At 46.9% G+C, this 283,437-nt stretch overlaps 8 protein-coding genes and 1 long non-coding RNA gene across 21 annotated transcripts; 5 read left to right on the top strand and 4 right to left on the bottom strand.

The window, feature by feature from the left end:
- Window positions 1-7,352: 7,352 nt before the first annotated feature.
- Window positions 7,353-86,806, bottom strand: PKP4 (plakophilin 4). 2 transcript variants are annotated; one of them, XM_048953689.1, is made up of 25 exons: window positions 86,698-86,806; window positions 68,882-69,012; window positions 60,235-60,347; window positions 51,246-51,280; window positions 46,719-46,844; window positions 46,360-46,550; window positions 45,049-45,607; window positions 43,000-43,191; window positions 41,295-41,515; window positions 40,035-40,163; window positions 36,572-36,785; window positions 35,251-35,434; window positions 33,740-33,857; window positions 33,066-33,257; window positions 32,759-32,932; window positions 31,904-32,054; window positions 29,667-29,862; window positions 27,532-27,616; window positions 27,313-27,430; window positions 24,861-24,992; window positions 24,048-24,121; window positions 15,582-23,517; window positions 13,455-13,542; window positions 12,056-12,104; window positions 7,353-10,546 (listed from the first exon to the last, which is right to left on the bottom strand). In XM_048953689.1, exons 2-22 carry the CDS (start codon window positions 69,005-69,007, stop codon window positions 23,269-23,271), a joined length of 3,579 nt encoding a protein of 1,192 aa, XP_048809646.1. In that variant the 5' UTR covers window positions 69,008-69,012; window positions 86,698-86,806; the 3' UTR covers window positions 7,353-10,546; window positions 12,056-12,104; window positions 13,455-13,542; window positions 15,582-23,268. The 2 variants fall into 2 exon arrangements, with proteins under 2 accessions (XP_048809646.1, XP_048809645.1); XM_048953688.1 differs by having other exon boundaries at window positions 46,713-46,844.
- A 281-nt stretch (window positions 86,807-87,087) lies between these two features.
- On the top strand, window positions 87,088-144,273 carry CCDC148 (coiled-coil domain containing 148). The gene is made up of 15 exons (XM_048953602.1): window positions 87,088-87,229; window positions 108,078-108,152; window positions 111,553-111,671; window positions 112,507-112,610; window positions 113,340-113,422; window positions 113,585-113,748; window positions 114,015-114,110; window positions 114,199-114,380; window positions 117,682-117,820; window positions 119,922-120,128; window positions 131,618-131,758; window positions 136,445-136,563; window positions 140,455-140,572; window positions 141,655-141,795; window positions 143,510-144,273. Exons 2-15 carry the CDS (start codon window positions 108,122-108,124, stop codon window positions 143,654-143,656), a joined length of 1,791 nt encoding a protein of 596 aa, XP_048809559.1. The 5' UTR covers window positions 87,088-87,229; window positions 108,078-108,121; the 3' UTR covers window positions 143,657-144,273.
- Window positions 144,274-147,224: 2,951 nt separating this feature from the next.
- On the bottom strand, window positions 147,225-153,225 carry UPP2 (uridine phosphorylase 2). The gene is made up of 7 exons (XM_048952812.1): window positions 153,050-153,225; window positions 152,393-152,510; window positions 151,681-151,839; window positions 150,693-150,807; window positions 149,992-150,201; window positions 148,503-148,649; window positions 147,225-148,129 (listed from the first exon to the last, which is right to left on the bottom strand). Exons 1-7 carry the CDS (start codon window positions 153,073-153,075, stop codon window positions 147,957-147,959), a joined length of 948 nt encoding a protein of 315 aa, XP_048808769.1. The 5' UTR covers window positions 153,076-153,225; the 3' UTR covers window positions 147,225-147,956.
- A 1,139-nt stretch (window positions 153,226-154,364) lies between these two features.
- On the top strand, window positions 154,365-198,716 carry ACVR1 (activin A receptor type 1). 6 transcript variants are annotated; one of them, XM_048952811.1, is made up of 10 exons: window positions 154,365-154,453; window positions 177,953-178,029; window positions 180,819-181,073; window positions 181,266-181,483; window positions 184,459-184,558; window positions 187,108-187,254; window positions 189,262-189,537; window positions 192,288-192,485; window positions 196,610-196,740; window positions 197,449-198,716. In XM_048952811.1, the coding sequence occupies exons 1-10, from the start codon at window positions 154,446-154,448 to the stop codon at window positions 197,581-197,583; spliced, it is 1,545 nt and encodes a 514-aa protein (XP_048808768.1). In that variant the 5' UTR covers window positions 154,365-154,445; the 3' UTR covers window positions 197,584-198,716. The 6 variants fall into 6 exon arrangements, with proteins under 6 accessions (XP_048808768.1, XP_048808764.1, XP_048808767.1 ...); XM_048952807.1 differs by lacking the exon at window positions 154,365-154,453 and adding an exon at window positions 154,985-155,091; XM_048952810.1 differs by lacking the exon at window positions 154,365-154,453 and adding an exon at window positions 166,882-166,946.
- Window positions 198,717-206,082: 7,366 nt separating this feature from the next.
- On the top strand, window positions 206,083-225,101 carry ACVR1C (activin A receptor type 1C). 2 transcript variants are annotated; one of them, XM_048952698.1, is made up of 9 exons: window positions 206,083-206,165; window positions 211,695-211,925; window positions 217,940-218,185; window positions 219,518-219,748; window positions 219,936-220,103; window positions 220,799-220,955; window positions 221,081-221,205; window positions 221,485-221,615; window positions 221,783-225,101. In XM_048952698.1, the coding sequence occupies exons 1-9, from the start codon at window positions 206,093-206,095 to the stop codon at window positions 221,906-221,908; spliced, it is 1,488 nt and encodes a 495-aa protein (XP_048808655.1). In that variant the 5' UTR covers window positions 206,083-206,092; the 3' UTR covers window positions 221,909-225,101. The 2 variants fall into 2 exon arrangements, with proteins under 2 accessions (XP_048808655.1, XP_048808656.1); XM_048952699.1 differs by lacking the exon at window positions 206,083-206,165 and adding an exon at window positions 208,448-208,518.
- A 6,137-nt stretch (window positions 225,102-231,238) lies between these two features.
- On the top strand, window positions 231,239-239,969 carry LOC125697022 (cytohesin 1 interacting protein). Its single transcript, XM_048953519.1, has 8 exons — window positions 231,239-231,453; window positions 233,878-233,927; window positions 234,249-234,303; window positions 236,285-236,387; window positions 236,515-236,608; window positions 236,915-236,984; window positions 238,579-238,645; window positions 239,181-239,969. Exons 1-8 carry the CDS (start codon window positions 231,325-231,327, stop codon window positions 239,639-239,641), a joined length of 1,029 nt encoding a protein of 342 aa, XP_048809476.1. The 5' UTR covers window positions 231,239-231,324; the 3' UTR covers window positions 239,642-239,969.
- Window positions 239,970-240,086: 117 nt separating this feature from the next.
- ERMN (ermin) lies at window positions 240,087-248,036 on the top strand. Of its 4 annotated transcripts, none has more exons than XM_048953653.1 (4): window positions 240,087-242,266; window positions 242,361-242,636; window positions 245,078-245,182; window positions 246,262-248,036. In XM_048953653.1, exons 2-4 carry the CDS (start codon window positions 242,483-242,485, stop codon window positions 246,669-246,671), a joined length of 669 nt encoding a protein of 222 aa, XP_048809610.1. In that variant the 5' UTR covers window positions 240,087-242,266; window positions 242,361-242,482; the 3' UTR covers window positions 246,672-248,036. The 4 variants fall into 4 exon arrangements, with proteins under 4 accessions (XP_048809610.1, XP_048809609.1, XP_048809608.1 ...); XM_048953651.1 differs by lacking the exon at window positions 240,087-242,266 and adding an exon at window positions 243,207-244,756 and having other exon boundaries at window positions 242,553-242,636; XM_048953652.1 differs by having other exon boundaries at window positions 240,087-242,636.
- Window positions 248,037-248,578: 542 nt separating this feature from the next.
- Window positions 248,579-258,013, bottom strand: GALNT5 (polypeptide N-acetylgalactosaminyltransferase 5). 3 transcript variants are annotated; one of them, XM_048953624.1, is made up of 10 exons: window positions 256,669-258,013; window positions 254,819-254,985; window positions 254,006-254,125; window positions 253,773-253,908; window positions 253,094-253,213; window positions 252,665-252,782; window positions 252,203-252,526; window positions 250,812-250,892; window positions 250,549-250,701; window positions 248,579-249,821 (listed from the first exon to the last, which is right to left on the bottom strand). In XM_048953624.1, exons 1-10 carry the CDS (start codon window positions 257,799-257,801, stop codon window positions 249,681-249,683), a joined length of 2,493 nt encoding a protein of 830 aa, XP_048809581.1. In that variant the 5' UTR covers window positions 257,802-258,013; the 3' UTR covers window positions 248,579-249,680. The 3 variants fall into 3 exon arrangements, 2 of the variants coding, with proteins under 2 accessions (XP_048809581.1, XP_048809582.1); XM_048953625.1 differs by having other exon boundaries at window positions 249,706-250,338; XR_007378655.1 differs by having other exon boundaries at window positions 249,725-249,821; window positions 250,223-250,701.
- Window positions 258,014-268,580: 10,567 nt separating this feature from the next.
- On the bottom strand, window positions 268,581-270,102 carry LOC125696847 (uncharacterized). The gene is made up of 3 exons (XR_007378566.1): window positions 270,063-270,102; window positions 269,806-269,991; window positions 268,581-269,408 (listed from the first exon to the last, which is right to left on the bottom strand). It is a non-coding gene; the product is annotated as an uncharacterized LOC125696847 (long non-coding RNA).
- Window positions 270,103-283,437: the final 13,335 nt, after the last annotated feature.

Genomic DNA, 283,437 nt, shown 5'->3' on the forward strand with positions numbered 1-283,437 from the left:
TTCCTCAAGTAATGCTTTAATTGTTACTTAGTAATCTCTTATTTCACAATTGGAGAATTCTACTTCAAAATCTCAGCATTCGCCTCATGCTTTTAAAATAGGACATCTTGAACTGAACACCAAATAGATAGAACGTACCTGGTGATGAGATCTCAGCGTAACTCAGAGTCTGTGAATTGGAGTAGCTCAGTAGTCAAGCTAGCCAGCTTTTAATGCTGAAATTAAGATCTCTTAATTGCAAGAGTGGGGAGGAATGTTATACCACGAGTGGTGAGTTGTAACTGCACTGCTGGTGCCAAATCCTACTGGAAATGAGGTACAGATATTTTTCCTCTGGTGCAGCTGTGGTAACCCTGATGGGCTGTATCAAGTAGTGTGGTTACCACTACAGAGCATTATCTCCAGTTAGTCACCAGTACATTGAAACCATCTCACATTAATGGCTTTAAAGTGATGTTTTTTATAGGTACAGACAGAGTTTTAGCAGTGGCAGTCTGCGTGCCACCACGATGAGCACAACCTCAATAACGTTAGCAGAATATGATGTGCTTTTCCCTCCCAAACTCAAACTGTTTGCCTTTTACATCCCAAGCACCCGATGCTTCAGCCATTCCCTGCATCCCGGCCAAACTGCTCAGCTTCTCTACATACCATTCAACAACACAGTTTCATATAATTACCAAAAAGATTAATCTTCCTCACACCAAAGAAGGAAAATGTAGGGGCAGTACAAAACATTTACTGAGCAAACTATGCTGAGCAAACTATGATTTATGTTCATGTTTAATTCATCATGAAAAACTAAATCTGAGTTCAACTGCCAAATAATTACTACAGTGCCAGAGTATTCTAGAACATTTTCTATCTATGCATGCATTTCACGCAGCATCTTTCAGAATGTCTGTGCTCAGAAACAAGTGGCAGCCTGACACAGAACAAGGGCATCCTCACAAGAACATCTGGCACAACTGCCTTGTATGATATCACAGAGGCAGAGCATGGAGATGAAGACTCTCGGGGCACACCAGCAGTGGTTCGCTGTCTGCCACTTCCTTCATTTTGACTCCCGAAGCTCAGGAACTGGAGACCTGTCCCAGAACAAAGGCAGCTCTACCTCTTCCTGCAGAGAATTCTTCCCTCTATTCTGCAGCGAGGCCATGTCTGGAAAGAGAGCAATTCTCTCAGAGGAAATGTCTCAGCTCTGGCAGCCTTTTATAATTTTGCCTTTGAAATCTGACATAGAAAAACAAAGCCATGACACTGCTGTCGTGAGACAAATTCTGAGCCAGGTCCAGAGCTTGCTCTCTCTTTCTCCATATACACAACTAGAATTTCTGAAATAGCACTGTCAGTTGGATTTAGGTCCTCCTCTTTCACAGGACAGCTCAGAACTGGGACAATTTTAGCTGATTTCAACATTTCCCTATTTGCCCTAGCTGAACAATACTTTTGATCACAGCTACATGGGCTTCTGCTCCCATCAGTAGCTTTTTCTTGGGAAGAATTCAGCACACATCCGGTTTTCTGCTTCTGCTGTTCTGCCCTTTGTGCCTTCCACACATTTCTTCAGATAATTTCCAGATAATCTGTCTACTCTCAGCCACTGAAATTCTTCAGCCTCTCTGTTCTTTTCCACAGAAGCTGTGGCCCTGCACTGGTTTCATACTGATAGGATCTCACTGAGCCTCACCGCTCTCACTCCTCCTCAACAGAACAAGGGAGGAAACACAGGGAGGAAGACTTCAGGGGCTGAGATAAGGACAGGGAGATCCCTCACCAAGCACCAGCATGGGCAAAAGAGGCAGCACAGGGAGATGAAAGTCATTTATTAGCCGTAGATAGACAGCAGACCAGAGCAGTGAGAACTAAAAGCACCTTCCTTCCATTCACCCTCTTTTACCTCCTCTCCACAAACAGCACAGGGGAACAGGGGTGCAGTCAGCCCACAGCAATCCAATCCTATCACTTCTTTGTGGTCTCTGCCCCTGCTCCACGTGCGGTCCCTCCCATGGATGTTGTCCTTCCTGAGCCAATTCCAAGTGGGTTCCCCACAGGCTGCAGCTCTCCAGGCACCACTTCAGCCCGGCTCTGTACCGCACGCTGTCCTTCAAGAGCTGCTCCAGCACAGCTCCATATCACAGGTGCCATCCTTCAGGCCTCCCAGCAGTTCTTCCCCTTCCTTCAGCGTGCTCTTGCAGAGGGGAAGCAGCACCATCCGCAGGCTCAGCCCTGGCCAGCAGCAGTCCCATTAGGAGCCGGCTCTGATTCAGCATGCAGCAGCTTCTGGACTCCTCATAGAGGCCACCCCTGCAGCCTCCCATCACCAAACCCTCACTGTGGAAGCGCAGTACATTTTGTCCTCATAGCCCCACATTATCATGCAAGCTTCTAGCAGTTTTAGAGACTTGTTCTGGAGAATGGGAATTTCAGACAGAGGAGAAATATAATGGCAGCAGTGCTCCCTTGTAATGTTATGGATGAGGAAGAATACAAAAATCAGGCTTCTTTTTCTGCTCAGCTTTGCTACTGGTTACGTTAATTTGGGCCCATCTTAACATTCTTATCTTAAATGTTAAGAGCTCCCTTTCAACATCACTGCTTTTACCCTGCCAGTTTGAGTTTCATGCAAAATAATAATTTGGTAGAAAATTGGTTTAATGAATTTTAGAAAGTAATTTGTCCTCTAACTAGTAGAATAACACCAGCAATTTATATTCAGTAGCTTTGTGCATCTGCAAATATTTAAGAAAGTTAAGTACCAACTCAAGGTTCATAATATTCACCCAGCACACAGCTACCTGATGTCTCAGCCTGCTTCTGTTTGTGATGCTGCCTTTTGCACAGTGGGAGAAGAGTAGAAGGTAATTTCATCTTGGCCGCCTATTTCAAGCTCACATCCTCCAGTTAGACCTGAAATGAACTAACTTGTTCTAAAGCTATTCTGGGAAGAGGAACACATAGGTATGCACGCAGGAATTATATTTAGACCCTTTTCCCCATGAAGCCAGGCTAGAAATTGGTCACAGGGCTTTACAGGCAAAAAGAGTGAAGATTAATATCAAGTTATAAACAACACCTCTTTCAAACTTCTGTGATCACCAAGTGCATCAGCTCTAACTTACCCAACAGGTTTTCTATTTCATCTGCAGATCTTCAGATAAGTGTTAACCCCTCGTTTAACTTCTGCAAGATTGCCTGGAGGCAGTAAAGGAGCTTGCATCTTCTCTGTTGTTCCACTGAATCGGAAAAGCAGCAAGAGATGGGTAGTAAACTTTGGATAGGGGACAGTAAGAAGTGCTGTCATTCAATCTGTGCAGGTATGATCCACAAGCACACATTCAGAGGCACTGCTCAGAGACAGCCAACTGCATACATGGAGCACAAGGAACAAAGCCTAGGACACATCTCCAATGCATACATATGCAAGTAATCCACAATCCCATGGACTGAGACAGCTACAGAAGAAATGAGAAAACAGGATGACTGAATGGTGCATTACAGGTCCTGGTATTGCTGGCAAGAAATAAAGAGTCTAACAATCACTAAAGAAGCTCTTGTTCTTTCAGAACAAGCAGAATTTGGATTATAGCCTTGCTTGCACAGGAAACCTGTCATGGTCACACCTCTGAACTCCTACAAACAACTGGTATGTGAGACATTGCCATGGGCCACAAGTTGTAAAAATAATATTCATAATATTCTGCTTTACTTTTTGCAACAATAGAACTAAGTAATGTTGGGGAATCTTTTAAAGGAGCTTAACAGCAATGAGTATTTAAAAAGTACTCTTGGTTACAGGAAACAATGCAATTCAGCAGAAAACCTAGGGTAAAAATATTAATGCACTTTGAGTACCTTTCTGCTTGAAATGCAAGAAGCCACAAAATACACACGAGAACTCCTGTTTGTTCAGAATTTCCTACAGCCCTCTTTGAACTTAAGCTCTTAGGGCAGTTGCTGAGAATCAGTGGGAAGTTCCCCACTCCTTGTGCACAAAAATATTCAGACAATAAAAATGCGAATTAGTGACTTGGAATGTGCTTCCAGTGCTTCCAGCTTTTCAATCCATTGATTTCTTTTGTTACATCCTTGGGATTTTTGAAGCATTAGGTGTCATTTCCTACATAACAAAATCGTGTCTTTTCCCTTGAGATTCGTGCTGCATTTCCTCCTGTCCCAGAGCTTTGGAACATTCCACCGCTGCCATCCTTCCACCCCGTTTTGGTGCGTGGGAATGTGAGCACACAGATAAAGGCATTCTCAGCAAAGCCCTCATGCGTTAAGTTCCTGAAAGAAGTCACAAATGCATCGTGGCAAATGCGTTTGTAGCAGTTAAAAATGCCTCCTGTTTACTGTTTGCCAGTTTAATTCAGTTAGAAATCATTAATATTAAAGATAGCAACCACCTAAAGTTGGCCTTACTGAAGTTTGAGGCCAGAGTTCAACATAACTGGAAAGAAATTCATAACAAATACTGTCTTCAGAAACCTCAAAAAACCTCTGCACAGAATTTGAGTGCACATGCATTGACCAAACTATATGCCTGCCCATCTTTAAACATCTCCAACAAAACATCTGAGTCTAAATTTAGCTTTTTAACTTCATATGTTTTAAGGCTGAGATCCATAGAACAAAACAAGCCTGAAATTCTACACTTCAGCCATTTTTTTAAATGCATATTCTTGCTTTCCACTGCATTTGATGTTTCTTGACAGTAACATATAGAGAATAAACATTTCAGACTCGGGTAGCTTAAAGGCAGCTCAGAGTTTGCTATGGCTCTTCATTAAAAAAACAACCACCACCATACCAAATATGGAAGATTTAAGCTAGAAGGAATTTCAAAAAGTTATGAGCAGCGAAAGTAGGTTGAATTAAAGTTTAAAGTCATTACTCATTTTAGTGACTGCTCTCTTTCAGTATATATTTATCGTATGTTTTACAATTGGAATGATGGCTACAGTATAAATACAAATCCTTTGTAACAGCTTCGGAAGGACTCCAATTATTCCTTTACATAAAAGTCACTTCTGAAGTAAATGAAGTTAGCTTCAGAAACACCATTCCTTTTCACACAGGGATGTGAAATGATGGATCCAGTTTCCCAGCACTGCCCAGTTCATGGAATGGATTAGTTCTGAAGTAACCCCGTTTAAAAACAGCATGAAAGCATCTATAAAAGCAGCAAATGCTGATTACGTGAATGTGCCTAATAAAAATGTACTTTCCTGCATTCCTTGTTTTATGTCTTGGTCTAATCAACTACAGCTATGAACACTGAGAAGGTAGGGAGGAAAAGGAACCTTTTAGCAACTGTTACACCTTTCATATCTCTACAACTTCCAGAGTCCTCTGTAAAATAGCAAATGATGATTTCAGAAATTAATCTATTATTTTTCTTTGAAACTATTTCAACAATTTTTTTGCAGGCTAAATATCTGCTCTCCCATGCTATAAGCTGTCTCCAGGAGCTGGCTTAGCTGGCTGAACCTGAGTTAAGTTGCAGACATTGCTACCTCTTGTGGCAGATTGGTGTGCTCATACGAACTACTGAGGCTTCTGAAATTCTTGGATATGATTGCAAAACCTGCAGTGCATCTTGCGTGTTAGCAAACTAGGAAAGCTGGAAGGTAGGAAATATTTGGACTTCGCAATTTTATCCATCTCTTCAATGAACTTAAAGCTGGTAATCTGTTACAAAAGGAATTAACAGAAATTCGTCTGGCATAAGACTACCCAGCAGCTTCCCATCAAAATCCAGAAAGAGTGGAATAATGCGCAGCACTGCGTCTGCAGCCAAGTTTGACAAGAAGAGTGAAGATGTTCATTATCAGGTTGAATCATTCTCTCCATGGTTTTGTCAAAGAGAGGGGAAACAGTGACTAATAAAAAGGGAAGCCAAAACACCTTACAGCGTGGAATAGCTGAAAAAGACTGGAAACAATTGCCGAGTCCAAGCCCGGTTCAATGGCGCAGTCGGCCAAATGCTGAAGGTTGGAGAAGACCTCCAGATCACCCTGTCCAACCACCCCCTATCACCAGCAGCTCCTGCTAAGCCACGTCCCTTAGTACAACATCTGAATGCTTCTTGAACTCCTCTAGGGTTGGAAACTCCACCGCCTCCTGGGCAGCCCATCGGTGCCTGAGCGCTCTCTCAGAGAACTGCTTCCTATCATCCGACCCAACCTCCGGCGCAGCTCACAGCCGTTCCCTGCAGTTCTATTGCTGTGCCTGTTGGAGAAGCCGACCACCACCTCACCACAGCCACCCTGCAGGTCACTGCAGAGAGCAGTAAGGTCATACCTGAACCTCTGCTTCTCCAGACTCAACAATCCCAGCTCCCCCAGCCGCTCCCTATAAGGCCCGTGCTCCAACCCTCACCAGCTTCATCGCCCTTCTCCGAACACACTGCAGGGCCTCAGTGTCTTTCTTGCAGTGAGGGGCCCAAAACTGAACACAGCGCTCAGACTCGGTACTTCCCTGCTCCTGCTGGCTGCGCTGTTTCTCACACAGCCAGGACATCGTTGGCCTTCTTGGTGACCTGGGCGCACCGCTGGCTCACACTCAGCCCAGCACTGACCGACACCCTGGGCAGCCCTGCAGCCACTCTGCCCCACACCTGCAGCGCTGCCTGGGGTTGCTGCAGCCAAAGCACAGGACACAGCCCTTGGACTTGCTGAACTTCACCCAGTGGCCTCGGCCCAGCTGTCCACATCTGCAGGGCCTTCCTACCCCCAAGCAGATCGATGCTTCCTGCCAGCTTGGTGTTATGACTGTGTTGAAACCACAGTCATCAGGGACAGTTCCAAAACAAAAGACTGTTTACTGTGAACCCACTTTAGGAGTTGTGCACACAGTACCACAGACAGCACTGATTAGTCCAAGGAATTCCCACAGTCCAGAAACATACTCTTCCCTCTACCACTGAAGGTAAAGGGGAATTCAATAAATGCAAACGTGTGCATCGGTTATCAAAACTGGGTTTTGTGCAGCAAGGAAAGGTTAATGAGCAAGGATTCTGGCAAATCTGTGCGTACTGTGTGGAGAGGAACAGACTGAGTAAGTCTGTCCTTGGAAGGAAGACATGTTTTAGATAGGCTTTTGTTACAGCTCCCTTGTGTTGTAGGTTTCCAGATTAGACCCATTTTGTTTGTCATTTCACCTGCTGCATGACTTTGCACAAAAATCAGAAATATGTACAATCAATTCAGATTTAAGTCTGTACACTGAATAGTGCAATAATTCACTCTAGAACAGCTGAAGTTTCACACCTCCAAATTCAAGTAGCTCTGTCGAGTATCTCACAAGCAGGAAGAATAGGTGCTAAGAAGTAGAGACTCATCCTTGCTCAAGAAATTCATCCCTATCCAGGGAAACACGCTTTATTTAAGCCTTCAAACAGAATGCATGACACTATCAAATTTAAGAATGTTTTGAAGACCTTAAAACCAACCAGCAATTATAGAATTCTGTGGTTTCCATTGCCACTTGGCTTCAGCCACTCCCATCTCTAGGCCATTTTGAAGTCTACAGGCAAAACATAACAGCATATGAACCCACACTGTTTTCATCAAGAAGCTCAACAGAGGAACGTGTTTCCTGAAACCATGCCATTCTTGTCAAGTGCCTGCATCATTTGCAATAATTTTGAAGAAAACAGGCTTCTTGCAAGGTTTCATCACTTCCAGCAAACCAACTTCATCTGTTGCTTATACTCTGGATTTAGCTGTAGTTGATGCTAAAATAATCATGGCAAAATAATGTATCAAGACTAGATCTAAATAAAACTACCTAAACAGAAGGCAAAGCTGATTAATTGTAGCAGGATGGAAAACTAAGTTAAACCTATTAAAAGTTTGAAATACATATTTTTAAGGTGTTTGTTTCTTATTAAGAATTCTCCTAAAACACCTTAATAAATGGAAATAACTTAAGAAAAAAAACAATGTACCTGACAATGCACTTGTAAAAATACAACAGTAAAGTAAAAGACCGACTCAGCTGAAAAGGGGGTGTTCTTAATCATACAGCACGTAAGCAGAAGAGTTTATTCTCTATATACTTTCAGGTTTGCTGCAAAGCCAGAAAACAAACACGAAAGGCTACCTGTAGTAAAGGCACGGGGGACATTGCTGGCAGAGCAGGAGCGAGGTACATCAGTTGTCAGCTTGCAGACAACAAGAGCAGCTTGCACCTGCCCTACATTTAGTACAACTAATAATCTGAGCTTATCAAAGTTAGGCCTTCTGGTTTCTTGTTAATACCTTCTTCTACCTGGAAATTTGGATCTATGTCAATCAATTCACTTCCTACAGCTATCTTTAACATTGAGCACACCATTTTAATCTGGAACATAATATTTTAAACTGTTTAGATAATGTTCATTGGAAAACAGGCTGAAAAAATCCAACGTGGAACAAATAGAAGTGCAGTCAGATCCTTTATGTTTACTGACGGTCACAGCAGTGACAGTTAATGCTGCATCACAACACAGGTGTTTACACAACTGCAGCAATGAAGCACTGCAATACCAGACTGGAATTCTGCTGCATGGTCTGCACACAGCTAGGACTGTGATGTTTCCATCCACCCTAAGGGTGCAGGACAGAACCAGGGATCCCAGATCTCTGTTCCCAAGCTATTTGAATAGCTCCTCTGAACAGGGTATATCTTCCCCCAGATTCCTGCATGTGCCAGGATATGCACCACCCCAGGAAGGCAGTAGGAGAAGATGCTTGGATGGATTCTCCGCTCAGGCTTATGTTAAACACAACCCAGAACAACAAGGTGCCCAGTTAACCTTGCGGGGGCTGACAGGTGTAATCCAAGAGAAGAAAATGTTTTTCCTAAAATGATCTCATTTGTCACGAAATCCTTGGCCAGAATAAGTTTTCAGAAAGTGATTACTTGAGAGGAAAACCTCCATAGCAGCCTGTAGAACCCCAATGTATTTTCACCAGCCACTACTTTTTCTTCAGAAAAAATAAAGATTAGAATAAAGAACATGCTGGCATCCATTCCGTTGGGAACTGACACGTATCAGCCGACACGCTGGAGCCCTCTGTGCTGCTCTTGGCCACGACAGCACAGATAATTCCACACACTGGACTTCTCTAACTCAAACCTTTTATGTTCATCTCCACATACAACCAGCCTGGGAGGCGGAAGAACGAGCTGTGTGACAGAAAGGCAGAACTACCTGTTTTCCAAGTCCTATATCTGCAGCTTAAATACCCACACAGTGCACTGCTGCTGCTGTCCAGGCTAACAGCAATATCTTACAGCCAGTCAGCCACAGAAGGACCATGAGAGAACAAACAGCCTTCTACACAGGAGCACCGATATCTGAATTTGTCCTACTTGCTGAGGATGCAGCTGCATTACTTAGTGCACAGAACTACTCTAATCACCGCCTACTGCAATCACAACTGAATCTCTAATCAACATAAAGTTATTTACCTTTCATGGACAAGTAAGGTAAGCAGACATCCCCATTAAGTGGTGCTGCTGATGCTGGGCAGCCCATCGGGGATCCCTCTGCGATGGAGCGATTTCTGCTGCAGTCACATACAAAGCACACCATCAAAAGAAGTCTCAGTGACAAGACTAATGTAATCCTAAACATAATTTTATATACTGAGGAAGTCTATTTGGACTGCTTTACTGTAATTTTAGTGGCATATTTATCTGCAATTGCTACCTTAAAGAAAAGATCCCAGCAGAGCTAAATTCAGAGCAGTAAAAGGCTGAGCTGCCCAACCAACCAACCAGCAGCAGACTGCAGTTATCCTCTGCAGGACTCAGACTATTTTATTGTCTCTGCTGACAGTATAAGCAGGCAAGGTTCAAGGATACTTCCTTCTGAAGTTTCCTAAGATTGAACTTGAAACAAAAATCAGTATGGAACCCCTCAGCCTAAATCATAAAAAAAAATAATTGCAAAAAGATCAAAACAAACATCAAGGTCAACACGTCAGGCAGTTTGGCTTTTAAGAAGCATTTGAGATCATTTACAGTTGTTGTAAACTCTATCAGGGAACATCTTCCAGCTGTGACCTTGCTCAGGATCACATTCAGCTTTGCTATCAGTACATTAAAAAAAACAAAACAGGAAATAGTACTGAAAAGAGGGTGGGCAGTTTTCAGTGAAAACTCCCAGGGCAGGTGAGGCTGCTGGACTTCTCAGCACCGAGCAACAACCAAACACCAGCAAAATGAGATTAGACAGAGTCATGACATTTCAATACAACCCCAGTAACTCTCTTTAGAAAGTATTTTATTGTCACCAACAGAAATGCAGTGGGATAACAAGGCAGCCAAGCTTTTGATCCTTTTACCAGTATGCTACACGCTATTTAGAATAGAAATTTGCTTCCAAGTGAACGTGGTGGGCTTTTTGGTTTTTTTGTTTTCTTAAAGGCGTGTCTTAACATTTCCGTGGCTGTTGAATAATATAAATTCTTTTAGGCAGCATGAACTTCTCCAAGGCAGGCAGTGGCTTTTGGTGAGCAACTTGTAACGCTGCTGCAGGGATATTGTGGCTTATCTGTAACATTAAAAGTGGGGAAAAGAAGTTGTAATGAAACACAGCTTTTCCACTGTTCGCTTCCTAAATTTGATCACATGAAAGCAGGCTAAAGAACATAGTAAAACCTAAATCTAAAAAGTTCAAGTGGTCAACACATCACAACTCAGAGACTGCACGATTAATAATCCCTGGTTTAAAAACAGAACATCAGCATGACTTTGTGACTGATTTTTTTCATATTTTTTCCCAGTTGTTCACAAGATCGTTTGCTAAGATACAGAAAGCAGAGCAAAAACTGTATCCCACAGCTAACAGTAGGCTGCTTCAAATTCTTACTTTCTGATTCAAACAACCATCACTGTCGTATTTAATTATTACTTTCTAAACTTAGTCCTGAGCTTTATGTACAAGAGTCTAGGAGCCAGCTGGAGAAGAAAGTGCTGGTTAAGAGCAGAGGAGATCGGAAGGAGAAGAAAAACAGGACGATGTAACTATTCACCTTAGCAAATAGGTCTAAGCCAAATTTCAAGATCTACATAGCAAAGCTTTGATCCCATCTGTTGATGAAAGGCTCATGTTGAAATGCGACCGATGGTTTGTGGTTTTTTTTAACCAAGCTCTACAGATGAGGAAGCCGTGTATGTTTCACAATCTAAAGATCACATATGTATGAAAAATAGATGAGAGCTGTCAGGTTTTCTGATTAGAATGCAAATTAAAAAGCAGCTTGTTAAACAGCTTTTGCAGTGTGTAAGGATAAGACTGCATCAACCGAGTGAGAGTTACGAGACAGCACCTAATGGCAGAGCCATTATAATGAATGAAGAGTCCATCAATAGATTTGTGACACAAATCTATATACACACAGTACAACCTCACAGTCTTTCCAAGAGAGAAATCAAGAAAATGAGCACCAGGCCTCGAGTGACATAACTGCATACAGATCAACGGTGGAACACGCTGCCCCTGTGGCCTCAACGACCTGCAGTTTTACATTAGCTCACCAGCAATGCACTTCTCATCAACATTACTCACTTCTTTCTAAGCGCTCTCTTCTCTTTGCCAAGTTGAACCTTTAGAGAAGCTAAAGCTATTTCTATAGTTGGGCGATGCTGAGGACTGTGGGTTTTCTTTTTGGCAGAGCTGGGGTTAAAGCCAGAACAACTTATTATGTCACTGTTATTTTTTGCCCACATTTCAATAAATTTGCAATGTACCACCTTAAAAAACCCACACATCTTGATATCTCGCAGTGCCTTTCTATAAGGGGTGCACACAGCAACTCCATGTCTACTTATTCAACATTAAATAGCAGTGGAATCATAGATAGCAGAGAAGACAACTAGTTACATGTAAGCCACACACTTCTGACATAACAGATCATCTCAGGAATGTCCAGCAGCAGATGGCAAACCTACAAACATCAGGCAACAGCAATTTAAGGAAAATTCACTTTCTGACATTCTATCTTCAGCTTCATGGAGAGGTCCTGACAAACACACATCCTGTTTTTCCAGGCCTACTTACTTTGCGCAGCATGACATCCATGTGATGGATTTTTGAAATACTGACAACACTGCAAAAGAGAAAAAAAATAGTAGTTAGCATCTCTAACTTGCAAAAACACTGACAACTGTTTTTCAGACTTCTTAACACAAAATATTTTGTAATAGAAATTCAGGTTCTGGAGCCAAATCCCTTAATCACATTAAAGAATACAAGAGTATGAAAAGGGAAGTGCTGTCTCAGAATAGAGAAATGGAAAATCCATGTTGTTTCCTTTGTATTTATATATAAAGAAAAACCTATATACAAATATCATTAAATATTTCAAGAAGGGTTTTTTTTTAATGCACCATGGATAATTTCACAGAACTCTAGAACTGGAATTCAGACCCGCAAAGCTTGACCTGCCATTTTCCTTATGTTAATCTAAGCCTACAAGAAGCATTCATGCTCTGCTGTGGGTGGTTGGAGGAGAAGCAATTTTTCTTTTGACATCAAAACCTCTCAAGAAATAACTTCTTGTACAAGAATACCCCATTACTTCTTAATATTTTAATACTGCAGAACAGCCACATCACCATATGAAATAATGGATATGAAATAACTTAGCTCAGCACTACAAGACTGCACATTCTTCTGATAATGCCATTATTTGCATTCATACCTCCGTGGCCTAAAATGAAGTCCTTACAGATGGAACTGGACACCTGAACTGTAGCTCTTGAAAAAGGAGGTACTGATTTAGTGAAGTTAATGATTCGTGGCTGCAGCAAGATAAATTCCCTGCTGAAGTTTCAATCTAGCAATTGATAATCGTTTGCCACAGTGACGAACATGGGATGAAAGGTCTGTGTGTGTCAGCAGGTAACCATGACTTTGGAAGAGCCAGGAGCAAGACCAGACCCAGACAACTTGCAATCAGTGACAGAAAGTAAGGCAGAACGCGCCACGAAAAAAGGCAAGCACGAGCCGGGTCACTGAAACAGCAAAAACCCATTTCTCCTGACTCATGAGGCACAGCCAATTTTTGTGCATTACCACCAACTCCCGCGGACCTGCATAAGGCATCCTTGTGAAATACAGGACAGCCTAAAATCATTTTATTTTATTGGAAACTAATTGAAAATCGCTAATTACAGGTAGGCAGTGATGTTTTCATTTCTGTTCCATAGCATAGAGAGCAGATATTCCACTTTTTTTTTTTTTCTTTCATTGTTTCGTGAGGCATCTTCCTTACATGTGGAAGTTTGGTTTTTTTAAGCACAAAATTGCCCCCAACTTGCCTTTTATTTATGAATTGCACAAGTTAATTTAAGTGTTAAGCTCGACGGAATCAAACGGTTGTCTATTTTCTAACCTTCAGCCCATTGCCTATGACCTGTAATCCCGGGCCGGGGGTCTGAGCCCTGCAGATCAGTACCTTGTCTTGTCCCTTCCCTTGGGCCCAGCGTTTCTCCCAGCAGGTATGGCTTCTTGCTTTTTAGACACTCTCACACCTCCAGCTCTGACTGCAAGAAGAAAATACAACTTATGTAGCATTATAGATGGAACTGCATGCTAGACAGAGAAGACAAAATAATACACCCCGAATAAATGTTAAGAAGAAATTTTCTTTCACCACTTCACTCTATTTTTACTTCACTTATATATACACATGTGCATGAAGTAAACCAAAGAGATCCACCAAAAAGAGCAAAATGCTGTCACAGCGAACTCAAACCAGCTTCCAGATGCTGTAATCAGGAAGTCAGTGAGGCTCTGGTCACTGCAACTTACACGTATCCCAGCACTGTAAGTTTATGGAACAATCAATCCATTTTAAGGACAAGATTCCATTTTAAATACAAGAAACAAAAAATCCCACAACTCCAAACATTTCGAGTTTTGAAACAGCAAGAAAGGTTCCACAGTGTGATCAAGGCACTTCAGAAGAAAGCCAGTAATGCAGATAAGAACCAGATGCACCTTACACTTGTGTCCTAACAAGTTTAATTACGCTTCATTAAGATACCTGCCAATCACAAAACCAATTAGCACTAATTAAAGTACAGATGATCTGACAGTAACGATTTAAGCTCTGAGGCTTGTCAGAAACTTCAGTTCTGAACACAGAACACACAAACTGTCTGAAACATCTTCCTGTTCACAAAGACACTTCAAGTTTTAAAGCTGCCAACAAACTCAGGCTTACAAACAACAACTCTCCAGCCATGCCAGCCGCAGCCCTACAGTGCTGGAGATGTGCAGTACCTGGGCTTGGCTGTCCTTCCTAGCATCGCTTACGTGCACCTGACTATGCTGCTGCGTCAGCAGTAAATAAGCAGCCTACTGATCTTACAGCTGCAGATCCACCACAGACCCGGAACGCCGTTGTTCGGGCAATCACTGCAAAATGAGACGTCTCTGAAATGGAAACCGTGTTCAATTAGCTTTTAGTAAGGAGCAGCAGGATTCTAAATGCCCTCAAGCTCCCACCTGGGGAAGCTCATCCCTGTTTCTGTTAAGTGGAAGTTCGGGGCAGGGCTTCGTTAGCCGTGTTTAACAACAGTGAAAAGCCAGGATATTTCAAGGCCTCGGCACGGTCTGTTCTGCAGCTTCTTGCGATACGCTGACCGTGCTGCAACGCGACGGCACGAGGACGCGCTCGCTTTCTGGGGGAGCGTCCAAGGCCAGCAGGGAGCCCTTCCTTTCCCTTCCCTCCCCCGCCTGGGGCCGCGCAGAGCGGCGGGCAGCGCACAAACCAACGGCGCGACAGCCAGCGGGGCGCTGCGCGGTCTGGCCGCGCGGGCAAGCGGGAACCGGGGCTCTGCCCGCCCGACGGGGAAACCGCCTTCTGCTTTTTCAAAGCAGCTAAGAGACGTCAAAAGTTTTCGTGCGGTGCTCAGATTTTTTAGTGAGCGCCTGTAAGCTGTGCAACTGAACAGCCGAGAGCTGAGCGCGAGGCGCCCAAAGTCCCTGCTGGATTCCAAATTAACGAGCACCACAACTTTCAAAGGAGTAAGGCGAAAAAAACAACGGCAACAAAACTCGGCACGGCGCAGAAACGCTGAGCTGCACTACGCCACAACGGCACCGCGCCCGGGACGGCGCGCCCGACCCGGCCTGCACGGGCGCCGATCAGCCGTTCCCGTCACCTGAAGGGCAGCTGAGCGCTGAGGCCAGCCGGAGAAACAGGAAAAAAAATTACCTCCCGACCCTAGAGAATTGCGTTTGGAAAAGCGGCTCCGGAAGCGCCCAGCACGTGTCAGCGCGCCCCGGGACCAGCGGGCGCGGGATGAGCCCGGCCCGGGGAGCGGCGCGGCCGAGGGGCGAACCGGGCACGCGGCTCAGCTCCGCGCTGCGCCCGCCGCCGTCCGTCCCGGGGCCGCCAGCCGCACGCGGCGGTCGCAACGCCGAGGGCCGAAACGCGGTACCCGACGGAGCGGAACGGCAGCAGAGGCTTCCACCGACGCGGCCCGGTGCGTCGCGCTGGCGCGGACCTGCAGGAGCCCGGCGGGGCGGCCCTGAGGCGCACGGCGGGACGCGCACGCGGCAGCACGGCCCGTACCTGGGGGAGCGCGGCCGCCCGGCACCGCGAGCGGCTCTCGGAGCGTCCTGCGAGCCATCGCCGGGCTCGGGGAGGCCGGGCGGGGCGGCTGCGCTGCGGTAATTATGGAGCGCGTTCAGGGAAGAAAGAACCAATCAGTGATAAAGTTGCACAGCCAAACATCGCCTCCAACGCAGCAGCGAACGGCGAGCACGCCTCGTTTCTCGAACCGCCCGAGATGCTCGGTGTGGTGTGGCTCCGTGCGAGGAGTTCCCGTCGCGGGTGGCACAAGCTGGTTTCTCACGTGTCACTTTACGTAACGCACGTAGTTAATTGTAACTTCTCTTCTTAAAGAAGAGCCCGGCGCTTCGTCGTGGTGTTAGCGCAGCACGGCGCTCCGTCCGTTGGCAGCTCGCAGTGCGGCGCCTCGGGGGAGAGACTGCGGGAACGGAACGGAGCTGCCTTCAAAGGCAGAACTCCGTAACGGCTTTCCTACTCCACACGGGGTTTTTGACGTGATCGGTACTGAATAACCGCCTTGTCGGTAAGATTTTCCGAGTCTTTTCTGTGATGTTTATAATCCCAGAGTTACAGTCCTTAATCCTGTTTTACACTTTGTAGAATTAGCATCATCCGTATCGATGGCCTGTGCAAAAGTAGCATCGCTCACGGTGAATGTGTGAATATAACCTTAGAATGGAGCACTGAACTGGAAGTGGATGTACCCAGTCTGTAACTGTTTGGTACATTCATTCACACTTTCGTTTTCAGTATTTAAATATATATTTTTTAAAAAATCCGTTAAGGAATTATTTTCTAATAATAGTAATAATAATAATAATAAGTGGTGCAAACGTTGTTATGGATGAAGGTCTTATGTTTTGGCATCGTCTTGAATCTGTCAGCACTGATAGTATTTTGTAGGACAACGGGGCCTTAAGGCCGCTCAGCTTTGTGTGGGATGATGGGCAGGGAGAGCAGAAGGCAATTCCTGCTCCACCCTGTGGGCTCAACGCACGCACGGTGCCGAGGGAGAATACACAGCAATATTAGAGTACAAACAGCCCTCACTGGTTTTTTGTGTTGCAATATTCCGTGGCTTAAAAATCCAGTTACAGAAGTATTGCTGATGGTTCCTTGAATCATGTCGGTGTGGCCTCTGCCTGAGTCAGAGAGCAAAATCTGCATGTGTTGTGATGAGACCTCGTCACTACTGGTTGTGTGCAATCCCTGAAGCCATAAATCTGGGTGTCAAAGAGATTTTTTTGTGTGCTGCAAACATGTTCTGCTCTGTGCCACAAAAATTAGCTGGTTTAGAGACTGCAAAATCAAACACAGAAGAAAAAATCATTTTGTTGATCACGGCTCCGGGCCATTATCCCTAAAAGCAGACCTTAATGGAGGGTAGCAGAGGAAAGTAAAACAATTTTTGTGTGCCTGGTTTTCCACGCCTGCTCGGAGCTGCCCGCCGCCGTCACTCGCCTCGCTGCCCGCTCCTCTGACGGGCGCAGCTTTCTGCAGTTAGAGCGAGTGGCCACCAGGGGGCGTAACACCCAGCGGAGGAGCGGCGCAGAGGCGCAGCGCGGCTCGGATGGAGGCTGTGCGTAAGGGCGGGTGGCAGCTACACAAGTCTTGGGAAAGGACTTCTTCCTTGGGATCCTGTTTACACGTTGCTTGCGAAGTGCAGGAAGTGATTTTTCTGTTCTAACTTCACGGGGAAGCAAAAGCGTTTCGACGTTAGGAAAGTAACGGTGTGCAGACAGGCCGGCTCTAGATGGCGGTCGCGAAGTGGAGGATTTTAGCACGCACGGGACCAGCAGGGCGGGCAAGCTGCAAACAGCTTTCACAGCCCTTCGAACCTTCTCACAGCACGGACTTTCCAAACTATGCTGCCTAGACCCCTGTTCATCACTCAGGCGTTTTCATGCCTGTTGCTTGAGGAGAACTGCATCTCAGTCTGTCTGCCCCGATGGCCGGTCAGTGCTCCTTGCAAAAGAGCTTCTGAGCTATGGCACCAAACCGACTGACGGTCAGATTTGTTAGCTGCCAGCATATCTTGTGCACTGGCTTAAAACCAGTTAGCTTTAGCAGGTAGTCACTGTAGCAAAGAGAAATGCATGGCAGCCAAGTCTGCAAAAAAATACATGGAGACTTTTAACGTTTTCAGTGCCATGTTCTGTTCTGTGCGGTTAGTTGAGTTGGTAGGCTTTGCTTCAAGCACGTTTTCAGATGTGGGGCATTTTCAGTCTCATTCAAATACTCTCAGAAGTTTCCTTGTTTCAAGGGAAAAGTTTAGTAAAGAACAGCTGAGAGTGGTTTTGCTTTGCATTCTTTACAAATTTAATTGTCAAAGTGCATAACTGGTAAACAGCCAAGCAGGACAGACGTTGCAGTTGGACTGCAGCAGAATTTCCTTTCCAGCTCTTACAGTCCTGTGTGAGAAGAGGCTGCTACAGGTTAACATAGCCAAAAGTTTTTAAAATGTTCTTTCTTCGCTCCTGAGGTGGGAACGTTTAACAACATCAGCAAGGTGGGCAGATCCAAGCTGAATGGCTTCTTGGCAGTTGATGAACGGCCTTTTTCCTGTTTCACTGTTTGAGATAATAATCGTACGCAATATTTAGAATTAGATAAATCCTCTTCAACCTCTCTGGATGAATGACAGCTTTAAATAGGATCTGTATAAATAGAAGTGCAGGATTATGTATTTTGTTCCCATGTTAAGCACTCACATATGACAAATGATTTTTGGGCAGAGGGAAAATTCTCAACAGTCAGCATTTCATGGGATACGATGATCTCAGTTTCCTGCATCTGTACCCATTCTGGTGGTGCACCAGCTGATTCTGGATTGACTTGATTGCCTGATTTATTTAGGACACGATGAATGAACTGTGACTTGATTATGAGCCATCTATGTGAGCCACACATTTTTGCATTTAGTCCTAAAGGAGATCAATCTCTTCTCATAGTGCATGATTACTTGGTGCACAGGGAGATCATTCATTTCACTCTCCCAGTCAGGAGAAATGCACTCACAAATGCCTTAAGGAACCAGCTGGAAATCACCTCACCAAATACCCTGCTGCTTGTATTTTTCATGTAATCCACATGAAGGAGACTTTTACCATCAGAAATAATTGGTATTGAGATGACAGGTACCAGTATTTAGGGTGCCCCGCAGCAGTCAGCAGCGAGTGCCTGCAGTGAGGTGATCTGAAAGACCTCTACTGTGTTCCAGTCTTAGACACACCTGATTAGGTTTTATGGAAGTAGCACAGCTCGGATGATTACACAAGCAAGTCTAATTATGATATAATTGCCAACTCTACTGTTAATTAAAATACCATAAAAAATCCAAGTAATCATAAACATAGGTTTGGGTTGGCAGGGACCTTTAAGGTCGTCGTGTTCCAAACCCGATGACAACTCCCCCCAGGACTTAATATATACTAAGGCTCGAGCTTTTTGCGTCCTTTATGGCTGGAGGTAAGATCTTCTGAGCAGGCCTTTTTTTTTGTGAAGAACTCATGAAAAAAAATCCATAAATGTATCACGTCAGAGATGAGGACATAGACTTAATTTAGGAAAAAAAACATTTCCATGCCCATCAGCTGAAATTGGCAAAGCTCATATTGCAGACAGCATCACACAGGAATATAACTTCTTACTTGAAGTCTCTAATCTCCAATTGTGCAAACTCCATTGGAGTCATTTGACTCAGCGAAGCAAAAGACTTGAGTCCTTTCATTCACTGAAGCATCAATTTCTTTTAAATGCACACTGGGCATTCTAATGCAGAAACATGGTTGGGTCTGGATGAGTTGTGAAATTCACACAATAAACCCAGCCGAATTCACTCAGAAACCCAAACACTCTCCTGTGATAACAGGAACTGTAGGGCCAAAAGATGCTGCTGCAAGATCCTAAGACGACATTCATTACATGCTAATGATGATGACAGAGATACACATCGCAGCAGACTGACTGCTATAAATATTTGAGCTAATTGAAGCACAAAGTCATTCTCTTGTAAGGAAGATTTCATTCTGTCCTGCAGCGATGGCGCTGGGGAGGTTGCAAATAACTCATCACCTGCTAGTGGTGCACACTGTTCTGCCCAGAGAACGTGCTCTGAGGATAACATCACAAGCCATCACAAAATCACAACTGCACACAGGTTGCCAACATGGGAACACAAGCAAATGCCAGTATTATATTGCAGTGATATGGGAAATCAGTATGGAGTAAGCTGAGCAGAATATCGACGCTGCGAGGTAGAAAAGCACACTTAGGTATACAGTGTAAAATGTCCTCAGCCTCAATTAAAGGCCAAGATATTAAGAAAAAAAAAGAAAAAAGAGAGAACAACTGCTAAAAAGGATGATTTCAAACACTTTTTTTTCCTGTAACTTTTCCTGTATTGTTTTGCAAAGCTGTCATCAATATTTTCACAAAGTGAAACAGTTGGGATGCTTTAATCAGGAAGTAACTGGATAAGCCAGCAGACGAGAAAACTGCTGGCTATGAGAACTGTACAGAACAGTGCCACAGTCCCTGCAGCAGGGTAAGGAAGAGGCTTTGTACGCTTTCCAAATAAAAGCCCACTAGAAATTAACTTTTGTAGCCAATGTATTTTTCATGGCAACAGGATTGCTGCTCGCAGGCTCAGCCGCACGGCCCTCCTGTGAGCGCCTGTAACTTTGTGCTCGGCCCATTCAGGCTCTGTCTCTCTCGGCAGCTCTCACATCCTCCCCACCGCCGCGCAGCCAGGCTGTCTCACTGCAGCCCTGGGCATGGTTCTTTCTTGGTGCTGCGGCACACATCCTGCAGCTTCTGCGCCCATCCGAGTCGCTCAGTGCTTCTCCTGGGATGTTGCCAAAACACTCATCTGTCTTTGATGCACAGGAGAAATTTCAGAAGGCGGTGCGAGCTGCTGGCCAACCCGCATTGCCAGTGAGCAGAGCAGCTGCACAGCAGCCAGGGCACCAGTCTGGGGCTGACAGCCGAGAGCCACGAGCGTGCAGGGATGGCTGACATTCCCTGACTTGTTCATAGCAGGCGCTTCCTCCTCAGGAGAAGGAATCGTGGACATGTTAACTTCAGCCCTTCTTTCCCATCGTTCAGCATTTAGTCAGCATAATTGCTTCACTGAGGTCAGTGCTGCTCTCAGTTGCCCTCTGCAGTCCGTAGGGAAAGGACTAGCACAGTGCTGCTGTACTGCACGACTCAACAGCTCAAGCTCTTCTAATTGTAAGCTATTTAACTCTCCGATTTTGATAAGGTTTAGTACTTCTTTCATCACATTTACAATTTAATTATTAGAAAGATGGAAATAAAGAACATTTCCCAGGGTACTACTAGTGTTTAGCTTTTTAACTTCCAAATTAACATCACCCTGTCCTAAGGACATTGGTGTCTTGAGTAGTTAACTTTTATTTTTCTCACCAGAATATCAATCTGAATGTAACTCAATGAATACAGTGCATTTGAAAAGCCCCTGCCTTCCGTTTACACTCCCAGCCCTTTGGCTGGCCCAAGCACCAGCCTGCATCCTGAAGGTGAGCAAAGAAATTACATTGTGCCCTGATTTTCCCTGCTTTCATGCATTTGGTTTGAAACCATACATAAAGGGAAATTAAGCAACAAGCATACCGTGGAGATGACTGTAATCATGCAGTACCAAGACAAAGTGTGGAAATACACGGATGATGGGGCCATTAAAAGCCAAAGAAAATGACCATAACAAAATAGATCTGCCACATCACAGGAGATCCCAGTTGGCTGCCCGCCCACACCTTGCTGCTTTTGATCCTGATTAAAGTCTCAGCTGAGAGGTAAGAATGATTCAAAGATGTCAGCAGATTCCAAGGAAATCAGAGCAGACTGTGATCCTGTCATTATCCAGCACTAATTTAAAGCACCGTGGGACAATGCAGTACCAAAGAAATACATCTGGCTCAGTACAGTTGTGGGTGTACCAAATGATCAACATTGATCTGCATTCATCCTTGAAGCAAACCTTGTACACGACTCTGAAGGCAGTGAGAACTGTCACTGAACTGTCAGTGACCAAACTGTTCTTACCAGAAACAAACTCAAACTGAATTAAATGGAAACTCTTTCCTACCTTAAAAGGAGAAAACCGAAGTCCAGGAAAGAAAAGGCTCCACCTGCACAGTGCTGTCCCTCGGTAACATCACGCTGCAGTCAGTGGGGAGTTGGCTCTGTAACAGAGGTTAAAACCCAACTTGTTTCCTCTACTGGGCTGTTCACCCCTTTGTTTCTTTCCCCTCGTACAGCCAGGGGACAGAAGTACCCCCCAACCAAGTAAGGAGAGGTGAATTTAATTGGAGCAGTTCTGCTTACCTTTACCTGTCATCACTGCACCAACACTACGGGGGCATTTGCAGACACTGAAAACTGAAGAAATTTGCTAGGATGGGAAAGAAAAAACTAAGAACAGTACAAAGTCAACAGACTGTACAGCGTGAGGAAAGTCCATGGTTACTAACATCATCAATCATGTGGACTGTAAATAAATCCAAGGGAAGTGCAAACTACAGACTGTACTCTCTGAAAGCAAGAAGATGGAAATTTTACTGGGGGGAACAAGGGGAGGAGTGCTGGGAAGAACAGGATGAAGTTCCAACATACCCCAATTGCCTGTAGCCAAAGTAATTGGGGAATAAAGGGTGAGTAGGAATAACTTCATGCCTTGGTGGTTCATGCTGGCACCTCTGGAACACATGCACTGTGGAATGCTGGGACAGTGGCCAAAGCGATTCTGATGCATTTAACCTGATTAAAAAAAAGCAGTTGCACCTCGCATTCACAGTATTTGTTCCTGAAATTCCACACGCCAAAAATAATTCAGAAAAAAAGAACAGGGACCAGCTTTCCACGGATGAGACTTTCATATTTATTGTTCTTCCATGTGCATAGAAAATGGCAGTGAAGTTTTTTGTTTGTTTTTGTATGAAATATGCAGAGAGAATGGGAATGGGAATGGGAATGGGAGAGGCGCAGGTATGCTGAACTGGACTTTGTGCTTCAAAATTATGCTATTAGTTGTATTTTTTTTAATTTATAACATTTTCTTGGATTTTTTTTGTGTGTACGATGTTTCAAATCTCTTTCAAAATGACACACTGCATTACAAATGGATGGCACTTTAAACCAATGTGGCATTTCCATATTTACACCAATGAAAGAAATTTACACGACATAATAGCATACAATCTTGACATTTAGTAATATCAATAAAACAAGGGCATCCATTTTATTTTTTTCTGTACAAACTATCAGAACAAGACTTTTATTCACATAAAAAACAGGTTTAATTTGCTCTGACCTACGCACTTTCCAAATTCATTTTACTCAATTCTCAAACCTTTCATCACATCGCCCACACCCTCACCAGACTACAGAAGCTACAAGTAATAATACCTAACATCTAAACAGAGCAAAGAAGCATCCCTTCCAGATTTTCTCTCTGACGGTTCCTCACCCAAAAACACCCCCAGCAAAAACTAAAACAAAAAAACCCAAACCAAAGCCAAATGCCCTTCAAAACCCAAACCAAAAGACTTCCTCGTTTCCTCTTTTATTTCACCTTCAGATTTCATAACCGAGACATCAAATGAGGCCATTCCACTTCTTCTCAAGCACGATGAGAAATACACTGTTGGTTTTTTTTCCTTTGATGCTACACCCAGGAGTCGGGTGAACCCGGGTACTGTTCTGCTCTATAAGAAGATCGTCTGGTGGAGTAAAAGTCTACATAATTTGTGGTTGATTTCAGTCCATACTGTGTTGTGTAGTCTGAAGTAGCAGGAAAGTGAACTCGATCGTCAAAGTACGGGTCTTCATAGCTGTGTGGGGACTGCAGGTACAACCTGTACGCGTCGCAGTTTTTCCTGTTGGTATCTTCTTGACTGTAGTACAGTTGCTGATGCTGTTGACAACGTGAAAGAAAAATAAACTTTTAAAATGTAATTAAACAGAGAAAATGCTTGCTTTTAGAACTTACATACATTACACACAAAACTCTCCCTGAAGAGTTCAGTGTAGCTCTTCCAATGATGAAACCTGCATGGAACACCCCTAAGGCTCCAGGTAAAACTAACGCAGGAAAAACCTCTCGGCCTGTCTACAGGTCACCCACCTGCATCCACTGCAGAGCCAGTACCAATCCACAGCTGAGCTTTTAGGGCACGTGTAGAAAATACAGCACCTGAAATATCTGCCAAGTCAGAACAGCTGTCTGAGATCCAACCGTGCCAAGAACGTACAAGGATGTGGGACTACAGAAAGAAAACTGCGGTAAGCTGACAACAGCTTACGTACTGCTGAGGAGAGAAATGCTCAGCTCTCTGCAGAAAAGACTCTGACACTGCAAAGTGTACTTAAACTCTTTAGCGTTCCACTAAAACACCATGTGCTGAGTCATTTCAGTATCACTCCAAAACCAAATTTCAGACTCACCTGTAGCCGCCTGTTCTGTTCTCTCGCTGGTGAGGAATAGGAGCTGATGTAAATTGGGGATGTTTTGCTAGAACCTGTGAGAAAATAGGTTTTGGCATCAACTTCAGTCTATTTTTTGTCTTTGCGCTTTTATTTTATCTAGAAGAATTATGTAGCACTCCAACAATTAAGTCTGCAGACTTTATAGTTTACTAATAATATGGCCATAAGATACAAGTGAATGTTATCCCTCACCAGTAGTTAAGCAGAAACCCCAATGCTTTTTTTCCTTTCTCCATGCATGTGTGCTGCTGATAACCTTTAAAATGAGAAATTTATTTCTCCCTTTTTACTGACATCTCTTATTTTGTGACTTGAAGAAGGAAAAGCAAAATCAGGAAAGTGTGAAATACTGGTATAGCTTTATAATAACATGACAATATATATGCATATTAAAATAATGTTTGATTATAACATATAAAGCGTATAATAAAGTAATTTTCTGCAACAGATTTTTAAACTAAAATAAGTTTTCCAAGCACCTCATTTCCCAGTGTATAAACAGATCTCTTCTTATTCATAGAATCAAAAAATGGCTTGGTTTGGAAGGGACCTCAAAGACTATCTGTTATTCTGGTGATGTTTGTAATTTTAAAGACATTAGCAGGTAAATAAAAAACCTCTTTTTTTCTCCTCATGCTATGAATAAAAGTGAAAACAACATTAAAAGCAACATTTCTGCTAATGCAGCTGTCCATATTATGATTGCACGGACTCCACATAGAAGGAATATTTACCTATTCCAGCTAGGAGGTCACCTAGCTAGTGCCTTACCAGTGTAGATGTCTTTATGAGCAATGATATCGCCGTGGTTGTTATAATACTGCATAGGAGGTTGAGTTCTATCGTATTCAGAGCGGGGTTCTCTAATTCCTAATAAAGCCGGTGATGAAGATGTGCTGCCGACTGATGCAAAAAGAAAGGCTGTTATTGCACAGACTGATCATCTTTCTCAAACCCGACCTTCTCTCTTCTCTCCTTATTCTTTCCTTCTCCAAGGATCAGCAAACGAGATGAGCAAACTCATGGGTAATGGCCAAAATTAGTGCACAGCCTTTCCTGTACGAAGGGCTGCAATGATGAGAGCTATCACCAACGCACCATGAGATTGCCACTGATACTCTTACAACCAGTCACCACTCCATAATGATTCGAAATAAGAGACCTTACCCATTTCATTGTTAAAGTTTATGATTGTATTTAGGTTATGCTTAAATAGAATTTTCAAGTCCACCATGTCACCCAGGACAGGTCAGAAAACATTACACTCTGCCTGGCTGAAGTCACCCATGCACAGGCTTGTACTATTTTCCTTTCATTATCACACAGAAGTGAATCTTGGCCACTTGGTCAGCTCCTGTTGGCTGACAGCCATCTCAAAACAATACAATGTAATCCATTGCTTTTATTACAGTGAACGATGCAGAAAGTTTGTACAACTACCTCTTTTCTTTTTCACAGATAACTGTTTTTCTTCTTCCAATAGGTGTGTCCTTTATATCATATTCACCATTTTGGGTTTGAGCTAAGAATAGCTTAATTAGTGGTATTTTCCTAGCGTGCCCAAGGCTAAAAAAGCTAAACTGGGGGAGTGTCATCTGAAAGCGGTCAACTTAATGCGTGCACTGAGTGACCCTAACGAAGAACAACTGCTACAGACCAGGTACAAACATTCTACCACACCTGCTGTGTGTGCTGCAACCTGCAGGGCTGTTCCCACAGTACTCTGCAGATAATTTTTATGCACTGAGCTTCCATTTTAATAGTTTAAGCTTGGTCATGCTCTGGAACAGAAAAACGGGCACTTCCTGTTAGTTTCTGCTCAGTGCTCTTTGAAGTCCAACAGCCTCAGAATATTATGTTAGAAATTCTTGTCTTATTTCCTACCTGCAGCTCACAGAACTGGAGCACCACAGTCATTCTGCTAGCATTTCTTAGGAGAGCTTCAGGGAAAGCTCATAGTTCCCAGAGCCTGAACAGAATTTGCTTCAGTGTCACTGCTTCTATTGAGAACGTATTTTTGGTTCTGGCTGTAGATATGTGGCTTAAACAGTCCACAATTCAAGGTGCAGTTTTGATACCAGTATGTGCAACGTAGCAACTAGATCTAAGAGTACATAGCAACTGCCTTTGGTACCATGTGGTTGGAGAGAGAAAAAGGGATGTTTGTTCAGGACAATCTCTCAGGATCCCAAAGGACTGGGAGAAAACCAGACATGTAACTGACCAAAAAGATCAGGACAACAAAATGCTCTAGAACTGAAGACTGTAGTCTGCTGTTTATTGACACCAGATGAAGAAATCAGTCCTGTGTATTGAATGGTGGTGGCTGAGAGGAACTCTGGGCAGGAAGGATGTGCTGTCTTTCCCCAGATCACTACAGGATATGGTTGACAGCAAAATAAATCCCAGCCTGAGTCCCTCAGTCACCTATTTCACAAAGTAGTGTGAGTATTGTTCCTTTTATTTATGTAAGTAATTAATCAACTGTATTGTAGGAGCCGGTAGATTATTTTAGCAAATGGCAAATGTATTTTTCTCAGTAGTAAGAGAGATCTATTCACATAAAAATAGAAGGGCAAATTGGATGAAATAAAACTCTAAATTCAGAGGATACAAAATCCACTGAACGCCTTGCATGGCAGTTCTGTCACAAAGATCTAGATCCTACTCCTGGAGATTAAGATTGTTAAAGGAACAAAGGGGAGCTTATTGCAACAATGAGGAGTCAGAAGTGTAAGATGTGTTGCATTTGTTTTGCTCATTATAATGGAACAAAACCGGTCCCTCACTAGTGGGTTTGCTCTGTGTGCTTTCAAGTAAGAGGCCTGACCTACAGTGCCATGCAGCTGAAAAGCAGTGATTTTGTAGAGGGAAACAGTGACAAAGTCCAGATATCCATGCAGCGTGCACTGAGGATTTCACTCAGGACTACATCTAATCTGGTCCCTCGGCTGCATGCCCGCTATCAGCTGGGGTCTACTGGTGTTCTGGAAGCACACCACCACCATCTGACACACTGTGGGGTCTGAAACTTGCCAGCAGTATCAGACATGGTCACACACAGCACTTTGAAGCACCTGTGCACTGCTGTTCGTAGGGTTAAATACAGAGAAAACACAGCAGGGCCTCTGTGCTTTAGAATGCCAAGTCAACCCAAAGGCTGTTTGAGTTAATGAGACACAACGTATCCCTTCAATAGATCTCTGTATGTGTCTGCACTGACCTGACTGCATGACCGGTGACATCTGCTGATTGGCTGTTGATAGCGAGGGATGGGATTTGAATCTCTCACGTTCAAGCGTCGATACCGGTGTAATGAAGTGACTCTGATTCCATCCATCCTGAGGAGTGGTAAAAAGCAAAGAACATAAATTATTGCTTTACCTTAGCTTAAGAGTTTTTATACAACCATTTTCCAGTGTAAGCTAATTTTGCAGTCTACCTTCTTATAAATGCTGCGAAGGTCTCGATACTGCCATAACGTGTTGAGTACCTGAGCAGCTGCCTTGACAACCTTCAGTGAAGATCTAAGGAAATAAAAAACATTGCATTAGTAGAAAGCATTAACTCCACTAAAACAGAATGGTGTTCTGGAGTGCTGGAATAGCCTAAACCTTGCAGCTGTGAAGAAAGCCAGCTCTTAGTGCTGCCTGCAGTACAGCAGTGTCAGCAGGGTCAACAAAGGCTGTGTACACTGACACGACAGTTACTTCGCTCTTCAGCCTAGAAATTCTCTCTCCAGCTCACCCAAGTGAGGAATACAGGTGGTCATCATACACAAGGACAAAACTTTGTGATAAGAAACATCGTTCAGCACATTTCACAAAACGGAGACTATATGCTTTAAAATTTTATACAGTGTTCCTAGCAGTAGAAAAAGAGCAAATTACAGGGAGTTGGTACTGAATGCGTCCCAACATCCTCCGAGTAGGACTCGGTTCTCCAACCCGTGCTGTGCTACCACAGGAGAGGTTTGCTCAGTAAGACTTTTTCCATTCTCAAGAGCAAGGCGAGGGAATTGCTCTGCCTGTTATGAAGAACAGTCATGTCATCGTGCCTGCTGCTGGTACTGAAGAAGGGATTTGAAATTAAATTCCACAGCACATCTGTGTCAAACACGTGCCTTCTCCTGTCAGTGTGAAGATTCATCCAAACACACTTTCTGAAAGAAAAACATGACTGAAAAAGCTGAAAAAAATTGCAGTTCATAGTGTCAGTCAGTGAGTAGCCACTTCTAAGCTGTTCAAAGATTTTCAGTCACAGAATCATGTAGGTCAGAAAAGACCCTCGTAACAACCACGAATCTCAACCATCAGCTCCATACACCTCCCCTACCACACGTCCGCTGGCTCTGCATCCCTGGCTCTTGCACACCTCCATGACGGGGACTGACTGTCACTCAGGGAAGCCCATCCCAATGCCTGACCGCCTCCCTGTGAAAAAATTCCTCTTAACTGCCAACCTCCACCTCTCCTAGCATAACTTGGGGTCATTTCCTCCAGATCTCTTCTATGTACCTGTTCTCCTATAGTTGTAAGAGCAACTTTCCACATAATCCCAACAGAACAACAAAGTTATAGTCACAGCTGACACCTTGAACATACAAACTATCATAAATCACGGATACACAAAATACAGTCCACAGTTTCTTTTCAGACAGATGTTGATAAAAATGCTGTGCATTTAATTTGCACTTCTGCACAGCTGCAGATCTTTTCCTCCCCACTGCTACGTGATCAAATAGTGGGAACAGAACCAGGGGCTGACTGGATAGTCAGCTTTCTGCTGGCCACAGAAGAGAGATCCAAGATTTTCTACTTTATACAAGAGTCCTGCCAGCATGAGATCCATCAGATATGCTGAGTAGGTTAAAGCAGAGATCCTGATCAGAGCTACACGGAGTCCCTGAGGCTGGCTTGGTGCTGGCACTGCATGACTCAGACACTGCAGCATTCCCATGATGTGATGCTCTGCTACCCACCTATTTTTCTGAAGGGTTTCAGTGCTACTGCCCACGGTGCCCTATGAAGCCCTAGCACACCAGGTGGCACAGACAGACCTGCAGCTATCTGCAGACAGCCAGAACCCATCAACAAACACTCGCAGTCCTATTCCAGACAATCCCACTGCCAAGGTTAGTGTTTGGTAGGGCAGATTTTCCTCACAGCCTAACAAGTGGCCATGCTGGATATAATTAATAGTTACTGAGATATCCTGATGAAGGTGTTAATATGTTCTCATTTCAAAAAGCTCTAAATACTCCATTAATGTTGTAGGTGTTTAAAAGATAAGTTTTTAAATACTCTTTTCCCTGAATAGACCCCATTAATTGCACCTGTAATAGTCTCCAAAAGCTGTAAGGAATACACTGGAAAAGAATGGCAGGTACCAGCTGTCTCTTCTGTTCCAGCGTGACTCAGACTTGGTAGCTACTCAGATCAGGACAGTAAAAAAAAAAACCAACTGATTTTCACAAATCTCTTTTTATTTTGAAACTCCCCTCCCCCCGGTTACCTGCATTCTTACACATTTGGAATGAAATAAACAGATGACGTATGACATTTGTTGCCTACTTGCCTGTCACCTCTTCCTTTCGTTATGTTCACCAGCTTTTCTATCCCCCCGGTATCAGCGAGGGCTTTGGCGTTTTCCATATTTTTGCTGGTGACCTCATGCAGCGCACAGCAGATTGCTGCTACAGTCTCATCAGACAATATGCTTGGGCCATTGCCTCCTGGCAGTCGATTCACCAGATCTCGCATAGCATATTTGCCTGCAACAACCCATCAACAGAACCAAGTCAGAACGTATGTTCTGGTACTTCAGATTTGAAATCCTAAGACTTAACAATAAACTGCATTTGAAAGCAGTCAAATGGAACACCGGATCCAACCCATGGAAAAACTCCAAGACTTCACACTTTATACCGTAAGTGAGAGTAGAGATCACTTTTCTCCCTTCTCTCCTGGCTTAAAAACTATGAGAAGTAACCTGAATTTTGGTATTAAAACTGGAGCATTTGGAAACAGAGATTATTTGGAGAAAGCAGAATTGTTCAAGAGAAAACATTACATTATTTCATGTGATTTGAGGAGCTGTGCACATTCCTCGGCTTCATTTATGGGGGGGCTAAAGAAATCCTTACAGCCACGTGGGCCTTTTTCCTTCTGACATTCTGTTCACCCTGTTTGTCAGCCATAAGAGATCAGATCTCAGCTCCTTCAGTTTCAGTTACTGACAGGGATAATCACACTGCAAACAAAGGAAATCAAGTAAAGCTGAAGTGTTTCTTATTTTCTTTTCCTGTTTAGATCCTGTTGATAATTAAATGATTATTAATTGATTTTAGTGAAGACTTGTGTTTGTACGCCGCGGTGCTTGATGAAGAAGCCTGTCTCAAAGCCCTTCACTGTGTAATTGCATAACGTTTCTGGGGAAAAATTTTATCCAAAAATAAATTCTGCACACCAAAGCAACTTCTTTTCAAACACAGTGGAAAGTTCCCACCAACAAGGCTGTACACGGTACTACTCTGTCACTGCCAATGTTTTGGCAAGCTCAGCAACACAGGTTTCCACATAGCATCTTATGCTGCTATTTGTTAGAGTACCCATTCTTTTAAATAACCTTTTCCCCCCCAGAGATTCAATCACTGAGAGCTCCGCACCAACAAATGCCAATAAAGTTGTCTAAAACAGGGCACGGGCTAGGTTCTGACTCACTTTGTGTCTCAGAATATTTTATGCCTACAAAGCCAGTAACTCTTTGATTGCTAAAGCTTTGACAGAGAGAGCACAGGTGGAGGGATGTTCCTAACTGACAAGTTCTGCTGTGAGGGGAAGGAAAAGTTCTGAAAATAGATTATCACAGAGTATTGCCTGTGTATGGCTGATGCAATGGAATGTAAGTACATGTTTTTCTCCTAATCTTTTATGGATATAATACCTGCTCTGCATGCAAACATGTTCTGAACATCCCAGATGGTAAAGCTCCAGAAATACATAATTTTCAACTGCATTTATTTTTTTGAGAATAACTATCTCTTATCTGTATAATAACTATTGCATGCTTACCCCATTAGCCTGCAATATAGAAAATTCCTGTTAGAAAAATCAAACACCTTTACATCTTCCCATGAGTTAGCAGGTTCCTTTGGGCCACAGGAGCAAGGCATGGTCAACACTTGCCATAGTAGACAGATTCCTGACCAAGGCAGGAGAAGTTTTTACTTTTGTTTTCAAAGGGTAGATGAGAAAGGCATAGATGAGAGCTTTAAACGTTAAATATTAAAACTGTCAGAAGAAAACCATTAAGTTTTTCTAGCAAACATCCTTACTGATTACTTAATTCAGCAAGGGCATATAGATACTGCTCTACATCTGGATTTTGGTGGAAATATTTCACTAGGAGAGGATTTTTCCCCTCCCTCTCCAGCACTATTAAAGCATCTACTGGTGCTCTGGCAGCAGTGCTGTCCTGTTCTCTTAGTACTCATAAGGGACCCTGAAGCCCTCTCAGCAGGTTACCATTTATTAGCTCCAAGGAAGCAGAGTTGTGTTTTCCATCATATTTTGTACTGACAGTTTCCTGTCCAGTTCATTTGAGGTCACTTCAGCCCATGCAAGATGGCTAAAGGCAAACCAAAGGAACGGTATTACTGTGGAAAGCTCCTGTTGTCAGAAAGATTAATTTCTGGGGCACAAGTGATGTGATACAGTAAAATCAAGTATGCTATTTCCATTGGTAGAATCTCCCCTTGTACTCTTTCAATATTAGGTCAGACTTATTCTCCACTCTCACAGCTCTGGACTCACCAATAAGCTCCTTATTCCGAACATCTAACGCCATGTTCCTTAAGGCGGTTGCCACAGATGAAACGACTCGATCGTTGTCCATCCTCAGGAGTTCCACAAGGATGGGCAGTCCTTTTTCTTTCCTTACAGCAGCTCGAATGTATGCTGCAAACTGTAACAGAGCTCCAAGTTACCTGCAGATCTACTGCGACATTCTGACTGAAATTGTCTCTTATTAGATGATAATTCTTAAGCATTTTAAGGACATCTTTACATTTTCCAGTGCAAAGACGATATGTTAACTGATAAATGCTTCCCTTTATCATTATGAAAAAGGGCTGACTCTGCTCTTTTTCACTCATTCCTGCTATGGCACAACATTTTAAGAAATGATCTAACAGACAAAACGTCCAAATAGATGACAAATTACTGAAGAAGGAGAAGTACTTTTCTTAAAAAGGGCCAACTTTAAAACAGGCATAAAATTAAGCAGCCTTGTCTGGTTTTCTACAGCAAAGAAAGCAATTAGCATTTTCTCCATCTCTGTGACAAATACATAACATTAATGAAATATTCTCACCTAATGCCATTGTAAAACACTGTGTGCAAGAGCCATAAGCAGCAATACATGGAAATAAAAATGATAAGAGCAAATACAACTTTTTAAAACTCGTAACTAATATACCACATACCACAGTGCTGATGTTATGAAGTGTTATTACTGCCTATACATTCTGACTGCACAGTTTCCAGACTGCTCTTCCTGCCTACCATCTTTGACACTGCCTTTCATGGCAGAAATAACAGCTTCATAGCACATAAGATCTGATGCCACACTCTACAAAGAAACAGGAGGAAGAGCAGGAATTCTGGTACCTTCCAGTTGCCAGCAGAAAGATTCTGGAGAGATCCTGCAGAGCCCTCGAGAGTGGCTGGATTGGAGCTTTCTGCTAGAAGCGTTAGGTACGGCTTTACCACCGATGGGTGCCACAGCATTTCTACCCCCTTAGGAGACTTGGAAAATCCGGGTATAGGGCCAACTCCATCCCACTGAGAAATGAATACGTATTTGTAAGTACAGTAAGCCTCTGTATTTTCATTCAATGTATGGCATCTTTCTTCAAGTTTCGTTCATCGTTAGCTAAGCATTTTAAACATTTGTAATCAAAGAAAAAAGGCAAACCTGGTCCTCCTGTGAAGTTTTTTTTTTCTTCTTCTTTTTTTTCCCCCAGCAGCTTGGCTCGGAGTCTTTGCTTGGTGACTCCTTTCCCAACAAGTCGTCCAGTTCATTGATGCCCAGCAGACGTGCCTGAGGCACCTCCAGCTCCAAGCGGTAGGAAAGGTTTCTCAGGGTGCACACGCAGTTCTCCACTGTCTGAAACCAAATTGTAAAGACATCACGTAACTTGTTGCTTTCTCATGTAGTGATGAAACACAGCAAACAGATTAAGCACAGATGAAAAGGTATCCTAAAGCACAAGCACCACATTCTAATTCTGTGCCTTGGACATTATTACACTTGTTTCTTTGGGAAAACTGCAATCTCTCTCCTGATATCACCAAACATGAAAATATTTACAATAATCTTCCCTACTATACTGGTTTTAGTAACCTGCAAAGGAAAAGCATGAGAGCTTATTATTAAATGAATGAATACTTGGCAGAAGTGAATAGTCCAGGACAAATTACGACTGCATTACGGGACAGAATTTGATTGTGCATCAGTGACCTGGGGCTGAGAGACGATCCGCTGAGTTAAAAACATCGCAGTGAGAAACTGCACTACACAAACCCCAAGCGATCAGATCAGACACAGAGGTTAGCATTAGAAATCCCTCAGATGAACCCAGCACACACCTTGCTGTCATAATCCGATGTGTTCACACAGGTGTGGATCACGTAGAGCAGTGAATCAACCAGCCCTTCGCAGGACCTCATCTGCTTCCGGGCTTCTTCCCCTGCAGAGCTCAGATTCCTAAACAGTCAAAATGAGAAACGAATGGAGTGCACCCACCGACAGACAGACATCATTTATCAGACAGTTTGCAGATGACTTTTTCATTTTTTTTAAAACAAGCAAAACCCCAACAGAATAATAATAATAGCTGACTTAGAGAAGTTAAAAGCAAACATCCCATTTGGTGCAGCAACTCCCCTCCCAACTTTCTTAAGAGATGAATAAGATTCAAATGATAATTCCAAGGTAGAACTGACTCAGGAACAAAACAAGCCATAAAGAGAATGCCTTTCTCACAGACTTCTTCCACACAAGCTGTCTCTGTCGCAGTAGCACAAAAATACAGCATGTATGCTGTAGGATAGGTATTGGGCTCGTCTCTGTTAAAATACCCTTTGCTGCCTCGTCGTAAGACTGGATTCATTCAGTGCTGTGTTGTATGGTGCAATGCCACTGACATTTGTAATATGCATACATAGAAGTATAAACGAGGGTGTGGGGAAAGGAACAGGCTGCACTGTGCTTCAGAGTAAGCAGCAAAGGGTGCGCAGACAATTAATTGCCTCTGAGGCAACCACCCTGCAAATCCTGACATGCATGTGGTGAGTGGGTGTGCTCTGAGACCAGACTGCTGCTAACTCTGCATGCTGACCATGAAGGTGCACGTTCTCTAGGTGCTATACTAGCACTGAATGTTCCAACAACAGCGTGAACCTTGCCGTGAAAAATAACCCAATAAATAAAAAATAGCAGTATGTGAAAATATTCTGGAGTATAGAAGGGTTACCAGAAAATAGAAAGCAGTTTCAGTGTATCTACTGAAAAACAGTGGTCTTACTGTGTTGCTTAATGGAAAAGTTTGAAAAGTAATAAATTGAAGTGATAAAGAAACATACAAATGAACAGAAATAGCTCATATGCTGCCCTGGGTCTTTGATTTCTCTTTTCAGATGTTTTAGTTTCATATTTTATTATTCAGATGAGTACTTTTCTTCTTATTGCTGTTTGAGAAATCCACAAAGGGAATAGTCAAACATTTCTTTACTTGTATATATAGGAAATGTTTGTAAACATATTCCTAGGAAATAATCACTAGAGACACATAAAACTCACGAGCCATAAGCACAGTGCAAAACCAGCAGTATTTCAGATGGGAAAAGTACAATGATCAGTTCCACTTCATACAAAAACCAGCCAAAATTTAACTACTAGCCATTATAATTAACACCTCTTGGTGACTTTGTACTTTTCATATTCTCTTAATACGGAAAAAAAAATAAATGAAAGCTGTCCAAATGATAGAATTAAATGGAACGCAACAGCAATTTTGCCTTAAAGATTAAAGGTAAGGAGGACCTGGTGGGAAGCAGGGCTGTTGTGTACCATGGGGTGCTGTAGAACAGGAGGTTACCTCAGGCATCCCGTCGTGTTGCGCAGAACCAGGGAAGTCTGAAATTTAATTTTATGATCATCATCAAAGGAGGCACTGTTCCACCCGGAGTGTGGCACTATCACAGTGTTTGTCAGCGTTGACAAAGCGTCTCTAATGATTGTCATCTTCACCGCATCACATGAAGACAAGTTCCAGAGCACCCCTTAAGAAAAGATTTCCATTGTGGTCGCTTGAGGTAACAGATATGCAGCAATACTGGCTACTTAACAGACCTTGCTTTTAACAAGAGAAAGATAATTTGCCTAGGCATTTAGTTTGAGTAACAGTCCATAAATAGTCAGCAAAGCTGCCATAAAAGGATTTGCTTCACCCTGATGTAACATTTTCTCCTATTCAAGTCGATGTATTTGGCATCCCCCATCCTGGCTGACTGTCCAGGCTGCGATCTCTTCGATGAAGGAGCAGGAAGGTGAGAGGACAGCCCCCCCAGAGAGCCCTAACAGAGCAGCAACTGATCCTTCCACAGTGCTGGGAAGGAAAGCAAGCATATTCATGAACAAATATTCTCCTCTTTTACTTAAGGAAAGAAACTCAGCTGAAACATATGCTGACTGACAGGAAATGTTCCTTCCCCTTTCCTAAGGTATAGCTCATTCTGCTGCCTGACAGGTATGCAATACTCAACAGATCCAGTTTCTTCTGAAGGAAACAGAGCTCCTTCATCAATTAGAACTTTAAGTCATTTATTCTTTCTGTCTGCAAAAAGTGCCAGACTCATGGCCTATAAGCTAAATGCAGTGCCTCACAGTCCAGAGCTGCGGGTGAGCACACAGGTGCTTGCCATGACTGTTCTAGTACAGTCTGGACACTGAGAGCCTTGTAGAAGATGCGTATTTCCAACTATTAACCTAAACTGTAAAATGCACATACACAGTTTGCCTTTGTCTTTTGAATTCCACAGGATCTTAAAACTGTTCACAGCAGCTGATAAAAAAAAAAAAAGGTGCCTGTAATAAAAGTTAGGCTAGGAGCAAAAGAAATGTTGACTTGAGGGCTGGCTGTGATTGTAGGAGCATCACATTGAGGCAAAATTTACTTTGCAACTTTGGGGCAGTAACCTCAGGATTCACTTCTCCCCATGAATCTGTATTTCTATGCTAACACTTTTAACTATTAGTAATCAAAATACGTGGTTTTGTATTGACAAAATACTAACGCACAAATAAAAATCCAGCTAATATACTCAATTCCAGTCACTTATCAATTATTTCTAGGTCTCATCCACATCAGAAGCATTATCTATGCTATAGTTCTGCACTGGTCTCTATCCAAAACATACCTGTTACGAGCTCTTTTATTTCTGCATCAACAGATTTTCTTAACAATCGTAGAAGTGCAGGGATCCCACCAACGTTCTTCATTGCTATTTTGTTTTCATCTGTAGACTTTCCATACACAAGGTTTCTCAGTGCACCACATGCATTTTTCTGAACCTCGGGGACTCTGTGATCCAGGAGATCCACCAGGTGTTTGATCCCTCCCAGCCGGCACACCTGGGAAACAGGACAGGAATATCAGCGCCTGCTGCTTTCATGCATTTCACTCTATGGTTTTAAAAGGCTTTTATTTTTAAAGGCAGGATATTCTACTATTCTTCTATTTTAAGATTAACATTATTTTGAGTTAAAAATCCACATCAAAAGGCTAATTTTTTTACATGAGTTATTTGCAGTATTAGATAGGTCTGTTATAACCTGGCACTATTTTAGCATTGTACAGTAAATTTATGCCATACCATCCACAGAATATACTGAAGTTGGCATATGAAAACCCCACACCTGCAGCTGCTGAACTGCTGCTGCCCCAGAAGGAAATCCCAGGCAGAAGAAATACAACCAACTCCTTTTCTTACCCAGGAAGTGGTTCTGGGCCAAGCATTCAGCTCCAAGTGAAACTGCAGTCCTGGGGGTTCTCTACTTCAGCACAGGACCGCATTTAAAGAGGCCCTTTTTCTATTCTAAGTGACACATCCATTAGCTTGGCAAGACACAAGGCCATTTGAAATACACTGATATGTACCAGCTTCCATGAATTTTTGACTCTAAAGTTCACTTCAATTGGCCACAGCACAAGGTGAATAAAACAACACTTAATGGAAACAGAACTGAGGTTTAGCCAAATCCGTTAAAATTGATGCTCTGAAAACCAGCCCCCTCTCTATTACATTCTTGGAAATTGGCACTGGGTATCGTAACGATGAATAGCTTCATCTGTCCCTAGCAGCAGACAGATTGAAGAGGCTTCAAAAACAAACCCAACACCCATCCTGAAGGTCCCACAGGCTGTTTTTGCCTGTCGAATCACAGCCAAAGAAGATTAAAAGAAAAGACTGATGACGTGTACATTTTTCTAGACCTCTGTTCAAAAAGTTTATTCTTCAAAATGAAAGTGTATTGTTTCAAAAGGAAACAGTTCCACACCTAGTATCTACCACGTATGTTATAAAACCCAGACATACAAAGCTTGGCGTTGATCAGCCACGTGAAGCCGCTGCTTCTCCAAAAGGAGCCCTTAGCTGAGGGCACCAGTGGCCTTCAAGTCCCAGGTGATTCCTCTGGCCACATCTGCCATGAGTCTGAAGCCCCATGAGCACTGGGCTATAATTTATCTCATACAAAGTAAATGCAGGAGGCTAGTAGAAACAAATATTTTTAAGGTGCTATTCCCTTTTAATGCTAATAATTTTATGCTGCTGAAGAACAGAAGCAAGAAATAACTATCATTTCCACTTAGAATCACAGAGTGGTTTGGGCTGGAAGGACCTTTAAGACCGTCTCGTTCCAACTTCCTGCTACAGGCAGGAACACCTCCCTCCAGCCCAGGCTGCTCACAGCCCCATCCAGCCCAGCCTCACTCAGCACTCAGCTTCCAGGGAGGGAACATCCACAGCCTCACTGGGCAGCCTGTTCTGTGTCTCACCATTCTCACAGTGAAGAATTTCTTCCTAATATCTAGAATAAATCTACTCTCTTCCAGTTTAAAACCATTTCCCCTTGTCCTGTCACTACCCACCCTGTATTAAGGTGCCCCTTTTATAGAAGTCCCTCCTCAGCTTCCCTGCAGGCCCTTCAGGTACTGGAAGGCTGCTATGAAGTCCCCCCAGGAGCCTTCTCTCCCCTCCCAGCTCACAGGAGAGGTGCCCCAGCCCTCTGATCAGCTTTGTGGCCCTCCTCTGGGCCTGCTTGGTCTCTCTTAGTACGTTTGAGTCGCTGTTGTGCTGACACACTGTTACACACACATCCACAACTCCCATCAAGTTCCAAGTGACACAACAGATGCACCATTTTTCCAGGATGAGATGCAGTTTTTGTGCATATAATTCAAGATGAAACTGGAGTTAAAAAACCATTCCTGAGAATTTTGTTTTACTGAGTCATTAAATATATTTAAATGTAGCAGCTGTTGCTTCTCCGAACAGCAACTCCATTCATAAATTAAACCCCAAACAAACAAAACCAAAACAAACCAACTGAAAGCCACTCACAAATGGTACATTATTGAACCAACAGAGTACCATGGAATACATTTATAAAAAAACTAATTCAGGCAGATATTCATTCGATCAGAGTATAATTTATTAATTCTGAGCATTTTCATAGTTAATTTAAATTATTTTTTTTTCCTCTTATGCTTACCTTCATGTTTCAGCATGAAACACGTGCAGGCATTTAGTTTGTTTTGCAAATGCTTTTAATATTTGTCTAGTCTGGAAAACTTATCTGGTCTTCATCACAACAATAAAATAATAAATCTAAATAATTAACAAAAATACGAAGTTGATGCAATCTTCAAAGAAAGCTTTAAGACCTTGGCAATAAATTAATCATGATTCTTTCCTATCATAAATAATACTGGCTGCTGGCCTCTGCTTTGAGGGGAACGTTCTCTGAATGGTACCATACAGCTACAGTACTTGGTACTCAACCTGCTAGTAAAGCATGCCAGATACCAAATAGCTGCAGTGCTAAGTAGGGTAAACAACTGAGACGCTACTTCAGATACAATGGGGAAGTTAATATCACACTCAGATAGTGCTTAAATGTGTCATGTTGCTGTTCTGTTTGTGCTTTTTTGAGAAAAAATAAAGCAGACATAATTTCCCAAACGAGTCCTATAACAATGAAAATAAAAAAGGAAAAAACAAGATCTTACAGAATAACATACACAGATAAATAACATCCCAAGAACTCCTACGTAAGCAGTCCCACCTCTTAAAAAAATGGCAAGACTGCCTATGAGCCTGCCTACATCTTCTGATCACTGCCATCTTTAGCAGATCGAAACTACCACCACTGAGCAACAGCGAGTTGTGCTAGGTTAGCTTCTTGCAGAACTTACATCAACACTTTATTTACATGATATTTATTATGAAAATAACAAATAAAACCCACATATGAATGAAAAAGCAAATTCCTTTAGAATTTGTCTACAGTCATCAACAGATTCCATGAACACCGGTGTCAAGAAATGTACTCCATGTTTCTGCTAGATTACACTACCCAACATTACATTTATCCACGTCACTTCCAGCTGCTATGCAGGAAAGATGTGTGTGTATTTGTCTACAATTCCATGCATCTGAACACAAGTGTACTTCAATACGAATGTACACTCAGTGCAAACAGAAACACACAAGCTCCAGAATATGGTGTTGCAACAAGAAAGGAAAACAAAGACCAGAGCTCCAGTTGCTCTTTTAGTTTATAGCTTCCCCCGGATCAGAAATACTCTCACTACAGTACCTCTGTTTTCACTTTGTTGTCTCCGAAGCACAAATGCTGAAGGTAGGCGGCTGCGTTCGCCTGGACCGATGGGAACTGGTGTTGGAGCATGTGAATGACTTCAGGCAGTTCTGGATCTCTCCAAGCAAACTCCCTTCATTGGACGAACACATTGAAGGAAAGGCGTTAGTGACAAATGTACATTTATTTACTAAGTAAAACTAGTAGAGTATGTTAAGAATTATAAATAACTTGTTTTTGTTTTGGAGTATTGAGAGTAGGAGGAAAACCAACTACATTAGAATAACTATGCCACATCAGCTGCTAGTCTTCTTCGTGGAAAAGGACCCTTCGTCTTCTGTAGTCTTGAGTTAGTTTGGTTGTTGACAACACAGATATACATATTAAAACTATACCAACTAAAACACTACAACTTATATAAATGTCTGTCAGCTGAAATATATAGTGCAAGATGCACACTGAACGTTGCCACTTAAGTGCGTATCCTTACGCAATATCTTTTCCTCAGCGTTCAATGTTCTTATTTGAAGGCAACTGTACTTGAACAAAAGCTGTGCAGTCTCAAGATTTCATCATCAGATGCAGTAAATTTGAAAGACTTGAGTTAATCAGGGATACTAAACTTGAAATAACTTTAATCAAACTTTATCAAACGCAGCAGTTTTGTGTAGTCAAATCCTGGAGAAGTCATTAAGCATACTTAAGCCCAATTCCCAGATGAAAAATTACCATTACCATTTGTTGTTGGGCCATTTTCTTCTTTTTGTAAATGAATGGTTAAGGAAAAAAAGTAGCAGCATTTAAGTTTTTCTATTCTCAAAACCCTAAGGAAGTGATGTGCTAAGAAGAGTACTGAATAGCTATTCAAAGGCTAACGCAGCCTGTCCTGTTAGATCACCCCAGAATCCACTCATTAGAAAAGGTAAGTTTGGTTACTCATCTGGTTTGAGTCACTCAACAACTACTTCGAGATTTATTCCTCCCTAACAACAGTAGAAAAGAATAATTCAGCTGAAGGAGACTTTCAGAGGTCATCTGGCCCAACTGCCCGATCGCTTTTGGCTAACCAAACATTAGCCGCGCATTGCCCAGGGCGTTACCTAAATGCATCTTCAATACTGACAAGCACAGAGCGTGGGCCACCTCGATCTGCTCCAGAGGGTGACCATCCCTATGGCAACGATACGAAGACTTCTCTCACAAATACAGTAAATATCATCTTATGATAAAGAACGTTCGGTTCTCGAAACACAAGTGGACTTGCCTGGGGTCTTTTTGAATGCTATCTATGGATGGAGATCGTGTGGTCCCATCGTCGGCGGGCGCTGCGTGCTGCAGCCTGTTATAGCCAGACTCTGACAGTCGGTACTGCATTGACCTGTAGGGTTCCGCATAGGTAGCAGTTGTGTTCAGAGCATAATTATTTCTTTGGTATGTGAGTGTGCTACGCTGACTGGATGATCTTTGCAGATTTCCAACTCCTAGTATAAAATTAGTATTAAAACAAACCAGGTAACAAATGTCTATTGAAGAGAAGAGACAATACAAAGTTAAAAGTGTAAGCAAAAAAATCAGTCTAAAAAAGGTGCATAGTGCTCAACGTTGAAAGCTGCCGCCAGTTATAAGGGAACAGTTACTCAACATCCCAGAGAAGGCAGAGAGGCTGGCTGCAGAAATATAGCTTTGGTGGAATCAGGCTTATGCCCCAGCTTGCCTGAGCATTTAAAGAAAGATATGCATCTTGTGCCATTAAGGAGAAATTAGGATGCAAAATGTTTTAAGGTGTGTAATAAAATTCAATTACCAACAGTAACTTCAATTTGCCAACAGTACTAAAAAGAAAAAGGAAAAAGAATTAAACAAAAGTTTACATAGTTCACATTCTGTTTTACTTTTCACAATTACTTGTACATTTTCCCTGAATAAGAGCTAGTGAGGGCATGATTTCAAAGTATTAAGCTAATGGTTTCAAAGCCAGGAACATGTATGTAGCTTCCTGACTTAGCAGAACTGTTGTGATAGCTTCTGTTCTTCCAAAGTAACTAATATCAGGTGGACAAGGAAACAGAGAATTCAAATTGCTAGTTATATCTAGTGGAAATACTGGCGTATCTACTGTATGCTGTGGAAGAGAGGATAACTGCAAAAGCCATTGCCTCCTTGAGTATCCAGTGCTCTCTGTATTTTGTATATATGAAATGCTCTAAGAAGCAGTTTTCAGATATAGAGATGTAAGACATATGAATTGGACACTTCTCTGTAAATATTGCTGGAGAGTTCAGTTAGATAACTCTATTGTTTCCACAGTCTTTAGAAATCACTACATAAATTAGTCAACCATTCTCTTTACAGAGAATCAGTTCTGATACTACTAATAATGCCTATGCACCTCATAATCTGTCAGTAGCAATTCTACCAATTACTATAGAAATATTTCATTCTCACTATGCTATCTTCAGATGTAGCATTTTGACATTATCCTCAGCTAGGAAGTTAGGGAAAAACTGTATTTTTACTGTGAAAGACATGGTAGATAATTTAGTTGTGCAAGTTATCATTTTACTGCCCTGGTGAATTTAAAAAGGAAAAAAAGAACATGCTCAGCTGGTATGTGAATGATGCACAGAGAATGAAAGAGCAAGCAATAAAATGTTTACGTCATGAAATACTCTGCTTGAATGTACCTGAGTGCACGTCATCAAAGAACATATTCTGATCCTAACCTGATACTGACATACAGCCCAAAGTATTTCCTGCAAACATCATAAAAACTTTAAATTCCTGCTGGTCATTTAAGTACCTCCAACCTATTTTCTACCCACTCTGGTTTATGCCATATAGTTTCTCCTTCGAAATCAAAGCTACCTATCTCCCATATGCCACAGGCCCCAGAAAAGCTCCACTGTGTAAATCAAGCACAGCTCTGGTACAGCTGATAGAAGGGCTCTGTAAGCCCTTTACCTACCTGACCCTGTTCGATACAGTGCTGACTGGGATCCTTGGTGGAGCTCAATTGTTCCATGATTTGGACTGCGGTACACGGGACTGTAGTAAGTTCTGCCTTCATAGATAGGGGTGATGTGCAAGTCAGGAGATACAGCTGATCGTAATTCCTGTCCTAGTTGACTGTGTTGACTAGCATACGAACTCCTCAGGCCTGAAACCAAGAAGAGGTAAATGTGTGCACAGCCCACACTGATTAAAAATAAAGATGATTGTATCTTTCTTACTTTAGCCAAGAAAAAATTGCATTATAGCTACACAAGTTAGATAACTCTAACACAACATTTCCGCCTTAAACTTCTTTCCACTGTTAAATGATGCATATCAAAACATTCATTGACAAGTCAGCATTCCCTCAATAAAAAAAATACTGACAACTTTAAGTTTTCCAACTCAATTTTTTACTGTAGCATTTACAGCTAAAGTCTGAGTGAAAGCCAAGTCAGCACACACAGTTCACAAACTGAGCACGGTGAATCTGTCCAGGCACAACGGGTCAAGCTGATGGTTAAACTTGGTGATCTTGAAGGTCTTTCTCAACCTAGATGATTTTGTGTTTCTATATCCTGTGCTTTGGAACTGTAGGAGTTGCTCGTTTTTCACCTTCCTTTTAGCTGGCTACCTTGACTTCTGTTTATTTTACCTCCGCTGTGTTTAAAGTAATTTCCTCAGCAGTGGGCTTATTACTGCTATCGCTGCACCACTGCCAGAGCCAACCTCTCATCCAGCTTATGTAGCAGGGAAGAGCTCTGGACAGTACTAAAAGCACAGCTGCATCAGTACCGACCTTTCCCCTGGGCCCAATAAAGATTTCAGTATTCAATTGCTCCCCTAAAGAAACATGAGAACTACTTTATAGGAGGAAAGGTAAGGTTTTTCTCACTTTTGGATTAAGACAGTAATAATTCTGCAAGTTTCCTAGAAAGTTTATAGTAAAAATGGCTACAAAATGAATTGCTAAGCATGACTTCAGCAGTTGCTAATTATTTCCCTAACACTACAAATGCTCTGAATTAAAAATCTGTTTCTGAATCAGATTTAACCCAGTAAGTCTTTTCATCTCTTTTAAGAGGATATATTAATTCACCTGTTTAGAGAAGAGAATCTGAAGCACTGATATTTGCAAAGTACCTTAACAGTACTTTAAGAGTACAGATTTACTGTTCTGTCAAACTATGTGGTCCACTGGACTGTGTCCCCTTTAACTACTGAATTGCCTTCGTGTCCATTTCAGTTTTTGTCCATAGCAAATTGGTAGATCATTAAGCCTTGCAAATGGAGGTCAGAGACAAGACACCTTATTCTATTTGCTGGGAAATATTTTGGGATTGCCCGAAATACAATAGTTTAAAAGAAAACAGATGTTACAGTCATTGCTCCGAAAAGCATACAGTCCTAACTGCAAGATCACACCTGTTTGTGCTCCTTTGGATGAAGGTCAGACAAAAACAGCAAACAGAAAGAACTTAAAGCACACAGTAACTGCATCTCAACAGGACCTGCCTCTCTGATTAATAGAGTCTGTGTTTAAGACTTTGTTTTAAGACCACATTACCCTATATTTAAGTTGAATGCTTTGAGAGAACAGAATTACTAGGAAAAAAAAGAGAGACTAAAATTCAATGGCACTGTTACCTATTTTAAGAAAGACCTATACATGAAACTAGTCCCAGCATAACATCTTCTATTGTGTGCATACCCTGCACATACACACAAATGTACTTCATCTTCAAAAATACTACAATGCTTCTGTTTGGAAGACTTAGACTTTCACATAGCCACATAAATCTTAGAGCATGCGACTTAATGCAGCGCACTGCTAGCTTGATCGCTAAACCAGAGAGAAAGATGGTATTTGCTTTGAACTTCTTGTACTGATACACAGTGTTTGACATCAGCATTTACAAAATGCACCACAGTCGTGTCCTACTGCTACAACATTTGTCTGTTTAATTTTGTTTTAGGCTTGCAACAAGACTTAATCTGTGTCTTTACCTTTTTTTTTACTAACCTGTAAGGCTATCTGGACGTGGAGGAACCATTCTCTCATATATGTCGTACTGCTGTCCGTACTGTTCAATATCATGGACTGCTCTCTGCAGTGTTGTTCCCAAATGCTGCGGAACTGCAGTCATACCAGAACGCTTTGGGGAAGATGATCCCAGCTGCGTTTGGGGTGGAGAAGCAACTCTGGTTTGTACATCAGCGAGGGCAAGTGGAGAGCCAACTCTAGCTGATGCTTGGTACTGGGAAGTCCCACCGTTGGGATTTGCTGTCTGTCTGGATGTGATCGAGCCAATCCGCCGCACAGTCACTGGGGAAGCAGGTCTCTGTGCAGCATACGGGGATGCCGCCCGCTGTACTGGCAGAGTAGTGGATGAATACGCATGAGAAGCGAGGGATCTTTGCTCAGCAACTGATGGAGAGCCATACCCACTACCCAGAGATGTTCGCAGAGACCCCCTGGAAGGGGAGACACCTGTGCTGACCACGTAAGAGGGAGACTGTGCTCTGGACGGGACTGAACTGACGCGTCTCATGGCTCGGTTGGTAGCGACGTTTGCTGAAGGCTGTTCAAAAACAAAATCAAAACATTTATCAGTATTACCATGTAGGCCACGCAGTAGATAATTTTCTCCCCTAAGGCAGAAGCCAACATGAAATATAAGCAATTTATCAATACATTTTGCTGCTGAAGAATAACTGCTATTCTAAACATCATCCCTTCAAGATTCCCTACAAAACAGTCTTTTCTAGCCAGAATTTCATATCTGAAATGGCCATTTCAGAAGCGCTCCATTCCTCGTTCTTACTTGGCTTTCTATGTTAACACACTTTCTTACTACTTCCATAATTAACTCTGGAAATTGAGGAACAGCATTGCAAAGAATTCTAGAATAAGCTAATAAAGCTTTTCCAATTAAAAACATTCTGACTAATGAAAAAGAAAGGGGAGAAGGCTAGAAAAGGAAGGTGGCACAGGAACACCAACACCATCTTTCTTTAAGCACTGTGTTCACATGTGGGCAAAATCTTGAGGTTTTCCCAAACGTCACTACTGAAAGAATTTTGAGAGATGCTTTCCTGGAATTTATGTATTAGCAGCATGCTCTGCACTCAGGAGACCTCAAGATTTATTCAACTTCAGCTGTAAGCCATTTCCACTTTCTAACCAGTGCAGGTGTTAGTTAAAATAACAGAATTTAACATAATGTTAATTACATCCCACAGAAAGCATAAGTCCAGCTATACACTGAGTGTCTTTAGAAGTGTGCTAAAGGCAGCATACAGATAGATAGAAAGTGGACTGTTTTGAGCATACCTGGACTAGAGTCTGCCCTTCAGCTCGTGAGCTTCTCACCAAGTGGTTAGTAGCAGTTCCAACAAGGGAATGCTGCTGTCTGTTTTCTGGTTTGTTCAAGTTTTGGCTGTTATGAAAGCTGCTTACTTCTTGGTAACCACTATCAGAATAAGAATTCATTTGTGTTGAACTTCTTGAGTTACCTACAGACCCTGGAGATATGAAGCCAGCATAAGAATACAAGAACTGCATAACAGTAGGAAAACAAAGTATTTCAGAACTTTGCTCTTTGCTACATTCATAACTGTATTGTATTTTAACGCGGTTAATACAGAAATAAATGTACTGTAATACTGAAAATGCAAACAACAGACCCTCACTTTCATGGAGAGATGTCTGTTCCGGTGAGTAGAGGTTCCCTTGTATTGGCTCTGTCCTAATGTGATAGGCATTGGTATGAACTCCCTCTGATACGAGGGGTTTGTTTGCACTGGTGGCTGCTGGATCTGAAAGAATAAATTAAGAAGAGGAATGTAGTACTTCACATGCAGAACTCCTGCAAACTCAATAATAATTCTCAAACACTACTGATGAACTTCCAACATAAAGGCAGCCTACTAGTAGGCAGCAGTTACTGTCTACCAAGCTAAAGGAAAGAAATTACCATACTCAGGTCTGGGAATCTTATTTCCTGTAGTTCTGAGGTAGTTCTACAGTTCCCAATTTTTAAAAACACTTTGCAACATACATTAATAAAAAAGTGTGATTGGTTACCTAGTAAATGTACTTTGCAGAGTAGAAACTTTATGGAACTGTACTGCAGAGCACAGAAAAGTAGTTACTGGTCTTAAACACCTACTGTCTCAAGATCTGAATAAATAAAAGGTTGAGTTGAACTCCATCCCTACTTGTGTATCATCGACAAGCTGTTGCAAATTTTATGAATGCTTTATTTAATATATTGCTATCTAAGTGCTTATTTTTAATGACTCTTAAGGTAACATCAGTTCTTAGAATATTAGCAGAACTTTGTAGCAAAGGGAAGGCTCATCATATGTAAGAGAAAGCAAAGAAAACATCACAGCAGTGTTATGAAGAAAGGAGAAACCTGAACAGTCAGAAATCAAGGACAAAGATGAGGGCACCAAACAGAAAACTGAATCAAAATTATTTTGACAAAAATACTCAGCTGTCGTTCAACTGCCATGTCACACTTATACTGATAAGAACAGGTGTCAGAGATGCAGTAGGGAATGTGGATTGTATTTAAAGTTATCACCAGAGATGTACATTTGTGCTGCAGGAATTTGTGAATGCACCTGGATGGGAAACCCAAAATCACATACTGGGAAGCAGTGGTTTAACAACTGCTGTGAATGCTTCACGTTAAAGCTGTGAGTCGTTTGCGATGCCTGCGGAGCACTCCTGGAAACCAGACCTCCCAGCAGGGTAAAAACCAGCACAGACTGACAGTAAACCTGTGCTGAGAATGACTGAGGAAGAAAATATGAAAGAGGGCTGAAAAACTCCATGCAGGGGCTAAAGAAAGGTCTAACATTGGCAAATAATGGTTCTGATATAAAATTTGTCAGTAGTCACAGGAAAAAAAAAATCACAAAAAACAACAGATGGGCTATTAAAAACTCTTTATTCCAGCTGTTATTGCAGTACACCGTGAAAGGGAATTCCAAGAGGAAGGGACGCTCCTGGCTCTGACAAGCCAAAGCAGAAATACACTTACCTGATTTTTACCAATAGCTGTACACCACGTGCTGTTTGTGCAGTAATGAGATTTCCATACTAAAAATGTTACTAATTATTATTATGAGGAATGCTTGAACACTGTTCAAACACCAGATTTAAGACATAAAGACAACACACCTTACAGATGACATGCAGCCAGCACAGTTACCGGGGAGCAGAACATTCTTAGGCCAAGCCCTCTACTGTACTTGATGCTAAATCAATTCACTGTAATGGGAGTATAATAGACCAAATCTAATTAAGATTTAAGAAGTGTTACTACACTTGCATTAATTTCATCACAAGTATCTCTGGATATGATACAGAAAACCAACGCTGAAGTAACTCAGTGCTGACAGACAGAAGTGGGTATTACACGTGCTCTTTAAACTAAAAGGCTGCAGGGACAGGGGCAGTTAAATTACAATTTACAATTATTTTTAACTTGAACATTTTAACTTTTGACCTTTTTTATTTAAGTAATGCAAGGCCCTGTTGTGCTGCCTCCTGCCTGTCACATCATTATGAAATCTATTCCAAGCTGACAAATAACTGATCTGGGGAGAAACACATCCGAAGAATAACGTTCAATTGTGCAGCGCTGCACAGCTGTTCCTAAAACAGAGATCCAAACCAAAACCTCACTTCTATCACACATTTGCCACCAAGCAAATGCTTTCACAAGGCTAAATAATGAAGATTGTTTAAGCTCCCTAACAAATGCAAGAAAGCACAATAAAAGGGCTTGTCTTTCTCTCTCTCTCTCTGCTACTATCAATCATGAGGAGAATGCCCTGAATAAAATAATAGCCTTTTTATAAATGGCTGCTGATCTAATATTCTTTTTATAAGCATCTGCAAAACAACGTCATGCTACATTTCTGTTAAAATTTCTGTACGTTTCTACTGATGCATTCAGGTAAGGTTGCACCACACGCCGCTGATGTCTTTCGACATAAACTGCCGTCTGCAAGTCAGATAAGCTGACTGCAGGCAGCCCCGTCCTTCACCTCTGATGCCAGTATTTTTCAGATCACAGTCAGTAAGACATCGCTGAGTGACATTTCTTTAAGATAAAGCTCCAAAGTGAACTCGTAAGTAAGTAAAACTAACCATCATGCTACACTCACCACGTATACACGAACAGTAAATAAAATTCCCATCGTCAGTTAAAGTTCCAAGCAAAAAATGCCTTTCTTTCAAACATGCCCACTTCTGGGCCATTACTGCAGAACAGCCTTAAATTCACCCAGATATACACAACATACATCTCGCTGGGCAATATACGTGCACTATTCAAGCAGAAGCACAAGCTCTTAAGTTAAAGCTTGTGTATTTGTTAACTGTTACAGCTTGAACACAAACCCTGTTCTAAAACAAGAAGACATTCCAAGGCATTCCTTGACTTCTCGGACTTCCCCTCTCTTAAGTTCTGCCATTTAGCCAAATGCAAAGTGACCTCAGAGCAGGGGATTTCTAAGGAAAAGAAACAGCAATCGGGAGGAGAGAGCGACAGGATAAGATAAAAACAGGGGCGGAGAGATGAAGGAAACAAACTAATGGAAAGACGAGGAGAAAAAGCAACAGCCAAGTAAGTCATAGGGACAACTGAGGAGGAAATAAGGAATGGAATGTGAATGGATAAGTCTGTAAAACAGAGGCTGAGGCGTGTCAGAATATACCTTTACCAGTGGTGAACTGCCACTGGAACATTAGAGAGCCAAGGGAAATAACAGAACATAAAGCCATGCAAATAATGTTCAGAATGAAAGTTAGAAAACAAACAACACACCAAAGTAACTCAATTACTTGGAAAAAAAAAATCAAACAAGAAGTCCAGCTAATGTGATTTCTGTTTCAAAATAGTGTTAGAAAAATACCCCCAAAGCACCACCCTGATTAGCAAAATTTGAATGCCATGGGAAGTAGGCTGTGACACTAGATTGAAAATAAAAAAGCTAATATACCTCATGTCAGCAGAGGTGATACCATGATGGCAACTGAAACTGTGCAAATAGAATTACACACAAGGTTTAAGAACTTAGTATCTATAAACAAAACAAACAATAAAAAGGGAAAGAATATGGTTCAAGAGATGGATTTACCACGAATATGGATAATGGTCAATACATTTGAGTGAGCAAGCAGACAATTACGGTGCATTATTTTTTATGGTGTGTCGTGATGCAAAGTATTGGATAGTTCTTAAAACTGCATGCATCTTTATACAGGGCTCTGCACAGTATTAATACATCTTTAGTTAGTAACAAGCTATCTACAATTGCATTTGCATTTTTATTATATTCAACCAGTTTTGCTTAACATGACACTTTCAAGAATTTACAACTGAGTTAGGAAAACAGTGTCCAATGCAAAAAGCAGTTTGCAGGGAGCCAAGGTCCTATTCTGGTCCTGCTCTATGGTGTTGACAGTGCTGATTTCTGCAGATACATTCATCACTCTAAAGAAACTACCAGCTGGTCGAAGGTTGACTCTTCAATCATTAAATACTGCCCTGATCTGTGCGGATCAGATCGGATGGTTCTGACAGTTCCTTCAGATTATACACTTGGATGTCACTTGAAATCTACAGTCCTATCCACTTCCATGCAATATACTTAATAGTAGACTCAGAAGAACCATAAGAGTAATTTTTCATATTTTGGAAAGAGAGTTTGAGATATCCTGAGACACAGAAACAGAAAAAGAACTCTCAGAGAAACCTCTGCTCATTGGAGGATGTAGGTTAAGTAAAAATAGCCATACGAAGGAAAAACAGACTTCAGGCTTAAAGCACACACATTGTTCTCATGGTCCTTATGGACTATAGGGAAGACTCAAAATTATTTTTGAGTTTATTGTGAAGGACTCCAAACGTGTAAAGTTTCTGTTAGTATCATACAACACAAAAATCACAAAGGCACAAAAAGATGCAAGAAAAGCAGCTGCAACCACCCTTACTTAAGCTAAATAAGCTTTTGTAATAACAAAGGAACAAAAAAGCCCATGTGTGAAAAAGTATATTAACGCTGCTTTAGAAAACATATCTGGAAAAGACACACAGCATTACTGCTAATGTTCAGAGCACATCAAAACAAGCAATAAATGCCAAGGAAATAAAGGGTTTGTGGCATAAGGCAAAACGTACGCATAGAAGATAATACCTGGTGATCTCCAAGGAAATGACTTCTCAGTAGAGCTGCGGAAAGAAAAAAAGTTATCACTAACAGAACCACATTTCTAGTCAGGATTTCTTTCTTTCTTTCTAAACCAAGTGTACCAAACTGTACAATAGCCAGCAGACAAAGTTTCAGTAACCAGCACAACTAAAACTGCAACTAAACCTCTGGGTATTGGCTTTCATTTTGAACTAACTGGGAGGAAGTCCATTGTAACTCACTGTCTGACAAATGACCAAAGAGTTTGGCCTTTCCATATGAGCAAAGCTAAGGGTGTGATATATGCCTTATTAAGGCCCAATGGTGCAACCAATCCTATACAGCAGAAGTTCAGAATCGTGTGCTGGATTAGCAGTAAAACAACTTCCAAAAAGAGCATTCACTGCTGATGGCAGAGCCTAGCACAGAAGCTCGGGAATCACAACTCCAGAGCAGTCTGCATCGACGTGCAATGCATTCTGAATAAATGAGCAGAAATGGAACCCGCACATTTAGCTGTTGTTTTCCTTCCCAAGATCCTAGAGAGAATTTGATCCTTCACATATGGTAAAAAGCAAAGCCATCTGACACACCACAACATGCCTACCTCCAAGTACAAACAGATAACACATTTTTACGCAGTTTAGGTGGAACCTGCCTTGGGAAACAACTGCTTCCAGGATCCAGCAGGTGTTTATCAACTGTGTAAATCTCTGCTTGTATTTTACAAATAATTATTTTACAGAGAACTATCTTAATCATTTTGATTCTTCTACAAAAGCACTCTCTCACATGCTGATATAGTATCAATGCACGACTATTTTTACAGACAAATGTTAAATTCATCCATTGGATACATTTTCTTTTTAAATAAAAAACGTTGCTCCCTCACTCTACATATTGATTATCAAACTTCGGGTGTTACACCATTTTGCAACGATTGCAAGGTAGTACTTTCCAAACAAAAAACTGTTTAGAAGAAAATATGAGCACCTCCATCAGACTTCATGATGTCTATGTATCAGCAGGCAACTGGGCTGTTGGATAAGATGCATCTATTTCTGCATTATTTGTTGTACTTTTCTACCAAAGCTACCAATTATAAACAATACTTGAGCACAGCAACTTGAACAATACTGGATAAGTACTTTGCACTATAAAAACAAAGAACATTCTCTGGAGACGATGCTGTTGTGAATGGAAGTGCTAAACGTGCAGTTAGGAGCTCCAGAACTCAGGTCCAGTGTCAGAATCACTAAACACAAAGATGAACAAATCCAACTCTGTGCCAATCGGGATAAGCAACAGATTCATACAAATATCATCCTGTGGGCATTATGAGGATAACTTACACAACCAACAACTACCTTCCCCAAAGTTCAGCACTGTGTCGATGTGAGCTGTGCTATCCCACCTGCTGATGCCCAGGGGAAGTGCTTTATTTACAGGGCTGTAAGCCTACTGCCTGGCCAGAGCTGCCAGTCAACACTTTGTGTCTGTTCACACAGAATGCTCTAGCTGTCCTTCATCTGCCATGTTAAATACCTACATCAGGAGCACACTCACAAGTAGTGTGAAGGTTTAAAGCTGTGTGTAACTAAATTCCTGGTAGAGGCAGATGAAAAAAAAAAAGTATATGTTGGAATCTATATACCGTAATAAACGTTACTAGTAACGAGTAATGATCAAAATAAGCGTAATGAGATTTTGTATTTTTGATTCTTTTGTTGAAAGCACAAGTTCTCAGTAACATTTGAACTAAAGATACACTTTCAAGATGGTTTTTCAGCTCCAGCTTTTCTATCGGCACCTTCACCTTCACCAACACGCCAGCACTGCACCCACTCTGCTGTACCACAGCCACCTCATGTCCCACGTGCAATCCAGCAGCATGGCAAGAGCAAGTGGCACGAAGAGTTGCAGGGAGGGTTTTCAGCTGATAAAGGGAAGCCTCTCGTGCTCTGGGTAGGAATTTAGAAGGCCTTATCTGGAGCACTGCACCCAAACTTGGCCCCCAACTGGAAGGCGCTGCTATTCCAGGTTGAATCCTGAAGCTGGTGCTGACCACACCAGCCCTGCCCTGCACACAGCACTGCCTGCTGGAGCCACAGAGCACAGCCAGGACGCGGCCTCGGCCAGCCTCACCTCATTCAGCTAAATGGTGTGCAGGGGGCTGCTCACAGGAGAACAGCCCAGCTTCACAGCCCAGTCAGGACTGCAGAACACAGTAGGTGTTTACATATGCGGCTCGAGTCAATATTAATTCACTGCTCTTCAATTTATCAGCAGAGCAGCTCATCGGCAAACCACATTTTTACATATTTGAAAATTAGAAATCAAATTGTATAAAAAGCAAAATGCCTCCATTTCATGGGCATTCAAAGCTCTGACAGACCTCCAAAAATGCTTACGGTCTGTGTGAGCAGAAAACAAACATACCACACCAGGGCTGTAACAAGAAAATTACCCTGTTATCTGTTTTTCTGAGTAAACAGAACATCAAAGCGAAGTTTCAAGAGAAGAAAAAGAAAACAAAACAGAATTAAGAAAACCTAAGAACAATGCAGTTCCTGAATTGCTCCAGTTATCAGAAAAGAAAAAAAAATGTAATTAAAAAAACCAAGAAACCACATCCATTCAACTAGAAGATGAAACAGAACACCACGGAAGGGCCGAACGAATCCTCAGAACCACCTCAGAAGGGGATGGAGCAGCTTCCCAGCCACCGAGCTGCCCCTCAGCTGGGACTGACAGACGTGGTGCTTGAGTGGCACTGACTGCTGGCAGGGCTGCTGCCGAATGGTAAAACACCCCCAGCCCTGCTGTAAGCAGCTGTTTTTCCAGTGCCACTTTTAAAGGAGCTGCAGAGCATACTAAACATGCTGGATATTTGAGTTTCAGTTGTTACCTGAACCCAATTAGGAACACACACTGAAGTGTCTGTGATAGGAGCAGGCCAAGACAGCTTTTGGGAAAGACCGGCTGCCTCTTTAACCTGCTCAGGCTGCGGTCAGAGCAGACAGTGAGCAGCAAGCCTATCAGATTGCTCCCACATTTCAAAGCCTCTGACAAAGCCTATGGCACAGTTATGTGTCTAGTCATGAGAAATTAAAAAATCCGTGAGATTACAATAAGTTACTTGATATTTTAATGACAAAAATTATCTGTAGAAGAGTCCCAGGATTTCTTCTAGCTGCAGAGCTTAAGAACCTCTATGTAGAGTACTGAGATCTGGAGAAGATATTAGTTTATACAACACCCAAGAATAATTCAAGTGGATAACTGAATTTTATAGGCAAAGAAAGGAATCTTTTGACCATCTCATACACAACAGAGGTTTTATGTCTACCTTAACCACTAACAAAATGCCTACAAGCATGATTATTGTATTTTCATGCCCAGAACAACCTAAAAACCTGAAGTCCTATGTGTAGCAAGGAAGAAACTGCAGAAGTAGAAGGGAAGGACAGCGGCAATTTCTGGTACGTCAGCCCAATCAAAAAAGTAACTTGGAAGTAAGTTTCAAAGAAAACATGAAAAATCTTGAAAAATTGTTGATGTTGTTACAAAAGCAAATGGTTCCATTCTTGTTATTCTTTCTACTTGGGAAATGGAATATAAGAAAAAACGGGTTTGTTTCCTGAGACAGCTCTGAAATAAGGGCATTTCAGAGGGTAATCAGTTGGTACCGACAGAGCAGGACACGGTGACATGGTTTTGCCAACAGGAGAACAAACAAGGCTAACGGTCCACTCTGATGTTTGGAAAACAATGTCACGATATCATTGCAGACCAAGGAGTTATAAAATAAAAAATTCTTATTTTTCCTATGCAATTATTTGTAATATAGAAGACAGAAACCCTACCGCTAGATAAAAGAGGATTTATAACACCCTAAGGAGAAGTACAAAGTCTGAGGAATGTGCTCAAAATGTGCCACGAAATTGGGGGAATCATACATGCAGGCAATTTCAAATAGATCCATCAAACACGTCAGGCTTCACGAAGACCGTATCAACATGCACGCAGCATCTGCACAGAGGGCCGTGCTCAGCAGTGAGCAGTGCTGTCAGCACACGCCTGTTGCTGCACACCACCGAGTGCCCCAGGCTGGGGATCGGCGCCCGGCTGGAAGCGTGGCAGCAGCGCTGCTCCTGGGGGCACAGGCTCCCAGCACGGCGTGACGGGGCACCGCCTGCAAGCAGAAAGCACCTGCTCTGCTGACTGCCTGACAGCGTCCTGCCACTGCGTGAGAACCGACGTCTGAGCATGAAAGTGCAGTATGCAGTCTCACAGAAAATGATCAGTGTTCAATTAGAGGGCAAAACTACTGAATCACTTTGGAATATTTTCTACTATTGCAGAGAGCTCGCACTGCACTTTAATTGGTATTGGAAAAAAGGGATTATATGTACAGAAAGCAGAGAACATAAACCATCCTGATAGCTGTAAATACCTAGTTTCACAGAACTCAAAAGACATCAGGTAAGCACAGTGTTACTCACATGTGATTGATTTAGTTTACTTAGTACTTGAAGTGTTCGCTTCTGAGTTAAGCATACTGCCAAAAGGACTTGGATTCTTTAAATGGCCAGGCCTAGTGTGCCTTTCACTGCACTTTTTTTCTTAAAGCATTCAAGGCAAGCTGCTATAATGAGCCTAATACTTTACAATTAAATTAATAACTATGAGCCTTTTGGTTTCACCACACAACTTTCAAAAGCTACACAAAATAACTCACGAAAAGAGGGAGAGGAATTGACCCTGAGAGTCACACAGCAAAGTCCCACCTAAGAGGTCAGGCAATGCATTTTACAAAGAGAGTCTGACTTCTGCCCCTCGACACACACTGATATCTACCTGCATCAGCACGTACTCCAGCACACCTGGCAGCCCAGGACTGAGTCCGACTGAATCAGTAACGCTACAGACGGAAAGTTAGCTGCAGTGCTGTATTATATGGGAGGCTGAACATCCCAGTGGCTTCTTCAGAGAAACCTGTGCATGTTATAACACGACACAAAAAAAATAAGAAGATAAAACTGAAACTTGGTATTGTTTTTCCCACTCTGTCATCTCCAATTTTGTAGCGTATAATGCATTAAAAATGTTTAATACTTACATGCAACTCTAATTCCCATGTATTCCTTCAGTCTCTTAAGATGTTGCAAAACATATAGGATGGCATGAAATATCTTATAAAGGCTGAGCAAAATACCCATTTACAAATATAATTATGAGATGAAATCATTTTAACAGGCAAGTCATCTACAAGTACACAAAAATAAAAACATTTTTTAATTCAGGGCTGCAGATGATCTAATTCTTGCTTCTCTACCCATCACACTGCAGTTCCTTAGTACCTGCAGATCTGTTGCTTCTGTCAGCATTCATACCCCTCTTAAGAGAGTGAGACAGTCAGCTGTGCCTGTGTGAGGCTGGCTCCTAGAATGTAGCAATCTGGCAGGTAGGCAACAGGCTAACAAGCCTAAACTGCAAACTACCATTTGCTTCCCTTTGCTCAGATGTGATAAAGCAACAAACACATTGCTTAAGGACTAACAGAAAGGGAACGAACCGTGCTTTTGCAACACCAGTCCTTCTGGGTGAGCTCCCAGGGTTTTACAGTCTCATCACTGGTGCCAACCTGCAGGGTGGCTGTAGGCATGGATGTGCAAATGGTGCCTACTTCTGCATGGAGTGTGCTCTGTCCTGTGGTGCTGTACTTCCCCCTTACCACAGCTGTTACAATGACTTCCACTGAGCTGGGACTCCTGCAACAGGCTGATGAGCTGGTTCAGAAGGATGACTTGATTGAAGCGTAGAACAGCTTAAAGCCCAAGCTGCAACAACCAAATGAGCTCAGAAGTACCCACGACTGGGGGACAGCATCTGTTTTGCAAACTGCACTATCCCCAGGCCAACATAGTGTTGCAGGAATCCAGTTTAGAAGCAAGAACATCAGAGACGCTGCCACACAACTGAGGTGAACGCAGCCTCCAGTTGGATGTCTGACATGAAACGCTCCCAGCCGCTTTAACCGCATTAAAGAAGATTAAAGCACTATCTCTGAAACAAAGTGTTACTGATTTCCTCAGGGGAAGAAAAACCGAACAAATGGTAAAAACAAGGCAGCATACACACCTCTTATTTATTTATTTTTAGGTAAGAGCATGCTGGAAAATTCTCGGCCAAATGGAATATTGTTTTGCTGCGTAAGTGCTCAACTTCAGTGTGGGTCTTCGAGCAGGCTGTCAGCCATTCCCACTTGCTCTTTCAACTAAGCATTCGGTTTCCAAGCTTTCTTATGCCTCAGGTGCCCTCTTCATATTTACTTGTCACCTTGTCAGCTAGCAAGACATTTACATCACTTAGTTTGAGGAAACACACCAATATTTTTTTTAAGATATAAATTTTGCCACTATATTTGCATCTGCTTTGAAACTCCTCCAAACTACTGTTTTACCTTAATTCTTTTGAACACTAACTTGATCAGAAGCAGCTGGTCATGAAAAAATTGAAGAATCTGATTCAAATATAGAATTTTTCTTTCTGGGACTAGATTCAGATGACATAAGACAATTTAAAAAAGGTAGAACAGCAGTCAGAATACAAGGGTGCTTGCAAAAATATATGTATATGAACATGCAGATATGCTTTTTAATATGAATATAATTCATCTTTATTTTAGAATGTCTATATTTTCTACAGTTATTAATAATATTTTATGGACCTGAAAACAAGTGCATGCAGAGCTTATCTAGACACTCAAGTGCACTCACACAGAAGTATATAATAAACCAATTTATGCACTAACATTTTCTCCCCCTAAATTCTCATAAACTTTTTTATATAAGTAGATATAGCTTAGCTATAAAGAAAGGAACTAAGAACTAATGATTGTATACCAAACCATAACAACCATTGTGGTAAGCGACAGAGGTATAGATCATAGAATTACTTGAGTCAGAAGGGACCCGGAAGGACACGTAGCCCAACTCCCTTGCACTGAACACACTGAACAGGGATGCCCACAGGTGGATCGGGAGCTCAGAGCTTGGTCCAGCCTGACTTTGAATGTCTGCAGGGATGCAGCACCCACCACCTCTCCGGGCAATCTGTGCCAAGGCCTCAGTGCACTTATTGTAAAAAACGTCTTCTTTGTATCCAATCTCAGTCTCCCTCCTTTCGTTTGAAGCCATTTCCCCTTGTCCTGTCACAGCAGACCCTGTTGAAGAGTCTGTCCCCTTCCTTGTTGCAGCCCTTTCGGTACTGCAGGCTGCTCTCAGCTCACCTCAGAGCCTTCCTTTCTCCGTGCTGAACAGCCCCAGCTCTCAGGCTGTCCTTGTAGGGATTTTTGTGGCCCCGCTCTGGACGCTCTCCAACAGCTCCATGTCTCTCCTGTGCTGAGGACTCCACATCTGGATGCAGTGCTCCAGGTGAGGTCTCACAGCGCAGAGCAGGCGTGCAGGATCTCCTCCCTGACTGCTGGCCACGCTGCTTTTGATGCAGCCCAGGATCGGGTTGGCCTTCTGGGTCACGAGGGCAGTGCTGGCTCATGTCTAGCTTTCCACCCACCGGCAGCCCCGGCTCCTTTTGGGCAGGGCTGCGCTCAATCCTTGCATTCCCCAGCTTGTATTGGTAGGGGCTGTTGTCTCAACTCAGGTGCAAGATCCTGCACTCGGATTTGTTGAACCTCATGAGGTTCACCCGGGCCCACTACTCAGGCCTGTCTAAGTCATACCCGTATGGTACTGAACTCTGTGTAGATATCAGTAATTGTACATAATTTTAAAAACTACACACACATCTCACTCATATTTATGTACTGCTCTTTGCTCTCCAAATCCTCTAGACTGGGACACAGAAAACATTTTCCCTTGTACACTACTCATTAAGATTCACTGAAATTGGACCTTCTGACATTCACAACTAATTAACAACAAAGGCTTTTTATTTTTTCTTCCATAAGAACTTTTTTTTTTTTTTAAATTAAGCTTTCAAAACAAAATCTGAACAATAACTAGAGCAAAGATGGACAAGCAGGAACGGCATAAAGCTGGAGTCTTGTCCAAAGAATATTTTTGAGTACTTTGAAGTTTCTCAAATAGAAACTTCATGCCAGGAACAATACTGTCAAATGAAACGTAAGCTAAGTGCTATGATCAAGTAAAACAGCCGTGTTGGATGGTGCAAGGGATTATTTATTTATTGCAAATAATCATGCCCACTTTCTTAAGGTTTTGTAGGAATAACTTTTCATTTGATTTGCGGAAATATTTGTTATGATCCCAGAAGGAAACACTATATAATGATACCTGAGTTTACTGCTGAAAGAATACAGAAACAAAGTTATCTAGAAAAAAATTACAGTATTCAGAGCAAATCTGCTATGCATATGTCAAAATGAAGCTCGCTGTATCTTGAAATGAGGTCCAAGTGCTTCATAAGAGAATGAAGTTTGCTAAGAAATTGGAAGTAAATAAATCAGCATACTCATTACAGCTGAAATATTAAACACTTTGCTAAAGTTACTGCCATCACACATTAGATTATTAGGCATGTTTCTCACTGCCAAAAGTACGCTAACAAGAACGTGACACACGGTATTTCCTGAAAGGAAATGGAACAAGAGGAAGGATTTCAGAAGAGCTGGATGAAACCAGGTAACTAATTCAGGAAAAACAAACTGTCAGGATTACTGCATCGTAAGTATTAGCACTAATAGCGCTAGTTCAAGTCTACTGCATTTCTCTTTGGCTGAATCTTAAAAACAAATTTCAACATACTTAAAGAGAAATTAAAGCTTTACATTTATGTAATGAACGACTAGGTCTTTTTGAACTGTCTCATAACTCTTAAAAGCAAATCTGTGTTTTTGTACTTCAGATATTAATGGGAGGTGAACAGCTGTTAGTGGAAATACATGGATACAGGACATAAGAGGCCCTTTAACTTATGGGATACATGAAAGTGAAGTCATTGGGACTTGTACCTTGTGCTGGCGATACTTGGTGATTCTGCTCCAAGCCTACATCTTTCTAGCTGATTAGCCACAATTTGCCTTTCCACTTCCAGTTCTCTGGTAAGTCTTTGAAATTGGAGTTCCTGAAATTTCAAAAGAAAAGCATTCTTGATGTTAAACAATGGGTATGGATTAGTTCTGAAAAATAATGAGTTTCATCACAGTCACGTTACTTCTTTGGAGTCTTCCTCAGTGGAACTACTAGAGGAAAGTGGGAATTTAATGGTTCTTTATATCAGTGATTCATGCAAACATTAATTATCTGCTACAAAAAGACACACGTTTAAGCATTTGTGGATTTTTTCCTTCCACAATTAAAATGTTTGGTATCTACTTATGTTGTCAATTTAAGGAACTTGGTGCCTACAAAGTCTTCAGTTTTGTTTAAAACACAGTCGCACTGGAAAACACTGTATTCTATCCTTTTCACTTGCAAAACTTCAAATCCTAAGCTACATTACTTTCTGACTTCTTATTCAAAATTTCAAAGCCTGTTAGTTGAAATTGGTTGATGACAGAAATGTGCTATTCTGTTCAGCTTTTGTTGTATTTCTTGGTCAAAGGTACCAAAACTCAGCCTTCATGAAAGCCAGAACAGTTTTATTTTGCAACATTGTGCTCCCAGAAAGACCTGGGAAATACAAGCAGCTGCTCAGAATCTTTTTGTGTTGATGAAACCAGGAAATACTGCTTTATAAACATGATACTCTGAAATCTATACTGCCATCAAGGGGTATTAGGGAAGCTTTACTCCGCTGTTAGGGTTTGCTAATTACAGATAAGGATTCTATCAGAGCAACTCTTATTATTTTTCAAGTTCATATTCTCCATTCCCTGAATGTTATACGAACTGTTGAATGCTATTTAAAGTAGATGAACATCATTATTTTATACTTGGATAAATATTGAAAATTACTGAAATATGAAATACAAGTATTCCTTTAATTCTAAAAAGAGAACAAGCTTTCCCTGATGAATGTGTATCACATAATTATATCACATATTAGTTGCTAGCCTTGCCACATCAGAGAAGTCACTTTCACTCATGGGTTACAGTTAATGCAAACAGTTCTGCCACACCTTACATCACACAGAACGAGCCTTAAACACTTTATTTTCCTCAGTGGTCCCTGAAGAACTCTCTACTTTTTGCTGTTTGTGCATCTGTCCAGTAAGATCAGGCATGGCTCAGCAATGCACCTATGGCTCCCATCTCCAGCCCCAGAGGCAAAGAGCTCAGAGCGCAGGAATTGATACCGTGAAAGCAGGATCATCCTGCAGGACTCAGGATATGGTTTCTTCCGACCTCTGCAATGAGATTGCCTTCAAGAAAGCTCCAAATATCAGGTTAATTAGCACCGATTTCTTCAGGAAGCCACCTGTAGGCTATGCTGCTCAATACGACGAGCTAAAGAAAAAGAAATCTCCTTCCAAAGGTGTGACTTGAGTGCTGGGCAACAAACAGGCTGGTTAAAGATACGCCGTGGAACCGAGTGCCCCCCCCAGCAGGAACACATCACTGCAGGCCGTTTCAAGCACTTCTTAAAGCTCAGCAACCAAAGTCAACGAACACATCCCCACGCTGTAAATACTGGCTGGCAGAGCTCATTGCCTCCAGCACGCAGAGCTCATCCACTGCTGCCATGAGACACGGCATCACTCACAGAACAAGACTGCACTTAGCTGCTGCTCTGCTACGGCAATTGCAGCAGAGCAGTGCACTCTCTTGAATCATCAGACTGGACTGGCATCCTCATGGACTTGACACGCCTGCCCTCCCCTAATCAAATATTAATGGAGGAATACCTGAACATTCCTAAAAACCGTTAAAAATGTTACACAAGAAAACACTGAGATGGATTTCAGTGAGCCTGAAAACTGCAGTCATAAGTACAACATACTGCCGAGCTGAAAGCATAGGTCTGACTGGATGGCAGTGGTCAAACCCAACTTCAGGTCTCTATTGGAAGCAAAAATTTAACTTGCTTTGTTAATCAGGGTGACATTTCAGAACCTTGACATAGCTTCAGGTTGTTTTAGGCTCAGATAAATAAAATTATCTGTTAAAAAAACCAAACACCTGGCTTTCCCTAAACCCAGGCATACAATCTTCTTCCATGTCACAAAGCATCCTGATTTCAAAATAGTTCCATACTTACAGAAAAAAAATCATTTACCTTTCCCTGAAAACAATTACACAAACCACGGGGGCTAAGGGAAGCAGATGCACCCTAACCTGGGATTTTATTAAAATCCTCTTCTGAACAGAACTCTAAAGCAAAGTCCTTGTAATCCCATGACCTGATGCAAAAAGTAGCATAAACGTGACAACATGTGGACCACAGCAAATCTTACTGGGAAGGAAGGATGCACTACCAGGAAGTTCGTACAACGTGCAATGGCACTGAATAGCACAGACCCAGTCTTCAGAGTCTGATCCCAGGCCTCAGCCTGCTGCCCCTCCATGCGATACCAAAGAGGGACACATGCAGCCTGTCAGCTCTTGGGGCAGCCTGAGTTTTGGAGAGGAAACATAAAAGAGTGTATTAAACAAAAAAGTCAAAGGAATTTATACGTGACAATGTGCTGTCCAGTTCTAATATAGATGAAACATACCTCACAGCCAATTCACCAACCCATCATTAATTAGTCAGTGGAAAATGCCCAGATTTACAATAAATGTAAATCCTGTGCTTCCAATGAAGTAACAAAGTTTACATTGAAACAATGGATGCTGACTTCTGTCTCTTCTTTACTTCAGCATTTGTGACTGTAGTTGTTAGGTCTAAAGGAACTAAAAGAACTAAAGGAACTTGTTTCTCTAGCCAGCTGCTCTGAAAGGACTGGGATGTGCAGGATGCTGCATAGAGTGCTGGCAGCTGGTGACACAAGGCTGCTGGCCGAGACCAACATCAGAATCAACTAATTTTTATAGCACTGGCTTGCAACAAGATGACAGGAATCAAGTAACACAAAGAGTATGCTTGTTTTTGTTTGTAGAACATCTACGTGGCAAGGGAATACTAAAATTATATATGCAGATGACAGCACAGACTTCCATACTGCATGAAGGAGTAACCAAATCTTCTGAAGCACATCCATTATAATGCATTGATCAGAGCTATCTTTTTCTTCCAAAATTGAAGAAAGTACTAATTCTATTAGCATCAGTAACATCTGCTGGCAGTAACTACTCAGTCACTTCATGAAACCAAAAAAAAGCTATCTTTTTAGTGACTTCTCAGGGAGAGGAAGCATACACGTGGTTCAAGAAACAAACTATGGAAAGACAATCACTGACTGCAGGCAGGCAAGCTTCCAGAGCTCTGTAACTTTCCTCTTGGAGGCAGAAGGCAAACCTTGCATGGGGTGCTGATATTGTGGTGTATACCATAGCTGACCAAAAACAGAGCTAGGAGCTCTGCTGCCAAGCAGTAACTGCTCCGCAATGATACTGCAATCTCTCACACAAGTCACTTTACAGTCTTTGCCGCCAGAAACCATGGATGAGACAATTTCTATCAATCCTGAAAACACACTGCTGTCTTCATTTGAGAGATGAGATCCTCTTAGAAGCTTGTGGCTCTCTGCCAACTAAAAAGAAATTGTGAACACGCTGCTTGGCTATTAAAACAAATACTTGAAAACAGGTAAGTAATGGGAATGTAATTTGTTTGACGGACATAAAGACCATCATTCTCTTTTTGCTAGCTTTGGACAATAAGTGATTTAGAAGCAATTGTGTAATTACATGATAATACTGCGTAGCAGAGATATGATGACCTTATTTTCATTAAGCAGGAACTTTTCTCCTTCGGTACTACGGATAAAAATGAGGACTCAAGATTCATAATGTTGAAAAATAAAAAGAACCTTTTTCCCCACTCCTCCTGTTGTGATTTGAGACCTCTGGCAAAATACAGGTAACTTAGAGCTTTATTTGAAGGGTGGGAAGTCCAATTGGCCAACTGAAGGCTTTCCAGAGACATGCAAGAATCAGCAGCGCTAGCACAAACAAAGACAACACTTGTACTCGTGTAGCCCTACTCATCAGACCGGGATCAGGCACTTGGAATGTCAGACATGATGCTCTTGATGCCACTAGGAGATGCATCTTGTAGCATCTTTCTATCAGTTCTGAATGGTACCTGAAACAAGCTGTGGCAGAATACAGGGCCAGGATGGGATGTTATGTCGAGCTGCAGTGATATGCTAAGCTGTTTGAATTGCCAAATGTCACTTTGTAGAACCATTCAGCTGAGCCTCTTTCAGTAGTTTGAGTCAATAAAAACAGCGGCAACCTACGGAAACAGCCAGCACTTGAAAGGAATGCTTCTCCCCAGCAGTTACTGTTTCGTGGTCAGCTTCAACACACAACACAGACCCACGCAACTCTCACTGCCTGTGAAGGTATGAATGGTGCTAAGGAAAGACAACCACGTTTTGGACATTTCTAGGACACGGAAGTGCAAAAAAAGCAGAGGACACACACAGCTAGGTTCATTTGCACCTTCTTCACAATACGAGTCCTGCATGCTCACACCTGCTGCAGTTCTGAGGTAGGTTAAGGAACTGAACAAAACACGCTGAATAAAATATTGTCCCCAACTTGAATACTGTACTTCAGTGACCCGATATTTGAATTTCTCTACCACAGTCTACTGAGGCATCACTAAATTTTTAATTAACTGCATTAGATCAGCCTTAAAGTTTTCAATAAAAAGGTTTACTCATGCACACAACCACATTTTCACGCTCTCAGTATCTCAGTAGCTTCCAAAATACAAAATAGAAAAAATAAAATTGGGCAGGGTAAAGAGAACCACAGATTACAGGTTGTGAAATCACACTGCTACAATGATTGGCTGATTACACTTACTCTGTATTCAATAGCAGTAGACCATTAAAGCCCTTAATACTTCTATGCCTGCACTGTTCACTGGCCTGGTAAAACAATTTAGTGCTGCTCTAGCAGAAGAGGGATCAAAATTTAAGCAATTCATACAAAAGTACTCCTAGTCAATGACAGAAAGGAAGAACGCCACTTGAGGTATTCAGTGACTTCATTCGAGCACCATTCTCTTTGAAAACTTTGTTACAATGCAGGATATTTTAAACTGCTGCTGAAGCTAAGCACACTGTTTGCCAACTGCTGGTCAGAGGTCAGTTGCTGCCGAGCAGAGGCTGGTAATCCCACAGCCTCACAAGACCTGTACTCTAATATACCTGATGGGTACTCACAGGTTCAGGCAGGCCCTTCTTCAAAGGGAATTTCTCATCAGAAGAAGCAGTGAAGACTACAGGAAAAGAATCTCAAGAGCCATCTAAATAACACTGTACTTAGACAGCAAAGAAGCAAGAAAAAATATTAGAATGTTTCTTAGTATGTGGTTCAATGTAGTTCTAGAAAATGAAACGTTTTTACTGAAGTGCTGAAATTAAACGCTTTAGAAAAACACTTCTGAAACCCTAAGAGATTTATGATTACACACCTACAAGCACATCCAGTCATTCTCTCTCTGTTATCACCTACTTAAAAAGGAAAAGGTGAAAAGCTGTCCATCTTTAAGTGTCAAAAACAACAAGACCAAGGAAACGATAACGTATATACGTAAATACACACATGGTTTATCTGTCTGCCACCGTTGTAACTGCTTCTCCCTTGGCACAGAAATCAGAGGCAGTATTTTCACGTTACGTTTCAAAGCTGAAGCCATGGATAGTTCTTCCTGTGAGACCTCCTCCTCTCTCAGCCCAATCACTGAAAAGGAAAACTATCACTAAGCAGGAAATTAAATTCTAAACCATCCAGTCACACATTCGATCTTGTGTGTTCAGAAGCAATTCATTTTAAATTTAGTAGCATAAAGCTTGCACTTGTAAAATGGCAGCGGTTCCAGTAATCTATAATTTCATGCAGAGAAGTAGCTGACAGCCAGCTGCCTTTGTGTTTCCAAGAAGGACAGCAAAACCCCCAAACAAAAAGCAAACAACTGAAAAAAAAAACCAACGAATAAAAATCCCCTAGTATTGCTATGAAGCCAAACACCGTCAAATCCATACAACTGCTAACAGAAGAAACACATTTCAACCTCACTACACTTAGAAATTCCCTGCATTCAAAGATGAAATCTGCTACCAGAAATGCAACTTTGTTAAGTCAGTTCCCACCGATTTTCATCCAAACCTGTCAGGCAAACCAAGAAGCTCCTCCTGGTGAAGGAATGATCCTCCCTACCCCGTCAGGCTGCGATAGCAGCAGGAGCATCACGTATACTCTGTAGGGATGCGTTTTAGTTTCAAAAAACTGAGCTGTGTCAGAAGAGCACAGACAAAGCTGTAAGCAGTCTTGTTTTCTTCACTCTTCTACTGCTCGTTACAATTAATGTTTGGTGAAAATGGCTGCTCCCCAGAAATATAGCCAAGAGACTCAGACAGCTGCCTGACAACTTTGTCTCAGTGAGGGGAGTGCTCAAAGCTCAGCCTCCAGTTTGATAACAAGGCTGCTTCAAACTGATTTGCACTCACATGAAAAAGAAACAAATGGAGAATTTATTTGAAATGGCTTGTCAGCTTAAAGGGCTTAGTAATTACTGTAACTTTTTACATAGCCATATACATGCTACTATGGCAGACACTGCATAACAAAGTCACTCAATAAAAGTACCTGCCTATTTCAGAACTATTACTGCAGTAATTTTAAAAGTTTTGGTCACATTAAGATTTGGTACAGTTTAATGAATAAAGTTACTTTTTCTCCCTGAACTGTGGTTCCACTCCAGTAAATGTTTCTGAAGTAATGAATTTAAGGTGTGGCAGCTCTATTGTACAAATACCAGATCCACTGCAAATAAAGAGAGATTCCTGACTAAAAGGAAGTTGAGCCATAGTAAACATCACACTAGCTTCTTTTCAAGCTTAATAAAGTAAATAACTGCACTGGAAAATATTCTGTTCTGGGCTTTCTGCCATACAGGAAGGGTGTTGAACATGTCAGTGTCTGTCTGTAATTAATATCAACAGAAAAAAATAACCAAAAGCTGCAGATTGGTTCTTACTGCCTTCACATTATTTCCAAGGGTGAAGCACGACTTTCCTTCCACCCATTCTAACATGCCTATATGTCTTTACAGAGCTGGACCACAGTTTTGATGTTTGTGTTTCACCAACTACAAAAATACAGCTGTAATTTTTTTTCCTCTTGATCAGAAAGGAGTAACTTAATAGTCCATATATTAATGGTCTTTTTTATGAAAATGAGAAGAGGTTTTAATCTCCTTTTTAAAATGAAGAAATATTCCATGTCAATTTTTTCTCAAAGTAAAAGATATAACAAAATGGTTTTTGGGTAAGAAAGGATATGTTAGCAATGCCTTTTTTTATACACTACTGTATCAATTTGACGTAGGGAATGCTGTCATAATGGTATGTTCAGCTTAAACAGTATCACATTAAAATTGCACAAAAGCACCTCTGGATAGCAATCCCAGCAGTTACTGGCTGGTGATCATTGGGAATTGCAGTGCTGTTATTTACTGCAGTGCAACTCGCCATCTGAGCTACTGTTTCAAGCTTTCCTTTGTCCACAACAAAAGAAAATGGACTAACTTCAAATCACCACAGATGAACTTTTGGCAAACAAATTCTGACAGTTGTGATAAGCTGACATCACAAGACCAACAGTGTTTCACATGAGGTGACTCAGGATCACTTTAACCCAATTGACTGCAATTACTCACATCTTGATAGCCTCAGGCATTAATTTCCTTAACGCAGGAAGATCAGTTTCAACACCACTGAGAAATGAACAGGCTGCCTACTTCCATCTCAAGAGCTTTTGAAACAAGTATTTAGCCATGAGAACGAAGATCTAAGTTTCATCATCTGGCAGAAAGTTTTCATTTAAGACTGAAGGTTCCACAGGTACCAAATCTGTTTGTATCCAGACCACATAATTTAATCCTTGTTCGGTTCTGTTGGTGTTTGGTTTTTTTGTTTGTTTGTTTGTTTGTTTTAATATCATTGTTAGACAAATAATAACGTATCAAGTGCTTACACTCAGGGTTGAATTTATCAGGGTAGCAATTTACCTTAAAATGTCTAAAACAGACACCAAAACACATTTATTCTGAAATTTGTAAGTTACAATTTCTGTACTAACCCAAGAGAGATGATGATTACCTATTATTCTGACAGTGAAAACCAAACCATTCTCTCTATTCCTCCCCCCAACAAAATCTTCAGTTAGCGTGTCTCCTTATAAAACACTGCACACAAATGTGTACAATGGACAAAAGGGTCTGGATCTCAGAACTGCATCAATTCCACAATGTTGGTGGATTATTTTCCCTACATTTTTGCTTAAACAATAAACCTGCATCTCAAATCTGATTTATAACAGCGCACGCATTGCAATGGGCACCAAATACCACAATGATGATTCTCTTTACTGCAGTTAAATGATCCCTTTCAGATTCTAATATCTGACCTATAAGATACACTACATTAATAGGAGGAAATAAATTTCAGAAACAATGTTTCTTTCCAGCAATGTAGGAAGAAATGATGGCTACATCTGAAAGAGCAGATTTCTGAACTACTAAAACCAAGCCCGTACCTGTTCCTTTACAGAAGCTAAAATGGTAGTGGCAGTGGCCTCCGGTTCCATTCCTGGGCTGGTGGCAGTTTCCTGCGTTGTCTGCAGCCCTTCTTCCACCATTGGGGTCTGCTCAGGGGCTGGCATTTCGCCTGCAATAAAAAACATTTTTTAATAGTTTACACTTTTTGCCAGGGACGTTTAAGTAAAGAAAAGTCTTCAGCATTACATACTCTCATTTTTCCTAAAATCTTTTCAAACTTAACCAGAATGGCAGAGAACGTCAATGTATGTCAATACGAGCGCTGTGCTATTATTGTGCTTCATCTCCACAAGCTGAAATCAGAGCAAAGTACAGAACATAAGGGGCAGGCAGACATTACCAGGCAGCACAACGTTTAAAATTTATTTTAAATAAAACACGACATTGTAACAGTTATCAAATGCAGCAAAATCCAGGAGGTAAAGTGAACGCTAGTATTATGCTTGTATTGATCCCACGTCTTCCTCCTGCCTGTGACGTGCCTCTGCTCCCTGCCCATGGCGTGGCCAACAGCCACAGTGCCACCTCCAGGTGCCCAGGCAGGTTTGCCCTGTGCTGAAATGCCTGTGGGTGAGTCTGAAGGTGACTTTCTCACAACTGGTGCCAAACTTACCCTTGGAGAAGACACGTAAAATGCTATCACACTGTTTGCACGCACTATGTTATACGTGATACTACAGACTACCTGCCTTGCCAAGTATCACCAAATGAGCATCTGCCCACACGTGTCTATTTTTGACAGAACATTGTTATCCATTATCCATTTCAATCTTTTAATACAAAGGCGGCCACACCAGAATCTAACCTTAACCCTGACACACATCTGAAGAGTCAAAGACCCTGTTTCTATAAGAAACAGTTCAACAGCATTACAGAAGGCATAACATAAAAGTGCTCTGAGGGTTATACAGAAAGGTTTTGAAGAGCCAAAGCAACGGATTCTACTTAAGATTCTGAAAAGAAAAAAGTAACCTTTTAAGTAAGAGTCAACTCTTTCACTGAGCCATAGTGGCCCAAAGAATTGTGGAACATGTTTGGATTGCCCAGGTCCTACCTGAAATTTTAAATCACTTTCCACAGCTCTTTTATGACTACAACTCAGCACTGCAGCTTTCTAAATGGATTGTTAAGTTTGCAAGCATGTCATGAAGTAATGAAACTACAGAGTCAAGCTCTTCCTTAATTTAGAAGCATTTGTTAAGAGATCAGAAAGCCAAACCTCAAAAGCCCTCCTGAGTTACAACTGTGGGACGCATCCCAGTGCATCCTGACCTGAACTGCAACCACGGGGCACCCACTGGGTGTCAGGAGAAATGCAAAGCACAGGCAACTAATACATAAAACCACATAATTTAGGAGATGCAGCACTACTTTCTCAATTGAACAGAGTTACACATGCCTGTAACTTTAGCTCAGTTAAATATTTAGTGATCACACTTTTACATCTTCAGCTCTTTCTGAAGGTTTACCTATAGGTCACCGGAGATAAGATATATCTTAACACATTAAATCAGTGTAATACTTATTCCATCAGACTAAAGAGATTTCTTGATTTTCTTCCCTTTAAGGCAGAAGGGGGAGAAAAGTGCAGTAAGTCTCTATGTCAAAAAAAAAAAAAAAAAAAAAAAAAAAAAAAAAAAAAAAGGAAAAAGAAAGAAGAGATGAGCATGACAAGGTCAAGCTATGATGTCCACGGCTTCCAAAGTACGGTGTCCAAATGAATACTTAAGCAACTAAAAATCTCTACAAAAATACAGTGTAACATGCACTGGTTTTTCTCCTCTGTAATTTATTTGGTCGCTTCCCACTGTGACACTGAATTAGATACCCAGCCAACCACCTGTAATAAACTCGTGTAGCAATGCAGTCAAGGAAACGGACACCCGGAAGGCACAGACATTTCCCTGATCAGGAAACATACATTGAGATTGTATTCATAAAAATCAGGTGAACAGGAATCAAATTAATTACTAATGACGATATCAGGGTTAAATGTACATCTGCCTCAGTGCTAAGAGTGTCATTAGAGAGATATACCTTACCAGACAGGCAGCTGTTTTAACTGCTGCCCTTTCAATTAATGCTTTCCTTGGCAAAGTTATCGACTTTCTAACCTCGATACAAAGATGAGCCATCTGCTGGCTCGGATCCTACACACAGCTGGGTGCATAGCTCACCTCACCCAGCAGAATGCTCACTGCCTGCTGGGGCAGCTGGGCAGCACAGAGCGGCACGGGGCCACGCTGCAGCACAGCCTGCAGAGCACAGCGCCGGAATGCTGCTGGAGGGAGGGACCTCACCTGGATTCCTAACGCCTGCTCCTAAGTTTGAAGTTCTGCACCTAAAAGTAAAAGAGAGAACAGAAATGGTGGCCATCTAGCTGTCGGCTGGATTTCCCAACTAGAAGCAAGCCAGAAAACAAGTAAAGCCATTCAGTTTGAAGTCTGTAGTCTGAAATACCCTGCACTGCTTTTGAAAAATGGCAGCCTTCCCTTCCTCTTCACTATGGAAGCTCCTTAAATGGTTTCATGAAACCATGCAGCAAGATGGATCGCTGCAAACGGAGCGGAGACAACTGCCTGGACTTGCTGGAGTAAACTGTCTCTGTGGAGGACGCCTATTGCCTCCACTGTGCATGGTTAGCTTGGTCACCCAACACACAGAAGCACTGAATCCCGACAACCTCCTAGACATTCCCCTTGCCTACAAAAGCAGCAGACTCCTTGGCTCCCAGCATACAGTGGAGCAGATTCATCAGCTCTCTTTAGTAGCTTGCCAGTCCTGGTTTTCCCACTGGACCTCCGAGCATGCAGTTAAGTTCTAAGTTGCCAAAATGGGTATTTCTTTCTCTTGCGTCTGTTCGAATAGTTAAACAGCTGCAAAGCAAATAGGTCTATTGAACTGATCCAACACAAAGCTACGCTTGTTCTCTGTTCTTCCTTCCCCCCGCTCTCCCAAGGTGGGAGGAGTTGGGTGGTATTTTTCTGTCCCAGCTGATCTTGCAGCCATATAATCATTGACAAAAGGAAGGACCCAGAATACATGATTGAAGAGAAAGAAGAGATATGAGAAATCACTGGACTGAGGGTAGGAGCCCACACATCAAATCTTTCTCTCTAGTTTCTGCTCCCCACCTTTCACTGCCCCTCCTGCTATTTTCACAGCAATATCCAATATATTTGGGAGAGCAATCGCTGTCCTTGGGGTGCAGACAGGAGAACCCAGACCTTTCTATTTTCTCTGCAAGACAGTTAAAGTGGTACTTTTCCCCCACAGCTTCTTCCTTACTTCCTTTCATATTCCTCTTGCCTGCCTTATTCTCATGATTCTCTTGAATTTTCTCCTTGCCTTTGTTCCCTGTTTCTGAGCCTCCTACTGCTGACCTGAAGTCAAAGTACAATAAAAGCCAAAGCAATTCCTGCTGAAGAGGCAATGCAATTCTTACAAACAGCCAACTAGCACGGACTGACAGTATGTATCACATGGCAGAAACACAAGGAAAACAGCAAGCAACATCTCAGCACTAAAAATCCTCAACATTTTATCCACTTGCACAGATCACAAAAGCAACAAAAAAATGGATTATATAAAAGATAGCACTACAAAAAAAAGAAGGGCTTTAAAATTTCCAGACAGAGCAAGAGTCAATATACTTCAAATATCACACGGAAGGCTAAGCATTCTGTTAAGACATGACCTTTCCATACGGACACTGCTAGTGCACGAGTTTTGTGCAAATGGATTTAATTATCCGACGAAAACATGGAAGAAATTGACTTTGAAAATGACAGCATAAATGGTCGAACAGTTGTACAAACTGAGGTCCTCATTAATAAAAGAGACCTCTGTGCAACTGAAACACCACTTGAGAGATGTAGATAGTTTTACTATCATATTATCAGTTAGCTTTTTCTTCTTTATCTTTTCAAGATATATTTTCTCTTTTATCCTTCTCTCTCTCTATGTCCATACAAGTTTAAAAGATATCTGGTGCTACATTCTTTTAGAAATATTAAGAGTCACTCCAGCTTTTGGGTAAACAAGCATTTGTTACAGCTCCTAGTAAAAGACAGTATTTTTTTTGCCGATGGCAACATACTTCATTCTAGTGAGCAGGCAAGATTCTACATCCACAAATATCCAGTTGTAACACGCTCACACCATGAGTGTTTTTACAGCTTTCAAACCAACCATTCAAAAGAAGAGATCAGACAGGTACAGCGGGGCGGCCATTTTGAATGAGCGCCTGTTTACGATCGCATCTTTTGGGGCCTGAGGCACCATCTGTGGCTTGCCTTAAAAAAGAAGAATTCTTACATCTGAAGGATGTCTGAGGAGCACTCATGCTTCACACAAGCCACTTGGCAAAAAGTAGAGTTTCAGTAGGTTAAGCCATCAAGGCTCCTGTGCCTTTAAGATGACACAGACCTCGGATCTGAAGCCCTCCTCTGGACCTTCTCTGATCTGCGTTGCCCAGCACAGTTGGGGTTGATGATGTCTAGGACAGCACATTAGAGCACACTGCTTAAAACTGGTTACACAGGCTAGAAAAACAAAGAGGAGACTTATCTGGAGTGATAAAGGCCAGTCTTACTGTGGCACAGATGGAGGGCGAGAATGGCTATACGGTGGCACAGACAGATTTGTGCATTTTTTTTCCCCAAACACTATCAAATGACAAAGATATTCATCAATTATTAATTTAAAATTCTCACTGTCGTGCTGGAACGTTCTCAGTCCTGGGTATGGAGCTGCTCAGAACGAACGCTGCACCACGTGTAACTAAAACATTTCTGGTTTTACCTGGATACATTTACAAGTTCCTTAAGGCAACTGATGGGTGCTCCTGCTCAAACGACTTCCATAACAACATCATATTCCTGAGTCCGTGTTGTCCAAGAATAACTGCCAAAAATCATGGCTATGATTAGCAAGAACCTTTAACAAAACAAATTTTTCATCAACTGCTGAACATTTTACTCTTATTTTTTTCCTGAAACAGAACTACACAGCAGAACTCAGCGCTGCTAAGAAGGCTCCATGTGCAAACTTCTACACACAAGTTAATTTGAAATTTTACACTTAAGGAAATTATTCTCTATTTTCCAAGCCTGAAACTTAAAAACTGTGCTCAACCATATCCATGTAGGCACACTCAGATCGAGAAGTTTTGCCATGCATGAAAACCTCTTTTCCTGATGGCACTTCTGCAAAAAGTCAGGTCAACGCTATGTTAAATAGCATCAGTAATTCTAACCGCTCTCTGAACAGACATCCACGAGTGCCAGTTGTACACAGCAGTCAGAAAATTCATACTGAAGGAATTTCAGCCTTTCAAGCGGCCTTCCTGGTCTGCTAAGTTAAAGAAGCACACCCAGCTTTGCGCACCGCGCTCCAAGTTGAATGGATCGAAAAGTCACAAGAGTCCAATTGAGGCTACGCAAAAATATCTGTGGGAGTTGCCTGTGCTTGGATATAAAACAGAGACTGAAACATTGAAGTTACTGCATGAAAAGCAAAACAACCAACAAGGATAACATCTAGAAGCCACACTATCTTCTTACCAACGATAACAACTGTGTCAGTAGCTTCTCAACAGGATACTGAGGCACTCTTTCTCCCTTCCAAATTCGGGCCAACTTCATGTTTATACTTTTTCATAATTACTCATAAAACAACATTTCCATACTCATAATTATGATTTAGACATCCCAGACAATTAATACAAATATATTTAAATAAGCAAATCTATTTACAACCAAAAAGGATACAAACACGACCAGTTAGTTTCACCACACTTCAACGTGAAGCTCAAAACGGGGGCCTTAAAACACAGCTATCAAAAGCAAATCCTCTCAGTAACATGAGGTAGTTGGAGAATTACACAATTCTTAGTCTTAGAATTCAACAGCTAATTACTGGTCTAGGGGATTTCCACTTTCAAAACAGAAAAGCATAGTGCAAGCAGGAGCAGGCAAGTCCAGGACAACATCGGTATAATAACTCAGGAAATGCACTCATGGATGACAACAGCAGAAAAGAATGCACTTCCAGACTTTGCAAGATTGCTATTTCATATAATGTTTAAGCAGTAATTGCAGTTAGAGGCATACCTTTCCATTTTTAGAATGTCTTACTTTTGCTTTATAAAAATGCCTACAATTTCAGAGAGCTGATAGTGAACTAAACTGCAGACACCAAAGCAAGGAACAGCAAGCAGCTGACAGGGGCATCCCAAGCCAAACAAAGCCTGAATACCCTTCAGCAGAAAACAGTACTAAACCAACTCCTACTTTAAAGAGAAATAAACAAGAAACACATGTACTACAATGCCATAGGAGTTGAGAGTTTTACATGTACCATTTGTACCTGGCAAAAAAGGAAACATTTCACTTATGCCACTTATTAGTTATCTTTTCAATACCATATGCAGCAGAACAAATTACAGGCATTAACAGGATCCACCTAATTGCATTTTTTGTTCCCCTTTTTGTAAGAGAGACTGTTTTGAATCCAAAATTTCTCAAATGAAGCCTTTCAAAGGCACGGAAGAGGAATGAGAAGGTTTCACCTCTCTTTCCTTTCTCTTTTAATGCTCACCTAATGAGTTCTCTGTTGGTTAAGTTTGCACAGGGCCAGATAGAAAACGCTGCCAGCAACAGAGCAAACGCTGTCTCAACATGCCCAGCAAAGGAGGGGCACAAACAGGGCTCAAAAATCTGCCATACGCTTCTTCTCTTTTACAGGAGTATATATAGTACCTCTTTTTTTTTTTTGCCCAAGGGAAACACAACAACAAGTAAATGAAAAGTGTATCCATTACGTAGCTGGAATATAACATCTGCATATAAAAGATGTTACTTGAAGAAATAATTAAAAGGCTTCTTGCTCGCAACAGCAAGTACAGTTTGTAACTTGTTTCTCTACTGTATCTGCTAGTTAACTCCAAATAGCTCTCAACACACCTTCTGACAAACATTTTTAGAATATTTTTTTATGTGCTTTAAAAATAGATTTCAGTGAGGCCAGTAATGCAAACTTCAGAACAACATATCCAAATACGGAGAGGTAAGCGCAGGCCTCGTCACCACCTCGTCCCGTCTTTGCCCGGTTTTAATACTGATGCTGCTTGCCAACATCCTCCCGCTAAGGAACAGAAGGGCTCATGCCGACAGTTCTGTTAACAGTTTTGTCGGACACGGAAACAAACAGACATACCTCAACTTCCTGTTTACAGTCACCTGAAGAGGCGGCATTTGCTCGAGCTGAACTGATGGCAGAACACATCTGCGGTTTTCTGGGTCATTTCGGTCTCAGCCCAGCGAGGGGCCGCGGGGCCCAGAGCTCCACCAACACCTGGCAGCTGCCCGCTGCAGGACGGTGCTGCTGCTGCAGGCCCAGCGCTGGAGGAGCTGCAAAGGCCTCCCCTGCGACGCCTGGTGCCGCAGCACCTGCGAGGCCGCGCCGTGTGCCCAAGGCCGGCTATGGCCCAGGCTGGGGCAGCGCAAGGGAGCCAGGCCTCATCTGGGAGAACAGAGCTTGTGGCTTCCAAAGCCTTCAAAGGCAAGGTTGCCACCACCACCACGTCTACTTTCAACAGCAATTAGAATATAAATATTTACGCTAAGGAAAGGCTGGTAGTACTGTTATGTGAACATAACAGAATGAACTACGGCACCAGCTTGCGCACTTCGGAGAAGTCTTCACAAAAGAAAAATGTCATTCACCAAGACAGCACGACGACCTTCAGCTTCCCACTGAATTCTGATGATCTGATGACCTAACTTCGGTGATGGCCTATTTGCAACAGATGGAAATACCTGGGGCCATGCCAAGTACAACAGGCGCTAAGCTAAAATTTCAACAGGAAAGTTCTCCTTAATAAGCTACTGATTCTGTGTCTCTACAAAAGATTGTGCCATCACATTTCCAACGTAGTAGTTATAAATTAATGAATAAATCAATCAGCTAATTTTAAGACACAGAGATGAAAGCTACATTCCAAGGACAGGAATAGTTGCGTTACCAGCCTTGAACCTTACAGAGATGTCACCTCTCTGGAGGCCGCACTGTAACTGGTCATACAAACGCATTCCTTCACTTGGGAAAGGACAGATCTTAGAGCACAACCATTAAGCACCTTTGTGAATCTGCAACAGCAGAGAAGGATTCTTGTGGCAACCTCTCTAAAACTTCAGGCTGGAGTCTCTATCAGAAACTAATAGTACTCACAGCTTTTACTTTTCAAGATCCAGCTTCTCTAGACCCATTTGTGTGTGAATAATCAATCATCCTAATGGTGGAGTGCAGGTTTTTCATGCATATGGTAATTAAAGAGCAACTAAACCCACAAATAGGTTACTTAATTAACAAATTCAAGCCTGAAAGATTTAACAGAAAAATCAAGTTGCCTACAGAACTCTTCTTCTCAAATGAAGCTGTAGGGCCGCCCCATGGCATCCCCTCAGCCTCCTCTGCTCTGGGCTATCACACTGCTACCTCCAATTTATTTTTTCTTACGGCAAAAATGTACCTTAGTATATAAATAAAATAGCATCTACCATAAAGGAAGTCAAGCTACTTAAATCACATCAGTTAAAACAGCAGAAGGCAGCCAGCTCCTCTGAGATGTGTTTAATTTACAGTCAGTATAGTTTCGATTCATTTCCCACTGGAAAATATCAATATCGTGGTGATCTGCTTGCCTTCACACTGTGGCAGGACCATTTTAATTAGAGCTCTTAAATAAAATATATACAAATAGCTTCACATAATAGCTAGGCCTATTAGCCTACAGTCTTACATTTAGCATCCATCCATAGCATTACAACAATGACAAGTACATCTGGACAGACACAGAATTTTTAGAATCACACATTCAGGTTCCACGCATAGTTGAGTACTTTATGCACAGAAAGTTTGCTGACATTTCTGCAGACAGAGGTGCACTCGTGCCATTCACAAACCATCAAGACGGACAGACCAAGTCATACACCTGCTGTCTGCGTCTGACAGGATACTGACGGCAAACAGCAACCACAACACATTTAAACACAAAATCTTCATGGTTGATATCCTACAGGACCCAAACCTGTGCCAGTGATATAAGGGAACGAGTTAGAATCATAGAAGGGACCTCAAAGGCCATCCAGTTCCAAGCCGCCTGTCACAGGCAGGGCTGCCAAGTGCTGTAGCAGGCACTGATCAGGCTGCCCAGGGCCCCATCCAACCTGGCCTTCAACACCTCCAGGGATGGGGATCCACAGCTTCTATGGGAAAACCAGAGATGCAAACCAAATTGAAGGTGACATTAACCTGCCTAACTTGAGACCTCGCCCCAGACCTCACAAGAGGTGAAATAATTTGTAGAGTTTTTAGTTAAATGGACAAGCCAGTTATCTTTCACTAACGACTTTCAGTTGACCTTACAAGCAGCACACTGATTCTTCAAGATTAAAGGTGCAAACTGATGTTTGAAAATAATTAGTTCAAGCTACTGCAGCTCCCTCTTCTAGTCCTATGATAAGAATTCACATTTTACATTCATCTGGAATAAAAACAGGACCCCATCCTGTCAGTGTACAGCTAATTAAAATGGCTAAGACCACAGCTACTGTAACCAACCCAAAATAAGCAACGCAAGAGGAACACACAGCTGTAGCTCCCACAAGAACTGTTAGCTTATAGGGGTAGGCACTGAATGCCCATTAACAAAGTGCACACATAAATGCACACATACATTCATTCTATCTGAAGAGAAAGTACAAATCTACACAAATTCTACACTGTGAAATGTTTGACATCCACACATTCTTTGGTCTAGATGAAATGAACTTGATGTTGGCCAGGTGAGATGCACAGCCACCAAATCTCCTAACACACACTCCTAGGTAGAACAAGGAAACAAAGTCAGCCATTAGTGCTGCATCATACAGCGTTTTGGGGTCCCCTTCCAAAGTAATGGAAGGAATATACTATACCTGCAAGGAAAAGTAGAGTAGAAAGCTGATGTGCACTTAAAACCACAGAGCAGTTTCTATTTGTATACCATTTAAGATGCAACTCTTACAAATTTAACACACTACATTGTGAGACCCCACCACACCAAACTGCTTCATATTCACACACACACACAGAATCAATCAATGAAACAACACTAATGGGGAGTCTGAACTCTGGACCTCATTAGCCTGTTCAGCAAGGTCCTTTTCAAAGGAAAAGGCAAACGGAGTCACCGGTACTAACAAGAAAACATCTGCTTACCCCAGCACTGCACAAGAGATTATTCAATGCATTAAAATAGGAAAATATTACATATTAGGCAATACCATATCCTCACATATAGGCATTGTCTCAGCTTGGATTGTCTTCTTTCAAACAGAGCCTCAAAAAGTCTAAAATTAAATGCATAATGAGTAAACTTGTGTACCCATGAGAATGTAAGAGCTACAAGGGCACCAAGCCAGGGGTGCAGCCAGCACAGCAATCCCAGCCAGCAACGGCCTGGAGCAGATGCTCAAGGAAAGTGGAGAAGTAGCAGCTCTGTAACCAGGTTTATTTCCCAGTCATCAAGTATCGGATTCAGCTGAAGTAGAGGAACTTCATGCTAAAACAGATAAAAAGTTCTAATTTGCAGGATCCTTCTAAACGTTATGTTAAACAAAGGAAAAACATTCTGAAGGAACACAGAATTTAAGGTATTTCTCAGATTATTTTTTTTAATATTCTGTAACAAATTTCATTTTACAACCTTTAAATATTACAAATGCCAGACTCTTGCAGCAAAGGATGCAGAAGAACAGCAGTTATTCATCTGTTGGCTGTAACCAACATTTGACTTTGAAATTATTGTTTTGAAATACACTTAAGTGCTTTGAGTCTCAATGGACTACACAACTCCATGCAGATCCTGCTGCCTTAGTTTAAAAAAAAAAAAAAAAAAAAAAAAAAAAAAAAAAAAAAAAAGCCAGTTGATGAATATAAATATAAAAGAGTAGTATGTATGCTGGGAAGGTAATGAAATAAAAGTGGTAGTAAATAATCTGCTTTATTTTCTATTTAGTTATTTACTTTTCCATCTTTGCTCTCCTGTTCAGTGCTGCTATAAATTGCCAAAGGTTTTGTAGCTGGTTGTTATTTAGTTAATGCCTGTTAGCAGAATGCCATTGCACAAGTCTCACAGTTAACAGCTTTCATACTGGGGGAGAAAAGCACTCACTACAGCTCAGTTTTTAGTATTAGAAGGCCTTTTTGCACCCAAGATAGAAAGCTCTAGCAAGGCTACAATTCTGTGCAACACACACCTAACTTCAGCAGGCTGCAGACCATCTCTAAGTTAAGAGAGAGCAGCTAAGAGAGCCTGGATGAGGTGCTGGGCAAGGAGGGACACAGCAGAAGTGACGCCTGCTTATTTCAGTGCAGCGGGGTGGAAAACCTCGGTTAGGAACAACCAAGGATTAGCTCAAATCGAGGCATGGGAAACTGAAGGACTCCCACACCCAGCGTCAGCAGTTCTTGATTTTGTAAAGACCGCCATTCTGTATAGGTAAAGGAAAGCATTCCCCTGCTGGCACACAAGATGAAGCATTTCTGAACTGCTACCACAGTGACAAAATGCAGCTGTAAGGGGGCTGCCATAAGCTTTCATACAATGACATTTTTTGTAGAACACTGTCAGACAATCTCAGCAGATGCAAACCGCCATTCCGAAGGAGCAGGTGACGTGGGGCAGGGCTGCAGAGCGTGGCCCTTCATCTTCACAGCCTCAATCATAACCTGCGTGCCCCAGAACAATCAACACACAGCAGCATCTTCAGAGCTACCAGGAAAAAAGCCCCAGGCACTCATGAAGCAACTGAACACCAACCGCCCTAGAAATGCTCCACTGGTGACAGTATTTGTTCGTACTGATACATTTTGACACTGAAGTTACACCTAAGTGAACTTCTTTCCTATCCCGGTATCCCTGTCAACCACTTCAACTAGCGGAGACTCGTGCATGATGCTGTGTGACCAACAAGTGAAGTCCAACTCAGATTATCTTACTGGAACTCCTAAAATCTGAACGTGTTAGAATAACCTCAGAAATTATGTGATGCCATGCATAAAGCCTTCTTTCCTGTACAGAAATTACCTGGAGTATTACCAGAGTATAATACCCTTTTTCTGTTTTAATTCCAGAAACCAAAACATCAGGAAAACTTCAGAAACTGACACAGGAACACTTGGAATTTCAAAAACAGCCTTATTGTTCTGCAAAGAACTCAAAACAATGCTTTTTTTCTTTTTTTCTTTTTTTTTTTTCTTTTTTTTTTTTTTAAAGTAGCATCTTCTAGAGAAGAGCTGATTTAATTAGAGCAAAATTTCCCAAGTCTCAAAGTAGGCTGTCACCATGATTTATGCTAAGAAACAATGGCAAAACCCATGGAAACTTACTTTTGTTTCTTTAACAGGTAATCTAAATAGCATGGAGGAAATGGACAGCTCACATGTCTGAGAGCCAACCTGAAACTTTTGGATTTAAGGTTTTTCATCTCACGTACAAATACACTCCCAAAAGAGGATGCACATATCAACCACCCTAGATCATTATTTCCAAAACATACTTTTCATTATGTTACCAATCACATGAAGCGTATACAGAAGAAACAGATGGAGGCACCTGCAAAAGCTGCCCGTATCTCAGAGGGAGGTTATGTCAAACAACAGGCCGACAGCTCAGCATTACCACAGGACACAAGCACCTGCGCTACCAAAAGCCCCTTACCTGGGACCTTCTCCACTGCTTATTTCATCTAATTCTGTCCTTTGGTTTGTGAACTCTACAGCCACATCAGTGTGGTGTTTATGCTCTATGACAGTACAAACGTAATTTCATTTTACCATATGCTTAAACTTATTTCTCAACAACAAAGTCTGGTGGTTGCGTTCCCAAAGAACAACAAAGCAGGAACGTTAGCTCTGAGAGCCATCCCCGCATTTATCTTTAGATAGGTGCAACACTAGAGTAGGAATCTACAAAAGACGGTTGGTGAACGGTGCCATGTGTATGCAATACTTCTGCACACAGAACTCCTCCAGTGATTCACTTGTTTGGAAGCCCTCAAAACTGACTGGAATGACATACAATATTTTGTTTTCATTTTTGTGAAAGATACAAAATACTTTCATTTTTAAGCACATCACAATGAAATGGAATTCAAGGAGCTGTCACTGCTCTTAAATTCTTTCAGAGATCGTTGGGTTTGTTTTATTTTGCATCTTTATACTTCCACTGCCATATATGAAAGAGCTTAGTATGCTGTGTTCCACAGGAACAGGCTAACAGAAGTGATTACAAGTTCATTAGTTCTCACCATTTAGATTTACCTTTGTGATACACAAAGACACGAATATTCAATTCACGTGTTCCATGATAACAAAACTGCCAATGCGAGATGATGCAGACCACGTTGCTTAGGAATGAAAAGGTTTCCTTTAGGAAGGCTGCAGCCTTTTTTTTTTTTTAATTTATTTTGCAGGAAAAGAACAATCAACAACAAACGGAAAGTCTCCTGTTCACATTATCTTTCCAGCAGAGATGGCATGAACAAATAGCGTCAATTGAGATATAGATAATTTCTATTTGGACACATACAAAGCAAATGTTTTTGAGCACCTTTTTTCATTTTAAGTGCAGCATAGTGACAGCCTAAGACTTATCAGACCACTTACGTGCTGTAACAAGGCTTTGTTGAAAGTAAGATTTGTTAAGACTGTTTGCACGCAGGCAAACAGAAACCTAACCTTCCCCCCCCCAACAGCTTCTTCCCTGTTTCATAGCCGAACATCTCCTGAGCAAACAGCAACGCCTGGCACCGCGCAGCACGGCTCCTCCCTTCCCCTGACCTCTGCCACCTCTGACCCTGCTTGGCACAGAGCCGAGCAGCCCTACCTTCCTGCCTGCGGCGGCTCTCCCCTGCTCCCGTCCCCGCAGCCGGCTCCAGCGAAGCGCAGGACGCTCACCGACCCACCTGAGGCTGTGCAGGCTGCCGCCGTGCATCCTGAGCTGCTGCCAGCTGACAGACACGGCACTCCAAGCGAGCGCCGCAGAGCTCTCCCGCCGAGCGCTCTGATGCAAAGCACTGCTAAGGGAAGGGAGAGGTGCTCTGAGCTCCTATTTACAAATAGGACAAGCAGCAAAGGCTGGCCAATTATACAGCCTACACAGTATCTACGAAGCTTTTGCTTCACGGATCCAATAGCTACAGGGTAAATTTCACTCACTGCCCATAATTATTAGCCTGTGGTTGCATAAACAGTAACTACATTAAAAATCCCCCCATTGAGCTGTGATGCAGACAACAAGTTTCAGCTCGTATGTCTTCAAAGGCCTTACAACAGATTTCTTTCTTCCCTTTAATAACAAATCACAATACTGATCAGAGTTAGGTTAGCCATGGTTTTGATTTAAGGTTCACAGAAACTCACTACGTTTCAGTTAAAGCACCCAGGTAACGTCTCATATAAAGAACAGATCCCACTAATGGAAGAGGAGAAGAGAAGAGAAGAAGGGTTAACTTCAGTTCTTCTTAAGAATGGATCAATCCCTTTCAAAAAGTAATAACTTGTGGTTTTATTCTGTGCACTAAAATAAAGGCATAGTTATACTGACTGAAAAAGCCAATTAGCACAAGGTCAGCTGGTCTTTGTTTTCCTGTGCTATGCAAAATTAAAGAACAAGGGGTGGGAAGGAAGATCCATGAGAGATGACCATGGAGACATTCTGGAAAAAGAACAGTATTTAGCTATTTTTTCCTTCTGTAACTACAGAAGGTGATAGGAGTAGTTTATTAAGCTCTTCTGTTTGGAGGGAAGAAAACAATAATGGGGAAAAAGATGCACGCACATCAAAAGTACCTGAACTTAAAAACAAACAAAACCAACAACAAAACTGTTCAAAGTCATCCTGTTTAAAAACACTAAGAGTGGATTTTCCCTCACTTTCCGATTTCCCTAGCTTGCTGCTTTGCCTTCCTTTGCCTGTACGAGAGGGAAGCGACAAGGTCCGGGAAGGTGAAGGCGGCAGTGAGCTGCCCTCGGCTCGCTCCACCACGGCTCCCGGCAGCCGCAGCAAACCAGCCCGACTGGTTGGAGCCGCGGCCCTTCGGCAAGAGCTGACTCAGAGCAGAGCTGCACGTCACCTGCCGGGCTCCGGGCCTTGGAGCGCAGCTGAAGGGCTGCCAGTTGCCACGGAGGGAACTTCCACCTTAAGCCTCTCCTTTCAGTGATAGTTTCGGGGCCTTCGTTATTCAAAATGAAATAAACAAGCAAAACAACAACAAAAACGTCACATCAGTTGACTGAAAATGAAGCAGTACTTCCCTCTTCCTGAATAGCACGTGGCTCCCCTTCCTCGGGGGAAGGAGCGAGCTGCTAAGGGCGAAGACGAAGAGACAGCCAGCGGGAGAGGAGCTGAGGCCCGGAGGCCAAAGCTGGCTGCAGCTGACATGAAGCCATGCTTCGGTCTGCTCACAGCACAGCCCTGGAAGGTGACTGGGGGCAGCTCCTGGCTGCCCTCATTGCCCCCCACTCCTTCTGTGAGCTTCACGCAAAAGAGAACAGGCAGGTGTTCTGCCGCACAGCAGGGCACTGGAGGTCATTCCACACACCTCAGGCCAACAAGGCTGCTAGCAGCAGAAACCGACCCGCAGCCCTCTGTGCTGCACCCCAGCCACTCCCTGCCAGCAGGGCTCAGGGCATGGCAGAGCAGCAGAGCAGTGCCACGAGCCGTGCCCACACCGTGTCACACCCAGCTCCCCATCCCCGCACACACACTGCCATGCTCGCTCAGCTCCACACCGCCGTAAGCCTCAAAGCAGTTCCCATTTCTCTTGGAGCGACAGTTCACATCCAATCCACAGGGAGTTGCTATCTTATTTTCAGTGAGGGTCGGGGGAAGGGAGGAATTAAAGAAAAAAAGAAGGAAAATCAGAAACTAAGGCAAACACTCCTGAAAATTCCAGAAGTTGGAGCCACTGCAGCAGGAGTTAATCACAGAGATGCACAGTGCTTTTTATACATGGCAACAAAGCCCTTTTTCTGCAGTAACTCTTACAAGATGTTTCCCATCAAATGTTTCTGTTCCCGCTGCTGCTCCCAGCTCACCTTTCCAGCTGTCCTTCACCCCAGGGCACAGCCAGGGCCGCCCTCGGGTTCAGAGCAGCAGCCCAGCACAGCAGGTGACAAAGGGCCTCATCGCCCCAGGGCTGCTCTGCTCCAGGAGCCCTGGGAGGAATCCGAGTGAGAGAAGCTTCTGGCACACACAGGTGCTAACCTGGACACTGACTTGATTGAAAATACTAAGAACACAAATGGGAGATGAGAGCAGTGCAAAACACAGCTGACATCAGGCTCACAAGTACCTCTTCTCAAGCACCAAGAGCTATGCCTGCTTTTCAGGAGACTTCTCTACGTGGTATCACAGTGATATCACTATATTCTGGTAACAAACCCAATCGTTGTTCATGCTTGTAACAACAGCCTCTTCCTGCTCACCCTAGAACAGGTGCTTTCTTGCACCCAATAAAGAAACAACCAGAGAAACACTTGCAGAAATTGCTCATTTTCAGCACAACTGAAAAAAATAAATGAATAAAGCCAACCAAAATCAAGGCAGTACTCACAAAGCCATTCAAAGTTGCTGAAGTTACCATAGCCATCCAACCTCTGTGTGTATATTTTAAAGACATAAAGTAAAGCAGAGATGCAGAAATGCTTATTTATGCTTCCCATCGGTGGGAACACAGAGCAGCCCATTGCCAGCACCGACCACTCGACACCACTCATTAATGAAGGCCACTGGCATTTTTACAAAGCACACATCAACATTCAACCTACGAGATAACTCAAAACATGCTGTACTGATGCCCTGCTGGTAAATGAAGCTACTAGGAGCAAAATAACACATCAGACCACTCTCCTTGTTAACACTGCCTTACTGAACTCGCTCATCTATTATAACAGGATCCTGCACAGTATTATTAAAGTAGATAATAATAGCAATCAACAGCACAGCTTTCGGCTTTTCCTTTCCATGCTATTGTATGTACACACACATGCCCTAAGAAGAACTGGGAGGAGTTGATTGGATTGGATGATATTGCAGGTCTTTTCCAACCTTGGTGTTTCTGTGATTCTGAGTGCTGCCTGCTTACAAGGGAATACAGCAGGACTTCCACTACCGATCCCACTACCTGCCTACACCTCACAAGACAGAAGGAAAAAAGACATTCGGGTCGGTGCTTAACCAGGTCCCACGGACAGCCGCTCCCCAAGCAGCAGGACGGACCCTGGCCAGCAGTACAACGCCAGCAGCCGAAGGGGAAACCGTAACTATCGCCGCGTTCTCTTGACCTCTAAAGTGCAAATCACTCCTAAAAAAAAACAAAGAAACCAAAAAAAACACAACAACACAGAGAGAGAACGCCGAAACGTCACGGAAGCATGCAGCGCTACCGCAGAGCCGACCACACCTTTCGGCCAGCCCTCCATCCCGGCTCAAAGGTCCGCGCGCGGCGCCGCGCTCAGATGGCGCCCAACGCCCGCACGTGCCCGCGGCGCTCCGCCTCAGCGCCCGCCCAGGGCCTCGGGGCTCCGCGCTGCGACGGACGGAGCCGGGCGGGGGGCAGCGGAGCTCGGGGGCCGCGGCGGCCGGCCCGCCGCGGCCCCGAGCTCCGCTGCCTCCCGCCCGAGGCTCGCCTCTCCCCCACCCGCTCGCTCGCTCGCTCGCTCGCCCGCTCACTCGCTCACTCACCGCGGGCGGCGGCGGGCGCGGCCGCCCCCTCAGCCGCGGCGGGCCCTAGCCCGGGGTCTCCATGGTGGCGGCGGCAGCAGCGCTGCTGGCGCCGCCGCCCGCTCCGCCTGGCCGCGCTCCACCTCCCCGCCGTACGTCACGCGACGCCCCGCCCTCCGCCCCGCTCCTATTGGCCCGACTCGAGGCGGGGCGGCGGAGGATTGGTTGACGCATCGCGCCGAGCCGGCCAATGGCGTAAGGAGTTGAGGTTGCTATGGTTACCGATGCTGTTAGGCGGGTGATGGGGAATGCCGGCAGTGCCCCGCGGAGGCGCGCGGCAGTGAGGACGGTTTGCGTGTGTCTGCTCTGACGTTCGGTCCGCGCTGCTGAAGGTGCCGCGAACCTCTGCTGAGAAAGGAAGGGCAGCTGAAGTGCCGCTGCTGCACTCGTAAGCCCGGAATTCATCTTCGTTACCCGCTTGGAAAGTCGTCTCCTACCCCTGGAAGATTCTGGTGTGATGTCTGTGATAGCCGTTGCCATTTGCATGGATTAAGTAAGTGCTGCTGCTTGTGCTAAACGCAAAGCTCTTGGCATATGTAAGTCTTGGTTCCTGGCTGCCCTGAGCATCCCATTATTCATACTGTGTTACACACAAAATGTTACCAAACCAGAATGGTGACCTCCTTCTAGGAAACAGAGTCCAGAGGAATAAAAGCCTAATCTTTGTAAAGGAAGAATTAGCAAGGGTGGAATAAGAACATAGAATCATAGAATGGCTTGTGTTGAAAAGGATCACAATGCTCATCCAGTTCCAACCCCTGCTATGTGCAGGGTCACCAACCACCAGGCCAGGCTGCCCAGAGCCGCATCCAGCCTGGCCTTGAAGATAAAAAGTGGGGGGAAGGGTCAAAACAGAGAGAAGAGCAAAAGAGTAGGAGAAATAAGATGCAAGATCAGAAGAACAGACCTAGAATAAAGGGATGAGAGAGCACAGAACCTCTGAGAGTGATGACTTACATTGCCTGCAAGGTTGCTTCACCCAAAGGTGCACTGGATTAATTAGATCAACTTCCAGTCTAAACTGGATATAACCTATAATTTGGATGTTGCTACACTGGCCTGGCTTCTGCAGATGACAGCGTTTAGAAAATGAAAAAGCTTACTCGCCTCGCTTGGCAAACGGAACATTTCTGAGCGTTATTGTTGTGAATACAGAAGGCACAGTCTACTGGCAGGCTGTGAAAGGTGGCTTAATGCCATCTCTTGGCCTTTCAGATTCTGGGTGGCTCCAGGTGGACAGCTGCAACCTTCAGTGTTATTTGGAACAGGCTGTTCCATGTGCCCTGTCTCCCTGCAGAACCACTACACTCAGAGTTCTCTCTGTATTTTGGAATTTACAGCTGGGGCTAGATGGGAGTGAGGAACAACAGCAAGAATGAGAAAATGCTCTTCAGCCAGTTTATCTTAGCAAGATAGAAATACAAAGAGTTAAAAAATAGCTTTTTTTGAGATCCTATAAGATTTTCAAATATATTGAATGACTGTCAGTGAAGAACAGCAATTTCATTCTAATTGGTATTAGTCATGCTTTTCATATTTATTTTGGCACTCACAGCAGCCATTGCGTTATCTAATTTGACCACTGTGTATCACAAGTCATCAATTCCCACCCATCTATCCCTGTACTGAGCCCCGTAGGGACAAAATGTGGAAAAGCATCTGAGTTTGACTTTCAGTAAAAAGAGCTTGATTCTCCTGATTCCATTCTTCTTATTCCATTAGCTAGTAGTTGCCTTTATTAAATACACATTTAAACTCTTACAGCAATTTTGGGATCAGCAACAAACAAGTACTGTTTCTTTTTATCTTTTTATTTTTCAGAATGTGACTTGGAAGTAAGATTTCTTTCTCATTCTCAGTATCATCTGGAAAGTGCCAATTCCATTATGTTTGCAAATCTTTTTAAAAAAATCTAATGGCATATTTTCCTTCTGAAACTTCCTTGTTTCTTATGAGCCTTGAATCTGTTCTCTTAAAAGGTTTATGCTTGTTCTCCAGCTTTTTAGGCACACAATTTACTTAACGGATATTTTGCTGCTGCTGTGCTCCTTCAGTCTTTCAAGTCATTAGTATGTTTTTCTGCTTCATTTAATCTATCCTGAAATTAATCCAATTTATCTTTTTTTTTGTTTTTGTTTTTGTTTTGGTTTTTAGTCCTGCTGCTATGTCCTGTCTGGATGACCTGCAGCATCCTCCCACCACAATATCTCTTGTGTGAACTTTTCATAGAATCGTAGTATTGCCAGGGTTGGAAAAGAGCTCCAAGGTCATCTAGACCAGCTATCCATCTACCACCAATTTTTCCCCACTAAATCATATCCCTTACTACAACATCTAAACGCTTCTTGAACACCTCCAGGGGCAGTGACTCAACCACCCACCCTGGGCAGCATTCCAGCACCTGAATGCTTTTTTGGAGAATAAATTGTTCCTAACATCCAACCTGAACCACCTGTGGTGCAACTTGAAGCCATTCCCTCTCATGCTGTTGCTAGTTAAGCTGGAGAAGAGGCCGACCTCCACCTCGCCACAACCTCCTTTCAGAAGTCGTCGAGAGCAATAAGGCCTCCCGTGAGTCTCGTCTTCTGCAGGCTGAACAACCCCAATTCTTTCAACTGCTCCCCATAAACGTGCACAGCTCCATTGCCCTTCTCTGGACATGTTCCAGGGCCTCAATATCTTTCTTGTAGTCAGAGGCCCAAAACTGAACACTGCACTCGAGGTGCAGCCTCACCAGAACTGAGTACAGAGGGGCGATCACCTCCTGCTCTGCTGGCTGCCCTATTTCTGATACAAGCCAGGACAGCATTGGCCTTCTTGGCCACCTGGGCACACTACTGTGCCGAGCATCAACCAACACCCCCGGGTCTGTTTCTTCCACATGGTCTTCCAGCCACTTTTGACCAACCCTCCCCTAGAGACACCACAGTCAGCTCCCTGCAGCTCAGACCTCCCCAGTGCAGGGGCTCTTCTCCTGCCTGCCCATCTCTCCTGAGCAGCCTAAGCCACCAGTCTCAGCCCTGCAGCAGTGTGAGTTGTCCTGCTATCTCTCACTGAGCCTGCGGTATCATAACCCTAAGACTGGGCCAAAAATTCCAGTTTCCCTTGCTCATTTCCAATGCTACGTGCATTTGCGTAGAGGAGCAGTATGAGGAGCAGTTCAGTTTGTTTGGCCCAGAGAAGAGGAGCCTGAGAAGCCCACAGCTCCTCACAGGGAGTGGAGAAGCAGTGCTGAGCTCTGCTCTCTGGTGACAGCAACAGGGCCAGAGGAAACAGCTCGGAGCTGCATGTGGAGGGTCAGGTGGGAGTGAGGGAAAGGCTTTGCTCCAGAGGGCAGTGGGCATGGCCCCGAGCTGCTGGAGCTCAGAGAACATTTGGACAGCACTCTCAGCCATAGGGTTGTGTTCAGGTGGTGCTATGTGGGGACAGGAGTTGTGTTTGATGGTTCTTGAGGGTGCCTTCCTACTCAGGATACTCTGTGATTCTATGATGTTCACAGTCCTTGCAAAACATCATCATGCCTATCTTTAATTTGAGAGATAGTTTCTCTTTTTTCAAGATCACCCTTGCTTTCTTATTTGAGGTAAGCACACAGGAACCATGGCTTTGCTTAGAAAGTGGAAGCTGTTGCCACAGAAGTGGGAGCTGTTGCTCCTTGGAAATGGAGGACTGGGAAGATCAGTACTGGGCACAAAAACAGTGTTGTCTTTGTCTTTTTTTGTCTTTTTTTTTTTTTCTGGAAACTGTTTAGTGCTGTCTCTTATCTGTAATTTCTTACAGATGCTGAAATTACAAAGGTTTGGAAAAAAATTACTGGGGAAGAGTAATGTTCATGGCAAGGCTACTGAACAAATGAGCAGCTGCTTAGCATTCACAATGGAAATCATTCAGATGTGTGGGGCTTTCCCCCCTCATCACTAAAACCTACAATTTGATTTTAAAAGTTACTGCAAAGCATTGTGTTGATGTCACAACAACTCAATCATGATACAGTTGACTTTGGGTAGCTTCTAAACTGTATTTGCATCTGGTTTTAGAAAGCAGTGTGCATTCCCATGCTTCTTTTGTTGTAAACTGAGATGTGGGAACTAATAGAAGATGTATTCCTGGAAGAGTCATGGAGTGACATCTTGCCGTTTCAGCGAGGGGTTTTTACAGAAATATGTAGTCTTGTATGGAGACATATCACATCATTGCTCTGTCTTTGGTATGGATTTCTCCTTCTCCGTTTAAAAACAAGTAAATGAGGAAAGCTGTTTGGATGACACCAAGTTATTTGCATTTCCTTTTTTCTTCTTCTTCTATTTCCGTGGTTTTGCAGGGTCTAGAATCAGAAGTTCATACCTGGTGCTTCAAGCACTTGTCATGATCATTAAGCTTCTCAAGGCACAGCCTCTTCAGTCTGGCTGAAGCCTAGGTGTGATGGAAAGGGGAAGTGCTATCCTGTCATGTTATCTCTCTAGCTTTCATTGTGCCAGCAAGCACGATTGCACAGCTGTGCAGTCAGCTAGGTTGGAAAATTGATCCAGTTTTCCCCAAACTCTCCACAACATAGCTTCTTTTTCAGTTGTATCAATGTCCTCGTCCAGCTCGCTGTTCTGGCTTTCAGTGCCCACACTGAAGCAGTGGGCAAGTAGCCATGTGTAGAGTGGATGGGGGACCTTCTCTTCTGGCAGTGATGTGAAATGGGCTGCCCTGAGCATCTCTGCCAACAGAACTGAGGTTTGAGGAATAACAGCTTGCTGGACAGCAATATAAACTCAGTTGCTGAGTTTAAGAAAAGTAACCTTTCTTTGGCAAAACAAAAGGTGTCCATATCAATATATTGTCCTGGTTTATAGGGTGAAACAGTGAGTGCTCATTTGGCAATGTGGAGGGTACAGCGTGCTGCACCACAGGGACATCTATAAATCAGGGCTGCTCTTGCGTGTTGCTGCATCTGACGAAACCGGGCAGCTCAGCAGCAGCTGAGTGGGCGATATGGGGAGGGAAAGTGAGAATAAGCTGTGGGAATGTCCAATAAAGAAAAAAAAGATTAGCAGTCACTGATGGGTTTTCATGTTCTAAGCCTGTAAGCATTATCTGTGGAAACTAGCAACCTATTTTTAAAAAATCAAGACCAAAACCAAAACCCCCAGCCAACAAAACAAAGCCACCAGCACTGACACAAATGCCACAAAAACTCTGGAGGTTGCAAGCACCAAAATCTGTTCAAGGATAGGTGAAGGCCTGCTGGGATAATTCGCAGTTCCTACGGGACAAAACAGTGCTGGGCTTGATTTGTGGACTGGAAAAAAACTTGGGAAAGTTGCCAAACTGTAATCTTTCTCATCAATCTAGGAATGCAGAATTTCAAACTGGAATTCAGGCAGCCTTACCAAGACAACAAAGAAAATACATAAGCAAGAAGGCTTTTGTTTATGGACTCTGCTTTTCTAAGTGTTGAAATAAGAGGCTTTCAGAAAAACATCTTTGTGTGTGACTCTGTATCTTTCTAATTGTTGGAAACAAAATCAAATCAGTGGGCTTACCTGGTGATCACTGGGGCTGTGATCTGATGACAGCAGTCCAGATCCCCGTGCAGAAATTTATACTCAGTGATCAGTAAACGATTTCTTTCTCAGTGGATTGATGACTTCTGCACACTCTGAGTGACATCAGGTGTCTTCTGCTGAATTTCTGCTATTACTTGGTATTGATTTATTTCAATATCAGATGGCAAGGTAAATGTGATGGTACTCAGAGTTCTGCTGCAGCTCCTTTAAGCCCAGCTCTCCAGCTATCCCTGCCTGTGAAATAGCATCCTTTTCCCATTGGCCCTGTGTTGCTATAGATGAAACATTGCTTCGAAGCACTGGCTGCTCTCACCCCAGTCTTTCATTCCATGTTGTTAAAGTAACGTGTTTTCTTTTCTCATTAAGCCACCCCTTTCTTCTAGAACTTCACAGCTTTGGGCTTCTCTTCAGAAAGATATTTCTGCTATCTTTGGATTTAATAATGCTATTAGTCCTGTAAGACCTTTCTTCCTGGTTATTTCATGCAGTCTTAGGTTGGTTGGTTATTTTAAATGTATTCTAGCTCCCTTAGAAAAATGTTCTTTTACTTCCTGTTGTATATTTGTATAGTATCAAGAACGTGTGATACCAATTCAGACTTTACTAAACTCCTTGTTTTGGTATGTTTAAGGTTATACATGCAGCTGTGTCGTCCTTTGGATCCTGACCAGGACGGCCATAGCCTTGCAGAGCAGAGTCCTCAAGAGTAAACCTAAGTCTTTAGGAAGGAGAATGGCACCAAAGCTTTTACAAATAAACAAACTGACATTTTTTTTCTTCTACAGTTTGGAGTGATCTGTATGGATCATAAGTGTGGAAATAAGGAACTATGCAGTGTTTTCTTACAGATTCAGTTTGAAGTGCTGTGCCTTGTCTAGTTCTGGGAGCCACCTGTTAGAGAGGTAATGCATATTTTAGTTTGCCAAGGGAATTGATTTTGTTTTTAATCACAAAGTTAAATGTTCTTGTGACATAAAAGCATGAGAAGGGTTTACTTGGCTCACTTTAGTGTTTAGAAGGTTAAATTTTGGGCCAGGAGCATCATTTCATTAGTGCTCTTAAGCAAAGAAACCCTAAGTAAGAAGGCTGCTTTTTTTAGGGCTTCTCTGCTCTGTCTGCTATCTGTGTTTATATGACTCAAAAGTTTTCTGGTTTAAGAGAAAAATAAGACAGAATCAGTTTTGTGTGGGTGGCTGAAATGCTCTTTTTCCAAAACTGATGAGCCTGAAGAGATCATGAAATTGCAATATTTTGTTCCCCTAGTATCTCTCTCCTTGGAGTGCCTCAGACTTTGTTTTCCACTAGCAGAAAAAATGTGTCAGGCAACACCGAGATGCTGTGCTGTAATGCAGGGAATGCTGATTCCACTGCAGTTTTCTGTAACATCGTTTTAAGCTCTGTTATGTTAAATGAGCAATGTAGATCCACGTTTTTTATAGGAAGGATGCCAGAGCAGCATAGTATTATGCTGTTCTATGCACCATTGCAAATATGCTCCTTTCCACCTATGGTAGTGAATGAGCAGACATGCTTTGCAAGTCTGCTAATTAAGGGTCAATTTTACTGTACGTTTGTTGCTGCTTAAATAATGGAGGAAATTATAGGCTGCTGTGATGGATAAATTCACTTGCTTCTTCCAGCGAGTCTTTAAATAAATGTGTCACAGCATATGGTTTAATTTGTAATATTTTTAATGCTACACATGGAGGTAATGCTCTTAATTTCAATTATGCTTTGATATGGACAGGTGTGCTGCCTGCAGCTGGCTAACTTTAAATGCTGCCCTTGGTCAGCGCAGATGGCCTGTCCGTGTTTGCACAGAGCAGCACAGCCAGATGGCAGCTGGGTCCCTCGGCTCGTGGCTGCCTGGCAGGCATGGGTGACTCCATTTCCTACCTTCTTATGTCCTTTGTCCACTGTCAGACATTTGGTTTCCTTTCTTTTACGTCGTTGTTGCACTGAAAACATTTTTTTCCTACGTGAAATTTTCTCCATTTTATCTTGGGTTTGCTAATTAAAATATTTGAAGATACAAGAGGGAAATAGAAGTCCTCCTTCACGTATGGGTGTCCAGAAAGGTTTTGTTTCGCTTCTGTTCTGCTCCCTTGCAGCGTCACAGTCTTCCCACAGGCTGATTGCCCAAAGCGCTCCTCAAACTGATCTTCATATTCTGGATTAACATTTACTTAATGAGGAAATAACGAAGTTACGTCAGACGAAGAGGACTGTGTCACTTCTGGGAACATAAAGGTTCTAACGCTTGACTATTTCAAACAGCTCCGCAGTCCTTTCATGAAGGAATGACGGTTTGATTGATAATCCATCTATGGGATTTCTCTAACAGCTGTTTTGACACTGAATGATGAAAGTATTATTGTGTGTTACTTTTGGTGGAGGACCGAGTGCTGCAAGTTCTTTGAGATCAAAATGTTGTGAACGGGTTTTCAGCACTCAGTTTGCTGGTAGGAGGAAATGGGTCTGATTAAAGGGGGTTATTTTTAGTTTTTACTCCATCCTGTACAGTGAGTGACTTTTCTGCCTCTTTTTGCTAACAATGCTGAGGATCAGAGCGTTCAAACACCTGCATGTCAATATTCCTTTCCTTTGGATGGAAACATGCAAAAGCCAATAAATTAATATTTCCTTCTAATATTTAGTGGGAGGTTTGGAGTTTCTTTTCCCCCTAGATTTTAAGAGATGTCTAGACATTAGAAAGTGAGAGCACTGACATGGAGGGACTTGAATGTTTGTTTTCTCCTGAGTTTGTCAGGAAACATCTGTCCTGCTCCTGTAATCAAAGCTGCTATTCATTCCTAACATTTTTCAATGGAGTCAGTGGTTCATTTCTGGTTTTTATTTTTAACTGTGTACGTCAGTAGTGATTTACTTGAACTGCCAACACCTGCTGTTGCAAAATTAAGAAACCCTTGTTTCCCCCAAATGCACCTATTAAACTGTCAGTGATTCTGCTGTTAAATTGTCTTTTCTGTAGAGTTGATACGGCTTCATATTATTGATTTTACATTTATAATACATCTGATTTAAAACCTGCTTAAAAGTTTAATTTTAAATAGCATGTCCAGACCACTAAATGCCACCTCCACAATAATTTTACTCTTCTGTCAATTAGCATCACTTTAGCCAAGAAGGGAAAATGATGGCACCACCTGAATCTGCAAAGACTTTTGTATGTAAACGATGTGTTGAACGGAGGCAGGGAGATCCAGACTCCTTTGAAGTTAGTAGCTCAGTTCTTTGTGAAGTCTCATGCTTGTGGAATTGGGACCTTCGCAGAGGAAGAAGCACCAGAAGCTGTGATGTGTGACAGCCTCATTGGCCAGCTGTGCAGGCTTGGCTTGCTGCAGAAGTGCTGAGTAACACTTGTGGAGTTTAATTTCGATTTAAATGAAAGGGAACAGGATCTTGCCTTCATGTTTGGCATTCCCGTTTAAGAATATGCTTAAGTCATGTGCTTGAAGCACAAGTACTTACATTAAGATAAGAACATTCTTAAATGTTTAGTGAAATTGGAGGCATAATCCTTCTTTTAAGAAGACATATTGGTATTACCTTGGAGAGTTCTGAGCTGCAGTGAAGCACTGACTTATCTGCAGGAGCAGAAAAGGACGACTGATGAGCCCTGTGCTTCTCACTGTCACTAAAAGGTTTAGTCACGGCCGCTTGTAGACATGGCTGATTTAGCAGGCTGGGGGAACAGTTCTCTATGTAGCGATGGCTTCTGTTCAATGCCTCTTCTTTTGTACTTTTTGTTTCTAAGATGCATGGAGGCTTCCATCCTGGAGGCTGTATTGAAGTTAGAACAAAGCCTGAAAGTGTGGTGCCTGAATCAAGGCTGAGACGGACTTTCATAGCATTGAAGAGGTTTTAAAAACATCAGCATTACAGCAGAAATAAATGTAACTTGCAGTGCTTATGTAATTCTCCTTGCTACATTCTCTAGTTTCCGAAGATTAAACATGGGTTTGAACAGATCCCGCCCTTGCCAAAACCATCTCAACATACTTATTTTCCATTTTGTAGCAGTCGTAACATCGAATCTGTGGAATCAGAAAATGATTTCAGTTGAAAGTCTGAGATCGAATAGAAACGTATGACGTGATTGCAGAAGAGGTTGCGAGAGAATTTGTTCTTACTTAATAGTAAGTAATAACAGAATACAGTAGCCTTAAAATTGCAGAAAAATGGCCAGATTGCTGTGGGGTTTTGGTTTATTTTATTTTTTGGATCAGTTCCCTCAGGCGTACTCCCCTACTTTCTGACCAAAAGGATGGAAGCTAATGGGAGTATGTGAAATTTTGCTGAACAAAAAGTTGTTGGCTGAAGGAAGAGCTGGAATGTTTGTCAAAGGGATAAATAAATAAATCCGGGGAGGTAGCTTTCTGCACCGCTGAGGTTACCAGGATCCACTGTTACTTCCTGAAAGGGACAGCATTCCTTGTGGTGGGGTTTGTCACTGAGGTGATGCTTTGTAGAAGGTGATCTTCACCTGCATAGGGCGTAGTTCCGTGTCTGCTCAGTGCTCTCAGGTCTCTGAGCTGCTGCTTTCAGTCTGCCCTTGATGCTAAAAACAAGCCTGAGCTGAGACCTCATCGTGTCTAAACTTTTTGGAGACAAAGTCTCCCCCAACTGTAAGCTCTGGAGCACCTTGTAGACTGCAAGCTGAGGAGGAGGAAGGTCCTGGCTTGTGCTGCCTGCCGGCTGGGACTGGAGCTTGTGTCTGTGATGTGGGAGCACAGCCATCCGGCACGGCCGGCTCCACGTGGTGGAGCAGTGCTATCACCAGGCAGTCACCCAGCCACGTCCTGGAAGGACACTTGTCACGGATTTGACCAGATCAATCTATGTCCGTGACAGGGGCGACAGGCCTCTACCCTCCCCCCCCCCACCCCAGTCCCACAAAATGGGAAGGAAGGAAGGGAGGAAAAGAACAGCGGCAACAATCTATGGAGGAAAACTTATTTTACTATAATATCGGAATACAAGATAACACAATAGATACAATTTAATTGCAATTGAGATTAATAAATCAGACAAGAAGAGAGAGAGAGTTCCCGGGACCGATTCAAACCTGAAAAGCTTGGAACGGCTAGGAAAGCACCCTCCAGCACCCACTGCAAGGCAGCAAGAGAGCGCCCCCCCCCCACCCGGAAGGGCCAGATCCCGTGACTTCTGTAATGTACAGGGATAGGTAGCTGGGATTGGGGCAGTGACACTTTAATGCCCCGTACACTACATGATGTTTTGATGTGGAATACTGAAACCCAAAAACAAAAACGAAAAACATAGAACCATGACATTCCACCCCTTATTCTACATCGTTACATCATGCTTAAAATATATATACATATATACAAACAAACAAAAAAATGATTAAAATGCACACGTGGCTATATACATATACATAGAATTAGTAACTGCACTCCCCCGGCATCAAGTTTCCTTGTGGTACACACTTGACATCTCCATTCTTCTGCATTACCCACCAAGTGGATCCTGGTCCCTGGGCAAAAACTGTACCACGGAGAGGTTTGCCCTTTCCAGAAGCTGGAAGAACCCAAACTGCCTTTCCTAACATGTTCTTTACATGTACAACAGGGACTTTATCTCCCTCTACGGTATGTAGGGAACTGGATTGATTAGGACCATCACGATTAATAGATCCTCTGGTATTGACCAACCAGGTGGCTTCTGCCAAATGCTTCTCCCAGTGCTTAAATGTTCCGCCACCCAGTGCTTTTAGCATCGTTTTTAACAATCCATTGTATCGTTCAATTTTACCAGAGGCTGGTGCATGATAGGGAATGTGGTAAATCCACTCGATGCCATGATCTTTGGCCCAAGTATTTACAAGAGAATTTTTGAAATGAGTCCCATTATCTGACTCAATCCTTTCCGGGGTGCCATGTCGCCACAGGACTTGTTTCTCGAGACCCAGTATGGTGTTTCGGGCGGTAGCATGGGGTACTGCATATGTTTCCAGCCACCCAGTGGTTGCCTCCACCATAGTAAGCACATAATGCTTACCATTGCGAGATCGTGGCAAGGTGATATAATCAACCTGCCATGCCTCCCCATATTTGTACTTTTGCCATCGCCCTTCCTCCCACAGAGGTTTCATCCTCTTGGCTTGTTTGATGATGGCACATGTTTCACAGTTATGAATAACCTGTGCAATGGCATCCATAGTTAAGTCCACCCCTCGGTCTCTAGCCCATTTGTATGTTGCATCTCTCCCTTGATGACCTGAGGTCTCATGGGCCCACCGAGCCAGAAATAATTCACCCTTGTTCTGCCAGTCCAGGTCTATTTGAGCCACCTCAATTTTGGCAGCTCGGTCTACCCGATGGTTATTTTGCTGTTCTTCAGTAGCCCGACTCTTGGGCACATGAGCATCTACATGGCGCACCTTTACAACCATAGTCTTTGTTCGGGCAGCAATGTCCTTCCACAGTTCAGCAGCCCAAATAGGTTTACCCCTTCTTTGCCAGTTATTTTGCTCCCACTGCTGTAACCACCCCCATAAGGCATTTGCTACCATCCATGAGTCAGTGTAAAGATAGAGCATTGGCCACCTCTCCCGTTCAGCAACATCTAAGGCCAGTTGGACAGCCTTTACCTCTGCAAATTGGCTTGATTCTCCTTTCCCTTCAGTGGCCTCTGCAACTTGTCGTGTGGGGCTCCACACAGCAGATTTCCATCTGCGATGCTTTCCCACAATACGACACGATCCATCTGTGAACAGGGCATATTTCTTTTCATTCTCTGGTAGTTCATTGTATGGTGGGGCTTCTTTAGCACGTGATACTTCTTCTCCTGGTGGTATTCCAAACTTTTTACCTTCAGGCCAGTCCATGATGACCTCTAGGATTCCTGGACGGCTGAGGTTCCCCATCCGTGCTCGTTGTGTAATCAGTGCAATCCACTTACTCCAAGTGGCATCAGTAGCATGATGGGTGGAGGGAACCTTTCCTTTAAACATCCAGTTCAGCACTGGCAGTCGTGGTGCCAGAAGGAGCTGTGTTTCAGTACCAACTACTTCGGAAGCAGCCCGAACCCCTTCATAAGCGGCTAAGATCTCCTTCTCAGTTGGAGTGTAGTGCTCTTCAGACCCTCTGTATGCCCGACTCCAGAATCCCAGGGGTCGGCCTCTGGTCTCTCCTGAGGCTCTTTGCCACAAACTCCAAGTGGGACCGTTCTCTCCAGCAGCAGTGTAGAGGATGTTCTTTATACCCTGTCCAGTCCGTACTGGCCCTAGGGCCACGGCACGGGCTATCTCCTGTTTAATCTGTTCAAAAGCCTGCTGCTGCTCAGGTCCCCATGTAAACTCATTTCTCATTCGTGTCACATAATAAAGGGGGCTTACAATGAGGCTGTAGTTTGGAACATGCATTCTCCAAAAGCCCACTGCACCCAGAAAAGATTGTGTCTCTCTTTTGCTAGTGGGTGGAGACATGGCAGTGATTTTGTCGATCACATCTGTCGGGATGTGACGACGGCCATCTTGCCACTTTATGCCTAGGAACTGAATCTCCTGGGCAGGTCCTTTCACTTTGCTTCGCTTAATAGCAAAACCAGCACTCAGAAGAATTTGGATCGTTCTCTCTCCTTTTGTGAAGACTTCTTCTGCTGTATCGCCCCACACAATGATATCATCAATGTACTGCAGGTGCTCAGGAGCACTGCCCTGTTCCAATACAGTTTGGATCAACCCATGGCAAATGGTCGGGCTGTGTTTCCACCCCTGGGGCAAACGGTTCCAGGTATACTGAATGCCCCTCCATGTGAAAGCAAACTGTGGCTTACATTCTTTGGCCAAAGGGATGGAAAAGAAGGCATTAGCAATGTCAATGGTGGCATACCATTTGGCCGCTTTTGACTCCAGTTCATACTGGAGTTCTAACATGTCCGGCACAGCAGCACTCAGTGGGGGTGTGACTTCATTCAGGCCACGGTAGTCCACCGTCAGCCTCCATTCTCCACTGGCTTTACGCACTGGCCATATGGGGCTGTTAAAAGGCGAGTGAGTTTTGCTGATCACTCCCTGGCGCTCTAGTTGACGAATTAACTTATGAATGGGGAGCAAAGAATCCCTGTTGGTGCGGTACTGACGCCTGTGCACCACTTTTGTAGCAATTGGTACCTGTTGCTCTTTTACTCGCAGCAGCCCCACAACAGATGGATCTTCTGACAGGCCAGGCAAAACAGACAGCTGCTTAATGTTGTCTGTGTCCACAGCAGCTATTCCAAAGGCCCATCGATACCCCTTAGGATCCTTGAAATGCCCCCTTCTGAGATAATCAATCCCTAGTATACATGGAGCCCCTGGGCCCGTCACAATAGGATGTTTTTGCCAGTCCTTACCAGTGAGGCTTATCTCAGCCTCCAACACAGTCAATTCTTGAGAGCCCCCAGTCACTCCAGAAATATGGATTGATTCTGTCCCTTGGTGACTTGAGGGCATCAGAGTGCACTGTGCACCAGTGTCCACCAGGGCCTTATATTTCAGTGGTTCTGATGTGCCAGGCCATCGAATCCACACAGTCCAATATACTCTATTATCCCTTTCCCCCCCCTGACTGAGGGCAGGGCCCCTCTATTCGTTACCTGTGGTAACTGGAGCAACTGCACTGGTGATAGATCTGCCTTGTAATTCTTTCACCCGGGCTCGTAGTACAGGAGTAGGTTGACCGTGCCACTTCCCCATGTCTTCTCCATGGTCACGTAGGTAATACCATAAGGTAATTCGCGGTGTATTATTCCTTACTTGAGCCGGAGAGCGTCTGCCTCTAACAGCTGAGATTTTTGATCGTGCACGTAAGAAGGAAGGTTCATCGTCTTTAGTTAGGTGGGTTCGCAAAAATTTCACCGTCTCCTTCACCTCTTTCATCTCCTTCATTAGACTCTTTTGATTATCCTGATCTTCATCAAGCGTTTCTGATACTGCTACAGGTTTGTCACGGTTAATCAGTTGAGACACTTGCTCTGTCATTCTTGATATTGCAGCAACGGCAGAATGAATTGGGGACAGCAATTGTTCGTAGTTTTGGAGCGTAAGAATTAATTCATAAACTAAGGGCGTTCTCTGTTGTTCCTGGTATCTGTCACACGCTGACGTTAGTGTAGCGGCATATTTGTCTGGTGCTGTTGTCACGATTTTCTGCCATATCTCAGGCGTTGTCCTCACTCTTTCAGGGTCGCGGTTTTGGTGTGGTTGATTAGGAACAAAGTCAGGGTCATACAACATTTCCACCACGCCTATTTCCCTCAAATACTGGATACCCTTTTCAACTGTATCCCATTTTTTCATTGCAATCTTCAAGCCATTTTTGAAGGGATACTTTTCCTTCACGGCTATTAACACTCGTTCCCAGAGGGAGGCAGCCTCATCCGAACATCGACTAATTCCTCTATCAATAGCTGGATCTCTGGCAATGGCACCCAGTTGGCGAGCTTCATTACCATCCAGAGACAAGCTATGGGCCCCACTGTCCCAACAGCGAACCAACCAGGAAACAATACTTTCATTCAGGCGCCGTGTGAACTCCTTTCTTGAACCTTGGATTTCAGTCATCTTTAGAGGCCGGCGAGTAGTAATAGAGACTTCCTCTTCATCACTCTCTTCTGCATGTCTCTTAGTTTTCGCTTTTGCCTTTCGCGATGGTGGTGGTTCTGAGGAGGGCCCCTCGCCTGGATCTTCCTCCTCCTCCTCCTCTTCTTCTCTTTTTCGTTCAAGACGCGAAGACACTCGTTTCCATTTCTTGCCCTCCACAGGAGCAACCGGTATTGTTACTGGTGTCTCCTGTGATTGATTAGATTTGACTTGGGGATTTTCCCCTTTGGCTTGAACCTCAGCTCGGAAACTCTCTCTCTCCCGAATGGTATTATATAGGGCACGGTAAGCACAAGCCAAACCCCAAATAAGTTGTACCTCCTTAGATTTATGTAAGCCGCATAGTCCCTGACTCAAATACTGGCTTAGTTTCTCAGGATCCCACAGGTGTTCAAGAGTAAAATCCCATGACACTGCGGGTCCCCATGCTTCTAAGACCTTTCCTAAACCTCTCCATATTCCCTGCCAATCATCATTCTCTAGTTTTGGAGTAGACTCCTTATTATGAATGCGTTGGAGTACATTCAGGAAAATTAACGATACGCACACCAACATGAGTATTAATTCAAGATTCGAAAAACGTTTGATAAACCGAGAAGAAAACCTGGAGACTGGTCTGAACATTGTGTTGTTTGTAAAATTAGCTACTCCATATGGGATGTAGTTGTTCGTGAAATTAGCCATTCCTTCTGGGATGTAGTTGTTTGTGAAATTAGCCATTCCCTCTGGGATGTAGATGTCAAAGTTCAAATCATACCACATTGCAAATAGGTAAAACATAGGTGTCTCCATCAGTGTCATTAGGTACCTATATATGGTTGCAATTCCACAACACATAATTATGAGCTGGATTATTGGCCAGTAGGTTGTGACTAACACCATTGCTTTTAATCCTTTACCCAGCACCCCCACGATAACGAGTGGGTTCATCGCTGGTGCTTGCTAAAAAAGGGTTAATGAATTGAAGCTAACAAGAGGAGAGAAAAAAAGAAAAAAGGCACTACCCAGACTAAGTAGTGCTCAAAGTTTACGAATATCCCAGAACACTGGCAGTACGCCTAATCTTTCAAGGTCAGGTTTTCCAGCACAGAAACCTGAACTACTGATAATGCTCCCTAACGAAGCTCTCTAAGAGCAGAGAGAAAAAGAGATTCGTTCAAAAAGCTAAAAAGCAATCGTGCCCCACGTTGGGCGCCAAAAATCTGTCACGGATTTGACCAGATCAATCTATGTCCGTGACAGGGGCGACAGGCCTCTACCCTCCCCCCCCCCACCCCAGTCCCACAAAATGGGAAGGAAGGAAGGGAGGAAAAGAACAGCGGCAACAATCTATGGAGGAAAACTTATTTTACTATAATATCGGAATACAAGATAACACAATAGATACAATTTAATTGCAATTGAGATTAATAAATCAGACAAGAAGAGAGAGAGAGTTCCCGGGACCGATTCAAACCTGAAAAGCTTGGAACGGCTAGGAAAGCACCCTCCAGCACCCACTGCAAGGCAGCAAGAGAGCGCCCCCCCCCCACCCGGAAGGGCCAGATCCCGTGACTTCTGTAATGTACAGGGATAGGTAGCTGGGATTGGGGCAGTGACACTTTAATGCCCCGTACACTACATGATGTTTTGATGTGGAATACTGAAACCCAAAAACAAAAACGAAAAACATAGAACCATGACAACACTCACCTGACAGAGATGCTGTCTGGGAAAGCATTAACAGTTGTGAAGTTACGGGCCAGGATCAGCGAGCAGCGCGTGGCACGGCCGAGCTGCTGGTCAGAGCCTTACGGGGCACTGGGGGCACTCAGCCATGCTGCTGTCCCAGGGCACTGCTGGAGCTGCTCTGCTCTGTGCTGCAACCAGCATGGGGCAGAGCCAAGAAAGGCAACACAGGTGGATTTCTGTTCTCTTCGGTTTTTTGAGTGTGAAGGATTGGGTAAAGTGTTCTGGATTGAATGCTCAAGTGACACGACATCTCACCTTGGTTTAGGATGTTTGAGTGGTAGGCACTGCCTGACAGCAGCCAGAGGACGTTATCCCTTCAGATGTACAGACTGAAAGGACTGACCAAGTTTCTGGATAGTGTGCTTGATCCCAGCTGTGTTTAACAGGCATTAATAAGCTGCTGAAAAAGGCCACAGAAACAGACCTATTCCAGAGAAAATATACAATGACTCTACAAGCAGGACAGCTTGCTGCACAGTGAAGTTACCCTTGTTCCAAGCTGTACTACGTACCAAATAGCTTTTCTTTACAGAAGAAGTGTGTGAATTGAAGTTACTCTGCTGTACAGATGAACAGATTTCTGAAGCGCTGCAGTCTTACTGAAACTGAGGCTTTCAGTCTGAAATTTCTTTAGGTTCAAAAACAAGTATATGAAAAAAAGGAGGCAGATGAGATATCAGGAATAGTTTACTTGCTAGATCTAGCTCACAATCTCTGCTCAAGCAGCTGCAAAACTTTAAAATTAGTCATTTTCACCATGAAACACAAATTTTGGATAATAAGCTGTAGTAGTTGCTATAGATTTCACCTGCAAGTTAGACAAGGCTGCAGGGTAGGCCTTGAGTGAGTGCTCCAAGAATTAACCCACAGTTATTAAATATATTTGTCATTTCTAGGTGCACAGTAAATTCAGTCTTGGTGAGATTATCATTACGATGAGAATATACCCAGCCCTGTTCCCCTTTACATGCAGACTCCGCAGCTAGAAGTGCTAACAGGTCATAGAATTTAGTGAAGCAGGATCAAAGTGGGAACTACTTTTTTAAGGTTATGAACTGAAAAAATTCTTATGGTCTCCTCAAGAGCGAAGGGAGGAGAGTGCTTAAGGACACTGTCACGTGTACTGAAATGCAATTAATACCCCTTGAGTTCTTGCACTGCCTTTTGTGAACTGGAGTGGAAATGCAAGAGGAAGTAGACAATATTTCTGCTACTTATCACTGTCCATGGCTTATGCTTGTAAGCACAAAAATGGAAGTGATCTTTCTGCTCTCTGAAGCTGCGCAGCTCATTCACTCGGCAGGGATTCCCTCGGGCAGCTGGCACTGCTCCATGTGCTGTGCGCAGTGCTGGCGTGCCCTGCCTGTGCTGGGTCGCTGCTGCACACACAGGTACGGCTGTGCAGCTCTGCTGGGTGCTCAGCGCTTCTCAGAACCCTGTGAAAACAGCCCAGCTGGAGAACCCTTGGAGGTTCTGATTCCCTCTAACATCAGCATGGGGAATCGGGGTGCCAAGAATAGCGAGAGCAAAGAAAAGCCATCCTGCTTTGTTACAGATCTCTCAGTTTGACTAGAACTTTGTAAGGAACTTTGGTGTCTCACTGCAGTTAGAACTAACCCATGCCTTTGTGGATGCATTATGCTGGGCTGGTACAAGTCTGAGAAGTCAGAATTGTTCCACAAGGCACGTGCATTCTGTGCCACGTCCAATGGAGATAAATGTATTTCTGCTTGCAGAATCTCTGAACATGGCATCCTTGCTGTTATCTCTGGCAAGGGAGACGAAAACTACTGTGTAAATATTAACCACAGCATGCAAATCCCTGAAGAGAAATTGCCCAGCGTGCTGCTGGGCAGAGCTTGGGTGGCTCCGCCGACAGTGGTCACAGCCACACAGAATCATTTGGTTGGCTCTTGCCCTTCTTTTCTTGGCCTCAACCGATGCAGCATGTGTCTGGTGCTACTGGAAGAGGCCTGAGGCAGCTTTACCATGCTGTCATGTCAGGAGCAATGTCTGTATGTGATGGTAATAACTGCTGAGCATCTCCCTGAATGAGGCTGGGGTTGTGATAGCTGGTGATTAAGTATTTCTTGTCCCAATTGTATTTCTGCTGATTCTTCCAAGAAGTAAAGGCTATTCTGTGCATAGCTGACCTTTTTAAGAAGCAGCAGAAAAATGTATTTTGTTTTAGAGGGGAAAGAAGAGACATTTCAACTTTGTGTGTCTTGACATACTAAGTAAGGGTGTAACTCTCATTTTGTACTGTTCTGCAAGTCTCTAAGTAGAGAATTTACATATAGAATGGATTTGATTAAAAAAAAAATCAATTCCAACTGAAGTATATGTGCAGACGGAGAATTATGCAGAAACAGGTTGTTACGCCCAAAAAACATTACCATCACAAATAGGCCAAACAAAGCAGCTTCTTCTGGGCAGAATTACTCCTTTGGCTGGATGAATTTGGCCTTGTTACATGGTTACAGGTTAAACCCAAGCAATTGCTTTAAGGAGAGAAAATGGGATCAACAAAATGAATATGCTAATTCTTTTCTTTCTTTTTCCCTTGAGCAGTGTGCAGACTTTGGGATAGCACTGTGAATTTGTTTGCGAGTGACTACTAGACTGTAAAATAAACATTAATGTTTTATAATAAGAACAAACTCCCAAATGTATTATCATATTTTCTCCTTCAATTTCAGCCCCTGTGATCAGATGTTGGCCTTCAGAGCAGCTCCTGACCCACCGGTCCTGCCAATTTCTTCCTGAACAAATTTGGAAAGGTCCCTTTCTTGTTAATGTGGTTGCTCTTGAGTAAAGGTAGATGATGTTTAGACTTGTTGATTTTGGTTCAGTGCAAGGCAGGGTTTCTTTCACTTAAATAACATAGAAGAATATGCACTGAGAAGCACTGGGAAATATCATGCCATCAGTGAGCGTTTGCTATTATCTACTTGCTGCCATCATCCAATATTCTTTGTACAGCACCTGATAGCCGTGATTTTTCTTTGCTTTCTAACTTTCATCATTAACTAAAATACAGTATGAATATCAAACAGTGGCTTGGAGACACAGGAATGACTGTGTGCAGTTGTGGCTCAGTTTCAACTGCATTTGCTTTTTTTTTTTTTTTGCAGTGATAATGGTACTTCGTTCAATGAAACTTGTCCATCTCGGTCAGGTTTTTACACTTAAGCTGTTTTTGATGATTCTGCAATGCAGAATGTTGTCAGGAAGAAATATAGCTCACAGGAACACACAATACTAAGTATCCTTGGTTGCAGTCGCAGAGTTTGGGTAGACTGAAATTAATAGCTCTCTGTCAGAGTCATTCCCTTTCAATTGCTTCTGCTGCTCTTCTCTGCCTTTCTCTTTATGCGCTGGGCCATCCTCAGAATTTGTGTGGATAAGCTGGTTCAACTTGCTAGAACAGCAGAAAAATAACTCCACAAAATACAGATGAACAGACTTTGCTGGTCTGCTATTTACTGTGTTGCTACTTGCTGCAGGAGCAGCACGTGCCAAAGCTGCACCACATTAGGTGGAATTTGTGTCTAGGAAGCAACGGTGAGGTGAAGCTGGGAGTGAGGGGGAGGGTTTGGGGCAGACTGGCTGCATGCAGCCTTTCCCTTCTGCTGCGGTTCAGCCGTTCATCCAGATCTGCTGAAACACCCCAGCTCTAGCTTTGCATGCATGTTTGCTTCACATGCAAAACCTGTGATAGTGCCTAACTGAAGTGGAAACACGCTTTTAGGACATCAAAGTTGGTTTGTTTCTTAACTGCATCGTAGATGTTATTATTTACGGTTGGACTAGATGGCCTTGGAAGCCTTTTCCAACTTTGGTGATTCTGTGACTGCAGTGTAAATGCGAGGCTGATCCCAGCGTGCTGTAGACCCTTGATGTACATTGTCTGTCCTCACTGCTTATTAAGAATTAAGCCAGTAATACTGAAACAGCTGGGTTGGATTGGCAGGTGTTAATGCAGAGGCTCTTGAAGGAGTACAAAGAGATCTAGATATAAACTATAGTATGTAAGTACAAAATCAGAGAGGCCTTTCAGGCTTCATTTCTAAAAATCAAAGAGCAGCTCAAAAAGCAATCTTCCATTTGGACCAGTAGGACAGATACATTTCAAAAAGCATAAAGGATGAGTGATCTACTTGGTAACAGTGTCACAGATCCATCAAATGAATCACAGTTTGGTTTCCATTTCTCAGCTGCTCCCTAAATAACATGAGAGATTTTTTGAACGATAGCAAAAAAAGTGAAATCTTTCTTAAAATGGAAGATGAACTTGTGTAATTTCTAATTACACATTCACTCTGATATGTGCTCTCCTCTTTGAAATCAATGTGTGTTTATTGTATGTGTATTTTTAGCACCCTCAGTGCTGGTGTTCTCAAGACATGTTTGTTTCTCAACAGATGCTAAACAACACGTAGAAAGAAGTGAAGCAGGCCACAGAACAATGTCTGCAGCTCAGAGGATTGGTGATGTTGGTATGTACACTGTCGAGTATAAATTCAATTGTAAAAATAGAACAGTTTATGCAATATGTGATTTAACTGTAACTTATGGAAGCTGCTCCAGTATTTTAATGTCTAATGCAAAATATGTTTCCACAAAGAGCTGTGGGGTCATTCTGTCAGATTTTCTGTAGGGCATGTAGCAAATGCGAATCCTTCGGAGAGGCTTGGAGGAGGGTTGTGAGATAGCTTTCAGGACTTGCCTTAGGATTTTATATGGGGTCCTTCTGCAGTGCTCTACAAATACAGCTTTGAGCCATGGCGTGCTTGCTGATGAATGGGAAAAAAAAGTTTATAGTGATATTTAATGGCAAGTTTCACTATTAAACATACCCCCCCCCCCCCAAAAAAAAAAAAGGGGGGGGGGGAAGGAAAACCTCATTCTCTGATTCTGTGAAAATTCCCAGCTTACACATGAAATTACTGAAGGTCTGAGTGCTGAGCCTTACATTACCTGGGCCAATGTTGAAGTATTTTTGTTCGCTATTAAAATTGTATCTCAGGTTTAGCCAGTATTTATTACAGAGAATCATGAAAAAATGTTAGCTTAGTATTTTTCACTAATGTGGATATGTATGTATATATTTTTGGATGTATATGTACATATTAGGTACATAAAGGAATCTTTATATTTGTGAGACGGAAGGCACATCCAACACGAACATATTAAATGTAAAGTTTTCATCTGATATGCTAGCAACCTCGTTTTGGAGTTAATTGTACATGAATAGATTTAATTGCCTTCAGAAATATCCTCGAAGAGGAAGGTCCTCAGTAAAAGAAGCTGATAAAGATTATGAGTGGAGATTCATAAGGTTCAGATGTACAAGGCAAAGCAAAGAGCATATCAAAAGCAAAGGCAAAAGTGAATGACATGGGGTGAGAGATTTGGGAATTGACCCTGTCTTCCATCCCTTCTGATTCTTGCAGATGTGAAGGAGCACCACCAAGTGTAACCTTTATGTGTTTCTCTGATGCACTTCTCTGTGGTCAGACTAAAAAAAAACAGGGCTTTTTTCTTTTTCTTTTTTTTTTTAATAACATTCCAGTTTCTTTTCTGTTCATCCAGTGGGGTGACTCCTTCTCCTTTCCTCACTTTCTGCACTGAGCTCTGTTGCTTCCCTCACATCAGTATGTCCTTTTACATTTTTCTTCCTATTCTTCCATTCTTTTTGCTGTCTACCCTTTTCACTCATTTAATATCATGAGAAAGAAAGAGAACAAAAAAGATGTGTTTGTTTTTTTGATCACACCCTTATCCTTGATACACCTCACTGTGGAATAAAGCTGGCATACAGAAAGCAGGGTTTCAAAAGCTGATGGTAAATGGCAGCTGTTAAACAGGGACACCAAGCTGTAATTTCATCGAGTGGCTTAAGGAGAGTGACAGTGCCATTATAGGCCAAGGAATACTGGTCAGGCTATTGCAGTTTTGACCATGACACCCAGGTGGGTTCCTCACCCTGGATATCTGTACAGCAATTTGGAACAACTGGTGTGAGAGCTTCATGCTAGTGAAATGATTTCAGAATAACTTCAGATTCCTGATCAGAAGGTGACACTGTCAGCAGGTGAAGGTCAGCAGTGGCATGAGAACAGCAGCAGCTGTAACAGGCACTGCAGGGAGAGAGGCGGGTTGTAATTTCCTCTGGAAGGTGGCTGTCCCAGCTTTGTTCTGACACTTACTTGCACCATAGTAGGCTACCCTGGAATTAAGTGAGGTTCAGGATGCTGGAAGGCAGAACTGTGTATTTCTGAGATCACGAGATTTATGCCATTTATGCTGTATTTAACGACTTCTGAGAGTAGTTAGTATCAGTTATTGATAACAGCAGCAGTTACTGATTCATTTCGGATGAGTATGACAGGATGAAATTGCAAACCTGGCTTATCTCCCAGGTGAAATGCCTGCAGGGAGCCTTAATTAGCTACGTTATGGAAATGCTCTGAGGCTCTTGCTGTGTCCTGCTGCTTCTGAGTGTGGACACCAATGCTGCTACTTGAAATGACTGCAGACTGGCAGTGATTTAAAGGTTCAGGAGCAGTAGTGAAGAATTAACAGGCTTAAGAGGAAGAACTGAATGTGTACTTGTTCAAAGGCTTCGTCTGCTAAAATTTTCCTTCTTTGAATGCATAATGATGGTACACAGAATCACAAATAATTTGGGTCAGAAGCTTTGGGTCAGAAGGGACATTTGAGATCACCTCGTTCCAACTCCTGCTGCAGGCATGAACACCTCCCTGCAGCCCAGGCTGCTCACAGCCCCATCCAGCCTGGCCTTGAGTGCTTCCAGGGGGGTTAACATCCACAGCCTCACTGGGCAGCCTGTTCTGTGTCACCCTCACAGTAAAGAATTTCTTCCTAATACCTAGTCTACACAATCTCTGATGGACAAAGTTGTAACCAATCTCAAAAGCAGGGAAAAAGTGTTCATGTAGAATCTTGTTAACTTAGGGAAGAGGATTTCAAATCTGGATCCAGGGGAACAAAAGACAGTAGATGAACAATGCTTCCTACAGGACTAAAAACCAGGGGAAAAGAGTTGTTCATACAAAGATTACAGGAAGGATAAAATGGAAGAAATTTTCCCTCTGTGAGATCTATTGAAGGGAGAAGCGTGAGTTAGCTTCACTGTGTGGTGAAAGCCCAGCTTGATTAAGCTTTATCAAATGCTTTTTCAGCTCAGCTGCCTCCTCTGGGTTTTTGGACAACAGACTTTCAGTACTGAGACAACCTTTCAAATAGTGATGGGGATAGACAAATCGGGTAGGGATATGGGTAGAAGGTGGGCATTCGGAACCACACCAGTGTGACAGGAGCTAAGCGGAATGCTTTCCTTGCTTTTTTTAAGGAAGTTCTGTAGGAAAGTTTTGCTGTTCTTGTGGCTGGAGATTTGATGAGAAGAGTGTCTGAGACTGACCCAGTTTACATTCAAGTATTGATTTATAGAGCTTTTCTTTTAAAAAAAATCCTATTAATCAATTCATACAAGACAATACATGTTGAGGTGGTATTCCAGTTGGTGTAATAATTATGCCTGTATTGAAGCTTAAATATTTCTGTGTTAGAAGTTACTGAAATTCCAGTAAACTCTATTTGAAGTGAATTATTCTTTTAGTTCACATAGAAAAAAAGAACTGCTTTTACTATTTATGAAAAGACAAATGGTTAATTTTTCTTACTGCTTCTATCTTATCTAGCTTGTTTATATCAGATTCCTATTCAGCACCTACAAATCTCTCTTATGAAAACTTCTAATGTTTTTATTGTGCTGTCTCTAATTTCTATGAATAATGCTTTCATTTTTTGGCTCATACTTAAAATATTTCTTGAGAATTTGACATGGTTGTAAATGTTTTATGTGATAACTAGAAAATCTGGTGAATCCTATGAGAATGCTTTGCAGTCAGAAGTACAAACCCATTGACTACAAACGTCTATGTGAACTCACTGCAGCAGAAAAAATGGCATCCAGAAAAATTCAATTAAAGGTATGTATTTTTTAATGTTAATGTTTTTGTGTTATCATGTTTTTAATGCAGTGATCATATTTATTTTCACTGTCTGCATGGGATCTGACAGCAAAGAGGAGGGTAGGGGGTTGGGTGAATCAGGGCATCCTCTGCAGACAGGGGGGTTTTTGAAGCAGCTGGCTGGGGAGTGCTGGGGTTGGGTGGTACAGAGGGAGCTGTGGTGGGAAGCAAGAAGAGAAGTAGCAGGAGAGGAGCGAATGTCTTCTGGGCGTTCCATTCCTTCTTTCTTCTCTGTTGATTAGCCAGAATGTCTGGCTGCTACTTCCTCCACTGTCCCATGATGGATTTTTAAGAAGTAACTCCATCTCTCTGAAAGCACTCCTTCCTGTTCTCCATGAAGTTGAAGCAATGCCTTTGTGAAATCTGCAGATAAATTCAGAGCATCTCTAATTGGACAGATTTAGAAAAGCACCCTTTTTCAGCAACCAATTTTTAAAGTAATTTTTCTTCAGAGATGTGCTTTCATTCTTACATTACATTCTTACATTACACTCTTCCCACCTGTAAGAAAGTTTGTTGCTCTTTCTTTCTCTTACTCACCCACCCCCTTTATCCTCTGGGAAATAGGAATATGAAGGCAAAGAAGAAGAAAACAGATTACACTTCTTTCATTTTTCATTTTAATTGCAACTTGAAGTGGAATTAAAATTTTCATGGAAATTAATTACCCCTCGTTCTTTAGAAAACAGCTTTGTAAAGATCTGTTACGTTTTCTGTTCTGTAATTCAGTTTCAATATGAAGAAATTTGATATTCACGTACCAAACATACTGACACTCTTAATTGCCTTGCAGATCAAAAAAATGGAGCAAATTTCAAAAGTTAGCAAAGAGCAAACGCTGCAGAAACAGCACTGCCGAGTGTGGTGGCAAGAGTATAAGAGACTCAGTGAGAACAGGTAGGAGCTGAGGAATTCATTGTTAAATAAATACATCAGATGGCAGAGATTCTTGTGGGGCACATGGGATGAAAGGGACATTAGGAGGAGAAGACAGATCTTTGTGCAGGCAAAAGAGTTTGTGACTGCCATTGAAAGGGGTCTGCCGGTGCAAAGAGAACAGATTAAAAATGGGCAGAGCGAGGTGGATGTTCTGCATGCACACAGGTCACTGCAAAAGTAAACGGAGAGACCTGGGGCTTTTCAACCTGGAGAAGAGAAGAGTGAGAGGGCCTCTGATCAGTGCTTGTGAATACGTGAAGTGTGAGAATCAAATGGGTGGTGCTGGGCTTTCTTCAGTGCCGGGCAGTGGCAGGACAAGAGGCAACAGGCTGCAGAAGCTGTTTTCGTGCCTTTTGAACGATGTCTACTATCCCGGAATTCTCAGGAAGAATACTTCTGGTATCCTGATGCAGTTCTTTTCTCAGAAAGAATTTGCTGCCCAAACCACAACTTTGCTGCCTTATGTCCACCAGCTTGCATGCTATATAGCAGATCTCTTACAGCACGTTTTGCTGAAGGAAGGGTGGCTTCCATACCTCTCTCCCATCAAACTCCTGCCCTTAGTACCTTCACACATGGAGAATCCTTTTTATTTAATGAATGAAATGTCTGAGGTTTATCATTCTTGCAAACTTAAGAACTAAGAAATCAATCAAGTCTTCTGTCAAACTCATTCCCATTTTGCAGGGAAAAAGCAGAAGCAGAAATACAGGCTCTTCTTGATGAAGGAAGTCATAAGTACGACTTTTTTTTGGATATATGGGACTTGGGTAAGAATTTTCAATTCATTTATTGATTATTTATTACAGTCAAAATTATCTTCATTGCTTGTTGAGTTTTTAAATACCGTTCATGACAGTTATTGGTTTAGGAAGCACAGTGCTGCATAATACTTTGTGTTTTAGAAAGCTTTATGTTTCATTTGCACATAGAGCATAAATTGTCCCAGGAGCGGGAGGCTTACCAAACTGATGCTGTGGCTCCTATCTGGCAACTAAGAGAGAATCTGAAGTTCTGGCTGTCTGAAATGCAGCATTACATCACGGAAGACTCATCTCTGAAAAACAAATTCAGTCTAGCTGAGAAGTTACAGCAGGTTGGCATTTTATCATTACTTGTCCGATTCCTGATTGTGGGCTGCTTAGCATTTATTTTGTGTGCAATGTTTTGAGGCTAAAGCTGACTTTCAGACTATTTAGTAAGTATTCAGTAAGTTCTGCACTTGCCACAGTGCAAATCTGTTTCACTGAAACCTGTAAGTGCATAGCAGAGTTAAACTGGAAATCAAGTTTTTGTTTCTAACTCAGAAATTTCATATTCCAACAATATAAAAAAATAACAGTAACGTATTTCATGAAATAGATCGAATCTGTGAAGAAACAATGGAAAACAGTTTTGGAATTGCTTGACTTTGAAAGTCTGGCTTTGGAAAGAGAGCTTCAAGACTACAAAATAGAAGTAAGCTTTTCCTTATAAATGTAGTTAATGATGTTGGAGAAAAAATATAATGCAGAGTAGTGTGCTGAGTAGCATCTTTTCATCCCAGGCCATAGTGCATGGTTTTGAAGAGAAAAATGGACTTTTCCATGAAGTTCCTTCAGATCTCCTGTCTTTGAAGTTCCCTTATCCAGACTTGAGGAGCTTTGTTATCAATGAATACTGTAAGCTTGCAAATGAATACTGGTCTAAGCTGCAAGAGATTGATCAACACCTAGACGTCATATATAGGTAATGATATCTGCTTCTGGATTTCTTTTGCAGAGGACAACATAGACTTCAATGTATTTTGCAATTTACAGGTTCTGCAGTTTCCTTTACTATTTTATTCGGTGCAGAGAACAGTTGACTCGCTGCCCAGCTCTCTGGGGCTAACGTCAGCAGCTGTTTGCACAGAGCTGAAATGCTTTTGTCTATAAAGCTGATAAATAGGTCTTGTCTTTTAAAGAATTTTGGATCACTGCACTAATTATCATCATAAATAAATTAAGAATATATATAGATAAAGAATAGTTTAAAGAAGGAGAGGTTTTTCTGTAAATGAGAAAGTTAATAGAAAGAACACAAATATTCATAATGATCTGGAAATGTAACGTAACTAGAAATGTAATATGTAACTGAGAAATATAATATGCTAATGGGAGCAAAGATCAGCTTTCCTGCTCCAGCTAACTTGAGTCCAGGAGAGTGTTGAGTTGCATCTGTTGTACCAGCCTTGGCTTCTTTTTGTTCTTTACTGATATCACCCAGATTAAAATGATGTCAGGTTTCAAGAAGGTGGAGAGTGGGAAGGCCAGAGGAATTATTTGGAGCCTGGGAAAAATAAACTGGAGAGAGCAGAAAAAGCCCTGTTTTATTGGTAAAACAATCACAAACGTGATCTAAACTCCCCCTTTTCCTACACGCTCTTGCAATGTAGTGCTTAAATATCCTGCCACTGCTGATAAATTAGTGTGCAAATGCTCAAACAGGTGTAAGATGTTGCATCCCCTAGGAACTGATGTTATCTACATATCTTTTATATAAACTGCCTGGATATTTTGTAGGGCCTTCTCCTACTGTTATCTGAAACCAGTTTATTATCACTATACAGTCCTAGGTGTTATAACATGATACTTATTAAAAATTGTCCTGATCTTTCCCATTTTTATAGCATTTATAAAGCAGCAGGTGGCAAATTTATAGCAGTTTCAGTGTTTATTGCTTTTAGAAACTGAAGATTTTTTTTCAAGCATAATATAGGATGATGATGTTTGATCAGTCAAATTCACTTCCTTTATTTCTGCTGAAACACAGATTTTGTTTTTGGGAAAAATCCAACTTCTAAATTGTCCCATAAATCGTGGACTTGGAACTGATGCGTTATAGCTGATGATTCTCTAAGCACAACTATATTTTTGCCACAACTTCCAAGGATATCTCAATTATTTAAATAGCTGAAAGATGGGTTTTGTATTACATATTCAGCACCATATCCTCAGCAACATCCTTTTAATGAAAGGGATATTAGGACTATGGTGAGTAAACGTGGTCCCTTTTTTAAGGCCCATTAACGGGATGTTTCTGGTGGAACAATCAGCAGTGACATAATTGATGGCCAGGGGAGTTAACATCTCATTTGGTGGCACTGATCATATCATAGAATATAGAATCCTTGTTGCAGCCTATCTGCAGATTCCACAACACATCAGTGCGTCAAGTTTATGTTGTCCCAGCTATTGCAAAGGATGTGTGGGGATTATAGGTCAGCTTCCCTTCCAAGTCCCTTTGTGTTCTTTAAAAGCATAAGGCCAGGGATTAACCCTGGGTAAATTTGTTTCAAAGGAAGCAGCTGCCCCAGGCTTGCTGACTGTCAGACAATCTCCATGTTTCAGTTCTGGAACAGAAACAAGATTGAAATGTTTTCTGGTAGCAGAATTACACAGAAGAAAAGCAAGAAGGATGTTTAAAAATTGGGTTGTGCCATCAGCTTTGTAAATGTTTGCCCATATCCTGGTGCTGAAGAAGCACACTACCTTAAACAGTGACGTAAAGAGGGATGTCAAATTTCATTTAGATGAGGTCTTGTTTTATGTAATTTTGCAGAAGTTTAATTAAGAAAATATCTTGCATTTATTGAAGCTAGATATTTTTCTAATTCTCTGTGCATGTAATGGTTGCAAATACACCAAACTGATCATGTTTCCTTTAGCTATTTGTCTGTATACAGCTGACCAAATCTCTCCACAGCTGACAAACCCAGACTTCTGTGTTTCCCTGCTTCCAATAACCCACATGTGGCTCCAGCTGTTAGCTCCCTGGGCCATCTTCCACAACTCCCAGTTTCTCTGTCGTGCTCCTGAGCAGCACAGCACCCATCATTAGCTGCCATCACAGCAGCGGACAGTCAGAGGGATCCTTAGGGAGGTGAGAGGGCTGAGGCAAATGTGGGTGCAAGACCTCACATACCCTTGTGCCCTGCAGATGGGGGGCACCAGGCTGGCCTTCTGAGGCAGGGTCTGTGCCGGCCCCTGCTCTCAGGTGGGCAGTGCAGTGTCTGCTGGTCGGGATGTGCTTTACTGTAGGCAAAAGACCTCTAGATGTTCATCAACCTGCATGTTTGGAACGAATGCTGTGTTATCTTAAGAAATGCAGTCAGTTGCAGTTGAAGAGGTTTAAGTCATAGCAAAGGATAATTAATTTGTTCATTAAGGTTATTCTTCAAATGCCTATACCTCAAAATACCAAATTATGACACAGATTCTAAAATTAATAATTGAACTGATTTCATTGAAAGCACTCTCTAGAGAAAAGAAGAGGGGGGTGATGTTTATAGCACTCGTTTCTGAGGATCAGTTGCAAGGCAGCTTTCATAGAGGCTGCAGGAATAGCACAGCTTTCATTGCCTTCTCTGTGGCAGCTCAGGAGCTCTTGGCTTGGAGACCTGCAGCCCAGCCTTGCAGTTACAGGACTGCAGCCATTCCCTTTTTGGTGGGTTCCTTAATCCCTTATACTCTGTTGGGCACTATTTCTTCTTTATTCCTAGAAAATGAAAGCACCATACGCTCAGCAATCTGCATTCATTGTCTTTCATGAAAAATTAAGGAGTAGCCTATAAGGAAGCACTTTAATTGCTAGACAATGTCTGCTATACTGAAGTTATTTCCTGTTTAATGCTGTCTCCAGCTTGCACAGTAGCTGTCAGTCATTGAAAATAAACTTTTTACAGGAGCTGGATCTTCTCTCCCTCCCATTTTGAAACCACCTCCATTTCTTTTCATGGTGCTGGATCTAAAATTAAACACCTGCGTCTTGGAAATAGTTTGTCAGGTATTTCACACAGTTTATGAGAAGTTAAAAAAAAAAAGAGTGGAGAATAAGAGAAACACAGGTCTATCTCAGGTAAAATTGCTGAGGGACGTATCTGCTCAGGCCCTTGTCCTTAGCAGCTCAGGCTGAGGTGTGTGATGCATCCCGCGGGCAGTAGCTGAGGCACTGGGCAGCAGGACAGGCCTGGCTGGGCACAGTTACCAGTTGTTCTGGATTTCTGCAGGAACACTGACTGGAAGGAAGAGGATCGGTGGGTTTTTCAGACTGTCATCAATCAGTATCCGAGTGATCTCCAGCAGAGAAGGACTCTGTACCTTGATATGCTGCACAGATGTCTTCCTCACAAGTCTAGGCACGAACTGGTTAGTAGAGCTCAAATGTGTGCATTCCTACAGCAAGCTTCCGGTAGCGTTTGTATTAAAAATGCCTAGCAAAGGTTTTTCTTTCGTAAGTTCTTAATTATTGGTTTTATTCTGCACGGTGAAGATGAGATGTCCCTGTCTTTAAAATCCACGAACTTGAAAGCCGTTCACTTCTTGGTTGCGGCTTCAAAATATGCACTGTGGGGATTTTATAGTTCCACAAGCCCTTGCTGCCAAGTTCACAAAATTAGTTTGCTAGCATTGCTTTGCTGTACCATTTTATAGCTATGTCACACTATTCAGCTTCTCTTGTTATTTTTATTTTTTATGAGGATGTATACCACTGTCACACCGTCTAGGAATAGTTATTTTAATTGGCTTGTGGCACATATACAGCAGGAAGAGCGAAAAGATATCTCCTGCTCTCAGGGAGAGGCTATTTTTATATTCATAATGTGCTTCAAATTGATTGCTGATTCCTTTTACACTCCACAGTGAATAAGCACATAGCGGGTAATGGAGAAACCCAGTTCAAGGCCAGAATACTTCAGGATGTCGTAGGGAAAGCTGGAGTCTTTTTTTACCTCTGCATTTATTTTTAGACCATCTACTTTCTTGTATTTGAGGAGTGCCTGCTACAAAGCAGTGACAATGAAGTGATACAGATTTATGGCATGCTCTCACTGACGGCAAAGTTCTTGTGGACTTTGGAATTTTTGCATGTGATAACTGGGCTAAATAATGATGTGCTTTGTACAGTGTTTGTGTGTTTTTCACCATAGACATTATTAATGGGCCTCTCTAATTCTTTGGGGGGGCATTTAAAATTTAAAAATTGTAATTCCGCATTGAATGCAGTGTTTATATTGTCATGACAGGTACAGAAACGTTAGAACAGTACTAAGAATCTATTCTTAGAACGTTTATTACATTAGCATAACTAACTAAACTTAGAACCTTCTCTTCTTCCTTCTCTCTGAAGAAGAGTGGGTCACTGGACAAGCAGTGGGTGCTTGATTCAGCAGCAGGTCATCAGAGTGACCTGCTTTTAGATGAGCAACCTGCTCATCTCCTTTCTTGTACAGGAGTTTCTTAGTGTAGTTTAGCTGCTTGCCAGCAAGGCTCACCGGAGTTTGAGGCAGCAGTGATGGCTGTGTGAACCTCTGATGAGGTGACCATATAAACAGCTGTGCAGAGAGGAGCTCCAGAGGGAGGGATACATTTAATCTCCAACCAGCTGCAAGCCCATGGGAAACCTGTGAGCCAGGCACCAGCTGAGTCAGCATCCCCTTGTCTTCTGCTAAAAGCCTGGAAGGGAGCATCAGGAATGGGCCTCTAGAAGTTTGTGAGCAGAAGGCCATCTCTAGAACGTTCATCCTTGTAGTTCATATTTTTGGGGGATGTAAGACAGGTCCAAGTTTCTAATGCCACAGTCCATGCAGCCTCACCCATTACTGCTTCTGTCAACGGTATGAAGCTTGAATGTTCTTTGGAACCTCACTGACTAAAATCAAAGAAGGAGTATTTAAGATGAAAAACTGTTTATTATTAATGGCAGTATGCTGCTTGGCAAGCTAAAAGTCTGTTTGTAAGTGTCATATTGGGAAAGAAAAAGTGAAGCTAATTCTCATCTGTAGTACATCAATGCAACTGCTTTACATGGCGTTCTGTTTCTCCATAGGAGGTCATAATTTGCTATGAAGAGCCTCATCTAACTAAAAGCGCTTGGTATTTTTGATGATGTATTGAAAAGACCTACTTGCATTTTATGTATTCTATGACATCATTTGTATTCTAAGAAAGCATTCTGTTTATTTGTGTTCCAAAAGTACTGTTCAGAAAAGAACAGTGGGATATCAGAATACTGAAGTGCTGTGTAGTGGAGGAGACAACAGGAAGGATGGCAGTGCTAGGATGGCCTGCCAGTGTTGGAAGGCTGCTGCAGAGCTAGCATCAGGCAGAATGCTTTCAGGCTCTCGATTGTGATTCCATGCGGATATTGGAGATACAGTAATTATGCCAATGATACTCAAGATTTGCAAAATATTTTATTGATTTTAATTTTCAAGCTTGTCTGAAATGCATTACTTTTTTTTTTTAGGTTACTCATGAGAAAGCTTGGGATCGTTACAATTTCTTTAAGAATCAACGCAGAGTCTTGATATTAAGTTGGACTCAAGCTAGGAAAGCATTCGTCCTGAAGGCGGTGATGGCTGTTGCTGAAGCCTCCGCTGCTCAGGAGGCAGAAGCGGAATCAGCTATTAACAGACAAAAGCAACAGGAGATCTGTGCTGAGCTGAAAGCCAAGGTAGGATCTGTTATAAATATACCTCATGCAAGCTCAGTTTTTACTGCCAAGTTCAAAATGAATAGAAGTGAAAACTGTTCTAAAAGTTACTGGTTTTAGATGAAAAAACTAAGATGAGCATCCTGTTTTCACCAGTGTTATTGAATCACATTGGCCAATTTAAAAAAAAAAAAACAAAACAAACAACAAACCAAAACAGAGAACAGGGTGAACCGCAGTCTGTTGGTGCAGGTCAGCGTGTTTGTGAGGCTTGACTTGAAAATGGCTTTGAAGATTCTCCATTTCATTACCCATAGAGATCCTTGTTAGATTCGTATTCCTTCTACCAGCTCTTGAAATTAGTTTGTCTTTTATTGATTAAGAATTTGATCATTTAGCTCAGTTTAGGCCTTACTGTGAGTTTCGTGCTGTGCGTATAATCTCTGTATAAACTGCAATCACATTCGTTTTGGTGGATTTTTAGCACCATCTCAGAGTCTGATGAACTACTATTTCTGAACTATTGGAAGAACAAGATCTGTTCTGCTGTTTAGAATATGAGAGGCTGCAAGCAAGCCACCAGGCGTGGAGGTCTGCCACCATACTCTGTTTCTTTTTAACCCTGGCAAGCCACAAAATATTTGTGTTTTAGTTAAACCTCGCGCACTTTGAGGAACAATGTCATAATCGCTTTCAACACTAGAATCTTCTGAAGTGGTAGTGAAGCATCACTATCACCAGTCTTTTAAATGAACACTGGTTTGTTTTCAGAGGCATAACAAGTACCTGCCTTCCCTTCTGTTCACTTTTCAGGTTGTAGAAAGAATTCTTAAAAATGGGCTCCATCACTTTTGCCCCTGTTGTGAAACAGAGGTTTCACAGTATTCTGAAAGGTGATTTGCTGTGTGAAGAGGTGAGAAAGACTTACAGGGCAAAAGGGCATTTATTCCAGAATTTTGCATTTTGTGAGCCAGTCTTCTTTTTCCTCCTCAAAAAGTAACAAAGTGTTATGTTACCTCCACCTAGCTGAAGATTTTCACCCATGTGTTGAACGTTGCCTCCAAGTCCTTAGGTTCTGACCTCCTGTTTCCGTAACCAGGAACTGTTTGAAACTTAAGCCTATTAGTGCTATGCTTCTCAAAAGCTGCTTTCAAAGGTGACTTTGTTTTAAAAAAATAAAAGAGGGTGAAAGTCTGATCAAAAACAATTCACCCCTTTCCCAGAAGAAAGGAATCGAAACGGCGCAGCGTTTCCGCTAAAGAAGAACATCATTGTGACCTGCAGCTGAAGGGCTGCAGGATGGAAGGAGAAATTGGGCAGCTTTTCTGAGGGAAATCATTCCAAACGTATGCATCTGTGTGTTTTGTCTGGATTTGAGGCTATATGCATCTGAAAGTTTACACGTTACCTAGTGGCAGTTCCTTCAGCTGGCTTCTGCTTGCAGTGTGAAGTGTGCAGCTAAGGAAGGGGTGCCACAGAAAGGGGCTGCCGGTAACTAAGAAGTAACTCTGGGAGTTAAATATTCATAGAGGAAAATCCATCCTGATGAGCATCGTTAAGGTGAGATTAAAAATAAATTTGTCTCTGCAAAGGAAGGCCTGTAGAGCTGAAAACCAGGTGTAGGATTGTTCTAATCCTTTTTGTCATTAGCTGGCTTACTGTTCTGCATTTCAGTGAGTTCAGCATAAGGAGATCTCATGCATACCACTTTCCCAGAGGGAAAAAATGTACTTCCTGAATGATTTATCTGTCTACATATTTTTTTATTATTGTCAGTAATAACCACATAACATCACCCAACATTTATGCGTATTCTGTGGCAGTAACAAACCAAGGCATAGCAAACGACCTAATGAACACATGATTTAAAGCTGGTTTAAATGCACAGGAGGCAACTGTGCCATCGATGAGACTCAGCCTCATGGATGACTGGAGATGGCACAATGATTAAAAAGTAAAGCAGCAGAGAAGTTACGTTCTTGCTTGCAGCAGTTCTTACTTGGGAATGGATTGCTAAGTTTGTATCCCACATTTCATCTCCCAGAAAATCTCTGCATGTCCTCACCAGAACTCGGGAACTTCTGGTGAAATAAATCATGAGAGCCATTCATCCAAGTGAAATAAGGTGTGAAATGAGCAATGCTAATGAGGATAAACTCTCTTGTCCTTAAAGATCCTTAAGTTTCTGATATCTGTCTTTAACATCTCCATTTGTCCTGGGGAAGGGAGACAGCAGAGCTGTGGGGGGAAATGTACCCTAAATGAGCAGTAGGGTTACATTTCATGTTCTTTACAGTGTGTGCATTTGGGTTCTGTAGAAGATGCTGTGTTTCAGTAAAATCTCTCTTCCTAAACAACATAAAGAGAAGCAAATTGTTCTGTCAAAAGGCAGGTAGGCAATGAGGTGAGAGTGACCTTTTAGGAGGATTGGCAGAGTGCTCCTCACAGTTGGTGCTTGATGGCCTGGACTACTCACTGTTCTGCATCTACAGATTGCATCCAGGTGTTTGCAGGTATTCAGAATGTTATTTTCTATTGAACTTATTTTAAAATATTTTAATCCAGCTCTCTGCACCTTCGTATAATGCAAGTTATAAAGGACGGTCAGCAGAGGACCTGCAGAAGTGCACAAAAGGGCAGCTCAGTCTCAAGTGAATGGTGCACAGGGTGAACTTGTTCTTCCTTAGCATAAAGCAGAGCATCAGTTTTCCTTTGTATCTTTTCTCTCTTTGTGCTCTGGGGTTAATCCCCGCTCTAGTGCTAGAATCTTTTACAACAGGCTTTTAATTTTTGAAGAACAATTTATGCATTCCTTATCCTAACAGAAACTAAGATAATAAATTGATTGAAAAAGGAGACTAGTTAGGTGGAATTAATGGGGGTATTAAAATTATGTAAAGCATGTTGAATATTGGCTTGCTTCTTTTCCTTTCCCGTATAATAAGAAGGGATTTTATTTATTTTTTAATAAAATATCAGTAAACTTAGAGAGAAGTGTTGTACCTCCTTATTCAGTCAAATCACTGATTTGAATGAATGACTACCAAATGAGGTCAAATTCTGCAACAGAATGTTTGTCTGCTTTTAAATTGTGGATAGCTGTCAGTTGTAATGCTTTGTCTGTAATTTGATAATTTTGCAGGAAACATTTTTTTAAATAAGTAGTGGGACATCTGTAATTCATAATTTATTATTATTTATTGATTGATGAAAGTGTAGGGTCTGAGTCCCAAACCAAACACATCTGGCTTCTGCAACTGAGAACCTTTCCTGGCATAAGAAGAGACTGAATGCTGGATGCAGCTCATGTTAGCCAGAATGATCTCATTAAGATCTATAAAGATTGGCTATTTTGCACCAGTTCAGGACTTTTTGCTTGTCAAATTTATTATTATTGTTATTTCTGTGCAGTATGTACAGTACATAAACCATTTATAGGCTTTGTCGGTGGCTTTTTAGTTTGGCAGTGTAATGACTGGAGTTCACAGACATCTACGTTGTGTCCAGGACTCCATCATCCCTGTGGGTCCCTTCCAACTCAGAATGTTCCGTTGTTCTGTGATTCTGTGGATCCAGAGTTTTCTTTCTGGGCAGGATGGAGCAATGGCTGTTGATGTGCCCAGTTCCCTTCCTAGAAATGATTGATACAAGGAACTTTTCATAAGCTGGTTTTCAAATACAGGTGTTCACTCAGTAAGTATGTGATAAAGCCGAGGGCTGTAGGACATTACAGCACTCCTCCATACCCAAGACTTAGAAGCTCACCAGAGATGAGCCAGCTCTGGCTCTGAGCATGTTTTCAGTCCAGAGCTAATCAACCCAGATTTTTTGGCTTGAGGTTAGTAAAACATTGACAAACTGCACAGCTTTTGGGTCAGATCAAGATTGTACGTTTTAAGCTTGAAGCATATGCAGAGTTTGTCTCTGCCTGCTTTCCATGCTTTCCTTTTTCCCCTCTTTTTCCCTGTGCCTCCAGTATTTTTCAGTTAATTACGTTATTTCTGATTATCAACCTTTCTGTTGCAATCTTCTTGCAATATATTATGTAAGGTTATCTCTGAGATTTAAGGGTTTAGTAGCTCAGATGTTTTTTCTTCCCTCCTGGTGCAGTTCACACCTCTTTGTTATGGTGATGTTACTGTGAGGCCAATTTATAGGAGAGAATCATTTAACTTCGCCCTTGTTCCATATTTGCACAGTAGAAGGAGTTCATAAAGCAATCTGTAGTGTGTAGAAAGCAAACATTCTTGTACTGCAAATGAAGAAATAATTGTTCTTTTTTCTAATTAAGAAAAAGTCATTAGGAGGATGTGAATATAAATAAACAGATGGTTATTGGGTTATCCGGATCTTTACATTTTACTTCAGAGGGATTGAAGAAATACTAATCTGAGAGAAGCAGAAGTTCAGGCTTCACTTTTTGCTTGTTCCATGAATTATTTACAGAGTAATTTATAACCACATGTTCTTTCTACTTGCAGTGATTTACTCCTGTTGTTAGTTGCACACAACATGTTTCATGTCTGCTAGTTATTAAAGGCAGTGCACAGGGACTGCAAGCGATCAGCTCAGTGTAAGCGCTGAGTTACCAGATGAGCCACAGCAGTGGACACCCTGCTCTATGCCAGTGGGAAGCAAATTAGTTTTAACTGCCTTTCCAGTTTGCTCAGGCCTCATGGTCGTAATTAGAATTCACGCTATAAAAATCAGCATACAGATTTGAGAACACATTTTTGTTGCAGGATTATGCTTTCATATCCCTCTTTCTGCTATAAGCATTTTTATCGCTGAAGAAAGCATCTATGGTTCTATTAATTATGAAAAACTACTTTTATTCACATTCTGTGTTTTAAATTAGATCTTTTCTTGTGGCAGATATGGACTTTTATGGGACAAAATTAATGCTAGTGCCAGTAGTTTTGATTTTCTCTTATTTCTTGCAGACTTTGCAGAGAGAAGCCTGTGGAGCACAAGCTGCTCAAGGGTACCAGACAAACTCCACTAGGGGTGTGAACTTTTGTTGTTAATGTCAGAAGAGAAATTCACTCTGTGATTAGAAAAACAAACTTGCAGATGTATTATTTCTGAGTTACCTCATTACCAAGTGCTCTAGCAAAGGATTTTTCATAGGTCTTGTGTAAGTCAGTTGAAAGCAGCTTGTCCCACTTGCCTGGGATGTCGTATGAGGCCCTGTGGAGTCTGGAGGTTGCTGTTCAGAAGAATGGGAGGTGAAAGAACTCCCGCTCTGGAGGAGAAGAGGGAAGGGTTTGGTTAGAGGCGAAAGTTACTGGAGATTTCAGCCCGCCATCTGTTAGTATCACAGTGTTCTGTTGTTCACATACTGCTGACATCACTGGCCACTGTTGCTGTAACTTCTCACTTCTGCTGATCAGCCCAGGAGATGATGCGCTCTCTGAAAGGAAAGGTGCATACAAATGTTCCAGATACAGCTCTAGGAGATTCTGAAAATGTGTTGCTAGTTTGGGTGATTTTATAAGGTTGAAAGAATGAGCTCTCAGGGTATGGAAATGGAAAAATTTCCCTTCTTTCCCATTTTTTGTTATGACTTAAAGTACTGACTTCGTCACACCAGCAAAGATTATTGGAAATTCTTGCTCAGAATGTGAATTCTAGGTGCTTGTTTTATCTGTGCAGCATCAGCTCTGGAGCTGTGTGCAGTCATCCTGTGGCACTTCTCCTCCCAGCCATTCTCTGAGTTTTGCTTTGTAGCGGCCCAGTTTACAAAGGTGAGTTTTTGAGCTGTTCCATCCGAGCCTCTGAATGCGAGTAGTTGTCCTCTGTCCCTGTTTGTCTAGCTAAGTAATCCAGCTGCTTGAAGGATCTTGGGGCCGAGTTTGTTGTTTTCACCTAGGCAACTTCAATATCTGCTTCTAATGGAAGCCAGTGTTTCTTAATAGGAAACACTGTATATGGTGTAACATTAGCTTAGTTAACTTAATGGGATTCCTAAGGAAAATCTCCTCAGAACTTTGTCTGTCATTAAAAGAGATATATCTGTAATATTAAGTGCATGGTAAATACGTTATTACTATTCAGACTTCAAGTAGTTTGCAGTGTACTTTACATTATTGCAATATAGAACGTTGTAATAATGAACTGAAAATAGATACGTATGCATTCTGTTCAGCACAGCAATTTAATAATTCACTTGGCAAGAGCTCCTCTAACAGCACATGGACTGTGAAACATACTTGAAATGCCAGTTGTAATTAAAAACTTTCCAAACTGAATGTTGGCAGTACTTGTACTGCTAAGATGCAAGTTTCTTTGTGAAACAGACAACAGGGGATCCACTTTTCAGTGTAATTTTTAATATTAGTTTAACCACCTTTCTTTTTTTTTAATTATTAAACAAAGCATTTACTGCTGACACAGTGAGATCTCCTGTTAAGTTTTTGCACTCCTAAGAAGGGAAGAATGCAATGAAGTACGCATTAATTTTTTGGTGCATTCTATGGTCCCAGATTATTCTTTAGTGGATCATCAGAAACGCTGTTAAGGGTTGTTTTTCTTCTTCAGACCTGTATCTGTTCTCCTCTGGAGGAAAATCCCAATGAATGCAGTGGCTTTTCTTGAAAAGCTTGGAAACTGAGTGTCCTGTAGTCACTTGTAAACTGTTGTAAAGTATTAAAATGTATGCCACAGAGGTTCCATTTCTCTGCCTGCCCTTTCTTGTTGTTGACTTTGCAGCAGGACCCAGAGGCTCTCAGATAGGATTGGGCTCCACAGAGTTATGAGCAGTACAAATATGTAGTGAAGCGTAGTTTGCAAAGTGAATCGCAGAACTGCACAATGATGGGTTTGGAAAGGACTGTAAAGCCCATCCAGTTCCAAAGCCCCTGCCGTGGGCTGCCTGCCTCCCAGCTCAGGCTGCCTGGGGCCCATCCGTAGTCTGGCTTACCTCCAGGGATGGGGACCTCAGCTCAGGGCAGTGCCACGGCCTCACCACCCTTTGAATAAGAAATCTCTTCCTAGAATCTAACCTGGATCTACCCTTTATTACTTTAAAGCCATTACTTCTTGTCCTATCAATGCACTCCTTGATGAAGAGCCCCCTGATGTATTGATCCTCTTCTCTCGTGTCATTAGTGATAGGACCAGAGGGAATGGCTTCAAGCTACGGCAGGGGAGATTCAGGCTGGACATGAGGAAGTATTACTTTTCAGAAAGGGTGGTCAGGCACTGGAATGGATGCCCAGGGAGGTGGTGGAGTCACCGAGCCTGGGGGTGTTCAAGGAAAGGCTGGATGTTGTGTTGAGGGACATGGTTTAGTGGGAGCTATTGGGAATGGGTGAACGGTTGGACTGGATGATCTTGAAGGTCTTTTCCAACCTTGGTGATTCTATGATTCTATGATTCTATGAAAGGCCCCTATGAGGTCTCCCTGGAGCCTTCCCTTCTGCAGGCAAACAACCCCAGCTCCCTCAGCCTGTCCCCACACAGAGCTGTCCCAGCACCCTGAGCATCCCCAGGGCCTTTGCTGGACCCACTGCAGCAGGTCCATGTCCTCATGCTGGGGTCCCAGAGCACTCCAGGGGACTCAGCAGAGAGGCACGGCCACCTCCCTGACCTGCTAGCCACACTTCTGTTGATGCAGTGCAGGATACAGTTGGCTGCATCAGATACACATGAAGGTTTGATTTCTACACGAGGCAGCACACCAGGTCCCTTTTTGTCGTGAGTCAAGGCAGTCTAGCTCCTTATTTCACAAGCTGTGCCAATGCTAGCAGGAATCTGATTTGAAATCTGGCCTGTGCCTTCTTTGGGTGGTGCTTTCTGAGAAGTTCCCCTATACAGGCATTCTGACCGCAGCGTAAGGTGAGACCATGAGACCAGAACTAGCAGAAAGATGGTTGTAATGCTCAAATGTGGTTTAAAAACGGAATCATTTTGACGTTAGACTCAGTTGCTCAACGCCTAGTTTTTGGAATCTCTTACATAACACAGCATTTTAATTTAGCTTAGTTTAGTTGAGAGTGTTTTATCCTAAATGACTTCAGCAGTTCATTTGGGGCAGACATGACACAGTGCCAACCTACTGAATCGCCTCTCAAAAATATTTTGCAAACAGTCACTTTCTGCTTCTGCCAGTCTTTCCTTTTTTGTTGCAACAGCAAATCGCTTTTTAAAGAACGTGATTCTTCTTTTGCCTTAGTGAAAGGCATTGATCGGATGAATGTGGGAGTGGGCAGGGATGGTGTAACCTAATTTCATGTGCTGCCTCCTGGAAAGAGTAAATGGGTATTGAGGGGAAGTATGATATAATGAAACTTTCCTTCCTTCTGCTCATTCTGTTCTATCTTCTTGTTCTGCAATGCACTCATACACCTGGAAATCCTAACTAGATTAGATGAAAGTGGAAAGCAGATTATATCCACTAAGTAAATGCTTGTGTTTAGTAGTGATTTAGGGCAATGCAGATAGCGCTGGGGAAAGCAGTGGAGGTAAGCACTGTATTTATTATTGATGTGTATCAGTTTTGGCTGGTAAACCTTTTTGCGTGTTTTGCGTTTGGTCAGATGAGTGAAATCCTGTATTTGATGCTTTGTTATGCCCACTTATTTGTATGTAACCCGCTGAAAATCTCGATCACACCCTGATAGTGATCTCTGCCATGAATGAAAGGACACTAAGAGAAGAGTTATATGCATGTAACTAGGGAGAGACTATGACTTGTCATGAGGCTGGTGTAACATACGTGCCATGAGCGCTATTGCTAACCAAAATGAACAAGTAAGGAAGCTTGAGATGTTTTCAGACTAGTTTTGGTATCTTTAGTATCAGATGCAATGTACTGATTTATTGCCATAGGCTTTCCTTTAATCAGTTACCTTGGTGACAGGCTCTGTGTTGGGACACTTCTGACTGTAAATATGTACTGAGATAGATAGAAGTTCCCCTGAAGTTTCAGTTAGCTGCAGATTTAGTAAAACCTTTTTAATGGTTCAGCACGCTAACTAATGGCTGAAATAAAACAAATGAAAGAGATCCTGGTAAGTAGGTAATTAATATCTGGAGAAGGTCAGTAAGGCATCAGGAGGGTTCTCAGACTTAAAGGAGGCTGAAGCTGCAGCACATCTTGACCCCACTTAGGCTGGCACTTGTCATTATTCTAAGGAGCTTGAGGCGAATGCAAAGCAGGGATAAGGAAAATGCAAGCTTAAAAAGGCAATTTTTGGATATGTATTTTAACTCTGGCTCGCTTAAGTTCAGAGTATCTCAAGTAGTGTTGTTATTACAGCAGTTTAAGTTTTCTGTCAGTTTCCCAGCAGTTTATTTTAGCCCCAGTCTGCACACACGTCTCACAGATTTCATTCTTCCTTTGTTTTGTTGTGAGATTTGAAAGCTTCATGAATGTTTTTGTTTCAGTCTGTTTTGCTGTTTCGAACATGCAGTGGAAATGGCTGCGTGTTCTTCCATGTTCGTGTTCTAATGCTCCTGCTTAAGCTCTGGCAGGCTGAAAGGGCTGGGTTTTATGCTTGGGTTTTTTTTTTCTTTTTAGGATAATTTTTAGGGTAATTTTACCACTGCCAAAGAAACTGCAGTAAATGGTTTTCATTTGTTTGTTTGTTTGTTTGTTTTTACTTATATAGCCAAGATATGAGCTTCTACTAAGGGAATGTTTTCAAAATTCTGAGGAGAAAGATCATCTATAAAGAGCAGCATCTGTGCTGAGGAATACAGCAGTAATGTTTTAACATTTTCTTTCCATAGTATACAATTCTGAATTCCAGCTCAAAATCCTTTCTAAGAATAGCCAAAATAATAATAATAAAAAAAGATAGCTGTCTCTGTGCTGACTGCCATTATGTGAGCACATGCTCAAATCCCCACTGGTGTCTGCTGGCACAGCTTGGCCCTGTGCATTTCAAAGTATAAGACTCACTCACCCCCACTGCAGTTCTTAGCTTTGGGCATGGAGCTGAAGCTGGAAAAGGTTGTATGTGCTCTGGGAGAATAGCAACGCAATGGGACATCGGCTTGAAGATGCCCTAGGTCTATTGGCTGCAAAGAGGAAAGTAGAAGTGCTGTCTCAGCACAGAGGGGCGAACATGGGATCTGTCCTGCAGAGATCTGCTCACTGGGGGACACGGACTGCCAGCGCTCTGGGTGTCCAAACAGAGGCCTTGCACGGGAATGGGAGAGAATGAATGGTGCACAGTGCAGCCGGTGAAATGCATTAAAGATGGCAAAATGCAAACGAGATGCTTTACTGCCAGTATGCAAGTACCCCCAGTAGTATAGAAAGCCGGGTGAGGAGTGGCTGCAGGCTCATTCTTTTGAGGAGCGTGGAGGTCTGCTAACACTTCAGAAAACCATTGCCAAAAGAGCTGGCAAGCCAGCAGCCGGGAGACAGCGTTAATCCCATTGAAAGCCACGCGTAGCAGATGAGCTGCTCGCGACAGCGCCGGGGGAAGTCGGGGCTCCCCTCTGCGAGCAACGCACTGCAGGGCACGGGAAGCAGTCGCTGCCTGCTGACACGGCCCGTTCAGCAGCACGCAGCGGTGCCTCGCGGTGGGTTCGGGATGCTGAGCAGGATCCGTGCCGCGCGGGCAGCCTGCCACAGCGCGGACAGCCGGGGCCGTCAGCTGGGGCTGCCGAGCAGCGCACGGCTACGGAGCTGGCTGGGGCCGCGCAGGGCATCGCGTCCACTGCCCTGGGCTGGCACCGCACCGCGTGCTGGTGTGCTTGCTGGGGGATCTTGGTACAGTCGTTCTTCTCTGGTCCTGAGGCTGCTCTGTTAGCTCGCTGCCCAGGTCTCTTCCTGTTTGCGCGTCCGCTTTACACCCACAGCGTTAATGCCTGTGCTGACTCCTCATTTCCGTCTGTTCCTCTGATTTGCTGGTTTTGTGATCATCTTCACTTTTCCCTGCTTGACTCACGGTCAAGTACTGCCCGGAGCAAACAGGGCACTTCCGTGGGTTGGGGTGGGGATACTTAATGACAGAGGCTCAGGCGATCGTTTGCCATTTCTCAGGCTACAGCAGCTTAATCCCGACTGTGTCCCTGCTTTAGAGAATGGCTGCAAGGCAATCAGCTGCGTTTTGCTTCTGAGGAATAACAGTTTTCCCTTCCTACTCCTGGGCACTGGCAGCATCTGTCAGGAGCGTTTCACCAGACTGCCCTGAGTGCCACAGTACAGATCCCTTCATAAAGGAAATGATGGGGTCATTAAGAAACTTAAGCGTTATTGAAAGTCCAAGAGCTGGAAAGATTTAAGATCCGATGTTGCCGAGGTTCCTTTGGCAATTTTACCTAATCTTTCCGTACGTGTTCTTACTGCATAATACACAAGTCAGCTGTGATATAAATTAATATGCAGAAAGACAATGCTACCTGAATGGTTATGTATTGCTGACAGGTTACAAATTTCAGTTTGAAAATGGATCACACGGGTTTCCTTACCAGTGTCAGTTTAGCAGGATCACAACATTGCACGCATTCTCCTGCACAGCTGTTTAAACAGTCTTTTCAATTCTTTCTCTCAGGTCCTACAATGGAGAGCACAACAAGAGGAGGCAGCTGAGCTGGAAGCTGCTGTAGCTGCTAGAAGAAAAGAAAAGGAAGATGAGAAAGAAAGGCTACAGAAAAAGCAGGAAATGATTCGCAGAGCTCAGGAGAAAGAAAAAGTATGAGAAACTTTTTAAAGTATTTCTGCATTCGTGATTTACAACTGCCTTTAAAAGCTTTAGCTGATCTGGCTGCTCTGTATTCTTGGAGCAGATTTAGTGTCAGTACGGAGATCAGCGGCCCGTGGAGTCCCGGTGCTTCCCTTTTAGCCTTAAACCTGCCTCTGCTTGTGCATCTGTGTTACTTTGCTCCTAACAAAAGGGTCTCACAGTGTTTGGAGCTATCTGGGTGTCACCCAGCCTCAACACTGAGGCACCAGAGGCTTTGGGCTCTTACAGTCGTGTGCTTCTCAGCAGTGTGGCAAAGACTATGAAAGCTGCAGTTAAATATGCTGCAATGCAGCAAATGGGCTTTACAGCATGTTGTCTGCAAGACAGCGCTCTGCACTTTGCAGCACAAGGACCTTAAAAGTGAACCTGGAGCACAGCGATGCTATTAACCAGCTCAGGGTATCGCAGGTCTGCAGGACATTATTCTAAGCACTTGTGTGGTCACCACTTAAATCTGAACTTCAACTTAATAGAAATCAGAAATAGGGAATATGGAGTGTTTATAAAATCAAATTGTCGCGTCTGTATTTCTGTTGACCTTTCTATTTGATGGATAGGAAACAAATCCAGGAGGTTTTAGTATTAAAATCGTGCCCTTTTTTCTGATTACTTTTGCAATGAAATCTGGCTTGCATAGAGTCCAATTTACCTGTGGAATATTTGCTAAGACTGCAAAATTATTTCTGGAAAGAATAAGTAGGAGAATATTATAGGTTGTTATTGGCTGGTCTTTCAGATGCTGACGAGTGAATGAACGCCTTTAATGTAATGGGACTTCTCATGCTAACATGTTTGTGAGGAGAGGCACTAAGAGCTGTGTTGTTATTACATGGCAGTTAGAAGAAGAGATAAGAAAGGCCTGAACTGTTTCAAGCAGAGTTGCTTTCAGAGTGTGTCTTGGAGGCTGTAGTGGCATCAATCTGTGCCTCACTGCAGAAAGCTTGGGCAAATAGGAAGGAAAATGAAATCTTCATGTAAGTTATCATGTTTTCTCTTAGACTTTGTCTTCTTTTCTTTATGTACCCTCCTAGTTTCTGTGTGACGTGCCTTAGTGGGAGCAAATGTTTACTGATGGGACTAAAACATGGGCAATTAGACTCCCTAGTAACTGATGGAAACTCATTTCAGTAGATGTGTCTCTTGCAGTGATAGTCCTTGCAGAAAAAAAATGAAGCTATCTATTTTTACAGCAATTTGCTTAAGTTATTACTAAAGCAATTTACTTTACAACACTTAGTAAAAGCAGAAAGGAGATGATAGCAGACCAAAATAAATGACTTGCAGGCTGCTGGAAACAAATGCCTTAGCGGAAAAATGGAAATAAAATCCTTCACCACTTGGATTTTCCCTATCTACTTTTATAGCACTCAAATATTTTTTCTGTGCTCTGTTTGAAGAGACACGTCTCTCTGCCACGACAAACGGGGCAAAAGCAGCAGCCCGTGCTGAAGGCTCCTGCTGGTAGTTGTGCACGACTGCTGAAGGGTTGTAGAGACAGTGCTGCAAAGGGGCACCGGAATGGAAGTGGCACCTGGAGAAAAGAAGCTGAATCTTTGCTGAAGCCTTGCCTGCAGGTGGACTGCTGTCCACTCGTTAGTTCTCCTTGTTCTAAGTCCCCAGAGCCAACATTTGAAAAGCTGCCTAATTTCTAATCAGTTTTATTTGATTTGTGACTTCACTGTTCTTGTCACGGCTTTGCATTTTGCACACATCCAGGTTCTTGTCTAGCTGAAGAAGTTTCTGCTTACATTTGTCACCCAATCTTCTTCCTTTCCTGCCATGTATCTTAAAGATTATGGATGCATTCTTGGCAGAATACGTCCTCCTGCCAAGGTATCCTAAATCACATAGTTAGAAAATTGTCCAAAAGTCACTTCAATGAGATGTTTCTCTTTCCTTCGTAATACTCAGAATGCTTTCACTTTTCCTAAGAAAAAAAATTCAGATAAGAAGGGACATCAACAGCTCTTTAGTTCTGCTGAAAGTAGGGTCTGCTCTGAGGTCTGACCAGACAACTCATGGCTTTATACTTGTTTTAATTTGTTTTATTTATCCTTATTCTATTTATCTTTAAGACTATAATTATTATTTTAATTATATTTTATTATAATAATTTATATTTAAGAGTATAACTTCAGATTCAAATGTGCAGAAAAGAACATTTATGTGTGTGAAAAAACAGGCAGAGAAATCACCGAATCACAGAATGGTTGGGTTGGAAGGGACCTCAAGGATGATGAATCTCCAACCCCCTGCCACACGCAGGGCCACCAACCTCCACGTTTCAGAGCAGCCCAGGCTGCCCAGGGCCCCCTCCAACCTGGCCTTGAAAATCTTTCCCTTGAGAGCAGTCTCGGGTCAGCTTCAGTCAGTCTGGATTTTCTCTTTACTTTTGCTTTGCTTGTGGTAGTAGACACCATAACTGAACTTTAAAAACAGAACTTCTACAAATACATGCAGGGGAATTTTTCAAGATTATGTGCACTGTGTTACAAAACCGCATTGTGCGTAAGATTTTTTTCACACTGACATTTATTTCTGTGTAATTGCAGTTTGCTGATATCTTATTGCCCATTTAGGCTCTGGATTTAAAGCTACGAGCCAAGCAGGAAGCAGAAATCATGAGAACTTGTATGTTTGTTATCCACAGTCACTTTCCATATCGGAGTTTGCAGGGTGAGACGTGGTGGCATTTTGGCTGTGTCTGATGGATAGCGTGTGAGTGGGCTCAGCTGGACGTGTGATGGTGAGCCTCTGTGGTTCCACTGCCAGCACCACAGTGAGAGGTACAGAGAAAGGGGAGTCCAGATCTGATGGCAGTTTGCTTCTTTGCTGCAAGAAATGGTGCTGCTACTTTTCTTTTTGTTAAAGAACCAAATGCCTGGTCTAGCATTAAATAGGGAGGTTGGTGGCCCTGCATGTGGCAGGGGAGTTGGAGATTCATGATCCTTGAGGTCCCTTCCAACCCTGGCCATTCTGTGATTCTGTGATTAAGGCTTGTTCTGTAGAGCTGTCTGCTCTCACGCAGTGTTTATAGCTGCAGGTGGCTCTGTGAGCTGTGTTGACCTGACTGCCAGCAATGTTAATTTCATGAGTAAATATTTCACTTGTACATATAGTTGTATACCTAGTTGTATATATTTTCCACCTTCCCCTTGCCTGTGGATAATGTCTGTGTGGAACTGTCTATGCGCAGATGGGATGGCAGCTGTTTGAGGTCAGCAGTCGTATGTTTCATTTGAGTAAATGACATCTTGGGCTGCAAGGAAGGGCTGCAAACACGGCGTGTGGCCGCTTCTGTGTGCTGGGACAGCAAACCAGGAGGTGGAATATTTGTGATCGGTGTGACTGGGTGGGCAGGCTGCGTCAGACGCTTCCACTCCTAAATCCGAGAAGGGGTAGAATGGCAATAGGTACAAATGCTCTGCTTCTTCAATTAGTCTGCAGAGCAGACTTTCTTCCTGTGTATTTAAATACTGAATTTCAGAAATATCCATTGGCCTCTATTCAGATTATGAAAATTCCTTCAGACAGTGTGGGATGCAGAATAATTCCAAAAGAGAGAGTTTTGTTTTAAAAGTATTCTGAACAGGATTTGATAACCATTTTTATTAGAATGCTTCTCTGCAGTCCTTGTATTCATGTTCTCCATGCATAAAGAATGCCCTAAGGAGACAAGTGACTTGTAAGTTAGCAATGCTGAAATAGAAGCACTGTTGGGAAGACCTGTGTTGTTTTGAACCAGAACAGTTACAAATTTTGCTTCACGAGGTATACTGCATAAGAGGAGGAACTTTGCTGCTCCAGCTAACATCTCCAGGAGAGGCCTAAATTCAGTGTGATCAGTCAGTGACACAGATGATTGCAGCAATTGCCAGGAAATCCACTGCTTCTAACAGGTCCAGGGCTTCCTCAGTGAGCCCTGTGGCAGGGTGATGCACCATGCTGTGCTCCGGCTGTTTTTCTGTTTGTTGCTGATTTGAGGCACATCAGGGCATGTCATTATCTCTGTGTCCCAACTTGTCTTTTTCTTCTGGTACCTGCAAGTCGACTGGGAAGAAAAGGTAGAAATGAAGGAGTGGTTGACAAAGAGAAACTGCAAGTATTACCACTTGTAGATCTGTCATGTCACCCCAGCTCTTCGTGGCTTGAGCAGAGGGCTCAGTGTAATGCAGAAAAGAAAACAGACAGTATGTCATGGAGAGGGTGTGGAATCTGGCTTGTATTACTACATGTTGGTACTATTGTATGTTACCAACAGGTAGAGGCAGGCCAGGCCAGCTGTGCTTCGTGCTGACAGGAGCCACGAGGTCAGGAAGCACAGGAGATCACGGGCAGCAGCGTGTTGGGGTTTCCATATGACAACTGACTGGAGGGCTGTGGTGCCAGTATGCACTTCCCACAGCCTGTTACTTCCCACAGCCAAATTAAGGTGCCATGACTGTCCCATCACCTTATGTGGGTTTAACTGCTTTATGTTATGAATGTAATCAAAGACTCATGGCACACACAGTACATTTTTCGGCCGCTGAACTTGGGCTCGTACACAGATTCCTGTCTACAGGTGTCTGAACTCTTCTTGGAAATTAGGCTTATGGACGGTCGTTGGTTTTTCACTGTTTGTTCAACTTCTAGGTTAAAAAATACTTGGCTGAGAAACAGCTGAAGTGGCAAGAACAGGAAGAAAAAGAGCTCCAACATTTGGAGGAATTAAGGAAATTAATGGCTAAACAAGCAATTAAAGACAGAGAACGGTAAGATACATGACATGTGAATATACTGTCTGTAGGGACTTTTTACAATAGAATTTGTTTTGTTCTCCCTACCTTTCACCTTAAAACAAAATCAAGTGGTTTTTTTCTTCCTGTTTGGTGGTTTCCCCACTTGACACGTGAAGGTTGCATCATGGCTGTATTCTGAATGCAATTTATTTCTTCTTTTAGATTAATTCAAATCAGTCACAGCATCAGAGCCATGTAAGCAATGAACAGCTGCAAACAAAGCAGGGCACACACATGAAGTCCAGCTCCCTTCATGCTTGCTGTGTTGTGGATGGGTAGCTGAACCTTCTGTGCTATTTTCCATATTGATCAGATGTGTTTTTGTTTGAAGGCAGCAAGGGGAGCACATCAAGCATCTGCAGCCTTAAAGACACTTATCATCGTTTCAGAGAACCTTAAATTGTGTCCCTGAATTTTGAGATAATCAAATAATTACTCAGTGTTGAGTATTCAGACCTAGTTTTAGTAAAAGCTGTTGCTCTTGCTCTGCATGAAGAGCTCTCAGTTGTTGACACAGTAAATGGTACTGCACTGGATCAAGTATTTCCATGGAACTCTTTGCCTTCTTCTCAAGCAAACTGCATTTAGGATTTTAACCAATGCCAGTGAGAAAATCTTGGTGGTGATTTCTGTATGTGGGAACCAGAATGCTTCTAAGGGTGGAACTGAAATACAAACAATGTACGTTGCAGCGCATTCCTGGTAGCTGCTGTTCGCTTGTTTGATGAATGGGCTGAGCCTGTCTGTGTTTCAACCTGTGCCAAGTCTTCTCTGCGGAATGTGGTCTCTAATGACCTGCTGAAGGAAGGAGGACCATTAAAAAACCATTGTATGCAGTCTGGTTATAACTGCTCTCGAATCGAAAGTTTGCCTTTTTTACATGAAATGAGTCGCCAGGTGAGCAGACTGGAAATGGAATTAAAATAGAGATGTAGTTCAGTTGACTTTCAAAGACTGAAATTTATTGTAGTCATTCATGGTGAAACACCGCTTCCATCTGACTTTGCTACGGTGCCTCTCTGACAGCTGAGTTTAGGTTTATGCTGGGAGTACTCCTACACCTGGCACTGGTTTTAGCCAAGAGCAGAGGAAATACAGGGCTTGAATTACTGAGTTTTCAGCAGAACAGAATAGGAGAAAATGACTTTTCTTTAAACCTGTACACTGCAGTGTGCCAGGCAGTTGGGGAGCGTTCTTTTCTTATGGTAATAAACGCTGCGGGATAAAATATAAGGAAATGGCACAGTTCATTGAGGAATGCAGGGAGGAAACAATCATACCTTCAGGCTATTATGAATCAAACGTCAGCAAATGCTCAGCATTATGTTTCCCTGAATCGGCATACTGTACAAAATAAAACAGTTTAAAGGAAAATGCTTGCTCTTTGTGGAGATTAATAATGCTCTGTGCTTTTCATCTCCAAAGCCTTCACAAATATTAATCAAATAGGGGCAGAGAGGTGTTTCTGTTACTAGGAGCTGTAGTGCTACTGGCACGGCGTCAGGCACGTGTTGTACTGAAGGCAGGGTGCTGGTGTAGTGATTTCACAGTGAAGAATTGCAGTCCTACAGCAACTCATTGTATCCTCACATGCTTAGCCTGTTCCAGAACACAGCACGTCTTTAAGTCTTTGCAGAGCTGATTGTAAAAGATGGATCAGAGCAGCACAGCAATTGTGACCTGATATGTCCTCAGGCTCTTTTGGGAAAGGAGAAGGTTTGGTGTGAGCCAGCTGGCTGTTCCAAGGAGGAGATACAGCACGGGCAGACACAGAGCATTTCTAATGGGTGCAATCGGATACCAAAAAATGTTCTGCCCCTATCCTGAATTGTTTCTATGTTTAATTTCAAATTAAGCAATTGGGCTTATCGAATATAAATATATATCTCAGACTTGCTGCTGTGTTCAGGTCTCACTGGGTAAGCATGAGATGCTGGATAACCAGGGCTGTGACCAAACTGAAGGAGTAAAGGCTCCGAAACAAGATGCTGGGAGCACTGCGTGTCTGCATGTGGCCCACTGAAAGCAGAGATTTAAATATGAATGAGGTGTTTATTGAACTGACACAGGGAATAAGGTAGGTTCTGATACATGCAAAAATGCCACCTGTGTTATAAGCCTTCTCCTCCCCTCCCAATTCCAACTATATCTGTCCCAATAAGCTGTAGTCCATTTTTTTCCTATTGAACATTTATGAGGTGTTGTGTTGAAGCAGAGTTTTAGTGAAATTCTGCTTGTCCAAAGTTACATAAGTGTGTGCCCACAATACTTCAAGGCGGTTTTACTGAGCCTGAGCAGCTCAGCTTGTTTTTCAGCTGGAGATTCATTAAAATCAGTACTTAGAGTGGTACTTAGAATCAAAATTGAGTATTGAAATATCTTAGTTTTTAGCTTTGTATAAAATCAATTTTACTTAATTTTATACAGCAACAATACTCTGGGTCCCTTCGCTGCCCCACTCTGCCTGTTGGCTGCCTTGCTATTCATTTCCAGTCACTGGCACCTTCACACTGGGTAAAACATTTGCGTTTGACTTTATCACAGCTTCACACCCTGATGTGAATCAGAACTCCTGCAGCAAAACGTGTGAGCTTAGACCTGAATGAGTGCCCTCAGTTTTAGAAGTTCCCAAGCGGTTGAATTTTGTATCTGATAACACTGGAGTCTTTTAGAACTCGTAGCAGTCGGCTCAAGCAGAGTGAAGGATTTTTTATGTAAAATAATTTTGTCATTTTCAAAGAGTATTTCTGCTTTTTATTAAATATTCTGCATATGAAAAACTGATTAAATTTTCTCCCAGGGAAAAAAAAATGACCTGTAAAGATTTCCATTGTGAGCGTTGATTCTATAAAGTGTTTGGATGTGGTGCTGAGGGCCACGATTTAGTAGAGGGCTGTTAGAGTTAGGGCAGTATGGTTGGGTTGTGGATGGACTTGATGACCTTTAATATCTTTTCCAACCTGAGCGATTCTATGATTCTATTCTATTCCATACAGGGATGTGGAAAGCCTCTCCAGGGCATCCATGAGCTGCTTTGTACTGCTCTCTTAGCACCAACATATTTGTCCCAGTAGTTGTTATTGGGCTGTGGCTGCAGTGCTCTTTTGGAGCCACCAGCACAACTACGCATTCAGTTGCAGTACATGCAGTGCACAGCACGTGTGCTCCTTGGAGCAACGAAACGTTGAGAGCAACGACAGCAGCTCTGCTGCCTTGAAGCAGCCCTTATTTCTGTGCTTCCCTGAAGGCAAACCGTGGCAACAGCAGCTTGTGTGAAGGGCTGCCAGTGATGCACCACAGAACGTCCTGCAGCTTCGTGAGAAACAGACTTTGGCAGCGGGCTGAGAAGTAGAAGGAAGCATGGTGGTATGGTGGCCGTGGTATCTCAAGGGCTGTAAACACCTGCTGCAGGAAGCTGACCAGTGAAGGCAGTGCCGTAGGTGAAGATTCGGGATCTATTTTGTGCTGAGCTCCGTTTGTTCCTTCGGAGAAAGTTTTTAATTCATGAGTTTTCTTGCTTCTTGGAAGGGATTTGTTTCTTTAAATGAGAAGGGCTATAGGGAACAGTTGTGCTGCCATACACAGATGTCAGAGAACATTTCTTCTTGGCAAAGAAAATGGAAAAAAGTGAGTAATGGTGCTATAAAGCTTAAAGCTTGCTAGAGAAGAGCTAGGGTTGTAGAAATGAAGTCTGAAAGGTTAACCAACTTATAAAAAATATATAAAGGGAATGGCATTCTTTGTGTTTGTCAGGAATTTTGATGGTGGGCATAAGAGAGCATCAGGCTAGTTTTCAATTGGAAAGTAACAACTTTAAAGTGAAACTTGACCAGTTTTCCTGTTTGTATGCATGCTGTTTTACAGGGTGGAGTTTAGACAAAGGCTGCTGGAAAAGAGGATCCTGGAGAAAAAGGAGGAGGCCCTTCGAGAAGCCTGTGCAGCAGAAGAGAAAGAGAAATGCCTGGAAGCACTTCGACAAAAGGTGCTTCTATTTCTTACATGTGGTATTTTCAGATGCAGTAGAGACAGAGCACATGCTGACATACTACATGGAAGGTAAAACAAAATGTTACACCACAAGCAAATGAATGAAGGAGCTAAAATGCACTCCGGGTCTGATGTTAGTGTTGATTCTGTCGTGCTATAAATCTTACATGCTTTGTAACCGACAGGAAGAATATTAAGAAGTTAAAGTGCACTGAGATGTCCAGAAATATGGACGGGGCTAAACTGAGCCTGCTGGCTGCTTCTGGTTATGGGCTGTGAACATCAGATCTCGTGTCGATCTGTACTAGAGCTGCAGATGCTGGCACTGCTGTCGTACCACCCCTGAGGTCTCCTTTGCACCCAGGGCCATGCACTGCCCTTATGGCACAGAGCAGTGGTGCATGTCCTCAGGAGGGGCTGTCCTCTGGTCACCTGCAGTTCAACATAGGCTTATTTCCCCACAGCATTTGTGAGCTAGCATCATGAGCTCTCTCTTCATAGAAATGCCATTTGGCTTTCAGGTTTATTTCAGTTTGTAAGGACTGGCATTGGCATTTACAGTGTGCAGGTGCTCTGTGTGCAGCCTGCCCGTGTAGCAGGCAGTTCTCCAGGCTGTGGCAGCCCTGCACTTACCAGTCATGCACAGTGCTATATGAAATCTAGGCAATTAAATTGTCTCTATCGGGAAGCTGGAAAAAATCTCCCTGAGTTTCACTGCATCAAAGTGGTTTTCAGTGTTTGGTCTGAGGCAGTTTTCCTGCATTCACACCTTGCATCTTCCCCTCTGTTCTGTGTTACAGCACTTGGAGGTTGCTGGCAGGGCCTGGCTGGGAGCTGTGCTGCTGGCAGCATTCAGAGAGCACAGGGCTGTGCTGGCGGTGGGACCTGGTCCTGTGCCCCTGGGGGTATGCACAGGCTCTGGGCTCAACTTTCTGGCTTTACAGCACTTACGTATGAAGGCAGGTCGGTTTAAGGTTCTAAACCATGTCAGCGATGGTGTTCTCAAGGGCCGTGTGTTACTGATACCACCGTGCCCCTGCACAGACTGTAACGCTTGTTTTCATTTGTGTGCTTTAGGTTTCCATCGTAGCAAAACCAGACCCAGCGAGAGTGGTGGCTGATACTGCAGCATCTAAAGCTCGGATGGGCGTTGGGTCCACAGAAGAGTTTGTTCTTCAGAAGCCGCTGTTTCAGTTGCAGACATACAGTGAAGAGCAGGTAATAGCCTGTCCTTATACTGCATGCTTTATTGTATGCAACCGTACTGTGAGAGCAATAGGTGGTAACGGGTGCGTAGCTGAAATAGTAACGCTAATGGCAGAACACAGAACACAATGTACATGAAACTGAAATCCTTAGGGGCAATGGGTGGAGCCAGCTGTGTGCCCAGGAGTCTGCAGTGCTGCAGCACACAGCAGCATGCACACACACACACACACACACACACACACACACACACACACAGTGCCCCAGGGGCTGTGCTGCTGTCCCTGAGCCACATCTCCCACCAGTGGGGAGGAAGCAGAGCTGGGTGCCAACTGCTTGCCGAGTGCTTTGCTATTGCTCCATTTCTAAACTCACCCCGTTCGTGCTTTTACAAGCTCACTTTAAAAAGTGCCTCCTATTCACCTGCTCCTGCAGGTGTTGTGCTAAGTGTCTGATGTGAAATGGAAGTCCTCCTTACTGTGTTGGCTAAAGGAGAAACCAGTCAGGGGTAAGCAGTGAGGTGGTTTTCAGGTTGCCTGCTCTGCTGAGGACAGTGCTAGCTCTATTTCAACTGAAGTTAAGCGACACAGGGAGAGATGTTCTGGTTTTTTTTACTACTCTCCATCTGTCAGTGTATGCATTCGGAACTGAGAAGCCCTAAAATGTCTTAAAAAGGGAAGTGCTGGGCAAGCATGGTAATAGACATCATTACATTTCAGCTTATTCAATGCTAAAATAAAGCTTTTATGCCACAGAGCTACAAAATAGCATTCTTCTTTCTGTCAGTATCATTTCCAAATTCCAGAATGGGAATGGTTTTGAATGCAAGGCTCTTTGTTTGGCTAAGAAAATTTACCCAAATCCAATGGATGTTGTGAGGTTTGGAAAAGCCTGGCTTGAGCGTGCTCTGAAGATGTGCGTGTGAGGTTGATTTGTGGGTTCTCAGAACATGCTGCCCACTTCAGCTGGTCGTGGGCACTGCTCTGCTCCTGCCAACACCCAGCACCCGGCCAAGGGAGCTGAAAGGGGCCGTGCATTTTGTCAGGTAACCTCATGGCAAATCTTAGCGTTAATTTCCCTGGGCCTTACTTGCTGTTACAGATATGGAAGTGGTACTGCCATGCAGTCACTGTGTGATTGCTCATTGCACAGCAGTGCAATGAAAAAAATCATAAGTGCATTTGAAGTGCTAATATCCCATAGGGAAAAAGGCAAAAAAACCCAGGAAGAATTAAAAGTTTTGTCCTGAGAGCAGGGTTGCATTGATGGAGAACATCAGAGAAGTCAGAATCCTTTTCCTGAGCAGGCTGAGTTCACTCAGTTTCTCATTTGCACTTTGAACTGAGCCACAATGAGGACTGAAAACCAGAGCTCTGTGTTTACACAGATTGTGATCATTAGTACTTAAAAAGAATGATATCAAACTATGTGTAGTGAGTTATTCACCAGTGAACTTCTTCGCTTCCAAAGGCTCTGTTTGTGACCAAGACATTTTTAATCACCTTCTGAACCCTTCTGTTTCAAACATATATAGCATATAATAATATATAATATAAATATATATATATATTATATATATATAATATTATATAATAATATAAATATAAAATAATAATGTATGTGTCTATATGTGCATTCACAAATAGCCTTTCAGTTTATCTTTACTTGCAGTGCAAGTGAGGAAAGTAGGGTTTTGTTTCATCATTGCTGTGGTTTATTTTAACAGATCATTTCTGACCCCAGGCTTCGTGTCGAGTTAGCTCTTCGAGAAGCTGGACTTCATAGAACACCTTATGCAAAAGAGATTTTGCCAAAAATTCCTCCACTGAAGCTTCCAAGAAGAGACATGGAATCTACAGTGTTTAAAATGTAGAGCGCTTTGTGTGTCAAGAGCAGAGAAGCTTCAGAGGTGTCATCTGGGCCGTAACAGTAGAACTCTCAACAAATTCTCACTGGCCGTGTCATGGAGCTGCTGGGTCGTCACTGTGTGCAATCATTCAAGAAAAGGACGTGCCTTTCCTTACAGAGTTCAGTGCAACATCTGAGCCCTGCCTGGGTGCAGGCTTTGAGGAGCTCTGGTGGGCTGCTCTTCAACTCCCCATGCTGCAGGATTCCCGTATTTCTTCCCAGCAGGAGATCAGCACTGATGGCAAAGACCTCTGCCAACTCTGCTGGTCAATTTGCGTAGCGTGGTTTGGAATTCTGGTTTTTAATTGGCAACGCAGACCCCAAAGGCTTTGCAGTGAGTTGGATTATATCGTGGTGCACAAATGCATCCCACGTGGCTTTCATTCCAGGTTGCCTGAGAATTTGATTCTTTTAATTGTAAGATCTTTCTGCTATTCCTTGATGACGATCAGAAGGAACTTAACCTCTGTCTATATTTAGAAACCAGTTTGCTGCGTCGTACTTACTGGAAACCAGTCATGCAAGCAATTTTGTATTGGCAGTGTTTCAGAATGAATTATACATTATAAACGCCATTTCAGATCCGGGATTTTTATTTTGGAGTGGACTCCACTGCGTGCGATCCTCTTCAATTAAAGTAAATTGATGTCATCTCATTTCGTAACTGATTGCATTTTCAAGCCTCACATAAGATGGCTGTAAAATGTATTCTGTATGTAAACAAGTTACAGCGAGGAGCTTAACCCAGAGTTCCTAAGGACAATAAATGTCAGAAAGATCTGAACATCCGTATTTGCATATCTAGTTAACTAGAGGAACTTAATTAGCCTAATATTGTGATGCTTTACAGGCGTTAATGGGACACACATCCTCAAGGCCCTGTGAAGCAGTGATTCCTTGCTGCCCAAAGGAGGATCTGCGGGTGAGGATGTTGGAGGCCCTGCCAGCAGAGCCCGTCTGCAGAGCTGTGCTGGCTGCTGCCCTCCTCAGCAGGCCGTCCTTCCTGATGACTGGTTCAGCAGCTCTGCACCGAGCGCCTTGCAATCTGACAGGCAATGTTCCATTCTTCACACCTTGCACTGAAGGTAATGCTGACAACATGTAGCAGTGCATCCTGACCTCAGGAGGGGGGTTGGTGCCCAGGGAGGGAGGTTTGCTCTGGTGTGGGTGGGTGAGGCTGTGAAAACAGAAGCAGAGAACTGAGGAAGGGATCACAAAGCCAGGGGAGGGCGGGCGCTGGAGGCTGCAGCAGTGGGCAGCTTTAAATCGAAGCAAAGTAATCTGAGTACTGAAGTGAATCTGAGTTATTTTGCTTGGGGTTGAAATGCTGCAGAGACTGCTTGCTCAAGAGCAGCGGAAGCTGAATATCCTCTGCATTTTGTCTCGTTGCAATTCAGTGCATATTTGTGCATTTTACTTTGGTGTCTTGTTCGAGGTAACTCAGTATTTTTAACACATGCTTGGGCAGCTTGTTGGTTGCTCCAGCAGAGGAGGCCAGCACTGCTTTGCTTCTGGAGACCAGATTGGCTCCAGGGATAAATCCTCCCGATGGCTTCCCAAGAACAGAAGGTCTCATACTTAAGGCAGTGTTTTTTTTTCTCGCCTTTAAAGGCAGATCCAGAAGACAATCTCAGTGGTGCAAAATCTTGTGAAACTGTAATTGTCTCTAGTAAGTAACTAGTGAGATGCTTATGGAGAAACAACGTTTACATGAAGCAGAAAATCGTTCTTGAAAAGAGGGGCTCTGTTTTATAAGCAGTATCGTGGATGTTGTCACATGTGCTGCTTTACAGAGAATGGGCTCAGTAGTGTCATCTGAAATCTGGGAAGAACTCTCTAACTCCAGTGTGGTGTTAGAAAGAGGCATTCCTTTATTGCTCACCAGGTGCACCGGGCCAGGTGACGAGCAGTTTGATCTTCTGGAGTTCAGGTTCTACTCTGCAACAGTTCAGACGTCCCTATGCAGCACACTGGCATACACATTCATTCTTTGTCAAGGACTCATTAATACATGCTAATGCACCTTTGGCCACGCTTGGTGATATCTGGGGTGGCCAAGTGCCCACCTGCTTCTTCCATGTTTTCCACCATCAGCTTCATCACTGAGACCTTCCACTTACTTTCAGCTGCTGGATATTCTGAGGCCTGAGAACAACATCTTTATGAAAATGAAGTCACTCCACTTTTAAGATGTACAACTCAGCTGTCAGTTTTGGTCGTCAGAAGTGGCTCAAGTGTTAACTGGTGCCTGAAAGTCAAGTATGCCACAGCTGTAGGATGAGTCGGTGCGGTACCAACTGCTGCAGAAACACAATGCTTGTGCCAGCTTATGTGCACATGAGCTTATGTGTGCTTTTGGGTTTGTATTTATAGAAGAGCAATGTGAGTGGCTGCAGTGCTGGCTCTGATCCCTGGGAAGCGGGTGGCTGTGCTGGATGGTTTGCATTCTGAAAGGAGCTCCCAGAGACGGAGGTGCTGAGCCCTATAAGCCATTAACTGACTGATGCGAAACCCTGGGAGGGTGTCAGAATGTGCAACAGAGTAAACATTTCCCAATGTAATCGTTAAGTTAGAAGCGGAATGATTGAAGAGTCTTAACTGCACCACATTGTAGAAAATAAAGAAGTGGCTGTGTCCTGCAGAGCAAATGATCAGGGCTGTAGCTGTGTCAGCTGCAGCAAAGCAAACCCCTACCAAATTGGGCAGAATGTTAAACATCGTGTTGCTTTTCCTGGAGTAGTTTTCACTAAGAGCTCAGGTACCTCATGGTTAGTACACGAGGTTCTTGAAGTGGACGTTGGACTTTGCAGAGCTGAGCTTGAACTGCAGGTTAAATTGCATGTCAGTAACGGGTGACTGAAGGACACTAGCTCAAGTCCTGCTCTTCCTTAGCCTTCAGATCAGTATTTGTGCCTGAAAACTGAAGTCCAGGAAGGCAAACTCAGAACCAGGCTCCTTCTCTGAAAGAAGTGGAGTTTGTGTGCTCCCAGTGCTGACCTGGCGTGATGGCAGTCAGAGTGCTGCTGGGAGGCTGCGATGCTGCAGGGAGCTCTGCAGCAGAGCGTGAGGGTGAGGTGGTGGGGAGACCAGGGTGAGTGGGGCCCAGGTGGGCCATCAGAGGGGGCCATGCAGTGGGAGGAGATGGGGTAAAGGTTTGAAGTTGAGGGAAGATTGAGGTTGGATGTCAGGGGGAAGTTCTTTGCTATGAGAGTGGTGAGGTGCTGGAACAGCTGCCCAGAGAGGCTGTGATGCCCCGTCCATCCCTGGAGGTGTTCAAGGCCAGGTTGGATGGGGCCCTGGGCAGCCTGGGCTGCTATGAAATGTGGAGGTTGGTGGCCCTGTGGGTGGCAGGGGAGGTTGGAGATTCATGATCCTTGAGGTCCCTTCCAACCCAACCATTCTGTGATTCTGTGATTCAGGTGTCACTGAATCAGGTCGCGGGGTGAGACCAAGTACTGCACAAATGGCCCCTTGGAGAATGCTGATAAGTGTCCTCAGACTGAACTGTTTTGTGCTTTTAATAATATTAGAGATACCATCTTGAGTTTCCGTAATATGTAATACTTTTATTTATCTGAACTCTTGAATCCTGTAAGTCACTGTTCTAAAAACACCAAGATTTATTTGCAAGCAACCTTGTAAGTGAGCCTTCAAAACTGGAAGTGGTGTCAGTGGTGAATTGGCTGTGCTATGTGTAACCCCGGTGCAATGCCTTCCACCCCACCCACGAGCAGTTTGGCCTTCTTACAGCATGGGGCAGTGCTCACAGACCCTGCCTGCATCCCTGTCGGTTGGTGGCAGAGATGCTCCCTGCCCACTGGGTGCCTGGGCTGGGCTCTGGCCCCACAGAGCTCATCAGGCCGCATGAGTCCGAGAGCCCTACTGACTGCAGCGAGGAGCAGCAGCCCTCACAGAGCAGATGAGCTGTGTGTGCCATTTGCTCAGCTATCAGCACTGCGCCAGGAGCAACGTGTTCCCCTGATGAGGGGCACGGGGCAAGGGCACCCTGCAGGACAGTCCTTCCATCCACAGGGCAGGAGCCAGAGGGGCACGCTCTTATTTCCTGAGCAGCACTGATGCAATTCCAGCAGTTTGACACCCACCACACCAGCACAGTGTTTGCAGTTACACCTCCCCTGCTCGCAGGCAGCAGTGCCTCTGCAGCTCTGGGGACGCATGGCCCCCCAGTCTGTCTTTCCTGCTCTCCAGGTCCACTTGCCCGTGGTGCGGGTTGGTCCCCCGGTGGCGTGGGGATGGCAGTGCCCTCAGTCGCTGGAAGGCCGTGTGTTCCCTGCAGCAGCATGCAGCCCCAGGCGTCTCCGGATGAAGGCCGCCACCAGGCGCTGCGGCCGCTGCTGGTATTCCTGCAGCACCTCGTGGGATGCCCGGATCTGGTCCCCCTCCAGCCGGTCCAGGAGCGTTACGCAGACCACGGCAGCTGCAAGAAGGCCCAAGTGCTGCGTTGCAAGGGCGGCTGAATGCCCCTGGGCTGTGCTGGGAGCTGCTGGGGGGCTGCCTGAGGCGGGGCATCACAAGGTGTGGGGTGGGCGTGAGGCTGGTGAGCTGGGATGTGGCTGCATCACTGCAGCTGAGGGTGCACCCAGGCCACCAGAGGGGTGAGGCGGTACTTCCTGCTCTATCCAACAGGTACTTGGGCCTTTTGAAACAAACTTGTTTTTTTATTGAGCCGTGGCATTTGTTTCAGTGTGCTTTTTCTAATGGAAACTGCTAGGAATGCATTTTGGCCTTCACATCAGCTCATAACACACCAAAGCCCCAAGCCGAGCAGGGCAGCCCGGGGCAGCACTCACCTCTCAGCCCGCACAGCCCGCACAGCGCAGCGAACGCCGTCGACTCCATTTCAATGTTTCTCACACCAGCATCATAAGCTCGCTTTAAGTACTCCAACTTTTTTTCATTGGAAAAAGAGCACAGAGCTCCATCTAATCTCCCTTGACCTTGAAAGGAAACAGAACCGTCACGGCTTGCCCTTGCAGGCAGCAGGCTCAGTGACCCAGGCTGTCTGCAGTGCCAGTGTTCTGGCTGGAGCTGACCGAGTTTTCTTTTGCACAGTTACCTCACTCATGTCCCAGTTAACCTGAACTCCAGGCCAGCATACTACGTGTCTGTATAGAAGAAAAAAATCAGTGTAGGTTTACGCTGTATAAAGGAAGACCTGGCTGCCGAGCAGGAGGCATCTGGCACTGTGCTGGGGCAAATGAATGGTCGCAGCCTCTCCGAGGCCTGTGATGTACATCAGGTGGAGGTGTGCCAGGTTAAATTCAAACAACTCCAAGTCACTGTGGGAGAGGCATAGCAAGTTGTGCAGAAAATCAGGGAGAGAAAAACCCCTTAACTTAGGTTTAGTTCTTTTAGGGACTGACTCTGGCAGCAGGCAGTGGGAGCTGTTTGCATGTGGCATTACCAGCTTCAGAGGCACTGCTCCCTGTGATGCTCCCTGTGAGCCTTCATCAGCCCTATGGGTCCCCAAGGACCCACTGCACACGGTGCCCCCTGGCCCCGGGCCTCCTCTCCCCACACCTGCCCTGCAGCCAGCGCCCTGCACCTTGTGCAGCCTCCTGCAGTGTGCAGTCTCACTCCTTGGGGTGAGCAGAACCTGTGGCATCTTGTTGCTGTTCCTACTGTTAATCCCCTTAATGAATTTCTATTTAAATAAAATGTGGCCTTGAGGAACACACAGATGGTTGCATTCACAAGCAGAGGTTTACAGATAGTTTTCAGTCGATTAATTCTTCATTTATTACATTTCATCTACTCTGTAATCAGCACTTTGTTCTGAAAAGGAAACAGTTCCAGAGTAACCGAAGCTTGTTTGCCCAAATGTCACACGCTTCCTGACATGGCTATTATGAACTTACAGTCCTGTCCTGAGCAGCAGAGCACGGCTCGTCCGCAGGGATGGGCTATGGACCAGGGCTGCTTCTCTGCAGCCCGAAGCCATCGACCCCCCACTGCTGGGAGTCCCTAAGCACCTACACTGCCATGCCACAGCTGGGCCGGGCAGCAGCTGCTGGAGGGCTCTCCCTTTGCTCCACCACCACCTACAGCAGTGCCAGCCATACAGGTGACACTATGAATGTAACGAGGTGCCAGGTGCACGCACGTCCTATCAGCAGAGGAACTCTTGGCCTGGCTATGTGCTGGGATTTGTAATGCATGTTCTGAAGGTGCACCCTGCTCTGAACTGACCCTGACGCACTGGTGGGACAGCTGCAACCCATAGGACTGGCTGCACAGATAGCTCTGCCCATGGGGAAGGGCAGCCAAAGCACGTCTTACCTTCATAGAAGTCATAGGTGCACATGGTGTGCCCGACGAGCGTGGGGAAGTCAGGAATGGCCTTACTGCAGGCCAGCAGCTCCTCCACAAGGCCCCCGTCCAGGTCGGTGCCCCGCACCACCACGTCGCCCAGCACCACCTGCTCGAACCGCGGCTGGAAGCAGGCGTCAACCGCCCTGTCTGTGATCACCACGGAGCCGGCCTGCACCCCTGGGAAAGCAGAGGCTGAGGCTAAGCCTGAGCCCCTGTTGCTGGTGATCTGCTGCAAGGCTTCAGCACCACAAATACCTGCAGGTATCTGTGCGATGGGTTTTTAGTGAGTGAAGCAGATGTGAGGGAATAATTGGAATTTGTGTGGTGGCACAGATGTATCAGTAGAGTGCACAGAATCAGCACATGATGAATGACTGGGAGCATGCTGAGTGACGGCACTTTAATTGCTGATGGATGCAGAGCCATGCCCTGGCACCAGGCCGTGCAGGTGCGAGCAGCACCGCTGCCCCAGCAGGCATAACAAAAACATGCTCTGCTAAGCTGGTCACCAGGACTGTGCTGGGTTTGAACCCAGAATAAAGTATCATGTTATCTGACACATGGGGGCCTGACAAAATGCAAAAGCTCATAGTGACATGACTAATTGCTGGGAAAAAAATTGCTAATAGCCTTTTGCCTGGAAAGAAAGAAGTCGTGGGACAGCTCACCTAAGCCTCCAGAAGTACCAATGCGTATAATGGTGACATCTCGGCATTTGGCATGGTGCAGCAGTTTGATCAGCTCGTGAAGCATGATGGACACAGAAGGGATCCCCATTCCATGCTGTTGAGAGAAGAAAGAGCCATTCTGTAGGTGTTGGATGGGTGACGGCAGTGAGCTCAGCTCAGCATCACACCCTCTTCCCACCGCAGAGGCCAGCAGGCATTATCGGGGGGCTCTGTTCCTGCAGCCTGCCCAGGCAGAGCTCCCGGCCCCTCCTGCCCTCAATGCTGTGTTGTGGCCCCAACGCCGTCACTTGGGGCTGGCGGAGCCCCTGCAAAACTTGTGCCCCCCTGGTGACCCTTGTCCTGTTCCTATGCCTCCCATCTCAGTTCTTTGCACCACTGTAGGCACCCACCTGCTCTTGGCTTGGCTTTTAGAAGTACAAGATGCTCAGGAGCATGGCCTTTTTTCCTATGATAAAGGCCTCCACTTTTTTTCTTTTAGCCAAGGCAGCGAGCAGCAGGGTCCAAGGAACACCTGCAGGGCTGATCCCCAGGATATCAGACTGATTCCCTCAGCCAGGTTGGACTTGGCTTTGTCAGAGGAATCAGATGGGATCCCTGCCATGAAAGCAACCCCAGGCCCAGGCACCCTGCAGGCCAGCCCAGCACCCAGCGCTGTCCTCAGGGAGTAACCACTAACAGAGGAGGTTCTGACCAAGCAACTCATGTCAGGGGAATACCTTCAGCCACACTTCATAGTTTGTGCAGGGTGGGAAGGGTTTTTACTGTCACACTGCTCATCTCATGAGCAAAATTCCTGCACGCTCATTTTGAATACCATGTTTTTTAAATAGCGAACACAACTGAGCTGAGAGCCCGTACTGGAATGAATAGCAGGGACCGGTCGGTGGTTGGATTTGATCCAACCTGATTTACTCTGCAAGAAGCTGAGAGCAGAGGACAGGGCAGGGCTGCACGGCGCTGCACTTACGCTGATGGACAGCAGCGGTCCCACGCGGTACATGGCGTAGCGGTCCGTCCCCGCGCAGATGTCGGCCAGGTCCTCCCCGTCGCCCTCCAGCCCCAGCTCCTTGTGCATGAACTGCGCAAATGCCCTCATCCTGTTTGGGCTGCCGCCGACGCAGACGAACTGGGTGTAAAACGCAGATGTGTTGGCAGCGTCGGCTACAACAGGTACCGCGATTCAGCCTGCAGCGCGGCGGGGTCCGCAACGGGATGCTGCCTCCTCGGAGCAGCGCAGGGCACTGCACCGGAGCCGGCAGGCCTGGGCCGGGGCAGCCGAGCCGCCGAACTTGGTTGGGTATCGCTTCCAGGGCAAGAAAATCTGCAATAACTCCACTGCCGTACATTCAGCAAATGTAAGCTGCCGGTACGCCTAGTGACAGCAGAGCCAAGCCAGATGTTAGCTTCTTGTCTAATTTATTCTATCAGCAGCATCAACTGCAATTAGAGAGCGCTGCTGATGGCACAGAGGCCACGGAGGTGGGGAGAAAAGGGACACGTTTTCACAGCGTTCGTGCTAAAACAGTGCTGCCCAAATGCTGGAGCGGATCGACCCTCAGCTGCAGAGCAGCTGCTCTCCGGCAGGAGCACACACCGCCGGGGGGCCGCACTAAGGGACGGCAGCACGGTGCGACGAGAGAAAGGGCAAGCCGCCGCCCGGTTCGGCCCCTGCCGGTTACCTTTACGTCCCCAAACATTGCCGGCAGGTCGTGCGTCTTCGTTCCTAAGTCCAAATGATACAGGACGTCCTCATCCATCGCCTCCAGATGCGGGTTTTTGACGTGGACGAATCCACCGCTGCGGGGAGACGGGGTGAAGGTGGGTGAGCGGGGCAGCGGGAGGGCGGGCGGCCCGGGGGAGGCGGAGCACGGCTGGGGATGAGGCGAGGCGGCAATGAGGGGCAGCCGCCCTCCTGCCAAGCCCTGCTGCCACACGGGGGTCCTCCACGTTACAGCTCTCGATGCCGGTAACCCCTTCCGTGTCTTTCGTCTTTGGCAGACGGGATTTCTCAGTATTTGTCGTCAGTTCGTCAGTGGCGGCCCCAGCTCCTCCTTTGGAGGAGCTCTGCCAGAAGCGCCCGGCAGGTAACACGCTGTGCCACATCACACGGAACGGCTTTTTAACGGGAACTGTATATTCGCGTGCCCAGCAACGCAAGCACTGAGAATCGGGACTGTGCGGGCGCGGGGAGGTCGGCTCGCCCTGCCTGTTCCCGTGCTTTAATAAACGTAAAGCAACAACCAACGGAGAATGATTTCGTAAATCGGGCTTAAACAAACCTAGAGAACGTTTTTCCCGTCCCAGTCACAGCAGCGCAGAACCCGCCCGGGACTCACCCCGAGTAACGCGTCGTTTCGGTCATGACGGCTCCGCCGAAGGCGACCCAAAGCGGGAGCGGCGGCCACAGTGACCGCAGCGGCTCCGTCCGCGGGCTGCCGGGGCCGGGAAGAGCCCCGCAGCGCTCCGCACGGCTTAAATGCCCCGCTCGGCGCGTTGCTCAACACCCGCGGCGCACCCACCTCCCCTCCCGCCTCCCCCCCAAGCCCCCCGCGGGGCCGTTCCTCCTCCGCCGCCGCCCGTTGGCCGCGGAAGCCGCTCCGCGCCGCCGAGAGCCGCGGATTGGCCGCCGTCGCGGGCTGTGCCGCCACCGCCCCGGCCACGCCCGCCGCGTGTCCGCTCGCCCTTTGCTCGCCGCCGGCGGCCGCCGCGTGGCCGACACATGTGCGGAGCGGAGCGGGGCGGCTCTGCGGGGCGGCTCCACGTGACGGGATCGCGCCCCGCGGCACCGCCCGCTGCCGGAGCGCCCGGAGCACCGCGCCGCCTTCCGCGCCGTGCCCCGCTCCGTGCCGCTGCCGGGGCCGATTTCAGCGTGCAGAAAGCTTCGCCGCTCAGAACTGGAAAGTTGCCCGAAAGTCGAGCGAACCGCGCGTCGGGGCCAGCGGCAAAGAGACGGAGTGCGAATCGCCGCCGCAGGGCTGAGCAGTGACCGTGCGCCGGGCGGCTTCAGGCGAAAACAAAACGAAGAGAAACCCGTGCGCGAGTCGAGGCGCTCGTACCGCAGCACGCGCCGCAGCCGCGCCCGACAGCCGCCATCCGCAGCCGGGCAGCCGCTCCCCGACGGCTCTGCAACAACGCGCGGCGCCAAGCAGCGCTTCTGCAGGGCGACGATTAAAGGCGCGTTTTGCGTTTTAAAGCCCTGTCTCGTTTCTCTGTTGCCTAACGGCCTTTTCCTTCGCCGCTTACAGCTGCGCTCCGCTCTGCGCACGGGGACCGGCGGAGGGCAGTAGGAGCGCGACTCGTCGAGGCCGAGCGGGCGGCCGCCGCTTCCCCGCGGCTCGGCCCGCGTTCTGCGGATCCCGCCGCCCGGTTCCAGCGCTGGACGAGCGCGACCCGCGGCCACGGGGACGCGCGCGCCTAACACCGCGCGGGACGCCGGGAGCGCCGGGGGTCCCGCGCCGCCGGCAGGGGGCGCTCAGGGGACGGGCATCGCCGCGTCGCGTCGGCGGCAGGAAGTGACGCGACGAGCCCGGCGCTCATTGGCGGACGCCGCGGACGGGTGACGCCCCCCGCCACGCCCCGCCCCGCCCGCCGCCGCCGCCGCCGGCCCATTGTCAGCTGCGCGCCGCCGCGGGGCATGCGGGGGGGCCGCGCGCCCGCTCAGCGCCGTGCCCTCCGCGCGGCCGCCGCGCCGCCGCCGCCCATGGCGAGTCCGTCGTAGCGCCTGCCGCAGCGATGAGGAGGTGAGCTGGGGCCGGGCGGGGAGCGGCGGGGCCTCGTCGGCCGCGGGGGGAGCGGCGGGGCTCGCGGCCTGTCCGAGAGGCGGCCCCGGAGACGGAGGGCGGTGCGGAGGCCGGGCCGGGGGCTCGGAGCGGGGCCGGGCGGCCGCGGCCCTGCGAGCGCGGCCCGTGCCGGTGTGCGGCGCCCAGGGGCCGCTTCGCTCCGCCGCGTCGCTCTGCCCGGCCGTCCCGCCGCCTCGGCCGCACACAAAGGCGCTCCGGGCTCCGGCCGCTCACCTTCCCGCGGGCCGCGGCTCCTCGGGCGGCCGCGCTCCCTCCGTCTCCGGAGGCGGCCGAAGACGTGTCGAACGGAGTCGTTCGCCGCAGCGAGGCTGCGGTAAAATGGAGCCGAGCGCTTCGGCGGCCCCGTCAGCCGTAGCAAAGCGGCCCCGGCGGGCTGCGGCGCTCCGGGCGGTGCTGGGAAGTCGTGAGATGCGGCCCCGGGAGCCGCGCTGCGCTGTGAGCGCTGACGGAGCTCCAGGAGCCTGAAATTCCCGTCTGCTCTCAGTGATGGTCTCCTGCGTGCCGCCTTCCTACCTCAGCTCCGAAGAGAGCGCGGCGCATCGCGGCACGGCGGGCACTTTGCCGGCGTCTTCCCACTTGTACGCTCCGAGCTCTGGTGCTGCTTGACAAGTCCCGGGTTGCCTTGAGGCTGCGATGGGCGAAGCCAAGGCCAGGGATGAGGACGGGTTGCACTCAGCCACCCGGCCCCTTTGGCTGTACCGACTTGTGGAAGGCATCCCCGGGTCTGTGTGGGGGAGCAGGAGGTGCCAGAGGTGCCCCATCTCCGCCACGCTGGCGGTGGCCCTGCAGCCCCCACCGGCAGGACCGGCCTGCTCTGTGCTGACTGCTGCCGTTCCACCTCGGGATGAGCTCTGCTCCTGGTGCTCTGACTCAGATCAACCTCTACCGTCTCGGCTTTTAAATTGTCAGTTTTTACATTCTGAGCTGTAGTGAGGCCAGCAGCGGGAAGGGAAAGCTGATAGTTAAATGAAACAGCCAGAGGGAAGAAAGCTGTTTCAGAGATTTCTTGTTTTAGTTCTTACAGCATGGTATTGAAATTACAGCTGAGAAAGGGAAATCCTGCTGGCCTGCTGGCGGTGCTTTGGAGATACTGTTCACAGCCTCTCCCCGGGTTCTGTTGAGCAGTAACTCTTGAAATCCAGTTCCTTATAAAGCTTACTTTATACGTGTGTAGTGGGAAGCATTTCGGCGTGCAGCTGCTGAGGCTGTTACCTCCTGCTTGTATTGCATAGGAAATACTGGAGCTGTGTTGGTTAGCGTGAAAAGCATTTGTGAGGGCAGCAGTGGTGTCTGCAGAAGTTCAGCCTCGCCTTCCTCAGACTAAACTCGCACAATAACTTTGGTCACATTATCTTTTTGGAGCTATTTAATGCATTTTGAGAAACCAGAGTTCTCCTCATGCCGTAGTAGTCAGATACTTGATATTCCTGTGGTTGTTTACACTCTTCTATATTAACATGCATTAAGTTGGCTGCATTTTTTTCTGCTGAGGCGATGTGTTAAAGCTGACCTCTAGTACCAGTTATTAAAGTCCTTCAGTAGGAGAAGGAGAATGTGTTGAGGAGCTGAGGTGAAAGGGGAGGGCTAAATATAACCATTTCCTGCAAAACTTATCTATTTTTGAGAGGGCTTGTCTTCCCAATGTACAGAAAGGCTTCCTTTTGCTGCTTTGCTGCTCGTGCTGCTGTGGCTGTCTGTGGTCTGGCTCTGTTGGTAGGTCCCAATGTGTACAGGGAAGCATCACCGGTGCTGTGGGGAGGGAGGTGTGGGGCAGCCCCTCTCAGAGCAGCACCATTGCCCCATGGCTGCCCAGCACAGAGCTGCCTCGTGTTGTCTTGCCCAGGTTGCACAGCACACTGCAGCAGACACATGGAATCACAGAATCATTTGAGTCAGAAGGGACCCTGAAGGACACGTAGCCCAACTCCCTTGCACTGAACACACTGAACAGGGATGCCCACAGGTGGATCGGGAGCTCAGAGCCTGGTCCAGCCTGACTTTGAATGTCTGCAGGGATGGGGCACCCACCACCTCTCCGGGCAATCTGTGCCAAGGCCTCAGTGCACTTATTGTAAAAAACGTCTTCTTTGTATCCAATCTCAGTCTCCCTCCTTTCGTTTGAAGCCATTTCCCCTTGTCCTGTCGCAGCAGACCCTGTTGAAGAGTCTGTCCCCTTCCTTGTTGCAGCCCTTTCGGCACTGCAGGCTGCTCTCAGCTCACCTCAGAGCCTTCCTTTCTCCGTGCTGAACAGCCCCAGCTCTCAGGCTGTCCTCGTAGGGATTTTTGTGGCCCCGCTCTGGATGCTCTCCAACAGCTCCATGTCTCTACTGTACTGAGGACTCCACATCTGGATGCAGTGCTCCAGGTGAGGTCTCACAGTGCAGAGCAGGTGTGCAGGATCTCCTCCCTGACTGCTGGCCACGCTGCTTTTGATGCAGCCCAGGATCGGGTTGGCCTTCTGGGTCACGAGGGCAGTGCTGGCTCATGTCTAGCTTTCCACCCACCGGCAGCCCCGGCTCCTTTTGGGCAGGGCTGAAACACATCACAGGGCTTATTTGGGAGGAATGCAGGTGAGAGGGATAAAATTGGTTCAGTGCTCCCACAGCCCTGCTCTGGCCTTGCTTTGCTCTCCAAATCCATATACTGGGGAAGGGATGAGCAGTGGGCTCCTCATCAGTAGCAAAGAATCTCCTTGGAGGTAGGAGGCAAACACGGGCAGTGAAACAACATCAGTGTGGTGGTGGGTTTATTTTATTTGCCAGCTGGTACTCTGAAGCAATGCTTAAATATAATGAAGTCTGATGTTAAAATAGGATCTAGGAACAGCCGCCATAAATAACCAGGCCCCCTTTTTAACCCCTTCACTCCTGCCCAAGGGGAAGAAATAGCACTTGAATTTGTTCCCATTCTTAGGTATTTGGGCTCTCAAAAGAGGATTGCAGTATCTGCCCTTATATCTTTTAGTCTCTTCTGTGTATAAACAGGTTAAAATCTCAGCCTGCTCGTCTGTGCAGCTATATACAGCGACAGGAGATCACAGCAGTGTGCCAGATGTGGTAGATTTCAGAGTGGGAATTGCTGTCTTCCATCCTTAATGTGAATGAGGATTTGCAGGGCTCCAGTGGGCCGGGTTGTGGGTTGGCCCTCACAGGGGTGTGCCAGCGTGCTTGGGGATGGCTTGTCTGAGACCTGAGAGTAACCAGGAGTGAAAGAAAGAGGAGCATGTTGGTCACAGTGTGCTCTGATGGGGGCTAAGAATGCAACTTCCAAGCACGCCCTCCATGGAACTGAAAAGCCATGTATGTGAAGTAAGGAATGATGGATTTCTTGGTGTTGGAAACCTAACTTCATGATAGTTTGGAAGGTTTTTTGAGATCATCAACGTAGAAACAGCTGTTGACTGTAAAATATAGAGAATTTTGTGGAAATGCCTTCAAGAAGCTCTTCTTTCTTGGCCGTTTTTGCAGTTATAACCCAGTTTTAGAGCAGTGCTTCCAAAAGCATGAGCTCTAGGTGGATGGGAACGTGGCTGTAACCGAGGGCCCTATGGGCCGGGCTGTGGGTGTGCCTTCCTGGAGATCCAGCCCCTCTCACACTGCTGGGTGCCTGCAGGCGCCCCCCCCTGTGGTGTCGGTGGGCCTCGCTGCTCTCCGAACTTTGCCTGGCTGACGAGATCAGCGTTGACTGTGATTAGAAAGGCTGGGTTAATTGCCACTGCTTTCGTGTTAATTCTGTGGGATGCTGACTTTTCTGGATGGATCGTCAGGACTGCGTTGCTACTGCTGGTAATGCAGAAGAAGGATTTCAGAAAGCCGCCGGTGTTCTTTATGAGCAGTTCAGGCGCTGACCGACCCTGTGATTCATCTGCTGGTGAATAGTCAACATCAGGTGCTGCATCACCGTCTCAGCCGGTTATTACACGATCCCGCCTTCAAACGGGGCTCCTTTGATCTGTGCTTTCCTTTGGTGCCGCGCTCCTCCCGCCCGCGGGCACGGCTCTGGGCCCGGCAGGGAGTGCGGGCCGTGTTGGGGCGAGGAGCTGCCCGGTTCCGACGGGACGTGTTCTGTGTCCTTTGTGCCTGAAGCAGTGTGCTGCCCATGCCTCGGCACCTCTCCAGCCCCGGGGACGTCCCTCATGGTACGAAGGCAGCGTCGCTCTGTAAGCAATTTGGGTAACTTGGGGCTGCTCGGCTTTGTTCTGCGAGGTGCTGTGAGCTGCTGTGGGAGCGGTGTGGCTGAACTTCTGCTGGGGAGAGAGGGTCTGAGCACAGATCCTGTGGAGATGGCTGTAATGTGAGGCCGTGGCCCCACGTCGTGTGGGAGCCGGGAATGCAGCCTGTAGTCAGCCGTGTTGAGACGTACGTCCGGCTGTGAGGGGTCAGGTACGGAGAGACTGCTGTGGGACATCTGAGGGCGGTTTTCTGGTTTATTTTAAGAATGGCATTAGGTCTTTTCCTGGGCCTGTGGGCAGGCCTTTGGGTGCAGAGGACTGGATGCAGTGTCAGGCTGGGGAGCTTGCCTCGGCTGGAAGCGTGGGGCAGAGGACCTTCCCATGCTGTGTCCTCATTGCTTCTCCCTCAGCCTCTGCTCAGGGACACTTGTGTAGCCAGCAGGTTCTCTTGTTCTCTTTTCTCCTGGTGTGCTGAATAAGTGACTGAATGGTTGCTGATAGAAAGTGGCTTATGTGGATGAGCATGTTTCCTTCTTCAGTTGCTCCTGAGAGTGTCTGACCCTGTTTCTGTTCAGCCATGTGCCTGAAAAGACGTGCGGACACACCTGGAGCTTGTTGCTAGTTATCTCAGGTCTGTTTTAAAGGAAGGAAGACCTCCAGCTTGGTGGTTGGACTCTGTTTGCCTTGGCAGAAATGGAATGAGCTCCACCTTGAACCAAGATGGGCTGAGTAGAGGAGAGTGCTGGCTGCTGTTAGCTTTTTGGCAGACACAGAGGTGATGCACAGCTCTGGGCTGTGCTCTTCATGCCTGGAACACTCCTTTCTACTGCACTGAGCCATGGTGCCACCTCAGTTGAGGGGAAGCGAGCAGGAGGAGCTCGTGCTGCCACACAGGGTGGCCGTGCCCAGCAGCTCTCGGCAGAGGTCAGGCATTTCTTAGGACAAGAAGCTGCAGACCTTACCTCTCTGCTAATAAGCTGCAGAACGGAGTCCAGCAAACACCTCTTCCAATTGCAGGTCTGCTGCTTGTCTGGCGTGTATCCTGTAACTGCAGGAGCAGGTTGGCAGCCCTTCACCGGCTTCCTTTGGCTGGGTGGATAGCTTGGAGGCTAGAAGTGGCTTCCTTTTGAAGTCCTGCAAGCTGCTGATGGCTGCTTTCATGACTGTGTGCCTCAGCAGGCCCCTGCGCCTGGGCTGCTAATGGCCTGGGGTTGCGGCCTGAGCCGCCCCGCACTCAGCACCGCAGCTGTGCAGGGCTTCAGCTCTGTGTGGGAGCCGAGGAAGCAAGCAGTCCTGCTCATCCTCTCCATGTGCTGCTCTTTCTCCTATTCTGGTGCTTCTGTGGCCATGTAATGAGCTGGGTAAGCGTGTTAATTTTGTTAAAGTTCAACTTGGCTTTGCTGGACTAGTTCCAGCAGGGATCGATTCGTGGCTCAGTTCTGCGCTGCCCAAGCTGGGGTTGGGTGGCTGCCTGCAATGGCTGTGGGTGTGGCGTGGGAGTAGAGGGGAGGTCTGCATCCCCCTGGGAACAACCGTAGTGTTAAACAAGATGTGTGTTTGTATTAGTCAGTCTGAGCCAGTCTGTGCTATTTAGGGCTCTCCACTGCAACGGAGTTGTCTCTTGTGTTTATGTGGGTGGACTGGAACAATTAAGTCCTTTCAAGGCTGGATCTTGAAAGAGAAAATGAAATGAAAAGATAGTGGTTTGGTTAGGAGAGGGTAAATTAATTGTAACATGTTATCCTAAAGAAAAGATAGCTGGTATCTTGCAGGTTGTTTATTACTGGCAAAAATCACATTGAAACTCTTCTTGACTTCATTGCAGTGCTTTGTTGGTCACCTGAAATGCTGCTCCTGGCAGGACTGGGCTGCAGTGTGGCACAAGGCTGTGCTGGGCTGCAGTGTGACACAAGGCTGTGCTGGGCTCTGTGTGGCTGTGCAGCCAATGTGTGGGCAGCTCCCCACTCCTTGCTGTTGCGGTGCACAGCTTTACCAGCAGTCCTGTGCTGTGCGGGGACTGAAATCAGCACAGGCTGCTCTGCTCTGCTCAGCGGTGGGTGCTGTTGAAAGGCCATTGTCACAGTACCCTGGCAGGACTATTTTCACCCTGGGGCTCCTCATCTCCAGGGTAACTAGGTGTAAACGTGGTGCTGGAGGGGCCATCTCTGCTTATCTCTATGCAGGGCCTGCTTTCTCTGAAGACTTGCATAGGGCCTTCCTTTGATGTGAAGTTCCCTGCCCCTCTGCCAGCAGGGTGTCCCATGTGCAGGTGAGCTAGCTGGGCACAGGGCTGAGAGCTTTGTGGCTAAGATGAGGGCTACATCACGGGAACATCAGCTGTTCTCCCAAGCCCTTGCATAGTTGGAGCCCTTCTCTGTAAAGAAAGAAACACACAAATTGAGTCAAACCACCAGGATTAGAAAAAGCTCCTCTCAAGTTAGCAGAGGAACACGCAGTGCGGCTCACAGCCGGTGCCTTGGTGCTGGCCAGGCACCATGCCTCGCTCTGTTCTCATGGTCCCTCCCATGGGCTTCTGCTGTCAGGACACTGCTTCTTGAAATTTCTTCCACACCTCCTTGGCTTTGCTTTTGCTCTTTTAACCTCAAATTAGTTGGTTGTCAAGTAAGCCTGTATAAATGTGCCAGGAATGCCATGTAGACACCTCTGCGTGTGTTTGTGGACCCACATGTTTGCATCAGCCTCTAGTAGAGAGCAAGCTAAATGAATAACGTGTTCCAGCTTGCCTAAACAGAAGACTGGTTTTCTGTCTTGGTGGAGGCATTTTACACACATGTAGAGCTCGTGTCCTTTCCTCTAAAGCAAACCTGTGCATATCTGATCTGCAAAGGCTGTTCTAAGGTCTGAAGCTGTTTATACCCTTTCCCCACTCGTGTTCCTTGCACCTGCAGTATTTTAAGGAATGAGTGTATCAGTATGACTGTTCTTAAATAGTGGTATTCGAATCCCAAGCACCGCTAAAATACCTCAAAAGAAACGCAGTATTCCTGTGCCTTGTGTACGAGTGGCTTTTTGGTGGAAAAGTCTTGGATCTGTTTAGTTAGAGTTTGAATGGCGGTTGTTTGTCAGACATTCAAATGAAACACTGGACTCTGATGTACAGCAAAGTGCAGAATTCCAAGGGTATTTTATTTTTTCCATTAGAAGGGGCAAAGTGATGAGCAATTGAAAGCCAGAAGACCAAATCCAGTTCTAGGAGGTATTAGTTCTTATAGGGTGACTGGAGTCTCTGGTGGGAAACTGGCATTTGAATCTGTGTTGCTGTTGTAGGTTTACTTTTGCAAAGGGCCTGCTTGGGGTAAATCTGCCTTTATTCCTGGTCAGATCGTGTTCCTGGAGTACGTCAAACTTTGATGCATGGTCTGCTGGTAACGATGCTGATTGAGCTCCCAGTGCAGATGTCCTTTATTGTAAGAAAGATCCTGTTGTGTGTAGACGAGAGTATTGAAGGCCGTGAAACGTTACCTATCTAATTTTAGTTATCTGCTGGATACAGGGCCCTGGGGAGTGAAATAGAGCAAATGGAAGAAGAGAAGGAACTTGAAGTTGTTCTGCAAGCTGAGTTAACAGAGCCACTGCCCCCCCACAGCGGTGGATTGAGATGAAAAGAGGGGATTTGAGGATGTGCTTGTATTTTGATGAAAGTAGGTGCAGTTCATGGTATGCCATTGCCCTGCACCAAGCCTGTCCTTAGCCCTTGCTCTGCTGCAGGAGTCCTCACAAGCACCTAGCTCAGAAATGGCGAGAGCCATCCCCGGAGCTTCTCTTGTGCAGACAAGCCTTTAACTTGCAGCTCTTGCAAGACTGCTGTGTTTCCAGTGCGTGTCCTTCTGCCAAGTCTCGTGGAACTTAATGGCTCTTCAGAGACCTGGCTGAAGAAATTGGAAGGTTCCTCTTCAAACAGTGGGAGAGGTAGGAGGAGAGATATCCGTGGTCTTGGCTGTGATTGGAAAACCTGGAAAGAAGAGCAAGTGCACTGCTTCGGACCAGTGTGTGCCTGGAGGTAACTGGCAGCCAAAGCAATGAGCAAAGCCCACTTTTCTTAGGGAGGGGAGGAGCTGAACTCACTGCTTTTGAGTGCATTTGAGTATTAGGATTGGGGTCTTGTGTCAAGGTGTGTGTGAAGGCTCTTCCATTCCTGCTGCAGTGTAGTTGAATCCTTTTCCTGATGAGTACTCTGACCTCTTTTTGCTCCTGAGAGACTTGTCACAAGGCAGAGTGCTGTAGGGTTATGTGGCTGTGGGAGGGGACTTCATGGAGAAGCTGAGCGAGCGAAGGGGCCTCCTTCAGGAGGAGCCACGGAGACCTGGGGGGGCGCTGGGAGAACAGGGCTGCAGAATGTGGGTGCAGGCAGCTGAAGGGGGGCAGGAGGCAGCCTGGCCCTCAGGAAACCAGCACAGGCCGTAGGATCCCACCCGAGCAGCTCTGTTAGCAGCATGGCTGGCTGCTCAGAGCCGTGTTCTGCTGCTCTTGGCTGTGGGCTGCGGCAGTGGGGACCCTGCAGGCCTGGCTGTGCTGAGCCAGCATCGCTGGGGCTTTCTTGTTGGCTGTGCTGTCTGGGAGAGGCTCCTTGCTGAGCTGCTCGCTGGTGTGAGTGTGAGAAAATTAAACCACCACCAAACAGAGGCAATGCTCAGATGCACACTGTAACCTTTAGAGTTTTGGTGTGCCAACAAAGTGTAAAAGGATATGAAGTGTGTATATTTTCTCTCTCAAAGTTCTGAAGTATTGAAGTACTTTAAAGTAAGGCTTTTGACACATTTCATGATGACTGTATGAAACAGGTGTTTGGTTGCATGTGAAGTGTTCTCCTGAACACGAACGTGTTGTGTTTGTAGAAGTTGGTGCATCCCGAAGCCATCCTGCTTTTCCTTAGTTCTGGTGGTGCTGTGAGAACAGATCTTGTCTTTCTCCAAAATTCATAATTTGAAATCGCTGTCTTCCTGTAGTGAATGTGTAACAGCTCATTCTTTGCTTCTCTGCTTGCTTTATTTGGGAGGTTTCTTGTTCTCTGTGTTGAGCTCCAGGAGGCTCTGCAGGAAGGTGTCAGTGCCTTTAGATGGCTTGTGTGCACTGCTCTGATGCTGCTGTAACATATAGGGGGGGTGATATTTATGGGGGACTGATTTTTCTGATCTTGAAAGTCTGTCTTTCCTACAAAAGCAAGCAAAACCAAGAAAAAGTTTTCTCTGTTGCAAGTGAGTAACAATATTTAAGTAGAACAAATAACCATAGTAAAGGTCTAAGCATAGTAATGCATGTAAAAAAAAAAATCCTTTGAGTTAAAACCTGTGAATCTAAACTTAGCTGTCTGAGGGAGATTTTGAGGAAGCCAATGGGGCTTGGCCTGGGGTCTTTAAGAAAGATTTCGCCTTTGCTACTGTGCATTTAAAATGTACAATGTTCCAATTAACCTACATGGCTGAACTGTTTGGCCTTTTGTTGAATTTGCGTTTCTGCTTTTTTGTCCCCATAAAAGCACATGGCACGTTGTGAGTACAGCTGGGTGAACGCTTGCCCTGGCTGTGTGCTGAGGGTGATGGATTGCTGGTGATGGATGCTCCCTCCCATCCTGTGACTCTGAGATCTCCTCCAAGCTTGCACAGTGTGCTGATTTGCTGCAGGAATGTCACCAAGGTGACACACGGGCTGCTGCTGCTGGCACTGAACCCTTGTGTGCTGCTGGGGGGAGGGGAGGCAAGCTGGGTGCTGGACAGGCGGTGGGCCTGCTGCTTTGGGTGGTTTCTTTCTTGCAGAAATAGCACACTGCTGCTATAACCTTGTCTTCCAATAGTAATTGCATTCCCTTTGATTGAACTCTTGTTTGGGATAAGCAAAGATTCACAGCGTTACCTCTGGGGACTGTCCCTCCCCATTACTGCATGCCAGCACAGCGTGCGCCCAGTAACAGTCAGAAGTTCTATTCTTCCCTTTCATCCTCTGTTGTTTGTTATTAACAAGGTTGCTTTTTTTCTGGGAAATAAAGTTAGCATTTAATTGGTCTTAACAGTATCTTCATTTATGTTGGACAGTGATTAACCTTTGTTAGAGAATAAAATATAAGTGCAAAGCCAGACGCAAAATCCATCTTTCAAATTATGACTCAGCTCAGTGATTTTAGTTGCCTTGATCACTGGAAGCATTGAAATACCAAGCCCCAAAGAGTGTAGTCCACCATGCAGACAGACTGCTGTCCTGAAAGCTTCATAAAACCAGGTAAAATTCCAGATAGGGTATTTTGACCTTGAATTTTGCTTAGCTTCGCTTTGAATCATTGTGCTAATACAGTGACTCAGGATGGTTCATCTTGCTTTCTGTAGCTACTTTTTTTTCTGGTAGTAGCCTAAAGAAACCTCCATCCTGTGCATCCTGCTGAGTGCAGAGCTCCCTGTCATGTACAGCACTGGCTGTGTTCAGGAGCACTGGGTGTTCTGTCGTACCCAGCATACAAGCTGAGCAAGGAGCACTGGGGCTATGAAGTGCTCTGAAATTACCTCTTGCTGTCGCCTTATGCATTTCTAAGAATAAGATTTGGGTTTGGAAGGAGGAGACAGGAGTGAAGGTGGAGTGCAGCCATACAAGTGTGGATGGACTAAAGGAGCCTTTTCTCCCCTCCAGGAGGAGGCTGCTCTGATGGCCGTGTGGTATATCATCGCCCCTGGAGCGGTCTGGGAAGGATGGAAATGTTCAGAACAGGGCTGAAATCACCCTGGGCAGCGCTGCCTTCCCAGGGCAGCCTGTGCAGACCGGCTGGATTTTCAGGTGGCCAGGGATGGTTTTCCCTGCGGAGCAGTACAGACCTGGAGAGATCCCCAGCTGCTGTGGATCGCCCCTCCCCAGCACTGCTGGTTTGGCAGCTCTGCCCCCAGCGCTCACCACAAAACGACTTTGAAGCTCTTTGATTTCTTTGCCGCCCCACCTGTGGGAGCCGTGTGTGGGGCTGGCCTTGTGTGACAGGGCTGCTGGAGCCCCTGCCTGCAGCCTGCCTTCTGTGCCGCCCGTGGCCGAGGTGCTGGCTGCCTGCTCCCACATGGGCCAGGTGCCTCTGTTCACTCAGAGCTACAGCAGTTGCTGCTGGACTTGAAAACAAGCAGACAATGCAGAAATGAGGCATGTAGTCACTGCTGGAAAGTAACGTGTAGTTTCAGGTCCCTCTAAGCAGCTTTGGGTAAGAAGTCTCTTATGAAGGATTGTTGTTTAAAGATCTGTTACTCAGAGTTTCGTGTTTCTTGCAGCAGTGTTTTTTAAACCCCCAAACCAGTGTTAACTTGTGTCCAGCAATGCTTGTCTTCACTAAACCCCACTGCAGCATTGCTAACGCTCTGTGTCACAGCCAAGGGCCCTGCTGTCTCTTCAGTGGGTAGTAAGGAAGAAAGGAATGGGGTTGTTGATCCAGCTACAGAAAGTGCTTGGAGGTAGTGGATTGCATTTAGATTACCTCAAGAGTAAATGAAAATGAGCCAACTGACTTTCACGTTGTTCTGCTGTGAAGCACATGCATGAAGTCTCAGGCCCCAGGTCCCTGTTTGTCATACAGCAAGAGTACATGGTTCAGGCACCATTCAGTGCCATGAATGCTTGAACATCAATGCAAATTCTGTCAGAACCTTTTGCAGGAGAGTTGCAAATGCCTGAAAACTACCTGCTACGTGGTGTATGTGAGTTCATCCGGTGTGGATGATGGCTGAACTGTGGCCAAAAGGAGTGTCTGTGGGCTGGAAGGCAAATGGAGAGGGAAGGATCGGGGAGATTCCAGAAAATGGGGTGAAAATGATCCCTTTGAAAGGCTGCAAGTGTGCGAAAATGGTCATGGTGGCAAAGCACAGAGAAAGAGGAGAAAATGGTGCTTTTCCTTAGTTAAGTGATTTATGCCATGCAGTTTGTGTAGCCTGTTAAATTTAGCTTTAGTGTGTGTTGTAAAGTAGATGTTAAGAGAATGCTGCATTGTTCTTTTAACTTGGGGAAATTCTAGGCAGAGAAAAGGTTTGGGCTGTGTGAACGGCTCTTCGTGGATATCAGAGCTAACCAGTGGGTGGCTTGGTGCTGTAGCTGCTCACCGGGCTGAGTTCCAAGCTTACTTAGCTGTGGTCTTGGTTTTTTTTGCTTTGGATATCCATGAGAAATACTTACAATATTTTCTTCAAAATGCTAGCAGGACAAGAAGGGAACACCTTCCATCAGACAGCGGGAGGGGATGGGGCTCAGGGCTCCAGCAGAGCTGAATGCCATCTTAGCGCGTTGGTGGTGAGTGCGGCAAAACACGGCGCAGTGCTGCTCAGCAGGGATGGGTGCTTTCACTAGATCAAGCAGTCATGCTGTTTAGTGAGTTTGGGAGGTGTTTTAGTGACTTGTGTGTTTGTTCAGCCAACTGCTACAGATAAATAACGTGTTTAGGGCAGCAGTGGCCATCTCTGTGCTCACCTGCAGTATGCGTGGTGCTGCACAGCTCAGTGTGGGGCAGGGTGGTAACAGGCTCTGGTGGGAGCTCAGCATGGGGTGTAGTGGTGACCCATGTAGGAGTTGTCGACACATTCAGTCTGTTCCTGAAGCCACACGCTTTATCCCACTTTGGTCGTTGTGATGCATTGAAGGTGACCTCCAGCGCAGCACGGTGCGGCAGCTCCCTGTGGCCTGCACTGCGGCTGGGTGGGCCGGTGGGCTGCCCGGGGCTGGGCGGGCAGAGGACATCTTGCTGTGAGGGCAGGGCTGTCCAGGCCATTGGCTGCCCTTGGTTGGTACGGAGCTTGGCCCCTCGATGTGAGAGCAGGTTAGGGAATAACCAGCAGTCGTGGCTTCTGTTAATTAACTACCAGGAGTTAAGTAAATGTTGGAGCAACTGGTCTGTGTGTGTGCTTGGCGTGTCTGTCGGCAGGGAGGTTTGTGCTAGCTGGGACACGTCTTGGCCCTGCGCCTGTCTGCGGCGCAGCTCTCTGTTGCTCTGCTGGTTGTGGGGATGTGCTGGGCATGGCCTGAGCCCTGGGTGCGCTCGGGGGGCTGCCGCCCATGGGTGGGATGTGTGTGAGGTGCCAGGAGCTTCCCATGAGCTATCGAGTAAGGTGCTGGGCCGTTCTGTTCATTTCCTTCTGTGGGTCAGTGTACGTCACCTTGTTTTGCTATAAGAACCGCGCTACATTCTCACTCTTAACTTTCCTATCAGCTTTGTTCCTGTTATTTTTCTGATAATCCTTCTTGAAGTTATTTTGCAGTGGAAGGAGTTTTATGTTGTGTCTGAGTCTGTGCAAGGGACTTTTTTTCCCAGCAGGGCCGTTCTGGAAGGCCTATATGGGAAATGTGGATAAACACGGTCGCACGCAGTGCTCAGGAAGCTCTGTGCAGCTTTCTCCAGCTTTAATCTGTCTCCCTCTTTGTGCAGCACACAGAAGTTCCAGATGTTGTTTTGGCTTGGAGATATCGAATGGAGAAAAGTGAGTGATCTTAACGTTCACGGAGTCAGCCTGGCTGGTTCTATATGGCAGGAAAGCAGGCAGATAAAAACTCCACTAGTGGTGCATGTGCTGCCTAGTAGCCATGAAATAACACTGTCCTCGCTGGAAGCAAGTCCCACGTTGGCGGGGTCAGTGCCAACTGTGTGAGGAGACAGCTGTGGGGTGTGAGCAGCATTCCAGTGAGAGCAGTGTGAACCTGCTGGGATGGCAGGGGGGTCCTGGTGTGAGTGGGGCAGAGAACCGTGTCCTGTGCTGCTCCATAGGTTGTGTGCTGTAGCTGGGCAGGACATAAAAGTCAGATGTCCTGTATCTCTTTGTGACTCACTCCTCCTCGTGTGCTTATTTCTAACGTGTACAAGCAGTTTATTTTTGAAATTATTGCTGCAGTTCTGCTTATTTCTTTAAGAAGAAAAACGTCTGCTTTTTTCAGTTGCTGAGACTAGAAAATGGGAAGCAGTCTGCTTTCCCTGCCATTTGTCCCTTCCACTTGGTGCAGATGTCCTTTGGCCGTTTGTTTTCACTTTGGTGAGCAGCTTCCCTAAGTGCTCTGCTCACTTACGTGTAATGCTGCAATGCTCACAGTACTTACGCTGACTCACAGGGCAGAGGAGCCAAGCTGGTGCAGCTCTCCCAGTGTCTGAAGTCATGTCTGTGTTTGCTTGGAACCGGGAAGGACTTGTCCGCATCACAGTTTGTGCACTTATTCAAACAAGGGCTTGGTGTTGTGTTCTGGTTGGTTGCAGAGGAAACTGCTGTGTGTTGGTGTAAAAGACAGTTGGAGTTGTGCACAGTCATAGCTAGCTGGATGTGATTGATGATTTAGCTTGCATTGCTCTGGTTTTGCATCAGAGGTGGGTTTGTTGTGGTTGACTGACCAGCTCTGGCTGTGAGCATGGCCCAGTGCCCAAGTACCGACTGGAGGAGCCCTGATGTCCTGGGATGAAGGGGTGGCTCAGGATGTATGGCTGTGGCAAATGGGAGATGATGGGAAATGTGGAAGCTGAGAGGAAATGCGGGAGCTACAGAGAGGCAGCTGGGGCTGAGAAGCTCTGCTGCCTACCTTTGTGCTGCTCAGCATTCCTTCACCCGCTGCCTGGAGGCACTGCTGGGGTGTCTTGGTCATGTGGTTTATGAATCAAGCCAAACTCAGATGTTTTCATGCCCAGTCTGGCCTATTTTCTGAGAATAGCTTTAGATGTCTCAGTCCATTTAATTGTGGTTTCCTTAGCATCTAGTCCAGCTGAATTTGAGATGGTTCCTGGCAAAACTGCATGCTCGCAGGCAGGCATGGCAGCTGCTGCTTTACCTCTGCAGCCGTGCTCCTGCAGACCTCAGAGCTCTCAGAACTAGATCTGTGCTGGTGAGTGGGAAGTTCTGCAGCACAAAACCCAGTCTGTTCGATGGCCAGGAGATAGGTGAAAAGCTGGTGCCTTCCTCCGGAGGTAGATCTGGCTTCACATTTCCACTGGGTGGCAATAAGAAGATGAAAAAACAAACAAAAAAACCCAACAGTATGGTCATGCTCTGTTTATGATCAAATGCTGTCTTTTCTTGTACTGGGCTCAGAACGGTCTCTTAGTCGTGTCCTGTTAGAGGTGGCTCTTGACTCAGGGCAAATTTGGGCATCCCGTTTTCTCTCTCGGAAGCGGTTGGTGAAGGTTCTCTCTGACTTGTATTCAGTCTGTTATGTTAACAGTTGTGTCTGAATCCTCTATGTTAAGGTGCTGAGCCTTGGGAATTGCCAATGGATGTATGTCATAAGCTTACTTTAATCAAGAGAATACAGCTTAGTTTCTGTGTGATCACAGAGGATTTGCTTCTAGGCAGTCTTTCATTCAGAAATCCAAAGCTAGACTTGCCTGTAAGGAGACGTAGCTTGTGTTCTACTTCATGTTTGCAGCTAGAAGTATGTGTGAGGTCAGTCACAGTAATTGAGCTGGTGGATAGTAATTCGATTGCTTTTGGCATCTCTGACAGCAATTAAAACAAAAGTCTGAGTAAATGTGTGGAACAATTTTCTGAAGACATGCGAGTACAGTCAGGTTTGGCAGGGCCATGTGGGAGGCATGAATTTGGAAGCATGCAGCTAGCGATGGAAAAGGAAGATGCAGCACAGAGCTCTGGAAAGGAGAGTCAGAATGGTAACTGAAATAAATCAGTAGGGAGAAGTGATAGGATGCCAAGTTATCAGGCTGAGAGTTGTTTGTGATGGCAGTGCTGAGTGTCTGTTGTGGTGATGCAGTAATTCTGTTACCAGGAGGGGCACAGAGGTTTTGGGCTGGAGCTGATGCAGCCATGTGGCGCACTGGGTGCTTTTTGGACACCAAAGCAATAGTTAATGAAAGGATCTGATGAAGCAAAATATCATCCAGAGGCGCGTGCCCACAGAGCATTAGGAACTTCTGTTTTCCATCTGATTGCTCCAAAAATATTTAGGTAACTTGTATTTGGCTTCCTTTGGCTAGCTGACACATGGCTGTAGTCAAGCTCTAAGGCATGCCAAGCAGCAGCCTGGCTTCTGCTCAGAGCCCCCAGCCTTGTGCTGCACGCAGGCCTGGTAAAAGCTGTGCTCCTGGTGTGCAGAGCTGCTGCTGGATTTGACCAAAATACCACAAACCATGTCTTGGTTAGGGTGCTTGGGCTGAGGGGCTGTGGGTAGGGTGGTGGTGTTGGCATTGCAGCCCACACGGAGGTTTGGATGTGCCCAGGCAGGCGGGACCAGTGGGGCTGTTGGTGAGTGGATGGGCTCATGGCTGGCAGTGGCAGCACCAAAATAGATGGGGGTCCACGGAGCGCTGCCTGCTGTGCACGTGTTCCTTGGGTCTGTTACTGAGTGTTTGACTCAGTGAGCCAGCTCAACGGCATTGGGCTGGAATTAAAAAGCACTTGCACCTTCCGAAGGTCCTTGCGTATTATGCAAACAGCACTGGCTGGTGGAGAGACACTGCTGTGTACGTCTGTGGGAGTCGGACTGCATTTGTCTTGTAGCAGGCTTGCCAGAATGAGAAGTGATCTTGAAATGCTGCTCACGTTACATCATCAGGCCCTAGCTACTGCACTGAACCAAACCAAAACACAGCGCCTGCCCACGGCCAAGAGATCTGTGTCTAAAACTCATGGGAAGGAACAAAAAGGAGGGGGCGGGGATCCAACCAAACTACCATGACATTGAGAGGAAAGGATTTTTCTTACTGAGTCCAGAGCTGAAGATTTGTGTTCAGAACTGTTTGTTTTACACTGTTTATGTTGGTGGAAGCATTCAGAGAAACGGTTGAAAGGAACTTTTTTGCTACTGGAAGGTAATAAAAAGCATTTACAAACCCTGATCTTAGTGCAGCAGTCACTGATTTCACCTACACCATGGCTGCACTGTTCCTGCTTCTGGAGTGTAGCTGCAGGCAGCAGGGCTGTGGGGCTGTGGGGCACTGCACAGCCTGTCACAGGGCAGCAGTTGGAATGCCTGGGCTTAGTCTGGCATACTGATGAAATGCACTTGATGGGGTAAAACAACAGGGCAGTGTGAGCATTTTGCTGTGCTTTCTGCCTGTCGTGCAGGCAGTGCGCTACAACTTTCCCAGAATTGGTTCCCAAAGTTGATTGGGGTTGTTGAAATTTCCAGAGCAGGATGCCATCGAAAAGGTTTGCAGGATCCAGCCTGCAGGGGGCTTTGCTCAGGGCGGTGTCTGGAGGGGTGAAAGGAAAGCCAAAGTGAACTGTAGAATAGGAAACTTTATTATAGACTGAAAACAACACGAAGAGCTCTGGAGTAAAGCTCTGGTGAGTGTATCTTTATGCTGCAGGTGGTTGGTTTATCTGAAATGGATGTTTCACTTGGAGGGCCTGGGGGCAGTGCCTGGGACCCCCCCTCCCCACCCCCCATGCCACTCCCATGCAGGGATGGAGGTGTTGGTACCTCTCTGGCTACTACCTGCCTGGTAGCTGCTTGGAGCAGGATGGAGGAGTGCTTGGTGGTGGGCTGGGAAGCACTGTGAGCTGTGGAGGTTTGTTTTTCCTTGAACTCTTTCATCAGGTGTTGCACAGATGAAAGCTTTATGAAGTAAAGGAGTGCCTGCTGGGTAGTGAGCCAAGTCTCAAAGAAGTCAACTTCGAGTGAGTAAGTTAGAGCTACTAGGTGTTAGTGTGCACTTTTTCTAAAGACATAGAAAGCTTACATGTGCAACTTCTAATAGCTAGAAGTATTTGTGCTTGGATTTTACACAGAGCTTGTGGATCAGTCCAGGCTATTGATGGATGGCAGAGTTCCTGTCTTCCATTCATGTTGTGTTGGGATCTGAGAGCTCCAGGGGAAGGCCATGCCTCCCACAGCCAGTGCTGAGCTGCAGATAGTTCTGTGTTCTGTGCAGATTGGCTCGCTGGGTGCCAGCTGAACTTGTCTTCACATGGGGTGATCATCTGGAATGGTGCTGGCAAAGTGACTAGCGCCTAAGGTTGTCTGTAACTCTCAATTGTTTTTAACAGGGAAAATGTCCAAGAGAATTTCCACTGCCCACCTGTGACGCAGCCCTTCTGGTGGAGAATGCCATGCTCCCCTCTGCAGGGAACTGTGCTTCCTGTAATACCTGTGCAGAAATACGTTGTGTACCATGCATCTTAACATCCTTGTTTCATCTTCATGGTGCTTAATGAGTTTCTGAACTGTGTGTTAGGCATCAATAATTGAGATGTATCTAACACAGGTGTTGTGAATTGATACCTGCTCAGCGCCGCAGTTGTGCACTGAGGTGAAGCTGCTGCATGCTTGGCTGATCACTGACTGCCTGATGGCACTGTGTCCAGACACACCTGTTTGCCTGTATCAGTGAGACCACGTGTGGGGGCTCTTTGCACGTGTGAATTGCTCCTAACTCCCAGGGTGCTCAGGGATGAGATGGTCAGTGAGCTGTGTGAGCTACCATAGGGTCTTACGGAGTGTCACCGTGTGCAGGCCCTGCAAAGGCAAGGTGATCCGCGGTGTGGTGTTGATCCTTGGCAGCTGCCTGCAAGGTGGTAAATAATGGGGAAGGATGGCTGAGTTTTCCAAGGCACAAAGAAGTTGCGATATAGGATGAGGCTTTCAGGTCAATGTAGAAATGTCTGGGATCAGTGGAGCAGGCCATCCGCTGCTCAGTTGCTCGGGATGCCCCACCGATGCAGTGTCTGTGCAGCTTTGCAGCTGGGCTGTGATGGCCATCTCTTTCACAGAGCCCACAGCCCTGCCGGGTTGTTCAGCCGTCCTGCAGGGCCAGCCCTGCCTCGTCCTCTCCCTGCCCTCCTCTTTTTCAAAGGCAATGAGAACTCCTGTGTTTCTGGCCCATGTCTGTGACCTATAGGTAAGGTATTTTTTCCTCTTGGATAAATATGTGGGTTTTTAATTTTTTTTTCCAGACGTTGTGGATATTTCTAATTTGTTCTCCCATGCTGTGCAATATCTGCAGTTGTGGCAGCTGAGGACGGGGTGACAGCATAGACAACAAATGGATTCTTGCTTGTGGGTGCCAGGAGGGAGGCTGAGCAGGCCTCTGTTTCTGTAAGTGCTTTGTTCCCTTGCTATTACACAGGAAAGGAGTGGATGTGCACGAGCGTATGCAGAGCTGCCACTTTGTGAGAAGTCGATGTTAGATGTGTTTCCTCCATGTTTGATGCTGTACGGGTTGTTTGCTGCCTGGCAGTTGTGTTGGGAGTTTGCGTTGTGTATGATGGGTGTGTGTGGGTGCGGGAGGCCCAGCAGCTCTCACACTTGGTTGTCTCTGTTCTTGGGGTGATTTGGGACGTGTGTGGCCTTGCAGGGCACTGCCCTCCTGGATCTCAATGTGCTGCTGGGTGCCCTCTGCCCACGGGCGGTGCTGTGGCTGGGTTTTGTGCTGCTGGCATAAGAACACCCGGATCTGCCCTTGTCCTGACACACGGAGCGCTGCTGCGGTGCTGCTCTGAGGAGGTTCGCATGTTCCTGTGAACTTGGATTTCAGAAACGGCCAACCGCCCTGCGATCTGTCAGTTTTAAGCGCCCGTCTTTGCTTTTAAAGCTTGTGCCGCTGGCGAACTGTGCTCATGTGTGGTGGTTGAGGATGGCAGTCGCAGCCCAGTGCCGGGGATGTTTTCTTTTGATAGCGATCTGGTGAGGCGCATGCCAAATACGCGCGGCCCTCGGGGCCTTGGCCTGCTGCCGCCGGGGCTGCGGGTGACAGCGCGGCCGCCTGTGATCCGGTGGAGCTGCCCCGGGTCGGCGTGCCGCGTCTGCGCTGCATTCAGATGAGCTTTGACCCCGGGTCTGCGGCGCCGGGCCGCGCTCTGCCTGCTGCTGGCGCTGCGTCTGGGGCTGTGCTGTGCGCGGGGTGGGGGCTTCTCAGAACCTGTCCTGCAGAATCTGGGGCTTCATGAATGTAGGCAGAACTTAGTTGTGCTCCGGTATGGTGAGGTGGGCAGTTTTAACTGCAGCTCCTGTGCCAAGGGATGTGTTTGCTGCTGCTCCTCTGCTTCTGGGAAGCTCTCCTGACCCTTAGGCTGAGTTGCTGCAGTGCCTGCCTGGGCCGGGCTTGCCCTGTGGCAGCAGGTCAGCAGGCCTGGGTGGATCTGCCTGCTGCTACCCCTGGGGATGTGTCTATGGTGACCCATAGCAAACTTCCCATTTTCTAATTGTGCGTTTTTATAGGTGAAAAAGTTGAAACAAGCAGTGTTTGTCCTTGCATGCTGATGGTAACATGCACAATGCTGTATCCTGTTTGCAGCTCTGCTGTATAGCAAGCCCTGGGCGGGATGGATTATGTCACGAAGTGCCCAAGGCACAGGCACTCGTGTTCTGAATGCCATCTAGTGGTAACTGCAACTGCAGTCGTTCTCAGCACTGGGCGTGCCAAAAGTTTGCAGTCAGATGTCAACAAAGACTGATCCACGGAGAAAGGAAAATAAATGGTACATGCTATTTGTTTGCTGCTTTCCAGTTCGTCTTCTTTGGGATTAAATCCCACTCTCTCCCCTTGGGAAAAGTTCTCATGGAGCAGTCCCCTCTGGTGTTTTGGATCTATGTCTTAGGTTTCTACGGTGTTTTGTTAAAGACTATTTTGTTCTTTATGTTAAAAACTTATTTTCTTTCTCTGAATAAACAGTAGGTGAGAAAGCATGCATGCTCGTGTTACCTGAGTTGTTTTTTGGTTCTCGTGTATGTGCAGTACATGCTTTGCAGACAGGTCTGGCTCTTTGCAGCCTTGCTCTGAGCTCCCTCTGCAGCACACGCTCACTGGGTACCTGGGCAGCACCAGCCTGCACAGTGCTGCAGGCATTCTGGCCCTGCTCTTGGAGGCATCCAGGAAATGAAGGTTCACACAAGCCGGGTTTAACTTCTTGGTATTTGGCTTTTCTCTTGGAGAGGACAATGCATGAGGTCTCTTTGTAGCCTGGGTTTTGCTGTTTGCTTTGCCGATAGCTGAGCACTGGCTGTCCTGCAGCCTTTGGTGCTGGGCTCTGTGGGTGCTGGGCACGGAGCCCTGGTGGGATGGTGGGCACGGTGATCCTAGAAGCCATGGTGGGTTGGTAGGCATGTTGTTGGGAGAAGCCAACAGCAAATGTGTTGCTGAGTGAAGTTGTCCATGGGTGCATTAGAAAGAGCGTGGCCAGCAGGTTGAGGGAGGTGATCCTCCTTAATATCTGAAGGGAGATGGGAGGCAAGTGGATAAGGCTAGGTTGTTCTTAGTTGAGTGTAGCACTAAGACAAGGATCAGTTGCCTCAAACTTCTGCATGGAAGTTCTGTACAAACATGCAGACACCCTTATGGTAAGGGTGAGGGAGCACTGGCACAGATTGCCCAGAGAGGTTGTAGGGTCTCCTATGGAGACATTCAGGACCCAGCTGGACACCTTCCTGTGCAACCTGTGGTAGGGTACCTTCTATAGCAGCAGTTAGGACTTGAGGATCTCTTGAGGTCCCTTGCAATCCCTGCAAATCTGTGATGGTCTGTGCTGCAGAGCACCCTTCCACGGTCCTTTGGATGAGGGATTGAGAGTTGAGGGCTTACTGGAAGCCCTTATGTAGCCAGTGCATCACTGCTGGCCTCAGCACTGTTACTGCTCACTGCTGGGGGAGGCTGGTGTCTCTGCTGGGGGCAGTTTGGTTCCCCTCCTCCTTTCTGGGACCATGCTTTATTGAAATAGACTGCTTGAAAGGAAAAACAAATACTTGCAGGCTTCTCCTGGTTTCAGCACGTAGGTAGCATGCCATTATCTGCTTTCTCTGTCTTCTGTCCCTTCAGCATGTCCTGAGCACACACTTCACGTGTTCAGCCTCATTTCTCGCAGAGCTGAGCAGCCTCCTGCTGCCACTGCTCATGGCCCCAAGCAACAGCTGAGCCCGGCTCTGCTGCTGGGGACGTGGGGACTCTGCTGTCCCCGTGCTGGACCCTGGGCTGGCTGCAGCACTACGTACCGGCTGCTCCAGGGCAGCTTTCTCCTAGCCTGCACCTTATCCATGAGTGCTCGCTGATTGTGCTGCATGCAGCCCTACTTGTGTTTTGTGATTGTTGGAGGTGAGGTACTGTGTGTTGCAAGGTCTTTCGACAATGGGAGTAGACAGGCAGAGTGGGTGCAAGCAGTGGGAGGTGGGTTGTGCCAGAGGCAGTGATGCTGGGTGCTGCTTGCTCCTCCCTTCAAGCAGGGAATCTCAGAACTGGAGCACACAGGGTCACAAATCCTTGACCATGTTAACTGGTCACAGAACAATCCCTGACATCTTTCCAAAACTAATCTGTGTCAGGAAATAAATACGGAAATGATTTGGCTTTAGTCACCAAGCACACAGGCAGCCTGCTAATGGTATGAAAAGGCAGCAACAGAAGATAGCTGACGAAAATTGAAAAATGTTGGTACTGCCATTTTTCTGTCTGCTGCGTTGGGATGCAGTGTGAGTAAGCGAATGTAAGTGCTGCTTGCCAGAGGCACGGCAGCAGCCCTGTGCCTGCTCACCAGAGCCATGTTGATCTGGGTGTGCTCCCTGCTGCTGTGTTGTGTTTGGGGCTGGGGCAGGTGGGTGGTTTGGAGTTGGAGACCCATGCGGCTGCTTGCCATTCTTTGCTGTTCTTTGCAGTCCCAAGTTCTCCACCTCTGAGACGACCCCTGCTACAAAGAAGTTCCTTGTCAGTAGCCTGTAAAATAGCTCTTCAAAGTGAAAAGAGAGCTTTTGTGTTCTTGTAAGGAGCAAGTATCCTGGAAAAGGTTTGAAGTATGTGAAAGAATTCACTCCTTTATTTACTTCCTTAGAGGAGCCCGTGCCTTTGCTGGGAACACATAAATTCTTGCACAGGACGTGGGTCAAGCAGACGGAGCTGGGATGGCTCTGCCGTACATGCAGTGCTTTCTCTGCCATCCAGTGCCGGTTGCTGCTGGTTGAAGAAAGTTATTCAGCAGTTTCGGCTGAGACCATAGTGCAAACAAGGCAGTTTTACACAACTTCCTTTGAAGTTCATAGCAGTTTAACTCTTTAAAACCTGGTTGGTAAAGCAGATCTTCTATGTTATATGCCTGCTTGCTGCTGAAAGGTTGCATGCTGTCCTCTTGGCACACTTTGGCTACATGCTATAGTTGCAAATTATGCTTCTGTGACTATACAAGAAAAGTATAAATCTCACTAAGAAACTGTGGTAAAATAGAAGTTTTGTAGATGTGGGAAACGACTCATTTAGGAAATGAGACCAAACTTGGTCATCCTGCACTTCATTTATGGAGTTGATGGGAGATGTGGAGAGGCGCTGTTTTGGGGTGGTTACACATGGAGGCAGTGCAAGTGTGCCCAGCTCTCACGTCTGTCTCTTCCTGCAGGCCTACAGTGACAGATGGAGCCATGGCTCTCCCCGTGCTGCTGCTGCTGCTGGCCCTGCCCTCCCGCAGCGTGCAAGGTGAGTGCTGTGCTGGTGATGGTGGGGAGAGCTCTTGTCAGCACTTGGAGTTGCTTCAGAGCCTGCTTTTTGCCTGCTTGTGTACAAAATCTACAGCGTGTGTGGTTGACATAGGGCTTAGCAGGACCTGGGGGGTGAAATGGGAAACCTTACTTGAATGGCAAAGTTTCGAGCAGCTCTTTGCAGCACAGCGGGCTGAGGTGGAGTTGTGTTACTGGGTTGTCCTCTGGAGGGCTCTCATGTCTGAGCTTTTCAGCACGGCGCTTCGTCTTCTCTGTGGCAGCTCCAGTCAGGTCTTTGGAAATGCTGAGTGACTCCAGTTGCTGTGTGCATGTAAGGCTTTCAGATGTGCAGTGCGTGTAAGGTTTGCTTCAGCAAAATGGAAGAAGGGTGGTGGTTCACCTGAAGGTTTCTGGATGTTGTGTGATAGCTGCTTCCAAAACTGCCTGCTGTCAGCGTGCAGGGAAGGCTTTCTGCCAGTGACTTCCTCAGCTGTGACTGCATTCCAGGTGATGTGTGACATGCACAGAGTATCTGCTGTGGCACATAGGTGCTCTTTGCCTTGTCAGGTCCTTCTGAAATCCCCTGAGTTTGTTCTCAAATATTGATGCAAATAACAAAAGCGCATGGTGACTGGATCCTTGGAAAGGACTGTGAAGTGGGGAAATACATGTGTGCAGGTTTGGTGGGATTTTATTTGTGTTTACAAAGCAGAGATTAAGGCACGATTGGAATAGGAAGCAACTCTAGATAGATCTTAGTGGAAATATGTTAAACTATTGTTTTTGTCCATACAATATATTCTTTTAAAATAAAGTTTGATAGCAGTTTTCATGCTGCACCTCCTTATTGCACTTGAAGTACAGCTGGTTCTTTTCAAATAAAATGTTAGTAGCTTTCAGAGCCATTAAGGAGTGCAGAGCAATGGCAGGCTGGGCTGGAGCTGTGCAGTGCTCGGAGCAGCTGTCTGGGGGCTGTGGTCCACCAACCCATGCCAGCTGAGTGCACAAGGAATGTTTTCCTGTTTGTGAAGTGGAGCTTCCTGTGGAAGTGTCTGTAGAAGAGCCATGCCAGCTTTGTGCTTCTGTTTGCTTTATTCTTTCCCTTCTCTCCCAAATTTCCTATGGTGCATTTTTTTTCTCTGTGCACTTAATGCTGCTGTTCTCTGGGGCCCTGTGAGGGATGGATGCTGACCCTGTGCTGCCTGCTCACCTGCTGCCCTGCCCCCATCTGCCCCCAGAGCTGCTTAACACTTGTTGTTTAAAAAGAAAAGCAGAATTGTTGTTTTTAGATATTGTGACCTTTGTGCTTGAAGTCCCTGTCGTGCTGAGAGATTTCAGCAGCCCTGGGCTGGCTCCATGTTGGGTTTGTAACCTCTTCACATGCTTCGTCAGTTCCCCCACTGGGAGTGGGTTGTCCTTAGAGAGGAAACGGAGACTTTTTGTACGTTTGTTTAGTTTGTCGTTTGCTGACCATATGACATAGCTGACATAGCATTTATTTTGAGTCAGAGCTGAAGAAATATCAGTTAGTGGTGTTGCTGTAGTACAAGTGAGATGAGGTGGCCCCATGCCTGTTTCCTTGGGCGGGAAGCGGAACGTTCCTCTCAGTGGAGAGAGCATCTCTAAGTTGAGATGTTACAAGGAATGCATGCAGTGCATTTTTCCACGGGAGAACGTGGTGAAGACAGGCAGCCCTTGTGGGTGGCTTTATGCACGTGAGGTTGTGGTGCAGCATCCAGCTTAAGAGCACCTGCCGGGGCATGGCAACCACTGCTGGCCCTGTGCAGCCTGCACGGCCTGTGGGCTGAGTGGCACTGCAGGGGCATACCTGGGGGACAGGGGTGGGCAGTAATGCACTGCGAGGCTGGGAAACCAGCTGGGTAAACTGAGGAGCAGTTTGGGCATGAGGAGTAACTGTTGTGAAGGAGAGTGTCTGTGTTCCCAGCTCAGAGGTTCTTTGCCAAAGGGGTGGCTTTCTGCTCCCTGGCTGGTGCAGGCTGCCTTGAGGGGTCCCTGGGTGGGAGGTGGGATAGAACAGGATGCGAGCCACAGGGGCTGTCCATGCACTGAGCAGGGTGTGGGCTGCAGGGAAGCTGGCTGACTTTAGGCAGTTCAATAGTGGAAAACTATACTTATGTATTTGTTCACTGTGGGAGGGCAGAAAAAAAACAAGAGGAAAATAAACAGAGTTCTATTCCCAGTGGGCAACCTCCAATGATAGGCTCTGAAAAGTTGAACACGTGGTGGCATGCTGCTGTGTTAGGAACATCTGTGTGCTTATGGCTGGAAACGTCTGCTAGAGCTGAAAAAAGAATGTGAGCGAGTCTGCTGTAAGAGTCCATGCACCCAGGGAGTGTGTGCAGGAGCAGCCTCATCTCTGTTGCCCTGAGCAGAGCAATGCAATTGAGTTTAGCAAATCTCCTTTACAGTTACAGTTGGTTTCTCTCTGCTAACTGCCCTTGTGCAGACAACACTTCCATGCTGTACCCCTGCAGTAGTGCCTGTGGGGTGATGTAAAGCTGAGCCCTGGGAATGTGAGTGCTTGGAGTGGGCAGATAAGACTGGTATTTCTTCAGTGGTGCGGGCTGGTATCTCTGCCTTGCTGAATCAGATAAATGGGTATTGTTAGCTCCTACTTGGTAGTTCCTCTGTGATAGCTGCAAGCAGTATTCCTTTCCTTAAACAAAGGATTTTTATTGTCTTATTCTATGGAGATAACTAAATCTCTCTGTAAAAGTAGTTACAGAGTAAGGTGTGTTTTTTTTCCTCACCTCTCCCTTTTTGCAGACGAGGAGCTGAAGCTAAATGAATGTGTGTGTGAAGGCATGTCATGTGGGAATGGAGACCGCTGCCAGGGCCAGCAGTGCTTTGCCTCCCTGAGCATTAACGATGGTGCTAAGGTTTACCAGAAAGGCTGCTTCCAAGTCTACGAACAAGGGAAAATGACGTGCAAAACTCCGCCATCTCCTGACCAAGCTGTGGAGTGCTGCCAAGGATACCTGTGCAACATGAATATCACTGCGAAGCTGCCCTCTTCTAAAGGTGATGGTTAACTTATAGAGAAGGAATTCTGAGCAGCTGAGTCATGGCAGCACACTTTGTGCAGGTGTGCTGCTGCCTTGACTGTGTAAAAGCCTCTCCCAGTGTGAGTGGCTACCGAGCAAACTGCTGGTTGTGGAAGTGTTTTCTCCAGGCATTCTAACGTTTTTTCTTTTGTTCTTTATCTTTTCCAAGGGCAAACCCTGCAAGGGGAAGCTGCAGGTTACAGCATGGAAACGCTGATCATCGTTATACTGGCTCCCGTGGTAGTGCTGGTAGTTTTCTCTGTGGTAGCTGTGCTCATCATCCGGAGAATACAGAAGAACCACATGGAGAGACTCAATTCTAGAGATGCAGAATATGGCACAATTGAGGGACTCATTGCTTCAAATGTCGGGGACAGTACATTGGCAGTAAGTAACCTTTGTGAATGGTAAAAACTTTGCTTCCAAATGCCCTCACAGCCCCTCCAGACATGGCCATGGCTTTATGCTGCCAGCATGCCATTTAAGTGTCAGGACTTGTGTGGGGATGTTACTGTGTTCAGAAGCCACAGTTTAAATGAAACTTAAAAAAAACACAAAACCCAAACCAAACAAAAAACAAACACTTTTGCAACTATAGTCTCCTTGACTTGGAGAGTTGCTGTAAGCTCTAGTCAAACATTTTCTGGTTCTACAAACAGCATCTAAAGCCACTGAGAAGCTTGCATATCAGCAAAACAACGTTTGTACAGTTTTCGGGTAGCCTAAAGTGATATGAAGGTGTAAAAAATGTATTGTGATTTGATGTTTCAATGACAATTTGAAAGACTGGAAAGGATGTGATGATGGGCAGAGAAGAAAATACAGGTTGTCTCAACTTAAAACTTCAGATCTGAGTCCCGTGAACTTGGTAAGTAGAGGAGTAGGAAATCAGTGAATTTTTTTTGACAGAGGAGAGTAGCAGCACTTCTCATTTTCTTTGGACATCTTGTTCAAAATTTGATTTTTAAAATGTTTCAGGTCACTCAGTCTATGGAAAATTAACATGGGGAAGTGTTTCCTTGTAAAGTTTTGAAGTGTTATACCTTGGCCTTATTTTAAGTAACAGTAATTGAAAATGTTTCCAGCAACGTTCCCATCAAAACTGAGCGTTCATGGCTTCAGGAGTACATTGAGTGTTACTGAAACCAGTGCCTTCCTCCTGAGCTTGAAGTATTGGGTGGTTGGTGTGACTGGGAACAGGCGCTCTGTAAACTGCAACAGCTTTGTGTCACTACTTCAGCTCAGCCATATATAAATTACACTTGGTAACTTCTTTTTTTAATGTCTTTGGCTCTCTTGGAAGGCTTGATTCTTGGCCTTAAAAGAGCCGGTTTGATGTGCTCCCCACAGATTAGGCAGGTATGCAACTTGATCGTCTGTAAGCACTGTCTTCCAGCTCTTATCTCTTATCAGTGCAAGACCATTCCCATTCCAGTTGCAGACCTTTTGCTCTTTATTGTTTCATGATCCAAGGAAACAGCAGTTAAAGCCTGGGAGAAATAAATTAAAAAACTTTCTTTCAAAAGAAATTGGAGAAGTTGCTGGCTGTGAGTTTTGGTCTGCTGTCGTTTTGTTCACAGCTGTGTAACTCTTGTAGCTCTGTCTCTTGTAAGCATGGTGTCTCTGCCTCTTGGTGCTGGTGATGTAAACAAAAAATAAGGATACTGGTATTTCCTTGTCTGTACATGTTCACCTGCACAGGAAGTCTTTCATGTTCTGGATTTTTCATGTCAGCTGTGGGATCTAAATCTCCGGTTCTGTTACACTAAGTTTGTTTGCATTTAGGATTAGTCTCCCTAGTGCAGTAAATACAGCCCTAAGCTGAGCTTCCTAATGCAGAATAAAAGAGCTGTGGCCTCCTCGATCTTGTTTTTACAGTCATTGATGTAGATAAGATAATGAGCTCTGTTTCCATCAGAAAAGCAAAACAGCAGTCTCCTGTCACTATTACACAATCTTTTCTTGAGAACTCACTAAAAAAATTGTGAGGAGAAATGAGATTTCATTGGATCTAGTTGAAGCCCAGCAGTGCAGCTTCCTGAAAATGCTTTGTGGTTGATTGGGCATATGTTTTTTTTTATCCTGTTTTCCTTTCTACAGAGAAAAAAAAGCCCGGTAATACAGAGCAACCAGGTGCTAATACTTAGAACTGTATAGGAGTCCTAGCTATAAAAGTAGCTGTGTATTAGCATTTTTTGTAGGCTAATAGGATTTTAATGTTCAACTAGAATTTTCCTAACGTTTGTTTTGAACAGAAAGCTCTGCAAAGCACAGCCCTTCCTGAGCCGTGCATGGAAGCCATTGCTCCCAAAGCCCTCTGTTTTTGTGCAGTGCCCTGACAGCATCTCCCTGTTCTGTCTTCAGCCGTGCGCCTGGCTGGGCACCAGTGTTTGTCTGCAGACACAAGTTAGAGGCTGTTGGAAAAACAAGTTGTTGCATGTTTCTGTTCCAGACTCCATCTGTGGCTGGGTTTTTAAGTATAGAAGTTGTCAGCAGCTCTTTCTAATGCGTGTTTATTCATGGGGATGCATAAAGCAGACTTAGAGGATATGGGATCCCCAGGTCAGAAGATCTGAGAGACAAGCTAAGCTCTAGACAGTGAAAGCCCACTTGCATGGGTGTGCTCTTGTAGTCATCTTCAAAAGGAAGAGACCACAAGGAGCTGGAAAAATAGGTAAGGCTCAAGAGAAATGTTGCTTCTCCTTCTGCTGATTACACAGAGGTGAAGGTGTGTCTGAGAACTTAGGTCTCATTGAAGCGGTTCAGATTATTGCAAGGCCTAGAAGATTTGGAGAGGGGGAAGGAAGTTTCTCTTGAAAATAAGTGACAAATGCACGTTTGAGATAAGGAGCTAAGAAGGATGAATTGCTGAAAAACCAGAGGAGGCAGAGTCTGATGGCAGGATAGATTGCATGCTGCAAGTGAGCATCCAGGTTCACGTGCACTAAATGTCATGCTCTTAAAATAAACAAATGCTTGTCTGGAAGAAAATGATACTGGAACAGAAAATAAAGGATAGGGACAGAATAGGAAATGTGAGCGTGAAGCAGTGCTTGATTTGTTTGCTATTCCTTGCTGAGTTGACTGTAAAATTTCTGAGATAAATTGGTTACATGCAACTTTTAGTTCCTCTCTTCTCTGGTATGCCTGGGATGGCCTTTGCAGTTGGAAAACTGTGCAGGTTTCTCAGCCCTCTGTAGAATGGTGGCTGCAGTGTATTCTGATTCTGCATGACCACACTTCCCCATGTGTCTGATACTACCAATAGCTTCAATTTTATGAAGAGATGCACCCTTGTGTATTTAAGTGGAAAAAATGCAGTTTAGTTTACATAGTAAAATTCTGCTCTTGCTTTTGAACAGGATTTATTGGACCATTCCTGCACATCTGGAAGTGGTTCTGGACTTCCATTCTTGGTGCAAAGAACGGTGGCTCGCCAGATCACGCTTGTGGAGTGTGTAGGTCAGTAGAAATCTTGTTTGCCTTGTGCTGGGTCTGGGTAACAGATGCAGGCAGGAAGCTCAGTGTGGCATCCTAATTGTTCCTCAGTTGTGCTTATGAAACTTTTCATGCTTCGGCTTACAGAATACATTTCTGCTTTGAAAGTGGGATCATCCTTTCAGATCTATGCAGAAGACAGCAAATATCATCTGTGTTTTATAAGGAAAAATTTGACCTTTTTTCAGGAAGGTAATGCTAGAGAATACAATTGAGGAGCATTTGAATGGGCATCTTGTAAGCTAGGTGCAGTGTGTGTTAAGAGAAACAAATGCCATTTGGAGTTTGAAACTGTCTAGCACATTTGTAGAACAGTAAATGGTGTTCAGTTAGAAGGCTTTAGAATTGGAAAATGATTGTTTGGATTCCAGGATCTGGAGCTGAAGCAGCAAGTGAAGTAGCTAAAATAGCACTTACAAAAATGTGATTAGAAGAGGAGATGCAAATAATGTGAATTTAAGCACGCTCAGGCTGCAGAAAGCAATACCCTGGGAGTCTGGTATTCCTTTGAGTGTTCTCGGCAGCTGGGGATCACAGGAAGGCGGCTGCCACCAGCCTGACTTTCACCTGGAGGCCCTGCCTCAATTCCTGCAAGGCCTCTGCAGCCATGGGGCCAGACCCCCTTTTTTGTGGCTTAGGGTGTCAGTTGGTGCCATGGTAATGTTCCTTGCAGCTTTCCACTCACACTAGTATTTTCAAAAGGGTTTTTGCTGGCATACTTAAATATTTCTGCCCCTTCTGATATATTTTGTGCCCTGCTTCTCTGCGGTTGCTTTGGGAGCGTGCAGGCAATAATGTATTGGTGCTGCTCTGTCCTTCCTGAAAGAGAAATTCTTTCTAGTAATTATTTTTTTTTTTTAACCAGGTGTAAGTAACTGTAAATAATTATTTCCTAAAACTCCTTTTGATCTTTTTGCAGAACTTTAAGTGTGACGTTAAGGATCTTTTACATTTTCCTTGAGCCTGGGCTGACTTTTTGCCAGTGTTTCTTTGCTTCTGGCCTATAGCGTGCCTTGAGTAGGCATGTGTCCACACTGACATTAAATCTTAGTCTATGTGTTGAGCAGTTCCTCTTCATCAAAAGCCATAGAATATTATATGCACAATGATTTTAAGAGGTGTGTAGTCTGGTGCAGAGGTGTGTGTGTCTTGTTGGACTGATGCCTGCTCCTCAGGTAACACAGGCTGGAGCTATTTCCAGAGCCTGTGTGTGTTTGCCTACGTGGCAGAGCCAGGTGGGAGCACTTTGCAGGAGTTCTCTTCTGGGTGACAGCATTGAGATGTCACTGTTGGCTATCTGTGTGCAGCTGATCTGTATGCGTCCCTCTGGAACACTGAATGGCACAGCCACGAAGGGCAGAATTTGGGTATTTACAGTTGTCAATTGCAGCAGAGTGTGTTGTGTGAACACTGAGGCTGTGGTGTTGTAGCTGTGCTGGAGATGATGATCAGGAACTTAGCATTGCGCCTTCTCCAGGATGTTGCTTTGCTTCTGGGTGTTTAATAATTTAGGTTTAATCAGTTTTCGGGTAGAAAGCTTGGGATGCAGACAGTGTGTCTGATGTTTTGGTGATGGTCTTCAGTGTTCTTTGTTTTTTATTGCCATCCTTCAATTTTATGCCTGGCTATGCTTAACTGCTTTTGCAAGGGAGGCACAAAGGCTTCCCCTGGTGTTTGTGTCATTTCTGTCCTCCTAACCTCAGAACTCATGGGTTTATTTTAATTGCCTACAGTGACCTGTAGTACATTGCCTAAGTCACTTAAGCAACAGCAGTGCTGTCATTGCTGGCAGTGGAATCATTTCCTTGCCCAATACAAACGCTGGATGCAGTACTGGTGTGCAAGGAGGAGAGAGCTGTATTTATCAGCACATGCAGCCTAAACATACAGGACTAAACAAGGGACAGTGGAACACACTGTGTGTGTAGAGTAGTAAAATGTTCTGCAAGGTGCTGAAGTGTCATCAGTGAGCTGTGACTGAGAGTGGGTTTTGTTGAGAGAAGTGGGAATTCAGAGTCAATGTTCATCTCTTCAGTTTCCTGCCCTGACTGCTTCTGGCATCATGGGGCTGAGGTACCCCCACTTCAGGGAGTTGTGTGACGTGTTGTTTTCTTTCTAGACAAAACAGAAAAGGAATTACTGCAAGGAACGCGTTGTGGGGAATTTTAGAGGCAAATATGTCAGATTGCAGAGAAAATACAAGTTTTACCATGTCCTGTAGATTTGTTCAGCTGTGGTACAGCTGACACCCACAGTGTTTGATGTGTGTGTGTATGTACCTCTGTTCATGCATATTGGCAGTAATCTCGTGCTGTTGTTAGGAACTTGGGTTTAATAGCATATGTGTCTCTGCATGTTGTCCTGGTAATATCACATAAGGTGAAGGGCAGTGATGAGCACTAATTCTTTAGTACCCATATTTGGGAGGGTGGTTTTTGTCTGCTTGGCTGCTTCTGTTCTTAATCCTACGAGGACTGTTAGTTCACAGCTCTTTGTGTTTCCTCCCTGACCAGGAAAGGGCCGCTATGGAGAAGTCTGGAGGGGTCAGTGGCAAGGAGAAAATGTTGCTGTGAAGATCTTCTCTTCTAGGGATGAAAAATCCTGGTTCAGGGAAACTGAATTGTATAACACTGTATTGCTGCGGCATGAAAATATTTTAGGTAAGTAGAATAATTGTATTCACGTAGTTGACATGAAGGTAAGTTAACCAAACAGTTGACTTATGTGACAGTTCTGTGCTACTTTACATCTCGCAGTTCTCAGGAGCTAACTCTTGTGTGTGTATTCAGTGGTTGAAGGGAATTTTAAGCAGAGAGACTTCCAGGAAGGTGCTGAAGTCTGAGTCCCATAAATGGAGGAAGTGTCCCAGCAACTGTGCTTCATTGTCCTGCAGAAATGCTCTGGCACGAAACAGTCAAGTGGATTAATTGATTGTTGGCACTATAGCATGTAGAGAGGGAAGGAGGTGCCACGGCCCCTCCTGCTGAGGGTTCAGCCTTGCAGCAGTTCTTGCAGGGAGGTGAAATGGTGAGGAAGAGCATTGTGCAATGTATAGGTGAAGAGGTTCTGGTGAGTCTGGTGTTACAACTTGAGTTTACCTGGGAGGACTGAGAGTAGAATGAGTGGGGAGGAGTTTCTCTTTTCCCTTGTGCCTGAATAAATGGACTCGTAGCAGAGTTCATTTTTTGTTAAATTTGATTGTTCTGCTCAGAGCTTAAGTCAAACTGGTGAATCTTTGGGGTTTAACTTCGGTTATGGTTGCCCTTTATTTCATTTCCCTGTAAATAGTCAAGTGTGATGATTTCTAATCTTGTGCATCCTTTGAGCTTGTGTGTTGAGTCCAAGAGCTTAGGTAAAAAGGGCTTTTGATGTTATCAGCTGTGGCTGAAGCTGTTTTTATTCAGCTGGACATAGGCTTCTCTTCTGGGGAGTCACCTTTACAAATAAAAGCAACACCTTGTCTTCTGCTCGCTGCATTACCTCACCCACAGTCTGTCGTCAGACATTTTTATTGGGGCTCCTTCATCTTTCCTGTCTGAGAATATTCCTTGGCCCTGTGGCTCTGCTAGATGCTGCTCTAATGTTTCCTGAAGCAATTCCTTTGTTACTACATAAATAATTTGGTGAACTCCTGAGATGTGAATTATTGAACTTTCCTTTCCCAGAGAGCAAGGAACTTGACTGAAATTACATTACATGTTTCCCATGTTCCTCTCTTAGTGTTTCGTCTGTCTTGATGACTGTCAAATTTGCTGGCTTTAAACACTTGTCATCTATGATATCGTCGTGTTGTGGAGAGATCTGACTCCCAGAAGAGTGCAGTGGGTGTTCTTGCTGACAAATGTCTTACACAGGCTTTTAATAAACCCGGTTTGTTCCTCTGGCTTGAGAGCAATGCTTCTGCTGCTTCTTGGCCAGCGCAGGTGAGAGCACAGCAGTGTGCTGATGCCCAACCTCAGAGGTAGCAGGAAGGGAGCAACGCCTGACCTTTGGGTGAAGTTTTAAGAATTCATACTTTTAGAAACAGTCCTTGAGGTTCATGAGCTTAGAAGAGAAATTCCTTTGTCCCCTTCTAGCAAGCAGTTGTTAAGTACAGCCCTGATGTGTTCAGGTGCTGTACCTCACTTCACTGTAGAAGTGGTGTGCACGCAGGTTGAAGTAGAACTGCTGTAGCTTGGTTTTGGAGTGCAGATCTCACAGGACTGCCACACTGCCTGTAGCCACCTGCTGTGCTTGCAGCACAGAGCAGTGCCAGCTGTGAGGGCTGCTGTGCGGCCACGGCCTGCAGCCCATCAGGTGGCTGGGGTGATTGTGGGGTGGGATGGGCTTTGTCAGTCTGCTCAATCTGAAGGATGTGGTGCTTCCTGTGGGACTACAAAATGTATTTGTTTTGGACTTCAAAAAATATATGGTCCTGACAAGTAATTGTTTGGCGTGACTCCATACAAAGACATCCTTGTGCATGTACTCGACCTAGGGTTCCAGAACGTATGAACTGTTTTTCTCCTTGTGGTAATACCTGCAGTCTGTTTTCAGTGCTGGATCCTGGAGGTCAAGTTTCAGTTCAGTTGAGTTTTAAAATGCACAAGAGGCCTAGTTGTGTCGGTTCTTTTCTTAACGAAGTCACTTAGTCACTCTTTTTTTCTCTCTTTTCCCATCTTTTCTAGGTTTTATTGCATCCGATATGACTTCCAGAAACTCTAGCACTCAGCTGTGGTTAATTACCCACTACCACGAGATGGGGTCCTTGTATGACTACCTGCAGCTCACCACCCTGGACACTGTCAGCTGCCTGCGGATAGTACTGTCCATAGCCAGTGGCCTTGCACATTTGCACATAGAGATATTTGGAACGCAGGGGAAGCCTGCCATTTCTCATCGGGACTTGAAGAGCAAAAATATCCTCGTTAAGAAAAATGGACAGTGCTGCATAGCAGACTTGGGTGAGTTCATTTCAGTGCTAATGCACTCTGTGTTCCTGCAGCAGCCAAATATGTTGGATAACTCCTACCTTAAATAGCCCTGAAGGAAACTCAGTGTGAGAATTACTGGTGTTACCCTGAAGGTCTGGCAGCCGCTAGGTGGCACTTCTAACTTAGAGATGCTGCTGTGCAGCTGCACGGCTCCAAGGCCCAGGGCAGAGTTCACAAACAGATGGAACGTTTTGGATTTGTTCTTGGTCTTCTGTTGCTGGATGCCTCTCACAGATCTACGTGGGTTGCAATGGTTCACATCATTTCTGGTCCTTCAAGTGCCCTTCTGTTTGTGTGCTCACTATTCCAAGCCTGTAGGTCCCCAAGATGCCTGTCCAGTTGTGCTTTTTGCCCAGGTAACTCAGTCGAGGACAGAGCCCTCCACAACAGCTGGCTTGAGGCGTCAGGCTGGTGGGATGGCTGCGGCAGTGCTCACACCAGCAGGGCTGTCTGCAAAATGCTTTTTTTTTTTATAAACAGAAGGGAGAAGCATTGGAGAGTCATGGCCTATCAAAAATTGCAGAGGAATAGTTAGTAAAACATAGAGCTGTATGTTGAAAAACAGAACTGCAGGGACTGGCTCTTGATTCATGTTCGTACCATGAGCCAGCACGTCCTGGCATTGATTAACACTACACTAACCAAGTGAAATCCACTGGGTGATCTACCAGGTCCCCCCAGCCCAAGTCATACTATGGTTTACCTGGAAGCCTTAAAAATCAAAGGGATTCTCTGAGCAAGGACAGTCATAAACATTTCCTGAATAACTTTTGTGATGGTAAAATACCTATACTTTAAATGTTTAAAAATGCAGGCATGTATTTGTCATGCACTTTTTGCTTCTTATGTGTAAGGAGGAGAGTTGGCAAGTATGTCCTAGCTATGCAAAAGCTCTCATGAAGTTCAAGGACAGATGTCAGTGTTGCTTCAGTCTGTCAGTGCTGTTAGGCCTGAGAAAGCTCTGCCCTGTAATTGATCTATTCTACTTTATAAAGCAGTTCTCGTACAGGGTCGTACATCACATATGCAACTTTATAAAACTGTGGTGTAAAGCTTATACAAAAAGAAAAATTAAGAAAAAGCTCAGCTCTCCTCTTACTGAACTCCTCCCTTCACACTGAGCAGTGAACCTCAGCTTGAGACAAGAACTTGTATTTGTAAGGAAGGTATGAAGAGTACTGACAGAACACATCTACTCACTTTCTGTTCCTGGAAATATCCCAGCATAGTAACAGTGATTCTTTTGGCAACCTGAATGTTGGTGTGTTCCATCATTTTTTCCATTTTTTCCTGACACTTTTTGTTTTTTAGAGGGTTGGTATCTTACAGTAAGAGCTGGCTTGGTTTAAATGTGCAGGGGGGTGTGCTGTGGTGAAGGGGAAGTGAAGCAGTGTGATGTCTGTCTTCTGAGCAGCACAGATGTCACTGTGATGAGGACTGATTACAACATGGCTGTCTCCTGACATGATTGCAACACGTTCTCAGTTTATGGTGTACTGGATGCTGACTTGCATCCCTCAGCCCTAAACTTTGACCCATCAATCTATTGAATCTGTTTTGCCCTATTTGGATGGAACATTATGAATTTTACCAGTGTCCTCCAGAGTCTTGACATGTGTAGAGGTTGCCAGGAAATTTGTTTTCTAACCTCTGTTTCCAGTGTGTGAGATCTGAAGAGAAAAGAAAAAAACAACTAGGACAACAATGATTTTTATCTGGAGGATAGGCTGTTCAGCTCCATCTCTGAGTGGCAATGGGCAGTCAGTAGATAGCATCTTTCTCAAGGTGCCAGGAGCGTTTTCTTAGCAGTCTCAAGTCACTTGAATTGCAGGAGAGGATTTTCCAGATTTCTGTTCCTGTGAAGTACAGATTATTCTTTTGGTAAGGAAGAAAAGTAAAATAAATGGCAGGTGAGCTGATGTTTTTTGTGCCTGAAGTAAGGGCTTCTTAGTTCCATCTAAAACAGTCGTGCTAAATGGAAATAGTAAGGAGTTGCTGAGGAAAGCCAGGAGTCTGTGCCTTTTCAATTGCTTAGTTATGTCATGCACCTGTAGCTGCTCAATTTGCAGTGCTGGCTGTTTACCATGGCAAAATGAGTACTTTGTGCGTTTCCGAATTTACAGTAAATTAGACCCTCACATAATGTTCTTTGCTTAAATGTTTGGTAATTAGTAGAAGCCTGGAAGAGTGGTTTTGGCTGACTCATTTTGGATCACTTGAGGATGTTTATTTTTCAAGATACTACAAATACGGTGGCTTTTATTTTCCAGCTTTATTTTTTAACTTGTGTACATCTGTCATGCAGTGTTTTTCTTCTCTTCTCCCACAGCTCAGATGCATCCACCTACCCAAAAGTTCTATAAATAAATTTGAATGCTGGGTAGAATTGTTTTCTTCTCAGTAACAGCTGCCCAGCCTTGTGTGTATACGTGCCTAGAGCGCCGGTGACATCCAGTGGCTGCAAAACATTTAGTTCTTATAATAACAGCATTTTAGAGCCGTGCAATAGCGTGTTTAATAGATCAATACCTCCTGAGGGATTACTGAGACCGTGGACACGAGGCTGTTTTTGAGGGCTGCTGTGGAACTGACCCAGTTGGTCTTCAGACAGTTGGACACTGAGTTCCTTCTTCTTTATGAACTGTCTGCTGGGTGTCGCTCCTGATGTGTAACTTTTAATTGCTTCCGAAGGGGTTCAACAGTTCTTCTCTGTTGTCCAGGCCTTGCAGTCATGCACTCCCAAAGCACGAACCAGTTGGATGTGGGGAACAACCCCCGAGTGGGCACCAAACGCTACATGGCGCCGGAGGTGTTGGACGAAACCATCCAGGCTGACTGCTTCGACTCCTACAAGAGGGTCGACATCTGGGCCTTCGGGCTGGTCCTGTGGGAGGTGGCTCGGCGCATGGTTAGCAATGGTAGGTGTTTGGGACCCCTGTCGTTGTGTTTGCAGTGTGTTAGGCAAATAACTGGCTGCGGAGAATCTGCCACTGAAATGCACGGGGGGTGCAGCAAAACACTGCACCTCCAAGCCTGCTTGTTCTTGGCACGTTGCTGCCTCCTTTGAAGCTGCTGGTAAGCTGGGCACCGGAACGTAATGTGGAGGGGGGAAAGAGGGGTCCCTTCTGAATCCTAAATAATGACGAGAAATATTTTGTCAGATGTCAACTAAACTAAAATCTTAGGCCGTGGAATCTGTGACCTTTTGTATGTGCCATTAAATCACAGTGAACGCTTTCGGGTGTCTGTTTCACACAACAAAACCTAAAGAACCTAAAGAGGAGGAAAATGTAGAAAGTTAAGAAGTGAAACAATTGGAATTCAGGGATGCTCTTGCTATACCAAGTGAACCACTCCCAGAGCTTTGGTCAGAGTACGGTTCTGTTTTGTAGCACACAGCATTACATTGTTTCATTGGCAAGGGAGTCTGAATGTAAAGACCAGGAAGCTGGGTATCTGCTGGTGTGATTCCTTGTCACTCAGAAGTCCTGTCTGGTTTTTGGACCTTGTTTTGTTCCCAAAGGACTTTGCCAAGAGCCAAAGGAGAGAGAATGAGTGATTTTATTGGAGAGAGTGAGGTATGAATGAGCAGTGGGTGTTCAGAGGTGGGCTGCTGTGAGGTGTGATGGTGAAGACTGCTGGTAGCTCATCCAGTGTAACAAAGCCTGGCCCACGTGCCAGTGAAAGGCCAGGTACGTGCCTCATGATGTTCCCCTGCATCATCTCCTCTCTGCCTTTCCTCTCTGGGATGCTGATAAGCTGCCTGAACAAAGCTGCCTTGCAGATACCTAAACTCAGAGGTAGGCTCAGGCATGGGCTTGTTTAAGCCTCCTTATAAGCCTAGATACTTCTCCGCTTCTCAAGTGACCTAGAATGGAATCTCCCCTAGAGCATAAGATCAGGGTAATCGAGTGGCTTCAGAGGTCCTGCTCTTCTTTTTTTAATCAGTAAATATGTTTTTAATACACTTTGTGTGTATTTGGTAGATGACACATACAGTCCTATGTTGATTACCTCTTAAAATGAAAGTTCTGTGTAATGGTACATATCTAAACGTTCCCATGCTGAGACGTGTATTTACACGTGCAGTTGCAGTAACAGCAGTTCACAGGAGACCTACCTGAGCTAATGTTGAACTAGCAGGTTTGGATTGTGCTGGCAGCTTAACTAAGATAGCAGAAAGCTCAGCACAGACTGCAAACCTACGAAGAAGATAAGGAAAGGCTTTGGGAATTTACTTTAGGCCAAGGTTGGTGCTGCCATGGAAGCTCTTGTAACAGTAATGTGGGTACCTCGTGGCATTAGTCTTGCCAGTGAGTCTGAAGTTGGAGGCAGCAGTGGTACGAACTCAGCTGTACTTACTTCCATTGTTCTGTATTCCAGGCTGTTGCTTGAAAGTGATTACATTTCCTTGCACTGGTTTGAGGTGAAGTAAACATTTTCTCTCAGAAATCCAAGTGATTGACTGGGTGGAATTCATCAGATAACCCTGTCTGGTCTGTGACAAGACTTTGATACTTGAAGTGAGCTTGCAAAGATGGAGGCAGCAGGGCTCATGTGAACTGAGTAATAAGATGTGAGGTGAGCATGGGGCAGGTGTGCCTGGTGTATGTGATTATAGGGCTTTGCTCTTTGTCCTAGGAGGAAGGATGCTTGCCATCTGTTGCTTGGTGTGAACTTGAAATCTGCTCCATGTCAGCCTGTCTAAGTATATTCATTCCTGGAGAACCCAAGGTTGTTGTGATTTGAACCACAAATCTGTTGCTTTTCTTTGGTCTACAAGGCAACACCATGATTCTCAGTGCTTTTCTGCTGTGGTTTAGCAGGAGGAGGAGAACATTACGAAACTTCTCCACAACCAAGAGTGCTTGTGTGCTGTCCTTGTGCTGCAGCAGGAGCCCCTCAGCAATTCTCACTGTACATAAATGTGATTTGAGCCCCCCAGTGGTGTTTCACTCTATGTCAATAGAGCAGTGCTTGCTCACCGCAGTGGTTACTCAGGAATGTGCTTCCTCTGCAGTGCAGGCTGTTCCTTAGGTCTTAGCTGTCATTTGCAATAATGTGGTCGTGTTTGATGTGAGACACCAAGCTTGGAAGGGCTGCTGCTCAATGGCACGTGGTCAGTGCTGTGCCTGCGGGGCTGTACCTGCTGCCTGGGGGTTTGCAGAGGTCCTACATTGCTCCAGCAGTATGCTTCTGCACACAAGATAAGCCTTCATGTAAGTAACAAAGGATAAAAGTGGAAAAAACTGCTGCTCTGTGTGAGTTGCAATGCATTTACTTAGCAAAAACCAGCTCCTCCAGAGAGGAAAGTGTAGAGTATTGTCAGTGACAGAAGTCATTAAGGCTGTCCCAAAAATGGCAAGCTGTAGGTTGTGCTTAACGACTTCAGGACCTCTTGTGGTAAGAGGTTCATTTCCTTTCCTCTGGAACTGGAAAGGGAAGCGTGTCACAGTTCAGGATGGCCATCTTGCTGGGAGGAGGCGTGTGGGTGAGAGGTGGCACTCAGTGCCTGTGCCAGCCAGCTGCTGCTGCAGCCAGCAGCCGTCCCTGGGGGATCAGAGCGCTCCAGTGACTGTTGGAGCAAGGCAGGACTTCACTTTGTGTTCTAATACTGTGCTGTCCCTCAGATAGCCACCTGTGTGTTCTCTTGTTGGAATGCCTCCGTGAGTGTAGGAAGCTGAAATAGAGCTGGGCTTGTTCAGTGATGGTCTGTCGGTGTCGTAATGGCTCTGGCTGCGCCTCCGGGACTGCACCGTGTAGCTCTGAGGGTTTGTGTGTGAATGGTGTGAAACCACTGCTGTCTCTGTGCTTCCATTTCAAACGATACTGATGCAAAAGAGCTTATTTGTGTTCTTGAATTCTCACAGACTTCATTTTGTGTTCTGGGAGTATGCAGGAGGAGGATGTGACCAAGAGTTCAGCCCTCTAGGTGATGTTCAGTAGATGCAGTTAGAAGTTGCTTGGAAATGGAACGTGGCACACATGGCATGCATAGCTTGTTGTGAGTCCACGTGGCAAACCTGTGGCTGTCAGTGGCTCTGTTCTGGAGCATCCCTTGGGTAGCCAGGTCTTTGAGCTGTCTCTTATGTGAGCTAGGATTTGCTGAAGCCCAGTCCCCACAGGCAGATTTACAGGCTTTTACAGAGTGTCTGTGTGAGTTCAGTCTTAGTCTCCAGTAGAACAAGAGCATTAAATCCCAAGCGCTGTAGCAAAGCTTCTGAGAACTGTTTTTCTACTCAGGTGTGTCTGAAGTAATAAAAAATGTCCTGAATTTCATGTGTATGTGATTATAGGCCAGGTGCCGGAAACACCAGTTTTTAAATTGATTTCCAAAGAAAGCTGAGCTCCCTAGATCATTGGTGAGCTTAATCCACAACAGCAGCAGTGCTGCACGCATGCTGTAGTGAGTAGGCAAAAGTCTTTTAGCCTGCTGCTCTTATGTAACCTGGGGGACGAAGCAGAGACATAACTTCTTGTTTGCTCACTTTTCAAGGCAGAAAATGCATTCAGATACCACAGCAAAGCCTATACCTGAAGATATGTGGCGCCACTTATCCTAAGCATTTTACTGTGTTGTAGAAGAAATGGTTTTATGTGAAGCAGCGGCATGAGGGCCTGTAGATGCTGACATCCTTGCTGGACTCTTTCATGATGCGTGAAGCAATGCAAAGTGTGTCAAACCCATTGAAAACAACAGTGCAGATGTGGAAATTTGATGCTGTTCTAGTAGAAATCTCAGTTTTCTGGTATCTTGTAAACCTCCATGCCTTACGGAAGATGACTTTCCAGCAAGTGAATTTTACCTCTTACTTTGGCTCAGGCATCTCCAAAGTGGACGTAGCTTTTAATTTGCAGAATGGTAGGAGAAACTCTTGCTGTGGCAGTAAGTGCTGTCCTATGTTTTTAATGACTGTTTAACATGGAGTCTTAAAACCATTTTTGTGCTTCTCAGGCAGCTAGTTTGTGTGTGCTGGCTTTGCAGAGGTGCTCTTTCGCTGACAGCCATTTAATGATGCCTCTCTTGTTTGTATCTCACTAGGTATTGTAGAAGACTATAAACCACCATTTTATGACCTGGTTCCAAATGATCCCAGTTTTGAAGACATGAGGAAAGTGGTCTGTGTAGATCAGCAAAGGCCAAACATTCCCAACAGGTGGTTCTCAGACCCTGTAAGTGGACGTTCCTGCGTATGGTTTGTAGGAGCCGACCCCATTTCTGAACTGAAGCTGTGCAATCTGCTGCCATAGCCACCCAAAGCTGAGATGATCTCAGTCCTACTTGCCAGGAGAATTACCCATATAGGTTTCAGACACGTAGGTGTGGACCTTGATGTTGCAGAAGGAAGAAGAATTGAGCAGACTGTTAAATCTGAGCTATTCTCACACTGGCCCTCCAGTAATAAGAATTAATACTTGTTTTCACACGACTCCCCCTTTGTTATTACTCACTTTCCAAGGGTGCATACACGTAGGGGAAATGCAGCCTGTTGGGCCTTTCTGTGGCTCATAAGCATACAGACTTGGAACAAAGTTCTGATTTCTACACCGCACCACCCCCACCCACATGATAAGGGACTGTTCTCTCTGAAAGGCTGCTGCTGAAGTTTTCCTTCATCCCAGTCAGTCCAGACCCCTCAGACTGCTGTTCTAAGATTACGGTGCTTTGACACTGCAGTCAGCCATTGTCTTGTCACTTCTTCTCTTTAATTATCAAACTCTTATTTTTCAACACTCAAAGCTCATATATTTGAAATACTTAACAGGTGATGTGTAAGGTAGTAAAGCCACGCCGTGTTAGGGCCCAGCAGCCCAATCTGTTGCTGCTCTGGATTGTGATTTGTGTACTCATGTGTGTGTTTTGTTCTTATTCTTTTCCAGACGTTAACATCTCTTGCCAAGTTGATGAAAGAATGCTGGTATCAGAATCCATCAGCAAGACTAACAGCCCTGCGAATCAAAAAGACTTTGACCAAAATTGACAATTCCTTAGATAAACTGAAAGCTGACTGTTGACCTTCTTCTTGTGGTGCTTTCCTGACAGGAAGGCACCTGTCTGGCTCAGAGGCAGCCCGGCCAGGCAGCTCATGTCATCGGTCCCCACGTGGCTTCTTCCAGAGGCAGCAGCTCCTACCAAGCCGTCCGCCTGGGAGACACCGGCACCATACGGACTTTGCTCAGTGACTGCGATGGGCATTTCACAAACGGTCAAGCTATAAAGACTCATGCTGGATGTACTGTTGCAAAGGTAGTGGCCTGAAGGAAGACAGAGAAATCCTAAGACGAGATCAGGGCATTAAATAATGGCTTTGAACAGCTTCCCCCCCTCCCGTTTTTTTTCCTTTTATTTTTAAATTCTCCTAATCACTCCCAGGGTGAACATGCGGAAGTGGTAATTTTAATCAGCAATATTGCCTGTGCTTCTCTTCTTTATTGCACTAGGAATTCTTTGCATTCCTTACTTGCACTGTCACTGTTAATTTTAATGACGTGACTTGCCAAAAATACAATTGGCTGTAAACTGCGTTGATCCATGCCTGAATAATAGGAAAAGAATTTGGACAAAGGAAAGAAAACGTAACCGTCAGATTTTAGCTGCATTTTACGTGTACTGATGTTTACAATAATGCTGAACATTAGGAATTTCTCGTTTATACAAAACTTGCAAATTATTTATTACAGTGCACTTGCCAGTTTTTAAACTGTACAGTGAGTGCATAAAGTTAAAGCTTATTTTTATGTGGCCTCTTTCATGATTTTACACAAACGTTTTTGTAACACGATATAACCTGAAGCATAAATTGTTTTCTGTATTATCTTATTACAACTCAATAGTCACATCTTAAGTGCTTCACATTTGTAGGTGTGTGGTCTGTAACATATTTTCAGTTCAAATATGGAACATATATATAGCCATTACTCACAGGACAGCGTGTCCAGTATCTTACCGAGCTAGAGGAGGAAAGCAGCGGAGGAATTAACTAGAACTTTAGGTCATGAATGCTGTGGGGAGAATGCATTTTATTTCTTCTAAGCTATATAATATGCATTTAAACTCTGCCAGAAAAATAACTATTTTGTTTTAATCTACTTTTTCTATTTAGTAGTTATTTGTATAAATTAAATAGAATGTTTTCAAGTCAAGCGAAGGCGTTTCAGTTCTGTTCCTGCCTCTTAGCCACGCGTGCTGCTGCAGCAGGGCCGTGCTCACAGGTAGGTGCGGTGGGCCGGCGGTGCAGGGCTGAGCTCGGAGCAGCTGAGGCTCTGCAGCCGTCGCTGTGTGCTGCTGCTGGGCAGACTCACAGGCACGTCCTGCAGGAGCCGCTCCCAGGTCCCTGCAGCTGAGCAGGGGGAGCCCAGCTGTGCTCCTGCAGAGCCCTGCCCGGCTGCTTCCCCTCATCTCGCTGCGTGCAGAGCGGCAGCCGGTCAGTGCGTGTGCTGTTGTCTGTTGGTGAGCTCCCTCGTTCAGGGCCTTGAGATCCTGCAGACGATCCCAGGAACTGAAAACACGTCCGTTATGCCGTGACACCTCTGGATTCGCAGTTGTCAGAGTTCCCTTCTTTGCTGTGTGCCCAGCAGATCCCACTCTCCTGTTTCTCTGCGATTCCTCCTCCTCGGCCCCATCTCCACTGCCCTGCACGGTGTGGTGTGTCCTTGGTTCCTGCTGTTTGGACTTGGCACTGCCTCTCATTGGGTGCTGTGCCCCGTTGGGCTGGGGGCTGGCCTGGTGTGACAGCCTGAAGTTAACAGTGGCCACCAGTCACTGGATCTGGTAATTATTCCTGGTGAGGATCTGAGCAGATCTAATGCTGCTGCTGCCAAAATGTGGGACCTGATTTTTCTTAATAGGAAGTCAAAGGCTCTGTTGGCTGAGTGTGCTCTGGTTTGCCTTGAATTGGTCTGGGTGTTCGATGTGTGCCAGGTGGGCTGTTAAACAACTGCAGCTGGGGAGGGAATCTGTCTGTTGGACTGGAGATGGGATGCGAATGGAGCAATAGGGTATGAATGGAGGTAACAGGGAGCATCTCCACCGAGATCAGCAGTGCTAGCGATGCTTTCTGGTACCAGCTGTTGCCCGAGGCTCCTTAGTTCTTGTTGCCTGGTGCACACGTGTTGCCATGTGCATTTGTGACAGAGCTCTGCTGTCCTCTGAGCGTGGGTGGGCCGTCCTGGGTGGGAGAGCTGTGATGTGATAAGCCTGGAGCATGGGCCTTCCCTGTCAGCAGAGCAGGGGTAACCTGCTATGGGAAAGCAAGCCAGAAAAAGCTCAGTAACCACTCATTTATTCAGGCTTAGGTAGAGATTATCCAAGCAAGCTGCTGCCAGGGTAAAAATAAATTGTTTTTAAATTAATTTTTTAAAATCTTGTTCAGTGCCAGGCACTGGCTGTGCCAGAGTGAGCCCCTGTGGTTGGAGCTGCTGCTGGAAGCTTCCTTCAGCGTGTGGAGCTGCCCAGGGCTGCTGCTGAGCAAACCCACCTGCATCCCCTGCAGATGAGGTGTTTTTGGTCTACGCTTTGTGAAATGTCAGCTATCATTTTCATTGATGGACCTTCAGACTTGCATCAGGAGAAGCTCTCTGCGTGGGGATCAACGGTGAGAAGAGATGGGTCAGTGCTGTGTGTCCCCAACACACAGCTGCAGGGAGGCAGGGAGTACAGCTGTGCTTCCAAATGTGCAGAAGTGGGGGTTTGGAGCAGGATCCAAGGAGGAAGAGCTCAGTGCTGGGTGTGGGGCGTCTGTGGTCCCATTGCTGAGGGTCAGAGCAGCAGGGAGATGCTGCTGGTGCTGTCAAGACTGCGGGGGATGGGAGTGATACAGCTCGGAGCCTCCAGTGCAGTGTCTCAGGCCAGCACCTCCCCCAACTGTGGGGGGAAACTGTGTTTCTCCCGTGTGCTTGTTAATGGGTGTTCCTCTGTTCCTCCCGTAAAATACAATCTTCTAAAGGGATTTGGAGCGCTGATACGCACACAGCGCGTTGTGCCATTTATTACTATGGCGATGGCCCGGCCGCGGGCACGGGGAGGGCCGGTGTGTGAGAACGAGTAACGCGGAGCATCAACGCCAAGCTCCACGGCCTGACCTGTGCGGTGCAGCGGCGGCACGAAGAGGTGCTGAGCTTCGGCACGGGCTGCGGGACGGCTGCGCAAAGCGGAATCGCAGAGCTGTGAAGGTGGAAAAGAGCTTTGGGACCACCGCAGCAGCGCTGAGCTGTGACACAAGTTCCCAACCGGGAATAATGTGTGCGCTTTGTCCCCACCTGGAAGGAAAATCCCAAACCGTTTCGGAGGCGGTGCCTGCAGTTCCGGGCGCGGAGCTGCCGCCGGGGAGCTGATGCTGCTCCGCTCATGGGACGCCGCTTTCCGCTGCGCGATTCCCTTCTCTCGTCGGTCCGCTCCGCCCCGCGCTGAGGGTGACGTCAGGCGGGGATTTGGGTCAGCGATCATCTCATTTGTGTGCTAAAAGCGTCCTGCAGCGCGGCTCTGGCGGTGCCCGGAACGGCCGGGAATCCTCGGAGTGTTTTCCCCGCCGCTCTCAGAGCGGTGCCGTTCCGCGGACGTCGCTCTGATGGCAGCTGTGCGGATTCCTGGGAGCTCTGAGGGAGCGAAGCAGGACGGCGCAGACCCGGCCGTGTGCGCGGCGCTGCCCGGCGCTGTCTGTGCGCTTTGCTTCGTTCTGCTCGCACTGGAGTCCCATCGGTTTTGTCCTGGTGTGGAACAAAACAAACTACAGAACAGAATTCTTGTTTCCCCACCAACCCCAGAAGTACTTCCAGTTGGTAAATGCTTTCACGGTGTTACCCCTTTCCAGAGGCCATTACATCCCTCAGATACACTGTTTCGGTCCCCTGTGAGCCATGCCGTGCAGACATCCCGCCTGGGAACACATCTGCCCCACGGTGCCTCAGAGTAGGATCTTTGTTCTTTATTCTCATCCTTTGTTTGGTCGGCTCGTGTTCCCACTGGCGTTTGGTGTGTCAGAGGTCTGATGAGGACAGAAGGTGAGAGATCAGAGATCGCAGGTATCGTATCATGGAGCAATAGGATAGCTCGGGTGGAAGGGACCTCAGAAATCATAGAACCATGAGGAGTGGTGCCAGAAGGGACCTTGAAGATCATAGAACCATGGAACGGTTGGGTTGGATGAGACTTTAAAAGTTCCTTCCATGATCCTGGGCATCTCCCAGCCCCTACTGCCTCAGCACAGCAGGGGCTGCCGTGTCCCCGTCCCCAGACCCCAGCTGGCAGCAGGGTGGGCGCCCAGCACCTCCACCTCTGTGCTGAGTGAGCCTCGCTTTTAAGTCCCAGCAGTGCAATTTAAATTCAGGCCACAGCATTTCCCCGTTTTACTGCATCTCAAACAGCTTGCCACACTGATGCCTTCAGAGTAAAGCAATGCTGGTAATCTTCAGAAAACAAGAAAAGGCCAATGTTCAGAGCAGCAGTTTTGTCACGAGGCTGTTTGCTATTGCTCCAGCAGCGGGCTGCCTTTTGTAGGGTAGCAACTCTGAGTGCCTCCTGAGCAGTGACTGGGTTAGAGCGGGAGCAAACAAGAATGGGGAGCTGAGGGGAGAGAAGGGCTGGGAAAACAGCGGTGTGGGGTTGGCTGGTTCTTAGTTCTGTTTCAAAGCAGCTCTGCAATGGCACAGTTTGTAATTTTGTATCAATAATAATTACAACAATTCTGATATATTTATTTCCATGAAGCCTTCCAAAGTTTCAGACCCAAGGGGTGATTTGAAAGGCATTATTCCAAATCATGCAGGCATCTTAGACCACAAAATACAGTAACGTGTGGAATGTCCAGACGATTAATTTTTAGTAGCTGACATGGAAGCAAAAGGTCTTAAGTGTGTTTTGAAGACACACAGTGTTAGCGGTATTATAGATCAAGGTTAAAATAGATAACAGCAGCAGTGTTGTCATTCGATGCATGAAAAAGCCAGACAGAGAGCTGTGCTAACACATACACCAGAGCCTTATTCCTATTCTGATACAAAACCTCTATTTTATAAAACCTGGCCATTGATTAACAAACTGCCCGTAGTGATGTGGGTCAGCAGCCTCAGAACTTCTATTTTCCAACAGCTGTGCACCCCGGTCCCAAAGAAAAGCCTCCACTTCACACACAGCTATTGGTGGCACTGCTTAAAGAGGCAGGGCTGCACTTCTTTGGGGCGCTCAGTCTGTCAGCACTTTGCCCTGCTGGGGTTCAATAAAGCCTTTCTTACCGTAGAATCCTAGAATGGCCTGGGTTGCAAAGCAGCACAGTGCTCACCCAGTTCCAACCCCCTGCTGTGTGCAGGTCACCAACCAGCAGCCCAGGCTGCCCAGAGCCACATCCAGCCTGGCCTTGAATGCCTGCAGGGATGGGGCATCACAGCCTCCTTGGGCAACCTGTGCCAGTGCCTCACCACCCTCTGGGTGAAAAACTTATATCTATATATTAATTCATGTCTCCAAGCTATTAATTAGTCTTAAACCATACTGTTTGTTTGAAAATAAACAACCCCAAAAAGCCAGCAATCCAAAGCCCAGCACAAAACCTCAGAGCTGTTTGATTTGTCCCCAGAAATCTCTCCCCTGTTTTTCTTTTCTGCGCGTTTTCTCTCAGCAGTGCATTAAAAATAACTTACCCTATCCTGTGTGGGGTTCTGTGCCATTGGTTTTGTAGATGTCATGTTGGAACAGAGCTCATTTTGTGGCAGAAGAGAAAACAATTTCAGTGGAATGGAACTATTGTCTGTAGCACAGCATTGAGTGCTTTGCATCCTGGCTGCAGGCAGCAGTGCCACCTGGCCAGGCAGCTCCTTGAGCACTGTGGCTGCAGTGGGCTGTGAGCACAGCCTCATTGCAGTGCTGGCGAAGGGGCAGCTCCTGCAGCGATCCCAGCAGCCCTGCAGGTGTGAGCAGGGCAGCTCCGGGCTGGTTGTGCCTTTGCAGACAGGCAGCCCCTAACTTTTCTCATGCTGTGGTGTTCTGCTGTTACCATGAAATAAGGATTTCTCATCTGAGCGCTTCCTGCTGGAAGTTGTTCTGCTTTCAGTCAGCTGCTGCTCCTGGTGCAAATCTGCCCTCATCATGAAGTGGGGATAAAAGGGCTCTGAAATGGAGCACGTTCAGCTGTGAGCAGATTTGCAGTGAGCCTCTTGGCCTGGAAAACACCATATTGAACCAATGTTAGGAGATGAGAGCTGCCCTGGAAATCAGGAGCCTGGAGGTGCTGGGATTTCAGGTCAGTTCCTTCAGTTCGGGAAGCTGGCGCTGCTCAGGGCTGCTGCGTGGTGGGCCCTCCTCTGTCAGCAATGGCAAACAGGGCTGTCCTGGGTGGCACTGCTGGAGGATCTCATGCAGAGCCAATGAAGGGCAGCACCCACACCTGCCTGCTTTTAAGTTGTCCGCTTGGTTTTGCAGCTCAGCCTCGTGTGGTGCCGTCACAACGCGGCTCGCATCGCGCTGTGCTCTCACTGATGTCTGAGGGAAGGGACCTCAAATCCTTGTGCCCCATCTCAGTCTGATGGCTTTGGTTTGGTGCATCACTGCCAGGTGTCACCATCAGAGTTATGTGGGAGATGTTGTATGGAACCTGGCAGTTACATAACAAACCCAAAGCGTGGTATTAAGTCACTTCGTACCCTTATCTCTGTGACAGTGCAGTTCTCAAGAATATCGACTGCTTGCATGTGCAGAGTAAATTTCTGTCTATAAACTGTGCTCATAGCGTGGAACTGTAGGAGAGCAACTATTTTTGGTCTCAGCCAATGGCTGTGCAATTCTGGACTTTTTGGATTTTGTCTTTTCTGTATCTTAAGTTTTGTTTTGGTAGAGGTTAATTCATAGTCTTTCTAAAAGTATTCAGTCAAGTGACATTTCTTGTGACAGAGTGCTCTTGAAGAACTGAAGCCAAATAATGTTCATCTGAGCATTAATCCAGGTGAGTCCATGACGAAATTAAGGGAACAAACCCACAGCACTGAATCCAACAAATACACTCTGTTTGCTCTACTGGCTCCCAGGCCGGCCTGCCCAACCCAATCCTTCAGGTCTGTGAAGGCGCCTTTGTGTGGAAGGAGAGGAGCCAGCATCCCTGCATCCTAGGGGCAGTGTGGTGTTCAGTGCCCTGCGAAGGGCCCTGGGGCTGTGCTGGAGGGCAGAGGCAGCGGGTGAGGAAGGTGGTTGTGCTCCTTTCATTGCATGCTGTGTTGTTGTCTCCCTTGGCGCCCCTCCTCAAGGCCTCCTCCCCTGGATGCCCCTCTCATAAAGGGACACACAGAGCCCTGCGCTGAGCCGGGCTCCTCCTGGGGGCTGAGTGTTGCTTCCAGCTGCAGGGAGACTCATAGAATGGTTGGGTTGGGAAGGACTTGGGGGTCACTGAGCTATAGAATGGTTGGGGTGAGAGGGTCCTGAACAAGTAATTAAGGAAAGTACGTGATCAAGAGCAACAGATTTTATTTTTTTTTTAATTTATTTGTTTCTGTTTGTCTGTGTGTCTCGTTATGGATCCTCTATGAGCTCATTGGGACAAGTCAGTCAGAACACTGTGGGCTGCATTAGGCCAGAATGGAATTGTGGAACTGATTGATTCAGAGAGAACCAAGGCTGAAGGGAAGCAAACCAAGTGGCTTTGAGTGCTGTTTGGGTGAATGAGTTCATTTCAGTTTTATTTTGTTATTTTTTTGACACGAACCACAGGTGCTTTGGGTTTTGTGCTGGTGATATAGCGCTGTAATTTTCTGTTATGTTCAAAAGACTTAATGGAGATATAGCAATAATAGTAAGAACTTCAGAGAAAGTGCTACTTAGTTGGCAGCAGTAGAAATTCACGTAACAGCCCGTGGGGAACCGGGCTCTTGGGAGTAGCTTTATCTTACAGCAAACACAGACACACGGAGCATACAACACCTAAAGACTTAGGGTACAGCCTGTGCCTGTGGCCCTGTTAGAATTTCCTTGGCTACGTTTGCAGTGTGATTGACTTCTGATGGTACCCTTCGGTACTGACGAGGCACAGAGGGGTAAAAATCTCCCCGGCAGTTTGCGGCATACGGGACAGCTTGTGAGGCCGAAAGGAGAATTTTTCTGAGGCCCTCAGCACGGATTAGATAACGGAATGATGGAGAAGCCGTGCTTGGACTTCATGACCGTGGCGGTGTTTTCCAACCTGTACGATGCGGAGAGCGGTTCGGCCGCCGAGGCGCGCCGGCGTCCGCGGAGCGGTCTGACCGAGCGCCGACCGGAGAGATGCTGAAGCGCATCTCCGTGCAGAGCCGGGCACCAAGCCGACGCGCGGCCCCGCGGCGCTGCCCTCTGCGGTGCGGAGCGGTGCGGTGCGGGGCCGCCCCTCCCGGCACTGCCCGCCCCCAGCCCCGGCCCGGGCGGGGCCGCCGGCAGCACCTCCCGCGGGCGGGTTCTGCCCGGTGGCCGAGGGGAAGGTGGTGCCGGGCGGCCCCTCCCCGCCGCGTATAGCGCGGAGCGGCCGGCGGGACGCGGGGCTGCGGGCTGCGGCCCCGGCGTGGATGCGCGGCGATGCGGCGGGCACCGAACTCCGCGCTGCGGGCGGCGCTGCCGCTGCTGGGCGCCGCCGTGTGGCTGTGCGCAGGTAGGGGGCGGCGGGGGGCGGTGGGGGGCCGCTCGGGGTTGTTTGGTTCCCGCGACCCCCGGCCCGGCACTCCGAAAGCTGTGCCGCCGCCTGGCCGGGGTCAGCGTTGTTTCTCGGGAGGTTAAAGAGCTTAATGCATTTAATTATGATCAACGTGTATCCGCCAGAAATAGGTCAGGTGGGATTTACGGGGAATTGCCGGTCCGGCGCTGGTTCCAGCCCACGCTCCCCGGCTCTGATGTCTCTTAAGTTCCTGAGCAGGGGGTTCTGACGGGCCGTACCCGCTACATCTCGTCCTGTACTGTTAGCATTCACTCGGTGTTCCCTTGGGGTTCGGAGGTAGTGGCGTGCCCCATCCCGTGCCATTCCATCCCATCTCATCTCATCCTCACCTGTCCTGCTCTGCCCCCTCCCAAGCCAGCTGCTTCCCTCACAGCACTATGGGGTGTTCACTCTACTCGTTCTTTCCTTTAAAAGCTAACCCTGGGTGTCAGCTGCAGGGTTACAGAGCGACCTTTATCTTTAAGGAGCAGCAGCACAGCATGCAGTAGAACAGATCTGAGTTACTCTGATAGGCTCTCTGCAGTTTGCTTTTCTCTCAGTGTTTCCACCGTGGGAGTTTTGTGGTGTGATACTCAGATTGCTGCCACAGAGGTGTTTGCAGCCCCAGCTGATGGGAAGGGATGAAGCCTCTCATGTCGAAGGACTTGTGTGATCCTCATGGGAAAGAGGAGTTGGCTTTATCATTGTGTTCAACCATCTTGCATGGCTTTTTCTCTTGGGTTGCTGTGGGTTTGTTCTCTGTTCTTCCCATCCTGTTGGTTGTCTGCCTCTCCAGCAAGGCTGAGTGCTGCACTGGGCACTGCAGGGTCCTGAGGAGCTATCAGTGTGTCTCAGTGCTTGGGAATGTTTGCAGGGTTAAGAGGAGAAGGGTTTTGCTGCAGACACGGTGAGCTGTCCCACTGTTCTGTATGTTCTCATACCTTGGGTGGACTCACTTGAAATTGGGGCTTATTCTCAGGTCTGCATTGGTTTGATGCTTGGGTTTATTGGCAGTTTAATCCTTTGCTCCACCACCTTTGCTATCCATCTCCTCTGCCTGCACTGTGCTTGGTGCCGGCAGTCCCTCCTGTGCTGCTCGGGGTGCCTGAGGGGCTGTGGAGTGAGGGGTGGGATCTGCACAGTGCTGCCTGGGGGCTCACCTGGCACCCAGTGTCAGCACTGTTCCCATTTCTTGAGAGACTCCTCGGACACACTGTGCATTTGGGAGAGGTGGATCCCCGCTCAGAACAGGTTGCAGCTGAAAATTGCTAAACAGGGATAAATGAATGAGAACAGCATAGAACTGGGCTCTTGCTATGCAGTAAGTGCAGTGTTAAAATCCAAACAACCAAACTTCAGCTCTTTGTCTTTCTCCTACTGCAAAACACTTATCTGTTGATAAAAGCAGTTGTGGAGATGCCCTGTGGCAAGTTCTGTAGTGGAGTTTGTTGTGGAATGTGGAAATGCCTGTGGTGATGTACCAAAAGCAGAAAGCACCCCTATGTACCGTGGTGGCAAAGCAGTTGTACCCCTTTGCTGGAGGATTTAATGTCCTGCTCTGTACCAAGGTATGGCTGTGAGAGCTGATGCTCTTTTCCATTGCTTTTACAAAGGGAAAGCTTTAACAATAGTAATACTAATAAAAGGTTTAATAACAAAGCAGTGAGAATGCCAAGTGCTTAACGGTCAATGAGTTGGGCTCTGTTGAGAGCCAGTCCTGATGCTGCGAGCCCTGGGCGGTCTGTGGGGAGCAGTCAGATGAGCAGCTGTAGGTGGGATGTGGTGGGGCACAGTGTGTTCAGGGCCTCAGCAGCCACTGTGGGTGGCTGTTTGGGGCTCAGTCTGAACTGGTGTGGGTGGCTGTCCGGGGCTCAGTCCGGCCCCATGCTCTGCCTGAGGAGCACTCGGTACCATTGGGGGTTACAGAGCAGCGACGTGGAAGTGAGCAGGGGGCAGATAACAGGGCGAGCTGCTTGGGTAATAACTCCAACCCAGGTCAGAAATGCTTCCTCCCTCGCAGCTCTCTGCTGTCAGGCTCTGAGCTGCCCTTTGCTGTTCTGCCCTGCAGAGAGCAAAGTCCGAGCTGGAGGCTGAAGAGGCAGCACCTCTGTGCTGGATGTGGCTCCTGAAGTGATCTTCTTCAGCACAAGTGATCTTTGCACATTCTGTTTTTCACACAAGTGGCATTTTACCTCTCTGTTGTTGGCTCATCTTCGGCTCAGCAGCAGCAAGATAAGTAACACATATTAAAGAGCTGGATTGCAGACGACCTGAGCTGGATGCAGAACCTCAGTGCCTCCTCCATCAGCACGTATGTGGGCACTGTGGAATGGGCGAAACAGAGATACTTCAGGTTTCCCAGTGCTGATCTGAAATACTTTGCTCTTCTTATTGCAGTAGTTTCAAAACATCCATATCTTCATCTTCAAAGCCAGGTTTCCAAGGGCACCCGTTCTCCAGGGGCTGGGCTGGGGAGGGGTGTGGGGATCCGAGAGGGCTTTTCCAGCCTTTATAACTCTGTGATTCTATGATGATTTATCCTAAGTGGTGGAGGTAAGACCTACACCTTATGCTGTTAGGGAAAGGGGCCAATCCCATTCATCTTCTCAATGTGAGCCACAATTACTTTACAAGACTCTGCAGAAGAGCCCAATTCTGAGCTGGCCTCACCTCCCCACCTGCTCCGTGCCTTTCAGGCTCTGTGCCCATTGCAACAAGCCACTGAGGGCAGTGTTTCCCTGCTCCTCCCAATGGGGTTGGGGCCATCGGGCAGCACGGCCGCCTCTGGGCCACCCCTGCCATGGCAGTAGCAGGCATGGGGCCCACTGCCACATACAGCTGCACGTGGCTGAGAGACGTTCTGCGCGGCTGCTTGGAGAGCAATGGGACGGCCTCGTGGTAAGGGGGAGAGCGGCTCTGCCTCGTGGCAGCACATTTCTTTGCATGTGATCAATGTCTGCACTCAGATTTCATTCTGAGGCACTCTGCTGCCTGGTAAGCACAGTCAGGATCTGCTCACCGTTGTGGATACTGCCAGATTATGACTTAATGGAGGATTACGGCTGTGCCGATCTGCATAGTGAGGAATCTGTGCTAAATGCAGAGCTCACAGGAGGCAGCAAGTCCCCTCCTCCTGCAGCCTCAGCCCATACTTTGTGCCACGCTGCTGGTCAGTCTATGCCACATGTGTGCTCTATTCTTTCCATTTAACTTTCAAACGTGCACTGCGTATCTCTGCTTGCTTTAACTGTTCACTGCTGTCCTTAAGTCGGTGTCTGAACTCGTGTTCTTCCATCTGTTGCAATTCCTGTAGCAAGAACAGAAGAAAAAACACCCTTAACGATGCTGAAGCAGGGAGCACGCATTCTGCCCGGTCTCTCTAGCTAGAAGTTGCTTTCCTTGTGAGTTTTGGCACTGTGAACCTACCCGCTGCCCCTCCTGGCACTGCAGCCCCTCTGGGTAAGGTCAGCCCCGATTGCTCTGCAGGGCATAGGCCGTGCAGCCCCGGGGCTCAGCCCATCTCTGTGAGGGGACGTGGGGCTGTGGAAGGGCTGCGCGTGGGGCCAGAGGCTGCTGGATGTCTGGCATAGCTCTGCGAGGCCGCAGGATTTCGCTTGTCCTCTTTCTCCTAATTTCTCAACAAGAGAATGCAATGTGTTAAGGGAAATGTTGCCATGCTTGAGTAAATAACAGAGTTGTTCTTGTTACTGCATTAAGATTGCCTCATTTTGAAATCTGGGAGCATGTTTTCTTCCTGCCCCTTTGATCCTTTCCTTTTAAGCCCTTCTTGTCCCTCATCTGCACTCTGTGCAGTACTGCAGGCCGGCTGCAGGAGCGCCGTGCAGCTGAAGGGCTGCTCAGTGGAGAAACGGGACAGAGTGATGGCAGTGGGGGCTGTCAGGGCCAGAGCAGAGCTGGAAGGAGCTGGTGGAAGGGCTCTGAAGTGTTCTGCTGGGGCGGGGGTTCATCTGGGGGCTGAACACCTCCACTTTCAGAAGCAGTGGTAATGTGATGGGGTTGTACTGACAGTTTGTACCCATAGACTTTTTGTTCTGTGTGGTGTAATGGTGTCTTGCAGAAAGAACTCTGTGGGGAAGAGCCCTGGTTTTAGCTGTGGGCAGCAAATTGGATGGGTCAGTTTCAAGCAGAATGTCCAGAACTAATAGGAAAAATGGACCTGGGCACTCCAACAGAGTGCTCTGAGCACAGCAGCAGAAAATGCCAACCTTCATGCAGCGGTGCTTTGCTCTGTTGGACATTGTGTGTGTGAGCTCCAGCCCCCGGCCACGAACAGGCTCCAGGTGGAAGGGTGAAGCTCTTCATTTGGGCAATAATTGATGGCCCCAGCTCGGTCAGAGTGGGCACACAGGGCTCCAGGGCGCCCTTCTCTCCCCCTGTGCTCATCTGAAGCCACCCACAGAGTGTCAGGGTATAGATAAAACAGTTATCTACTGTGAATGGCATTGAAAAGACCATTTCCTATTTTATTTTTAGCCTTGAGAAGGTGAGAGAAAGCAGCATAATGGCACATCTGAATCACTGAAGACCCTGCAGCAGCAGTTTGTTTTCATTTCCTCAAGTAATGCTTTTGTTTTGCAGCATCAGTGACGAAGTGTTTTCCCTCCCGATGTCTCATTTCCCTGGATGTGCTGGGTCTCACCCTGCCCACCCCAGGACCATGATGATGTATCTCACAGCAGCTCACCGGGTGGCTGTGCTCTCCCTGCACAGAGCTGCAGCCGGCGATGCGCCCTGCCTGCCTGCGGGTGGGATAAACACAGGCATATGGTGCCAGGGAAGTTTGTGGGGCCCGAGCTGAGGATAAACACCACAAGCTGTTCCTTGTGGTACGGGATGAAGATTGCTGTAAAGACAACAAATTGTGTGGCAGAGACAGAAATCGGATTTGTGGTGATGTCTGTCAGAGCTTGCTCTGCCTCGGCTGTGTCCCTCAGATGTGAGCTCAGATGCAGTTACACGGAGGGGTGGGCACTCTGTGCTTTCATCTTCTGCAGACTGGGTGTGATGTGTGATGTGTGCGATGAGGTGTGATGGCACAGCCTGGTGGAGCTCCTGGCTAGGGCAGGTGGTACCCGGCAGAGAGGACTGCAGTGTGTGCAGGGCTGTGCTGCCTTCCTGAGTGTGGCTTAGCGATGGAACGGTGCTCTTCTGGCCCTGGTGGCCATTGGCCATCTGAGATTTGAGTCACCTCGTGCTTTTGCTTTTTAGACGTCATCTTTAAGTAAAATAAATAGTGCTCTGCAGCCTGGCCTGGTTCCCAAAGCAACAGCATGGCGCAAGGATAATGCTTTTTTATTCTGTGCAGACCCCAGGTTGTGTCACAGAGCAGAGTTCCACCTTGCAGGTGCCGCTGACCCAGTGAGGGTGTGCAGAACGCATCCCATGAGTCCATGGTGGGGCAGGGCAGGCGGGTGGGATGCTGCAGGGGCATCGCTGGCCCTGTCCTCACAGAAACGTGTGTTGCAGGGCTGCAGTGCGTGTGCCAGCTGTGCGAGCACACCAACTTCACCTGCCAGACGGAGGGAGCGTGCTGGGCCTCGGTCATGCTGACCAACGGCAAGGAGGAGGTGATCAAATCCTGCGTGTCCCTGCCGGAGCTCAACGCTCAGGTCTTCTGCCACAGCTCCAAGAACATCACCAAGACCGAGTGCTGCTACACCGACTTCTGCAACAACATCACCCTCCGCCTGCCCGTAGGTGCGTGCTGTGGCGCTGCTCTGGGGGCTGGCAGCAGAACTGAAGCTGAGGGGGGTGGTGTGTATGGTTGTCATTGCTGGGGGGAGTCCTTGTGTCTCTGCGAGCAGGCAGGTTTGCCTTCAGCTTTTGGCCATGCGGCGCAGGGGAGCAGCCTGTGGGACAGCCTTGCTCAGAGCTCAGTTGTGTCAGCAATCCCTGCCCAGCAGACACAAGGTGTGAATGAAATTTCTGCCTTCAGGGGATGGAGGAGCTGAGTGCACCGCACAGTGCTGGACCAATTCCTGTGCAATGGAGTTGGTTTGGTTCTTTAAAAAATGTATGTTTGCACTGGTTTTGGATTCAATTATTGGTAAAATACCTCACCCTTCTCTCCAGGGTTTGTGTGTCTAATCCAAGCTTTACAGTAAGCTGTCAAATACTCAGCTTTATCAGATGACACCTTTTGATGTACTTAGAGCAGTGAGAGATCTTACAGGTAAGAAAGATGTGGATTAATGCGTAATTTATAGTTACAACTTCCACTCAAGCTGCTATCATTAGCAGCATAGTGAAAGCACTCTGTTAATACTTGGCAGGATGAAATCCTCCTATAACACCATTCAGTATGTGAGCAATAGGCAGGTGACCACAGGGAAAGGGTGGAAGGAGGGCTGTGAATCTCATCCATGGGAATGAGCCGTGCCTGCTGCTGGTGGCCAAGGGTTGTTCAGGTGCACATCTTCCAGCTGACGGCAGAAGGGAGATGTCAGTGGTAGCTGAGCTCCAGAAATGCTGAAACAAACCACCACGCTTGTGTAGGCAGAGATGCTGGGGCCTGGGAGAAGCTGCTGCCTACAGTTGAGAATGGAGACATGTCTGTTCCCAATGTTTGGGCTGGGTTGTGAAACCTCTGGCTTTGTATTTCAGTACCAGAGAAAATTAATTAATTTTTAGCCTGAACCCCTTCCTCTGAACATTTGGGGGAGCTCACGGTAGTCAGAAAGTGACAGTGCCAAGGCCCTTTGTCTCCTGGTCTCCCCTGACAGCCCCTTTCACACAGCCCTCGCTGTATCACAGCACTGCAGGGCTGGTAGGGTTCTCTGCACTCTCTGGTCAACCTGTGTGAAGCAGTTCCCTACAGCAGCTGCACAGGAGTGCACCCCAGTGGGTTTGGGTATCTGCAGAGGAGGAGCTGTGTGCCAGCTGTGTTCAGGCTCCAGCAGAGCAAAGCCTTCCTCAGGCCACACCTGTGTGCTGTGCTCAGCTGCACAGTTCCCATTGCTGCTTTGCACGAGAGGAGGCTGCTCCTGTTCTGAGCTGAGCTTTTCACAGTGTGTGAAGGCAAACCTTTCTGGGGGCAGATGCAGGCTTCCCATCTGCTTTTTATGCACTCGCTGCCATGGATTTCGTTACCATACTTTTGCATTAGGGGACGAAATGTTCCAAAGAGCAGAAGTAGTTTGCAGTGATGGGGGTTTTGTTGTGTTGCCCTGAATGTACCCCAGGTTTCTGCTATTTAAACCACAATACTGAGCAGCCCTTCCTCACAAAGTGGCAGAGCTTTGTGGAGCAGAATGAGTGGCGTGGGGTTAACAAGTGCTATGAGTTGTGACTGATGGCTCTTCCCTGCTGCTGCCCAGCCGGCATGGAGGCACTGGCAGCACCCATTGCTGCTCACACCTGCAGCGTGGGAATGTGCAGCAGGGAGAGAAAAAGTGGGATAGAGTTGGATTTGGAAATACACGTCCCTTGTGTTTGTCCATGTTGATGGAAAAGGTGGTTTGTACTGGAAGACTAATTGCCAGGCAACGTTCTCTGTCTCTCTCCCTCTCTCTCACTCTTTTCAATATTGTCTGTAGGTTTTGTATGAACAAACATATAGTCATAGAATCCTTAGAGCTGGAAGGGACCTCTGAGGTCCATCCAGTCCAACTCCCCTGCAATGCACAGGGACACCAAGCTCCATCAGGTTGCCCAGGGCCTGATCCAGCCGTGCCTTGAATGTCTCCAGGGATGGGGCATCAATCACATCACTGGGCAACCTGTTCAGTGCTCCACCACCCTTACTGTGAAAGACCTTTTCCTTATATCTAACCTAAATCTCCCTTCCCTGAGTTTCAAGCCATTTCCCCTTGTTCTATCACTGCAGACCCTGCTATAGAATCTGTCCCTTCTTTCCTGTCTCTCTCCTTTAGATACTGCCAAGCTGCTCCCAGGTCAGCCCGCAGCCTTCTCTTCTCCATCTGCTCAGCCCCAGTTCTCAGCCCATCCTCATAGGAGAAATGTTCCATTCTGTGCATAGCTCCATTACATTTACCTGCTTGAAAGTGCCTCAAGACACCAAAGCCTTTATCTGTGCATTCCATTCATCTAAGTATTCAAGAAGTAGACACTGCTGTATGAGAGCTTTTACAAATTTCACATTACAAAATGTGAACCTTATAAAACTGGCATTAATTGTCTGTTACTGAGCAGGATGACAACGCTTCACTTTGCTTTCCCAGCACTCACTTGGTCAAGCACAGAGTTAGGTGGAAGCTGCAGAGCAGATAGTGAGTGAAGAGGCTTTCCAGTATCTTCCCAGAATGTGCTGATGGATAAGAGCAGGGAGGATGGAGAATGGAGCACAGAGAGGAGAGGCGGGGAGATATTTTGATATATTTTTCTCCCTTCTACATGGCCGCTTTGGTTCCTCTGAGTGGATGAGCTCGGGAGCCGATGCTGGAGTGCAGAGCTGACAGCGTGTGTTACTGCAGGCTGTGTTGTGTTGCAGCAACTTCATCCAGTTGGCCGCTTTCTGCTTTGTTTTCTGTCGGAGGCATTTCGGTCTGCGGCAGCCTGGCCATCAGGACGGGGTCAGGACTGGGAAAAGCGGGGGGCAGGAGGAGCTGCTGCGCCCAGCTCTCAGCGCCCTCAACCCGAACTTATTTGCTCCTCAAGTCCATGCAGCTCGGTGCTGTGCCGCAGCCCTCGGGATGCTCGCCCTGAGAAGCCCTGCAGGCGGTGCTGCAGCCTTCGTGGCTGCTCCGTGTGCCGTGCGCACTGCTGGCTGCGCGCACCTCGCCTGGCCCAGATCCGTGTCCTCTGCAGGGATTTGTAAGAGCACAGGCAGTGGAAGGGAGGTGGGGGCAGGGGCAGGGAAACAGCAATTTAGATAATGCTCTGTTTATCTCACAGCTGTATCCCCGAAGGCTTTCCTTGAACCTCGGCAGCCTTTGGCAGCCCTTTCCCAGCTGTTTTCTGGATGTCCTGAAAGCCTGCAGTCATGGAACTCTGCATTAAATGCAGTGTATTTCCTTACAGCAATGGAAAGAATGGTTTTGGTTTTCTTTTTCCATCTCTGAAAAGTTTGGTAACTTAAATATGAATAGTTTTGTGCTTTCGGGAGTCTTAAGGTGGCATGTCAAAACCCAGGCAGGTGCTGTGTGAGAGGATGTCTTTTCCATGGGAGCAAAGAGAACCATCCTTCTTTTTCTCCTGCCTGAAAGCACTCCTGTTTACACCACTTGGAAGAGAGCTGCACCACATTGTGAAATTGCTGGAAGTTGCCAGATGTTCTATTTTTGTTTCATACATGACAACAAATCTGCAGGGCCTATTCCTGATCAGTAAGTCAATAATAGATTAGAAATAAGATTGCAACATGTTTTGATTAATGGTGTTGATTTTAGTGCTTTAGGTATCCATGAGAGATGTTCTTATTTCTCAAAGAGTTGAGTGTTGCACAATTCTGTAAACATTACCACACTTATTTGGTGATTTGGTCCTAAATTGCTGTTTGTACGGCGAGCGCTGTGTGTTTTGCACTGGCACTTTTTGTCCCTCCCCGGGATGTGCTTTTGGAGCAGCCCCATGGGTGCCGGCTCTAAGCCCTGAGGTGGGGCTGTGGCTGCAGGAGCTGTGCTGTGGGGTCAGTGCTGGGAAGTGCAGCAGTAACCACAGTGCTGGTAATTCCTGAGACTCCTATGTGTGCTCTGCGCACACCTGGCCAGGACTGGAGTGGCTGCCACCAGTGCTTTGTCTTCCCTACCAAGTGAATGCTAGGAGATGGCTGCTGTGGGCTCCAGCTGCTCCTCCCAGCAGGCTTCCCTGGGCAGGGGGCCTCTGTGTCCCCCAGGAGCTCAGTGCAGACCCCAAGCTGTTCCGGGAACCCCATCCTCCAACCTCTCCCCTTCTGTGCCCGAGCTCCCAACCTGCAGCAGCAATCTCAGAGCAGACCTGTAAGTGTTGTTGAAGTCCATTTCATTCCAAAAATGCTGCTTAGGTTGTGGAGTTGGTGTCTGTTTGCATCCCTGGTGCTGGATGTCAGCCTCATGAGTGGATCTGTCTGAATCTTGTTTCTGCCTTGCGGGCATCTCACTGAGCCCCCATAATGGCCATGAGTATCTGTGCTTGAGTCCTCCTATGTCCCTGAGAGAGAAGTGCCAGGAAGGGGATGTGTGGCAGCAGTGGATGTATGCGGCGGTGCAAAGCGACTGAGATGAGAGGATAGAGGACCTCAGCTGGTGAAGTAAAGCCTTGTCTGACAGCAGCAGCTGTGTGCATGCGGTGGGGATGGAGCAGCAGGCATCGAGCATCCCACCAGCACTGCTGCTTGGCCCGTGCAGCCTGCCTGTGCACCCCATCAGTACGGCTGTGCAGCCTGCCATGTGCGTGGCACCCACATGTGGTGGTGCTCAGGGAGCGGAGCAGCTGGGGCCGATGCTTTGCAGTAGAACTGCCTGCATGGCTTCCAGCAGATAAGTGGCATTGCCTCCTGGGGGCTGTGGGAGCTGGGAGCTGTGGGAGATGGAAGGTCCCCTGCTGCACGTTGCTGCCCGTTCGGTGCACTTCACACCTCCCTGGGCGTTTCCCTATGGATGCTGTTCGCACCATCCTTTGGACGAGCAAGCTTTTCGTTTAGAGCGTTTTCTGCTGTGCTGTTTTTCAGCAGTTGGTGGCAGGAACTGATGCTTTAAAGGGTCTTTTCTGTATGCATTTCTTTACCAGCCCCCGGCACTAGGAAGTGCCCATGTCTGCACAGCCTCCTGAGCGGTATGGAAGGAAAACTACCGGGCAAGATGGGGCAACTTTTGTTTGCAGAGTGCTTTGAGTTGCACACTGCAAACAGACGCAGACCTCTGTTGTTAACACTCTGTTTCCTTTTTCCCTTGGTCAGAGCTGGGCAGAAGAAAGAAGGCAGCTCTGCAAAGCTGATCACAGCCCCGGCACCTCTGCATTGCCGAGGGCACATCTTGCCACTGTGGAGAAACTGCTGCTGGTGTCACTGCACCTGGAGGAGTGTAACCCTTCGGTGCTGGGCTGGGGAGATCCACATCCTTCCTCCTTCTCCTCCTCCTCCTCCACAACACAGAGCAATGCTGGGGCTGTGCAGCATCCGGAGAGCCCCGCTGCCCCCAGAAGGGCTGTTGCACACTGCTGAGTGCCCTCTGGAGGGAGAGAGGCTCTTGGTGTTCTATAGCTGCCAATTCTGTGGGGTGTGAGGCACACGGTTCCCCGGGCTTTGATAGCTTGTGGATCCGCCGTGGGGTACTTGTGCTTCAGTGTGTTTTGATTCTGAGTGGCTGTTTATTTATTTGTTTGTTTGTTTATTTAGATTATTCACAACTCCTTAGGCCTTAGGAGTCTGTGTATGGATGTGCAATCCCTTAGTAATGTGTCCCTGCAGACACTTGCTGTGTGCTTTTCCCATATCATTTTAAAGCAGAACGTGGTGTGGGACAGTCCCATCTCCTGACCCTTGTAAAATACAGCTTGTGAGCACATGTTTTCCAAGTGTTCTGCCTTAGGAATCCTGTTACTGTCTCATTAGATCTTTGTGTGTCCCACATCCACTGGGTGTTAGGGAGGCAGCTTCTCCAGGGCTCTGCGTTTGGCTGGGCTGGCGCTGAGAATTCCATGCACAAACCCGAAGGAGCAGGCAGGGCCCTGTTCCCCGTGGGCTGTGAGCCATTGGGTCACAGCACAGCTCAGCCCCCAGCAGTTCCTCACTGACCGTCTGTTTCTCCCCCCTCTTCCTTCGTCTCTCCCTGAAGCCTCCGAGTCCCCCGGTCGTGCTGCCGTGGGTCCCGTGGTGCTGGCGGCGACAGTGGCCGTGCCCATCTGCGTCCTGTCCCTCGTGGCGGTGCTGGCTGCCTGCAGCTGCCAGGGCCGGCGCTGCGCCCGCGGCAGGACGAAGCCGCCCAACGTGGAGGAGCCGCTCTCCGAATGCAACCTGGTCAGCGCGGGCAAGACGCTCAAGGACCTCATTTATGACATGACGACGTCTGGCTCCGGCTCTGGTATGTGGGCGTCCGTGTGAGCTGCATCTCCAACCAGCCGGCATCTGTCCTGCTTCTGGACCATAGAATCACAGAATCATTGCAGGCTGCTCAGGGCAGTGCGGGCGCCCCATCCCTGCAGGTGCCCGAGGCCATAGACGGGGCCCTGGGCAGCCTGAGCTGCTGGGGGTTGGAACTAGATGATCTTTAAGGTCCCATCCAACCTAACCTCCCTCCAGTACTTGAAGGGAACGTATAAACGGGAGGGGGAATGGCTGTTTATGGGGGTGGATAGTGATGGGACAAGGGGGAATGGTTTTAAACTGAGACAGGGGAGGTTTAGGTTAGATATTAGGAGGAAGTTTTTCACACACAGGGTGGTGAGGCACTAGCACAGGTTGCCCAAGGAGGCTGTGGATGCCCCATCCCTGCAGGCATTCAAGGCCAGGCTGGATGTGGCTCTGGGCAGCCTGGTCTGGTGGTTGGCGACCTGCACACAGCAGGGGGTTGGAACTGGGTGAGCACTGAGGTCTTTTGCAACTCAGGCCATTCTGTGATTCTATGATTCTGAGCCATTCTATGGTTTTGTGATTAAAGTTGGAGAAGATCACTAACATCATCTGGTTCCACTGCAAAACCACCCCTGCAGGTCTTTGGGGACATCAGAATCCCTGAACCATCTGGTTTGGAAGGGAGCTCTGGAGTTCCCCAGTGCAGGTTCCTGAAGCAGGTTCCAGGTGCTGGCAGTGCTTGTGCTGAGTACCCTGAGTGTGGGCACTGGGAGTCCCATGCTGAGCAAGGGCTGAAGGGTGCTGAGTTTAGTTAACCATATTTTCTATGCCCACCTGAGGCACGGCCCAATGGGAAACCAGGAGCACATGCAGAGCTCCATGTGCATGAAAATGACTCCCTGTTCAGAGGAGTACACAGCAGAGACAAGTGCAGGTCGGATGTTATTAATTCTGATGGCTTTTGCATTCTCAGCAGACACAGGCATAGGGGCAGAGCATGGGTATGTGTGCTCCAAGCGAGGAAAATGTTATTGCTGCTGGTATTTCATAGCCCTGAGGTATGGCCCATCTCTGAGAGGTGAATGTGACACAGGGCAGCCTGGGCTGAGCCCGCTGTGCGCGCTCTGTGCAGTGCAGGGCAGCGTGGGCTGCACTGGGTGCAGCATGGCCTCAGCTGTCTGATGTCCAACAGTGGGCAAAGTGCTTCAGATGGAAAGTAAAATTGAAAACTTGATCTGGGGAAGGGTCGTTGTCTGCCAGCTCACTGAAATACCTCTGACTTCGGCCTTGGAAAACTGCTGGTGAAGTGTTTCACCGATGCTGTGCTTTCTTTTTGAACCAGGCTTACCTCTGCTCGTACAGAGAACCATTGCGAGGACCATCGTTCTGCAGGAGATCGTAGGGAAGGGGCGCTTCGGAGAAGTGTGGCGTGGGAAGTGGTGCGGGGAGGACGTGGCTGTGAAAATCTTCTCCTCGAGAGACGAGCGGTCCTGGTTCCGGGAGGCAGAGATTTATCAGACAGTTATGCTGAGACATGAGAACATCCTGGGCTTTATTGCTGCTGATAACAAGGGTACAGTGGCATTTCTTCACTCCATTTCACAACTGAGGGCTGGCTGGGAAGCAGACCATCACTGCACATTGCCTGGGGTGGGCTCTGACTGCTCTGTATGCTGGGGTGGGCGCTGGCCAAAGGGCAGGGAGGGCTCCTCCACGTGCCTTCTCTTAGGCAGCCGCATCTCCTTGCTTCTTCTCAACAGACAATGGGACCTGGACCCAGCTGTGGCTTGTCTCCGAGTACCACGAGCAGGGCTCCCTGTTTGACTACCTGAACAGGGGCACGGTGACGGCAGAGGGCATGGTGAGGCTGGCACTGTCCATCGCCAGCGGCCTGGCACACCTGCACATGGAGATCGTGGGCACGCAGGGTGAGCGCTCCTCCTACCGATCCTCTGCCTTCACCTGCATTAGGGGACTGCACTGCTGCTGGCAGAAATGCTTAGCTGTCAGCAGAGCATTCTACATGCTGTTGCAGTGCAAGAAATGCTCTTAGCATAGGTGTACGTGATACAGTGCAAACAGAAGATAGGAAACAGTCAGCCCGACTGAGCTTGCAGTCCTCTCAGCTTTTAAAATGCAAATTTTCTGAGCTTCAGCACTGTTTTTTTTGGGAGACAGCCCAAACAGACCCTTCCTTGCCTGTCAGACGTAAAGATCTGCTCTGCAGTCAGACAAAGCTCTCTGCTGTTATGTGATGGCTCAGCAGTGCTGGCTCACTCAGGCACTCCTGGCCTGCTCCAGTCATCATAAGTGGGTGTCTGTAGGAGCACCTGTTGGAGGGTGCACTGATGAGCAGTTCCCTACCACTTTGGAGTGGAATTTTGCAGTTCTGTTCCTGAAATACAAACATTTGAACAAAAACACCTTCAAGGTCTTGTTGCTGTTGCTGTTTTTTAATTGGATAGCATTAAGCAGAGCTTTACTTGGAATGGAATCGACTGTCATATCTTTTACAAGGAAGAGCTTCAAAGCTGATTGCAGTCACTTTTCTTTTGCTTGCTCATTATGTTACAATTTTCTTTGTGGCCATCAGAACAGCCAGCACTCTCCTTCCCATGAACAGGCAAACCGGCGATCGCTCACAGGGACCTGAAGTCCAAGAACATCCTGGTGAAGAGGAACGAGAGCTGTGCCATCGCAGACCTGGGGCTGGCAGTGAAGCACGACTCCGTGCTCAACACCATCGACATCCCCCAGAACCCGCGGGTGGGGACAAGGAGGTATGGGTGCAGCAGGGTGGGACAGGACGCAGCCAGCCCAGGGCAGGGGATGGGGGGCTGTGAGGGCCCCTCCAAGCCAACCGTTCTGCTGGGGTGTGATTCTGTGACCTGTGTCCCCTTTAAAGGTACATGGCTCCTGAGATACTGGATGACGCGATGAACACCAACATCTTTGAGTCCTTCAAGCGTGCGGACATCTACTCTCTTGGGCTGGTGTACTGGGAGATAGCACGGAGGTGTTGTGTTGGAGGTGAGCTGTCTGCCCTTGGCGTTTTGCAATCTGGACTGCTTTTATCCCAGATAAACACAGAGCAATTAAAGGAGCTGTGTCCCTGGCCCTGCACTCTCAATTATCTTGGCAGGATGTGAAGGTGGAAATAAATCTGTTGCTGAGCATTTTTTCTCCACCGGGAAATGAGGTGGCCACGAAAGTTGCTGTTCCTTCTCGTTGCCCATGAAAACATCAGCCATGCTTTTATCCTGGGGCAGCTGCTGCGCATCTTGTGACGTGTCTGCTGCGTCTCTCTAGGGATCACTGAGGAGTACCAGCTGCCTTACTACGACGTCGTGCCTTCTGATCCCTCGATAGAAGATATGAGAAGGGTGGTTTGTGAGCAGAAGCTCCGACCAAATATTCCAAACCAGTGGCAAAGCTGTGAGGTAAGAGCAGTTCTTTAGGAAACCTCTCTGGATGCAGACAGAGTTGCTCGGTGAGCCAGAGGGCGGTCAGTGTGGCTCTTAGTGAATGGCATGGCTGTTATGCTGCTGTTGCAGAGAGCTGTGTGTGATGTCCCAGTGTTCTCCCCTGTCCCCATAACACTTTGCAGGCACTGCGGGTGATGGGCCGCATCATGAGGGAGTGCTGGTACGCCAACGGTGCAGCACGGCTCACTGCTCTGCGCATCAAGAAGACCATCTCACAGCTCTGTGTGCAGGAAGACTCCAAAACCTAACGGCTCCAGCAGGAGGAGGGCACTGCGTTCTGCTGTTCATCTGTTGACATGTGATATTATTTTTCTTTTTGGTCTACCTCATGTGACGCAGGTCGGTATTTAAGTGCCCAGAACAGAGTGCTGCCATCTGGCTTCATAGCTGGCTACTGGAAGGGGCTCACTGTGACCTGTAGCTCTCGCTCTGTACAGCAAGCTGCTGGTTGGGCTGCCTGAGGAAGATGGGATGCTAGGTGAATAGCAGGAAGGAGCTTTAAACACGTCGGTGTAAATGTACCTTCTGCTATTGTGCTTTCTGTCCTTGTCAAAGCCAATGTACTGACAAATCGCTGGGACTGCTTAAAGCACGTCTGCAAGAGAAAGCACAGCTTCGTCCTCAAACCCAGCAAAAGACCAAATTTCATCAAGCTTTTTGCTGCTTCGACGCAGGGATCTGAGAAGGGGCTGTCAGTAAAATGCATTTTTAAATACTGTGTTTGTCTTTACCTAAGCAAATAAGGTGAAAAAGGTTTCAAAGTGAGACAGGAGAGGTTTAGGTTGGATATTAGGAGGAAGTTTTTCACACAGAGGGTGGTGAGGCACTGGAACAGGTTGCCCAAGGAGGCTGTGGATGCCCCATCCCTCCAGGCATTCAAGGCCAGGCTGGATGTGGCTCTGGGCAGCCTGGAACTGCACACAGCAGGGGTTGGAACTGGATGAGCATTGCGGGCCTTTGCAACCCAGGCCATTCTGTGATTCTATGAAAATTCCACTGAGCATAAATATTGTGAACAAAAAGCCTGTTTGTTGTTGTTGTTTGTTTTTGTTTTTGTTTTTTTTTTACTTTTATTCTTCTTGTCTCAGTTTCACACACAGTATTATAGTCAGGAGTTGAAGTTATTTTGTTCTTCTTCATCTGAGCTGAGTGCATTGATCAAAGGCCAATTGATTTCTCTCTAGGAAGTATAGTGCAAGCAATAATATTCTGGTGAATACATAGGAATGGAATGGGAGAAATTCTACTGAAGCTGAGAATGTGTGCATTTTTAAGCAGCTTCTTAGAGGTCTCTAAGACTTCTGTGCCACTCCGTGGCCATCTGTTTGAGTACAGTGTTCTCGTGCCTTTGCTTGCCAGCATTACACCTTGTGCAACAATCTTGCTTCTGTAGGTGTTTCTAAATCCAGGTGGTCAGAGAAGTTAAAGCCTGCGACGTCCCCAAGTAGTGAAGGTTTGCAGAAATCTGGAGTAGCACCACAGCTCTGTGCAAGTGAAATTTTGGCTAATTATGGTCCTTATGTTCAATATTTGTCATGGAACCTCTTGAGCAGGAGCTTCTCTGTGGAGGAATGGGCTGTGTGGAGGAGTGGGATGATCAATATTATCAGTATTCCGTGTTTCCTTCAGATGCACAAATGAGGATTTTATGGGCTCTTATGGATGCTAATTGGCCTGTAAATAGGATGGAATGAAATGCGTCTCCTTGAATAACTTCTGTCTGCTTCTGCTTGTGTTGAGCAGTGCAAACCTCGCCTTGTTTTGCAGTCTGTTTGCTGAATGGTGAGAGTATTTCTATCAGATTGCCAGTAGAATTTGCCTAGCATGCTTTCTGAGACGTAATCAAAGTCATCAGATAGATTTTACTCTCATCTGCTTCTACTGCATGAACTATGCCAAGAGTTCAACAGATGGTACTTCCTAAGGTGCTGCAAGTGTGTAATCCCAATGGTGATACTCACATGAGCATCGAAGGATTTGTAGAGCTGAGGTTCAGAGTTTGCTCCTATTGAGAATAACCTGAAAAAAACCCTTTGTGCTGCAAAGGGAGCATGGAGGTGTTGGTTGCAGAGTGGGAAAAGGCCATCTGGTAACCACTGAGATCAGCTCCCTGAAACTGGAGAACAATTGATCTGAAACTGATAGCAGTGGGCTGAGAGTCATTTCTCCTTACTGCTTTGCTTCCTTTGTGCCACCCTGCGAGGGCACTGCGAGGTTCCCACAAGGATCAGTCTGCTCTCCCTGCTTTTCCCTTAGCTCAGTGTTTTTTGCAGTGGGTTTTTTGCCTTTTGTTGAGAGGTGAATACACATCTTAACAAACTGCAGGTACACATAAGGGAGCCGGGTGGCCGGTGTTGCTGTATGGGGCTTTAAAATGTTTGTAAGCTGTACCCTCCCTTTAAAAACACAACACAACATTTGTCTTGTCACCCTTTCCCTCCATGTAAGCACCCTGTTTAATAACAGAGGTTATACTCAGTTACTTCTTTGCTCCTTAGGGAGCCATGGGCTTCTTAAGAGAGAGATTACAATCTCTGCTGCTAATCTGCACTTAAAGTGCAGACTCTTCAGCTCCCGGGATGTTTCAGGCCTGGGGATGCTGGATGCTGCTCATCGCCCAGCCCTCCCAATCTATTTAAGCCATTATTCTCACCTGGGGGAATTACTTCACATTTTTTTAAGCTTACTAGTAGTAAAAACCTACAGTGATGTGTGCAGAACATGAACTGAAAGGGAAAGTTAATTAACGAACGTTTAGCACCTCATTTATTTTATGTCTCCTTAAGTCTTCCCCCATTAAATACCCCATGAGAAACTCAAACTGCAATCTCTTTTGCACTTTGCTGTTCTTATGGTCTTTTGCACTCCACCGGACTCATTCCCTCAGGTAACCCCACAGCAAGTCCCATCACACACCACTTCTGTCTGTTGGAACTGGGGAGGCACCGCTCTGTGTGCCCAGAACCTTTTGTGGGCACACAGGGGAGGAAAGCAGCCAGAGGCACAGTGCGTTTCTGCAGGACATAAGACGTGCAATAATCTGTAACCAAAGGCTCCGAATGTATTTTTGGCATAAATAGACCGAATGTATTTTGAATGTAGCTATCATATTTGTGTCTAAATCTGCTGTGGTTCTTTCAGTCCCCAAAGAGAAATGTGTCGCGTTTTGTCAACCTCAAAACCAGCTTGAGTTGTCTGTTCTATACAGAAGCATTCATACTTTATCTGGAAGTGCTGCAATACTTTAGAACTTAGCGATGAAATTCAATCTGCACCTTGTGAGATACCCAATCTTGTGTATGTTGCAGCAAGTTCTTAAAACTGTTGCTAAAGTTGCTGCTGGATGTAAATAATTAGTTGAGATGCTGTATTTTGTATGCGTATTTTACAGACCAATATACTCTCGGAAAGGTTGGGAAGATTTTAATAAACTGAGCACACTCTGCCGTTGTGTTGCCGTGATGTGCAGAGCTCTGTTTGTTGTCTGTGCTGGGAGGGCAGCGGGGAGGGTTGAGGCAGCCATAGGCAGCCCTGGGGCTGTGTGCCCAAAGGAGAGAAGGCTGAGGGCTCTGAGCAGCGCTGACCCACAGCTGAAGGGCAGGGGATGGGGCCGGGCTCTGTTGTGCAGCGCCCAGCACCAGGACAAGGGCACACCGGAGCCCAGGAAGGTCCGTGAGGGAGAACTCCTGTGCTGTGCAGGTGGCAGAGCCCTGGCCAGAGAGTCATAACCTGGGACTTTAAGTTGGGCTGTGCTCAATTTAAAGATATGCTGGTGCAAAGTCCTGCGCTACAAAGTCATGTTGAGATGCTCACGACTGTTGCAGAATGCCGTAGGCTTCTCTTGTTCTCTTGCAGTCAGCACCGTGTAACTGGCAGTTGCTTGTGAGTTCTGTCCTTCTGCAGGTGCTGCAGGGAGCTCAGGTAAGTGTGCTGCTGTGCTTTGGAAGCAGTCTGCCTCAGGGATGCTCTGGCTGTGGGCACAGTGCTGCTAGGAGGTGCATGCTTTGAGGCCAGCAGCAGCTGCACGGGGCTCACCAGTACTTGCTGCTCCCCTTGGAGAGCCCAGCACCTGCTGGCACATCAGTAGGATGCTGGGAGATAGAGGTGCTCAGGGACACTCAGTGCTCTTTGGGTCCAGAGGAGCCCAGGCTGATGCTCTGTATGCTTGTGTCCAGGCCAGCCAACTGTGCTGCAGTCACCACTGCACACTGGTGCCAGCTCTGTGCTCCCCGGGTACAGGGCCATGTGCTGCTGAGAACGGATATCTCCCTCCTTCCTTCTGCCTGGTAAGGAGTGTGGGCATGGCCATGGGTTTGGGAGGTGGGGGACCATGGTGGCACGTGGCACAGTCTGCTCCTGTGGGCATTCCCACCACTTCCCGAGCATTCCAGAGCTCAGTTAGTGCTGAGCCTGGCACTGGGCCATGCTGGGATGCTAACTGCTGTTCTTTTCCATTCAGCTCCCCTTGGAGATCTGCAGCTGGTGTTTCAGTCACAGCGATCTGAACGCAGAGCAGTGGTAAACCTGACATTGCCTGTGGTATGTAAAGGCTTTGATTTGTAATGGCAAGTGCTGTTGCAGCTTGAAGATGTCAATGGCGGTTCTGGGAGGCCTGGAGGGCAGTGTGCACACCTGTGTTATTGTGTGCACGGAGCATGCATGTAGGAGCATTGTGTGCCATAGTGCCTGCTGAGCTCCCACAGGCAGTAACTGCAGTGCTGGGCTCACAGCTATGGGGTAGCATGGGTCTGCTTGCAAACAGCTGGGGTTGCTGGAAGCTGAAGCACCCTGTTTGGTTCTTTCCTGGGCCAGAACAGGCTGTGGGAATTCAGGATGTATGTGAGTGCAGGAGAGCCATCCAGACAGCCCATAAAGAAATTAAAGGGAGGAAAAATGCAAAACACCCAGATAACCAAAGGCCAAACCATCCTCTGTCAGTAGGCTGCAGCGTTTTCCTCTCCCATTGCGTCCCATTGCATCTTTGCTACTCAGTAGCAGAAATTGAAAGATACTGTTTCTTTTGTTGTTTGCTTGTTTTTGGTTTCTTTCCCCTTGAAATATCTTTGTAGCGTTTTTCTCTACAAACAGCCTTCCAAAACTTTGCAGGGGGCTTAAAGTGCGCTTGCAATCGTTTCATAAACCCATGTTCCAGAGACGTTCTGCCAGCACAGTTCTTCTGCACCGCGCACCCTTAGCACAGAGCTCCTGCGGGATGGGGGCCCTGTGCCGGGCGGCACGGCTGGCAGCTCGAGGGAAGGAAGGAAGGCTGCAGCCTGCAGGAAAGCCTGCTCAAGCCGCTGAGCGCCGGCAGTGTCTGCTGCAGCTCCGGGTGCCTCCAGAGGTAGAGCAGCGCAGTCCTGTTCCGTAGCGCTGACAAACGTGCAGCAGCTCTCTTTGCTGTTCAGAAATTGGTTTCCAGTGGAGCAGGAAGTCACTGCGGGGTAACCGTAGGTGCGCTGACTTCTCGGGCCCTCTCGTGGACGAACAGATCGCTGCAGCTGCGGCTGCTCGGCGCTGCGTGGCTGGGAGCGGCGGTGCGGGCTGAGGAGGCTGCCGGGATCTGGGGAAGCTGCCGGGATGTCGGAAAGCAGCGCGGCAGGAGCCGCAGCTCCGGGCCCCGCCGAGGGCTCAGCGCCCCATGTCCTGCTCCTGGAACACGGCAGGGAGGGCTCCAGTGAAACCCACTCTCAGATACTGAAACCACTGGCACAGGTTGCCCAAGGAGGGATGGATGCCCCATCCCTGCAGGTATTCAAGGCCAGGCTGGATGTGGCTCTGGGCAGCCTGGGCTGCTGGTTGGCGACCTGCACACAGCAGGGGGTTGGAACTGATGAGCATTGTGGGCTTTTGCAACTCAGGCCATTCTGTGATTCTATGATACTGAACAATGCACAGTGCAAAGCCATCGTGAAGTCCTGATGTGCTCAGATGTTTATGGCAGTGAGATACAGTCAGATGGAGCAAATCATGCAGATACTTCATGCACTTCTGGATTGCTGAAACTGCATCCATTGTGAATCACCTTTCTGATTTCATTGGGAAGTTCAATGAGAGCTGGTGGAAACCTACTGGCTGTGCTCATGATCATCATCTTACACTTTGCAAATGTTCAAAAATTTCATGTCAAATCATGGCAGCTGAGGTGAGGAATGTAACACTTCTGGACAATTTCAACCCTCAGCATGGGGACTGTTGTTGAAGATATCTTGAAAATGAGCCCTGTTTTATGAAAATCTTTACTATTGGTTAGGAAGTGGAGAGGAACCCGTGAGACAGCTCAGCAGAGCAGAGGCACAGGGGCTGATGCATGTTTGGGTTTGCAGACCGTTGTTCTGAGTCATTGCACGGCTTGCCAGCTGCTTGTCAAGTGGAAAATCTGATAGCACAAAGGACGAGTAGATAAACAAAATGGCTTTTGTGGCTTTTCTGTATGTATGTACAAGTGCAAAAATACAAAGCCTTCTAAAAATACCGAGAGGCTCTTTGGAATGGTGCAGCACAGGGACGTGCTCTGGGCGGCGATGCGATGCTGCCTGTCCTGTCTGTCCTGGTCCCCAGCACGGTGTGACCACAGTGGGCTGCCCTGTGTGCTCTGCCCTGGGCCACCGGGTGCCACGTTGGGCCTGGCCATGCTGTGATGGCCATGTGGGCATGTGTGCGTGTCCGTGTCCCCATGGAGAGGGCGATGGGGCCGGTGATGTGGTTTCCACAGAGCCCTGATCTATTTAATTTCTCTTCTCAGCTTGTTTGCAGATGTGTCACTTGGTTTCAGGAACGTAGAAGAGGGTTGCCTGAGGAACTGAAATGCACTTTGTTTTCAGAGCTACTCGGTGTGCTGATGGTGGGCAGGAAAAGAGGAAGAGGCTTTGAGTCACCGCATCCCCGCATTACTCAGCCTGCTCTGGGCACTGCTGTCATCTCTGAGGTACATCTCTGAAAAGAAGGAAGAGCTTTCCTCCCATCACACACTGCTTTCCTTCTCCTCTTTCCTTTCTCCCTTTCCTTCTTTGTACATACATATCAAACATAAAGAAGTTTCCATGGCCATATTTTAAATTGGATATATTTAATAGTACTAATGGTAACTCAGCTGCTGGCTGAAAAAAGAAATGACATTCCTCAGGATCCCCAGTGAGATACAGACAGGCAATGTCCTTCACAAGACGTCCAGTGTCAGGTGGGGGATAACCCCTGAGGCATTACAGATCATTCCTGTCAAGGCATTGGGATTTATACAAGGGAAAAATAAAAATCCCTTTGTTTACTGTTGTATCCCAAAGTTCTGTCTGCTCGTTGTAAAAAGTGGGATACACCGTTCATCTGCCTCCTGTATTACCTACATCAGCTGCAAAATCTGGGTTATATCCATCTTTTGATAGCCTGGATTTTTGGTGCCAGAAAACAAGCGCTGCAGTGTGCTGATAGCCTCAGCTCGGGGGGCTGACATGAAAGCCCCCCCCCCAAGACCAGGATATGGGCATCACTGAGCTGCAGAAGCCAGGCATTTATTCCAGGAGGCCAAGGTGGGAGGTGGCTGCACACCTCGTGGTCAGGAAACACCTTCAGTGCCCCACTGTCCTTCCCTGTCAGCTCAGGGCCGTGAGCCGGGTCTGCTTGGCCTGTAGAACTGGGCTGCTTGGCTCCTTCTTTAAGTCATTTTTGACTTCCTTTCTAGCCCTGAATGGTTTTGAAGACTGCTGTAGCAACATAGCGTTTTTTAATTTGCTATCCTTCTTAAGAAGTAATTTGCATCATAGAATGGCTTGAGTTGGCAGGGACCTCAAAGACCATCTAGTTCCAACCCCCTCGCCGTGGGCAGGGCTGCCAGACCATGGATCAGCCTGCCCAGAAACCCATCCAGCCAGAGATGGGGCATGAACAACCTTTCTGGGCAGCAGTGCCAGTGCCTTAAAACCCTGAGTGAACAATTTCTTCATAGCACCTGAAACCTCCACTCTTTCAGTTTAAATCCATCCTCCCTTGTCCTACCACTATGTAGCTGAGCAATCCCACCTCTCTCAACCTTTCATCACAGGAGAGGTGCTCCAGCCCTCTGACCATCTTCGTGGCCCTACCTCCGGACATTGCTCCAGAAATTAATTGGAATTCGATGTGAAAGAAGAAGGTAAGATGAGGCAACACAAGATTGAAAAATAAAAAGAGACCTTAACCAAAAGATGAGTCCAGGGAGGGTGAAATGTGCGTGCAGGCATTCTGGGGGTTGCCTGGCTGGCCATGGAGGAGGCCCCGGGGGGTGAAGCTGCCTGTGCCTGGTGCTGCGCTGGGAGCAGCCAGCGGTGATCTCATGCTGTGACCCATGTGTGCTGAGCTCTGGCAGTGCAGGGTGAGAGCCATGGCAGCTCCTCCCCGTGTGCTGACATGGCGAGGGGCTGCCAAACGAAGGGAGGAAAACTAGTGCACTTTTGCAGAGATGTGATTTAAATCAGCTGTGCTAGAAGGAAAAGCAAAACAAAAAACACTGCCGAAAATCGCTGTGCTAGGAGATGGATTTTGCTTATCTCTTAGTCTGGATGGCCCATCCCACTGCACTCATGGTTTTACTTATCCGGTGTTTCTGCTCAGATCCTGGTTGGATTTACAGTGCTCCGCAGTCCAAAAATGGCCTTGTTTCCAGTATAAGAGCAGGCATGGGTTTCTTTAAATTATATGTATTTTAAGAACTCATACTGCTTATTTCACAGACCTTAAAAACCTCCCTGTTCTGTGTGTGTGAATGCTCTGAGCCACAACCAGACACCCAGCCGTGTCCAGAAGCACAGCAACCACGCAGTGCAGGAGATGCCAGCCTGTGCTGCACCTCTGCAGGAGGGAGAAAGCAAAGCAGCGCCAGTTCTGTCACAGTTACGGGTCCTCCCAGATGCGTTTTCAAAGAAAGGAGCCCCGTGTGACTTCATTTTAAAGTGACCACACTGCACTGTGCCTAGGGCCCAGGCACTGTCCCAGCTGGCTGCAGGTGGCAGTGCTGCCGTGTGGGCACCTGTTGTGGCATCATCCTGAGGGCACGTGGAGCGGGCATATCCCCATCACCCCGGCCCTCCTCACTGCACTCACACTGCTATTGCTCACAGCCTAATCTGCTGGGTGAGTCACTGCTCCACACCAGTGCTCAGCTAATGGTATTGCAGAGTGAGGGCAGAGCGCTGGTTTCAGCTCCTACTTTCAGGCCGTGGCCTTTAGTTTTTGCTTCCCTCCCTGTGGCTGGAAAATCATGCACTGATGCTGTTGTTCCAAAGAAAGCATTACTTTCCTGCCTTTGCCAAAAGGAAATCTGAGCAAAGCAAGGGAGGCCGAGCAAGTGAAAGAATGAACAGGCTGAGCTCGGGCAAGTGTCTAAAGCAAACAGTTCTTTAAGGACACGTTATTACAGCAAGTGGGATCTGTGCAGTAAGAATTGTTGTTGTGTGCAGGGTCGGAAAAATTAAGCAGATTTCTGTAGCTGCCAAGCCTAGTTCTTAGCTCCCGCATGAGCACAAACACGGAGCAGCCCTGGTGAGCTGCAAGAAGAGATTTATGTAATGTGCACCTAAACCACAAGTCACATGGCCCGCTTTCCGTTTTCATACTTTCTGATCGCTCAGAGAGGAGAAGTGTACCCAAACTGCCGTGCTTTGCCATGCTGCACTGAGCGCTGCCCTTCAGCGCCATGTCCCTGCGGCGGCTCGCCCAGCACAGCCAGCGTGCGGGCAGCGGGGATCGGGGCGTGCAGATGGACAGCAGGCGGCTGCAGCAGCTGGTCAGCACGGTGGGGACGCTGCCAAGGAGCCGCAAGCAGGTAGGGCACCTCCAGCCTGCAGGGCACCGCGGGCGGAGAGTGAGTTTGGGTGGCGATGGGCTCCTTCCAGCAGCTGTTGTGTGGGAGCACTGCCAAGGGGAGGTGCGGGAGAGACTGCGGGACTGTTGGCGGTCAGCAGAGCTCCTGCAGCTGGGATCCTGCCCGGCTGCGGCTCTTCGTTCCAGGTGTGCTGCGAGGCACAGGGGAGCATCCTGCTGCCTGGTGTTCCCTTAAACTTGGGCGTGCTTCAGCACGGTGGTCAGGCTGGGCTTTGTTCTGCATCCTTGGCAGGAAGCATCTATCGTGGGTTGTTTCCTTCCAAACTTTGGGCTGTTTTATTACAACTATTGTAGCTACTTTGGCTGTCCCTGTCGCTGTGCTTTTTGTACAATCAATCACAGAACCGCAGCATGGTTGGAAGGAACCCCTCAGCCCCAGCCCTGCCGTGGGCTGGCTGTCTCCCAGCTCAGGCTGCCCAGCACCCATCCATGGCCTGGGGCATCTCCAGGGACGGGGCACCTCAGCTCCAGGCAGTGCCACGGCCTCACTGCCCTCTGAGTAAGGAATTTCCTCCTCATATCTGACCTAAATCTCCTCTTCTAGTTCAAAAACACTTGTCCTGTCACTATCTGCCCAGGTACAAAGTCAGTCTCCCTCCTGTTTATAAGCTCCCTTTTCATGCGGAAAAGCAAATTTCTGTTGTTTGCAACGGGAGGTGAACAAAACTGCCTGTTGCTGCTGCTGTAAATTGCCAGCTGAGCAATTGTAGCCCACCTTTTTGTCTTGTGTGAATAAGCCTGAATTGAAAGTGCTTGAAATGCATTATAATCTTGAAGTGTTATCAGAAAACTGGCACATAGTGTCCAAGCACTGAAGGCTCTGCTTTGTGCAGCAACAGAAGCACATTCCTCCCATACAATCCTGGGGATGTAAAAGACAGCCAGAAGCAGACAAGCACTGGGCACACTGCATTGATGCAGCCACCAGCAGCAGTGATAGAGCAGCACTTCGTGGTTCTGCTGCAGATAAATGAGCAATAATGGCCGTGATGTGTTTGTGGGTGTTAACAAAGAATTCCAAGTGTGTTACTGCATGGCACCCCTTGCTCCTCCCTGCTTCTCTCTCCAGTTGAACACAGGTTCATAAAATGGAGGTTGTGTTGGTGGTTGCACATTGACCTGGCTTTGCAGTATTGAAGCCTAGGACTTTTTAGTATATTGACTGTACAATTTAGTGGTAATGTAATTCCTTATTTTTGGCTCATGTTTATGGAAAGCGTGGATGTTTAAGTGCTGATCCTGGCTTTTCTCAGGCCTCTGTAGGCACAAGGCTGCCTTGCCCAAAGCAGGGATGCTGGGTGCTTGTTGCCATGGCCATGCGTCTGCTTGGAAACATTATTTGGCCATCACTAGTAGCTGCTGAGAGCTGCCTGCAGCTTTGTGGTGTGTGTACGTGTGTGTGTCTGTTTTCTGCCTTTTTTGATGGGTGTTGAAGTTATAAATACCTACAGACTTTTTAGGGGGAAGGTGTGAAAGAAAGTTGAGGTCTCAGCATAACAAAAGTGTGATTTGGGTACAGTATAGGTGATACTTACAGCGTTAGTGGAAATCCCTGGCTTATACAGTTTTGCAGCTTCCTTGCCTTAGTGCTGAATGCAGATGTGCAGCAGGAGGTCCTCCTTTGATGCCCTACAGAACGCAGCATTCCTCTTTAGCAGCTGTGCCTTTTGTCCTCCCAGTTTCTGCCCTCCTGAGAAGCTGCACCTCCAGCAGTTTGTGTGAAGAGTTCCCTACTCCAGGCACTGTTCCCAGCAGATTTTTTTCTGGGGTTTCGTCACTATTTTTTCTCTTGCACTCACTGATGTGAGCACAGCAGCCCTCAGATCCCCGTGCAGCCCCTCCTGCCTCAAACCCCTCCGGTGTATGTATGGGTTGTATTCCCCAGCCACATCCTGCTGTGCTCACCTCTTCCTTGGGAGCGATGCCTGAGGGCTGACAGCCGGTTGGCAGAGGTCACATTGTCACCCCTGCACAAAATGTTATCAGCAGGTGACTCAGCTCCCCATTCTTAGCTCACTGCAGGCAGGCCGGGACAGCAGAAAGCTATTGGGCAGTGATGCTTTCACATCGGGTAGGGACTGGCAGTGCAGCACAGTCCCCCGGGGAGAAACATCCCTTGATGTTTTCTGGGTGTCAACAACTGGATCAAGAGCTAAGAGCACCCATGATTTTGCTTTTTCTCTGTGGTGTTCTTATCTTGGTAGTGCTGAATATCGTGTTTAAAAGATTTGGAATAATGCTATATTTGAGGGACTGATTTCCAACCTAACAGCAGCACAGTGGCATTCCTCCAGCAGCAGGCCGCAGGGAGCCCTGAGGAGCTGTGACCCCACTGACCCTTTTCCTTTCCCCTTTCTGCTTGCAGCTCGCTCTGACCAGATCCAGCTCCCTGGGGGACTGCTCCCGGCCGCAGAGGTACGGTGATGCCCTGCCAGCTGTGCTCATGCAGTGCAGCCCTGGGTGGGATGGACTCATGGGGGAAGTAGGGTGGAGGGGCTCAGGAATGGGGTCATAGAAAGATAAGGAGTCCCAATTGGAGGGGACCCACAAGGAACAGTGAGCCCTGCACAGCCCCACTTGAACCCAAAGTCTGAGGTTGGTGTCCCAGCTCTCCCTGAGCTGCAGCAGCTCGGGGCTGTGCCTGCTGTCCTGGGAGCTGTGCTGTGCCCACTGCCCTCTGCAGCACAGCCTTTCCCTGCTGTACAACCTGGGTAATCCTGAGTGCTTTTCTTGCAGACACTTCATTTCTATATTCAAAGAAGATAAGGAGACATTTGGCTTTGAAATCCAGGTGAGACTTATGTGACAAATTGATTCATTTAAAGATAAAATACTGTGTGAAATCTTCAGCATCACATCCTCCAAACTAGATTAACACGGGATGGGGTAGAGAAAGACACCTGTGAGTCCTTTGTGAAACTGGAGTGCTTAAGAAGCACCACAGAAATGGGATGTGCTTCTGAGGAGTTCTCATAGGTCACAGGTGAGAGCCTGGTCCATGGCAAGTTGGAGTGCTGACCATAGGAGACAGCTCAGATACAAAGCAGACAATGGAAACACCTTCTTTCCTCCTTAGGCAATCATGTTTTCAGAGAATGCCACGTAGAAATATTTTTATATAAAAGAGAGAGATCAAAATCCTCTCCTTTTCCTAGAAATCCCTTGTGCCTGCTGTATGAAATGACCTGGCACTGCCATGTACAGAGGGACGTGCTAGCTTTGGTGAAAGGAGTGCTATGGGAAAGCCCAACTTGTTCAGAGTTGATTCTGTGACTAATGGTTGTGTAAGTGCTCGGCTCAGGAACACTTTCAGAGAGCTTTCAGAAGGGAAAATAATTGAGTCCATTATCGGGCTTTTGTACAAATTGCCAGGGCAGATTTTCATTATATGTGACATTCTGATTAAAAATAATTGTTCTTGGCGTGTTTCTTCCTGAACGTACATTCAGTGAGAGCATTTCACTAGAAAGTCCAGGCTGTGAAATGACAGCGTCAGTTTGGTACCAAGCATAAGGCATTATTTAGAAGTTGCAGTTTCATTATTGCTACAATTTGATCGTAGGCAAACCAGAATACGAGGATGTGAAATTCTGGGTCTGCCATCTGCAAGGAGCTCCTCAGAGCTACAGCCATGGCAGAACGTGGGGTCTCTTGTGTGCTGCTTGTGCTGGTACTTCCCACTTATTAAGTGGATTCTGGTGGTGACGTGGACTCAGTGTGCCTCTGTCTGTGCCCAGATTTTGCACATCAGCTGCTTCGAGTCACATCTTTCCCAGCACTGTGGCAACCTAAAGCCCAGTTATCCACCCAAAGTAACGGCCTGGCTTCTTCTGCGGTCTGTGAAGAGAGGAAGGTGTGTGGTGAGGGAATCCCATCCTCCTGGTCAAAAATGGGGCTCTTAGGGCCACCAGTCACTCACTGGGGCCATCTGCCCCTCTGGGTGGCTCTGGCGGGGATGCTGAGCTGGTGGACAGATGTCTAGCTAGGCATGGTGAATCTCATCCTGCTTCTCTGGGACACTCAACGAGGTCCAAACAGAAGGACAGGCATGTCCTACTGCCTCAGTTATGCAGATTCCTTCAGAATCCTCAGCACAGAATCACAGAATGGCCTGGGTTGGAAGGGACCTCAAGGATCATGAAGTTCCAACCCCCCCACTACAGGCAGGGCCACCAGCCTCCACATTTCATAGCAGCCCAGGCTGCCTAGGGCCCCATCCAACCTGGCCTTGAACACCTCCAGGGACAGGGCATCACATGATTTGGTGTTCTTAGTTTAGCTGAAAGTTTTGCTGATGGTTTTAAGGCTGAAATCACCATATTGTTGTGATTTGCTCTAATAAACTCTGAACTCGTGATAGAATTCATCTCTGTTCTCAGCCAGTGTTGACTGAGGAATTTGGGAATCTATCATGACGTATGTAAGGTAGGTTTGACTGTCGTAGGTTTTCAGGAACTTCAGTTTCAGTCTTAAACAGCCTCTTGGCAGAGGATGTGGCTGAATACTGATATTTGCATGCAACCCAAAAGACATTTCCTGTCAACACAAGATGCTCTGGTCGTATCTCTCAGTTTAGCACTTTTCTAAATGAATGTCAGAGTTGATAACAGGACGATGGATTCTACCAAGAGTTATGATAATACAACCTGCTCAACACAGCCTCTCATTTTAAAAAAGAGTGTGAAATGAAAATAGATCACATGACAGTATTTCAAATATTACTTGTAGTCATGTCTTCAATATCAGCAGCACTTTTCCTTTGCTATTTACAGACTATTAGATTTCCAAACCAAACCGATTACTCCTTGGAGGTATGCACTTGCGTCTGCAAAATTCAAGAGGAAAGTCCTGCCCATGTTTCTGGTCTTCAAATTGGTAATGACTTGCTTTTTTCCTATCTGCGGGTGGCCCTAGTTGCTTTTCTCCATGTTAGTTCTGTTTTAGAGAATGTGGTAGGGATGTGTGTGCTGAAGATGCTCCTTGCAGCTTCTTATCTCTACAGGTGATATTCTTGCCAACGTCAATGGAGTGAACACCGATGGTTTTAGTCACAAGCAAATTGTAGACTTGATAAAGTCTTCAGGGAACTATTTAAGGTAGGCATCTGCCCTTCACAGTGCTTTGAGTTTGACGTGGTACTGCTGGAAACCATGAAACCTTCTTGTGCTAAGCAGCAGTGCCACACTCACAGACACACAGCACTGTGATGTGCATCTCTTGCCCATGCTGTGACTTTGCTCATCCCACAGCAGCTGCTGAATCCATCCGTGGAGGGGAGTTGATGGCACATTAGGGCACCCTCCATCCTGTCTGCATCGCCTCCCTAAGGACCCCATGGCCCCATGTGCTGCTGTAGGGCACCACTCCCCCATGCTGGTACCCAAAGCCCCTCTTCTTTCCAGGCTGGAGACTGTCAATGGGGCCCTGTTCCTGAGGAAGATGGAGCTGGAGAACAAGCTGCAGCTGCTGAAGGTAACATGGTGAACCACTGTGCTGCTGTGAAGTGCAGAGTGCTGCCATGGGTCTGATGTTTGTGGGGGCAGCCGTGGGGTACAGTGGGGGCTGGGGAGCCGTGTGTCCCCAGTGCTGCTGCTGGCAGCCCTGCTGCCTCCCTGGTGGATGCTGTGGGGGCCGGATGCCAGTGCTGTGTGTGGGGGTGATGTCAGCACCACCTCACTGAGCGCACTGCGGCATCGCTCCAGCTGCAGCATCAGCCTGCACATGAGGCTGCCGTGCCACAACCATGGGGCCCTGGCTCCCCATCACATCCCGAGGACCCACATGTCTCCAACTCTGGGGCTGCAAAGCATCTCTGTGAGCCCCTGGGCATTTTTTGAAAGCATCCAAGTTCTTGTCCTTCCAGGGGTGCTGAGCTTCTCCAGCTTTTTTGCTGCCTGATGCAGGGAAGAAATAATGCTGACTGCATGTCATAGGCTTGTTTTCCATTAGGTCAAATGATGAAAAAAATAATCAAAAAATCATTTTGATAATTTTGACCTCCTCTTAAGATAACTTTGGCCTCTTCTTAAACATGGTCAGAGTGAGAATTGATGAGTGCTGTAAGTGAACAGTAAGCTGGGCCAGCATTTGGAGAATGTCAAAGTGTGGCTTGTAGACACTTTGGAGTATTCTTTACCTGATGGAGAGTTTTTCCTGATGGCAGCACTGAGCCAAGACCCTCCCTGCAGGAATGGAGTACTTCAAACTGGATACTGATCTGGCTAGAATAAACCTCATGACAAATGTTCAGGCTTGCCAGAACTTTGCAGCAGGGATGGGATTTGCCATCTGGGAACAACGCCTGTGTGAGCAGTGCTGTGGCTGCCCCTCCCCGTATGGTTCAGAGAACTCAGGAAGACAGAAGCTGCTGTGAAACACTCAGCTTTCAGATAGCAGTGGTTTCCCAAAAGTGCCAAGCCTCTGCAAGGAGAGCTTTCACTGTTGTGTGAAGTCAGGTGTGAGCCTGGCCCTGTGTGTCCGCACTCCTACCTGATGCATGGCACAGGGCTGTGCCCAGCATCAGTGCCGTGTCACCATGCCATGCCACAGAGCACAGAGCTTTGCCTGGGCACTTTGCATGGATAGCCATGTAACTTGCCAGACTGCCCTGTTGTGTGCTCATGCAGGTTGCCGAGGAAGTGTGCGGTGTTTTCCTGTGGACCCAGCAGCACTCACTTGGCAGCTTCTTAACCAGTGCAGCAGTTGGTTGTTAGATCAGTGGCTGACCTGCAACAGAGGAAATAACATAATGCTGCTCGCTGGTAGGGTGGGATGTCAGCACGTCAGCAGTGGCTCAGTGAAAGGCCATCTGAGTACAGCTGCCTGCATTCCAGATTTCAGCCTTCTGCTTTTGCACATTTCACGCAGAAAGTGCCTCAGCCAAAGCACTTTGCTCAGGGAAGCTGGAGGAGGCTTGCTGAGCCCCAGGAATGCTGTGTTGTGCAGAAAGAGGGCACACCTCCGCATCCTGTAGGCAAAGAGTGCTCTCTGGGAACCTGCTTTATTTGAAGTGTTTTGTAACTTTGTGAAAGTGTGAATGACAGTCAGCTCTTTTAATCCTTCACAGCAAACTCTGCAGCAGAAGTGGGTGGAGTTGCGCTCCCTGCACTTACAGGAACAGCGTTTGCTGCATGGTGAGTCTCCGTTTCCGGGTGGGAAACCGCAGCGCTGCTGAGACCTCTGGGGGAAGCTGGGGCTGAGCAGCACCACGCACTCCTCTAACCTGGTTTCCATCTGCTTTCTTTTTTTCCTTCTTAATGACCCCGGGGGAAGCTTTTTATCAGTGTCTGAAGAATTTGGGCGCTGGGCTGATGTATGAGTTCTAGGAGAGGAGTTCATGTGGGTTGGAAAGCTTCTTTTCTGTTCTCTGTTTTCAATTGGACTTTGCTTCTGCATTTTGGGGCAAGGCAGCAGTAGAGAGTCCCGTATAGCTGGAAAAGTGGGATGAGATATGATGTGGGTAAGATATTGCCCAGCCCCACGGTGGGATGGAAGGGCAGGAGGCTGGGCCAGAACGAAGGCCCAGCTGGTGGCCCTGGCTGGGCGGAGAACAGGAGCGGGGCTGACCGCCCTGCACAGATCTAGGCAGCTCTGCAGAGCTGTAGGCTGCGTCTGCTTGCAGGAGCTCGCTGATGCTGTTGAATAACACTCCTTGACCTCTGCTTCCAGGAGAGGTGAATGACAACGCTCTGCTGGAGCTGGAAGAGGCCAACTTATCTGAGGACTGTATGCCAAGACCACTCTCTCCGACCAAGACCCGATTCTCCAGCGAGAGCAGCTCCCGGAGCCGCCTGAGCTCCATGACTCTGGACAGCGAGGACAGCTTCTACCAGAGCGGTGCCTTCGACGACTCTGCAGCAGAGAGCCTGAGCCGCCAGTCCAGCATGGACGACGACTGCTTCCTACCGAGGGATGGCGATGGCACGGCCGGGAGGTGCTCCCTGCGCAGGCACCGCAGCATCAGCCTGGCCAGCAGCGGCTCCATGTCGCCACTGTGGGAGAGCGGCGGCAGCTCCAGCAGCTTCGGGACGCTCCCGAGGAAGAGCAGGAGATCGAGCGTTCGAAAGCAGCTCCTGAAATTCATTCCAGGTCTTCACCGGGCGCTGGAGGAGGAGGAAAGCCGGGTGTGACCCTGCGTTCCCCAGGGCCAGGAGGAGCAGCATGAGGCTGCGTTTGTTCCTTACCCACACGGCCTTACAGCAGGACTGATGGTATTTAAAATGCTCTGATTTATTAATTATTTTAATTTTTAATCGGAGTGAATCGTGGACTTCTTCATTAACATAAAAAATGACTAGCTCCAAGACGTGAAGAACTGTGAGCGACTCCCTCAGCATATTTAGTGTTAATGACGGGTTTTAATCAAGTGCAAATTTTCTAACTATTTATTTTCTGTTACCGAAGTCAATCTTCAGAGATCTTCAATAAAGCGAGAGCTTCTACTAAGGTGGTGATTAGGAGCAGGGCAGAGCCCAGACCTCGTCCAGGGGTAGGTCCCAGAGGTGATGCTGGGATGGACAGTGCTGCTGCTCGGGGGCACTGCTCAGCTGAACCTCCCTTACTGCAGGGGATGTGCAGCACCAATGTCCTGGGTTACGCAGCAGAGCCCTGCGCCCAGCCTGTGCTGCAGAACTGCACGCTGCTGATGGAGGAGAGCTGCTGTGCTGCTGGCTTGTGCAGGACGGAAGGCATTGGTGCTGATACAAGAGGGATGTGCTGGGGTGGGGTGTGTGGCGGTGAGTGCAGGGCGAGTGCGATGGAGAGCAGCAGCAGTGCTGGGGGTCCCTTCCAACATAACCCATTCCGTGATTCGATCATCTGTGAGTTTGGGAGGGAGGAAAACAGACTGTTGGCAATGCTGAGATACTGAAGGGAGAATCCCAGTGGAGTGGGGGCTATGGGAGTGTGGTGCTCTGTGACCCATGTTGTGGTACAGCTTGGCAGTGTGGCAATTTGGGCCCTGCTGAAGCCATGGGACTTTTTTGTGCCGTTCCTACCAGGCTTGCTAGAAGAGCATTTTCTGTGCCCAGTGACGGGTCATTTCTGTGCTAGATGTCATCACCATCGCCCCTTGAGGTTGCTGTGGTCAGATTGGCTAACTGGAATTTCAGCAGGTTGGAGAAAATGCTAATCAGCATGCCATGGTCTGACTGCACCATCCAGGCTCACTGAGCTCTTAGCTCTGCACGGTGCAGAGGCAGATGTTCACCATGAGGATGAGCGAGGATGGCTGTGCTGTGGTGCAACCAACCCCTGGACAGGGTTCCCCATGGCTCTCCTCACTGGAGCTCCTTTTTAGACACAGAGGTTTCAACCCATGGTTTGTTGTCCTGAGGCGCAGCTTCCCTCTGCCAACAGAGGTGTTTGAAAGAATGAGGACAAGTAGAGGTCATTTCCAAGTGGACACTGATGGCAGGCACAGAACTGTCCGAGTGACAGCAGCCATGGGCACCATGGCCAGCCAACCCAGTTGATTTAATGCCCAGAAGAGATCCCACATTTGAAAAGGGACATTACACTCAGTCATGCTTGTGCAGTGTAGAGAGGCAAATATTCCCATTTTGTACCCTCTGCCAAGTGACGTGCCTGATTTACTGGTGGAAAGACATCTCACTCGGCTAATTTGTTTGCTTATCATTACTAAATGATGCCTGGGGAAGCCATACTTTCCAAGTACCTTCCAAGTCCATTTCAGTATCCAGATTAATCACCAGAAATACACAGATTGCAAATGGGCTAAGAGCCCTCTTTGGTGCATAATGTTATGAAGAAGCAGACTGGGAATTCCTCAGGTACCATCATTTTCACTTGTAAGTAAATATATGGTTTATTTTCAGGGCTTCCAGGAAAACAGGGGCATCTCTGCCCCCACGGCTCCCCAGAAACATGCTTTGCATTGCCATCACACGCTCCTTGGTGCAGGCTGTGGGCTCTGGGCAGGCAGTTGCATTGCTGCACATCCTGCTCCTCCTTTTGCATAAAAGGTGTTCAAAATGCGATGTGAGCTTTGCTCCTGGGGCTGCATCTTGGTGGGAATTAATGCAGGTTTGTGGTCACAAGCAGTAACTCTTGGTGTGAAAGGGTAACTCACTGTGCTGGCTGATGTGTGCCTGCTGGTACTGTGGAGGGACCCAGCGTACCCGTACAGCCAACTGACCTAAGAAAGCCTTAAAAAGACTGTTAGGGAGGCGATGCTGTTTCTGCAGTGGTGGGAGCGAGCTCTGGTTGCTACAGCAAAGTGTGTGACCACAGCGCGGTGTTCTGGCGGCCAGGAGCTGCACAGCGCATCAAAAACAGGATGTGGGCGATCACAGCTCTGCAGCGGGCTGGGGCCGGGGGGGAGGAGCACGGGCAAACTGCAGAGCCGAGGGAATGAGCGCTGTTCTGAGCGGCGCTGCTCCGCGCAAGCGGCAGCAGAAAGCGCTGAGGGCAGCCCGAGGTGTGCGAGGAGAATCACGGAACTGCAGACCATCTCGAGTTGGAAGGGACCCACAAGGAGTCCATCGAGTCCAACCCCTGGCCCCACATAGGACCACTGAAAACCGAAACCCTATGGCTGAGAGCGGTGTCCCAACGCTCCCTGAGCTCCGGCAGCACTGGGCTGTGCTGCCCGCTGCCCTGAGGAGCTGTGCAGTGCCCACCGCCCTCTGGGGGAAAGCCATAGAACCACAGCCCGGTTGGCTCGGAAGGGACCTCAGAGCCCTCCAGTCCCTCCCCTGCTGCGGGCTGGTTGTCGCCAGCAGCTCAGGGCCCAGGTGGGATGCCTGGCCTTGGGTGGGCTTTGTGCTTGGCTCTCTCTCGGGCTGTACTTTCTGTAGCTGATGTTTTTTGTTTCTTTTTCCCCCAAAGCCATGGGATGTGTTCTGGCTTCTGCAGGGATTATGATGGAAAACTATTCTGGCTTCAAATTTATCCTGCAACTGCTCTCCCCTTGCTGTCTGGAGACCTGACCCTGGAAGCCATGGGCTTACATGAGGTTTCTGCACCTTCCTGTCTCAGCCTCGGGTTTCTGCCTGCCCCTGGTTCCGTTCTGCTCGGAGGCAACTCTCATTTCAGTGGCTGATCTCCACCTGCATTTCAGGGTCAGCTGTGCTTCTTCTGCCTTCTGTGGGTGCTTCTGCCCAGGTGAGTTCTGCTTTCACCAAGTATTTCTGTTCTGTGCAGCTGCTTTAGAGGCTTCTGTGCAAAGCAGTGGAGGCAGCCAGCTCTCGTGGTGCTGAGGGGGTTACGGAGTGCAGTTACCTGGGGTGCAAGTGGTGAGCACACCTTGCATATCCACAAAGCTAGGAATTGCCTTTGGTCAGTACTGTTCCATTCCAGCCACAATTCAGGTGAGACAGTCCTGGAACTTCGTGCCTGCCGCACAGCCCCATTACATCCACAGTTGTGCAGCTCTGTGCCTTTCAGACCAGGCAGCATTAAGTTGCAGAGGCAGTCAAGAAGTGCCCGATGGCCTCGGCTCACTGTTCCTGGAACAAGGGCAGGAGCAGCACTGCCTTGCCCTGGCCCAAGGCTGCAGCACCCGCTACAGCCGAGCTGTGTGACTGGAGCAGAAATGTGGAGGCAGGCGATGAGCTACAGAGAGCACGAGGAGCAGTGTGAGCACCTCATGGAATGGCTGCTTAGTATTGCTGAGATGGAGTTGTGGCTCTAATGAGGCTCTCCTATGTGCCTTCCTGCTGTCTTCACTCACAGTGCTACCTGCGAAATGTGAGGGGAGGGACTTCTGGAGTGGAAACGTCCCGCTTCAAAGGTCACTCGGGAAGTGGTTCAGAAGAGAGTCGTGCAAGTAGTGCTATGACCACCAGGTGCTAATTGGGAATGGTGCCTCTGGGTGAGGACGGAGTGTGCCACCAATAGATGGCACCAGGCTGTGTCTCAGGGCTTCTACAGCGCCGTGGCCACCAGAGGGAAGCTGTGGGGACAGGACCCGGCCACCAAGGAGCAGCGTTCACCAAAGGGCCGTTTGGATTAGTTTGGGGCTATGCCAATAGCTCAGAAGAACAGAAATAACCTCTCAGCTCTGCAGCCTGTGACGCACACCCGCAGCAGTTTCCCACCATTTGCACCCGTTTTTCTTGGACTCGTTTTTCCAACAAAAGATCGATGTTATGAATCAATCGCACCAACCCCACGTACAGTGCAATTGGAAGTCGTTGAGTTACAGATGCAAACTCACAGCTGAACTAAAACAGTCACAGGGCTTTGGCTCTGCTTTTAATCGAGGTCTGACCTCAACAAGAGGATTTCCAAATCCCGGAGCCCAAAGATGTCAGAAATGTTGCATTGTACGAATACAAAAAAGTTGTTCAGAGCAGGAGATTACATCCTTACGTAAACCTGGCTCTGGTCGGCAGGGCAGGGTTCAGCTGTGGTCAGGAAAGGGCCGGCTGCAGCCCTCACACGCCGTCTGGCTGGAAGGTCCGGCTGGCAGCTCCTACACGCACATTTGTCTCACGCCTTCCCCTTCCATATTCCTCAGGGAGCATTTCTGCAACCCAAAGGCGCCTTTCTACGGAGCGGCCGCTGAGCATCCCCTGGGATGTGATGTCATGTCGGTGCCCTCGCTCCGTGCCGGTGGTACCAATGTGGCCCCGGCGCACCGGAGCTGCGCGGGGCAGAGCCGGAGCCGCGCTAAGCCGGTTATGGGGCTGCGACGGGGCGGTCACCCTCTGAGGATTACGGGGTGAGAACAGCCGGTGCTCCCGCTGCGGGGGAAGGCACAAAGGGCCATTGTGCGGGAAGACAAAATCTCTGTGTGTGACCGCGGCTGACACGTTAGAGCCCCGCTCTGCGCGCCAGCACAAAAGCCGCCTTGCTTCATATTGTTTGTTTATGTAAATGGCAGTGGGCATTTAACCGTGCGGCCGGGGCAGCCCGCGTGGTGGCTGAGACGCCGATTGGACCCCGCGGTGCCACGGCCAAACCCCGCGCTGTCACCGCCGGGGCTGAGCAGGGCCGGCTGCCCGCACACGCGGCCCGGCGCCGGGCGCTCAGCATGAGCGACAACGTGTCCTCGGTGCCCGGCCTGCCAGCGTGCAACGGGACCGCGGCCCCCCAGGAGGGCCTGCCGCTGGCTGACGGCATCACCGATGGCATCACCGGAGCCGTGGGGACGGTGCCCTGCGTGGAGGCGGGTGCGCAGCCCGGCACTCTGCTGGCAAAAGGAAATGTGGAGGAAAGCGGGAACTCGTCGGCGGAGGATGTAGCACGTGGGGACTGTGATGGAGAGCAGCGATGCAGAGGTAATGTGCAGTGCTGCCTTTTTGTTTAGTATTTGGGCGGAAAAGATTGTTTGATGTGCAGCCTTACGAACAGCTGGATGTGTTATGTGTGCTGCTCAGAGCTCCTGAGCTGCAACTGTGGGTGTCAAGACTTGGAGTAATTGTTAGCGACAGATCTGAGCTGGTGGTTACAAAGGATGGATTGGAATGTATGTGACCAAAGAAAAGAGCAATTTCTTAGCTCTGCTCGAAAATTCTGCTGCCAATCTGCAACAATTAAAGCCTAATTATTGTCACTAACTGTTCCACGAGTCCAATTCTTGTCCTTTGTATTTCCCAAAGAAAAGCAAGAGGACAACATTGCGATGCTGCAGGAGGGAGCAGCTGAGCCCCAGGATACAACTGAGCCCCAGGACATGGGAGCCTGCAGGCAGGAGCTGGAGGAAGGTAATGCAGAATGCTGTGTGTGCAGAGTGCTGGAGCCTGAGCATGGCAGCAAGCAGCCTCCCAGATAGTGTTATGCAGAGTTTTATCACTTCCAAATTCAGCCAAAACCTCGCGTTGCATTGCAGAGGACAGAGATGCATTCCTGCCTGTAGCTGCGTGTCCTCACTACCCAGACCCTTTTCCTCCCTGATTTATGAGGGCTCCAGTGTAATGTCCCAGTGTTGAGCATTCATGTGGATGCTTCTGGGCTCCTCACAGGGACAGGGGGTGGCTGGGATGAGAGCTGGTGGCTCTCATGGCTGCTGCTGTCCCATGTTGCTGCCCCCACCCGCATGCCCAGCAGGCTGCTGTGAGCTGCTGATTCCTATATGTCAGCTGCCACATCGATACTGAGCTCCTCATCAGAGGGGAGCAAATGAGCAGCTTGGGGTGATTGTCACAGAGCTGAGCCGTGTGAATGCAGATACAGGAGGTACATGGCTGTGCCTCATGATCAGAAACTGGTGTACCTTTCCCTAAGAAAGCAAAATATATATGAGCATTTGTCCTAAGCAAAATACGTCTGAATGGCTTTGAGATGAGTCAGGATGGAGGCTTTCCCTCTCCATACCAACATCCCCACTCCAGCTGTGCTGCTTTGCAAGTGCACAATAAAATCTATTAAACGATCCTGCACGGCCCCCTCACCTCAGCCACGAGCACTTTATCTCCAAATTGCAGGCAGCTTTTTAGTACCTGACCAATTTAGTCTAATTACTACCCAGAACCCTGCAGGCAGACACTGAATAGAGTGTTTGTTGTGACATGGGAGCAGAGATGTGCCAAGCAGAACAATACCAAACGCTTCCCAAGTGGGGACGTGTGTTTGCCCACGTCCTGGGTGGGCAGAGGGTCTGAGCCCCAAGGGGTGCAGCTATGGCACTGTTGTGTGCTGGGCTGCGCCTGCAATGCGTGTGTGCACGGTGGGTGCAGCCTGGGGGTGTCACACCTCATCCTGGGGGTGTCACAACTCATCCTGGAGGTGTCACTCCTCATCCACCCGAGTGAGACGGGGCTCACCATACTTCTCTGTGCCACAGGGCAGCGGGCGCTGGGTACAGCAGGCACAGCGGGCAGTGCTGGTGGGGAGGATGCGGTGACCCCCACGGACAGCACCGAGCAGAGAGGGAAAGATGCTGAGGAGGAAGAAGAGGAGGAGGAAGAGGAGGAGGAGGAGGACACCGAGGAGGACGAGGTGCAGGTGATAGAGGTGCCGAAGGGGAGCGGCGCGGTCCCCCAGCAGCAGGAGGGCAGCATGGAGATGTCCCCCCCCTGCAGCCCCACCTGCAATGCGCCAGCAGAGAGGGCTGGGGAGCAGCTGGGGCTGGGGAAGAAGAACGACATCTCCAGGCACAGCTACTCCCGGTACAACACCATCTCCTACAGGAAGATCAGGAAAGGAAACACCAAACAAAGAATCGATGAATTTGAGTCCATGATGCACTTATAAACCGAGGTGGGGAATCTCTTAATGTGCCTGAGAGCTCGTGCTGGTTCTGGTTTTGTTTGTGTCCCAAGGCACGGCCTTCACACAGCACAGATCCACCCCTGCTTCCTTTTTGTATGTGATTTCCCAACTACCTTCCCCTTGACAGCAGGTGGGGCATCCATAGGACAGGGAACGATTGGTTTGCTGAAGGTGTAACGTCAATTCACTTCAATTCACTGTTCCTTTTCTCTCCATTTTTCATACCCACACTCACACGGCAGCATGCCCTGAGCACACTGCAGTCCTCGTGCTGCTGGGGTGGTTGGGGCCACACAGCCCAGCTTCAGTGAGCACAGCCCAACCCAGCCCCATGCAGCCCTGGGATCGGTCCAGTACAGGCTGCCAGCACCACAGCTGTGTTCTCCACATGCTGCCATTTTGCATTGTGGCTGCATTTCTTAACGTTTCTTCTCAATTTTCAAACTAAGTTTAGATGCAAAATTTTATTTTATTTTGAGACAAAGCAGGTTTCAGGAGTAATATTTTTTTGCCACCTGAACACAGCCTTTTCCCTTTCTCCATTTTAAAGCTCTCTTGTATAACCACGGTGCTGTGGATGCGTTCTCTTTCAAACTATTTTATGGAAAGCTTTGTCTTGAGTTGGGATCAAGCTTTGCAGACATCATCCCAGAAAGGACTGGGGATCTTTTAGGAAAGGAGAGGCGGTCTGAGCAGGGTTGGACCGTGCCTCCCACCCTAGCACTCCCCTTCAGCCATCACTGCTTTTTTAATTCTCAGTTTTACATTATTTCCAGCAGCACTGAGTATTGCTTTGACTTTTTTTTGTTCCACAGAAAGGCAATTATTTATTGGCAACGTCAAAATAATAAATGGCAATTCTGTATTGTACAAACAAAACACAGTCCTCATTGTACCATTCAGAATTGTTTATTTGCTCTTTGGTTTGCAAAAACCTCAGAGGTTGGTTGTATGCCCCATAGTGCCGGTCTGTTCCCCGCTGCCTGGTGCTCCCCCGGCCCCGCTCAGCACTTCCCGGCAGGCTGCTGGCACCTGCCTGCTCCCCCTGCTCCTTCCCAGGCACTGGAGGGGCTGCACTGTGGGCAGCTCCAACCCCACTGCAGGTCTCCATTTATCACCTGCCTGTACCGTGTTGCAGTGCTTGGCTTGCATTCTCAGGGCTGTGCACAGGGGAGGTGCTCTGTGGGAAGGCCCTGCAGAGGATCAGGACAGGCTGATTGCTGGGCTGTGGGCAATGGGGTGAAGTTCAATGAGACCAAATGCCGGGTCCTGCACTTTGGCCACAGCAACCCCATGCAGCACTACAGGCATGGGGCAGTGGATGGAAGGCTGTGTGGAGGAAAAGGATCTGGGGCTGTTTGTGGGTGGCTGCTGATCGTGAGCCAGCAGTGTGGCCAAGAAGGCCAACAGCATCCTGGTTGTGTCAGCAGTGGTGCAGCCAGCAGAGCAGGAGGCGATTGTCCCTCTGTACTCAGCTCTGGTGAGGCTGCACCTCAGTGCTGTGTTCAGTTTTGGGCCCTTCTCTACCAGAAAGACACTGAGGTCCTGGAGTGCGCCCAGAGAAGGGCAATGGAGATGTGCAGGCTCTGAGCACAGACCTATGGAGAGCACAGGCTGAGAGAGCTGGAATGAGTCAGCGTGGAGAAGGAAAGGCTCGGGGGAGCCCTTATAGCTCTCTACAGCTCTACAACAGGAGGTTGTGGTGAGGTGGGGGTCTGCCTCTGCTTCCAGGCAACAGCAATAGGCTGAGAGGTGATGGCCTCTCATTGTGCCAGGGGAGGGACAGGTTGGGTATTAGGAAACATTTCTTCTCCTGTGCCAGTCAAGCACCGGCACAGCTGCCCAGGGGGTGGTAGAGTCACCATCCCTGGGAGCATTCAAGGCCTGGGGAGATGTGGCTCTGAGGGATGTGGTCAGTGGGCATGGTGGGGGTGGGCCGAGGTTGGACGCGGCCATCCTAGAGGTCTCTTCCAACCTTAAGAGTCGCCATGGTAATTCTATGACATTTAGGGCACGCAGCACGGTGGGAACAGGAGGCAGCTCCAGGGGGTCAGGACTGGAGGCACAGCCTCATTCTGAAACTAATTCCTCTCTGTTGTCACTGTGCTGGGTTAGGAGCTGTGTGGCTGTGCTGGGATCCATGCTCCCTGTGCGTCACCAGCAGTCCCTGAGGGTGTGCTGGGGTCTGAGTCAAAGACACCAGCAGCGCAGCGAGCACTGACACAGGCACAGGGGGATAAATGCAAAGGACAATGCTGCGGATGGGATGTGACTGTGACATGGGAACACGCTCTGACTGTTCAGTGACAAATGATTGAATGTCAGCAAACAGCATTTAATGAAATCCATGCTCCTGATACAACATGACTGCACAAACAACATCTGTGCAATTTTTCTGATAGTGACTGCAGGCGAGCAGCACCAAAGGGGGGAGATAAAATCAGGAAGACATATGGAGCAGGAGCCAATTGTGGAAATCTGTTAGGGCAGTCAATGGTTTGGCAGACGCAGGCTGTCAAGTGCTGTCAGCACTGATCCTCAATGTGAAGGGTAACATTACGCTGTGCCTCTTGAACTCGGAGGAGAAGTGTGAGCTGGTCTGCAGCAGCCTGTAAATGCTGCACAGCAATGTGCAGCTGCAGTGTCAAAGCCACCCCACAGTGCCCACAGCCACCCCACAGTGCCCTGCTGGCTGCACACAGAGCAGGGAGCCCAGAGGTACTCCTGTCAGCACGTGCTGCTTCTGGGATGTTAAAAAGGTCAGCTTATGAGAAGACAGAGGATTTCAGAAAATATTTCTATTTAATAACACAGAAAACGATGTGGTTTTTTGCCTCACAGTTGAAAGAAAACCACATTTCCAATGTCCTTATGCCAGCTGTGCTACACAGGGTGCTCCAAGCTCTCTCTGTGCTGGCTCAGTTCTGGCTTGGAAAGGAACTCTCAGCTCTGTCGCTGCTGCTGGATGTCTTGCAGTGGCCCAGTGCTCCATCACGCCACATGGTAACTGCCAAACCTCCACTGCTGGTAGCGGTTGGTGGCACTGCATGCACCCAGCCTCAGGGCCAGCAGCACTGGGTGCACGAGCAGGCAGGCAGGTGGATGCTGGTGCTGCACCACAAGGTGCTCAGCCTGTGGAGAGGGTGATCCTTTGGGTTCACATCTACACATCTTTCCCCCCATAGTCCCCATACCAGACAGGCTCTGTCCCAGGGCTGTTCCTATTGGGGTGTTCTGTGCCTGGCCTGCAGTGCTTTGCACACACATGTGGTGGGAAACAGTCCTGAAAGGACACGTGCATTTCTGCCTGGGCAAAAACTGGATTTTTTTTGTACATGGTAAATGCAACTTACATCACCAACATGACACAGTCACTGTGGCGTCAGAAGGTAAAGCACTGCACATGCCATGCTGCCCCTCTCCCCATAATGCATGGAAGTATTACTGCTTTGGACAGAAGAGGAAAGGGATCTTTGCTATAGGATGAAGTGCTAAGTCACAGCTACTGTTCTTTGCAAAATTAGGAGTATTACCAAGTTCCTCAGAGCGAAGCCCTGCAGAAGGCCAGCACAGGTATTGCAGTACAGGTCATAAAGTTAAGTTCCCATTTTCTTCCTTTTCAAAACACTTTTCTTTAAGAAAAGCCACACTGTGAATGGAACACCAGTGGATACCAACACCAGTGTAAGTGCTACCCATCACCTGGTGTCCCACCAGGGCTTGTGGCTGTCACCACACTGCAGACGGTGCAGCCCTGCTGCACACAGCCCTGCCATGGCGCTTCCCTCCTGCTCCAGACACACGGAGAGTGGCCAGGCAGTCAGGGCTGGGGGCTGTGGGGAGTTGGGACGCCACTCACCAGCTCAGGGCGTGCTGCCATGGAGCTGTGCCTCCAGGCCAGGTCGCTCTCCCAGCCCCCACAGGGCCGCAGTCCCGGCGCAGCACCCACAGGCACCACGCACAGCTCTCCGTGCCGCAGCAGCCGCAGCCACGTGTAGTTGAAGTGCTGCGCCTGCAGGAGGGATGGGTGATGGGGACCCTCTGCCAGGACCCTGGGAGCCGCTCTCACAGGGGCAGGGGCACGCACAGCAATGGCACTGCCTGCTCCGTGCGGCACCTTACCTTGTTGTTAGCATCACAGGCCTGCAGAGCCAGAGAGGTGTTCTGTGCGGCAATGCAGCGCGCCGTGGCTACGTTCACAAGCTGGAAAACAGCACCAACATGCACACTGAGACATCAGCTGTCACAAAGAGCATAGGCCGTGCTCGTGCCAGCACTGATTAACACTGCACACTCAAAGGGGGGAAGCAGAGCCACCACACATCACGCTCCTTGGTGCGTGTGTCAGCGCACACTGGCTCTGCTACACATTTCTACAGCAGGAGAAACCTGAACCCAGCCCCTTCCGGAAGCACTCAAAGCAGGACAAGATGAGCTCTTTTCAGTGCACAGCATTGGATCAGGTCGTTGAAAGCAGCTCCAAGCTCTGCCCATGACCTGTGGCTGAGAGCAGTGCACCACAGGGATGGCAGCAGCCACGGCTGCAGGTGCTGCCATCAAACCCCAGCCCCTGCAGGGCTGCGCACTCCTGTCTCTTTCCTTGCAAATGCAGTTCCTTTCCCTCTTTCAGAATTGCTGAAGAATTTCCAAATTAATCCCGGGGAATAAGCAGGTTGTTCAGAACACAGCTCCCAAGTAAATTTGGTTAGGGTTCAGCACAGCTGGAATTTGCAGAGCTAGCTGAAAAACAGATTTTCTGCCCTATTAAATTTTGAGAATGAAGATAAAAGGGCAATTCAGGTGGCCTGAACTGGATCAAAGCATGACAGCACCACGGACATTTTCACAGGCACAGAACTGAGGAGGTTGTGGTTCCGTTGAAACAAAGGTCCCTGTGTACGGCCTCACTGCTCTGCGCTGGATTTGATGTGGGGTTTTGTTATTGTAGTTGAAGCAGAACTCCTAAAGTGAATGCTTTCCAGAAATTTGGAACATTTTTTCCGTGTTCTCAAGACTAGTGCTGCGAAGCCCAGCTTGCCGTGGAGCTCCTGGGCCTGCACTCAGACACACGGGGCAGGCGGGGAGCCCTCTGGGTTGCACTGCTGGTGTTGCTGTACCTCATCTTACAAAGCAGGCACTTTACTGATGTGACTGCAATCAGAAATAGACTGCGAGGAACTGAGCGCGTTGTCTTGGCTGAATTCCGGAGCAGAGCGGCGATGTGCTGCGCCCTGCTGGTGGGCACGGAATGAAATAGCACAGAACTGCACGGCTCTTCAACGCCCCTCAGAAATGCGACTTGCAGCTCTTCATAAAAATTCAGACTTGATGAAGTTTATAGAAACTTCATAAAAATACAGCGGAATCCTGACTGTCATGATGGATTAAAGAGCCTAAACCACCACCACATGCCAGGAAGCTGCTCAGAGCCAGGCACACCAAGATGATTCCGTGCCTCTAATCTAAGCCAGTGAGACGAGGTTTAAAGGAGAAGAGCACCACTGGGTACATACCAGCCCGCTGGCCTTCACCAGGGGAGCCGCCAGGTCTGGGTACACATTCTCCAGGTACCAGCGGAAGCTGCGGCACTGCAGCCTCTCCCGCAGCGCCTTTTGCTGGCTCAGGTCGCCCAGCTCTGCGCGCCGCGGCAGCAGGTGGTAAGCATGGCCATAGAACAGCTCCTTGTAGTCGTCCAGCCACACCTCAGCCACGCGCGCCAGGTTCCTCTCCACCGTTCTCACCCGATCCTTTGGGAACGAGTAGGGGTTGTCGTTCCTGAAGATGTGCCCGACTCTGGAGCACGGGACGATCTCAATTTCTCCTCCGCACATCCAGACCTGAGGAGCAGAGATGTTTGGGCAGGAACGCTGCGCTCCGGCTTTGTGCAAGGCAGGAGAGCAGTGGCAGGGCTGGTGGCTGTGCCTGTAGGAGTGCGCACATCAGGCGTGCAGGACAGGCTGCCAGGAGCAACCTACCTTGAATGAAAGCTCCATGTTTTCACCTCCCCAGACATCCAGTCCTGAGTCATACATCCCCAGCTCAAAGAAGTACTTCTTTTCAATGGAGAATAAGCCCCCTGCCATTACTGGGCACCTGCAACAGGTGGCAAGGTGCAAGTCAGGTGGTCAGAATGCACCCATCTCCTTCACCTTCACCAAGGGGTTACCCAGGAAGAGGGCTGTGAGGTGCCTGGGATCGGTGTGTGGGTTTGCACTTACAGTGCAGACCCTGGGACCCATCCTTTTGGTGCCAACTGATAAAGGTAACATTAAAAACACAGCATTTGGTGGCTGGGGCATTGCCATGGCTGGTGGGGTGATGCCCTGTGTCACACCACCAGCACAGAGCAAGCTGCTAGCTGCAAACAGGTGGGCTCCCAAAGCTCTCAGATTTGCTGTCCGTACCTTATTATATCAGTTTCCTTGAGTTTGTTTTTCTCAATGACTTCTAGCGGAATCTGCTTCCATCCAAAATTCATCGGCCAAGTAAAAATCCCACGCTGAAAGTTGTCCACAGTCATGTAGCTGAACAGGGCAGAGATGGAGATGACGAATTCTGAGTCACATTCCTGATTGAAATGTCACCCTTAATGAACAAAGAAGAACGTCTGTACCTAATTAAAACAAGATTCTGACAAACTTCATCAGAAGTTCTCTTCATCTACAACAGCAGAACCATTAAGGTTGGAGAAGACTTCTAGGATTCACCAGCCCACCCCACCATGCCCACATCCCTCAGTGCCACATCCCCATGGCTCTGGGACACCCCCTGGGATGGTGACACCCCCTCCCTGGGCAGCTGTGCCACTGCCCATCCACTCCTCTTGAAAATAAATTGCTCCCAACACCCAGCCTGACCGTCCCTTGGTACAATGTGAGGCCATCACCTCTTATCCTGAAATTCATGAAAAGGCAAAGACGTGTGTGTGATAAAGCAGTGGCAAGGACCGCTGCTGCTCATTTCTGGTGTAGCCCCCTGTGGAAGGCCGGGCAGAGGGTCATGGTGCACAGCTTCTCCTATTAGCACTCTGACAGACAGAGCGAGGGCTCTCCTCCCACGGCAGGATGGCCTGAGCCGTGTTACCTCATGTCCTTGTCGCTGATCACCTCTATGACAGGACAGGCCACCCTGGCACGGTGCAGGCGGACACGCTCCAGCAGTGGCTCCAGCCAGCCCACATTGCACTCCACATGTGAGTCCAGGAAGGTCAGCACGGTGCCTATGGGCAGGAGTTGTGGCACCGCTGGGTGCGTGCCAGCAGCCCTTGGCCATGCTGGGCCACATGGGGAGCCCTGGATGCCCTGGCTGTGTCTCACCTGTGGCCACCTGTGCGCCCGCCAGCCGGGCCCGAATGAGACCGTGCCTTTCTCTGAGGTGCAGGACTTTCACCTTCGGGAACTGTGACATGTATGCATCCAGCTTCTCCTTGAGGTAGTCTGAGGGAGAAGGGCAGAGCGAAGCTGACAGACCCACCCTGCACCCATTTCCAGGTGTGAGAAGTGATGGGCAGAGTGCTCCTGGAAGCTCTCCAGGACACACGGGTGTCTGCAGGTCTGGGGCACAAGCTGGGGTGGTTCATTGCCCCAGCTGGGAATACAACCATTGGCAAAAGACTGCAAAATGTAGTTTTTATGGACACATAGAATCGTTTGAGTTGGAAGGGACCTTCAAAGGCCATCTGGTCCAACAATGAACAGGGACACTGAAAAGACATCATTGGGAGTAAACGGTATGAGCACATACTGTTGGTTGTTTAAAATGTTTCATGAGTCCCTTCTCTCTCACCTGTGCTGCTTTGCTCACTGTAGGTGGTTGGGGAGGGGTCTGTATCTGCAGCAGGGACACAGGTGTCTGGGCAGCACGCTCCCTGAAGGAGCACCACTTAGAGAACTGGATCAGTTTAACATTTTGAAGAGTCAAAGCCAACAGAGAGCCAAAGTACAGCAAAGCACAGGTTGGAACCATCTGCGTGTCTGTGCCACACATGTGGAGTCACTGTGCGTGCATTGTAATACATCAGGAGAAGAAAATGCAACTTCTTACTAGTATTCAAAGTGGGTAACAAAGAACAAACTGCATTCTGGCTCCAGCTGTGTCAGCTTAACCAAGGCAGAAGTGGCTTTACTCACCTTTAGTGCTGAAGTCGTCCACCAAGATGAGCTCCTGGAGCAGATGTGGGGGGGAGCGGCTGAGCACGCTGTGCACCGAGCGCAGCAGTGTGGACCACACCTCATCCACGAAGCACATGATGATGGTGGTGGTCGGCAGGTCGTTGTGGACCTGCTGCTCCAAGCACCTGCATGGAGGGCAGCGATGGGTTTGTCACTGCCGAAGGTAATTCATCACGTTCTGCGGGTTGGGGCTCCCTTTCTTTGCTCATTATACAGAACATACATACATAAACACACACATTTTATATACGTGCATGCATATTAATTCTATATAACTAATGTTAAGCACAAGTCAAATTCTTTTGAAATCGCACCCCTAGACAGGACTCTAAAGAAAAGCAGCCCGCAGCCTTGATGTTCTGCTGATGTCCCCTTGAAGTCAGGAAGGCGTATGCTCTGACACTGCTGGAGCTGCTTTGGAGATTGCTCCCTCAGGTCTCCTGCCCGTGGCCTGGCAGCAGCCTGGCACCGCCACCCCGACCCACATGGTGTTCAGCCTCACCACGCAGTGCCACACAGTGTGCAGCCTTTGTTTTGGCCAGGAAATCTGGGTTCCTACCTAATCCTGGGCAAATTGCTCTAGAGGGACTGCAGCAGCAGTGTGGGAGGAACTGGGGCATGTGGGGACCCGCCTCTGTTTGGCCAAGGCGTTGTTACCCGGATAGCCAGGCGTTATCCCGGATAGCCAACGGCTGTGACAGCAGCATTTCTGATCGACCAGAAGTGGGCAGTGCTCCTGCAGGTCTGTTCTGCACTGCAGCTCCCAGCACTTGGCCTTCAACTCCGGTTTTGCTGCAGGCAGTTCTTGCTCTGTGTGCAGGTGGCTTCTGTATGTGACACCTTCTGCTCACTGGGAAGCTGCCATGGCTGCCTCCCTCCTCCTCTGCCCTGTTCCTCCATGCAAGGACCTCCAATGGCTCCCAGAGCAACATGGGAATGCATGTGTATTGATGGGGACAGGCCACAGCACAAATCCCATGTCACAGCTCTTGTGGCAGAGACAGGAGGGTCTGTGCACCAGAGTTCTCCCACCTGCCCAAAGTGCCATTTACAGAACCAGCAGCACATTTCATGGGGAGCTATAGAACCACAGAACCATTCAGGCTGGAAAGCCCTGTAGGATCCCCACGCCCAACCCCACCCACCCATGGCATGGGGGGCCTGCTGCCCACATCCCTCAGTGCCACATCCCCACAGCTCTGGGACACCCCCACGGATGGTGACTCCCCACTCCCTGGGCAGCTGTGCCACTGCCTGACTGCTCTTTGGGGAAGGAATGTTCCTAGTACCCAACACAACACTCCGTGGTGCAATGTGAGGCCATCACCTTTCATTATGAATTATCATTGTGAATTATTTGCTTTCCAATCACCACGCTGCCCACAGGTCCCAGGATCACAGAGCTGAATGCCTGTGCTGGACAGCAGGACAGTAACAGTGGGAAAAGGAGCAATCCTGGGATGTCCCCATCACTGTGTTGGCCACAGGCACATCCGTGTGCTGGCACATAGCAGGTGGCTTTGGCCGGATTGCCACCTACTCTCCAGGTGGGTGCCAGCCCCCGATCTCATGGGCAGGGAAGGCAACTCTACCCAGGCACACTGGCAGTGTGTGGAACCAAATGTATGAGCGCTGACACCAAATAGCACTGAATGGTGTAACACCTGATATGATACACCTGATATATGCTGAGCTGTGCCCTCACCTCTCTGGTCAGCCGGCATAGCCAGTTAAGCCACGCTGGAAGTTCTCCCAGCCTCACCATTACCAGCATCACTCACCCAGCAGCGCGGCAAAGCAGGGCTTACCCAGCAGGCCTGGTGTCTGCTACGGCTCGGTCCACTGGGATCAAATCGCTGAGGAAGACATTAAAGTTTCCTTCCTTCCATCGACTTTTGGCTTCTTCTTGTTTGTCGCTGGGGACTGTCACCGGATGCCCAAACTGCCCGGGTGCCTGAGGGTCTCTGGGTGCCAGCGTGACATCCATGGCCAGGACTCGGTGCGTGCCGATGCCTGCTGCCTCCTGCCCACCCAGCTTGGGGGCCACCCCTGGTCCCGCCGCTGCTGCCCTGGAGGTGCCATGGCCTGGGGTGCGAGGTGCTGCAGTGCTGCTGGAGGCATGTGTGGTAGAGGTGCCATTGCTCCTCAGTACTTGGTGCAGTGCTTGGCTCCGGGTGAAGTGTCCCTCAGAGTCAAAGCCGAGGCTGGGGGCTGTAGGGTTGCTGACGTTGACCCCCTCTTTGCTAATAAGGACAAAGTGCTCAGGAGGAGACGCTGCATTCTCTCCCCCTCTGCTCTCCCCGTGCCGCGCTGCCCGGGCCGTCGGGGCGGCCCCCCCCGTGTGCGGGCTGCCGTGGGCACCGTGCGCGGGTCCCTCCGTCCCATTTCGCTTTGCAGGAAACGCGGCTTTGCGGGACGGAGGGCTGCCTCCCGCCCTGCCCGGCGGCACCCGCGGTTCTCCGCCCCCGGGAACGGTCCGATCCGCCGCCGCGTCTTCCGCCCGTGCCGGGGCCGCGCTGACCGCGGGTGCCACGTTGTGCGGGACGGACACCGCCGCCACCGAGCCCCCTGGGCGCGCTCCTCCGCTCGGGGCTGCCGATTCCGGGGGGCTCCGCTCCCCGCCCGGCCCCTGCTCCCCCGCTGCCGTCGTCGGCACGCTCCTCCCGTCCGCGCCCCCGCGAGACCCCGCGACCACCGCCAGCCGCGCCGCCGTGGCCTTGGGGAGGCTGTGGTCCCGGCGGCTGCCGCCCTCCGACTCCGGGGGGGCTCTCCAGGGCCGCTCCCGCTCCCGCCGTCCCCGTCCCGCCGCAGCCCGCGCGCCGTTGTCGCCAAAGGAGAGCCGGAGCGCGGCCATGTCAAAGAGCAGCCAGATGACAGAGGCCACGAAGACGAACGCGAGCGCCCGGCCGCTGCCGCGGAACAGCCTCCGCAGCCCGTTCATCCTCCCCGCGAGCCCCCCGGGCGAGTCCGGGCCGCCTTGCCTGGGGGTGGGCGGCTCGGTCCCCTTCCCTGCCCGGCTCAGCGCAGCGCGGGGGGAGCCTCAGCCGCAGCCCCGGCCGCCCGCCGTTCCCTGCCTGCGTGGCAGCCCCCCCCAACACCCGCCGGCCCCTGGGCCCGTAGCATCGCGCTCCGCTCGCCCATCCGCCGTGGGCAGCCCGAAAGAAAAGGAACGGGCAGGCGGCGGGGCGAGGTTCCCCTTCTCCTCTCCCCACCCCGCCCAGCCCCGCGCTGTAACCCAACACCTCCGCACAGAAGGAAACTATTGCCGCTCATTATCCGGCCAACTCTCTGCCCGGCTCTTACCTTCCGCGCCGTCCCAGCTCCTGACTGCGTTCGCAGAACTTTATCGGGACGTGTCGCTACGCTTCGTGCCGCCGCAACGCTCCCTCGCTGCTTTAGCAGCGCGCTGCAGCGTTAACTCCTCGTTAACTCCGCGGCCAAGAGCGCATGTGCTCGGCACTGCCCGCGGGCAGGAGCAGGGCACCGCTCGGACTGCCGCCGGCTCATTTACTCGACGGCACGGACGGGGCGCAGAACGCCGTGCCGGTGCTGTGGGTAGCGGGGCGGAAAGGCGGTGACGTGGCGCGGCCCGGCGGGGCTCCGAGCGCTGCGCACCGGGAGCTGCGGCTGCTGCGGGAGCCGCGCTGCTCCTCACCTGCGCCCCTTAAGGAGCACGCAGAGCTTTGCGGGCTGGTGGAGGAACGCGGCCCCGCGTGGTGCGTGCCTATGAGCGGAAGCGCGGGTGCGGATTGAGAGGAAAAAGCTGGAGTCGGTAGTTTGCAGCTCTCGAAATCTGGCATCGATGACCTTAAAGCCAAAGCACCGCGTCCCACGTAACAAAATGACAGATCTTTGCAAGCCCGGGCTCCAGCCTACTGCAGTGCACGTATGAATACTGAAAGATCAGTAAGCAAGTGGCAAAACGCTGCGTTCATACTTAAGAAAAAGTAGCAGGTTCTGAGCCCAGCCCCTGCTCGTGCTGCTGGCTACGGGCACACCTTCCTGGCAGAGGTGGTTTTCCAGGGCTGTGCAGCTCCTCTCCCCTGCTGTGCGGGCAGCTCTGCACCTGCAGGATGTGTGTGTGTGTGCATGGTGTGCACTAAGGGACCCTCAGGAAGAGGGGGTGAGGGATAGGATTCAAAGGGATGGTTAAAAGGGAAAAGATGATAGCTTGGAGTCAAGATTGAATGCAGAATAAATAATCCCTTCAACGTAAAAGAGAAAGTTTGAGATAAACCACGGGCAGTGGTTTCCTTCCCCACGCTGGCATCAGTTCCTTGTTGTACTTTAACTCCTCAGTGCAGACCCTCAGAGCCACCCCACAGGGAGGACTTGGACCTCCAAGCTGTGCTCTGCAGAGGGAAGGGGCAGCCCTGCCCTCACCCTGCCCATGGCCTCAAGCAGGGAAGGTTCCTGCACTCCAGTGGTTTAGCTCCAGCCTGGGTCAGCACAGGGCTGCTGGGCTGCTTGTGCACGGCCATGGCTCACTCCATCCTCCTTGGCAAGTGTAAGCATTCCAGATCCTGGAGCAGACTCCTGGCACAAGGCAGCTGCTTTTGCAGGGAGAAATTATCTAACTGAGGCTACTCTGCCATTACAGCAATCCAAAGCTCAGACTGAAAAGCACAGAAGCGAGATAACTTGTAGATGAGAACTCAGTATTTCTTTTTCTGGCACAGAAGTGTGCTGGAGGTGAGCAAACATTGTGATAATTCTGTATAGTAGTTTCCTATTGTATAAAAAATACTGTCCAAAGAGAAACTGGGGAGGAATGGTCCCATACTAAAGGCTGCCAGGCTTGGAAAACTGTCCTTCTGGTCTGGAGCATGAGAGACCCAGCAAAGTTGAAGACAGTACATTGGGCCACAGATGACAAAGTCGGGCACTTGGGTTGGTCAGACCACACAGAATGCATGGGGCCTTTCCTGGAAATGGCAGAGAACAGCTGGGTTGTTCAGGAAGCCGCCGAGCTCTTCCTCTCGTCCCAGTGCAGGATCTGCCATATCTCAATTACTTGATGTCTTAATTACTTCTCTTGCCACTGAGCACCAGAGTGCTTCCTGCATGGGCAGGTGGCACAGACACGGACACAGGCGTTGCATTAAGAAAGCCGTGTTGGAAATCACATTTACAGAAGGGCTGCTCAGTGCACAAAGGGACAGCAGAGGAGAGATGTGCATGAGCAGGAATGCCAATGGGAGAAGGGAAGACTTCCCATGGAGGGATCCCACTCAGCAATGGCTCTGTGTGTTCTGCCACCACCTTTGCTGCACTTGTGGGTCACCTCCTCCCAGCCAGGCACCCAGCACCCAGCTGCCCAAGCACCCCAGCTCTTCCCATCCATGCTCCCAGTTATGAAATCATGATTTTGTTTCTGAGACACAACTGTGCCTACAGGCGATAATCGGCTGCTACAGTAACTTTATTTGTGAACGATTTGTTCGTTGAGATATTGAGTTCCATGAAGTATTAATTATATTCATTAAGAATGATATGACAATTCTCTCTATGTCTGTGCATCTTCTCTGGAGTCCTGCTGGGGTTTGAATCTGCTGATTAACTTTAATCGAATCTGACAGAGCAATACACATCTCAAAGACCTCGGGTTCCCAATCTGAGGAAGGAAAGCCCCAGCTCAGTGCCCCACTGAAGGGAAAGCTGGAGCTCAGCCACTGCACCAGGCAGCACAGAATCCACGCTGCTGTCAGAAGGACCCAGATGGAGGCTGTGCTCCAGCAACCCTTGGCCTTGCTCAGTGGGTGTTGTGCCCTGGGGACACAGAGGCAGGGGAAGCACGCTGTGCTGGGTTTGGCTTTGGGCTCCTTCCCCAGCGGAGCAGATTTATCAGGGCAGGCAGTTACTCATGGGGTGGGGGACGGAGCTGGGCTCCTCCTTCCTGTTGTACTCTGCAAATAAATCTAATGCTGCTTGCCAGAGAGCCATTCCTATGGGAGGAAGCACCTCTCTCCATCTGAGGTTAAGAATGAGCCCTGGGCAGAGCTGAGAGCTGCTCCTCGATGGGACTCGCCACCTTCTATGAATTAACTTCCTAAGTGTAATACAGTGTTGCCCTAATGAAGCAGGTATGCTCAGTGCCTCAACAAGCATGTCCTGCGTCATGCTGGCAAATCACTGAGTGCCTCAAAACTCGATCTCAGTCTCTGGTTATCAAATGAGTGTCAGAAAAGGCAGCTTTGTGCTGCTCTGTACCGACAGGCAGTCCATGGGTTCCACTGGGCGCAGCCTTGTGGGGCAGCTCCTTTCTCTTAACACGGAAAGTCAGGCGACAAAGAATGAGGAAATGTTAAAGTTGGTGTATGCTGGTGGTCTGTGTGGATGCTGGGGGAATTGGTGGCTTTCCTGAACTCTCAGCTCACAGTAATTGCTCTGCAATCAGATGAGATGGAACTTTTTGCTTTGGAAGGAAAGTTTATGGTCTGGTTCTGCGGCGAAGCTGCCAAGCTCTCGATGTAGAAAACTGGCGAATATCAGACAGTTATGTGGTGTAGGCTGAAACGTCTGAACATGAAGAAATTGAACTTTGTGTTTCTATGTTTAAAGATCTTTTGGTCTGGGGTTGACCCTGCTGTTCTGGGGCGGGATTTTGGGCACACGGTGCTGGGGAAGCTCTGTTCTCAGGTAGCTGTCTGCACAAGCCTTGTCTGAGAACAGCTTTCCCCCAAAGGGAGCTGGTTATGTAAGGAAAGATTAGAAAAGCCATTTATTTTCCTCTTTTTTTTTGCATGATTAGTGACCCAGATTCCTGCATGCCCATGGATGGGAGCGCGTGCGCCGGGATTGGGAGTGGAAGCAGCAGCAGGGCCCACAATTTGCATAGAGGTCATGTTTGGCTAATGTGTGTCTTGTAGGAGCAGACAGCATGTAAAAGAGGACGGTTACAACCTGACCCAGCGATGTTTTTAAATTTCAAATTATGCATAAAGTATGCATTAAATTAATTAGGGAATTCGTTAAGAAGAGATGAGTAAAGCAACTAGTTAGCAGCATGCAACGCTTAGTAATGCAAGCCATTTTCTATAATTGTTATATATAATTTGTCTCATAACATTATCCTTTGATAAATCATTGCAGCATAATATGATATATGTAGCTTATTAACAGTTTCATTAATTACTATTAGAGCAAAGACACTCTGAAGTCTGGCACACAAATGTTGAAGCAGATGGTTGAAATTAGTGGAATGGGATTGGATGCTGAACCCTTTTACCTAATTACGTTATTACATCAAAATAGTTCAAGTAAATTTGTCAAGTTGTCAGCAAAGTGCTGGGGATGTCTGGGGGTTTTGGGTCACATTCAGGAGGTGATGGCCTCACATTGCACCAGGGGAGGGTCAGGTGGGTATGAGGAACAATTCCTTCTCCAAAGAGCAGGCAGGCAGTGGCACAGCTGCACAGGGAGTGGGGGTCACCATCCCTGGGGCTGTCCCAGAGCTGTGGGGATGTGGCACTGAGGGATGTGGGCAGTGGGCACGGGGGGTTGGGTGGGGTTGGGCGTGGGGATCCAACAGGACTTTCCAGCCTGAATGGTTCTGTGGTTCTGCATAGCAGAATACAAGACAAATTACTTTCAGAATTCTTAAAGGAGGAAATAAAAAATAATTTAAAAAAACCAACAAAATTGCAGCAGTGTTTTTGCACGAGCAGGTTAATTTTTTTGGGTTGTGAAAAATATTATGCATATTTTTTATATGCTGCGTTTCCTGCAGGATGGATGGATGCTGTCCAATGAGGTGCTTCCTCCCAGGGCTCCTCTCCTCCCCACCCTCCCTTCCCAACATGACACCCACCCACAACTCACTGTGCCCACCATGGCTGCAGCCATTTGCCATTTGCTCAGGGGCTGCCAGCTCTGCTGGACACTGCAACCCCACCACGAATGCATTCGCAGGAGAGCTCAATCTTTCCTTCTGATCCTGATTAACTCAAGAAGGGATCCAGATTTTGGTAAATATATACTTCTCTATGTGCTCAGCTCACAGGGTGGGGTGTGCAAAGCTTGTGCAAAATAATTATTTAATATTTCAGGTACTGGAGTGCTTTCTGAAGTTATGCACTCCTTCCTCTGCCTCCTGCCTGAAAGGCTAAATCCCTAATAAAGATATCACAAGTGCTAGCTAATAGATGGTGAATTGCAGGTGTGCAATCACGGGTACCTTTGTTTGCCCATGGAAAGCTACATTAGCACCAACAACAGCACTCCTCTAATATTTGCATGAGCAGGGCCATGTGCACACGTTGGTGAATGGCAAACCTATGTGGCTGCTGGGAATGGAGGCAAATGTCACCCAGCCCCACCTGGGAGGGGTTTGCCCAACAAAACCAATGCCACCTCCCAGCCCTGGGCATGGCCTGAGCATGGCCTGGCAGCTCTCCTGCCCGCTGCCTCCCGTGTTCCCTTCCACCCATTGGGTTCTTCCATCCCTCCGAGCAATGTTGGATACGTTGGCAGAGTTGGTTAAGTAACTTAAGAAGTGAGGTCTGCAAGGTTTTCTGCAGGTGGGAAAGAAAGGCCCCATTGTTCCCTGAATGCACGTAGCCCAGTGTCGAGTAAAATAACCTGGCAGAGTTTCTTCTCTTTACCAGCATAAAAACAGAGATAAGAGACTCCCTTCTGCATCTCAGCTTACCCTTTCATCTCTGTTTGAGGGATTGTTGTGTTGTTTTGAGGCTAAAACTGCTGTTACACACTGAAGCAGCTCATTTCCTGCTCTAATTTCTCTACATCAAATTTTTAAGAAAAGAGGGGCACTTTCTTCAGCACACAAGTGTGTGTTTGGCTGAGGTGCTGATGCTGAGTGTGGCATAGGCAGCTCTCTGTTGGTACTTGAAGCAATCCATGTGCGCAGGGCTGCTTCCATCTGCTCATCACAAGCCACCTCTCTTCTGTCACAAGGTGAATATTTGGGGTTCTGTCATTTATTTACCAGAAGTAATTGTGGGAAATTCTCTTGAAATGTTTTTCTTGCTGATCTTGACACTGGCGTAGGTTGAAGCCAGCAAGGGCCATGGAGTCCCAAAGGGAGAGCTGGCCAACACGGGGCGGTCGCTGTGTGTGGCGTCCTGTCCTGAGGGTGAGTGAAGATGCTGTGGTAGTTGATGGCCATGAAAGGATGTGTCATGTGCAGACGGTCAGCATGACCACTTGAAGGCAGCCAGCCACTGTCAAACTGAGTGGTTCACATGCATGGTGTGTAAGAAAGTGAATCAGTAATCTATTGAAAGCCAGGGAAAGTAATCAGTAGCATGTAGTGTACTCTTTAGACTCGCCAATCAAAATGAAATCCCCAATTTCAAAAGCCCAGAGGCTGTCTGGAAGTGTGTTCCTGATCTTGTTGCTGCTGTGCCCACAATAAAATCCGGCATCCCCACAACTTGTGGGTGCCCATGGGAAAGGGTGGACACATCCAACCACCTCTGCTGGCCCCGCTTAGGAAGGAAGGAGCAGATGAGCAGCTGCAGGTATTTTAATGCCACTCTATCACAGTGATAGTGAACCAAGATGGTCCTAACCACTGAGGTTGGCCAGAGCGAGATCTGCCATGGCTGTATGCTGAGGGGAACCAAAGCAGAGCCCTGCCAAGTGTATTTGACACAGACAAGGCTGTTGGCCCAGCAGATGCTTGTGCTCTGTCAGCACTGGGGAGGGCTGTCCGTGTGAGCCGGCGCTGCCTGCTGCATTACTGGGATGCCATCCTTGGAGAGCTGATGACAGCCTGACCTGAAGGGCTTAGGCTGAAGTTATGGTTCTCATGGGGTGACTTTGTGTCCCTACCTGGCTGGGAAGTCTGACTTTGTCTGGAGGAATCCGCTGCAATCCGCAGCCGCGCTCACTCAGCGCATCGCATGCAGAGGAGGTGCGTTTGCTGTTTGATCAGGAAGTTGGATGTTTCAGAGCATAGCCGCAGGAAGGACAAATGTGTTACCATTATGGGCGGCCTATTTCTCCTCCGGCCACAGGGTGGTGCTTTTGCCCTCCCTATAGCCCGTCGAGCAGCAAAAATAGCTCGGAAACTGTCGACGAAAGTCCTTAATTTTAGAAGAATCACAGGGGATCGGAGCAGTTGTTCCTCTCCACTTCCAGAAGCTCTTCCCGCACCGAGGCAGAGCTGGGAGTGAACGCACCCGTCCCCGGACTGCTCTGTACAAATCTGTTACAGAGAGCAGAGACCTCTCCTCTCCTCTCCTCTCCTCTCCTCTCCTCTCCTCTCCTCTCCTCTCCTCTCCTCTCCTCTCCTCTCCTCTCCTCTCCTCTCCTCTCCTCTCCTCTCCTCTCCTCTCCTCTCCTCTCCTCTCCTCTCCTCCCCTCCCCTCCCCTCCCCTCCCCTCCCCATGGTCAGCTATCTTTAATATTTTCTCAGAGTTGAGTGTAATTTCATTTGAGTTTCACAAGGCCTCCAGCTCTGTCCAAAGGCAGGTTGGTGGTCTCTCTGCTAAGTAGCAGTGCTTATTTTCAGCTTTCAAATGGGCCAGACCATTTCTGATGATCAGAGTGTTAAAACCAGGTTCCAGTCTGTGTGTGGAGACATAACGCCTTATTTCAATGCCCAGAAATGTTAAAATCTTTGAGTGACCCTCCACATGTCAGCAGCTTATGCACCTCCTGCACTGAGTGCCCCGACCCATTGCTTCACTGAATTGCATGCACTGCAGGTGGGAATGGTGGCTTTGGGAATGATGCTCAGTTGTTTCTCCAGCATGCTGGGGTGTCTGCTATTTGTTCAAACCTCCCCAATGCTCATGTCTGAAGAATTATTCCCATCCCACAGAGCTCTGTCAATGTGAAATGAGCGGACGGTCCCCAGGACAGATTTTTAAAGATGCTTGGGCAGCATTTGGATACATGGGATCTGCTGCAAGGAATTGTCAGCAGGGCACAGAGACAACCCTGGAAACCCTGTTGGAGGGATCCCAAGGAGCAGCAGTCATGCCAATGGGACGGAGGGTTCCTCAGCAGGAGGAGAGTGGCAGCAATGGGGCTCTGCATCAGATACCTTCAGATGCCCTCAGCCCTTGGGCAGCATCCTGTATGGGCAGCTTTCTGTGAGACCTGAAAGTGACTGGATCTATCAATGGAGCTGTGAGTTGGACACTCCACTCCACGCTGCCAGGTGTGTTGTTCTTCCCAGATGTTGAATGGCAGCACTCAGCCCCTCTGCACGATGTCCTGGCCCACAAGCACACATCTGCTGATGGGAGCCCATCGGGGCAGCACCAGGGGTGAAAGTGAGCATCCCGAGGGTGGCATTGAGGCTTTTGCTGAGTACTTGCATTTCAGCTCTGTTTTTAAACTGACAGGAAAGGAGAGGCAGGCTAAGAACATATGGCTTCGTGATATCTTTGGAGATGGTCATTTGTTCTATTTTCCACCTGAATAAATTTAAAGGCACAGCTGAAATTAAAATGTCAAATCTCCATTTGAAATGTAATCTACTGTCATATGGATGCTATCGAATCTGTTAATAATTAGAACCTGGCACCTCAGTTTAAGTGCAGCCACTAATTCAAAGTCGTGGTATTTAACTTACTTCCCAGCAACGCCGGAAACAAAGACACTGAATTGTTGACACCGGATCTATTATATTCATTTAAGAGATTTGTTTACCTTTTCCTTAATTAAAGTAAATGAGATTTAGGCACCTAGCTGCCTCCTGTGCCTTTGGAAATGCTTTCCTTCAAACAGAGTTATCTGCATCATAGAGGCTGCTGACACTGTGCTGGATTTTGAACTGGAAAGGAATGGAAGCAGTTGGGAGCCCTTTGCCTTCTTCCTCCCCCCCAGCTCCTGCCCTCAGGAGGGGCTGCTCTGGGCACAGCTCAGCTCGTGGCACTGCCTCCTTCCAGGAGAACCAGAGGAGCATTTTAGGAAGCAGCCCCACCAGTAAGGTGCCCAGCAATGGGCAGCACAGATGTGAGAGATCTGTGAGCAGTTTCAACCACACAGGTGGGAGGCACACAGCAAAATGAAGCCCCATTATTCTGCAAAAGCCCATCCAAATCATCAAGTGTACAGTTTGCAGTAAATCCTAGCCCTGCTCAGAGCCTGGGATCAGTGATTATACAATCTCTGTGCTTTTTAAAGGAGCCGATGTGAGTCGGGCACTCCAAGTAAAGCCATGAGATGCACAATTCTTATCCCAGGGATACAGCTCTCCGTGGTGAGCTGGGGAAGGCAGGGCTCCTCGCAGGCACGGCTATGGGCATGAGCTGCAGGGAGCAGCATGAAGCACTGAATTTCTCGCAGCGCATCAGACGGAACGTGGGAGGGGAGAGTGGGAGTGTGTGCACTGAGTCACCGAACAGAGTTTCATGTGTTTGGGTATTTTTTTAATTATCCATGCTGGCAACTTCCAGGAAATCTCCCACCTTTGTACAACTCACAGTGCTGTTGGTAGCAGAGCAGTGCTGGCGTCAATGGGAGGTGAGGGCTCTCAGCAGAGCGCTGTTACAGTGGGGATGTGGCAGCCCACCCTCATGGCCCTGAGGGCTGATGCAGCTATGCTGGCATGGCTGGGAATCATCATAGAATGGCCTGGGTTGAAAAGAAGCACAGTGCTCATCCAGTTCCAACCCCCTGCTGTGTGCAGGTCACCAACCAGCAGCCCAGGCTGCCCAGAGCCACATCCAGCCTGGCCTTGAATGCCTGCAGGGATGGGGCATCCACAGCCTCCTTGGGCAACCTGTGCCAGTGCCTCACCACCCTCTGGGGAAAAGTAGTTACCCTCACTGCCCCGTGCTTCTGCTTTCCTAAAACTTACCGTAAGAACTGCGAAACACAAATGTCTAATTTAAAATGGCACAAATGTCTAATTTACTAATCACAGACATTTTTCTATAACGGCTGCTGCATTTAATGACAGCCTGCATTCACAGGTGGTTCTATGCTGCAATCACACACAGGACGTGAAATGAAGATTCTGGTTTCCATGCAGTAGAAGCATGGATGTTGGCACTGTTCTGTACCTGGGAGAAAGCACTGCACAGTTTTGTTATCCCAGCTACAGTTAATCTCAATTACAATCTTACAGCTAATCTCAATTACAGTGTGATGGAGCTAACAAGGGCGCCCGTTCAGCACAGCTGCCTTTGAGGTGGCAGAAGTATTCAGAATCACAGAACCATTGAGGTTGGAAAAGCCTTAGGATCCCTAAGCCCAACTCCATCCTCAGTGCCACATTCCCATGGCTCTGGGAAACCCTTCAGGACAGTGACTCTCCTCCTGGAGGTTGAACGGTTGGACTGTACAATCTTAGTTATCTTTTCCAACCTTAATGATTCCATGGTTCTATGAAATATTGGAGCTCTGTTGCCTCTCAGTGAGGGCTAAGTCACATGTGATTCATTTCAGAAATAGGAATGAGGATCCTACCTGGACCTTGGAGGCTGGGCTGCTGGCACAGAGAGGAGCACAGGTGGTGGTGGCTGCAAACTCACCTTGGGCAGGCATGTGGGATGCCTGCAGCACAGCCTGGCTGGGAGAGGTGCACCAACATATGAAACTGCAGGTGTTAGATCAGTATCATCATATAGTCTTTAAAGAAGTGCTTGGAGTGATCTTACCCAAACGTTAGGTGTTGTGCCGTGTTCACAGCCTGTTTCAGAGGTCCCAGCTGGTCCGGCAGAGCAGAAGAGCTGGTTGTGCCCCAGGTGTGCATGGCTGCTCCCAACCTTTGTTCCTGATTTCTTGGGCTGAGCTCCTTTTAAGACACACATGCTCAAGTGTTGCAGTGACCGCAGGGCTGGAGCCACTGCCAGCAGTATGTCAGGGTACAGCAGCACCATGCACTGCCATCCCAGCAGCCTGCACAGAGGACTCCAGGCCTGGAACACAGTGCTGGCCTGGGCTTCAGCACACATGGTGAGGAGATGCACTGTTATGAGTCATTTGGAAATGTCATAAAAATAGGTTCTGCTTCTGTGTAAAGCAAATTGCAGGTACTAATTAGCACAGGTGCTTGTTGCAGCAAGGCAATGAGAACACAGCCTGCAATACAGCCCCGCAGACATGGGCCATGTAGCCAGGAAGCCCGGGGCAGCCGGAGGGTCCTCAGGTACAGACAGATGCTTTTTGAGGTGCACACACAGCTGAGCAGGCGTTCATTTTTATTTCTATTCCAAAGGCATTAAATTAATTTTAGAAACGGCACTATAACTATTTTCCTGCCTCAAGGACCATTTGTTTTAAAATCATTAAAGATTTTTATATGACACCTCACTGACATTTGGTGTGAATAAATTAAGGGAATTGGTATCAAATCTCATCCTTTTTCCACAGACCGCCAGCACACACATGTGCACACAGGGTGTTCTGCAGGGCCCTCTTGTGTGAGTACCTGTGTAGCAGCACAGCACGAGTGCAGCTCATGGCACCAGGCACCACACAGCTCTGCTCCTTGATGGGAGAGCATCTTCGGTCCTTCCCAGAGAGTGCAGTGCCAGCAGAGAGCTTTGTCTGAAGGCAGCCAGGCACTGGAGCCCTGCCTCAGGTCACCAACTGCAGTCCGTGTGTGCTGCTGCCATGGAAAAACCTGTCAGTGGAGAGGAGTAGCAAGAGTTGTCCCTCAGTCAGGTACCCTGCTGATTACAGGGTTGGCCTAATCCTCTTCATTGGGAGCCAGTCCTACAGTGATCAGAAGGGCAAATATAAGTTTGGTAGGACGAGAGGTGATGGCTTTATGTTGCACCAGGGGAGGGTCAGAGGGGTATGAGGAATAATTCCTTCTTAAAGAGCAGCCAGGCAGTGGTTGGTACAGCTCTCCAAGGAGTGGGGGGGTCATCATCCCTAGGGGTGACCCAGAGCTGTGGGGATGTGGGCAGTGAGCTGGGCGTGGGGATCCCATAGGCTTTTCTGCAATCTTTATAGTTCTATGACTCTATGATTTCTAAGTTCAATGATTTAAACTTGATTGGTTTGCTCTTACTCACTTTTCTCTAGCTGGCAGCAGAGAACTGGTTTTGCTCTCTGTCTGCAGGAGGCACACTGTGCTGAGCAGCATCAAGATGGTGGTGGCTCTCTTCAGGGGCTCTAAGCAGCCAGCTTTGCTCCCTGCAATATCCTTGTTTAATGCAATGGAGAGCACCTCAATGACAGCAGAGCAGCAAGGTCCCAGGCTGTATCAAAGGAGGATTTGCTCAAATATAACAGCTGTGTGTATAGAAATATAGGAAAAAAAGCTGCTTACCTTCATAAAACCTCAGGTATACAGAAATCTTCAACAAGACACCCTCACCTCCACTGCCAACCTTTAAATGAGATCTGGGAAGGGGTGGATCCTGGCTCCAGCCCTTCCTGACACACAGGTACATTGCATGCACCTGAGCTCCTCTGGGTTGGCCCTGCCTTCCCACCAGGTGCTCAATCACTGCTTCAGGTCGCGACAGCATTTCTACTGCAACCTGGTTACTCAATGTCTTTTCACATCTGCTGCTGGGAGGTTGGGGTGCAGCTCCCAGGTGCAGGCTGGGTGGGAGCCAGGGGCTCTCTGACTGCTCTGCCAGGCTTTTGGTGGGTGCCACAGTGTTTTGTCAAAGCAATCTCCTACAGACTAGGGTTAGATCAAGTGGATTAGTTTAAATAGAGCGTTTATCCTTTCTAAATGTCAGGAAAAGGCGCTTTTGGCTTTCCCAGGTGTAGGAGCTGTCTGGGCTGTGCTGGTAGGGTCCCACACCGACTGTTCTCACCAGCACCCCCAGGGGTGGGTTGGGCAGCCCCAGGCTCCCTGCCCTGCTCACCGGACACTGTGAGCAGCTGCACACACAGGTACCATCAGCTGAGCACAGACCAACACGCAGCAGGCAGGTGTGCTGCCAAACTTCACTGGCAAAAGCTTTAAAGCATCAGGAGCTTCAGACATTGGATGTAGGGAAGTATTTGGTGCAAAATATTTGGTGCAGGAGGTTCTTGCAACGTGTTGCTTGTGTCAGTGCTGGTGGAAAGAGGTGTGCTCTGTTCCATCTGGGGAAAACAGGACTGCAGCACAGTGCAAGGGCCTGGGGAGGAAAGCACCCAGCAGGACAACAGGGGTAGCACTGAAAAGACAGCTCTGTAGGTGAGTGGAGAGCAGGACTCAGAGGCAGGGAGGGCATGGCGTGCAGGTATGGGGTGGGTGCAGGTACAGGTGTATGGGTGCAGGGTGCAGCTGTGGATGCCCCTGCACAGAGCTGCCTCCCCACAGGTACCATGGCAGCAGCTCCCATGGTGTCGGTGAGCCAGCTGTGTGCCCAGCTGTGTCACCTGGCTGTGTGACCTGATATGTGACCCGGTGAGGGCCGTCAGCTCCTCCGCCACCACCTGATACTTGTACAGCAAAGTACTGTTAATAGCAATATAAATGCTTGGGTTGTCAGTCACTGCTCTTTCTTTGTAAATGTTACTCGTTTCATAAATAAATCAAAACCTGCAGACCCCAGGTTTTCAGAAACTTGAATGCTTTTGTTAAAATTGTATGAAGCAAATTCACAAACACATGATTTATATTATCTCGGCACGGCACGGGAGATGATAGAATATACTATTTAAATTAACTTCTCTCCCAACAAATGAAATCAATTCTGTTCTTCGGTTACTTTTCATCTGCCTTTTGTCTTGTTGCCGAATCTTTTCTATTTCTTTCACTCATTCATCTATTGTGCCCTTTCCTTGATCTGATAGCATTAAACATATAATTAAGTCATAAAGGAGGGAACTGATGAGTATAGCAGATGGTAATTGCTTCCTACATTTGAATGAAATGATATGCATTGCTACAATTTACAGCTCTCGCCTCATATTTTATTCAGGAACCTTTTATCTCTTTTCCTGCAGAATTATTCTGCAATAAATTTAGACATCTTATCAATAGCTTGTATGATAGCGGCAGAAACGGGGAAAAACCGAACTTTGTGCATCTTAATGCTTAAAATAATTTTTCACAATAATTGAATTATCTACTGGTAAATATCATATATGGAACCTGGCCGACTTTGCTGGGTTTCTTCTCAAAGCTAACTCTGTAATTACAGCACTTCTCTAATGATCACTCATGGAGCCCGGAGATGCTGGGAGTCGGCAGTGCCCCCATCTCCTGTGGGTCCATCCAGCAGGGCTCCTGGGCTCTGAAGGTCCCAGGTGGGAAGGAAGGGCTGAGCCGAGCAGAGCAGAGCAGAGCTGAGTGGAGCATGCAGAGCAGAGCAAAGCAGAGCATGCAAGAGCAGCTGCCCCGCTTGCAGTTTGAGTGCCATGCACTGCATGCACTGCAGAATTTTCCTTGCTTAGTTTGAGAGAAAAAGCCTGAAGGCATTTTGCCTGCAAAGCCCGAGTCTGGGGCTGCTGACAGCCCTGAGGGACGCAGTGCTGGGAGAGAAGGGAGTTGTCAGCAGCAGGGGAAGCAGCAGTCACCTGGATAAAAGTTCAGGGGAAGGGACGTTTGGGGGAAGAAGGTCCATGTTTTTTAGCAATTTTTTAAAAAGAGTCAATGTGGTCATGACAGAAAAGGCACAGGAACACAAGCAAATCCCTTTCTTTTACCTGGAAGAAAATGAGGCATGTGGAAAGTTAACTTCTGCTTTAAGTCTCTGCCCAGGGCACGGGCCCTTAGGACTGTGCAGACCAAGCACCTTTTGTGGCAGCTGGCCTGCAGATACTTCCCAGCATGAATGAATGGAACCCAGTAAAGCAATGAATGGAGGTGAGGATGCCACCACAAGCTCTGTGCTCCCCATGCTTTAGCAGGCATTGACAGCTCCCCCAAACACAGCCAGCTTCCATCTGCAGCAAAGGCTCTGCACCTCTGCCATGTAGGGATGAGCAGCAGGGCTCCAGAGTGGGCTGGGATGGTGCTGGGCTGGGATGGGCTGGTGCTGGGGCAGCACTGGGCTGGGCTGGGATGGCACCAGGCTGCAGGGATTGCCCCTCCCTCGGTCAGCCAGGTGCCATGGTCAAAGCAGAATCGTATCTACATGACAGTCTGGCTGTGAGACAGCACAGGTGGGACAGCCCCCCATGGGGCCAAACATGGATGGCCAAAGCACGCTCCCAGCCAGCGGCGTGAAGGGATCGCTCTCTCCGCAGGGACATTCCTGGCAGAAATGGATGCTGCCATATATGACCGTGTTCTTTTTTTTCACAGAAGATTGTTGTAATAGCATGAAATGCAACAATATTGGCAAGAAACTGGTCTTTATGTCATTTCCCCGGTCATCTCTTTTATTAGGTTAAAAGTGTGATTGATAAAAGTAACTTCATTGAGAGCACATCCCAGCGGAATCTTAGCAGAGGTCACTGCCTCCATTAGCCCAGCTTGTGCACTTGCAAGAGACAGGGCTTTGGGCACACAGCTGCTGCTGAGCTCTGAAACAGCACCAAGCTTTGGGTTAAATACTGCCCCAAAACGTGTCCAGCACCGAGGTTGGCACCTGGGCAGTGGGAGCTAGGGAAAGGGCGAGGGGAGGCAATGGGATGCACCAGGTAATGTGGGAGTGCGTTGGCTGGGGTGAGGTGTGCAGGGGCACAGTGCTCTGCCATGCATCCTCATCCCGTGAGAGCTGGCTCCAGTACTTCTCAGTGTGCACATTATTAGTACCTAAGCAGATGCTGAAAGTACCCGAAGTATTTCAGTTATTTCCTTAATATGCAATTTCTGCCGTATTTAGCCAAAATTAGACATTTGCAACAACTTCCATTTGAGGCTTTTGTTGCTCCAGGTGAAGCCTGGGGACTGCTTTATTCACAATGTATTTATTTGCTGTTGTTGTGAGGGATTGCATTGCCAAGTTTGCATGTCCTGAGTGAATGTGACAGCCGTACCCTGACTGTGCCTCTTGTGAACAGCTTTAACTTCTCTTTGCTTTCCTGCTGCGTGGTGAGACAAGAAAGAGTTGTCAGTAATAATTTCCTGAGTGATTTTTAAAAACCCGTGACTCCCTCCCTTATTAGTTTTAATAAAGAGTCACTGCTCCCTAAGCTTGCTTGGAAAATTATTACCTATCAGCAAGACAGAAGACAAACATATGAGCTATTGACAGCAGCAGAGAGTGAACCCCTCATGGTGACTATTAAGGGACAAGCGTTACCTTTTTTTCACTGTGTACCTGAAATTAAGCTCTTTTTGAAGACTGGTGCTCCTCTGAGCAGCTGGGAGTTCCCTTCACACAACCTCTGAATGTCTCTGAAGGCAACTGATGCAAAAGGTGTGACAGGCAGCAAGGATGGAGCAGCCCTCTCCACTCTGTGTGTGTGTGTTCCCATGCACGTACACATACGTGTACTCACAGCTGTACACACATGTGCACATGCACTGCCCACCCCAGAGTGTCCTCCCACAGAGAGACCCATGAGATGTCAGCTTGCCCTTGGGGCACTGAGGGCTTCCCTGCAGGAATATTGGCCACTACTGGGGCTGGAGTCCATGGAACCTTGGAACAAACCAGGCTTATATGGCACAACGTTTCCTTGCCAGAAATCATAGAATCCCAGAATCACAGCACCACAAACCAGTGCTGCTGGAAGGGACCTCAGAAGATCGCTGTCTCCGACCTCCTGTGGAAGAAAAGACTCAGTGGGGTTAAACAGTGCCCAGCCCTACCATGACCTGAAGACTTCCAGGGATGGGAACACACCACATCCCTTAACTTATCAAGAGGAAACTTCTCCCAGTGCAGCTTGTACCTGCAGGTCTTGGTCATCTCCTGGAGAAGAGAGAGCCTCCATCCCCTCTCCAGCCTCTCTTTATATGGAAGGGTCAATTAGCCATAAAAGATCATGGAATAATCACAGGATGGTTGTGTTGGAAGAAGCCTTAAAGATCACAGAACCACAGACTGGCTGTGTTGGAATGGTCCTTAATGATCGTAGAACCACGAAATGGTTGAGTTGGAAGAGACCCCTCAGCCTCAGTCCTGCCGTGGGCTGGCCGCCCCCCAGCTCAGCTGCCCAGGGCCCATCCACAGCCTGAAGCACCTCAGCTCTGGGCAGTGCCAGGTGTGTGAGCTTCCCCTCCTTCCCAGTCTTCCCCTGGGATGTGAAGACAAGGAGCACCACACAGTGACATTACAACCCATGGAAGTGCAGCGTGTGCTCCGTGCCAGCTGTCTGCAGGTGCACACGATGTTCTCTATGGTTGCCCCGGTGCTTTGCTCTGTGTTGGACTGGGAGCCCCACGGCACCCCATCTTGCACACCCAGCCATTACCATGCAGCTGGAGTTTAACACGACACAAACACGATCTTCAGCTCTTTACTAAATTTAATTTTTCCTAACCTTCAGCTCAGGAAAAATACAGTCATCATGCAGGGGTGCAGCTGTTTGCAGAGAAAGGAGGGGGACTGGAGTAATTCACATTTTGGGAGCCAATAGGCTAAGTTTGCAGTTTGTGTGGTCAAACTGCTATTGATGCTTGAGAGTTTCCAATTGCTGGTAATAGACTGGGGAAAAAAAGATAATGTGTTTGATCGATCAGCATGGACAAATTTCATTTAGGGGATCAATAACAGTTTATACTTGACAGAGCGGAGGGACCGCATTTATTTTTCCCTTTGATTGAATAAATGTTTTCAATGAGGCTGCGAATGTAAAGCAATCCTAACCATTTCTTAACTTGAGGCACAGCTCCCTGCCCCAGCGTTATTGCAAGCAATGTGTATTTAAAACTAATATACAGCGCACCGGATAGCCAGGGGCTGGAGCTGCTGAACGAAACTAATGTGTGCTTTATTAAAACAGAAGACATGGCAAGTGCACGGGCTGCTGCTCGTGGCTCCCAGCAATGTGAAATGCAGGTGGGTGAGCATGCAGGGCTGCAGAGCAGCACAACACGCAGTGCTGTGCTCCTCATGGCCGTCGTCCAACTGCGAGCTTCACCACCCTGATGGGCAACGTTCACTTTGGCTTTTGTGTCCAAGGGTCTTTCCATCTCTGCCCCAACAGCAACCAGGGCTTGGGACCATCCTAAGGCCGGCAGCCGTGCAGCAGACCCCTGAGCCTGGGCTCCTTCTGCAAGGCAGCATTCCTTCCCCCTTTCCTTCTCCTTTATGCTGTGGTTCTCTATCAACTCTCTCTCCAAGAGGCTTAAAATCAAATTTGGCTGGTGGCAGATAGTAATTAAGTTCCAGATGACGCGGATGATAACTTTCCCTTGCAATATGGAGCAAATGCCAGTAATAAATGCAGCTAGTTTCTAGCTCCAGATGCATCAGATTGTTTCGTTAGCTGAGTTGCTCATCAAAGCGAGAGAGCTGGAGCAGCCAGCAGCCTGCTTCAGAGAGGGCTCTGTGGCCCGGCGTCTATTTTAGGCACACAGTTTTGAATTGTTTAAAATGTATATTGTCTGTGTACGTTTCAATAAGGCAAATGCCAAGTACGGGCGCCTCAGGGCTCCTTGTATGTCAGATGATTAAGTCTTCAAGACTCGCAGCCATGGGGTCATTATCGATGGTACTTCCAGGTCATGGTATGCACAGCAAAGTTAGAGGCAATGGTTGACCTTCTGACAGCACTGCAGGGTAACATAGCTTCGCAAGACATAAATAATCATTTCTAATTTGTTTTTGTGAGGGGTGTTTACTTAAAAATGCAAATATATTATAACATATGTGACTTAAGGATATTCAGATGGGAAAGCAGAACGCATTTCCTCCCGTTCTTTTTCCCCAGTGAATTTCCAAATGAAAGGCTTAATGGGGAAAAGAGAAGAGATGGAATAAATAATAATAATGATGAAGATCACTTACCTTGTCCTCTCTGCAGTTGCGTGGTACCTTTCTGACAATGGCACGCTCTGCACTAAGAATCCTCTTGCACCTGAATTAAGTTTGTGATATTAACAAAAGACACACAGAGAAGTGCTCGTCAGCTTCGTTTCACTTCATGCCTAATGTATGGCACAAAGATAATGCACCCATGACCTTATTTCATACATAATTTACTGTAGCACACACAGAACCAGTCAGCTGCCAAGAGCCTTCTTCCCTTCATCTCCCATAGCTTCTAAACCAGACCTTCTGAAATCCTGCCTGTTGCACTTTGGGGTGACTGGCTTACATGCAGAAGCCATTGCTTGCCTTCATTTTTATCCTTGCAGGAAGAACAGTTGTTTAAAACTCAGCAAGCATAAAACAATATGCTTTGGGATTATAAATGGCACTTGTAAAGGTCCTGAGATTACACACTGAAATACTATGAGCAAAATTCTTCAGCTTCATTCAGTTAAATGAGGAGTTTTGATCAAGTAAGGGCAGTCAGAGCTTGAGGATGTGGCCAATAACAACTCAATAACTCAGCAGCAATACCATCTGATGGTGTTCAGCTTCTTTTCTTTGCTAATCAGTAAGCAGGTAATTGCTGGGAGCTGTGTAATTGCAGTGCTGCCATGCAGGGCTATGCATTCAGTGATGCTGTGGGTTCCTCTAGGCAGATGCGGGGCTTTCAGCACTCTGCAGCCCATTAAAGCAGTGATGATGTTATCACGTATTCTGTTGGTGTCCAACAAATCTCTCAAAGCAATGTCTGGAGTCTGCTGTATGCTGAGCAGTCAGAAGAGAATGTGTTTATTTGTGCACGTGTTTATATAGACCTGGAGAAAGCTGATCCTGAAGTTACAAGAACTAAGTGCACATACAGGCGTGAAGGGATCTGAGGAATGAATGTCACTGAGAGGGTGATCACAGGTGAAACAACTTTGTCTCAACACACAGCCTCAGTGGCTGAGGGGCCTTGCTGTGACTTGGGCAGGTCAGGGTTTCCCCTCGTGCTGATGCTCACCTGATGGATTGGTTGAATGCATGGGCTCAACTGATGGAGCAAAACACTCATGGTACTGAGGCTGTGCTGAGATCTCCTGCTCTTGCAGATGCTGTGGCTGTCCTCCAGGCCATCGGAGATGTTTGGGAGGGGAGATCTGTCTCCATCACCACGTACCAATGAACCGGCTGTGGCTGTGTAAGAATTCTTTATGCAGCAGATGGTGTACAGCTTCAGAATACACATTCTTATTTCTGGTCCATTTTCCTATGTGGCTCTGAGTGAAATGTTTACATATTTATCAGAGCACTCAGAGCTCACTGTTTCTGACACTTGTCTCACGTTGTGAGCGTGTGCCACCGTTGTGATGTATAGCCCACGTGTTGATGATGAGCACGGTGGAAAGAGAGCTGTTCTGGTGCAATGTGTTTTCAGTCTGAGCATTCACCGATTATAGAATCATGGAATAAAACCACAGAACCATTCAGGCTGGAGGAGTCCTCTGAGATCCCCACACCCAACCCCATCCACCCCCCCGTGCCCACTGCCCACATCCCTCAGTGCCACATCCCCACGGCTCTGGGATGCCTCTGGGGATGGTGGCCCCCCACTCCATGGGCAGCTGTGCCTCTGCCTGACTGCTGGATGAATTGCTGCCAGTGCTGCAGACCTTTGGACAACCCAGGAAATACAAGTGGGGCTGCTGAAGCCTTCATCCCTTTCCAGCTCAGGGTGTGGGCTCCCTCATGCAGCCTGAGATCTTTCATGCGCTAAGAGGAGGTTTAATCATTTGCTTTATTGCACAAGAGAAATCCTGCGTTTGATAATGTTATGAATTAGCAGAAATTAAAACACAGGGTCGTCTGCGCGTTGCTTGGAAATTGTTTACAGCAAATAATGAACAAAGCACAGCATATTGCCAAAGGCCCAGTTGTTGAGACACTGTATCGCATTATTAATTAAAATACAAGTCAGCTTTTTCCAGTGCTCGTAGCCTGTGGGTATCCAATGTACTCCACTTGATTGAATCAGGTAGTGGCAGCGCAGGCATTTTTTATTTTGTGCTTGAAGGGATAACAAAAATGTAAAGCTGTTTTCTGCTACTTCATTTGAAAAATTATTATTTTGGAGTGGAAGTGCAGCAGCCACAGCAGCTGGGCAGGAATAGCACAGCAGACCCTTACCCCTTTGCACTGTGGTTTAAACATTGGGTCCCCATCCCCAGAAGCTCTGTGGGCGCTGTGCTGTCAGCAGAGCTCTGTCTCTGGCCAAGGCGGCTGTCTCCATGGAGATGCAAGGCATCTGGCAGTGGGCAGTTTTGGTGAGCTACGTTGATCCCAGCTATTTAGTTTTATACAGCTGCACGTACAATTGTAGTGGTCTTCCCATCCCTTCTTTCTGGGGAGGAGCTGGCGAGTTGCAAGAGACACAAGCAGTTCATTCTGATTATTGGAAGAGACTTGGAAAAGTCCAGCTTCACGCCTGGCCCGTGCCCAAAGCACACAGCCTTTTGCTCTTCTCCTTTCAAAGACATTAAGTTCATCTTTTCTATGTGTTTCCAAGATAATAAAAGAAACACGCGCTCTTCCCACTCCAACAAAACGAAAACAAAGAGCCGCGTTTTGAAGCGGCAGCGATAGCAGCATCATTACCATGCTGGAGGATTGGCACGCTCCGCTACGGCCCCGATGAGGACAGATGCCTTTCTCTGAGCCTGAGCAGATCGGGGCTGACAATGGCAGTGCCATTCAGGCGGTCCTTCCCTGGGCACGCAGCCCCAGCGGTGCCGTGCAGGGATGCGGTGCTGGCGAGGAAACAGCCCGGGGCTCTCAGCCCCCTGTTTGGTACAACTCCGCCCCACCTCTCCCAGAGCGCTTTGTCAGAGCGCTGCCTGTGCTGGGGAGGGCAGGCTGGGGGCTCTCCTGTTGGATGTGCTGCTTTCTGCCAGGCTTTCCTTCCGGGCTGAAGCGTAGTGATGTTGTGCTGTTACTCTCTATCGGTCAAACATCCCACAAATCGCAGAGGAGGGGCAATGTATCGACTCGGCACCGCGGGATCACCACCACTTATGGAATTCCCTGACTTTTAAATGCTTGATCTTGCAACATTAACATTGCATTAACACTGGGGGGTTTGCGTTTAATTTTATAAGGCCGGGGGGGAAATAAGCTATTTCCCTGCTGCCCGTATCTGAAATCCATGCTTAAGTGCACACTGGGTCAGCCCCAACCCAATGTAAGCACGGAGCCCCGTTATTGGATTTCTGGATGATGAATAGAGATCAGAGCGCACCTGTCTGGCTGCAGCCAGATTTGCATGAAAATGAAGATTGCCTACACCTGCCTGTGTGAAATATTGATGAACAGACCCAGCGGTGTGTACATGGGAACGGCAGCACCAGTTTTCAGGCAGGGAAAATCACAGTGGTTTTAAACACAGCTCCCTGCTCTGTGTGCTAAGAGTGAAATGAGGAGTTGCTGGCCGGGCCCTCAATAGCAGCTGTGATTTCCTGTGTGTAATCAGCTGTGAGGTGCAACAGCCCCCTTCTGGCAGTGAGATCCCCCACAAGGCCAGTAAGTGCACCAGGTGTTGCTCATCTCACCTCTACCCAAAGCTCATGAGGTCAGGGGTCTGCACACCACAGGTTTCCAGTATGCCAACTGTCCCCAGTGTCCTCAGCATTCTTCACATCCCCAGCATCCCATATATCCCCAACATCCCAAGTGTCTCCGGTGTCCCCAGCATCCCTTATGTTCTCCACATCCCAAGTGTCCCCAGTGTCCCCAGCACCACCTGCATGCCCAGTGCCCCCAGCATTCCATGTTCCCCTCAGCCAGAAGTCTCCCAGATGATGGCTGACACTCTTCAGCCCTGGACGGACAGCACATCCACACCTGTGTGCACATGAGCTGCCTGTGAACAGTTACAACCAGACAGGCTGAGGTCGCCTCTGGCACCACCTCAAGTCCTTACTGAGGTGCTGTGAGTTTCATAACATCTTCCCACTGTGGTTCCCAGCCCCACCATGCATCCCCCTGCTCATTTTCCAGCCCATCTACCAAGCACTGGGCTCTACCAGGGGGCTCCCATACTGGGGTCTGTATGCAGCCAGTGCTATCCCTGCCTGCCAGGCACACAGGGCCAGAGCCCCTGCCCCACTGCATGGTGAGACATGGAGCTGCCCCACTGGGGCACTCCCCTCCTTACTGGCGTTGCTTGACTCAGTGTATTTTATTCTACCCAAAAGGGGAATGTTTCCAAGTTGATTTCTCACCGGTTTTACATTCCCTTTAATTTAGAAAAACACATATAAATAGCAGAAGGTATATTTCATGTGTACACACCACTTTTCCAATGGCTTCGTTATTGTGCTTGCAATTTAAACAACAGATTGGTGGTAATTTTAGCTCACTTTGTTGTCAGCCTTCATGGTGCCACGGAGGGGATGGCAGACAGGGGCCAATGGAAGGCAGATCCCTTGGAAAAAGGTGGAGGAAGTGGGTATTGTACAAAAGTAGGGTGGAAAACAGCAGCGATATCCATTTTAATTCATCTCCCCTGACATGAATGGGAACTTTCTCTTACAACTGAATATAAATAGGAGTTGGACATAGCATTACTATATGAATAAATGAATTAATCAATCAATGACAAAAGCATACTATGTAATCAAAAGATTTTTCATGTTAAGATTAATTTAGTGTAATACATGCCTAAATATTACATAAGCCCCCTTGACATTGAATTATATTAGCACAACGGGAAGGGAGTGGGCTGTGAGCGGAGGGAAGCAGGACAGGGGCATGCAATGGCCCCAGCCCTTTGTTCTCTGGCAGCTGATGACAGGGGGAAGGCGAGGGGGTATGGTTGGACCCAACTCCCCTGGCTCTTAGGGCAAGGGACACCCAGGGTCCCAGGGGCACCCTGATGGGTCACAGTGACACCTCAGTGGGCAGCGGGAACACCTGAACCAGCAGCAAGGACACCCCGATGGGCAGAAGAGACATCCCAACCAGCAGCAGAGACACCCCAGTGGGCAGCAGGAGCACCCTAACCAGCAGCAGGGACACCCCGATGGGCAGCAGGGACACCCCAGCTGCAGCCACCCATGGGGCAGCTCGGGCAGGATGCTAAGCCACGTGCTTCTTCCCACTGCAGGTCTGGATACTCCTGCAGGACCTCTCCTCCCCAAAAGTGCTGGCAGGGAGGGCTCTGTACTCCTTCTAGAGCTGGCACGTAAGGCTTCGTCTGCATGAGTTAATTAATCTAACGAGGCAACTTCTCCCGATATGTTCTGTGTTCCCAGTAAACGCTCACACATCCTAAAAATATAATCCTCATTCTTCATTTAAAGTTACGCTTGAAAGGGGAGGTCAGACACACTCAGCCTGGAAAGAAAACGCAATTCAGTAGAAGAGAGCGCAATTAAACGTATGGAGCAGTTACCATGAGGTGCACACCCCCTGGTTAATTGAGATTCCATGTCTACCCAATGGAGCTCAGCTGCCATGACCTGCTCCACGGTAGCTGCTCACAGCAGTCAGTGCCCCCAAGCCCTCAGGCACAGCCGTGCCCACACTCCTGGTGCACGCTGTCCTGCCATCCTGATGCACACTGTGGGCAGCAATGCGCTGTGCTGGGGCCAGCCAGCAGTGTTGGTTTGCTCAGTGCTGGGGAGGAGATGCCATCCAGGGAAGAACCTTTTGATTTTGCATTTATGTCGCGTATTGATTTCCTTTAAAGCACTGACATGGACTATTGCTAATACCTGTCTAGTTAATACATAATGGCAACCCTGCTCTTACAGTTAGTGTAGCAATTTTGTAACACATGTAAGAAATAAGACTTCTGTACACTGAACACTTTGTTCTATACTTTCAATCCAGGTTTGCATAGATTTCGATTGAAAAAGGTGTTACTCCTTCCCTGGAGACGGCCAGGGTCAGGGGATGGGCTCTGAGCACCTGATGGAGCAGGGGGGGTCTCTGCTCCCTGCAGGGCGATGGGTGGACAGCCTTGCACCTCCATGTGTGGGCTGCAGGTGCAAAGCAGTAGCAGGAAACGCATGCATTCGCTTTGCACCTGCAGAAGAAATGAGCCTTACTCTTTTGCAAATTCACCCCATAATGAGAAGCATATGTTATAGAACATGATTTTCTACAAACCAAGCATTTGCTGCATAGTTTATGGTTAAATCTGAGTGTAGTCACAGCTGTCATGGGAATTATGGGTTCCTTGATTTTCATAATTAAAAAGAGAGAGAAGAAAGGAGGGAGGAAGGGAAGCAGCAGGCGGGTTCCGTGGGCACGGCCCGCACTGACGCAGAGGGGCTGCACCGTGGGAAGGAGAAATGCCGTGCTTGGAAATGCACTGCAGTGCTTCTTGTGCTGGTGGGCCGAGCAGGGAGTGCTGTGTGCCCTGCACAGCAGCAATTAGGCAGCAGGTATTGCAAATGAGCACACGTCCTGGTGGGGGCTCTGGGGAAATCACTGCTGACTGCTGACCTCGCTTAACCTGGATGGGGTTCAGGCAGGAGATGTCAGAGCGTGAAGCATGGCAAATATCCATGAGCAAGTACAATCACAAGTTTATTAAAGGAAACAGGGACCGTATGATCGATGGATAAAGCTGGCTTAGGTGTGCAGTGAGTGCTTTTCCAGCAGAGCCAAACTAGTGTCAGCAGTTGCCCCTGGAGCTCCAAGAATGTCCCACTGTGGCTGAAGATTTGGAGGCAGATGTGCTGTCCCACATCCTTTGCAGCATGGAGAGCACTTCAACTGCAGAGCGGAGGCTGCACCACGCTGCTGTCACCGTGCAGCCCAGCCCACAGCCCAGACTGAGCT

The sequence above is a fragment of the Lagopus muta genome, chromosome 8 (genome assembly GCF_023343835.1).
Source record: "Lagopus muta isolate bLagMut1 chromosome 8, bLagMut1 primary, whole genome shotgun sequence".
NCBI classification, from domain to species: domain Eukaryota; kingdom Metazoa; phylum Chordata; class Aves; order Galliformes; family Phasianidae; genus Lagopus; species Lagopus muta.

Bases quoted from the DNA above. Each gene is read 5' to 3' on its own strand.
- PKP4 (XM_048953688.1), bottom strand. From the start codon at position 69,007: ATGCCAGCCCCTGAGCAGACCCCAATGGTGGAAGAAGGGCTGCAGACA. The intron at 29,863-31,903 runs GTGAGTCCAGAG...GGGTTGTTGCAG, and splicing joins TCGGAATAAGGAGCTTATTG to GCAAATATGCTATGCGAGAT. The intron at 24,122-24,860 runs GTAAGGCACTAG...ATTTTCTCACAG, and splicing joins TCATAAAGACATCTACACTG to GTTCTAGCAAAACATCCCCA.
- CCDC148 (XM_048953602.1), top strand. From the start codon at position 108,122: ATGTCTGCAGCTCAGAGGATTGGTGATGTTG. The intron at 131,759-136,444 runs GTATGAGAAACT...TTCAACTTCTAG, and splicing joins GAGCTCAGGAGAAAGAAAAA to GTTAAAAAATACTTGGCTGA. The intron at 141,796-143,509 runs GTAATAGCCTGT...TTATTTTAACAG, and splicing joins AGACATACAGTGAAGAGCAG to ATCATTTCTGACCCCAGGCT.
- UPP2 (XM_048952812.1), bottom strand. From the start codon at position 153,075: ATGACCGAAACGACGCGTTACTCGGG. The intron at 151,840-152,392 runs GTAACCGGCAGG...TTTTACACCCAG, and splicing joins CAATGTTTGGGGACGTAAAG to TTCGTCTGCGTCGGCGGCAG. The intron at 148,130-148,502 runs GTGAGTGCTGCC...GCCTTCTTGCAG, and splicing joins CGGGCTGTGCGGGCTGAGAG to CTGCCGTGGTCTGCGTAACG.
- ACVR1 (XM_048952806.1), top strand. From the start codon at position 167,985: ATGGGAAATGTGGATAAACACGGTCGCACGCAGTGCTCAGGAAGCTCT. The intron at 168,128-177,952 runs GTGAGTGATCTT...CTCTTCCTGCAG, and splicing joins GAGATATCGAATGGAGAAAA to GCCTACAGTGACAGATGGAG. The intron at 196,741-197,448 runs GTAAGTGGACGT...ATTCTTTTCCAG, and splicing joins ACAGGTGGTTCTCAGACCCT to ACGTTAACATCTCTTGCCAA.
- ACVR1C (XM_048952698.1), top strand. From the start codon at position 206,093: ATGCGGCGGGCACCGAACTCCGCGCTGCGGGCGGCGCTGCCGCTGCTG. The intron at 218,186-219,517 runs GTATGTGGGCGT...TTTTTGAACCAG, and splicing joins GACGTCTGGCTCCGGCTCTG to GCTTACCTCTGCTCGTACAG. The intron at 221,206-221,484 runs GTGAGCTGTCTG...GCGTCTCTCTAG, and splicing joins ACGGAGGTGTTGTGTTGGAG to GGATCACTGAGGAGTACCAG.
- LOC125697022 (XM_048953519.1), top strand. From the start codon at position 231,325: ATGTCCCTGCGGCGGCTCGCCCAGCACAGCCAGCGTGCGGGCAGCGGG. The intron at 236,388-236,514 runs GTAATGACTTGC...TTATCTCTACAG, and splicing joins TGTTTCTGGTCTTCAAATTG to GTGATATTCTTGCCAACGTC. The intron at 236,609-236,914 runs GTAGGCATCTGC...TCTTCTTTCCAG, and splicing joins TCTTCAGGGAACTATTTAAG to GCTGGAGACTGTCAATGGGG.
- ERMN (XM_048953651.1), top strand. From the start codon at position 244,510: ATGAGCGACAACGTGTCCTCGGTGCCCGGCCTGCCAGCGTGCAACGGG. The intron at 244,757-245,077 runs GTAATGTGCAGT...TATTTCCCAAAG, and splicing joins TGGAGAGCAGCGATGCAGAG to AAAAGCAAGAGGACAACATT. The intron at 245,183-246,261 runs GTAATGCAGAAT...TCTGTGCCACAG, and splicing joins CAGGCAGGAGCTGGAGGAAG to GGCAGCGGGCGCTGGGTACA.
- GALNT5 (XM_048953624.1), bottom strand. From the start codon at position 257,801: ATGAACGGGCTGCGGAGGCTGTTCCGCGGCAGCGGCCGGGCGCTCGCG. The intron at 254,986-256,668 runs GTAAGCCCTGCT...CCCTCCATGCAG, and splicing joins GCAGACACCAGGCCTGCTGG to GTGCTTGGAGCAGCAGGTCC. The intron at 249,822-250,548 runs GTGAGTGGCGTC...CCCTCTCCACAG, and splicing joins TGGCAGCACGCCCTGAGCTG to GCTGAGCACCTTGTGGTGCA.